We start from the raw sequence: 243,793 nt of genomic DNA on the forward strand, positions 1-243,793 counted from the left end.
TATTAGAGGCCCAGTGCAATTTGAGTTGCCTGACCACTGTCCTACAGGCCTAGCATAGCTTCAGCTGCTTGCTTGGCTATTCTGACCCCGGTAATATGACATCTTCCGGCTGGCAGAGATGAATAGGACTATGAGTAACCTTGCAGATGTCTGTTTCTGCATACCACAGCACATAACAAGATGAAATACACAACATGTATGCTTACAGCAGTACATAGATAATGGTGATGGGAACAAGTTATCCTTGAACGTCTGGGGGTACACTTTCTCACTGCTAAGGGACATATTTTCACACCGCCCCTCCTATCACCAGCTGTTGTTTTGATGACCCCAATTATCATGGTGAGAATGGAATGTAGTCAAGGGTGAGAACCCAATGTAGATAATTAGCATATATGTTAATGAGTAGAGGTAATTAGGTAAAAGCTGTGCATAGAAGGGTATAAGAAATCACCACTTAGACAAAGGGGCACGGTCCATCAACACCTGATTCCGCGGGAAGTGCTGTCAGTCGGACCAGAAGCCACTGACTCCCTGGCAGGGCCCCTGAAGAAAGCCGTTCCTGTATACAGCCTTCTGAGTAACTGCTTAGCTCTCCAGGCTTAGTGAGTAGGTATTGTATATATTATAGTTAATTTTAGGCTTTGTATTTAATTAGTATATTTATAGAAAACCTTGCACATTAAACCTTATTGATCTGCAAATCAGGCATACTGTGTCTCACTGGTATTCACACTGATCACTAAGCATCCAGTATCAACACATAGGAGTGCACAGTATCATTGAAAATCAAGATATAAGTATTCAAGTCAGGCTGGAGAGTGAGGTGCTTATAATGTTCTTGCATGAACAGCTTCTATCCAAAATCATGATGATGCTTTCCTTTTAAAAACACCTTTGTGACCAGATTTTCAGAAAAATTTAGTACCCAAAAGTTCCCATGTGAGGACCTAAATGAAGTGGCCATGTTTTCAGAAGAGCCAAGCACAAACAGCGCCATTGTTCTCACTTAATATAGGTGCCTAAAACGCAACAGCAGCCCAACAATTAAGAACAATGAGAGCTGCTAAAACGTTAAGTCACCTTCTTTTGTGTAGCTTTCATTCATGTACATTCCCTAGATGCATTCATTAAGATACATTTTCAACTTGAAGACCTACAGGAGCATGTTTTCAAAATGCTGACTCTCAAAATAAATACCCACATCTTTTTGGAAATATCTAAAGTGAACTGGTAACATGACCAAGGCCAGGATCAAAACTTCTGTATGCCCAAGAGTCCCCATGGAAGATGTTAATTATTTTGAAGTCACTGGAAGCTACTGGGTGCTTGACACTTTTGAAAATCCAGCCAGGAGCCTAAATATGGACCTAGGAGTCTAGGTCCTTTTAATAGCCTTCCTATTTTTGAAGGTTTTGGGCTAGGGTGATTGCTATCTATTACATGGCAATTAAAATTAATTCAGGTACCCAATGACTGACTTTTTACATTTTTCTCTCTTTAGTGTATGTGTTACATCTGTTCAGGTACAACAGACTTGAGAGTTCAGTGTGCTTCTTGTCCAATTTCATGTAGATGGCAACTTGTCTCCTTCCTTGATTTATCCTAATTGCTTGGAGTGTTACTTTAACTTGTAAGATTCCTTTGGTACAAGCTCTAGGTCTCCTCTAGAATCCAGACACTACCGCTTCTGCTTCTTCCCCGTGAGCTCTCAATATTTGCGTCTATGCTACTGACCCAGCATGATGTGTCACAAACTGCTGCAGATATGCTCCTTATGACCTGAATCATTGAGACAAGCTATCAGATTGACTGACACCTCTCTCCTCCCTTTCTTATCACTACTTTATTACTGTGACGCTCTCATCAGATTCATCTAGGTAAGTATTAAACAGTGCAAAGCCCAATGTTGCAGATGGAGATGTGCTCCCTTGTTCCCATTTGTAGGTTTCACATAACGCTGTGGTTGGGGAATGCGTGTGGGGAGGGATGAGAAGAGAGAACAGAAACACACATTATCTATATCTATATAAAAACCTTCTCAGTTCTAAAGACTGCTGAAAATCAATTGGGCAGAAAATGCTGTGAAAGTAATTACTGAAATACTGGAGAAGTGAGGCAGAAAGAGTAAAAAGAATCATCCTGCCATCATGTCTCAGGAAGAATAAAGCCTTTGGGATGTAAAGAGAAGCAGAGCAGAATGGCCTGAGGGAGCAGCCCATGGATCCAGGACCATTAATTAATCTATATGGGACCAAATGCAGTATTAATGAGTAGGATCAGTCATCACACAGTGTGCATGAGAACAGGCATCAAAGAGGAGGGGAGTCAAGTGCTTGGGAACCAAAGTGGCCAGGAAGAATGAAGAGGCCATACTAGTGGCACCGGGGAGACATTATACATCAAAAGCAGCGGAATTGGATTTAGATAGACTTTGACAGTAGAAATACACCAATTTGCATGACCACATTCATTCTATAGAACTTTGAATGAAAACAGTTTACCAAACTAGAAATGCTGCTACCTGTTCCCTACAAATCAACTCTTTCTCTGAGAATTCACCCAGCAACACATGAGTAAGGCACCATTCAGTCACTCCTCTCTGCTTAGCCACTAGGGAGCACCCATGACTTTTGTCATGTTGGGACAGTATGCAGAACCCTTGGGATACAACCTAGGAGCTGTGGAACCGCTGGATACCCTTACCAACTATTTAGCTTGGGGTGAGCCCTCCACCTTACTTTGGCTGGTGACCCACAGACAGCCTCTCCAGACCCTGTTATCATCCACCCCGACAGCAGGTGGACCAGAAACCCAGCTTAAGTTCAATGAATGCTTTCCAGCCACTCATGAACCAACAATAGAAATGCTCCATCTGGCTCTTTGTCCAGGGACCCAGGATGATACCATCTAATCCTGGTCAAAAAGTCTGACCAGTGGAGATTATTATCTAGTCCACCCTTCCCTCAAAATGGAAGGAACAGCTTTTGTTACTGAGCAGTTTGTCTAAACACTTCACTCAAAAACACACTGGTTAAGATAAAACATTAAACAAGTTTATTAACTATAGAAAAATAGATTTTAAGTGATTATATACATGGTAAGTGTAAAGAGATTAAAAGTAGTTACCAAATGAAATAAACATAAGATCACAGACTAAGGGCTAGTCTACACTTAAAACTTATGGCGGCACAGCTGTATCAATACAGCTGTGCCACTGTCAGAGTGCTTGTGTAGTCACATTATGTCAACGGGAGAGAGCTCTCCTGCCAACATAATAAAACCACCTACACAAGCGGCAGTAGCTATGTCAGTGAGAGACACTCTCCCATCAACATAGTACTGTACACACAAGCGCTTATACCACCAAAACTTATGTCACTCAGAGAGGTGGTTTTTTCACACCTCTGAGCAACAAAAGTTTTGCTGGCATAAGTACTAGCATAGAAAAGGCCTAAATTCTACACACTAGCAGGATTTAAATTAACAATTCTCATCCTGAGAAATGGTACAAGCAGACTACAGATTTTCAGTTCACACAGGCAGAAACTGCTTTCCCTGCCTAGGACTCCCCTCCCCCAGTCCAAAGTTCTTTGTCTTCCAGATGCTCCTTCAGGTGTTGAGGTGCAGGGAGAGAGAAGCCCAGTATGATGTCATGCTCCCACTTTTATAGTATGTTTCAGCTTGCTAGAACAATCGGGGATTGCTAGAACTGTGGGACTGTCCTCATTGGTCAGTCAAGTCTCATGGCAAACATGCTTCCTACAGTGAAGCCTTCACTGCAAACTATTTCTGTTAGTGGAATCATTTCTTGAATGGGTGAGAGAGAGCCATTAATGCTAGCTGGCCACTCCATTGTTGTGCCTGAAAGGCTCCTTTGTAGGAGTTTCCCACCTTGCTACATGTTCTAATAACATATTCAACAATGTTTCATAACTTCACATACAATGGTAGCACATACAATCCAACAAGATATTAATGTTCAGCAGACCAAGATTTTTAAAATAATACCATACTAGGCATACTTGGTACAGAACATATCATAATTATATGACCTTGGTGAATATGGAGTTTTTGGGGTGTTGTTCTCAGACACAGGGTGTTACACATGTTAACAATCATTCCCAGAACCATTTCAAATAGTGAAGAGCAAGGACTGAATTGTTTACCATGGCATGGTTCATGGCTAGCCATCTCAATAATCCAGGTACCATTAGTTAGCCGTGCGGAAGGAGCAGTTCATCCATCACTTCTACAAAAAATACCACCTCTGGAAAGGTATTCAGAATCTCCTTCAGTGACATGCTGATGCTTAGCAGTTTACAAAAACACATCAGAGGCAAAATATCCCATCATTTTTCAGACCTCCAGCACCCCTATTTCACAAGCTTTGGGTGATTAAAAATGCACATTAGGCCCAGCTCTATTTTACACCTGTCAGGTAAAAGGAGGTTTCAGTGTGTCATGAATTATGTATGAGGACATCTAATTTTTAATTGAAAAGGTAGCCTGCCATTTGTAGGTAGGAGAGAAATAAAGAATTGAATTATCATGTCTGAACTGGATCAAATGGAATATATCATTATAAAAATTATATTTGTGAAGAAGAATCTTAGAAGCAATTGCATGTTTCATCAAAAAGAAACATAATTGCTCTTACGAAAAAGCTTATTTAATCAAATGAAATCGAGAAAGCTATGGGGAAAAGGACATTTTGCTCACTGTGTAAGGACAGATTTAAGCCAGCCAGAGAGATGCTGGAGACTATAAAATACACACATTCAGAACTACTGGGGAGTTTTGGAAAAAGATAAGACACAAAGCCATTTAAAACAGTTTTGCTCTGTCAAAAGTGAAATGAACTGGAAAGTATCTCCAGGTGTGACATTTTTACTTGGCTCTTTGTGGAAGTTAATTTGCCTCTGGCAGCAGTGACAGCAGATCCTCTGCAGCATTTCATGAAGTGTTTAGTCATCCTAGCCTCGTTAAGCTCTCTTGCTCCTAATTGTTAGGCTGATATTGCATTTGTGAGAAGACATTCCCATCACTACACAGCAACAGTACATACAGGTCTCTAAGGATACATCTACCCTGCTCCCTGCCCCCCACCAAAAAAAAAACAAACCCACAGCAGCAAGTCTCAGTGCCTGGATCAACCAATGCAAACTCACAGGGTTCATGATATAGGGCTAAAAACAGCAGTGTAGACATTCCCATTCAGGCTGGAACCCAGGTTTTGAGACCCATTTCCCTGGCCAGGTTTCAGAACCTGGGCTCCAGTCAGCCCAAGCTGGGAATGCCTACACTGCTATTGTTAGACCTGTAGCTCAAGCCTGACTCAGTTGACATGGGCTCTGAGACTCACTGCCACAGGGGTTTTTCACAGTATAGATGTAACCTAAGTATTTTCATTTGTTTTTAGGTGTCCGCCTGGCCACATCTGAATGAAACAAGCTTTATTGCTATTAGGGCCCTTTTAACCAATTCTACCACAAATTGCTGTGGGACAATGGAGATTAAAACACTTGACTTGTTTTGGACATTTTTATTGTGCTTCGCTGATTTCAAGATGTTTTTCCTTTCATCAAATTTAGTTTTGAAATGATGAGCTCACAACAATCAAATTACAATGGCCTAAATCCTTCCTTGTGGCCACAGAGAGCTTTTGTCCTGCCACTTGCACAGAAGCACCAGGCAGCATACATAGCAAGTACATGGTGCAGCACTGTAGTCCAAAGTCCATTGAAGTGAACTGAAAGACTCCTACTGGCGTCAGTGGGTTCTGGACTAGGCACTGTGACCCAACAACCCTATAGGTCAGCTGGCAAGGGCATTATGGGAATGTCCTGCTTCTGGTATGTGCATTCTTGTTCACCAAAGAATGTCATGTGACATCTTAAATGAAAGCTGGCGTCGCAATGGTCATTAATATTGTTATGAATGCAGTGTAAGGAGCCATGTGTGTATATTATATATATATGTATATACACACATACAGAAAATACGTTTTAAAGTCTGTATCAAGGCAGAGTTGAGAAACAAGTTTTCTGTCAAACAAGGTATAAGCCCAAAGCTTGATTCTGTTATACTGATTCTATAAAAAATACCCTTATTCTTTTAGTACGTGACAAACCACCACAGCAGGCTGTGGGAGGCTTTACATTTTGGCCATGTAGGGTGATCTCTTCACTATTAATAAGTTTGTATAAACCACCATCTGTTTATTTGAAACTAACATCTGGTCACTAATTATTCTGTTTGTAAAGTTACCAACAATCATCCTAAAAAATTGTTGCTATTGTTAAAGTACATGTGTTTTTAAATCGCTGCTTAAAGTAACATCAGCAAATGTTCTAAAACGAAACAATTCAATGTTAAATAAAAATGTTTTGTAATAGTAGTAAATGTTTTAAATAAAAAAAATGTTATTGTTTCTAAAAAACACTTGTGTCTTCCAGTTACAAGTTTTAAATAAATATTAAAAAAATGAAAATATAAATAAATAAGTAAAGTGTGTATGTAAAACCAGAAGGTAACAAAAAAAGGTGCCAACATCAAATGTTTAAAAAAGTAAAAAACAACAACTTTTACTGAAATAGCCAAAGACTGCCCACCCTAACGACCCTAAAATCCACCCTAAAAAAACAAACTATAAAAAACAACAACAATGGTCATGCTTGCCAAACATGGGTGATTAATAATCACACCAGGATGCAGATGCAGCATGACAAAGCAAAACCGATAGAATGGCATAAATACTTACCCCTATAAAAAGGGGATGAAAAGTTCAGGACTTTGGGTTTAGTTCTACAGGCATCCTCCAGGAGCATTGGTGCGCACCGGCAGACCTGCTCCCTCCCTCGTGACTTAGCCACCTGGCCAGTGGACTAACACGAGCAACTGAGGCTGGTAACTATACTTCATCTTTGTAAAATCATGTGTGTATGTATGTAAAAGTGTACAGGCAATTGCTTTTTAAAATGTTTGTATTCACAATAAACATGGCATATTGCCTTGTCCCCCTGAATAAAATCCTGCTGTTTATTTTATAAGTATAGCAAAGGGATGGTTCATTCACCTGTCTCTGTTAAAATGCAGATTAAGTATTTTCTCATTGACAGTGCATCTCCGATCACCCCTCTAAGCTGAATGCAGCTGAAGGATTGTAAGAATTTCAGAACAGGTAGAGACACAGAGCAGGGGAAAATAATCTTATCTTGAGATACATTTCAAAGGTTTGCTGGACTATATTTGGGGAATAAAGTAGACACCCTGTCACCCTGCACCTAGGAAGTAAATGGGCAGTGCATTTACATTCATGAAAACGAGATCACAATCAGCCTTGAAAGTCCTACAGAAGACTTTGGGTGAGAGAAGACGTCTTTAGACAGAAGGTTAGCCTGTTAAAGTTAGTTCCTAGAAAGTGTGCTATGATTTTGTTTTATATGTAACATTAGTATCCATTATCCTTACTCACGGTTTCTTGAATCTTTGGTAATAAACTTATCCTTCTTTTCACTATAAATATATCTAAGTGCTGTCATGGCAAAATGATGCTGGATTGAATCATCTAAACTGGTGTGTACACTGTTCCCTTGGGGACAGCAGACCTGGTATTTCTGTGAGTGTTCAGTGGATAAAGGGCTGAATTCTATATGGGAACCCATCCTGCTAACCTATGAAGCAAGTAAGGGCTGGCATAGCCCAGAGGACAGCTCTTGGGTGACGAACCAGCTGGTGGTGTCAGGGAGCTGACACCTAGTTAAGCACAAGCAAGTCTCTCTCATGCTGGAGGCAGGGGGTAACGTGGTGACTCACAGTCCTGGTACCCTGAGAATCTTCACAGGCTCCTTCGAGGACAGAATGAAGGAGGCCTCAGGATCAAAGCTAATTGACATGATGCTGAAAATGTCTGCATACTGCCACACCACTGCAGCTTAACATGCTAGTAGTAACACTTACAGCTGCATCAATGCTATACACCAAATATAGATGGGATTTGGGAGATTAGAAGGGTTCTAGATGAGAGATTAGATGCTAGGTCATTGGTGCAGTACAGATCTAAAGACAAGAAGATTTGACCAGATAGGGAATGGGAAAGGTGACCAGAGACTATATTTTACAAAATAAGAATAAAAAGTACAGGTCGGTCTTATCCAAAAAGCAAACAAATAGGGGCATTTTAATTGCCAACTATGTATTCTCTCCTTCAGACCTGAAAAGGTGTGGAAGGAGTGGGACTAGCCTCTGAAGATGTGACTCTCCTACTAGTAGGTTGTACCTGTTCTGTGGCATCATCCCCTCTGGGAGATGGGGTCCCCAGCAGTGCAGAAGAGGATTGGAGAGGTGGAGGCTGGGGTTCCACAGGAGCAGCACACACATGTCTGGCCCCTGCTTTGCACATTACAAAACTGTCCATACAGTTTGAACCAACTTTGCGTTATTTTTAGTCTCATCTTCGAGGAATCTCTGTACTGAAATGAATGTGGTTTGCTTTGGAGAAAAAAGAGAGGGCATTGTGTAGGGAAGTACTTTCTTGCATTGCACATACCTCTCAATAGCACAATCTACCTCTTAGTTTCCTGAATGCTACAAATACACCCTTTTTTTCAGAAGACAAGAAAACAGTCCAGGGAAAACAGCCCAAACCAAATCATACCTCTAGATCTGAACAGCCCTGAACTTTGGAGAAATTCAGATCCAGATGACAACTTCATAGCTTGGCTCCAACTCTGCTTAAAAAAAAAAAAGACAAACAGACAAAAAGACAAGACAAGACACATAGCTGACTATGTTGAGTTCACCACAGAGTGTGGTTTACCTTCTCCAACAATTTATTCTCGAAAAATTGCATGGGCTTAGCTCTAGAAGGTGCCAGCATGCCTGTGAACACTGGAGAAATTAAAAAGAATGACGTTTTCTAAGAGAAAGTCAGATTACAAGTTCAGATGCAGAACAAAGTAATTTAAGCAATTTTTGGTATTAAATGGAAAACAGATACAGAAGTTCTCACAGACAGGACTTGGGAAAAGGTTGTTAAGAAAATTGTCAAGATAACAAAGCTCACCTTTGCCTATGCCTGCATAATGACTAATTTTGATTAGTTTTGATAGTCTTTACATGGGAGCTAGATCAGTGATACTCAACAAAGTGACTTTGTACAAACAGTATCTTCTTCTCCAATGTAACTGCCCCATCTGTTTGAATCACAGCTACTTACTAGCAAAGATAAGTATTGTTACTGAGCCCCACTAGACTGAGCCAGATTCTGCCTCATCAACATTCATCAACAGGTGCCATCAACAGTTAAGTTCTGTTTGCCTTTACTAGCAGTGATGACATAAGAGGCAGAAAGAACACTGCCTGCTTTTTCAAGTTGGGTTTACAGTTAGTTTGATTGTAAATTTGGCTAATTTAACATGAGACAGAGAATAAATATTGCACTGAGTGTGTTATTTTTAGGGTTTCTTTACTGACAACCATCATGCTTTGAGATATTTCTATAACAAACAAGTTTGGGCTCAGTCCTGCCTTTGCACCATAGCAGCAGCACAAAGGAGACCTATAGCTGCCTTTAAGAAGGCAACTGAGGATTACTGCAGCACAGTGGAATCTGAAATCAGCTATGCCACCTGCCCTCCCACAGCAGATGTGCCAAGAAAGAGGGACCCTTCATTCCAAAAGGCAAGTAGAGTTGCTAAGTGATAGTAATGTAAATACCTATCGCAGAGACACAATGGGTGAGGTACATCTTTTATTGGACCAACTTCTGGTGGTGAGAGAGACAAACTTTCAAGAGCTCTTCTTCAGATTTTCTTCTTCTTTGGTGGATCTTGAAAGCTTGTCTCTCTCAGCCTTGAGGCTGTCCTAAGTTTCACCAGGAGATGAGCAGGATGGACTGGTGTGCTTGTGTTTAAAGATCACTTAAAAGCCACCTTTGAATCCCTCCTGCCTGAGTTGTGCTGAGCGCTGCTCTGGCCCGGCCCATTTACCCCATCCCACCATATATTTCTGTTGGTTCAAACTCATCTCTACAAAATACATTTTAGCAATACAGTTCTAGTCTGGCTTTGAAATATATCCAGCTGGGAGAAGCTGTACAAAAGCAGAGAACCAAGCAATTCATTTTAAGAAATTAAAACCTATCCATCACTGAAGAAAACAGGACTCGAATGAGAACTTTGAAATAAAAACATTCCTGGCTTTAACCAGAATATTTCTTTGCCTACTTCTGTGTATGTAATTAAAATCACTTTCTTCATATTCATCTCAAAACAGTTTCATATTGTTACATCTCCTCATAGAGTAAGCTTTGTTTGTTCATTTACATGTCTCTGCAGTGAGCACTCTAGATCACAGAAGAAAAGAACCTTATTTTGGTGTATGTCAAAGTGGTGCCTTACTTGATAAATGCTGACTCCTACAGACTTTCAACTGCTTGCTGAGGCTAATGTGGTGATGTATTTAAAGTTCCACATTAGGGTTCCATTGTCATTTTCTCTCCCTTCCTACGGAAAAGATCCCACAACAATGCTTTAATTGTATATGATCTTTCATTGACCTTCCTTAAGTCATAACCCCTCCAAAATCAAGCAATAGCATCCAACATGCTATTTGAAAATGAATTCTTCAATCTAGAAGACAAAAATATAACAAGATCTATGGTTGGAAGCTGAAGATAGACAAATTCAGACTGGAAATAAGGTATACATTTTTAATAGTGAGGGTATTTATCCATTGGAACACCTTACCCAGGGTCATGGTAGATTCTCCATCACTGGTAATATTTAAATCAAGATTGGCTTTTTTTTTTTCTAAATGATACACTCTAGTTCAAACAGGTATTATTTTGGGGAAGTTCTGTGGCCTGTGATATACAGGAGGTCAGACTAGATGATCACAGTGGGTTCCATCTGGCCTAATATTCAGAGATTCTATGTTTGCTTTTAAGGGTATGTCTATGCTGCAGGTGAAGGTGTGGTTGTAGCAATGGTAGACATTCCCATGCTAGCCTTTATCTAGCACAGGTAACAATAGTAGCAAAGATGTGGCAAGACATTGTGCTAACAACCCGAGAATGTACCCAGATTTTCAGTGGGCTTCTGTTCAGGTGGCTAGCCCAAACACAAGCCCCTGGCATCCTTCTTCACTACTAATTGTTACCCATGCTAGCTACATTAAAACTCCATTAAATTTAGCATGGGTATTCCTACCAATGTTACAATTACACCTTCATATGCTGTGTAGACACATTCAAAGAGAACTTTCAGCCATACCCAACAGAAAAAACAAGTCTGTTTTAGATATCTGTTTTAGAGTTGGTAAGCAGAAAAAAATGACAAATGACAAAGAAAAGATTAAGTTTAAAATAGGAGTGTAATTTCGTATCTCTCTCCTTTTTACTACTTTTCAGATGGAGGCAAAAATATGTGTTTTCATTCAGTCTGGCTTTCATAATCATCCTGCCATTTGCAGCTCATCAGGGGGGCAATCTGCTTCAAAGAGGGAAAAGAGGAAGATGGAAATAAGTAGCCAAAGGCCTGATTGGAGAGACAGAAGTGTTTAGTAATATATACTCAGTAAAAAAAAAAAAAAGCTCTGCAGAAAAATAGCAAGATAAAATCTCTGTTCAAATGATACTGTGACCAAATTACAAAAGAAACCCTAAAATATAATTGTCCAAATTTTAATATTGTTGTACTATGGATAATATAGCACTTAAAGCAAAACTACCTAGGTGTTATTGAATAACTGTAGTTTTCATAGTTGTTAGAAAATGTTTACATACTACTGACTTCATCTTCAATGATAATCTTAACTGTGAAATTCTGTAACATAGCAAAAATCTATTCTTTTTCTTGTTAAAGATACAGTCACACCACATATGATTCAGACAACTTTTAGTTAAGCTATTAAAGAATACTCCCATATGATAATCTACACTACTAACTGGCTAGTGCATAAAGCAGTGTCTGCACTAGAGAGTTTTAACAAAAACAAAACAAAAAACACAAACCACACACACACTAAATATATACACACTGGTAACATACACACACGCACAGATAATATCACCAGTTCAAGTCCACTGGTGGGTGCCCTAATGTAGACAAGATTCCAGTGGCTTCCAGTGTTTAAAGTACAGGGGTCATTATCGACATGTACCAAATCACAACTACAAATATTTATGTATTTTCCAGTATATGACACAAAACTGGCATATGCTTTCCTGAATGTGTTAATGATAAAGTCCATAATGCCTTCCATATGGACAGTTCTGATGTTCAGATTATCTTTCAGTAACATGAATATTATGTACTGCAGTAATTAGACAGATCATACTAAATACACACTAAGGAATTCTGTTATGAAACAATTTCACAGGAAACACCATTAGAAAAAGGATCCTGTTCAACAAGTACATAAACCAAGAAATCTGATCAATTTGATTATCAGTCAGAACCCACCTGATAAATTAGGTGTTTGTATTGTTGATTGTTAATGAGCCTACCACTAGGTATTCCAAGGGGGGGTGTTAAGGAAGGAAATCAAGGCTTACTGGCTAAAACTGCATAAGAAAATCCTTCTCCTTTCCAGTTGAGGGAAAGCTGAAAATACAAGGGTTAATTCAGTTGGTACATTTTCCCCTGCAGCTTCTCAGTGACCAATTATTAAAATGACCAAAAGAGGCAAAAACAAAAAAATCAGCTTCACCAGAAGGATTCAAGTGTGCACAGTATCAGCTGCCAGGAAATTAAGTTTTAGTGCTTTATTTCCATTTGCTGCCTCACTTACAGAGAACTTCTACTTAAGGAATGATGCAAAAGAGAAAAAAAAAGAGCAGGAAGAGAAGAAGGAGAAAGCTGAGCAAACAGTTCAGTCACAAGAGCAGGAACTGGAAAGTCCAGATCCTGGTCCCTTTGCAAAACACAAGCGTGTAGAAGGTTCTAAATGTTTAGGCCTTTTACTCAGTCAAATCCACAGGAGGTTTCTAATAACATAGTGCAATTATCAAATAAACTCAGCAAGTTCGTTTTGGTGATCAGTCAAGGAATCTAATGAGTAACCAACCATGGATCTATCCCACATTGTCCCAGCAACGAAGCCTGTTTTAAGCATTGAGGAGGTTGGGAGGTACCAGATGAAAAGTTCAGAAAGTGTACACAATTTAGAAGACCCTTCAGGAAAAGAAAGTGTGTGTCTTGTTTAATTATGCAAGGAAGCTTCTCATCTGTCCATATAATTCTCCATTTTCAGACCATGACATCAGGTTTAACAACATCTACAGTGCTAATAGTTCGCATCAGAACCTCTTGGTTAGCGTATCATCACGTTTGCCAAGTTATCTTAGAACATGAAATAAGAACAGAAGAATGGCCTTTCTGGGTCAGACCAATGGTCCATTTAGCCCAGTATCCTGTCTTCTGACAGTGGCCAATGACAAACGCTTCAAAGGGAATGAACAGAACCGGACAATTGTCAAGTGATCCATCCCCTGTCATCCAGCTTCTGGCAGTCAGAGGCTTAGAGTCAGCCAGAGCATAAGGTTGTGTCCCTGAACATCTTGGCTAATAGCCTTTGATGGACCTATCCTCCATGAATTTATCTAATTCTTTTTTTAATCCAGTTATACTTTTGGCCTTCACAACATCTCCTGGCAATAAGTTCCACATGCTGACTACGTGTTGTGTGAAGAACTACTTCTTTATGTTTGTTTTAAACCTGCTGCCTATTGATTTCATTGGGAACCTAGGGTTCTTGTGCTATGTGAAAGGGTAAATAACACTTCCTTATTTATTTTCTCCACACTATTTATGATTTTATAGACTTCTATTATATCCCCCCTTAGTCATTTCTTTTCCAAGATGAACAGCCTCACTCTTTTTAATCTCTCCACATATAGAAGCTGTTCCATATCCTTAATAATTTTTATTAGCCTTCCCTGTAGCTTTTCCATTTCTAATATATCTTTTTTGGAATGGGGAGACCAGAACTGCATGCAGTATTCAAGGTGTGGGCATATCATGGATTTATATAGTGGCATTATTATATTTTCTGTCTTATTATGTATCCCTTTCCTAAAGGTTCCTAACACTGTTAGCTTTTTGACTGCCACTGCACATTGAGATGTTTTCAAAGAACTATCTAAAATGACTCCAAGATCTCTTCCTTGAGTGGTGTCATGGGGTAAGCATACTCTGTCCCCCTTTTGGAGCAGTGTACAGTCACTAGTGCCTCATGGCTGTCTCTCTCAACCCCTTTAACCTCAGGGGTTGCAGCATAGTAGCCAAAATCAATGTGGCTGTCCACTCTCTGGGGCTGTGAGGCCCAATGCTCAGGTCCAATATAGCTATCCTTCCTCTCAGGGCTATATGGCCTAGAGGCCAGAGGCAATATACCTGTTCTTGTCCTCAGGGTTGTGTTACCCAATGGCTAGAGTCCATACAATTGCCCTTTCCCCCAGGGCTATAAGGCCTAGAGGCCAGAATCAGAATGGCTGCCCTTTCCCTCAAGGCTATATGGTCTAGGGGCCAGCGTCAATATGTCTGCTCTTTCCCTCAGGGCTATATGGTCACCTGAGGGGGAGTGAGCCACCACTGAGGTGTGGGTGGTGGCCGGAGTAGGGGGACCCATGCCCTCCCTACTTCACCAGGTCCCACCCAGGGCCCTGACAATGGTGAAGGGTTTCACCTCTGGGTCAGCAGGAATCTGACCGCAACACGCTGATATCGCCTCGCTCTACAGCTCATGCCCTGGGTTATTTCCTACCCTGTCTCCTCAGTGGTGGTCCGTGAATCTCAAGGGGCTTTGGCTTTCTTGGCTGGGGTGGCTCCTGACAAATCCTGCCAGTCTAAGGTATCTCCCACAGTACTGATGTCTGCCAGGGTCTCAAAGCGCTTGACTTCCATGGCCTGGAAGTTCAGCACCTCCCTGGCTGGAGTTGACAGTCAGCGTCCTTCTTCAGCAGTCAGCTCCAACTGAGCTGAGTGGCTTCCTTTTATACCTGAGATCCAGCCAGAGCATGCCCAGCAGGGCAAGGGGGCATAGTTTCCTCGGCCCAAAGGATAGAGTTAATCCTTGGTGAACCAGTGTGGGGCAAGCGAGTCCCATTACAAATGGTGACAGCTAATTTAGACCCCATCATTTTGTATGTATAATTGGGATTATGTTTTCCAGTGTTCATTACTTCGCATTTATCAACATTGAATTTCATCTGCCATTTTGTTGCCATGTCACCCAGTTTTGTGAAATCCCTTTGTAAATCTTCACACTCAGCTTTGGAATTAACTATTTTGAGTAATTTTGTATCATCTGCAAATTTTACCACCTCTCTGTTTACCTCTTTCTATTCTGAAAATTGACCATTTATTCCTACCCTTTGTTTCCTGTTTTTTAACCAGTTACTGATCCAGGAGAGGACCTTCCCTCTTATCCCATGACCACTTACTTCACTTAAGAGCCTTTGGTGAGGGACCTTGTCAAGGCTTTCTGAAAGTCCAAGTACACTATATCCACAGGATAATCCTTGTTCAAGTTTGTTGACACCCTCCGAGAATTCTAATAGATTGGTGAGGCATGATATTCTTTAACAAAAGATGTGTTGACTACTCCCCAACATATTATGCTAATCTGTGTGCCTGATAATTCTAAAGTTTCAACCAATTTGCCTGGTACATAAGTTAGGCTTACCTGCCTGTAACTGCCATGGTCACCTCTGGAGTTTTTTTAAACGTTGGCGTCACATTAGCTATCCTCCAGTCATCTGGTACAGAAACTGATTTAAGTCATAGGTTACATACCACAATTAGTACCATGGTTGGATCTTCCAGTGTCTACTGCACCTTCTGGCATCACTCAGGGGTTATTTGAGAAGTACCTGCCACTGACAGAGTAACCCTGAGGTAGTATCTAGGTAGGGGTATGATCTAATATTAAGATTTTGTATTGGGAGTCACAATAAACTGATTCCTGTTGATTCCTGGATGTGCTATCTAGCCTTGGGCAAGCCACTCATTCACTCTGTGCCTCAGTATCCTCTTTAATAAAATATGGATAATCATTTTTATCTACATTTGAGAGGTTACATGAAGGTAAACTATATGTTTGTAAAGCACTCTGAGAAAATTACAGTGCAGATATTTATAATGAGATACTATCTATTTAGTCAGTACAGAGATGTACAGACATGATCAACAAACTCCCAAGGCCCTCACCCAGAATGCACTAGGCCCAGTGTTAAAACTTGGATAGTTTCTCCGTAGCCACTTGCTTCTTTGGTTTCTCTCAATGCTTGGTTAGGAATATTGTCAGGACCTTACATATGACTTTCTTAAAGGATGGAGGATCCTGACGCAATATCAACATCACCCTTTGAAAAGTACATTGCCAGTTAAGCTCCTATATGTGGCTCATGGCTGAGTCAATGTCCAGTCTCCACATAGTGTACAAGAAAGCAAGTTCCCATCCGTAGGAATTAAATTCACATTATGTCCTCTTGGCCCCCTGATTCCTCTAAAATGAACATCTTATTCTTTTATAAATGACTTTTAAACACTCTTCAGTTATATAGCTGTCAAAACCAGTATTGCATAAAAAAGAAATCAGTAGTTTCAGACAAATATTTGACTCACTAACTAAAAATGGCTCTGTATTTCTTTCTGATCCACCCCAGTAGTCCCTGCAGAATCTATTTTTACTCAAAGATATTCGCTATGACATTCTCTATTCCTTGCAGCAGCAAAGCAACCATTTAGAGGGAGAAAAATAATAGAAATAGACATTAAAAAAGGGAACTGGTGTTAGATTTTTGAAATTCTCAGGATAATCTTTTAAGCAGCTCACTAATGCAGTAAAATAATTCTCCTTGGACATCATCTGCCCCCTTGAGAATTACATTTCTCCCATGAGGGGAGAATACCACCCCTTTTGGCATCTGTTATTCTCTCTCTGTCTCTAATAACTTAGGGTTGTTGGAAGAAGATTTTAAGTGTGGTTTGTTATTTTGTATTGATAAGAGATTTATATAGGATTTTAGGTTGGATAGTTTTTAAAAGAGTTTATTTTGTAGAAGGTTAATTTCTAAGTTTATAAGTGGAGAGTGGAAAAAGACTTTGAACAAAGGATTATAGATAATTTTATATTTTTTTATTATTTAAATATTTATAAGATTATATATATATTTTTATAAGGGCATAAATTTATTTTTTTTTATAATTATTGGTTTATATTATTATTTATAAGATATTTTTACAGATGTTTTGCAGCTAACTACAACTTATTTATTAAGGTTGCAGAGCTTGCTGAATTTAGCCGAGGCTTATCTCCTTCGGCATTTTTAAGAACTTTTCATGATCTGTGCACAGAGTGAAATGGCCTTGCCTTATAAACAAAGAAGCTGCAAAAATGGAGTAACTATAATCAAGCAGACAATTATTTTCCTTCAGGGTCTGACAGAATAAGCTTCTTTACCACTTCCCTTTGTTTGTACACCTTCTCTACCTGGGAGAAGTGAGTGATGTATTTTCTTACAGGACAGTTATTATGTACAATATCTTCAACATGACTTCTTTCTGTGCAGGAGACACTAATTATAAGCCACTTTTAATTTCAAAGAAAATGTGTTGAAAGCCTACATAATTCTTAAGTGGTGTTTTAGACTAGCAAACACGAGTGATAAATTGAAACATCTACATTATGTCATGTTTTATGGCTTGTCTAGTGCATACATACACTAGTAGAATAGCAGGCACTAGTAAAATGATAATAAGCCTCATGGTTAATCAGGCAAAGCAAAAACGTAAGTCTTTGTGCAGCAATCTGCCAGGTCATTATGTATTCCTTACCAAGCTGGCTACCTAATAGCAAGTGACTGCCCCTTGATTCGCTGTTTTCTTTGAAAGCATGTGCAAAGCCTTTATTTTGCAATTATCAGACTGATCTGTAGTAATCTGGGAAGCAAGTCCTTTTATTCTATCATCCCTTTGTGTAGCATTTACAAGAGATGTACATGTCATAAGCGTCTAAGCCAAGATCTTTTCAGAGGGGGTACTGTGTATTTAAGAAGCACAAAGAGCACATGTAGATATCTTTATGATTAACAGTTACTAGAAAAGAGATTCCAAAGAGTGAGAATGATTAAAAACAGCAGCCGAACCAGTTAGGAAGCCAGTTTACTTCTCTGCAGCCTCCCAACTGTTGTCTATTTATAGACAAACACTATTATACAGAAGCATACATTTCAGCTGTCAGCAGAGAGCATGAGGCAAGGTTTTGGTTGTGTGAGAGTGAGCTGAGTCCCACTGTACTCAAATCAAAGTTTGGGAGAGTAATTAGGACAAAACCAGAACATTTAAATTTCACCTGTAAAATAGGAAAATTGGAGTAATTTTCATTTTGCAAAGCTCAGTCTAATTTCTGTTGAATAAAAGACATACTAAAACCAGTAGTGGTTTAGATCCAGGCTCCACTTCACTCAAAGTAACAAAGTTTGGGGACATACCACACCAAATTCTACCCCTTCTGCACCTCAAAAAGCAAAAGAAACCTCTACATGATACATGTAAAGTGTTTTTTCCTTAGAAAAAAGGTGCTCATCTCAAATACCAAAGTTCAGAGTACACACACAACATTAACTGCTAGCAATAAAATAGAGCTCAGAATAGTACTTTTCTTTTTCATGACTCATGACATCGGTTCCTGGTCACTACAAGCTATGCAACTAGTGCCTGCAGAGATCACTTGCCATGTTCCTCTAGAAAGCCACATACTATTCATATCATGTTTATTTTTAAGTAAGCTGTATATAAAGTTACTGTGAGGGATAAGGTACCTCATTGCCTAAAATCATCATCTCGTGAGTGGTGTAGGCAAGCGAACTATAAAGTTGAATAGTCCAAACACAACCCCCTGACCAAGAAAAGACCCCATGTTGAACTAACAGCAGTACTTCAACAAAGTTCAGGCAGCTTTCACACAGAAACATGAACAGGGAAATCCTAAGGCAGTAAAATATTAGGGACAGTGAATGCTTTTTTGCATGAGATACTAAAATTTGAGATTGTAAGTTATTCAATGTGACTACAGCAGCAAAAGTTACTGATGCTACCTTCGTGTACTGCGTATCAATTTATCATCACTGGTGGTGGGTCAGTCCTGAAAGGTCAGGAGATTGAGTTCCATTTGGATAAGCACCTAAAAGTCTAGATGATTAGGTGAACTATGAGCAGCCCTTAGGTCTGCACTGTTGGGGTGAATATCTCACTACAATCAGTTCCTAAGATTTGGAGTTTTTGGTCAGGATGGAAACAGCGTAAAAAAAGCCTGTGAAGATATCTTGCCACTTACTTTTCTGGACCTACTGCAGCTGGAACTGGAAAGTACAGAAATTCATGACAAAAAGTTAACCACTTTCAAACCACAAAATGGCTGGTTCAGGTTTGAACAATGGGTTCCTATCTGAAATGGGTTGGCCATCCCTCTAGCTGTTTGGGTGTCTTTTATTCTCTGCATTTTTTTGCAGTTTATGTACCGTTTTTGTCAGGCCAGAATAGGCTTGTTGGAACAGTTACAGTGGACCTTTTCCCCAGCTAGAAATCAAATATCCTCACCAGGCAAGGAGAATTCACTATCACAAGAGCTGTAGAGAGGACATTAGTAGCAACAAAATAATGCAACAGGGGCTTAATTTGTATATCTGAAGGCTTCATTTGGTTGTTATTATTATTTGGATTGCTCCTAAAACTTGATAGTTGTTTTATGGACTTAGAAAAGAGAAACTCCCTGTCCCACTCAGTTTACAGCCTCAAGCTCTGGTTCATCTCAGTGAAATCAGTCAATGAAGAGTGTTTGCAGAGCCCTTTACAATTCCTGGCTCTCATTCTGTAAAGGGATCTGCAAACATTCTTCATTGACTTCACTGAGACTCTGCATGGGAGGAAGCATCTGTTCCTTCAGCTCTCTTTGCAGGATCAAGGCCTTAACAGAGTCGTGATATTATAAGGGAAGACAAACATCACAGAATAAGTAATGGAACTAAGCACAGAGGTTATACACATATGGAGTTAGGCGTTTACTTAGTTATTCAGCACATGTACACAAAATGGCTTTGTTCTAAAAGGTTAATCTAAAGGAGAAATATAATTCAGATTTTGTGGGGAGGCAATGAAGTAGAGGCAGAAGTGAGGAGAAAGGGAGAGCGGCATGGTCGGACAGCTGGAGTGAGTTTGACAGCAGATAGACTGTAACAGTTAGAGAGAAATGGGAGGTCAGAGTGACCAATGACTCAGCAGCAGGTAACAAATGTTCAAGTTGTGGAACAGAGGCAATGGCATTGAAGAGGCTCAGGGGCTGTGAAGAGCCCACTACTGCAGCTCCTATGGCCCAAGCCTCTGACTTTCCTCTTCCCAATGTTACAGATTTTAATGAGTCCTCTAGATTAGACTTGGTCTTGGTTGATGATAAAAATTGTAATCCCCCTAGGCAAAGGTTAAAAGTGAATGGTACAGTGCAACACCAGAGTACTGAGTGCACCGAGTTGGGACTGTGTGCAAAGATTTAGTGTGCTGTGTGCACCACGCGAAGGTGTCGAGTGCAAAACCTAAAATGCCAGGTGCAGAAGTTTGCCTTCACTTTCGGGAATACTCAGTGCACCTTTACGAGAGTCCTGCAGGGTTATCATAATGATCCATCCATTTGCCATTGTCATGTCACCAAACTGTGGAATGGACTGACAAGGGATAGCCATGTCATCAGCTATGTAGATGACATTTTAATTGCCACAGCAATGCGAGAGAGAACTTAGAAATCTTGGCAAAGGTGCTGCAGAAGATCCAGCAAACAGGATTTCTGGTCAGCCCCACCAAGGCGCAACTGGTAAAAGACAAGATTACATACCTTGGCATTGAACTAGGTGTAGAGGGTAGACGACTAGATACGCAAAGAATAGAGATGAATTGTAATTTACCTGCATCCAAGGACATCTCCACCCCCCCAATCATTCTTGGGGCTAATGGGGTTTTCCCGAGAATTTATAGAGGCTTATTCAAAGCTGGTCAAGCCTCTATACAGACTTTTGAGAAAAGATATCGATTGGACCTTGGGTCAGGAACAAGAGCAAGTCTTTGTTGTTCTTAAACAAGCTCTTGCATAAGCATTGGCTCTGGCATACCCTCAAGCCAACAAAGCATTTATCCTCCACAAATACTACCTCGTAATACAAGTACTACCTCATAATAGTTGATGCATTTACTAAATGGATCGAAACTTATCCATGCAGGAACAACACTGCAACTACAACATCTAAGATCTTGCTAGAGCAAACCTTTTCATGATTCGGCCTACCAAGATATCTAGACTCTGATCAAGGTCCCCACTTTGTGGGTGAGGTTTTGAACAACATATGCAAAGCTTTTGAAATCAAACAACGATTTCATGTGGCAGGCCACCTTCAAAGTAGTGGATTGGTGGAATGCACGAACAGAATGTTAAAGACTGTGCTCCATAAAGTAATTCCAAGTACTGGCAAGGATTAGGATCTTAAATTGCCATATGTGCTAATGGCAATTCGATCAACCCCAGCTTCTCATGGGTATACTTCCCATGAAGCACTTATGGGTCGAGCAATGAGAATGCCAGAAGAATGGTGGCTTGGCAATGCACCACCAGAACTTCAGCCCAAAGTACTGACAGATAAATTTATGATGAAATTATTGGAAAACATATGCACTATCCAAAAAGAAGTTATGAAAAATCTAAAAGCAAATGAACAAAAGATGGACAGACAGTTAGGCAATGTCTTGCATCCAACTGAGTGGAGTATAGGAGATAAGGTGCTTTATCGCTATTATTCAGATAATGGGCAATCCCTAAGACCAAGGTGGGTACTTATCAGCTGAAGATCAGGAGAAAAAATAAGAAAATATACAAATGGTTCCACATGTCACAGATGAAAATGTGGAAAGGAGCCATAACTTGAAAATCTAATCTCTGTTCTCTTTTGTCTTTGTCTCCTAGCGCTAAAATATTTTTTGTAAAACTTTGTATGTTCTCTTTGTTTTCTGTATATACAGCTATGTACTAAAGTCCAGTCTTTTAGATGTCTGACTAATAAAAGTTACAGTAAGGAATGGCAAAATGTAGGTGGAAAAGTGCATGTTGTGCTACCTGCTCTGCAGGAGAGGTAGGTAGCTAGTTATGCTTATGTGGAACAGTAATTATCATCTTATCTGGGAAGAAAAATTGGGTAACAGAAAGATAATTACATATTCTAAATACTAGAAGAGAGCTGATGTTTATGTTCCAAATAAAAACGGAAAACTGTTTGTGCAGATAAAAAAGTTAAAGAATAAATGTGTTTGGGATCTAAATCAGAATGTAAAGTTTGGGGCTAGATACAATTGTAAAATGATGATAAATGCATCATACTTTTCTGAATGCTGACTTCCCTTCCCAAATCCAAGAAAACACTACAATGTATGTAAATATTTCAGTAGGACTTCAGTCTTTTGTTGAATCTGTTAATGAAATTCTATTGTCCCTGACCAGATCTATAACTCTAAAGGTTGGTTGTTTACTAGGTAATGTTAACATCATAAGCTAAAGTGTAAATATTAGTAGATACTGCTTGGATAAAGATGTTACTGTTGGAGGATAATGTACTCAAAGGGTTAGTACTGAAACAAACGCCAAGGATTCAGGAGCTTGGTGAGTCATCGGATATTATGATCTAGAAACCCACACAAAGGTGATAGTAATTCCATCTCCTAACGTTTGTTCCATTGGTATGGTAGTAATAAAATGGAATTCTCAAAAGAAGGTGCTCATCAATCCCAGGTATGAAATGAAAAAGATAAACTTATTGCAGTTAAACCTGCATAATGTCTTTTCAGAGTGAGCTCAATACCGGCACAGCTCAAGAGGGCTCGAAGCAGTGGATTAAAAGTATTATCTCCCAGCAACAACCAGGAAAAAGGAGAAAAAGGGAGAAAAATCTTTGCTAAAATTCTAGGAGGATTAGGTTCCAGCCTAGGAATGATAAACACTGTGGATCAAGAGGTCCTTGCGAGAAAGCTCCAAACCTTGGGTAAAGACCTGTCTTCACTATCACTCCCACTATCCATTCCCTTGAGTAATTTGTCTTCTCTTCAATCAGAAATAGCTAGCACTCTCTCTAAAATATGGAACCTACATGAAGGGGACAATGTTTGTATGATAGACGCAATTGCAACATTACAATCAAATGTGTCAGTGGCTCTGTCATGTTTACAAGCCCAAAACTGGCTGGTAACAGTGGCAAATGATTTAATAAGAGATGGGTTTAATGGGATTATGCCCTTAGAGATATGCAGATTAATAGAGGAAAATTTGACTAATGGGTTTGAAGGGTCACATCAAAAATGGTAACAAATGATTAATTTTATGTATTTGGAATCAGTCAATGTCATAGTGACATGTGCTAGCAATTAAAGAGGCACAATTGGAGTGGGTATATCCTCTTATATTTTTGGGTATTAATGTAAAAAAATTCATTTTAACCCCAGTTGATTTAGCCAAATGGGTTCACCAAAATGACTGCGTCTGGAGTACAGAAGCATTGAATGCCTGCATGGAGGAAAACAAACTTGGTTTCATTTGCGAATCAAGTATATTGGAGCAAACACATATATGCCTTCACCCAAAAGAGGGTAGATGCCATTATAAATTGGCAAGCTTAGAATCTAATAGTTCAGCGATAGTAATGGTTAACAAGTCTTGTCTATGTATAAGGAATTGGTGTCCCAACTTCATTGTTAATCAATTTTATGCAATTCCTCACAATGCAATTCCTCACTGGAATAATTAGCATCTCGGGATGTGATGTTCATTTTACAATGCCACCTATGGAATTGGAAATGATAAGAACAAATTACAAAATATATAACTATCTGTCCAGTCCATTTAGGAATTAATTTGACTGTTTTAGAATGATTAGATCACCATCCCGATATAGTGAAACATCTAATGGAACTACAAAGAAATAGTAGAGAATGATGCCTACTGTTCAGCATTCTGCTGATCAAATCAAAGGAGTTTTCAAAAGAATTGAGGGAAAAACTAATCATTTAGGGTGGGATATATTATTTAGTCAAAATGATGAAGGAAGCTATGTATGGAACATCCTTTTGCATCCTATTGTTATTATTTTGGTTACTCAAGTAATCCTGATTATCTACCTCGTTCTTTTAACTTATTGAATAAGGAGAAGTTTCAGAAGCATGGGCGCTTCTAGTTCTAAAATGTTATAATCCTGAATTTTAGTGTAAGCATCAACCAGAGTGCATGTAAAATAATTGTGATGGGATAAGTGATCTTTCCCATCAAGTAGGGGAATATGTTACAGATTTTAATGAATCCTTTAGATTAGGCTTGGTCTTCGTTGATGATAAAAATTGTAACCCTCCCACCCCTCAGATAAAAGTTAAAAATTAATGGTATCATGCCATGTGCAATACCACAGTATAGAGTGCACCAATTTGGGACCGTATGCAAAGATTTAGTGTGATGTGTGCACCACACAAAGGTGTTGGGTGCAAAACCTAGAGTGTCAAGTGCAGACAACCAGGAAAATGGGGCAGTCTGATTGGATAGCCTAACAGTACAAAAGACTTTGGGAAGCGCCCACTGGGTACCGTCTTCCCAGGTGGCAGCCAGTGCTTTTCCCCGATACACCGGATCAAGACAGAAGATAGAGAAGATCGAGAGGCCTAACCTGTGATCCTGTGTTCCTGTCATCCACCCCTGCAGTTTGTGCTGTCTTGCTGTGATCCTGACCGTTCTTGTCATCCTTCCCAATGTCCAGTTCCATGCCAGCCTGTCATCCATCCCTATTGAGAGCGCCCATGGGGTGTGAGTTGTAAACCTTTATATCGTTATTATTCCCTTTCCAAGACACTGAGTGGTTTGGGTCCCTGGACTTTAGGCTCTTTGGGGTATCTGGTCTGTGTGTGTGTTATCTTTTGTTAAATAAACTGTTATTCTTTATTCAATATTTGTTTGTGATTTCCCAGTGTCAGAGTCCTGGCTGATAGATGCTGTAAGGGGACGAATCTTCAAGGGTCCTTAATATAAATGTTGGACCTGTTGCTGGTTGAGCTGGGAGGGATAGGCCCACTGGCTATGGGAGGGTAATGGGGCCTGGGTTATTATTTGTTTCTCCTTACTTTTCCGGTAACACCAAAGCTTTAGGCCAGCTCACTATGTGTGCTGCACTTCCTCCTCCAGCCCAGCTGGCCATGGATGGTCTGGTGTGCCTGTTCCATGCTATAATACCATTTAGAACATGGAGGACTCTCTCAGCACCTGACTGGCTGCTAAGAAGACAGTGGCTAGTGATCTCCAACATCTAGCTGGGGTTTTTAAATGGCACCCATTGCCTTAGTATCTGAACACCTCCTAACGCACGGACTCTTTTGGATTCATTTAATTCATTTAATGTACTCCAGAAGAGTAAATATGGTATAGAGTCATACAAAAGAATAATATTCATTTTAAGGTTGTCCCTAATCTGCTCTAATTGTTTCTTGGAAATTTGGAAAATTGTGTTTCTCCCTTAAATAGGTGAATTGTTTTCTACTGCATAATGGGTGCTTCTGTTTTTCAAGAGATTTTGTCTTCCTTTTTGATTCTTCACTGTTAATTGGCATAATGAGAAACAGTCATGTATAAACAAGGAATTATAGGACTGTGATCATTTATGAGTGTGAGACTCCTTCAATTTGGCATAATCTACACACCTACATGAACAAGTTGTGTCGAAAGTCAGACTACTGGAAATGGAGCATGGGTTTTTGAAAAATTGCCCTAGGTGTTGCAATAATTAGTAATTATCAAGGCAAAACTTACAAAGCAAAATGCAGTGCTAAGCAGTGATGTGCAAATTATACTGTCAGCTGCATTAACAATTTAAAATTCTTTGCAAATGCTGTGTATATGTAACAGATATATATTAAAGCAAGAGGGAGTTGTTTTACAAATCACAGAATTTCTACTAAGCTGCCAAAGATCAACTAAATGTGATGTTTAGACAATAAAACAGAAAATGATAAATAGAATATTATCAAGATCTCAGTTGCCAAGACTTATTTTAAACATACAAAGAATTTAGCCTACAAAAAAAATCAGACCACATAACATGAAAATAATATAAAAAATGGAAATACAAAATTAACCAGACTTTTGCAGCCCTATTTTATAATAAATCATGTTTTTCTGCTAACTATTGATATGGGCAGGTGGGCATTTTTGTCACCCAGTTCCAATACAAAACTTCTAACTTTACATATTTATGCAGGAGCAGGCTGAGGATTTTAGAGAAGTAAGCAGAGCAAATGTGGGGCATAAAGGTAAAGGTTAGGAATCACAATTACATCCACTTGACAACCAAGTACTTTAGCTCCCACATAACAATACTAAATTTACCAGACAATTGCAGGAAAGTAAAATAAAAAATAAAGATCTGAAAAATTAAAGTTAATGAAGGCTTAAACCTCCTCTCACTTACATCAGCAGAAATCAGGAGATCAGTAAGGACTAGACTGTGCACCTTTAGGCACAGCCGTGAACAGGGGAGTGTGTGACCTGAAGGAGTAGCCCCAGGAAGCATTGCTGAAACATCCCTGTAAGGCACAATTCCTCTTCAGCTTCCTCCTTCCTGGGCAGGGGAGGGGTAATAATTTGATGCTGGCAGCAGTAAATTACTATCCTCTCTCCCCTTCTCCCTCCTTCGCTCTCAAACTAACTCAGCTATTCTGGCAAAGGCTCTGCCCACTCCCTGCCCCAACTCTCTGGGAGAAGAGTAAGCAGGCAAGTAGCTTACTCCAACACACGAAGTATCAGTAGCCCACATAGCAGTACAAGGGGAGGCTAATATTCCTCCTTGCTCCTTTGCACAGGTATGTAGTACAAGTCAGATTCAAGCTCTAAATCTGCAAGAGGAGAACAAGACTAAGCATGTGGTCCATGGATAAACCTAACTATTGCCACTTATGCACTAGCTGGAAAATTAATAGACAACCTGAAAACCCTGTTAGTTATTTGATCCTCAGATGACGTGTAGGCAGCCAGGCCAAGCCATCACACACATCATAACTGCAAAAGTGTCACAGGTAGAGAGAGAGAACTTAGAATTTAAATAGGATTACAATAAACCCAGCTGTAGCTCGGTGCTGGTGCCATTACTTCAAATTCCCTACTCTACAGGTGTTCCATACACTAATCTTTTACACCACTGCTTCTGTCCTCCTGCATGTCATCTTTTAATGCAGAGAAGGCAGGGCAGGGGAGAGAAATTAAAGTAGAAAACTGACAGAAGTCTTTGCAAAAGGGAGAAAATAAAAGATAAGTATCTTCTGCTCTGTCAAGGTTGTGTGCATGTTAGATGTGTGGTCAGGTGGCATCTTGGAAACAGTTGGAAGCATGCCTAGATAGATGCACCAGCTCTGCTCAGATTAGTGTGCTAAAAAAGCAGACTGGAAGTTGCAGCACAGGCTAACCATCCAAGTATAACCCCTCCCCTTAACCTTCTGGTTCCATACTTGGGTGACTAGCCCAAGCTGCCATCCATCCTGCAACAGCCATACAGCTATTTTTAGCACACTGGTTCAAGCAGAGCTAGCGTGTGACTGGCTATATCAGCTGGGAGGCATGCTCCAAGCTGCTGTTTTGACATACACTTGACGGCCTCATCCTGTGCCACAGAAATCAAAAGGAATTTTGAGTCCTAGGGGAGCAGAAATGGGCTTTACCTTATGGACCAAACAGTAGGTTTTGCTAACTCTGGACTTTCTCTTTTTGATAAAAGGATCTAGCCAAGAATTCATGTCCTATTATAGAAACAAGTTAGCTTTCTGAAGGGAATGTTAATCTATATTAATCAGACAAAGATTTCCTCACACAAAATACTTTCAAGATTGATATTGTTGTCTGATTTCTTCGTCCACAAACAGCAAAGCACTGAGGTATTTTCCGAAACACTCTTTCCCATTCCTCAAATATTTTGAGCTATGAAATTCAAACTCGTAGGGGGAAACATGAAAGTTCATAGATATTTTCTTGACTTTTTTATTGATTTCTTCAAGAAAGGGTATGTCCGGGATCCATCATCAAAAGGGACAACTCCCACTTTAATTTGCAAGGCATCACTTATCATCTTCCACTGGAAGAATTAAAAGGTACTACATAAAACTGAATACGAGTACTACTGAGCAACAGTCCTCAGAATTCTGAACAAGTTTGAAAGGCTAGTTTATTACTAGTTCCTGCAGAGGGTGGGGAGGACATAAGGAGCCTGTCCTGGGCCAGGGCCTGTTGCAGTCACAGCCCCTGTGCTCAGAGGATTGCAAGGACAGCTTCCTGTGTGCATGTCCCCACTTCCCCAAGGTACCCATCACCATAAGAACGCAGGTTCTGCCCTCTCCCTGTCCCAAAGGGTGATGAAGCTTGCAAACACACTCTCCTGGCACAGTGGGGAGAGATTTTCCTCTCTTGAGGCCCACTCCTTCCATGAGCTCCCTGGTGGGGATAAAATCTGCGCCTTTCCTAATGCAGGTCAGTGCCTCTATGACAAAAGTTGGCCTGAAGCTCAGAGCTCATCTGGTTGCATAGATATAGTCACAGTGACAAAGCAGGAGGACAGTTTGAACTTCATTTAGAAGGTGGATAAACCCCACTATCAGACCGCATGGTCCTGTTCTCTCACACACTCTCCACACATTCTGAAGTCTATTTCAAGCAACACTCTTTGCCACCTGTCAGAGTAAATGCAGAGAGTCAAATTGATTCACAGGGAGGGATAAATGTAGTACAAGTCTGGGACACTATCCAGCTTAAATGACATCGGTTTGATGAGAGAGGCGAGGTAATCTCTTTTACTGGACCAACTTCTGTTGGTGACAGAGACATGGTCACATGGCTAAAGGTAACAAGCTGATTCTGATGAGCAGAGGTCCATATAAATCTATACACCAGTAATCCAAACTTCACAAAGAGGCAGATATACCAGGGAAATAGCGGAGACCAGCAAACTATGAAGCCTACAGCTTCCTGCTCCCTTGCCTAGCTGTGTGCCCCTTGCTCACCTCAGCTCTGCTCTTAGCAGTCCTTTGGTCACTCTGTGTCTCTCCTCCCCCTTAACAATCTACCGGGGGAGGACAAGGAAATTGTATCTCTGCACGGGGCTGGAGAAGGCGAAACACTACTAGTGGAGCAACTGATCTCAGCGTCACATCACAGGCCCACCAGCAGCAGACCTCAGAACGGCAGGCAGGGAAGCAGGTTGTCACTGCTCAGAGCTCTGCAGTCCCTTCATTGCATGCCTCCTGCCTGGTCTTTCCCATCTATTTTGGAAGGTGGAGCTACTTCTTCCCTTCAGCTTTTGGGCCAAGGTGTTGGAGCCAGCACAGAAGAGCCTTGTCTTCTATCTTCCCACCACTTCCCTGTGCTCCTCCCTCCAAGTACCATGCAGGCAGCTACACTCCCACCAATCCAGACTTTAGGGTTGCTGCTCCTGCTACTGGAAACAGCTACGGGAACCAGATGTTCTATTCAGGCAGCCTGAGCTGCCCCCTTCCACTGCTACTGGCTTACTCTCTTGATCACTTAGTACCTGATCCAAAACCCACTTAAGTCAACAGAGGAAACTTTCCATTGGCATCTGTGAGTCAGGTCCATAGCGACCAATTCGCAGCAGAGGCAAGCCTTTGCTGCAGAAAAGCGATGAGCCTGAGGGACATAAACAGGTTTGCATTTTATTTTTAATTAATGTTTTCTTTTTAAAGAGCTGTAGACTGCACCATGATCTTCATTTTCATACAAAAGTGAGAGACACCAACAAAAAGATTCCAATTAAAAATATAAATTCATTTGTGAAAGCCAAAACTGTTCAGTTTCTGAGTGCTCTTCATCAAACATATTAAAGGACTAAGTTTCAGCAGAATCATAATTTCACTATTAGGAATTCACTCCTAGGAAAGATCTACTGTTTTACTGATCTAGCTGTGTAAGTAGATGTAGCCCTAGCAGACATTTGTTTTTCCATTTCCCAGGACGGATGCTAAGGTTCTCTGTTTAAAAAAAAAAAAAAAAAAAAAAAAAGCCTGCCTCCAAATGCTTTGCTGTGCCCTGAAGGTATTGTTCATTAACTTAAAATGTACACCTAGTAACAAGAGGCTCTTGTCAGCCTCGTAATATAACTTGCTCCTCAGAGATCTCCAAGAGAAATGATACACTAAAGCGGCCTCTGTGTTAGAAGTAAAAAAAAAAATTTGGCAGCTGGTATATGAATATTCCTTAAAAATTCATGTCATTTATCCACCTGTGCTTCCGTGTCAAGCTAAGGTAAAAATAACTCTTCTTTGTCCCATCTGGATCAATATATGAGTCGCTTTATTTAACACTGTCACAAGGTGGGTATAAACCTGTGCTGAAAGGGCACAAATCTGTGAGACTACTGAAGGAGATTCAAGTCTTCACAAGCTATGTCTACAACAGGGAACTGAAGCACTGGTAGTTGAACCAGTGGGATAGCTCCAATCTCAGTACCAGCAGTGTAGTGTTTCCACATTAAACTAAAACAACATTTCTAAGTTTTGACCTGTCCTCCATACTTGTGCAGTATTACACCATTGCAGTTACATTGCTAAATGTGAACTAGTCTTTCTTCCCAAACCTGCCGCCTTTTCCTCTCATTCACTGTTGGCCACTCTGCCGACCGCTCAGGCTAGTAACACCTCTCCCTCCTTTTCCCCTTCCCCGTTCACATAGTCATTAAATCCTACTAGTTCCTCCTCTAAATAGAACTTGCCCTTTACACTCCACTGCCACCACCAAAAACCTTGTCCACTCTGGTTATGTCTCACCTGGACTACTACAACCTCCTCCCGGACTCATACATTGCCCTCTCAACCCCCCTTCAGTTCCCAATTCTGTCCAAAAAATTAAATCCCTTTATCTTGCCTAGCACTTGGACCTGGTGGTCCATTCTTCATATCTCTTCCCTGTCATTCTAGGGACAGCGCAGCAAAAACCTGGGCAGAGGTGGCTTTAAAAAAAAAGGGGGGGGGAGGACAATCAATAAAACAGAAAGGCAACAGATTTAAACATTGATAAAAGGAAATCCCTCTTTACACAATGTATAATCGATCTATGGAACTCACCGTCACAAGATATTATTGAGACCAAGAGCTTAGCAGGATTTTCATGACAAGCTATTTTTATGGAGTATGAACATCCACAGTTACATTAGATGGCATTTAACAATTTTTAGATGGACTATAAACCTTCATTGCTTTAGGGCATAACCCAGTCTCTAAATTATGTGCCTTAGGAAGAGATTTCCTCTAAGGACAGGCAATGCCAGGCACATGCACTTTAAGAAAAAGAATATGGATTAGAGGCACCACTGGCCTGTGACAATAGATCTACAGTGTCTGAGAATGCCCCCTTGTGGCTTAACATGCCACTGCATCCTCCTGCCTCAGTTTCCTGGAATTAATTCAGTCATAGGAAAAGTTTTTGAAACAATATTCCCGGTCTTTTGGGGTTCAAATTTACTCAATATCATTCAGTTCCCAAAAATTCCCCTTTCCGCTCACTCCTTAGGTTTAGGATTCACAGTCCCCTATCTTGGGACTGTCACTATAAGTCCTAGGCCCCTAGGCCCATAACTCACCCCCTCAACTTTAGGGTCTCACAGTATTTCTTCCTGGAACTCTGTTTCCAGTTCTGGCCTGTAGACTCTCCCCTCAGGGTCAGGGGTTTCACAGCTCTCCTGCTTGGGGCTGTGTCCCAATGGAGTTCTCCCTCTCAAAAGGTCCTTCTGCAGTTCTCTCCCTGACTGGACTTGAAGCCTCTTTGGAGTCACCAACCCAGTAAACTGTTGAAGTAAACTGTGCAGGCCTTAAACTTTGTTCAAGAAAAGTATGTCTTATGGGTAAGGGAGGGAGTAGAATAAAGAGTGAGAATGTGCTGCAAAATGTAGCTGTTTGAATCAGAAATGCTTGTACTGCATTTCGTTTGTGTCTGTAACCTTGACTGATGAGAAAAAGAGTGAATGCTGTAATTCTAACACTGCTATAAATATATGTTAAAACCTGCCTGAGGGCGGAGACCCTTTACTGATCAGAGGCAACTCTGTCAGTGGCTCCCCCCCTGCATCTGCTTGTACTTCATAATAATAAAAGAGTCTTAGATCTCTGATGAGCCTCAACTAAAAACGCAGAGTAAAGCCTCATTTCTTCCACAAAACTAATCAGTCTCTTGATCCCCCCTAAGTGGGCATAATTACCCCCCAAACATCTGTCTGCACTGGCTGGGAGAGAAGGGAGCCTTGCCCCTCACTCTACAAAGGTTCCTGGTCTCAGGTCTCTAAAGGAACAGGTTCTGGGATGGTCCTATACCTTCCCTCTCCCAGACACCAACTGTTCCCGAGGACCAACTTCTTCTCTCCCAGGGACTACTTCATTTCCTTCCCTGCACGGGTGGAATGGGGTAACCTCAAATCACTGTCTCAGGCCAATAGCCTGGTATACTCTAATTAGATATATTTCACATCAAAATTAAAGCTCCTTGTCCCAGCCTTGCAGTCTTTGCAAAGCCTGCTCCTGCCTACCTCTCTGTTATATCACCCCCTTCATGGCACAAAGTTAGTTCTTCAAGTCTTTCTCCCATTATTGGGTACAATCCTGGACTCACTGAAGAAGTTAATGGCAAAAATCCCATTGACTTCAATGGGGCGAAGATTTCACCTCTTGCCTCCAGGCCTTCCCCCCCACTATCCCATCTGCCAGGAACTCGGCCCCAGCTCACTTCACAGTGCTTCCGCCCTCTTCTCTTTCAAGCCCCTCTTTAAAACATATCTTCCAACAGACCTATAAACCTGGCCCTCTCCAGGGAGAAACAGAACTCAAGAGAAAAAAAATCCAAACAAAATCAACAGAGCTAGCCAGACTCACTGTTCTGTCCCTGTTTTTTCATTGCATCCAATCCAGTGCTGCCAACTATCTTGATTTTATTGCAGGTTTCACAATATTAGCTCATGAATAGGTGAGAATCCTCTTCTGTAATTAAAAAGAGATTTCTAATTTTTTGTGGAGAACAGTTTGAGAGTATAAACCATAAAGTCTCAAAGTCAGAAGGTAAATAAAAAGAATCTCTCTCTCTCTCTCTCTCTCTCTCGATGGATGGATGGATGGATAGCTAGATCCCATCTCATGATTTTGGGGGGACATGACTCAGGAATTTTTGATCAGTTGTGGTTGACAATGTTGCAATTTTCCTCCCTTAATTTGCACATAGTTTACATAAGGCCTGATCTGCAAACATTTACTCTTGACTATAACAAGATTATAGCAAGTTTTTACACCCAGTAGCAAACAGCTGAAGGACTGAGCCCTAAAGATATATCTATGCTGCAGCTGGAATCATGCTTCCCAACTTTGGTAGATAGACACACATTAGCTCTGCTCAAGCTTGCATGCTAAAAATAGCAGTGTAGCCAGTGGTAGCATGGATGGCAGTTCAGGCTAGCCACCTGAGTACAATGCCCCGGGTACACGTTCAGGAGGTTAACCCAAGCCACCACCCATGCTTCTCCTGGCCTCATGGCTATTTATAGCATGCTAGCTCACGCGAAGCTACTGAAGTGTCTGTCTACCCAAGCTCAGAAGCACTCTCCCCCCTGCAGTGTGGACTTACCCTTAAACTGAATTATTCTGAGGTCAAGGCTCCATAGCTTTCTATAGAGCACCTAGACTACTCTTGCGTCATACGAACAACCCTAATCTACAAAGGTGGATCAAAGTTTTCCCCTTTGGATTGTTTTTTTTAATTTCATGTTTAGATCTCTCCGGTTACTAGGAAACTTTCCCATTTCTATACCCACAAGCCCGGGGAGGGCGGTTGTTGTTGAAATTGATCGGATGACTTGGAAACCTCATGTGGATTATACTTTAATGATTTTGTGTATTTAAGGGCCCATTAAAATGTCAAAATTGTCATAAAACTTGTGAACACATTGTTACCACTATTAGTTTCAAATAAATACATTATTTATGAAACTTTGATTCACAATTGCTTTACTTAGCTTCTGACAAATGGCATAAAGCATATATTCGAGGTGTACAAAGAACAATATGTTCACATTACAACAAAGGATTTATACACCAGAGAAACACTTTGTAATCCAGTTGTTCTAAATGCAAATAAAATTGATTTATGGGATGGCTTCTTTCAAGACGAAAAGAAAGGATAATTGACATTATTATATAGATGACAAGTTGAGTTACTAATCAGAGTTCACATAGGGAAAAAATAGTACTTCAGTTAGCAGCCAAGGCTATGGTTTCAGAAAACTTACAATTAAGGAGAATTATGAATTTCATACCTGAAAGTGAAACATTTAGCCGTATTCCAGAGTTGATATTGTCAGTTCTGGACATAGATAAAAATATACTTTAAAATTGTTTTGTTTTTTTTAAATACATAGCAGTCTTAATTTCTCTCCTATTAAAAGAGAGGGTTTTAAACAGTGAAGTGTGAATCAGAATGATCCCAAAATTCAGGGCTGTTTTGATCTGGATATTTGGTTGCACCCATTAGAAATAATAGCTGGCCATGAAGTTGACTGTGAAGTGCAGGCTACTAAATGGTTTACAACCATTTTACAGCATGGCGATGCCATGTTTATATTAGGATTTGAAACAATAGGATTGTACACTAGCAAAATTGATGTTTGGGGGGGGAATTGCTTATAACAAGAATTGGTTTGGGGGAAAAACAGTAAAAAGTTAACAGGAATTTTTTGAAATTTTTAGTTTTTGAAATTAAAAAAAAATCAGAAGTTTTGATTGTTGTAAAATCTCAATCAGTTCTACTGGTGGCTGAAATCTCTGAAGTAGACAACGTCTTTCGAGGGGGTTGACTGGGTTTGTTCATTTGTGTTGGGGGTGTTTTTTGTCAAAAACTGAAAATTTTGCCCAGCACTATTTATAAACACAAGAATTTTCTTGCTTGGGTAGAAAGGCATATTATAATCATGCTGCAGCCCGGGTTGAAGGTCACAGTGTTAGTCTCACTCCACAAGAATCATTTTTAAATCTGGTTCTGAATTTGAGTGGAGACAGGGCCTTACAATGTCATATTTCAGTATTACAAGTGAAAGGAAACTATTCCATGCTCCAAGTGCTGCATAGTCTGAGCTTGCTACCAGTTTGTTTCCAGATGCAGTTAAAGCTGTTCATTTTAATGCTTTGTACGGTTTGAGTCCTGATGATCTTCAGGCCTATATAAACTACAAGAAGAACTGCATCCGGGGGACCCAGTTACAAACAAGTTGTCTCTTGGCCCACTGACAATGTGGTTTAACTTGTCACATAAATGTGATTCCAATCCTGTTCCCGACCCATGCTAAATCCCAGAACTTTCAAACCTTTCCTTTTTTTCAAAAAACAATAGATATAAGACATTTTCACGAATCATTTAATCATTCTCCTGGTCAGCCAGGTCAAGATCCTGCACCATCTGCAGCAGGGATCGTTTCAAGCCATCTCACCCGACCTCATTCTAGTATAAGAGCGCTCATTTATTTAAACAAATTCAATTTATGTTATGCTACCCATTAATTCTCATTTTTCCACTTTCCCAGATTTTGGTACTGAAGATACAACACTGTCTTATAGAAGTTGCCAGGGGGAAGCTGGAGATGTTGACAGCTGGGCTATTTGCACCCAGGAAGACATGATAATTTGGTGTCTTTTGGAACCCAGGTGGCATTCCAGGCTTTATGTATTGGGGAATAAGGGAAACCTCACCTCTTTGTCTCCCCATTTCAGGCACAGGCAGGGAAGACTTAAAAGATCTGAAAGGGGTGGGATTGAATTCTTTGTTTCCCACCACAGCACAACTTGAGAGCAACTAGCAACTCCATCTCACCCTATCCTAATGTCTGCCCCTACGGCCAATAAAGATGGTACTATAGCTTGATGTTTCTACTAAAATGATCACAGTTAATGATCATCACAGATAATGTTTGCATTTCAAGGAACATCATTAGGCTTCAGAATTAATATACACAGGACCTCTTAGAGTTGTTGTTTCAGGTTACCAGCAGGACCAGAAATAGGATACACCATTGCTATATGTTTGTTTCACATTTTGAAGGGGTAGAGAGAATTATTCTTAAAGGAAAGCTTAGCTCCTGGGGCACAATATATGTAGCCATGAACTCATATTGCGCACAGGGACCTGGCCAGGCTACTGTCAGCCTAGAAAAGAGCAATCTGTCTTTCAGGCCTTAGACGTCTATATAGAACTGAATCTGGCACATCTGTAACTGCACCCATGTCCTGAAAACTTGATTATAACATCCTACCAAGAGTACCCAGCATGTATCCATGAATACCGCCATCTCTGTAGCTGGCTGTGTACTCTTCATTTCACCAGGCTGGATGCCACAGTAGATTTTTTTTTAAAAAACATCCACTGACGTCATGGTTCAGTATTTCATAATTACTTCTGCACACACTATGACATCATCTCCTCTGCTGAAGCATACAATACTGTAAAACTATTCTGATATCTATTTAGTGGGTTACTTGACAGATACACAGTTAAGCAACCGTTTTGTTTTCTTATGAGCAAAAAGAGCTGTCAGGGTGAGTATCTGTTCCAATGTTTAAGAGACAGTGGATTGAATTTGGTCTTTTGTGTATGTGCATTTGGTACCTCTTGATCAACTCTTCTTTACCAGATTGCAAATCCCAGGTAGATGTTAACAGCAGTGAGCATGATGCCATATTGATGATCAAGAAATGTGTTGCAAAATATGGTAGGGGGTGAATTCTCTAAGGATTTCCCAGTTCTTGAAAATATGCCAACACAGCTACTGCAAGGACAACTTCTTGCAATGCTCTACTAAGAGAAACATGCTTTCCAACTGTTGCATCCACAGCTATTGTGCTCATTAAGAAATACTTGTGAAGGCTGATTTCTAATACAAGTGTACAATGAAAGAAACAATACCTTCAGCAGCTCACCATGTGCTGTGGACAAGCCCTTAAATGAGTACAGGAAAATCTAACTGGATTTGTCTGATCATGTTGATAGAGGGGAGTAAACATATGACTACACAGAAGTGACATGAATTAGTAAATCCTAATATTCCATATATGATTTTTGCTTCCTTAGACTTTATCATCCGATAATTTCTTACAATAACTAGTTTTTATCCATATGTGGTTTGTACCAATTTCATTTGGATAGGTGCAAAACTTTACCATTTTCTTTTTATACTTAATTCCTCTCACCTGTTTCTCTTTAGAATCTTTGTGCAACAAAATGGCCTGCAGACTGCTTGCCTTATATTCTCCCACACCCAGCATGTCCTCAGTCCTTCTACAACAGTTTAGGAATTACAGTTAAACAAAGCTGACCTGCTTCCAAAAATACAATACTATTTCATGCTGATATTGCCTATAGGCCCAACGAGTTTAGCATATGAGGAGAGAACACAGGGGGAGAAAAAAAATGGGGACAGGTAAGGAAGACAGTTGTTTGGTCCAAATAATAGCAGTCTCAACTAGGGATGGCCATAGAATCTCACACACCCACTTCTACAATAGGCCCACAACCTCTGGCTGAGCAACTGAAGTCCTCCAATCTTCATTTAAAGACTTCAAGTCACAGAGAATCTAAGAATTCTATTTCGTATACATTTTCGAGGTGTCAATATTTGGCTTTGTTCCACATTGGTAAAAAGCTCAGCCCTTTTGAAATTTTTCATGAAGAAATCAGAGCGAGGCTTGCCAATAGCCCCGGTGTTAGGGCACATGCCTGGACTGTAGAAGACCTGTGTTCATGTCCCTGGGGCAACTATCTAGTTTTGATCACAAATTCCATCAACATTAAATGTTTAGTCAAAACTGAAACGTTTCCTGAAAAGTTTTGATTTTGACAAATTGGCATTTTCTGAGAAAAAACGTTTTGTTGCACCCCCTGCCTAGCCACTGCCATGTGTTTTGTAGGTATCAGGGCAGAGGGATTTAGGAGGACAGTATTGTAGCTTTCTAGATTTTTGATAGGATGCTTCCCCCATGCATAAGGTGCAGTGCTGGAGAAAGCATGAAGATGCTTGAGGGAAAGATGAATTAATAGATGATGAAGACTGGCATCATAATTGGTTTGGCATAATATGATTTCCTTTAGATTGAAAATGGCTCAGCATGGGCAGCTCAGTTGTTTGTGCATGAAGAAATCCCTTGAAAATGAGTGTCCATTGTATTTTTTACTCCCTTGGTTTTGATCTGCAATGAAGCAGTCTGCTAAACTGTCTGCACAGATGGGCTGTCAAGACAGTCTCACAAGATAATTTCTAGACAACTCTCTCCATGAAGTTTGGTGTTTTACCCAGTGTATTGGAGAAACTTAGTACTCCGTTCCTGACAGTTAGGAAATCTGAGGGGCAGTGCTCGCATAAGGTACGTTCAGGGAAACATTTAGATCCATTGTACAAAAGTGATACTATCCAATATTAATTAATGAATATTATTGTTATTATTATTATTATTAACTAATATGAATATTATGTGTCTGTACTGCAGTGGCAACCAAAAGCATCAATCAGGATCAGGGACCCATTGTGCGAGGCACTACACAAACTCATAGGAAGACACAGACACTGCTGCAATGAGCTTATAGTCTAAATAGAAAACTACAACCACTCCTCTTTTTCCTCTCCCTCTTCCACCACTAGTTCCACCTTCACCATAGTCTGACTCCGAGATCTCCCTTTCACGTGTCTCTAATTACCCAGTTTGTTCTCTTCACACAGTCCTCTCCTGCCTTCCTCTCTAATTCCCTCCATCTCACTATCTCGAATTACTCTTCCTCCCTTGGTGCCTTCCCATCTAGTTACAAACACACTCTTGTTGTCTGAATGTTCTTTCTGAAAATAAAATATTTTCTTGGTACAATCTGCCACTAACTTCCACGCCATCTGTAAAGTGCTATAACTTGCTACACATTCACGCTGCCTAGAATTCTGGGTCTAAATTCAGAAGTGACCATCTCTCCCGGCCTGCTGTTTGGGAAAGGAGACATCAGCACTGAATTATAACACTGACAGTCCACTGAAGCAAATATTGCCATTACAACAAGCAACTGAACATCTAGTGATGCTGATCCTGGGACATAGTTTGGCCAGTTTTCTTCACTCCACCAGCTCTAAAGTGTCCTAAGATCAGTGGATCCAACCTCTGGAGGAGCTGCTCTGTATTCAGGGTGTCTCATGTGTCAGAGAAGCAGTAACAGCTCCTTCCTCCATCTTCCCAGCTGCTGGTGTAAGGGCCATTACCTGGGGGAAAGGAATACACCCAAGGAAGGGAGCGTAGCCGGCGCTCCCTTATGCTCAAGTAAACCAGGGATGCTATACGATCTCTTGGGGCTCAAACAGCTGTTCGGCGGCGCACGATTTTTGTTACTTTCGGCGGTGTGGTTCCGCTTCTTCGCGGAACCCTTCAACTCAGCCCACGGAACCCTGGGGTTCCGCGGAACACCATTTGAGAAACACTGCCTTAAACTAAATGTTTGATTGTCTGGAAATTTGGGTTCAAATTCAATAAACACTGTCCCCATATTCCAACCTTCCACACATATAATAGCAATTGTAACTATTTGCCTCATGAACTTTAGGTCTGTTCGCTGGAAGGCCAGTATTCAGCACAGCCAATACATTGTTCCTCCTCCCACCCCCCCCCCCCCCCCCCCCACCCTCCACCTCAAGTAGATATTTGAAGGCTCTAAAGTACACCAACAGACCCAGCTGAAGAAAGCAACCCTCTGTTTGTTCAATGTGTAGGGTGGACTGAGTGCAGGCAGATCTCTGACCAGCATATGGACAGTATTGTCTGCACTTCATAATGGGACAGTAATGTCACTATACTTTCCATACAAAGTACATTGACATCTGTAGCCTGTAGACGGACAGTGAATAGATAGAAGGCATAATCTTTAGCCTTGTATGTAGACAGTGAGTTGCAAGAAATCTCTAGACTTTAGAAGTAGGAGTGGTGTGGTGAGTTGGAAGGTTGGGTCTATTTTCATAAATGCTAGTTTATTCATATGTAGGTTTATATTGGTATCTAAAGTTTCAACAGGGAGAGATCTGATCAATATGGGCAGATGTAAAAGGGAGAGAGCGGGTGGTCTTACACTATACGTATCACCCCACAGAGTCTCCCTCATGGAAATAGGAGTATATCAATAATCTAAACATGAACCTTTACTCTAGTTCTAAGCCAATCCTCACTCCAATTCTATCCCTAACTCTAATGCCAACATCTTTAACCCCCCTGATTCAACTACACTAGCTTTAACTTCAGCAACTCCAGCTCTGCCCCTAACTCTAATCAAACCCTATCCCCAATCCCAACTATAATTATACCCATAAATCTAAGCCTGAACCTAACCTGAACCCTGACTTTGTGTAGATACTAATCCCTCTTTCTAACACTAAACTAACTCTAACCCTAGCCATAAACCCTAACCCTAAGCATTACAACTTTAGAAGCTTTTCACATCACTGATTACAAGTGAAAGTGCAATATGTGGCCTTTTCCTTCTCACCTTGATGAAGTAGCAGTGAGGCCTCAGCATTTTTCCCTCACTTTCCATTAAAGTGGTGTGTGATCCATATGCAGGAAGCAGTTGTGGGTATAGATGCATAGATGGATGGACTGTGTTTGGAGTCTGTATCATAACAGGATAGTGTGTGGAAAGATAAAGTGGGTTTTCTAGCCTGAATAGAGAGGGTCCATAGGGTAGATTGAGTTCTGAAGCTAATAGTGGACCAATAGATGGGGAAAGGTGCTATATCTGAATGCTCTGTGGAAAGCAAGATATGATATATGGATATCTAGAGTGGGATGTGAGAAGGCTGGGTCTCCAGCCTGAATATGGGAAGATAAGATAAGATACTGGTATTTCATACCCTTAGTGAATGGGTGGACATGTTGCGGATCAGTTCTGTGCTCATTACTTTGTGACTGAGTTCAGAGACCAGTATGTAGAGTGTGGTAAGAGATACTAGATGGTTGCTAAGCAAAGATTCAGGATCAGAGCTAAAATTGTTTATAGAACCCAATATACCCTGAATTTCAAATGTTTTGTTTTTTCTATACTATGAAGTTAGTTTTTGCCTTTGATATGTACATTTTAAGCCTTATCGCTCTCTTAAAGCCTTTTATTTGAAAATTTCTTGCAAATATTTTAATGATCAAATTAATGCATTTCTATTTCCTCATTTAATTTTAATTCCTCTTTCATTTTAATTTGTCTTTTAATTTATTAGTGATTTATTGTCCTAATCTGCTGTTGTGGCCATGGAGCTTGTAAACACCGCATGAATTATCAAAAACTTATAACTAGAACTGGGTGCAATTTTTCAGATGAATATTTTAATCACCAATAAAATCCACAAATCTGATATATATTTGTCAAATAGTTTGGGTCAAAAAAATTGGCAGGGATGGTGGTGGGATTTAGCTGCCATTCAAGCAGCAGCTGTACATCCTAGCCACAGATTATAGAGTCATTCTCACTGTTTCCCTGGCCAATCATTGTAATTCATACTGACAATCCATAGATATACATAATGACCCAAGTTCAAGTCTCTGCACCAATGACTATTTATAAAAGGTCAAATAGATTCAACAGGAAAGATTGAAAGACCCATGCCCTAGAATAACCAATAGCCCAATGGTTAAGGCACTCTCCTGCAATTTGCAAGACCCAAATTCAAATACCTTCTCCACATCAGGCAGAGGGGAAATTAAACTCATGTCTCCCACATCCTGGGTGAGTGCTCTGCCCAGTGGGATATAGGTCATAAGGGAAGCCACTGTCATTTAGGCCCCCCTCCCACCCCCTAAATGGTCTGGAAAAAAATCAATGTTTGATCAAACAAAAACAGATTTTTTTTCCAATTCAGTTCACAGGTTTTGGATTCATTTTGACATGAGCAGATTTTTTTCCCCCCGAACTGCCAGCAAACTGAAGAAATCAGTTATTCACCCAGCTCTGTTTATAATATTAATCAATGCCTTACAGCACTCTGAAGTTCACATTTTCATTGGGTCAAAGTCTTCAGTCAATAGGCAAAACTCTAAATGATTTCATATTTCAGATATATGCAATGAACTGTTCACAAATAATTGGCAGACCAGGAATTCTTGGCAGAAATTCATGAACAACTTCAAACACACACAACCCTGTTCCAATTTGTGAATTGAAAGAAAATAAGATTTGTTGAATAAACTTATTAAAGATAATTCATTCAGCCAGTCTAAATGATTTTTTTCCCTTGAAAAACCTGCCACGAAAACGATTCTCAAAAGTGACTAGTGAATTTGGGTGCCCAACAAGACATCTTAGCAAGGCCTAAATTTCCTCACCTTCCGAAAAAGGAATATTTAGATTTAGAGAGTATTTAGAATGGGTCAACCAAAAATGGAGGCACTCAATCGCTAGTCACTTCTGAAAATGTTGGCTCTGTCAAGAACCCAATTATTACACAACGCCCATAATTGCTCTGCAGTAAAACCTGCCACAGCAGCTTTTGCCAGCTCTGCTACCTTACTTTGGTGTTCCGAGAGTCTATTTTATATTTGTGACCTCAGTTCTGATACTAAAAACAATTGCACCAAAGACTGATGGTCTTAAATATCTCTGAAAATACCCTCAACAAAGTAACAGATGAAAGCATATCTACTACCATATGGTAGTATTACAATTAAAGCTGGTATATTCGAGGCTTATAAAATTCAGTGTCGTTAAAGGGAATCTTGACACATTATGTTACTATTGTACTGTCAGTTGCAATGACTCATTAGTGTTCCAATATATACATTGTAGTGTTACTACAGAGACTATCAGTTAGTGGCTGCTGTATTCAGTCTGTCTATAACTTCAGTAATCATTATTATTTTTATAGGCCAGTGGGAACTGTATAGACTCTTTTCTTCCAGGAATAAATTTTAGCATAACTGGTTATTTTATCACTCACAGTGGACATTTTACCAGCCTATACACAAACCTCTATTTTCTGGAGTAGGATGTCTTAATGTAAGGGATGTGGCGTCTTGATCCTCAGTGTGAGCCTACCTGAACTGTTTTAAACCTTGAATTTAAAGATGTGAAAAGCTTTTTAAAAGCAACTTACATTCAGCTCTCTAATAGGCTGAGTGTTTTAGGGCAGTGGCCTTAACCAGGAGTACACATACCCCTTTGGGTACACAGAGGTCTTCCAATGAGCACATCAACTTATCTAGATATTTCCCTAGTTTTACAAAAAGCTACATAAAAAGCACTAGCAAAGTCAGTGCAAACTAAAATTTCATACAGACAATGACTTGTTTATACTGCTCAATATACTATCCACTGAAAGATAAGTGCAGGGCTTACCCTTATAGGCCTCAACCAGGAGCTGGAGTGAACATCTCTAGTGGATCACAGAGTCCTTTAATCTCCACCCTTATTTAATCTGCCAACGAGGAGTGTCAACCAGGGACATCCATATGGGGAGGCAGGCGAGGACACTGTCTCCCCAGGTTCTTGAGATCAACAGGGATTTTAAAAAGGCACCCAGTTCCATTGCCCCCTCCATCCCTCATCCCACAAGAAGGGTGAATCTATGGAACTGCCATCACCTCTACTACAATGATTATTTCTCTACCTACTCAAAGTACCTCGCTGCTGGGCTAAAAAGCAGCCAGACAGTTCCACCTAGTGTCTGCCAGATCTAAACAGCTCTCTAAATTTTCTTTGGGGAACCTGGCATCCCCTTTTTTCAAGGAACTAATCAAACTAAATTCTCTGGAGATACCAACACAGGCAACATAGAAGTTCTATGTACAGGCGAAAGTGAGATATTCAGAGTCTGATTCTCTGTCGCCTTGTACCTTGTGCAATGGCGGCACATAACTCCTGTGCAAAATAAGCCACCAAATGGGGCATTTGCATCCACCCTGCCAGGGGTAAGTGACTATACAACAAGCAAGGCAATGGAACTCGGGCCTCAAGAAATTTAGAAACAGGTTTCCATATATTTAATGAAATGACAGGTATAAAGGCTGTCCCCTTGAAGCAAAGTAAAGCTCTCCAGTGCTGTTGAATACTACAGATCTAATGATATAATGAAATTGAAACATAGCACTGTTAAGTGAAGAAGATTTGAGAATACAAAATCCTGTTTTATTATAACTCTTACTCTGTACATCCATTACTTCTGTACTTTATTTGCAAAGTAGGAACAAAAAAAAATACCATTGCTTCATTGTAAAGACTGTACCTGTTATATATTTCTGAACCTAAATGGTTATGCTTTTTAGAAAGGTTAGTCAAAAAGGATTATAATTATTATGCATCTCTAGTAATAAATTAGAAGCATTCTGAAAGTTCAGGAAAAGTAGGAATATTCATTATATGAACTATACTTCAACCTGAATATGGAATAAAGAGGATTTAATCAGCTGGAGTGAATTGCATACTTAATAAACAGATACCAGCCTGCTGAACTATTGTATGTGAGAATCACAGTTACTGTAAAATCTACATCCTTTTCTAGCTCTGATGTTTAATGAAATTCACATTTTGAGATGTAGTGGAGAATACTGGTGACCTACTTCAAACTCCTGTTTTTTGTTTTTCTGCTGTTTTGCCAAAATTGAACCTGTCAGGATGTTCCATAGTGACAATGAATAGGCTGAATAGATAAATTCATTCACTGCTAGAAAAAAACATATCAATAACAGCCAAAAAAAAAAAGTGTTTACTTACAGTACACTAATGAATTCTCAGTGCAAGCCAAAACAGACACATTATCATGATTCTGAGAATCTGAAAGCTCTGACTTTGATTGCTGATTTCCAAAGTGTCAATGAGAGCTCTCAAGTGGGGTTATTTCTTTGTGAAAAACACTGCAGAAAGCTGTTTAATAACAACAATAAAATCTGCCTCTTATATGAACATTACTATCAAATTTTCCAGTTATACTTGAAGGACAGATAGAAGTTGCACTTGCCATGAAATTCAGCTACATATTGACAAACTAGATTAAGCTACAGGATCCAAAGTAGTTCTATAGCAAGAAACTGACCAGATTTTGAAAACCTATTCAACCCCATCAGGAGTTTAGCATCATAATCTACAGCCTTTTGACAGTTCAATTCAGTATGACATATAATAATGGTGAATGGGGCAATATTCTAAGTATGAGAATGATTTTTCCCCCAGACAGCAAAAACTACTAAGGGTCTTGAAGGAGAATACCAGTCTTTGGTCTATTACTTAAGTTATTACCGTGGGCAAGGTTGTGCAAGGCAGTTTTACACCCATAAGTTGTTTCTGGTCTAGCACAGGAGATAACTCTTGATAAAGTTGATTGCCATGGCAAACAGTGTGTGTTAAAGTGAAATGGGTATAATGGATTTTGTAATGGGAACAAGAGTACAATACTCTAGAATCAGAGGTAACCTTCTCACACAGGTCCTCCCTGCTACAATAGGAAGCTAAGAAACACTGTACTTCAGAAGCCTTCATTTCAAACAGGGAATGTGTCTAAATGATAATATACCATGTTAGTAAAAGTAGCATGCCCTGCTGGTAAGGAATAGTGTGCTCTCACCTGATGAAAGCACAAAGAAGCATTTTCTTTTTTCACACTGGACGAGACCATGGGTCTGATTCTGATCTCACCCCAGTATAAATCAGGAGCTCCTACAATGATATCAGTGGAGCCAGAGCAGTCTAAATGCTGCTGAAAGGGAAGTAAGAATCAGGCCTCTGGTATGCAAGAAGTATTTTATTTGTTTTAAAATAATTGTGTGCTATTTAAGCCAGGTCTAGTGCACAGAAAAGTGCAAGATTTACTTCACTAGTAAGAATGGTTCAGTAAGTGGTGAGTCTGGGATCATTCCCACCCACTGTTAAACCCTCTGGGGGAGGAAACCTCTGAATATCCTCTTCAGAGTTCCATCCCTATCATTCCATTGATGGGGTGGGGAGTGTGGACTTAGAAAAGACCAAAGGGCCTTCCCCCATATCTTGATGCTCCCTTATCTGTGCAAGACATTAACTTGCTCCTCACCACTGTGCAATTCCACTGGAGTTACTTTCTATGTACACAGTTGCCCCTCCAAGATTCCCAAGGGACAGGGAAGAGAAAGTAGAAAAAACTATGCAACATGAGGCTGTTTTATCTTTTTTCTGGGTAAGCTTCACTCTGCCATGGGGGGAGCAGAGTGGAGGCAGAGACTGGGAGCAGCAAAGAAAAATAATTTTAAGAAAGATGTTTTCATTTTTTGCTTTTTTCCCTTTATTAGTCCCCTGTTCTTCCACACACTGAAAAAAGGATTAGTGAAAGACTTATGTTTTAAACCGTTTTTTATTTAAGGTTTTGCTTTATGGGGCTGTTACGTTTAAGAGCACTTCCGTTTTACTGTTAATACATGGTTAATTTTATGTTAATGCTGTATTGTAGCAAACATTTCTCAGTTATGCAATATGTAGACTCTAAAAAAATGTACTACCCCCCAAAGGGTTTTAGTGGATTTTGTGGCCTTTTACAACCTTAAAGTTGCCATCCCTCAGATAGAGTGTGATAAGGGATCCTTGGGATCTGTAATCAGGATATGGGAAGGTCTGCATCCACAGCCTCTAGAGAAGGGAAGGATCACCATATGCAGCAAGCAGATTTGTTCATGGAAGATCTCCTCTGTGTGTGGATCTTGGGGCTCTGTGTTCCTTCTAGAGATGAGGCTGAACCAAAACCCCAGATCTGAACTCTGGATTCCCCCAGCATGTCACAGTGCTTTGACCCACATGTGTTTGGGATCCAACACTGGAGCTGATCCAGACTTACCCCAGTGCAAGATCAGAATCAGGTTTATTCTCAGAGTTTCACATTAAAATTGTGCGTAATTATCACAGCTGCTAGTGCCGTGGCACACCAAACCTCTAAGGTTTACCAAGACTCAACAATCAAGCACTGAAGGAGTATAAATACTGGCCCTGATGGGTCCCAATAACAATGCAGACACGTGGCTAAGCAAAGGGGCATTTTACCAGGACTGTCAGGAAAGGGGAAGGTTGCAAATTCCCAAGGTGCATTGCAGTTTAAGGTGAATTTTTTTTAGGTGCAATGTACAGCTGAATTTTAAGGTAAAACAATGTCCTATTTTTCCTATTTGGGCTCTTGCAGAAGGCAGCCCACTGGGATTTGGGTGGGTGCTATATATGGCAAGCTGAAACAGCTGTAAATTTTCCATCTGCATCCCCCCCATTTTTCCTTTCCCCACCATAATGGAGAAATTGTGGGTACCTGATTGGTTTCCTTTCGCAAACATGTAACTTGCAATAGAAAGAAAGGATGGTCCAGTAGTTAGGGCATTCCCCTTAAACTCTGGAGACCTGGATTCAAGTCCCTGTTCTGCCACAGACTTCCTGTGTGACCTTGAACAAGTAACTTTACCTCAGTTCCCCTTCTGTAAATTGAGGCAATGGCACTTCCCTACCTCACAGGGGTGTTGGTGAGGATAACTACACTGAAGATTGTGAGGTGCTCAGACACTTTGGTAATGGGGGCCACAGGAGTACCCTACAGAACTACTTTCCTGGAAAAGTTATATTATTTAACTTACCAAAAACATGCAAGATTCAGTGATGCATAATTCTATTATCAAGGTTCCAAGCTAAGCAGACATCTTCCCATAAAGCTTTATTCCCTGAACATTTTCTGACAAGTGGTTTAAAAAGCAGGACCGATTATTACAATGCTCTTTACTGAACAAGGAAAAGATTCTGAATTATGTGCTAGCTCAGAGCTGATGAGAATGTGGTCCTGTTGAATTGAAGTGTCAATGCTGAGAATTATCCTGTTATTGGGGTCAAGGGGATAGCAGAAGGATGGGAGCAAATTTTCAAGCTATGAAACATGCTGTTTCTAGTTGTAGCAGAGAAAGTTTCTGGATTATATTAATGACAAATTATGTGGATTGAAACCCAGTGTCAGGGTTCCCCCCCGGCATAATTCAAGACCATAAATGTATTCCCTCCTACATTCAAAAAAGTCTATTTTAATAAAGTTAGTGGGAACCCTTAAGAGATATAAGGGCCTGATTGTTCCCTATCTGCTGGTAAACAGGGATGACATATGCTGGGTGAATCAGGAGACAGAGTGGTTCCCACTCTGCTGCGTAATCCACCCTTTTCCCAAAGCTTGTGGAAGCTCCACTGCAGAAGCACCTTAGGAATGGGCTGGGAGGGGATGGACTGAGGTCTTCTAGGATTGTAGCTCTCAACCTCCCCAGACTACTAGGCCCCTTTCAGAAGTCTAATTTGTCTTTTGTACTCCCAAGTTTCACCTCACTTAAAAACAACTTGCTTACAAAATCAGACATAAAAATACAATAGTGTCACAGCACGCTGTTACTGAACAATTGCCTCCTTTCTCATTTTTACCATATAGTTATAAAATAAATCAACTGGAATATAAATATTGTACTTACATTTCAGTGTATAGTATATAGAGCAATATAAACACGTCCCTGTCTGTATGCAATTTTACTTTGTACTGACTTTGCTAGTGCTTTTTATGTCGCCTGTTGTAAAACTAGACAAATATCTAGATGAGTTGATATACCCCCTGGAAGCCCCCTGCATAGCCCCAGGGTACACATACCCCTGATTGAGAACCACTGTTTTAGGGGATGGTGTACTTGGTAGTGGCTATTCCTCAGCCTGCTTGCTGCTCTGGTACCTAACACTGGTGGCTCAAACCCTGCGGGCGCTGCGACATTGGCACAGTGGGGACAGGCAATGTGGTTGTCGAAGCTGGGTCCAAATGACAACCTGGAGGCCTTCTTTGTCATGTTCAAGCAGGTCACCTTAGCTACTAGGCAGTGTCCTGACAGAGTCAGCCCAAGCGGAATATCACGGACTCCCTGGCAACGAAGCCCAAGACTATGAGTGGGTGAAAACGGCCATTCTAGAAGTGCTTGACATCACACTTGAAGCCTTCCGACAGCAGCTCTGGGGAAAGACCTACCCACCTGATGCCTGACCAAGGATCGTAGCCCAGAAACTGAAAGACACTTGCTGGCAGTGGCTGAAGCCTGAGCAGTGCTCCGCCACTGAAAATTGCCAAATAAGTCGCACTTGAACCATTCACTCACATTCTCCTGGCCTGAAGGAGGGTCTGCGTCCTACACCACCTGCCGGCAACATTAAGTGCAGCAGTCTCCCTCACAGAGGACATTTTGGCTGCAGAGACTCCAGTCAGGCTGTAGACCCAAAGCTTGATTCTGTTATATTGATGCTATATGAACTACCCTTATACTTTTGGTATGTGACAAATCACCACGGCAGTTTCTGTGTGGCTTTGCATTTTGGGTATGTAGGGTGATCTGTTCACTATTGATAAGTTTGTTTGAAACCACCATCTGTTTGTCCAAAACTAATATCCGGTCATTGATTATCCTGTTTGTAAAGTTACCAAAGATCATTCTGTGAAACTGTTGCTATTATTGAAGTACACGTTTTAAGATCACAGCTTAAAGTAACATCAGCAAATGTTCTGAAACAGAAAGAGTCAGTGTTAAATGAGGATGTTTTGTAATAATAGTGAATGTTTTAGATAAAAAGAAATGTTATCATTTCTGGAGGACACTTGGGTCTTCCAGTTACAAGTTTTATGTAAATGTTAAGAGATTAGAATGTGAATAGATAAATGAGTGATGTGTGTATATGAGACCAGAGAGTGACGGGAAAAGGTGCCAGCCTCGGATCTTCAAGGGAGTGAAGATGATAACTTTTACGACCCACATGGCCGAAGACTGCCCACCCTGATGACCCTGGGATCCACCTCGAAGGATGAAAACAAGATGAACTATGAAAAACAACAATTGTCATGCTTGCAAAACATGGGTGATTAATAATCACACCAGGATGCAGATGCAGCATGACAAAGCAGAGCCTATAGAATGGCATAAGAGCTTACCCCTATAAAAGGAGACAGAAAGATGAGGATTTTGGGTTTGGTGCTACAATCATCCTCCAGGAGCATCGGTGTGCACCGGAAGACCTGGCCAGTGGATTAACGTGAGCAACAGAGGCTGGTAACTATACTTTATCTTTGTAGAACCCTGTGTGTGTGTGTGTGTGTAGGCAATTGCTTTTTGAAATCTTTGTATTCACAATAAACATGGCATATTGCCTTGTCCCCCTGAATAAGATCCTGCTGTTTATTTTTATAAGTATAACAGGGCCCAGAGCTTGGCCCGTGGCACCAGGAATAATCTTGCTGTGCCAAGAGAGGTCCCACGGTCCCAAGAATGACCTTCAGCCCAGCCGGAGACTCCCCGATGGGTGAGATATTGTCAACCCTCTGCACACAACCCTGGCCTTTCAAGGAGCATCCGGAGGCTCCAACACAGTGGGGAGGTCCCCAAACCTGGGCCAACCGTAGCACTTGTCGAACTCAGAAAATCGCCCCAGACACTCAGAATTTTTCCCCATTTCTCCTGCAACACAAGTGCCCCATGATGGACTACTGCTTTGGCCCGTTCTGCATGAGGAATCTCATGTCTGCCAATCACCCGCCTCCATGGTGACAATCCCCATGGACATAGGAGGGCTATTCATTGCCACCCTCGTTGACTCTGGCTGAGGGCAGACTCTCATTCATCAAAGGATCGCCCAGTGCTTGGGGTGATTTGGCTCCAGTATATCCATAGGGATGTGAAGCCCTACTCCAGTGCCCACGTCACTTTGATGATGAATGGAGTGACCCGAATCATGACGGTGGGGTTAGCACTGCAGCTAGCCTATCCTGTCATCTTAGGGCATGACTGGCATGATAGCCTTTCAGGAAGACCCTGCACAATGAAGCGGGCAAGCCACATGAAGGCCATGACGTGAGACGACCTTTCAACCCATGCGGCTAACCGCCCCAAAGAAGGGGTTACCCCCACACCACCAGCCTGTGAAGGGCCCCCAACAGTGAAAACGGACTTCAGTTGGGATCAGCGGGAAGACCCCACACTCAGTCACGTGTATGAGCAGTTGGCCTGAGTCATTGGCAAAGTGACGGAGCCCCAGCAAGCAACCCAGTGGCCCCCTTTTGAGTTGACAGGCAACTACCAGGGGTGGCCAAACTTACTGATCCCCTGAATCCCCCCCTTCCCCGCTGAGCAGAATCCTCTAGCCCCGCCCCCCTGCCACAGGCCAGAAGCTCCAAGCTCGCCACCCATCTGGTAGGTGAAGAATGCGGGGCATAGGAGGCTCTGTGAGCCATACTTTAAGTGTAAAACAACCGCATGCAGCTCACGCGCCATAGTTTGGCCACGCCCGGTATAGACAGACCCCAGATCCAAGATACCGGGACTCAGCTGATCATATCCCAATGCCATTGACAGGCTGTCCTGAAGTTTGCCCATGATGTTCTTATGGAGGGACACCTTGGGCATGAAAAGCCATTGGCTCAAGTCCCGGCCTGCTTCTTCTGGCTGGGAGTATACTGGGACGTAAAGGATTTTGCAACTCGTGCCCCAACTGCCAATTCGCAGCACCACAGGGAGTGCCAAAAGCTCCTTTTATCCCATTGCTAATGATCAGAGTCCCAGTCAAGAGGGTCGCATGGATCTTGTGGGACCCCTCACAAAAAACATTGCAGGGTTCAAATACATCCTTGTCATTCTCAGTTATGCCACCCGATTCCCGGAAGCCATCCCTCTGTGAAACATCACAGCCCGAACCATTTCTTGGGAACTCCCAAAGGTCTTTGCTTCAGTGACCCTCCCCCAGAAAATACTAACAGCCTGAATTTTACTTCAAGGCTGATTCGACTGGTCTGTGACATTCTGCAGAACCTGGCTTATGGAAGCCATAGCATCTTTGGATGTGTTTGTAAATTACCTTGCACAAAGGAATCCTAAATATGATTATAATATAAATATTAAATAATAATAATAGCTTCAGCCACATGAAATTTTAATCTGAAGAAAACAAATCAAGACCAATTTTTAAATATAAAACAAACTATATTCATTAAACAGTTTTTGATGACAATAACTCCAGATGCTGACTGAGGAAAGATATAACATTCAAAAATTATTTTAAAGACAGAATAATTTGATTGTACCAAATATGAGTTATGCTCATAAATATGTTTATTTGAATTTACTGCACTCTGCCCTAACAAAGCCAAATGCACATGGACAGCAGGAAAATAAAATTGTGAATTTCTAAATAAACCACAAGTGTGAGCAGAGCATCATCTGCTGACTAGTAGAAATTACGCCAATTAAAATTCTGCTGATTTTCACAGGAATAACGTCTCATGTGAGAGAACCCATAGAACATTTTTAAATGGAAATAGTCACAATACATATATTAGAATACACAATGAAACCCTCAGCGATACTGCTAAAATGGATATTACAGTTTAAAACAGCTGCAAATAATGCAGATGCAAGTAACAGGTTACCCAACTCATGATTCCAACTTGCTTTCCAAAGCAGAGGCCAATATCATAATACAGGATATTATGTGTACTATGAGTCAAATTGGATTGGCTTCCGTCAAGCGGTGTTATTTGATATGAATACAGGGGTGAAAATTCCACAATCTCCTGTAACCACTGTGTACCTGCTCTGCAGGCATATAGGAGCCACAAAGCTGGCAAATTTCATCAGGGAACATCCCTGTGTAAGGAACAGACCCTGGTGGCATAATACTGACCAAATGGCCCTTCACCATCCCACCCTTTACAAGTCCCAGCACAAGGAAACTAAATTCTGGATCTGAACTCAAAACCTCTGCAAGGTCCAAAGATGCATGGTTGAAAGCTTGATGCAGCAAGGTGCTGATCACTGTGTACACAACCCAGCAAAGCACAGGCTTAACTTTATTCATCTGTGTTGTTTGATTGATGTCAAGAGTACTATTTGCATGCTTGAAGTTAAGCACATGCTAAGTGCTTCGCTGGACCAGGTGTACAGTGTCCAGCACCTTGCAGGAGCAAGCCTGAAAAGAGCCCACATGCTGCCAAGACATCTTAATATACAGCTAAAGGCTTATTCTGTATATAGGAAAACAAAATCAGCACACAACATGGTAATTTAATAATCTTCTAAGTTCTCTAGATGTAAAACTTAGCCAGTAGCAAAAGAACTCTAAATGGAAAATATCGAAACACTACGAAAATTTGCATTTCTTCTACCCACATCTTTGAGCCACTGTATGTCATGTCAAGTTGTGTCAGCTGCACATCATCAGATAAACGATTCATTTCCTGAATAAAGATGTGACAGAGTTGCAAAACAAAGGCATCTCACAGGCATTAGCTACTGACTCAAATCAGAGCAAGAATGTTAGTGTCCCCAGAAAAGATCACTCACACCAAAAAAGTTCTAAAACTTTTTTTAAAAATTAGCAACAAATTATTATTTTAGGGTTATTTAAAAGTGCAAAAAAGGGCATAATCTTTTCAAAATGTATTTCTCTAATTACAGTTCTGCAAAAGAGGTATCATTATTTTAAAATGCTATGTCATACGGTGACAACTCTTGTCAGGTGGTATCTGTCATGCAAATACAAAGAGCTTTTATAGAGCACTAAAATTCACTGAGCTTGCTTTTCATGTTCTCGTTCATAACAATTTTAGTTACTTGTTTTTATTAAAGGTAAAAATTTATTAAAGGTAAAAATTCCCAGTTAGCTCTTTCTTTCTCACAAACATACACATGGCACCATGGAAGGTGTAACAAATCAAGGGTTGTTTGGGATTTCAGTTCATTGCTATCATGCACACCTTGGACTCTCAGAAATTCTATAAAAATCAAATCTGTCATTTTAAAATATATTTGTCATTAGATACTTTGCTCCAAATACACAGATGTCTCAGGCAGAGAGGGAGAGGAAAATCTCTCTTAGCTGCAGTTCTATTAGGGCTTATGATACTCACACTTGAACAGGTCCAACATTCCATTCAGTAAGAGGGCAGTAGAACTGTAGCCATTTTTTAAATCGTGTTGATTTTCCCTCACTGAAGAGGTAGTGTTACCTCAGTATTTTGCAATATTCTCTGTACTTTTCTGATGAACTATAGAAAAGACCTTGATTACTATAAAACAAAATGGTCACATAATAACATTAACTAAGACAATCAGGAAGCTTTTAAGGATGACCCGTGTACATGTAAGCCAGGACATTACAAAGATGTATCATCATCATCATGGCAAATCCTAAAGGGACGTAGCCTCCTTGCAGATTAAATGCCACTTAGATCACTCTCTGGTTAGGTCCTTAAGGTGGTCTGGCTGGATATTCAGTTTATGTCCATTCCTAATGATCTTATCATACCACCCAAGTTTTTGGTGACCACAAGATCACTGGCTGTGTAGTGGCATTCCCTTGGTAAACAAATTTCACACTTCACTGGTCTTCCATCCTAATAATATATCTATACCAAGAAAGCTGCCAAAACCAAACCAGTGCTGATGGAGGTGACTGCTAAATTTGGCTATGAATAATCATCATTGCTAATCTTGTCCTGGTACATAATGTGAAGCAGCTGACAAAGATGATGAGAATCAACACATCAGTCTGCCATTCTTCGGCCTTCATCAGTGCCCACCTTTCACTGCCATACCACAGGGATAGTAGAACAGTAGTTCTATAGCTCCACAGCTTTGCAGGAAGCTTGATGTCGCCATGTCCCCCAGAGTCACCAAAATATGGCAGCGGCTGCTGCTTTGTGAATGTCCACTTCTTTCAAATATCCTCCAGCACAGTCAATCACACTTCCAAGTATTTGACAGTTGCCATCTGCTCAGTGTCTCATCCAGACAGGTTAATACTGAGCTGATTGTAATCTGGAGCTGTTACAGGTCTTGATGGTAGTGCCAAAGGATTTAGTTTTATTCAGATTAATAACCAGCCCAATACAGACTGCTTCTTGCATGACCAGATCAGCCATCAGCGGCAGTGATTAACCAGACTGAGCCGACAAGACAATATCATTGATGTATTTGAGATCTCAAAGCAGAAGCTGTTCAGCACAATGCCATCAACAGCTGCTTCCTCAATCTTAGCCGTCAACCAATCAATGCAGATATTGAACAATGATGGTGACAGAACACACCTTGCAATGCTCCCGTGGAAATAGGAAATCATGTTGCATATCTGACACTGACTCCAACGCAGCTTTCTATTCTATTATAGAGCTATTCTGTCAATGACATTCTCTTCCCAGAGACACCAAGTCATCGCAACAGAACCCTACAAACTTGCTCAATGCACTAAATCAAAGGTCTGTTGGGAGACTAGGAGTACTGTATACAGAAGTAGAGGAAACAGGATATCAGGTATGTCAAAGTTCTGTTGGCAAATAAGTCAATAACGGCCAGCGGTGTGAAAAATCTTACTCTGAAATACCTTGTGTATGTGTGTATCACAACTGGGACTGTCATTACATGATACTATAACTCTACCCAATGTAATATACTGTTCAGATAATAAAGTATGAGGTACAGTAGAATTATTTCACAGTCATGAGGGGAGATTTTCAAATGCATATAGGACAAGTTTAGTACCCTATTCTCACTGGATACCTACCTCTCATTTTTGGCTTTGAAAATCCTCCCTAAGAACGCATCATCAGATTATAGAGGTAACCTGGAATACGTGACAAGAGTGTTATATATCTTGGGATCCAGTCTTTTAAGAGACTGCTTCTTTCCCTAGATCCTGCTGCAACAGGGATGTGCCATGTTGTGCGTGTTCAAAGTGCCAAACATTAATAAAATGATAATAATGAATTAACAGCAGGTGCCAAAACACCACAATGATTACTTTATCAGTGAGTTCTCCCCATCTGCCTCTCTGGGAAAGTTTTAATCAAACTGATCGTCTTCCCCCAGTACTGTCCCTGGTAAGAGGCTACATCATAATAAAGAGCTAACAGATGTGATGTGGCAGTTCCTCACTCAGAAAGTGGAGGTGTTAAAACTTTTTTATTTTTAATTATAGATTTCAGGACACCATAAAGACTGAAGAAAAAAAAATCAGTGTTTCACTTGCTTCTGATACAACACATGGGATGTTGAAGCGAGACTTGAAAAAAAGAAAAATTACAAATATTGAATGTAAGCATCCTTTCTCTAAAGCCCCTTGTCATTCAGCTCTTTTCCAACCCCTGAAATTACAGGCAGTTCCCATCAGGTCTTGAGACAGATGGTCACATGAAAATGCAGGTAACAGAGGATAAATGGCCACAATAGCAAGAACCCTGCCTTGCAGCTTTTCAGACTTTTGCTATCCCAGCTCTTCTCATCAGTCGCCTTGAGAAAATCAACCGCTAAAATATTTCTCTAGTTAATGAGAAAACTCTGCAGTGTTTCAGGAGGTCCCTTCTGAATGATCCAGTCTCTGCATTTTAAATTACATTTAGAAGTTTCAGTTTTTAACAGAATGAACTATGCATAACAACACACTTCATAATATGAAACCGCAAGCCCTTGATACACTTGGTCTACTGAAGGCTTTAATTCTAAATCCGGAACAAATAAAACCAAGTAAACATTGCAGGGCTTTCACCTCCCTCTTCTAATGTGCAATAATCTTATTTGGGAATGGGTTTAAGCAAAGATATGGGGGAAGTTATCATCGCAAAAAACACATGAACTCTGAAAGGAAAAATATATGATATTTAAATTTCATTTTTCCGTTTCTGTAGTGAAACAATCCTTTTACAATTAACTGTGATTATCATCTAATCTACAGGAGACTCTTACCATAACTGCATATAAAGAGGCTTTTCACATTCCTTTGAAAACACTATTGGAGTGCTAATTTGAAAATAATGGGCCATATTTTAAGCGATAGAATGTAGCTCCTGTATAGCCATTAGGAACTCATCAATGGACAAATTTTTGATGCAGGAAAATCTACTGTCCCATTTTGTCATATGGATACTGTACTCAGTGTGTGAAGAAAACAAGAAAGAGAAGCAGAGTATGAACATTAAGACAGGCACGTAGACGCTAGTTTGGACTTGGATAGCAATCCTCACTGTCTGAAGACAGTCCTAATGGTCAAACAATCTTTGGTAGCAGGATGGGATTTTTTGTAGTTAATAACGTGGCATCTGAACAACTCTAGGTTCTAGGACCTGATGTGTAGTTGTCTATTTCTTAGGTGTAAGTGGAAAGTAAGCTACTTCAGCAGTCTGCACTGTCACACCAAGTGAGCTAGATCGGAATGGCCACTGTTACAACATGCTGTCTCTCAAAGATTTTGTATTTGTTCTTTTCTTTCTCAGTTTCCTTTAATCTAAAGTAAGCTATTTACTCTGAGAGATCTTTGTGTATGGAAAATAACAGATTCCCTACAAAGACTTTGACTGGCTCCTATTAGTTATTGTTTCCATGGGTCATCTGGCAGTTCCAGCTACTTCTTTGGAACCGAGATGCTCTCACCAAATAACCTTGCTTAGCAAAATCTCTTTTTGTGCAGCTATCCTTCAAACATACTGGGCCTGATTCTCCATGGTTTTGCACTTTGTATAGTCACTCATACCTGAGCCCAAAGAGTGTTCTTTATACCCACTTTACACAGGTGGAAATTACTAAAGAAGAGTCAAGGGAATGGAGAATCAAGACCACTGTTCTGCAGCTTCCACTCAGCAAGTCCTAATCAAAGTAAGCTATAGTAGTTGTGTGAGTGATTTCATTCATACTTTGAACTATTTCAAGACCGAGTACAGGAAGAGATTTCCTATTTGTGTTTTCTATCTTCCAGAGTTCACAAGTATAGGGGAGTTCAGCTCTCTACTCCTAATCCTGAAGCTCTTCTTTCTCTCTCTTAAATCATACCAAGATATCATCTGGCTCCAAATTATCCTGTTCACGAATGATGTCATCCTCATTGGGTTCTTTATATTCCAGTGCAAGCTCTCTTCCTCTTCCTCTCTCTCTAACTTAAAAGAATAACTACATATCTGGTTTGTAGGCTTATTTACACCTAGGCACCTGCACAGCTCCGATTTAACCCACTAAAATCTAAATGATCCTACCTTCATTCTCAACTTCGCAGTAACGTTGTACCATTTGAGCAGATGCATCATTAGCTAACAAGAACTGCAAGACTTTAGCGTAGATACTGAAATAAACGGGGAGGGGAAAAAAATCGAGGATTTCAAAATATACATCTAGCAAACTGGCGAGATACTGTATCAATGGACTAAAAGCTGCAAATATGTGATGGCTGAAAAAAAACCTGCAGTGTGATGTGATCGGAGAAGAAAAAAAAATGCAGCTCAAAAATAATGCCAAACTGGCACCAAGGGAACGGTGGTGTAAAATTCATAAGTGTTTGAACACCATCTGCCAAGATATTAAAAATGCAATTCCAGGCATAGAGGGAAGCATAACAAATTAACAAACCTTCTGAGGATAACTGTCCTGATATTCTAGTTTAAAAGTCCAAGAAGAAAAAAATATCACAAGATGAGGAAATGCATTTCTGATTGCTATAGATTGCGGCATTCCATTGCAAATGTATATTTCTAAAAATCAGTGTCTGATTAAGAAAGCAAATTCTTTTTTTTTTTTTGAGCATCATTATAATATTTGTTTTTTGAACTCTTGGTATTTGCCAGTAGGAGTAACTTTTTGTCATCTGATCAAAAAGAGTGGGGAACTCTTATCATCAACATACCGTAAATATCATGGTTTAGAAATGTGTTCAAGCAGCCTTGACGATCTCTACTTGCCCCATCCACAGGGTGAATGTTTCTGTTCTGTACTTCATACAAATGGCCAATGTACAGCACCATAAACACAACTGATTTGTATGTGTTTGAAATTAAGTTCTAGATAAAGCACATATGGCCCCTGTAAGTCAATGTGGACTCCACACATCTTGCAATTCCTTTTATTTAGAATCTAGAAAAATTCTAATTAGAGCTGTTGTCATGTGTGTGCTCAAAATAAAGGATACCATGTAACTTGTACATATAAGACCCATAAGCAAAAAACACCAATTTGAGATTCTTCCCTGCATGGAGGAGTCTCCTTGCATCACACCACCAACTCAAAGAAGCTCTTAAGGCTAGCATAGGCAGCCATGAGGGAAATAAAACCAGCAGAGGGAGATCTGCTGGTGGCATAAATCCCACATAATGGCTCCTACACTGACTCCAGCAACTGAGCATAGGGGCGTGACTGAGACAAATGGGGTGTAGTCTGGACTGCCCTGTGCCTAGCCCATTGACAGCAGCTAGAGACTATGTCCCAGGATGGGCCTAGCACACAGCCAGCCCAGGACCAGAGCAGGGGAGCACAAAGGTAGCTTAGAGCCACCTTTGCACAGCCCACTGCCTCTGCTGAGTTATGTTGTGCACTCCACAACCAACAACCAGCCAATATTATTATGCAATGGAATCCAAACCAGAGAACTGAAAAAGAGAGTGAAGCCTTGAGCCGTCAACACATTGCACCCATACTTTGCCCCATCTGCCTCTGGGTTCCACCCAGGCACAGAGTTTCTGCCATGCATAATGTCTTGTAAGATCTGGGCCTACAATGCCAAGAAGGAATAGTTACAATGTTTCATCAGAAATGAGACTGATGGTCTTTTTAAAAAAAAAAAAAAAAAAAAAAACTAAGCCATGATGGTAACAAAACTACATATACAATAATGTAAAACAAAACAGGTTGGAGCTTCAGTATAAAAACTCTGAATAACTCATTCTGTTACAAGGGTGCTTTGTGATAGTAATTAAGTATTTGTATCTCACCTGAGCCCTTCAATCCAAATGTTATTCAGTATTGTGAAAGCACTGTGTGCCCCCAATATTATAACCCACCACCTCTGCAAGGGCTGTGAAAATGTTATAGTCGTGTTGAGAAGTAGGCAAGTTGTAATAAAAGGAACACCTTTAGATGGCCTAAGTATGCCACTTTTTAAAATGGTATGTAAAGATTGTGATAACTTAAATTTAACCGATGCTTTATCTTCTTAAACACATGCCCACTTACCAACACTGGCAACAAAACCAAAATCTCTTTTTGTGCGGGCCTGATTCTCCATGGTTTTGCAATCTACAGACCATAGCTTGTTTGCCAACAGGCCAGAAGATAAGTACAGAGCAATGATTGTTCTTTATTCTGTTTCCATCCCACTTCTCTGGTTTGTAAAAAGTACATCTATTTTAATAAAAACAGTTAGGAAAATAAATCCCATTTCAGTTATTGCTTTGTAATAAATATTTCAGCCAAGAGAGATTGTGCTGTTTAGTGAACTCCTGCAATGTTAATATGGCTTTTAATTAATTAGTTACTAATTTATGAAACCTGCATAACTGTGTCCACAGCTATCATTGCAGTGCATGGCAGCAACATTGCTTCTCCTAGGTAGAATGCTTATTTAACCCATTCTCCACCATCCCACATTTAATACTCGAGTAACTTGTCTCGAGCATTACGATTCTGTTGATAACTCAGTGCCATTCCTCTTATGGTGATCTCAGCTTTAAATTAGGGCAGAGAAATTTGGGTTCAAACTACCTTTCTTGAATTGCCTAACTGGCCAAAGTGCCAGCTGTCAGTGGTTAATGGATTTAGATACTCAATGAATTGGTGCTACGATCTCTTAGGTGCTCATCAGATGGTCCAATTATGGCACTTGTCTTTTCACCTGCCTCATCAAGAACTATCATACCCTTATAGGCCTAGTATTACAGTACCTGCAAAGGAACTCTTTGCGCAGATGGCCATCTTAGCAGACCACCTCAATGAATGTTCGTTTCCCTATTGCTCCCAACAGCCCTGCATTCAGTGGAGTAATTTTGACCCAAAAGTTGTGAGCAGGGAGGGCAGAAGAAGCTGAGGCCACAGATGAGCTCTCCTCCCAAAAGCCACCCATCAGCATCATGTCTTACGTATATACCATAAAGGTCCAGCATGGGTGTTGAGAATAGTGACATAACTACGGGTAGGCATGGCCCATCCACTTTGAAAGCAGGCCCACCCAGTTGGTTGCAGAAGTTCTGCTGCTGATGCTCCGCTTAAGCTACCTTAGCAACTAGAGTATTAGGCAGCTTAGTTTCTCAGCCAGTCACTTCCTGAACTTCCAGCTTCCAGATATGTGACCAGAACCGGTTGCCACGGTAGCTTATTATAAGCAGAGCGTCAGCAGCAGCTTAGCCGGGGGCGGTACTTTGGCTTCTTTTTCAGCTGGTCAAACTTATGCCCACCCATGTCAACCCCAGACCCTGCCAAAAAATCACTTCTGGCTACACCCCTAGTTGAGAGACAGTATCTGTGTGCATGCCAGCCCATGAGTGTACATATATAGTGGTCTGTGTCCCTGTGCCAGGGTCCACCTGTCACACCCCTCCACCAGTGTTCTGTTTCCCCCAGGCCTTTACTCCTAACTCAGTGTTCTCTGTAATCATGGATACATTTAGCTTGTCCCTACAGTATAAGGATCAGGATGTTTTTGCTGCACAGTACTATTTTGTAATTAAATTAACGAAAAATATATGCAGCCAGGCCTTAGCTGACACAAATCAGTGAAACTCCATTGACTTCTAGAGGTCATCAATCGACAACATGTGGAGATGGGGCCTCTCTAACTTGCAGCAGTTAATTTTAAGAATGAACAGCATCAACTCACTTTAGTTTATACTGAAAAGTTCATTGATTATCATCTTGCCCTATACGTTGCTCAATTATTTCTTGAATACTATTAACAATATATAATAATCTCAGACAAAAAACTACATGAAGCTGGAGTGAAGGTCAAGAGCATGGATGAGTAACTTAAGGATAAAAAGGCCATTGCAGGGATGGAGTTATTATCCAAAAGTAAGCATTATTAACTCAGGAAACTCAGAGTTATGGTCACACTTAAATGAAATCCAAACACATTGTGGTATGGAAATGCACAATTAAGGCACCCAGATAACCTTAATTCTGCCCTGCAATGACTCCATGCAATAGTTATACAATTATAATTAAGTACTTATGAGTTTGTCATCCCACAGCATATATGGATGCCATTACAGAGAATCCTAGAATCAGAGTTGGAAGGGACCTCAGGAGGTCATCTAGTCCCACCCCTTGCTCAAAGCAGGACCAACCCCAACTAAACCATCCCAGCCAGGGCTTTGTCAAGCCAAATCTCAAAAAACCTCTAAGGATGGAGATTCCACCACTTCCCTAGCTAACCCATTCCAGTGCTTCACCACCCTCCTAGTGAAAAACCTTTTCCTAATATCCAACCTAGACCTCCCCCACTGCAACTTGAGACCATTGCTCCTTGTTCTGTCATCTACCACCATTGAGAACTACCTAGTTCCATCCTCCCTGGAATCCTCTTTCAAGTAATTAAAAGCTGCTATCAGAATCCCCCTCATTCTTCTCTTCTGCAGCCTAAACGAGCCTAGTTCCCTCAGCCTTTCCTCATAAGGGCTCCAGCCCCCTAATCAGTTTCATTGCCCTCTGCTGGATTCTTTCCAATGTGTCCATATTTACATTTAATATTCTTTTTTATTTTATTTATCTTTACTTTCACCATTGCAAGTTTGTGGCACTTATTACAAACATAGTTATGGTTTAATGATAGGAAGTGTACAAATGTGAGAATCTGATAATTTGAGCTCAGATGTACACCATTACAATCTTTACATAACTGTTATTATAATCACGTTTGTCAGTGCTACACTCTGCCCACACCCCCAAGTTACAATTTTGTTCATTTCATTTTTTGGAATTCTAATATTTGGGGGGTTTGAAAACGCTTGTTAAAACTGAACATTCCTGTCCTTTCATTTAAGGGCATAGGGAGTTCCATGGGGAAATGTGATGATTTAGATAGCAGCATGTTGTAATTGTTGACAAACTTTGACTCTTTAATAGCAACCACTGCAGTGCGCTGTGACACGCTTAACTGGCAAATTGTCTCTCATAGGTTTTATTCAACACTTTTGACATATAGTACCACCTATATAGCTCCTCTTCCCCATTTCTCCTACCTGCTCCAGACAATACACACCAATGTTAACATCCCATTCATTTCAGATATCCCCAACCACACTTGTCATCATTTAGTACCACTTAGAGCAGGGTTGTCAAATATCCGGCCCGTGGACCGGATACGTCCTGCCAACCTTTTCGGTCCGGCCCCTGGCAGCAGCGCACACTGCCGCAACATCTCACGGTGTTGTACTTTCTGGTGGCAGCGTGCACCACCACCAGAGGGTTCAACGGTGCGAGATCTCGCAGCGGTGCATGCCGCCGCCAAAGGATACGATGGCGCGAGACGTCGCGGCAGCGCGCGCCACCACCAGAGGGTACAACGGTGCGAGATCTCGCGGTGGCACGCTCTGCCACGAGATCTGTGTACTCTGGCGGCAGCGTATGGAGCGTTGTGTGCACGAGACACAGCACTCCAAAAGGCGGGAGAGGGACAGTGTGGTCTTGGGGCATCACGCAGTACTATAATTCTTAATCATTGATCGATTCTTTTAATCGTAAACTAGTAGTAGTTGTAGAAGTGAATTTACTGCAGTTTTTATATCGCTGATATCTAGCAAATAAAATATACTACTACATAAAAATGGCTGTGCCCAGTATTTCGATTTACGGTATGTATGGCCCACTTGAAGTACATTTAATTCAAATCTGGCCCGCCATAGCAAATGAGTTTGACACCCCTGACTTAGAGCTCATCCTGTTTATTGCCCCATCGTTCTTGCAAGTTTGTTTACACACCACTTTATTTTTAATGTTCACCTTTCACTGAAGAACGGTTCCAACTTCTCTTTAATTCACACTGGAACTATTTGCCAGGCTTTCAAGCATTAAGAAAAACCTTCCCTTGATCAGGTTTATTTCCTAATTAAAAGCCTGTTGATTAGAAACAGCTGTTTTTGAATTTGGAGGCTGATAACCCCACTGTTTAAATGGAGATTATTGGGCCAAATCCACAGATGATGTACATTTGTGTACCTCCACTGAAGTTAATGAAAATTACCAAATTTCATGAGTTAAGGATCAAGCCCATTGAATGCAAATAGCTCTTATCAGAGAAAACTAACCCATGCTCTGTCAATTCTATACATTCATTGGGTTCTATACATAATTCCACATTCATTGGGTGGTCTCCAGTGTCAGCCTTCCCTGTTCTTCACCTGCACTTGGAACTTCCAAGAAGTTAGCTTGTGTCGAATTCTGTCTTTAGTTCTTGGGCCATGGCATTATATTTATCTTTGATTCTATTGATTCTCCCTCTCTCATGTCACTGGGATCCACTGGGACTCAGTGGAACATCCCAGGCATACTACAAAATTCTTTTGTTCTTGTCCTATATTACTCTGGGACCTATTAGGTACAATACAATCCAGTGTTCTTTACCTGGATCACCTAAGAAATTCAGTCATCTCTAAATGCATATCATTGCTTATATATTTCACAGCTCTGGCCAAAAATCTATCAGCTGCTGAAAAACAGAAGTTTTCCTTCCTAGCTATGATGTTACTAAATTGAAAAATGTTATATTAACCAAAAGGATTGCAATCTGAAAATGGACTAAAGCAATTTGTATTCCAATTGACTGAGTCATCTGTTATCAGTCCTAAAGTTTCACCACACAACTGTCTGGAAATCAAATTTGTAAGTGTAAAAGCCCTTTCTGCTACAATTCCTAATAAACTGTAAGAATAAACTTGCAGGAAGATATTTTGCATTGAATATTTGTTGGAAAAAATATTTTCTAACAGATAAAATACAATGCAGGGAAACTATGAAAAGTGTTATATTCACATCAAAAGGTTCAAAAACATTATACATGTTTACACTTAGTTTGCATGTTTACTCGGATGCTACCAAAATCTCTTGCTGTTTCTATGGTCTTACTCATTCTCCCTGTGAACCATCCTCTCTTTCCTCAGTGGATGAGATACATTCCCACATATAAATGTTTTATTACATATATAATGCACCCAACCTCGGATATTTTTTGATGTTCAGAATCATAGTAGGGTTATCTTTGAAACCTTCTGAAGGAAGCTCAAAACAAGCTACAGGCAGTCTGAGGTCAAAGGTCATATAAACTGAGTGAGACGAGACGTCTGGACCCAGTTAGGTCCTTTAATCAGGACCTAATGCAATGTTGTTGAACTGGGGAATCAGAAACTTAGGCTGGGAAAGAGAACCCAAAACTCCTGCACATCCCCACATATTACTACCCCCAAAACACTTGTAAAACTTTACCTTTCAGAGAACCACTCAAAGGACAAGCAAGTAGTATTTGAAGTACAGGTAGGCTGAGGTGTTTGGATGCAGTGAGGGTGCAGACAAGGGTTCAGAATGCACTGAAATTTGGCAAATTGTATTCCTGAGATTTCAGATGAAGCTTCCAAAAGAACCTAAGTCACTTTGGCATTGCAAGATTCAGCCTAATTCTAGGCACCCTGCCATCCACTGGAATTCACAGCTCTAAATTAGGCATCAAGCTCCTTGTGCATTGTAGAGGGAGAGTTAACAGTGGGATTCTCACAAGCCGGCAAACTGAGGAGGGAGCCACCTAATCCAGCCAACAGTGACATGCCAAGGAAAGGGGTAGGACTTAGGATCCAGGTCTACAGAGAGACTTAGGTGCCTAATACCCATTGATCTGGACCTTAGGCACCTTCAGTCAGGCATCGATCTCTGCTTGGGATTCTCAGCCATGAACTGTTTTCTTGAGTAGGCACCTGGTCAAGATCAGCCCTTTCTTGCAAAAAAGGCAGAGAGCAAGACCCCACCCCCACCCTGGTATAGCCAATAGCCACAGAGTTATTGTGCTCATATGGAACACCTGTTTTAAAATTCTTGTTCTGTCTGATTCAGAGCAGGAACTTAAACCTCATTCTTCCACATCCTAGGGAAGTGCCCCAACCATCAAGGCTATTGGGTACAATGGTAATGGGGATTTTTAATCTCTTCTGCTGGAACTGGTCCACTTTGTGTTAATTATTTATTGGGCTAGAGAAAGAAAAAGTAAGAGGCTGACACTATAGCTGAGGGATTAGGGCACTCACTTATGTACGAGAGTCAGGTTCAGGCCCCAACTCCAATTAATGTTTATTTATATAAAATGAGACTATAGTCACAGCATCATAGAGGCACTGAGAAGTTAATCTGTTTTCATGTGATATGGAGAATGGCGTATAATAAATAAGGCTTGGGACCACAGACTCAATGAGGAGGATAAGAAATACTGAATAACTACTCTGTAGATGAGTAGACTCACCGCTAGCACACCCCCTCATGGCCAGGCTCACCACAGCGTGCTCTCCTTCTCTAGCACCCCTACCAACAGTCACTGCAGCCTGGCAATAATCTGTCTCGTCTTGTAACTAAGCCTCTGGCCAGGTCACATTTAGTCCCACCGCTTGCAGGGAAACAGAGCCCAATAAACTAAATTCAGATAAACATAACTCTTTGTCCCTACCCAGGCTCACTCCTCCACAGACGCTTCTCATCTTCCTGGATTTTGCAGAGCTCCCGCTCTCGTGCGGAACAACGTCTGGCATCCTTAACTGGCATTTTTGAACTGTTGAGTGCTCCACTTTGCAACCTTAACATTCTTTTAGCATAGTTTTTTGAGATATAAGCTATACACTAAAAAGGAACAGTGGTAATTGTGACATTCCTTTCAGAATCCCTCACTGAAAAGTTAAAATAGACTGCCATTTAGTTTCCCCTTCAAAGTGAAGAGTTTAAGTTCATATAATTTTCTGGTTTTTTCCCCCCCTTGCCTCTATAATACTAAAGCGCCATATGTTTTTACAAAGATCTCTATCCCTCCTCCTCCCAGACAGAGAAAATTTTGATATAAAAAGAGAAAAATGTAACAATGCTCTCCAGGAAGAAGATAAAAAGCCATCCCCTGCCTATGTGCTCATTTGTAATGCATGTACACTAATTTGAAAGCCTATGATAATGCAGAGCAGCAATACTTGGAGGCTTTGAATTCTTTCAGTTATTACAAACTCAGCCTAAGATTGCATTAACTGATTACATGGTATTTTTATTTGCTATAATTTCTACCCTTTGTTCAAAGTATTATGCTAATGTTTGTCAATGTGCAAGTAATGGGAAATAAAGTTTTGCTCTCCAGCCCTTCCTACTGTTTCACCTCAGCTGCAGAAAGCAATAATAGAACACACGCAAAGCAGTAAATGATTTCTCACAATGCTCTGGGATACCTGACAACCCAAAGTATTCTGTACATTATTTATTGCAACCACAGTGCTGTGGTAGAAGAAAAATGCAGTTATCCATGGAAAAGTGGTAAGTGACAATAAAGCATCAGGCCCTTAAACTGTAATAGTTCAGCTCAGATATGAAAATAATGATTAATAATGAGAATAAACACTCTAAAAGGAGCACATTCAGCTTTGCAGGGGAATTATGGGAAGAAGAGACATGGGAGGTCAAGACACAAGCATGGAAAAAATTGTTCATACACTTCTCAAAAAATTCCAAATATTTCAAAATGATCCAGGCATCACTGAACGGAAGGGAAGTCTGATTGGTTAGCGTGAAGGACTGGAATTAGGACGGGTTCTAGTCTTGACACTCCCACTGATTCGGTTTGTGGCCTTAGGCAATTCATTTACCTACTGTGTGCCTCATTCACCCATCTGTGAAATTACTTTAATTTTAATCTTTATGGTGCCTCAAAATGTTATGAGACTTTTTAAATAAAAAATATATTTTGAATCTCTTCGTTGCCCCATCATCCTCTCTCTCTTTCTTCCTCTCTCCATGACCCTCATGTGTTCGTTTAAATCACTTGCCATTTCTTGCCTTTTTAGACTGCAAGCTCTTTGGGCAGGTACTGTCATTTGTTGAACAGTCGTACAGCACCTAGCCCAATGGAACCCAGACCTGATTGAGGCCTACAGGCAATACTGCAGTACAAACGATAAACAACATACAACGAAATGCAATTATCTATTTCCTGGACTATACAGCAGAAGGCATAATGCATTAATTGCATATCATATGATTCTCAGAGGCTGTGAGTGAAATCATCATCTCACCAAGGTCAGCATTTATACAAGCAAAAATACAGGAATGGCAATTGTGCACTTCAGTGAGATTGACAGATGCTTAGTACCTCTCAGGATCAGGCCCATAATGTGGTGTTATAATCGTTTAACAGCGTTGGGGAGCTGCATTTCACCAGTGGCAATTTAGACATTTCAAGGCCAACCTCATGTTTTCTACATCAAAAATCCTGGACACTTTTGTGACAACCTTTTTAGGTCATAAAATACTCATACAAGAAACAAAAGTAAGTACAGTATCTTTGAGATATGTGCTAGTATCACAACTGCCTGCTTCTGACTCTACATCAGCTGAGCATATTTCCCAAAGTGGAGGATTTTCATATTGGAAAAAAAACCCACAAACCTTGAAGAAAAGGATCACAGGTTACGGTCTTCACTACTGGTGTAACTCTATAGACTATACTCGCTTTATGCCATGAGTGAATTTGGCCACAAGTGCTTTCTGCCTTGGTCAACACAGGCATCTGATCTGAAACGAATACAAGGAAAGTAGAGTGAATTGAAGAAAGCAGTAACTAAAAAAACCTACAGGCACAAAAATGAATTGAAGCAATGTGTCATGGACACCTGGAAGGAACTGCCTTCGATTTGCAAGAAATATATAACCAAAAATGCAGAGAGAGTATTCTAACGAGGTTTCAAGGTATGTAATAAAAGTAAATGGTAGACACACACCCACAGAGTAGTGAACAGGATGGCTAAAAAGAAACATAATGTATCCACTTCTAATGTTTTTGTAATTTGTCAGTAAATCATAGAATCACAGAAATGTAGGGCTGGAAAGGACCTCGAGAAAACATCAAGTCCAGCCCCCTGTGCTGTGGCAGGACCAAGTAAACCTAGACCATCCCTGACAGGTGTTTGTTCAACTTGTTTTTAAAAACTTCCAATAATGGGGACTCCATGACCCCTCTTGGAAACCTATTCCAGAGCTTAATTATCCTTATAGTTAGAAAGTTTTTCCTCATATGTAACCTAAATTTCTCTTGCTGCAGATTAAGCCCAGTCCGACCTTGAGTGGACATAGAGAACAACTGATCACTGTCCTCTTTATAACAGCCTTTAGCATATTGGAAGACTTATTAGGTCACCCTTCAGTCTTCTTTTCTGAAGACTAAACATGTCCAGTTTCTTCAGAGGACAGATTTTCTAAAGCTTTTATCATTTTTGTTGCTCTCCTCTGGACTCTTTCTAATTTGTCCATATCCTTCATAAATTGTGGTGCCCAGAATTGGACAAACCACTCCAGATGAGGCCTCACCAGTGCAGAGTAGAATGGGACAATTAACCTCATGTCTGACATATAATACCCCTGTTAACATACCCCAGAGTCATATTAGCCTTTTTTGCAGCTGCATCACATTGCCATCTCTTATTCAGCCTGTGATCCACTACGACCCTCAGATCCTGTTTAGCACTACTACCACCTAGACAGTTATTCCCTGTTTTGTGCATTTGATTTTTCCTTCCTAAGTAAGGTACTTTGACTTGTCTCTATTGAATTTCATCTTGTTGAATTCAGACCAATTCTCCAATTTGTCAAGGACATTTTGAATTTTAAACCTCTCCTTCAAAGTACTAACAACGCATCCCAGCTCGGTGTCATCTGCAAATTTTATCAGCATATTCTCTACTCCATTATCCAAGTTATTAATGGAAATATTGAATAGTACTGGACCCAGGACTGACCCTTGCAGGACCCCATCAGGTAGGGCCACCCAATTTGATATTAAATCCTTGATAACAACCCTTTGAGTATGGTCTTTCAATCAGTAATAAACCCACATTGTAGTAAATTCATCTAGAGCACATTTCCTCCATTTGCTTATGAGAATGTCATGCAGAACTGTGTCAAAAGTCTTACTACTATCAAGGTATATCACTTCTACTGCTTTCCCCCATCCACTAGGTCAGTAATCGTATCAAAGAAGGAAATTAAGTTGGTTTGGCACGATTTGTTCCTGACAAATCCATGCTAACTATTCTTTATAACCTTATTATCCTCCACGTGCTTACAAATTGATCATTTAATAATTTGCTTCAGTATCATGCCAGGTACTGAAGTTAGGCTGACTGATCTATAAAACTGTGGGTCCCCCTTGTTTCTTTTTTAAATGATGTTTGCCTTTCTCCAATCTTCTGGGCCCTCTCCTGTCCTCCAGGAGTTCTCAAAGATAATTGCTAACAGCTCAGATTGCTTCAGCCAGTTCCTTAGTGTCTTAGGATGAATTTCATCAGGCCTTGCTAACTTGAATACATCTAACTTATCTGAATATTTTTAACCCGTTCTTTTCCTATTTTGGCTTGCATTCCTTCTCCTTGGCTGTCATTAATTGTGCTGAGTATCTGGTCATCATTAACCTTTTTAAGTGACAAATGAAACAAAATAGACATTAATCACCTCAGTCTTCTTGTTGCCATCCGTTAATAGTTTTCCTTCCCCACTAAGTAGAGGACTTACATTTTCCTCTTGCTCCTAATGATGTATTTATAGAACCTCTACTAATTGCCTTTTATGTTCCTTGCCGATATAACTCATTTTGTGCCTTGGCCTTTCTGATTTTGTCCCTACATACTTGTACTGTTCTTTTGTACTCCTCCTTATCAATTTAACAATCTACACTTTTTGAAGGATTCCTTTTTGATTTTCAGGTCATTAAAGAGCTGCCTCTTCCTTTGCATCAGAATACAGGTAGTTTGCAGTTGTGCCTTTTTGCATAATTGTGCATATTGTCTCCTTGAGGAACTGCCAACTCTCCTGAATTCCTTTTTTCCTTAGATTTTCTTCCAATGGGACCTTACCTAGCAGTTCTCTGAGTTTGAAGTCTGCTTTTTTTTTAAGTCCATTATCCTTATTCTGCTGCTCTCACTCCTTCCTTTCCTGAGAATCATGAAATCTATCATTTTATGATCACAGTCACCCATGTTGCCTTTCACCTTCAGATTCTCTACCAATCCCTTTCTGTGGGTCAGGTTGTGCATGCTAAAACCATGTGCTCAATCACAACCTCTCTTTACAATTCCAGTTCAGCAGTTACTTAAATGATATTTGCACCCTATAACAACTGATAGAAATAAATAAGAAGAGGAAAACAATATAGGGCTGGATTCCTGCTACATGCTGAGCATCCTCAGTTCCCATTAATGTCAATGGACATTTAGAGATGCTCAGCACCTCACAGAAGTACTCAGCACCTTGCAGGGTTGACCCCATAGCATAAAGCAGGAGTTTCTCTTATTTTCAGACCAGTGTCTAAATGTTTGGAGGCAACTGTACTTTCAAGAACTCAGCAAATCCAGTGACTGCAGTTTTACTTTTGAAACTTGTTACTGCAGGACCTGATTTTGCTACCCTTACCCATGTTAGATAGTGCTTACTCTAAGAGTTATCCCATAGGTACTACTTATTCCAAATAAGGGTGCAGAATCACACAATTAATTAGGGCATCTTCATTCTGCAATTACTAGTAGGAAAAGGAAAATCATTTTGCAAAGTCCCTCAAAGCAAAAAGGATTTTAATTCAGTTTAAAAATAATGTACATCTTTTCTTCTTCCTAGCTTGAGCCCAGTTAGCTCCATCCATGGCTTATCCATGTGTCCATGCAGAGCACCAATGGAGTCAATGGGTGCCCCTTCATAGAGCCAGTTGCAGGCTGGGGGTTTTTTCTATCTTCAGTCCAAATATTTGCAATGAAGTTTCTGGACTATAAAACAATAAATATTCACAGCCTGCAACAGCTGCCATTGAATTTAGAGGCACACTTCCCATTCACTTTAATGGGAGGTGAATCAGTATTCAGGTGGTTAACCAATCATTTTTCACTGGGACTCATGCTCTTTAATCACTAGCAGTATTAGCATAGAGGGTTACTAGATAGTTTTCCAGAAGAGAATCTTCTTACCAGGAGGGTGAGTCTAATCAACCGTTATGCATCAACCCTCTACAATACATTTATTTTGCATAGGTAGCATCCTTCATACAAATTCTAGCTCCCAATGTTTTCTAGAATAAATAAGAGCTACAGAGCTACAGTTTTTAAACAGAGCAAATGCAGAGTGATATAAGTACAGGCAAGGAACAAAAGATGGCCCAGATTCTCTGCTGTGCCAAGACCCATTCAGATCTAGAAGGAGACAGGGAGATAACAGGACTCCCTGATTCTTAAACTACCATGGCCGTGACATAAATTAGAGCATGCTATAATTTATGCCATCTGGATACAGCCCCTAAGAAACCATATACCACTCGAGAACTGGCAGAATGCAGGCATGCTTCACCCTGCCCCCTCAAACCCTCCACAGCAGGATGAGGGATCAATTGGTGTAGATGCTATGCCCACGCTAGAGGAGTTTTCTGCTGGTCGGTTAGGGCCTGAGCAGCACAAAGTGATTGGAGCAGCAGAAGAGAATTTCTCCCTATATTATTTATTCCAGCTGAGAATCTGGACCTAGATCTCTAGGGCTGTATGATTTGGAAGAGAGGCAGGAATTAAGGACTTCTCTGATAGCCAACTAAATGATTTTGCAGTGACAGACGGCTGCTGCAGCTCCACGTGGAGAGAGCTGATGGATTGAACTGTGTGATCTGGCAGCTTAGGCAGAGAATAGCCTACAACAAATGGCAGAATAAACTCCAACATTTTGAAAGCATCTGAATGGCATTTCTGGCTATACACAGTAAAAGGAAATTGACATCAGACCTTGTAATCCTTATGTGTAACATGCATGTGTACTGACAGATCAGTGTAATTCACCTTTATCTACAACAGGTTTCTTTATACCTCCTGGGCATCTATTTCTTTTTCCTTGTTTCACCTTTTTCTCTTTTCTTCACCCTCTGTCTTCTTGGGTGGCTACATTTCTTCACCTTCGTTCCACACTAATCTTCCCATTCCTCTCCATTTTCGTATTGTTGTTTTTCTAAAAAAATTTTAAAAAATTAAAAATTGTCAAATATATTCCAGTACTTATTTAATCAATATGCTTATATAATACACACACACACACACACACACACACACAAGCATATTGAACAAATAAGTTCTGGAATGTATTTGACTTCATGTAAAGGGATGTATATACATCCTGAACCTTTCTGCTCCTTTAATATGGTATCCTAGGCAACCTGCATTTTTGTGTTGGAGACAGAACCATCTGAGCTTTCTTTTAATAAAAAAATTAACCTTTGTACATCATCTGAGAATTTCACAAAGCACATAACCTGGTTATGCCTAAACTCCATGAATTATTAATTTAGCTACAAGTGAGAGAGATCACATTTAATTATGTTCGAGGGGCATCTACTATAGAATTAAATGGCAGAATCCTCATTTGTCTACCTAGCAGTTTTAAGTACAACCTACAATGGGCTTTAAATATACATATGCATGTTGGAAAAAGGGGTTGGTTCAGACAATTTATGAAGGGAAATAAATAACTTATAAATACCCTTAACACTATACCTGATTACTTATAACCTACTTAAATACTAAATCCAATGAAAGGTTGCCTCTATTGCCACAAAATAAAAACCTGTAATAAATTAGTAATACCAAGATATTTAGAAGATGGTCATGTGGTGGGTATTGAGTCTATATAAAATTACTTTTATAAATGAAATGCATAATTATTCATAAAAAGGTACACGCTAATATCAGCTAATGAAGGATTTATATCAATAGCAGAGTAACTATCTCATGTTATATTTGGAATGCTAGAAATTAGCTTCAAATGCAGGACTTCCATTTAAATAAATATTAGTTGTCTGTGTAAGCACTTTGCCATAATTTTTTTCTGTAAAGCACTTGGAGATCTACTAATGAGAAATATTGTACAAGAGCTAGGTATAATATTATGCAATGTTAATTACCCTTTATAGTTTCAGAGGAACTCATTGCCAAATAGCCAAATTTAAAGTAAAATTTTCCTCCTCTCCCCCAAACACACTATTTATATTTTATGGACCTGATTCACCACTGCATTACTCTAGTTTTATACAGGTGTAACTCACTTAATGTCAATGGAATTGTGCCAATGAATAACTGGAGTAACAGCCCCTGTATTATATGTACTTTGCATTTAGTTTTAGAGAATAGTTTCCATTTTAGTCCAATAGGGCAGTGAATACATAACAGCCAGGATATATATACAAATGACAACTTCTTTGTTTTTAATGTTTGAAATGAAGAGTTATTTTTCTAACAGAACAAAGACTAGTTAACATGGGCCTAAAAGTCACCTGAAGAGAAAGATAAAGGAAGGGGTTTTCAAAGTGCTCGGATTTGCCCTAACTTTCCTCCCACTGAAGTTGGTGGTAGAACTCTCATTGACTTTAGCAGGAGCAGAGTTAGGCCAGCACTGAGCACTTGCAAAAATACCACCGCATTCCTGCAACTGGGGCCACACAAATGGACCCCATGGGCTCCACACAGCCTCAGGGGTCCACCTGCATGGATCTAACTGCAGAATCAGGGCCTGAGAGAAGGGCAGAACAAGTATGAAATCCTGGCTATTAAAAAGAAAGAAGAAAATACTTTTATTTGAAATAAAAGTAAAACAGAACCACCACCATTAACCCAACACATTTTTACTAAAATTTCTTTCACATCACTATGCAGATTTTCCTTGCAGTTATTTTTCACTTAAAATGTCCAATATGTGAACAGCTTTTAATCCAAACAAGAATGAAAACAAAACACTTAAGGACAGATTCTTAAGAAGCCAAGTGAATAACTGCATACAAGAACATGAGTTTCATAGATTGTAACACCAGAAGGGACCATTATGATCATATAATCTGACCTCCTGTATAACACCGGCCATAAAATTTCCCAAAATAATTCAGATCACCACTCTGTGCCTCTTTCTCCAACTGTAAAATAGAAATAATGATGCTGATCTCTTTTGAAAAGCACTTTGAGATCGACTGATGACAGGTATTAATTATTATCTAGATAATATTATTAATTGTTTGTGGAGTGGATCTCCAAAGGCCTTTAGGTACCTTTTTTATTTTTAATATATATAAGGTGCCATTTATGCATCTAAAAAACCTCCACGTATGCCTTTTTGTACACATTTCAGTTTTGAAAATCAGGCTGGGATTTTCAAAGCAGCATCAGAGAGTTTGGAGACCAAATCTCCCTGAAATTCAGTAGGAGCTAGGCACTTAGTTCTTAGACTCTTTTGAATATCTCAGCTCTAATGACTGCAGTTATATTATTCCAAAATACAACTTCACTCAGTAAAATTCATCTGAGCCTGAGAAACAAATGTATTCTGTATTTGTTGCTGAACATAACTCTTGCCAGAGCCCTACGTACACTGAATTTCTATGTTTTCAGAAGGAAACAAAAAATGTTAGGTTTCATTTGCCGGTTTCTTCTTGCCCTTTAAATGGCATCGTATGTGAGAAAGCAGTTAAGCAGAGCAGCTGTTTGTGAGTAAAGCTCACAAACGCATTTCTATAAATAGGTCTTAGCTGGTAACCCCTGATGATTTTGAACCAGATCAATGCATGAAGAAAACTAGGATACCTGAAATATAATGAAATGTTTAATATTCCCTCCACCACAACTGGAAAAAAATGGATTAGTAAGTGACATGAATGGCTATTAGACATGGGCCAAAGCTGCAAAATTCAATCTGGATATTGAATTCCCTACAAAGTTTGGGGATGCGGCCCCATATTTAATAAATGCACAAGGCAAAGATTTTTCTTATGGATATAGATGAGACCACAGGTTTGAGCATGGTGGTCTAAAGTTTGGCAACTAAATCTTAAATTAAAGTGGCCTGATTTCCAGACATGGTGAGCACCCACAGATCCCAATGAAGTCAATGACAATTTCAGCTGTTCAGCAACTTTGAAAAGAAATCAGGCCACTTTGATTTAGTGCCTCAGAATTTAAGAGACTAACATTAGGCACCCAGATTTGAACATTTTGGCATACATCAACAGATAAAATAGTCCCACCACAAGGGAATATAAAAATATAAAACTTAGTGGAAATACATGGCTCGATTTTCCTCTGACTTACCCCAGTGACTCTATGTAACAGAGTGCTGGCTCAGCAGTTGATTTCCAGCACTCTGATCTCCTAAACACCAATTAACTCCACCAGGATGGACCCTGACAGTGTCTAATTAGCAGATTAGAATGGGTGGGGGAGTCCCAGAGCACTAATTAGCCCTTTAACACAGAGGGTAAAAAATCACTGCTGATAGTAAGAGAGCCTTAAAGGCCATTTATTGGCTATGGCTGCCAAGCTTTTGGGCCAGTATCAAAGTCAGAACTTAAAATATTAGATTTAATATAAGCCCAGGCACTACAAATTGTATGCAGTGCATTTATTACAGCACCTATACGTGCGCTACAGTTGCTTCTAGTGAAATGTCATTTACATTACCAATGAAACTACTGGACCTAACTTTCTAGGCCAAAGTTAATGGGAACTGCAATGATGAAAGTACCAAACAAATATAAGAGGATTGTTGGTAATTTGAGAGGTGAACTACAGCACATGATGTTAGAACTCCACATGCCATTCGAGTTAAAGTGTGGATGCAGGAGTTGAAAGACAAGAAAAAGCTGAATGAAGTCAAAACTTTTAGTCATGGGAAAATTCATTATGGGTGGCAAGTTGCATGTCCAAATGTGGATTTAGATTTATTTTATAAACTTAAGGGTAAAAAGACTAAGTATTAAAAAGAAGTGTACTAGTACATAGATGAAGAGTGGAGTCGATTTTGTCACATATATAGAGCTGAGTCCATAAAAGAAAAAACAGGTATACTATATATTAAACTGAGAATGAATTCATCTAAAAGAATATCCGATTATGTCGCTGTCATGACAGCCGAACCAGTAGCAGTAATGCTAGCATTAAATTGGATCTGGGATATGCGCCCAGCAGTGAAGGTCATTTTTTTCAGTCAGTCTCAAGCCTTGTGAAGATAAAAAAAAGGGGTGTCTCAGAATGTAGAAGTGATGTAATCAATGAAATTATATTTCTAACAACAGAGTTAGTACAGATGATGATACATGTAGCATTAGCTTGGATCCCAGAGCATTTTGGGATAACAGGGAATGAAATGGTGAACAAAGCAGCTAAATATGCTGTAAGAAATGGAAGGGTTGACACAGAAATACCTGTTATTAACAAAAATTCAAAAGCCTTATACAGAAAGATTTAAAAGAGGAATGGCAAAAATGTGGATTGATGAAAGAAGAGGAAGAAGATTTTTTTAATTGTGCCCTAGAGTTGAGGACAACGACATACTTCAGGGCCTGAGTAGGACTAATGAAGTGCTTTTGTTTAGTGTACTAACTGGCTTAAACAAAAATCTTTTTCAAATAAATAGACCCAAAAAAGGACTGTGTGCTCTGTAAGGTGGAAGAAACAATGGATCACCTTCTGTGGGCATGTAAGGGCTGTGATTAAAAAAGTGAAAAGCTTTCTGAGGAATTCAAATGTTTTAAGGTAACAAAAATTACATTGTGTTATTTAGTGAAAACATTGGGGCAAAGGGCGTTCTTACATTACCTGAGAGACCCAGGACAGAGTGAGTGAATATAAATCAGTAAGTATTGAAGAATTGCAACTGGTGGCAGCTATAGACTATGATGTCAAGTCTTCTTTGCCATAAAAAAGAGGGGAAAAGGGAAATAAACAAAGCACAGGAAGGAAGTTATGGGGAGAGAGAGGCTAGTGGAGCCAAACCCAAGGCAGATCTCTGATACAGAGATCTCTCTCTTCTCTCCTCAGCAGAGGGCTGAGCAGAAACTAGTGCTGTAAATGGGTCAGTAAAGGTCGTGGGAAGAGCAATGTAAATAAACAACCCAGAGGTGTTTGACAACAAAAGGTCTCCAAATCATCTGTGTTGGCAGAAGAGGAGACAGGAAGGGGACTTTGCCCTATCATGCTCCAGTGAAGTCAGTAAATTTACACCAATGAAAAGCAGATGCTAGAGAAAGAGGAGAATCAGGCCCAAGGTGTGTAAGTCTGTCTTCAAATCTGAAACAGATTTCAGTGTAAATAGAGGAATAAATTCACAGAGGAGGCATGTTTGAGATGAGCAGAAATAACTTTCATGCAGTTTTGGTTTTTGATCCATGGCCGCCTTGTTCTTAGAGTTCGAGGGGAGGAGAAGGAGATGGTGGCTATATATTTGGTTTTAAGAGTGGTGGTGGGTTTTTTCCAATCTATCCTCTTGCTGCAGAGATCAACACCAAAAAAGGAAGGAAGGAAGAGCTTACCAGGAAAATTTAGGTATATGTATGTGAGCATGGGTGGAAAAATAAACCTGGCTGTATATGCATCTATCAGCATATACTACAGATATACAGATTGTTATTCTGAGAGAAAGAAAAAGAAGGAGGGAGCAATAGGTCTGTATTCCCATCAAACACAATTTCCTGTCAGATGTTTTCTGTAAGTTTATAAACCAGAGATAACGGAAACTGAATACCTGTGCTAGGAGCTGGAAGCAGTGAAGGAGTCTTGACTTACGTCTGAGCATGGAGGAACTGAAGGGTTTCTTTGCTGGCAGAAACGGAAGCTTCGATTTCTTGTTGGCTGCTTTTGTATTCATCAGCGTCCCTTTCTGACTTCCTAAGTATCTGACTGCTCAGGGTCAGGATTTGATTTTGTTGGGGAAAGTCAGCTGACTTTAGCAGCTTTATCAACCCCAGCCAGTTATACCATGTTATCCACCCTGTAACACTGCAGTGAGTCTGCTCAGCCGTAAGGATGGACACATTCTATTATAGAATAGACCCTGACCCTCAGCTTCCCTTTCAGTCAGGGAATCCCATTTCCCAGGGCTTTGTTCAGTTTTTAAAGAAGCCAGCATCCTCAAGATAGAGCCCACAATGCACTGCTCTAAGCTTTGTTCTGTTCAGTGAGCTTACAGCTCTGTAGGAAGACGCTGTGGCCTCCCCTGGGACCAGAGCCTGAGGGAGGACCCCAGCAGCCTGAATGGACCAAACCAGGCCCAGCAGCTAAGTCTGCCCGGCAACAAAGGAACCGGGCCGCGATAGGACCGCCTGGCCAGCCCAATCAGCGGCAGCGAGGCAGAGCCCCCACAGGAAGGGGTGGTATAAAAGGCCGGTCCCAGGGCTTGGTCTGGGAGAGATCCCTCCTGGAGACAGATGTGCTGCTCTGCTGGCAGAGGCCTAGGCCAGAACAGAGCCACCGACCAACCCTGGCTCTGGCGACTGGGTAGGGCCCTCATGGAGCTGGACCAGGCAACCCAGCCAGAGTGACTGGCTTGAGGTACCTGGACCCCAGGACTGGACTGAGCCACCGGAGCCCTGGGATGGGGCGGAGACCCTGGAGCAACCCAGGTGGAGGATACCCCCTGAGGCCGGACAGGACCTGGAGGAGCTGCTGGAAACCGAGTCCGTCCCCATGCCAAATGACCTAGAGGAGCTGCCCCTCGAGGAGGAGCTCCCCGCACTGCCGCCTGTGGATGAGGAGGGACTGATGGGCCTACCCTGGACTGAGTACCCCCGCGATACCTAGGAGACAGGTACTGGGGCCAGCGGGGAAGAAGTAGCCCAGGGGCAGCCAAAGCCTGTGGCTGAATCTGAGGCCTGGTTGGCGTGTTGCGGCGGGAGCCATGCCGGCACAGTGGCAACCACTTTTGCCACTGCTAGGGCCCTGGGCTGGGAAGCAGTGGAGATGGGTGGGCCTGCGTCCCCTTTCCCTCCCCTTCCCTAGCCACCCTGGGAAGAACCTCCTTCTCCCTACCGCTCCAGACAGCGAACCCAGTGCTGGCTTACTCGCCCACCCTGCCTGAGGGCCGGGGCGTTAAACTGCTTGCTCACCCTGCCTAAGGATTAGGGCAACTGACTCATTGCTTGCCCTGCCTGAGGGCCAGAGCGATAGACTGCTTGCACGCCAAAAGCGAACAGTTTCCCCTTAGTTTGGAAGGTGCTGTGGCCTCCCCCGGGGCCAGAGCCCGAGGGAGGACCCCAGCAACCGGGCCAGTGAGGACAGCCTGGTGACAAGCCTGTTTCTTTCCTCTAGGGAATATTTTCCCTGGACATCAGGAAGTACTTCCTCTAAATTTGGTCTCAAGGCAAGTCAACATTTGGAGCCCCCACTGAACATAATGAATGAAATCCTGGCCCAACTGAAGTCAGTGAGGCTAGGATTTCCTCTCTTAACGTCATCTCTTGATGCTTAAGGACTGGGTTGCACAAGATGGTGGGGAACAGAGTTGGTGCCCAGCACTTTATGCTACCAGGTGAGGTGTGAATGACAAGCACCATCAATCTACTTTAAACACTGGGGAGTTTTGCCCTGCTATCCAAGCCTTTGAGTGAGGATAGCTTCCCAATCCATTCCTCTGGGGGCTGCAAAAGATTCACAAAAACCTCTTCCTGAGCCTGTGGCTGTGACTACGTCAGGTGTAGAAATGGTGGGCTTAGGTTAGCTGCAAACTATTGGAAGGGACTTCTTCATGGAAAGGCAGGCCCATGAAAGAAGAGTGGGGAAATGGCATAGGCTGAGCAACAATTGGAATACTCCATAAGGAAATTCTCCTGAAAAAGAAGGATACAGTCCATGGCACCCGTGCTAGCGCTTAATGCTTTGCCCCTATTTCCCATGTGGTGGAAGATAGAGCAAGGGAGCCTTTGCTTATGTGAACAGGGACTGGGCAAGGTTAAGGCAACTGTGAGCACATAGGTGAACTAATCCATCACCAAATCCAGGTTAAAAAATTAAGCTGTTGCTGGGTTCAAGTTTGTCAGACATCAGCTAGATAGGCCTCAGGAAGTCAGCTGCTGAGACCACATAAGGAAAGACTAAGGGTCTGTCTACACAGCAAAGAAAAACCCACAGTTGGGTCCCACCCTGCAAGGTCCTAGAGCCCAGGCTCCAGCCTGAGCCCAGACATCTACATAGCAATGAAACAGCCCCACAGCCTGAGTCAGCTGACCTGGGCCAGCCACGGGTTTTTCTTTGCCATGCAGACATACCCTAAGTGCTCCATGAGGTGGTTGGTGAGGGCATCAGGTGACAAAAATTGACAGCCTGACTCCTACTTGTAGAGCTGCAGTTACATTTGGACACATGGGGGAGCAGAATGGTTGTGCCAACACCCTGTGCCCCATGTCCACCACTTTTTTATATGGTTATGTTCTATTTTGTACAAAGTATGCCTTGTGAGGTTTCATTTGAAAACTCATAATCTGCTGGATATTATTAGCCTGATGAAATGTGCATAACAACACTGCATGTAAAATTGAGATTTTTGCTATATGATTGTTACTGAAACATTGCAGTTCTGGGTAACGCCCATAAACCAGTTTCTCAGAGCTCTAGACAACCTAGCATGCCAGCAAAGTGCTAAAGAGCCATTACCGGCTTAATCAGACATTCTCCAGCAGCAGGGGAGTTGTAAACAAGAAATTTACAATTCATCTGAAGGATAGTGTGGAGCTCACGTACACAATGAAACTGCCTACACCATGACCCAGCAGGGAGTCATGGATGGCTGGTCATAGTATTCAGGTACTCATTTGAGTGACCTTACATGCTGGTGACTGTGAGGGAATAGTGCCTAGAGGGGTGTACTGTTCACCAACAAAGCTGGAGAGCTAAGGGGACACAGCAGACCAGATTGCACCCTGGGGAATGTCACAGTAGTCTAGTGAGTAGGGCACTAGACTGGACTTCAGAAGACCTGGGTTCTGTTATGGCTGTACTGCTGACCTCGTGTAAAAATAATTTTACCTCTGCTTCCACTCCCAGTCCTGTCTGTTTGGTTTATAACTTCTTCTGGGATTATAACTTTCTCAATATAATAAAATACTACCACCACCTCGCTCTTCTATAGCACTTTTAATCAACAGATGTTGAAGCATTTTACAAAGGGGTAGGTATCATTATCCCTATTTTACAGATGAGGACACTGAGGCACAGAGAAGTGAAGTGACTTATCCACGGTCACCCAACAGGCCATTGACAGAGCCAGGAATAGAAGCCAATTCTCCTGAATCCCACTCCAGTACTTTATCCACTAGATCACATTGTCTCTGTTTTTACAGTGCTTAGTACAATGGAGCCCTGATATCAGTTGAGGCTTACCTGTAAAGCAAACAACAATACAATCTCTCCATGCAAACAGCTGATCTGCTACCATACCTGTTGTCCTATAAAGGACTAGAGTCAAAATGTTCAGTCTTCAGTGCCTAAACCTATTGTAGGCACCTACCTAAATCCACACTCAGGGTCCTACTGAGACTTTATCCTCACATTGGTGAGCAGTTACTCATCTAAATGGTTCCATTGACTTCAGTAACTGTTCACCAATGAGGGCAAGGGGGTCAAAATCTGGCCCCATTGGTTTCTCAATGAAGTGGCCTCATTTTCAGAGTTGCTGAGCTCCCTCAGTTCCCAATTAAACCAGTGGCTCTGAAAACCAAACCTCTTTTATTATGGTGCCTAATCATGGAGCCTAACTACAGGCACCTAAATGTGACAGTTTTGGCTTGAGTGAATACACACAATTAAATAATTGGTTGGCTTTATTCCGCGGTACATGAAATAAATTTTAACAAAAGCACAGCTGTTAAAACCAAGAAGTGAATCTGAAACTTGCTTTCCTTTTCTTTTTTCTAATCCTTTTTTATTACTAAAGCCTTACGTTTTATTTAAAATTAGAGTCTACACTAATGCTTTCCTAGAGATTGTCTCATTGTAGTTTGTTTTCCATTGCTAAACACATAAAAAAGCTGCTGTTTCATTGTGAAATATTAATGAGCCCTTGATCCATTCTTATGTAACTACAGTATGTGGTAGAACTTCTGCTTATAGTCATAGCTACTTCAAGCCAATCAGTTGCACAGGGTTGGGAGGTTTTTAAATGCCTTATTTTCTGACATTAATTTCCTCACTAACATTGTGGGTCCTGAAATGAGACCAAAGACCAGTGTCGGACATGCAGCCCTGTCTGTAAGTGCCACAGGTGAAGACAATTGCAGATGAACATGAACTGCTTTTAGCTATATGTCTCACGTGTCCCTCATTGATTGCAGCAATCCCTCAGCTCTCAGATATTGGAATAAGAGCTTCCAAGTGCTAAGGTCAACACTCAGACTGGGGTTCATGACCCCTCAAGGGGGCGTGAGGTTATTATATAGGAGGTCGCAAATACAGGCATGAAACAGAAAGCAACTGCTATAAATATATCGTTTAAATCTCGCATTTTAGAAAATTGCACACACTGCATTGCGACGGAAAGGTGTATTTACTTCCAAAAGTATTTTAAACACATAATACAGCAATCATTCTTCCTAAACAAAATATGTATTTGTATTATCACCGCTTTAAGTAAATTGGACTCTGGGGATTGCAGTATCATGCGCGCAAGTTAGTTTTGAGACTAAAAAGGTGGGTCTGAGACAACATTAGAGGGCTTGATTGTTCAGCAGCTGAAGAGTTGCATTAAATCGCAGACCAGCCAGAACACTGAGATAGGCCCAAAAAAAAGTAATTTATAATTTAGCAGTCAGACACACAGGCAGGGACGGCGCTGGGTTGGAGGTTTGCAGGGGGGCTATAGCCACTGCAAAATTTGCTTTAGCCACTGCCCCCCATAGTCACGCCTCCCAGAACAAAGGTCAACCGTTATGCAGCCACCCTTACTTCTGCAGTTCTGCGCTGCTGCTGGCCGCAGTGCTGCTTTCCAAGCTGGGTGCAGGCAGCACCACCGCCAGTAGCAGCACAGAAAAGGGTGGCTATGGGGCACTAAATCTTATGTGAAAAGTGATATTGACAAAGTTTCTTGGCCCCCTCCTCCCCAGTATTAAACAGTATCTATTTTTAAAAATAACTTTTCTGCTTATAACAATAAAACCAATAAATGTGTCTTTTTTTTCATTTAAAAGCAGTGAGAAAAGGTAAATTCATTTTAAACATTAGGCTTATAAATTTAGCATTTAAAATAGTGTTCAATAGAAAAAAAATGTGTTTTTAATTTATAAGGAGGGTAGCACTGAGAAGCTTCCTGGGTGAAAGGGGTCGCCAATACAAACAGTTTGAGAACCACTGACCTAGTCTGTAATGAGCCCTTGAGCAGCTAGTCAGTGTTTTCTCTTTTCAAATGTTGCCTGATATTGTGGAACTTCAATTTCCGGTTTCCACATTCTAGGAAAGGTTGGCAATCATGATTTGAAATAATAACCTATAACAGGAAACCACTGGATCTTCATCTATAGTGCATCCAACCATCTTTCATCGCCACAACATTTCCACCCCTTTGTCATTTCCATGGGTAAGTGATGCCATGTTTCTCTTGAAGGTAATTCACATGCTTCTCAGTTCATGTAGGTTTAATGAAATTTGAAACACAAACAGCTGAAGTTCCACCTTATATAGAGGACCAGCATGAGCCCTGTGCACCACTTAAGACCAATACACGTGTGATGGTCAGCATGTGGGCTAATTCAAGCCATTGAACCAGGGATCTCCAGAGCTGAAAGCATGCCAGACTTTGTAGCTCTAACAAACCCACAACCTGTGCAGATTGTCAGACATAGCACATGTTACCCCTGACCAATCGGTTATACATGCACCTCAAACAAGCCATTTTCTAGGGGTGAATTTCAACCATGGAGAGTAGAGGAAAAAGAGAGGTTTAGCTTATTTCTTCTCAGTGTTCCCACTCTTTATCCCCAATTGCCCAGCAGAAGCAAAATACATCATTCTATCTGGCTGCATGGGTTTTACATCATTAGTCCAATAGTCCATATTGCAGGCACCAGGTTTCTGGCGAGAGTTCGTTCAGGTTTGTAACATGAAAGTGTAAATTGAAAAGCAACTCCTCATTCCCATCATAGTAAAAGAGTTGCTGGCTTAACAAAAGAATTTGATGATGGGACCTGTATAACTGGCAAATGCTTCTAAACAAGGCAAAAATAAATAAGCAAAACATGCAATGGAATTCTCCCTGACATCATCTTGGGGGGCGTCAAAATACACTTACACGCATGTTCTGAAACTGGGGTTTTTGTTGTTGTTTTGTTTTTACATACAAGAAAAAATAAATATATAAAGCTTGTACAGGGAACTGTCCAAAAGTTTCTGTCTAAAGATTAAAAAGGCACCAGATAAATATAAAATATTTGCACGTGGCTTTCATTATGTGATCGAGACACATGCTGTGCATAAACAACACATGTATATCATTAAGGCCCTGATCCTGCAAAGCGTTTAAGTACATAATTAATATAAGCATGTGAATAGTCCTGTTGAAGTCAGCGGGACTACGCAGCTAAATAAAGTTAAGCAGACGTGTAAGGTTTTGCTGGATGGAGACCTAAGCTCAAAGCTGTCAGGAAGCTACTCTTATTGGAGCAAATTCTGCCTCATCCTCCATGACTGCAGAGGGTCCTGCAATGCAGGGGTTCTCAGTCTTTCCAGACTACTGTTCCTCTTTCAGAAGTTTGATTTGTCTTGTATACCTCCAAGTTTCACCTCACTTAAAAACGACTTGCTTACAAAATCAGACACAAAAATACAGACATGTCACAGCACACTATTACTAAAAAATTGCTCACTTTATCATTTGACCATATTATTATAAAATAAATCAACTGGAATATGGATATTGTACTTACATTTCAATGTATAGTATATATGGCAATATACAAGTCATTGTCTGTATGAAGTTTTAGTTTGTACTGACTTCGCTAGTGCTTTTTATGCAGTCTGTTGCAAAACTAGGCAAATATCTAGATGAGATGATGTACTCCCTGGAAGACCTCTGCATACCCCACAGGGGTATGTGTACTCCTGGTTGAGAACCACTACTGCAATGCAGTCGAAACAGTAGGTGAGGCAAGATTTCAAGAGTTAGTGGAATAAACCCACACCCCATGCAAACCTGGTCCCTGATCCTCACTAAATGAAGTCAACTGAAGCTTTACCATTTACTTCAAAGGAGAAAGATCAGGCCTCTAGAGGCTCTATGCACCCCATTGCCCTCCACAGAGAGGGGTTGTTCTACCTGCAGACACTACTGCAACCCTGGCACTAGGGGCCATGGAGTGACTCTGCTGCCCCCTCCACAGCTTGTGTGGAACAAGTGTTCTGACTCCACCACTGATATGAGCTGCATGGCTACCTGGCTTGACATGTGCCAGTGGAGAGAAGTATTTGGCCCACTGTGATGACTGTTTAATGCACTTTTTACAGAAAACCAGTAAGGCCATGCAAGTATCTAATCACAGCCTCTAACACTTGGCAGCACATTTGATTAAACACTATGGCAAGGCCACCCCCCATGTATGTGGCAGAGCTGTGGCAAAGCCAGAATGACACAGCATGGAAAATGGCTGTGTGGCTGAGCCTAGTGCCAGAGTCTGTTCCACAGACAGGAAACCCTTTGGGGTACAGAACCTGGGGGGGTTATATAACCTGGGGGGGTTACATAACCTGGGGGCTATGCTTGGGCAACACACCTGCTTATTTATTTCAGCGAAACAACATGAAGGCAAGCCCCTCAGACTGCTTTTTCAACAAGGTTCACAATGCAAAACAAGTCAAAGTGAATGCATTTGTATGTAGCAATCCCTCAGGGAATGGAGAATAGCTTTCTCCTGAAAGCAGCAACCACCACCACCTTCCCAAGAGACTGCCTTCATTATATCTACTTTTAAAATCAGGTGCAGCTGTCCTGCCTCCTCCCTAGGCGCTCTGAAGGGAAATTGTTGAGATCTCAGCCCCCAGACAGATGTTGCCTCTATTTATTAGGGAAGCTGGGACACAGTGATCATACAACTATGAAGCCCCTTTTGGCTTTTCACAGGTTCAGTACTGTACTGGCTCAAAACATCATTGTTTATTATTTGTTTAGACTCTGCTCTATAACTAACACCCACCATTATTTGTGTAGCACTAGTGGAATTCTATACCTATTATTGCCACAGTCAGAAAACCTTCAAAACAAGTCAAGAGCCAACACAAAACAATCTCTCTTCATACCCCTATGCAGAAATAGTCTAGAGATTTGGGAGGAGAGATAGAATTGTAGATGAAAATGCTCCTAGGCTTCAGAAGTTAATACTTCTTTGGGAGTCAGTTAACATCTCAGTGAGAGGAATCAGGCTTAAATTCAGATGTTCACAGTGCACTCAGGTAAATTTGGGGAGGGGGGGGGTTCACATTTGCTGCTGCTCTTCTTGGAAGCACTTTTCTGTCATGCAAGGCTTAGTGGGATGGGGTATTTTCTCCACACACCTCATGAAAGGGTTGCATCTGGAGGTTGGGCCAAACCTAATAAGCAATAAAACCCAGCTGGGGGAGAGCTGAGGGTTTTTTTTGTGTCCTCCATCCCCCAAATTAGGAGCTGGGTGAGCTCAGTTGGAGAGGGGAGACCCAGAGTTTTGAACACAACCCTGAATGAATCAAGTCTTCGTTATCTGATCAGAGAAATAGGCCTGGACCTTGGTAAGCAATGCATAACCCACAGCCTACTCCTTCCTCAGTAAGAGCAGCAGCAAAAATGACCCAGGGACCAGAAGGATTGATTGATGAAGAAAGATTAAAAGAGTTAGAGTCTGGATCTCCCCCCTCCAACTGGTGGGTCATCCAGCTCTTTATGGAAGGCGGGGCTCTCCCCCATCTGGATTTATTTCTAATTAGGCCTGGCCCACCCTTCAGGTGCAAGCAGGCAGGTTAATAGGCCTCTCAAGCCCTCATTAATCCCTTCAGGAGGCATAGGGTGGAATCATCACCATCATACTTAAGAAGATGTAGAACAGGGGATGGAGACAGTTCCAGCAAAGAGGAGGTCTTTTGTATGGTACCTACCTCCCACTGACTGCACAAATCCTTGATAGCCCTTTCTCTTTGTGGTTGGCCCCACTCCTGCAGTTAGCCAAAAAAGCCACCCCTTCTACACAGGTCCTACCAACAGCAGAAGAGGAGCTCCACTCGTGCACAGCTCCAGCTGTACACAACTGAGCAAGGTGACTGTTTTGCAAAGCCCAAAGCTCCTGAAAGCTTTGAATTGTCCCTGTAAATACTGGGGCTCCTTCTTGCACCAGTCTCCGTGTTTCCCCACCCCTCCTGTTAGCATCTCAGTAGCATGGAACCTTCAGCATTCCTCACTTCTGCCTAGACCATAAAGCTACGCAGAAGATCCCCTGCTCCTCTAAAAGGAGGCCTCTGTGGGCTGGCTGGCTCTTGTCTTTTTTTCTGTCAGCGGGATCTCCTTCTCACATCCTCCCTCTCTGTTCCTTAAAGAACAGTTGTGAGGTAGGAGGGAGTGGAGTGGATGAAGGAGCCACAAAGGGAACAAGGCAGAGAGAGAATCTCAGGAGTTGCAGAAGGCAGCATTTTGTTGATTCATGCACCACAAACAGAGATTTGCACAGCAACCTGACAAAATAGAAATTATGGGAGGCCCTTTGCATAGCCCCAGAACCACACTGTACATGGGTCCATGCATAAGGATACTCCAAATGTCAGGGCGAGCAGACTGTTGAAGACAGAAAGAGAATCCCTGCTGTGAATACTGTGTGGAGAAGAGTTCCTCCAATTGAGGGGGCAAGAGCCCAGTGATGCTACACATGGTACACCCAGCATCACTGAGTCAGGCAGACAAAGTTACAGGTAGAACACAAATCGAGCCAAGCTCTGCAAATACAAAGGGAACAAAGTATTAAATACTGTTCACGTCAAACAGTCTAATCCTAATTCTTACCATTTCTGCTCTGACTGCTGTTCCTCATAATAGAATTATTGTTTATATTTAACTTTGGTGGAAATTTAGGGCCTGAGCACCCTTACCTCCAGCAGGCCGTGATTCCAGAAAGCATCACTATTCAGGATAATATTTAAGCATGCACTTAATTTTAAATCAATGAGACTTAAGCCTATGCTTAAAATTATGCCCATTCTTAAATGCCACCCTGACTGGGGATACATTTAAGCATACACTTGAACGCTTTCCTGAATGGGGACAATAGACAACAAGGGGACAAGAGGAATGAAGCACCTCTCCAGAGATCCCCAGCATCTAGCAGGATTGAGCCCACATGTTTCCTTCTATTTACTTGTACTGTGCAATATACTGTCAAACAATGCTTAAATATATATTTTAATCTCCATGGCTTGCCTAATCAACCTTCCCTGTGGTGTGTGCTTTTTACCAATACAAGGTTATCTGGCTCCCTCTGCTGTTAAAATATTTTGGGTTTTTTTCCCCTTTTCATTCATATTTTTACAAGGAATATTTCCCAGTTTAGAACAGACATTTTATTAGTATTCTGCTGGTTCACGTGGTGCCAAATATGGCCTTGAGCAGCCTACATGCTATTGTATATTTATTGATGGTAAATTTTCTGTCTGTTGGCAATTCCTGCTCTATTAAGTTAAAAAGCAAAGGCTTCCAGAAATACAGTGCCAGCAAATTTATGCGTTAATTTGACAATCACTCCCACCCTCAAATTCAGATCTGAAAGGCAGTCAAAACAAGTCAAGGTCTCAAGCCTTTTAAATGTCTCTATACTTTATTACTTAACTACTGTTGTATGGCAGAAAATACAAGAATAGAGCTTTCTCAAATTGACAATTCTGTTCTTAAGGACCTTGAAATCCTTTGTTTGCTATTGTCAGCAGGTGTTCATAAAAACCTTGTTCTAACATCAACAAAGACCTTCAAAATTCATTTTCTATCAGTTTAGAAGATTGATTAATTGCAGAGTAGCTCTAGAATCAGGCAACATGTGAGCATGGCATTCAGACTAAAATATGTAACACATCAGCCTACGGAATGTATGTAATAGTCATTGATTCAGAGGTGATGAAAGCTGGCGCTGCACTATGGCTGTCATGGATCCTGTGATTTCCTTGATTTAGAAGACAGCAGAACCAAATGCAGTCTCACTTACTAAATCCACAAATTCGATAGTTCTCATAAACAGCAGTCAGTCTGTAATCCTGTAAACAGATGAACTAGCATGCACACCTGTATCTGTGTGAAGCCCAGCAGAAGTCAAAGATACCCTCAGGGCATCTGTTTGCAGAATCAGAGCCTGAAACACCATGGCAAGAAACAGTATAGAAAAACCCATAGATACAAGTAGATTGGATAGAAAAACCTAGGAGCATCATCCCCCTTCTCAGCTAAGATTGAAATGCAGGTAGTCATAGCAAGATCTCGCACAATAAAGATTTCACAGAATATACTATAGTACATTATAGTAAATTACTAACTCATATAATTCAGATATAGCCCCTTCCCAAAGAGTTTACAATCTCAGCATAAAACAAATGACAACGAGTGGATGCACCAAACAGACGGGGGAGCACAATGTAAGAGTGAGGCACTATGCTCAGTGTGATCAGCAGAAATGACAGAACATCAGCTGCCTAGCAATTATCTAGTCAGTGCTTTGAAGGCCCCAAAGCAGAAGTGTATTTTAAGGAAGGATTTGAAGGATTACACCATAGGAGCTTTGTAGATTTTTATGGAGACCTACTCTAATGTGCAGGGGACAGTGTGGGAGAAAGAGCAAAGGCACTAGTGGGAAAATTTGATTAATGCATAACTAAGGCAGAGCAGAAGCAGAGGTCAACAGCTCAGTAGTGCGTAACAGTTGATAGGACTAAGCCATGAAGGGTCGTAAAAGTGAACCCAGGTAGTTTGTGTTTGATGTGGTGCAGGGAGATCAGTAGATGCAAATGGAGGAGTAATGTGGTTAGACCATGAAGACAAAGTTGCAAGCATTTGGTAACTGTACTGAGAATAAGCAGTGGCAATCTATGTCTACAGAAGCACATTTTGGCTGATCCAATGCCCATGGACGTTAACGGGAGTTTATCCCTGGTTAGATAAGCTCCTTGAAGAGAGATGGCTTCCACAGCCATCTAGGGGCAAAATCCTCATCCTTTGCACCACGCCTGAATAAACAGATATATGCACAGCAATCAAACCTAGGGGTTGCAGAGAAGGAATATATCCCCACCAGCTCTCCACCTAGACACAGAAATGCATGGAAAAGCCTTTAGAATTTAAAAGTTCTGAAATCAGGAGAGTTCCATAGAAATGTGATGAGGTTCTTTAGAAACTGCTTTGTTAACTTTATAAATTCCTTATCTTTTCTATTCATTATTTTAACCATCCCACAGAATTTTATATAGCAGGGATATTGCTGCTATGTAGAAGTCTCTATTGAATTCCATAGGATGGGCCAAAGAACCTATCAAAAAAATGTAACTGTCAATTACATTTTATAGGGTATTTCCATAAGGGGAGAAACCCGTCCATGGCCACTATGACAGTCAGTTATAGTAATATTTATGATCCACTCTGCACCTCTCCCTTGAGGATTTGTAGCCGCCAGTGAGTGATGGGATTTTTTTCCCTCTATCTTAGCCTATTTGTTGTGTTTAGTCATCAAATGTCCTCCTTTACATTAGTTTCTCTGTTGTCAAATCAGCCCTCCAAAGAGCAAGGAAACACCGAATTAGTAAAAAGGATTACAGTACCACTTCTTTTTTAAGCAACAATGGTTTTTTAAGCTAATTATGTCATTAATTTTCAGTAATTTTCCAGCAAGCCCCCAATTTTATTACCAGTCGATAGCTGCTGTCAGCAAACTGCAGCCTTTCTTTGCCCCAATTAAATTATGTTGAGGTTTTTTTTTCAAGTAGAGAACAGTAGTACTATGGTGTTGTAAACACCAGCTGAGACATTTATTGACTTAAAATAAAGAGTGCATAGAGTTTATTCCCAGGCCAAACACTGGGAGCATCTCTCTACTTCAGAAACATTATTTGGCCACCCTATAGTTTCCAAATGGAGAGCTCTGTGATGGTGCATTTTAAGTATACTTCCTGTCATTTATAACTCACAAACTCCCATTTCCACCCCAAGATATAAAATGTGTATTTTCCCACCAGCAAATAATTATTCAAAATGTAAAATATGTGGGTAGCAGGGAGATAACTCCAGCAACCTAAATGAATGTGGTCCAGTTAAAGATCTTAGCACCCTGATGTTGCTCTCACATCCCAGGTGATGCAGACTGAACTGAGTAGGCAGATGCAGGGAGGGGAGGAGAGTTTTTGCAGTGTGCTCCTCGCACTCCCAAGAACTGCACAGATGTTTCTGTGCTGCATTCAACTTCATTTGATTAGAGCTCTGCAAGAATTAGGGGCAGAATCAGGGGTGAGAGAGATACAGCTAGAGAGCAGTCATTCTCCATGGCATGTTCCCTTGTGACCAAGTGAGAGTTAATTATACTGGAAAGCAACATTACTCTATCTTGCTAGGTAACACGTCTATGCTGAGCTCATCTCTGTTGCTTCAGGATTGATTTGGGTTAACCATGTCGCCTAATTGATGTTAATCTTTGGTTCCCTTCTCTCTATTTCATTTTTATTGTTAGTGTGAAAGCGCTGGCAGAGAGAGGAGTCTTGCATTTATGTCCTAAAGACTGTAAGATTCCCATTCATTTAATCTCCTGTGGAACAGCCACTGCAAAACCAAAGCCACTCTCCACATTGGAAATCAATGGCAAAGCTCCATGTGACTTCAGTGGGACTTCATGATTTCACCCCCGTCTGTAGAAGGCGCTTGTCTCTGCAGAATGTGGAAGCCTGCACTCTGTTTAAGTCGCAGCTAAAGGCATTGTCTACAGTCTCCTGTCACCGTCAGGAAGTTTGCCTGACTTTCTGCCTATATTTTTCGCTTCTTTCTTTGATCATATTGCTTTGCAAGGCAAACCCTTTTGCTGCCTGCAAAAATCCCTCACCCTTCATACTGTTTACAACCATCAAATACTCCTGCACTTGAAGGACAACAAATAAGACAAAATGAAGACACTAAACTTGCCAGGGCCTGATCAAGGCATTCAGGAATCTCTATATACCATGGCACAGGGCCTCTAAAGACTCTGCCACCATCACCATGCAACTTGGTCCCACCCCCACATGGAGTGGTGACAGCAGGATCCCTCTCCCCTCCCACACACACACTGCCCTCCCCTGCCAAACAAGCAGGATTGCAGCCCCCCCATCTCCCTCCCAGAAGCAACAGCGGGGACCTCCCCCTCTCAGGACCTGCAGGGGTGGCCACGAGGCTCCTCGTTTTAGGCCCACTCAGGTAGAGGTAGTAACAGGGAAGCTCCCCATTATTTATTCTTGTAGCCAGGGTATATCTGGTTGGGTGGGCATTCCAGCCCTGCAGCACTCTTTTCCTCCTGCCACACAGTGATCGCAGGTATGTGGGGGGGAGGTGTTGATGGGAGCACCACAGCACAGTGGGACCTGGAGTTAACACCCTAGTGCAGAGGTTCCCAAATTGTGGGGTGCACAGAGGAATTTTGGGGGAGGGCATGGCCAGACCAGCCCTCACGGGGGGCAGGCAGAGAGCACCACCCAGCTCCACTCTGCCCCAAGCCCGGCTGTAGTCTCCACCCCTGGATCCCGGCTTAGCCATGGCCTCGGCACCTGCACCCGCCTCGGGCCCCAGTTGCAGCACCCAGCTGCGGTCTTGGTGGCCAGCCCCCGCTCGTGGCGCCCAGCTCCCCCACCTCAGCCCCTAGCTGCAACCTCGGCCCATGGCCCTGAACACAGCCCCCAGACTCGACTGTGGCCCTGCTCCCAGCCCCAGCTGGGGGAGAGTAGACAGAGGTAAGGAGGGATATGGGGTAAAAAGTTTAGGGACCACTGCCCTAGAGGGATGCATGGGGCAGTTTCCCCTCCCAGAGTTATTACTCTATTCTTTCTGTAGCCTCAGGCAACTGTCACTGCATTGGTTACACTCTGGTCACATTATCAAGCTTTTCTGTGATGGGCTAGAAACTTATTTAAAAAAAATAAAAGCTGTGATTCTGATGGAATCAATGACTCCAGAAGTTGGGGCCTTAGACAGGGACCACAAGGGCCTATGCCTTAACCCAGCCCTGGACCCCTGAACAAGCCTATTTCTTTGTCCCTAAATATTCTGCTAACATGTTTCATTTGTTCAGCTTGGTGCATGGGATAATGTAATTTGAAATTTTATATATATATATATATATATATATATATATATTTTTTTTTTTTTTTTTTTTTTTTTGCAGGCACAGAAATCAATCAAACTTGACATCCATGCTTCCAGAACATAATAGAATTGTTATCCAACACACTTTGAAAAGGTACAATTCTTTCTATATAGGTTCCCCCTCCTCCCACTTCCCCTCCCCCTCACAAGGCTGAATTGCATATAAAATATTTATAGTTACTCCTGTTGTTGTTGTAAAACTGCTCTCATTGCAGTTTTCCCCTGGAGTAAAATCTCATTGTAAAAGGATGCCTCTGTAATTCTGAAGTTTCTCGTAGTTTGTGATGCAAATCATCTTTTGCAGCTAGTGAAGACTATAAGAATGAAAGCTCAGGCTGGTTTTGAAGATCATTATTAATTTCAAGCAGAGTTGTTCTAAAGGAAATCAGCGGAAACAGACGTGGCTCTTTATTGGCTCCATAGAGTTGACATTGTTTCATTGTTTCTTGTGAGTGTTGGTGGTGTGGTTGTGCTTTATTTGCAGCTGCTGTCCATGGCTGCTTTTTTAAGTAGCATCTAGATTATGGTACATTTCTGTGCTTTTAGTTTGTGCATTGGTACTGGCTGGTTGCTTTCATTGCTCTTTTAATCACTGAAAAAAAATCACATAGGGATAAATCCTCAGACAGTAGGAAGAAGTTGGCTACATCAAGGACAGTGTGAAGTGAAAGAGGAATCCTGCCTTATATAGAGAGATTGCCACATGGTTACGCAGATAATTTTTACATGTACCCTCAATTCTGGTATTTCCTGATTTTTGAGAGCTTGAGACTTTACAACCTTAATGTTTTTTTAATTTAGGTTTCTTATTCAGAGGCCATTTCTTTTAATATAATTTTTGCATCTATTTTTAAAAAAGCAAACTGAAAACACCGAAATTCCATCTTTTGGCCTCATACTGACACCCATATGGGTCATAAGCAGGGTTAGCACCTTTAGGATCCACTGCCCAAACTTCTGCCACTTGAGCTAAGGCAGTAACTGATAGCAGAAGTAAGTTGTCATCTTCTGTGTTGACCAGCAGTAGAGGAGTATGAGACACACGTGTTGGCAGACACCTAAAGTGGAGCATCCACAGGGACATCACTCGGAAAAGAAACATTAAATATTTTATTATTACTTTTCCATATAAACAATTGCTGCAGTTGCCACAGGCCCTTATGTGATCACAAACAGTGTAGAAAATGTGCTGCATGATTGTGAAAGGGAATAGACGTGATCCAGGAAACTGTTTTTATTAAGATGTGGTGCACATTATGAAAGGTTGAGAACCACCTGGAAGAAAATTAGAATTGCAGGGAGAGTAAATGAGAGACTATCCCAAAGGCAAGCATGTTGAAATTTGATAAGAACTCCAACATGGGAATTTTCTTCTTAAACTGTTTATTGAATGAGACAAAAGGATTGATAACACATGGAAAATATAGGGGATACCAATGATAACAACATATGCATTTTGGTACAGCACAGTACACAGAAACATCTCTATACAGTGTCATCAAATTCCTCTCAGTACAATCCTCATGTGGAAATAAAGGTACTTAAGATAATAAAATCTTATGAAGGCAAGAAAGAACTTGAGTAGACATTTCTCACTCATGTTTATAGCTAGCATTTCTATTTATGAAGGCGGGGTATTCCAACCCACTAGTGACTTTTTTGGAACAGAATAAACAGACCTTGTGACATCCCCACAGCATGGCCACTTACTTATGGTGGTTCAACCTCCAAGCTATCTTTAAGGAGCCATTTCCCAATACTGTCAGGCACCCTGGTGTCCAGTGTACCAGATCAGTTTGTGTAAGAGACAGATGCAGTTCTAGGTTCTGATCCTGCAAGTCTCTCTGTCACGGTAGACCACTTTGCCTGCATTGGGTAGCTTGCAAGACTGGGGCCCTATGGGGTTTTATATAATGCTCACCAGAGTTCTGTGATGTTCACGAAAACCTATTTCAACTTCCTTTAGTCCAGTTTTTTTTTATATTACTTTGGTCTCTAATTCCCACAAAATACCCAGATTAAAAGATATTTGAGAAATCATATGGGTATAAACTATGGATACTAGTCTGTTAATTTAGGGACAGATTTAATACAGTCAAATAATAGTGTACTAAGAATAGTATTTTTGTAGAAGCCCATAGAAACTACTCTTCAGATCTACAGAAATTGCCAGAACCATCTTGCTCTTTGGTATTTTCACAATACTGTAAATCATGTAAAGAGAAACATTTCATTATGCAGCTACTGCTCAAGATGAAATATACTTTTTTAATCCCAATTCCAATACCAATTCAAATGTTAAGGCCAAATTCTGCCCCTCTGATAAATGGATGCAACTCCTATAGGCTTCAATTAGAGTTGCATCCATGTAGCTGAGAGGCAAAATATACTCCTTGAAAGGTTAATCACTCCAGTTTAAAGTTGCAAATGTTTTGAAGGGATTAAACTTTAAATAATATAGTCATTATGATCAAGACCTCTTGATCATGGTCAGCTATGGATATATGAGATAGTTGGGATTTAGGTAACAGGAATCACCCAGGTACAGAAAAGCAGAAATGAGGAGAGGCTGCAAGGACAGACACTCCCTCTCCAGAGATATCCAAACAGGACCAGAACTGAAGTCATTACCAACCAGAACAGAGATTGTCAATGCTATGTAATTAAAAAAAAAATACATTCAGAAGATTAAAATCCTCTTTGCAACCAACAGATATGGGATCACTGAATAAGGTACTTAATCAACTGATAAAAGTATTTTGGAGTTTCTTACTAATTCTTTTCAGAATAATTAGTAGGACAAATCACCATTCATATTGAATCTGAATTCCTTTTGTACTCTAATTTCTAAGAAAATAGAATAAATATTCCATTAATGTGAACGTGAAATTTGGGATTATTACAGCATTTCAATTCTATTATAACATCATTCAAATACCATTATAGTATGTGCCCATTCAAACACTAATCTGAATATTGTTTTTTCTTCTACCAAATATGTGCATAAACCCTGATCTACATCTCTTTTAAGTATCAAAAATTTCATTTTCATGTCTTTAAAGTTGGGAGAGAGGATGTATTGTTGGTTTGCAAATAACCTACTATGTCTATTTGTATAATAAAATTAATATCCTAAGACATCTTCATGGAAGGCAGAATAGAAACAACTAACAATATATGACAAAGTATGTACCAGATCAGGTTCTTAATACAAATTAAAGCAGATTATTGTCCATTATCACAAAGATCAGACATACTTCGACAAGCACTTTCCTTTTGGACATTCAGTGATCTCAGATGTCTGGCTCACCTAGACCATTCCTCAACATGTAAATACAGAATACTCACACAATTTGTATTTCTTGACTTTAAAACATATTTTATTTGATATGTATAGTATTTGTAATAGGATTTTTCACATTAACTTAGTTACTGACAAGAATAGCAATCTAGAAACTATGTTCACTGAACAGGTTGATTTTACTGCAGAAGAGGAAAGAATTTCCTTTTGAAATAAAGAATATAAGTGAAGGGACTAGAACAGATTTTTTTAAAAGCTTTCCATGTAAATGAGTACATCGTAACTTGCAGCATACCTCTAATTACAATTAAAAGCTGCAATGTGGACAAATACTCTACTAGAGTAGCAAAAATGCATATATAGTAGCTCTCTTGTGGAGTCTGCTAGCTGACATTCAAAAAGTCTGCAACCTTTGAGTCCAATCTCAGGCAAATGGACTATCAAGTATCAGCACCACATGCTTCCCTTCTTGGTGTCTTCTGAACTGGAATGAGTTGTGTAAAATGTTCATTCATCCTTCATCCCTTTCACCCTGGGAATCCACCAGATATGGAATGCCATTTATTCTCAATATATCTAAATACAGCAGGTAGTCCTGTAGACAAGTGGGCAGTGGCAACTTACGGATAAACTGGTCGGATCGTAGGTTTTCACTTTTTAAAATAGACCGGATCTTAAGACGACAAAGATGGGACAAGGAAGGAATAAAGCCTGTAAAATGAAAGAAACAAAAATCAAACTAAGGAAAAGAACTATGTGATTAAGCTATGTGCTTATACAGTAGAACCTCAGAGTTATGAACACAAGAGTTGCAAACTGACCAGTCAACCACACACCTCATTTGGAACCAGAAGTATACAATCAGGCAGCCGCAGAGAGAGAGAAATAAAAAGTAAATACAATACACTACTATGCTAAACATAAACTACTAAAAAAATAAAGGGAAAACAGCATTTTTCTTCTGCATAGTAGTGTTTCAAAGCTGTATTAAGTTAATGTTCAGTTGTAAACTTTTGAAAAAACCATAACGTTTTGTTCAGAGTTACGAACATTTCAGAGTTACGAACTACCTCCATTCCAGAGGTGTTGGTAACTCTGAGGTTCTACTGTATTTTTGCTTCTCTTAGACAGCTCTTCTCTGCTAAAAGAACATTATATAAACCCCCACACTTGCCAGATGATTAATCAGAATTCTAATTTATGAAGAAGCCTAGCAGCTTTAAAACCAGAATGTTACAATGTCTGTGTATCAGCTGGATAAAGACACCTTAACCTTGTTGATATATGAGTGTCTGTGGAAAAAAACCAGTTACTTACCTTCAGAACTGTTGTTCTTCAAGATGTGTTGCTCATATCCATTCCAATTAGGTGTGTGAACAGCACATGCACAGATGTTGGAAGGTTTTTCCCCTATTGGTACCTGTCAGATCAGTGCAGGTGCCCCCTGGAGTCATGCCTCCATGGCTCTGTATATAGGGCCCTGCTGACCCATTGCCTCCTCAGTTCCTTCTTGCCAGAATGCTCGACAGAGGAGGGGAAAGAAGGTGAGTCTTGGAATGGAAGTGAGCAACACATCTCAAAGAACAACAGTTATGAAAGTAAGTAATTGTTTTTTCTTCTTCGATGCTTGCTCATGTTGATTCCAATTGGTGACTCCCAAGCTGACCCAACGTGGGGGGGGTCAAAGCTCACAGAATCGTTGACTGAAGCACTGCTCCGCTGAACGCTGCAACATCTCTAGCCTGTTGGGTGATGGCATAATGCGCAGTGAACATGTGGATTGATGACCAAGTTGCGGCCCTGCAGATCTCCTGCGTAGGGACATGCGCCAGGAATGCTGCCGAGGAGGCCTGCGCCCTCGTGAAATGAGCTCATAGCTCCAGAGCTGGCACCTTAGCCAGATCATAGGAAGTTCTGATACAGGAGGTGATCCAAGAAGAGGAGATCCTTTGGGACGAGACAGGTAGGCCTTTCATCCTATCTCCCTCAACAATGAGCAGTTGGTTTGACCTATAGAAGGGCTTAATCCTCTCTATGTAAAGAGCCAGTGCTCTTCTAACATCTAGGGAGTGGAGGCTCTGCTCCCTACTATCGGTGTGCAGTTTAAGGAACAAGACTGACAGGAAGAAATCCTGACTCATATGAAACTGGGATACCACCTTAGGTAGGAAGGCCAGGTGTGGTCACAACTGCACCTTATCCTTGTGAGAGACCAGGTACGGGGGGGTCGGATGTCATAGCCTTCAGTTTAGAAACTCTTCTGGCTGAGTTGATTGCAACCACAAATGCTACCTTCCATGGAAGACACAGGAGCAAACAGGAAGCTAAGCGTTCGAAGGGGGGTCCCATAAGTTTAGTAAGGACCAAGTTAAGGTCCCAAGCAGATATTGGACAGCAAGCCTGTGGGTAGAGTCTATCCAGCCCCTTGAGGAAGAGGGTCACCAGTGGATCTGTGAACACTGACTGCCCCAAAGTGCCTGGGTGGAACGCAGATATTGCCGCCAGATGTACCTTAATAGACAATACCGCCAGCCCTAGTTGCTTTAAATGCAGCATATAGTCCAATATGAAGGGCAGCGATGTTTGCATTGGAGAAGTATCTTTCTGTGCCGCCCAGATGGGTGACGTATTTGGCCAAGTGGAAGAGATTCTCCAAGTAGAAGGCTTCCTGCTACCTGGAAGGGTTTCACTGACCGGGCCAAGCAAGCAGACTCCCTGGGGTTTAGCCCTGGAGCCTCCATGCCGTAAGGTAAAGGGACTCAATGTTGGGGTGCTGCAGGTGACCGTAATCCTGCGTGATGAGATCCAGCGCCAATGGCAGAGCTATGGGCATTACCATTGATAGCTCCTGCAGCGCTGTATACCAATGCTGCCGAGGCCAGGCTGGAACTATCAAGATGACCGATGCCTTTTCCCTTCTGATCTTGAATAGGACCTTGTGGACTAGTGGAAATGAGGGAAATGCGTACATTAGTTGGTGCTTGTAGGACGTGGAAGAATACTGTGACGTGAGGGTAGCATAAGTGGAATGGCTAGGCCTGAGTTAGCATAAGTAACAGTAGCTAGGCCCAAAGTGGCCTAACTATGAATCCGAGATAAAAGCAGAAGTGAGCTAACCGCAGAACCAGTTTGAATCAGCTAAAGAGCAGCTAAAGCAGTAAACAAGTAACCGCACTTTATAGTGGATTGGTCCCTAGCTAATTGCCAATAGGAAAGAAAATAACAAGTGTTAAGAACCAATCCCCAAGTGGATTGAGATGTAACCAATGAGCTTATTGCTAGAATTGGGGAAAGGAGTATATTGGGATCCCCAGGTGCCGACCTGCCACGAAGCTCTCCGTAGACGGATGGTGCTACGTGATGTAGGTTCGCTCCTGGGCAACTCGCTTAGTGGGAGGAAATGGGCTTCCCCTCCCTGATTGTGGTAAGCACCTGACTTGTACCTCTGATAGGTTGAGTGTTGTAACTTGTATCTCTGCTAGCTTGAGTGTTGTAACAATAAAACTAACTGCGTGGGCATTTCCTCATCTGACTGCTCTTTCTCGCCACCGAGATCTCAAACCACAAACCCTCCGTCTCAGCGGAGTACAGTGCTCCCAAGGACAGAGGAATGTGTCTGCAATCAAGCTTGGACTGTGGTTTTGGAAGGAGCAGAACTGCTGACACTTCCTATTGAGCCAGGTTGTGAACAGATCTGTTTGGAGAACTCCCAGTCTTTGGAAGATATTGTGTAGGACATCTGGATGGATGGACCATTCATGGCTGTGGAAGGATCTGCTGAGACGATCTGCTAGCATGGTTTGGACTCCCAGAAGGTAAGATGCCTCCAGAAGTTTAGAGTGGGCAATGCAGAAGTGCCATAGCTTGGAAGGCTTCTTGACACAGGAGAGAGGAGCATGCTCCCCCCATCTGTTTATATAAAACTTTGCTGTTACATTGTCTTTCATGTCCCTGCCCTCTCTGTGAGATCTAAAGGGTTGGCACGCTAGGCAAACTGCTCTTAGCTCCCTGATGATGTGGAGCGACAGTTCTGACTGAGACCAGAGACCTTGAGCCCAGAGGGACCCCAAGTGTGCTCCCCAACCTAACTCGAATGTGTCCATGACCAGAGACAGGGGTGGTTGGGGCCTGGAGAAGAGGACTCCTTCACAAACTAGCCATGCATCGAGCCACAACTGAAGGGAGTTGATGACCCAAGGTGGAAGTGAAACCATCCTGTCAAACTTGTCCCTGCTCGGACAGTAAACTGAAGCTAGCCAGACCTAGAGAGATCTGAGACGCAGCCTTGTGTGCTGCACCATGTATGTTCCTGGCACACACAGGGAGTAACAAAATTAATCAAGAGGATGAAAGGCCAACAATAGAAACACTAATTTGCTGTGTGGAGAAAAGAGTCAATATTGATGACAAAAGTAATCGGTTAATGATAATATGATTTGGTCATCTTTTATTATTGTTCAGGTTATTACTTGTCAGCTTTTCTTTTAATGAACCAAGACTCACAATTGCATTTTTGTACAGCACACTATGAGTTGTGTTAACCTGCTATGTTAGTTAATATGTTTTATTGTGAAATTAGAAATTATAAGCCATCTCTGTGGGAAATTCTCTCTCATATATATTCATATGCATCATATTGTATCTATATATATATATCTATAGTATCTCTGTCTTTTGTCTCATCAAATTCCAACCCAAGGGTCAAGTGGTGTAATAACACATAGAAAATATTGTAATATGTTGTTACTATTCAATACAGATGCTGGAATGCAGGTTTAAGGCTTCATATAATACATTAAGTTTTTGTTGTACCTAAAACGTTGCTATAAGATCTTATTAATTAAGAATGACCTATCTGCTAAAAGGTGAATAAGCAGCAGTGTCTCCATACAGGCATACTCCCTCATATTAAGAAGTGTCATAGCCCGGTACACGCTTAATTTTTATTTCAAACAGACACAAGAAGAGAACAAAAATATGTCTGATTAAATAAGAGGAAGACGGAAAAGGCAGTGAGACTTAACTGTGCTGAGTCTTCCATAAACTAATTCTCTCCTTTCACCTCCTTCTCTCTCCATCCCCTTTTTCTTTTATAGAAAAATCTCTGTTTTAAACTCACATTTCTCACTAACAATCTCTTGGTCACAGTCTTATTAAAAATGCTTTACTTTTATGAACACTTAAGGGGCTGGTTCTCATTTTCACCAAGGCGTCTTTACCGCCACTCTGGCAGTACAAAGTGGTGTAGTCATCCGCAGTAATTCTGCCACTACAGTAATTTTGCCAAAATCAAGGTTTAAACCAGATCTGCAGTATTTAGGCCAAGCCATTTTTGAGTTATGAGCAAATATTAAATACATAAATTAGAAACACACTCATAAAGTGAGATTGTATCCTTTTTTTGGACTCTCAAATATCTCAGGTTTGCCTCAGATGCTCTAGAAAATGTTTGCCCTGGCACAACAAACCTCAAAAATTGTAGGTAAATTGATAAGGTTGGGTACAATGAGAAGAAGGGCCAAACTTGGTTTAAAATAAGTGGCTTGGTTAAACCTTAAATACCAAGACACTTCTGCTTTTCCTGAATGGCATTAGAACTTGCTTAAAGAACAAAGAACACAGTCTGAATAGAAGTTAAGGGAGATTTAAGAGCATGAAAAGAATCAGCATGCCAGATATTTTGCCAAGAGTGCTCAGTGCCGGAAAAGAAGAGGAGAAGCAATGGAGTTAGTGAAAGGCATCAGAATTCAATGTTAGGAAAAGGGAGTCCGGATCAAGGGAATATGATAGGAGTTTAAATGAGAAGAGGGGAAAAAATAAGAAAAAAGGAATCAAGATTAAAATAGGACATCTTCCATCTATTAAGTAGCTGATAGAGAGGGGATAAGAGAGGGGGAGAGAAGAGTAAAAGTTAATTAAATTAACAAATATCCAAGTGCAGACATTATGTTATACTAGGCGATCCATACAAAATACAGGAGAAAAACAATTTCTGATCAAAGTTTATCTTAACCTTTTCATTATTAAAAGATGATATTTTGTTCTTCTGTTTGCCTATTTAGCTACTAATGATCACATAGTGTATCTTCACTCTCCTTCCCTAGCAATGGGTGGTGTGTGGCTATGTGGTTTCCATAAGTAATTGGCTGACCTTTATCTCAAGAGCAGGAGCGTGACAGAGCAACAACAACTTTCATAAAATACAAGAGTTCAGGTTTATCTGTGCTCTAACTGGAAAAAACAAAATTGTATCTATCTACCCTACTCCTGGGCTACTATCACCTCAGAGTCCCTTCCCTCTCAGGCTAAAACAAATCTGTTGCCTCCTCCAGGGTTTAAAGTGGAATCGTCTGCCTTCAAGTCGCCTGCCTTCCTTTTTGCCAAGAAAATATAATAAAGTGCAGTAACACAAACAGTTAGAATAATGTCTTAACTTTAATGTTGTTTTCTCTCTGTCCCCTGCCATTTCTATTCTCTCGGGCTAAGAGGAGTTGGGTACATTTTTCAAGCCTTGTTGATGGTGACAATCCTCTTTGGCCTTTTCCACAAAATGAGTGGAGGAAGTTCTCTTCCTCTCCTCATCCCCTGCTTATTTGGACACGGGAAGCTATGTGTTCTCTTCCTCCTCCAGGGAAGATGGATGACAAGTTCATACATATCCTCCAGACCCCCAGGCTACGTACTCAGGTGGCTAACACAAGCCACCCACCTGTACCACCATGGCCACACAGCTATTTTAGCACATTACTTCAAGTAGAGCTAGCATGTGTCTGTCTACCCACACTGGGAAGCATGCTCCCAGTTGCTGTGTAGACATACCCTCAAAAGAGAGTGGACATCAGTTCTGCTCTCCAGGAGAAGAGAGGGTCAGTCAGGAAACAAGAGACCACAGATGAACAGCTGCTGCAGGTCACCCAACAGCACTACCATTGTTCAGTGTCATATTTCACCTGATCTCCAAGGGAGTAGGCCAGCCCCATAGCGCAGTTTACAGCATTGGTGAGAAATGTTGGTATGGCAACAACTGTCAAAATGCAAGTCCTGGATTATGTATTATTTATCAATGCACACAAAAACTGTACCAAAGGTCTGACATAAAAATAAACAAAAGCAAAGAAATTCAGAGTTAGGCTCTTGTTTCTTAGATAGTGAAGCAGATATCACAAAGAAACCAGAAGATCTTAGCAAAACAGAAGAGTATGCTGTGAGTTAAAAATGAAGTGACAACCTTAACAATTTATTCCCCCTTCAAGAATGCCCTTTACAGATCTATACTTTTCTGATGTGTAAACCCACCCATCAGGCGAGGAACAGTTTAGCAGACCAGTGACCACTGGAATCATACTAGTTCCTCCAAACAATTTGAGCAAGACTATTTAGCAATTGAGACCATTTAAAGGGGTGCCACCACACCAACTGCTCTCATTTCACCCATATTTACAAGGAATCTTGGGTTTGTTCAATTACTTTTTAAATGGATTAGTCTGTATATACAGACTTGTTATGATCTAGCTGGTTTTCCTTAGGGTCAGATACGAGACCTAGTTACAGCTTCAATGGCATGCTTAAATAGTGTGTCTCGGACCAAGATTTGTAAAACTATCACCTGAATTACCAGCCAGGCATTATTCTCTTAAAATGCTCCCTTCAGAGGGTAGTTCTGCAATCATTATTTAAATTAGGCCTCCTCTGCCCTCCTTCTTGGGTGATTAATATTGAGTTTTGGTTTGGGTTTTTTGGGGGGAGGGTTGGGATTTTTTTAATCCCATGATTGAGGATCTGCATAAACAATTAGCAAAGGAGAAGGAAAGGTTATTTTAGGGGTAAACTGCTCTTCAGGTTCATTGCTTCTGCAGATCCATCTACTTCACCCACTTATTTTTTTTTAATATAGTAGAACCAGCTGTGGATGGATGCACGGCAAGGGTCCTTTTATAGCCTCTCTGTTTGAATCTGAAAAGGGGCATTTGCAGTGCTGCGAGCTCTACAACTTTATCGCAAGTTTCAGAATATTTGGTGTTTATCTTAAAGCCCCAGCTCCTGAACCAATATGATTACATGAGAACCTCAACTAACTTTTTAAAAAAATAAAGTTTCTAACCCTCACAGTTGTGGAGAAAACCTTGAAAACGTGAACCCTAAAGATTCAAAACAAATAAAATGACCACCAAATTTATTATTTTAATCTCATGAGTTTTCAGCCAAACTCATGATTCGGGGAGGGGAGGGAGGTGTCAAACTTATGATTTTGAATGCCTAGTGACGGCAATACTACACTTGTGTTGCCCCAATGAGCACTGCTCTTTTAGATGTTTCTAAGCTCACAACACAAGGTGTCTGTAAGCCAAGAATGTTGATTTGCAAGTAGTTATATACTGTATTTTATTTATTTATATACATACACACAGTATAAATAAATACAGTTACTGGTAATTAATATCTATTTTCTTTGCATAGTATATTAAAGTCCTTAATTTTATTTGGTATTTGAGTTCACTTTCTTTCTTTTTTCGGAAAAGATATGCCATTTTGATGTAAAAATGCCTCAAAGATGGTGTTACAATTGCAAGGATCCAATTTCAATATGATCATTTTGGTTCTACTGTTGAGACTAATGCATTTGCCGTACCTTTTGGTTCTATGATTCTTAACCTGACACACTAACAGCTGAGGAGCAATCTCACAGTAACTAAGGGACTGTTTATTCTATAGAAGAATATACTTTGTAATGTGTCACTGAATACGTTGACCATTAAATAATATGCATGTACTGTAACGCAAAATTCTTAAAACTTTTTAATACTAAAACATGGTCTACACTGACAATGTAGGTCGATGGAACGTGGCTTCCGTCGACCACATAAAGTATGTGTCTCCACTGACATGTCAGTTCCGCCGACCTAAATCACGGTAAAATTCGACTTAATAAAACCACCTCTGCAAGTGGTGTAGCACTGAAGTCAAATTTTATAGATTGAATGCGCATCAGTGTAGGCAGAGCACAACGTAAATCAACATGGTGGGGAAACTGTATCAGTGGGGGATGGGTAGGGAATGCAAAGTGAAAGCACATCACAGGTAAGTGACACACATTACTGTTGTGTCTCATTGCAAAAGCGGTTTTTCAATGCTTCCCTGTGGCGCAGCACTCTGCCATTAGCTCTCAGCATTGCAGTGGCATCTGGCTGCTCAAAATTGGCAGCCAGCCTATCTGCCTCCACAACCCAACCCAATGGGAACTTCTCCCTCTTTGTCTGACAGACATTATGGAGCACACAGCAGACAGAGATAACTGTTGGGATGTTTCTTTCACTGAGGTCTAACTTAGTGAGCAAACTGTGCAAGCGCACCTTTAAACGTCCAAATGCACATTCCACAACCATTCTGCACTTGCTGAGCCTATTACTGAAATGCTCCTGGCTGTCCAGGTGCCAGGTGTAAGGCTTCATTAGCCTAGGGAGCAAGGGGTAGACAGGATCCCCCAAGACCACTATTGGCATTTCAACATTGCTAATACTTATTATCTTGGTCAGGGAAGAAAATGCCTGCTTGCGTCTTTTTTTAACAGATCTGAGTTCCTAAAGAAGCGTGCGGCATGCACCTTTCCAGACCACCCCACGCTGATGTCGCTGAAGCATCCCCTGTGATCCACAAGGGCCTGCAACATCATTGAGAAGTATCCCTTTTGATTTATGTGGCAAGGTGGTCCAGGGCAAAGATAGGGATGTGCGTGCCATCTATGACCCCCACAGTTAGGGAACCCCATTGCAGAAAAGTCTTCCACTATGTCCTCCACATTTCCCAAAGTCACTATCCTTCTTAGCAGAACTCCATTAATGGCCCAGCACGCTTGTATCGGAGCTGCTCCCACGGTGGATTTACCGACTCCAAATTGATTCCCAACTGACCGGTAGCAGTCTGGCATTGCTAGCTTCCACAGAGAGATGGCCATTCCCGTCTCCACTGTCAGAGCAGCTCTCAAGCGAGTACTCATTCATTTCAGGGCTGGGGAGAACCCTCCACAAAGTTCCAAGAAAGTGGCCTTTTGCATATGAAAAAGTTCTGCAGCTACTGCTCATCATCCCACACCTTCATAACGATGCGATCCCACTAGTCACTGCTTGTTTCCTGGGACCAGTAGCAGTGCTCTACTGATTGCAGATGGTGCATGACAGCCTGCAGCAACAGGAATTGTTTCGTTCTATGGCTTGTAGCAAGGCAGCCTCTGTAACATTGCAATTTTCAGCACTGTGGATCCTGGCTCGCCCCTGAAAATACTGCAGAATAAGTTGTGAGGTGTTTGTGATGCTCACAATAATAGGTAGAGCTGAGCAGGCTCCATTCCTTTCAGGTAATGGTGTACGCGCAGCAGAGAATGAAGGGTTTGAAAAAATTGGTGCTAAAAGGTGATCATCTGTTTGTTTGGACAGGGACAAGAAGGGAGGGCAAGAGGAAGGATGTTGCATCATGGGAGGATGAAAGCTTTCCTCAAACACCCCTGCGGGTAGTTGCACAGTGGGATAGCTATCTATGGTGTACTGCTTTGATTGATGACGTAAGCACGGATGCTGGGGGACACAATCACCCTAATACAATGAGCCTGGTGTGATCATGCTCATTCGAATTCTGCAGCTCGGCGGGTGAAGGTCGAATTAAATTAAATCCACTTCACTCCACAGTGTAGACATATCCTAAATAATTACTAGAGACATGCAATTGTCTCCTTTCTTTGTGAACAACAGTATTAATTCTGCAACTGGCAAACACAAGGTCCTATGATCTCTGAGTGAAATGCAGAATTCTTAGCAGAAATATAGGACAATAGTACATCTTTCAATGGGACACAATTAAATGATAGACTGAGGATTTTAGCACATAAGAAAAATCTTTGGGATGCATCTCCATTGAGCAAGATCATCCATAGCACTTTAATACTTAGGATCATGGTTTTTAACCCAAGAGACAAGAGTTTTCCCAATATAAACTCCAAATCCAGTCTATCAATAGTAATGTACTATGGAGTAGTTATCTCTATTCCTTTCATTCCCAAACACTTCATTTACTCATATATTCAACTAAGTATATAATACTGAATAGCTGTGCAATGTGATTTTTGCCTTGAGTGCTTTCAATCTCATTTATTTCAGTCATGATGTTTATATGTTCCACAATATATATATAGGTTGTAAAATGCCATTTTTACTTTGGTATGAATCACACTTGTATTTCTTGGAAAATGCTACTGGTGCCATTTTATACTTAATACCATACATACACATTGAAGACTGCCTCACAAATATATACAAAAATAGGCCTTTTAACTACAAAAGGGAAAAAAACTTGATAGTTACATTGAAATTTTTCATGATCTTCCACCAACTTAAAGAACAGCAGAGTTCAAAAGCCACATTGAATATAAAGAGACATGTTCCATTTCATTTGACTTTAAAACATCACCCCTTTTCCTAAAAAAGCCTCAAATAAAAAATAAGATGATGAACTTCTTGTTGCAGGGTAGTTTAATAGCTGCAAGAAATCAATATTCTTTTAAGGTAAAACTTTCTTAAAATGTAGCACCTTTCAAGTTAAATGTTCCACTTTTTACATGAGTTATGTCATCTTTTACCCTCATACCACACTGAACCAACTTTGCTGCTATTTATTTATTATGCCACCCTCTTCTACCCTCATACCAGTATGAGCCAATTTTGCAGCTGTTTACAAAGTGTTCTGTACCAACAAACAGTCCCATCCGAAACACAGCACAGAATATAAAATGTAGCAACACAGTGTTTTTTAAAAGGGATTATAGTCCCGTTTTAGCCCTCACGTTGAAGGGACCAAAACACAGGAAGTAGTGCAGATTCTATACGAAATGGATTATGTTGTGAAAAACAGGGTTACTTACCAGTAACTGTTGTTCTTCAAGATGTGTTGCTCATATCCATTCCAATATAGGTGAGTGCACACCACCATGCACGGTTACCCGGAACTTTTTTCCCCTTAGCAGACCCTGTAGGGTCGGCTCTGGTGCCCCCTGGAGTGCCATGCGCATGCCGCGGTATATGAGGCACCGCCAAACCTATGGCCCCTCAGTCCCTTCTTTCTGCCAACTCCGACAGTGGGGACGGAGGATGGGTGTGGAATGGATATGAGCAACACATCTCGAAGAACAACAGTTACTGGTAAGTAACCCTGTTTTCTACTTCAAGTGATTGCTCATATCCACTCCAATATAGGTGACTAAAAAGCAAAACCTTGGAGGTGGGTAGGAGTTACTGGTGAGCTGCCCTCAGCATGGCTCTGCCGAATCCCGCGTCCTCCCTCGCCTGCTACACAATGGCGTAGTGGGATGTGAAGGTGTGCACCGATGACCAGGTGGCAGCTTTGCAGATGTCCTGCAGGGGCACCCTCTCCAGGAAGGCCGCAGATAAGGCCTGAGCTCTGGTTGAGTGCGCTGTGACGACTCCTGGGAGTGGCACATTCGCCTGCTCGTAGCAGCATTTGATGCAGGAGATGATCCATGCGGAGATGCGCTGGGTGGAGACAGGTGATCCTTTCATCTGGTCCGCCACTGCGATGAAGAGCTGCATTGACTTCCAGAACGACTTTGTCCTGTTGATGTAGTAGGCCAGTGCTCGTCTCACGTCCAGCGAGTGCCATCTCTGCTCCTCCTCCGAACCATGTGGTTTGGGAAAAAACACGGGGAGCAAGATACCTTGGTTATAATGAAACTGGAAGACCACCTTGGGCAGGAAGGCTGGGTGGGGACTCAGCCGCACCTTATCCTTATAAAATACGGTGTAGGGGCTCCAAGGTCAAAGCTCTAATCTCAGAGACCCTTCTAACCGAGGTAATGGCCACCAGAAAGGCTATCTTCCATGAGAGGACGAGCAGAGGGCATGTAGCCATGGGCTCAAACGGGGGCCCCGGAAGCCTGGAGGGGACCAGGTTTAGATCCCAGGGGGGCACCGGGTCACAGATCTGCGGATAGAGTCTCTCCACCCCCTTGAGGAACCTGACCGACATGGGGTGGGAGAAAAGGGATCTCCCCTATAGCGGCTGGTGGAAAGCCGAAATGGCCGCCAGGTGAACCTTCAACGAGGCCAGCGCCAGACCCTGGAGTTTTAGCTGGAGCAGGTACTCCAGGATCGCCTGGATCAGAGAGAGGCTTGGCGAGATACTCTGGGATGCTGCCCAGCAGGTAAACCGCCTCCACTTTGCCCGGTACATGACCTGTATTGAAGGTATTCTGCTGCCCAGCAGAATTTGTTGGACCTGCGCCGAGCAGGCTCTCTGCCCTTCCATCAGCCACAGAGCCTCCAGGCTGTGAGGTGTAGGGAGTCCAGGTCCGGGTGGAGCAAGCGACCATGGTCCTGGGAAAGCAGGTCGTGTCATCTTGGGAGCTCCACTGATGGGGCGACTGACAGGTCCATCAGCATGGAGAACCAATGCTGTCTCGGCCACGCCAGGACGATGAGTATCATGTCCACCCTGTCCCTCTTGATTTTCAAGAGGATCTTGGGCAGGAGCAGAATGGGGGGGAATGCGTACATGAGGGTCCCCTTCCACTCGATGAGGAACGCATCGGATACAGAGCCCAGCTCGCGACCCCAGAGCGAGCAAAAACTCGGGCACTTCTTGTTCCAGGAAGACGCAAACAGGTCCAGTTGGGGAACACCCCACTTGTGGAAGATGGAAGTCACTACCTCCGGGTGAAACGACCAGTCGTGGCAGGGTAAGAACGACCTGCTAAGGCGGTCCGCCTCATTGTTCCTCACCCTGGGGAGGTGAGAGGCAGACAAGTGAAAGTCGTGCCTCACTGCAAAGTCTCACAGGCAAATGGCTTCCTGGCAGAGGGCTGAGGAGCACCCTCTTCTCCCCCCCTCCCCCCCACCGGCCTATTGATATAGAATATGGCTGCGGTATTGTCCGTCAGGACCTGCACCACCCTGCCCATCAGGAACCTGAGGAAGACCTTGCACGCCAGTCTGACTGCCCCACGTTCTTTTACATTGATGTGGAGGAGCCTCTCCTCCTCCGACTAGAGCCCCTGGGTGCCCAGGTTGGCTCTGATGTGGGCTCCCCACCCCACATCCGAGGCATCTGAGATCAGGGTGACTGATGGGGTCAGATCCCTGAAGAGGACGCCCCCCCCCCAACACTGCCCCAGGGGTCCTCCACCAATTTAGAGAGGCTAGGAATGATGGGGGGGACCGTGATCACCCTGTTCAAGGGGTGTCTGCTCAGCATGTACGCCAAGGCCAGCGATGCCTGGAGCGGCCTGAGCTTGAGGCGAGCTAGCCGCACTATGTATGTGCAGGCCGCCATGTGCCCTAACAGCTGCAGGCAGTGCCTAGCTGTCATCATGGGGCAGCTGTGCAGTAGGGTGATAATCGCAGCCATAGCCTCGAACCAAAGTTCCGGGAGGAAGGCTCTAGCCTGGGAAGCGTCCAGAGTGGCCCCTATGAAGTCTATGTGCTGCACCGGGGTTAGAGTAGATTTCTGCTCGTTGATGAGCAGGCCCAACCTGCTGCATGTGGCACAGGTAAGGGACACACTTTCCTGTACCTGGGACCTGGACCTGCCCCTGATTAACCAGTCATCCAGGTAAGGGACATCTGTACCCCCCTGCGTCGCAGGTGGGCAGCCACTACCGCCATGCACTTGGTGAATACCCTGGGGGCGGACGAAAGGCCAAAGGGCAGGGCCGTAAACTGATAATGGGAATCAGCCACCATAAACCGAAGGAAACATCTGTGGCTGGGAAGGATAGATACATGGAAGTATGCATCCTTCAGGTCGAGGGCGGCGTACCAATCTCTTGGATCCAAAGCAGGGATAATGGAGGTTAGGGAGACCATGTGGAACCTGATCTGCTTGATGAATTTGTTTAGGTGGTGCAGGTCTAATATGGGCCTCAGGCCCCCCTTTGCCTTGGAGATGAGGAAGCATCTGGATTAGAATCCTCTCCGTATTTCATTCCGGGGAACCGCTTCCACCACCCCCAGGTTGAGGAGGGTGATTACCTCCTGAAAGAGGAGTTGCTCGTGAGAGGGGTCTCTGAAGAGGGACGGGGAGGAGGTTGTTTGCGGGGCAGGATGTTAGCTGCAAGGCGTATCCTCGGAGGACTATTCCAAGGACCCAGCGATCTGAAGTAATGCTTGCCCATTGATCGTAAAAGGGCTTTAGTCTGTCCAGAAAAGGACGGGATGGATCCAGGGAGATGGTAGGGGTGCCACCCTCGGTTGCACCATTAAAATTGCCCTTTTTTGTTGCCTGATCCTTTGGGGGGCTCTTGTTGGGAGGCTGAGGACAAGCCCAGGGGCTGGTTACGCCGTCCAAACCCCCTGTTCCTGTCTCTGCCCTTCCTAGGCTGAAAAGCCCTAGGCGGCGGCCTAGGTTGTTGCTGAGGCTGTGGCCGCGACTGACGCCTCGAGGCTTGAGGAGTATAAAGGCCCAAGGAACGCAGCGTGGCCCGCGAATCCTTAAGGCCATGCAGCTTCTCGTCAGTCTTGTCTGAAAACAGGCCCAACCCATCAAAGGGGAGGTCCTGTATCGACTGCTGCACTTCCTGTGAGAGCCCCGATGACTGCAGCCACGAACATCGTCTCATGGCGATGGCAGAGGCCATGGCACTGTTCGCCGTATCTGCAGCATCACTGGCAGTTTGAATTGCCGCCCCTGTCACCGTGATCCCCTCCTCCAGGACCGTGGCGAAGTCCACTGCCTGCTCCTGGGGCAATGGCTCAGCAAACCATCTGAGGGAGTCCCAGAGGTTGAAGTTATATCTGCCCAATAGGCCCTGGTGGTTTGCAATCCGAAATTGTAAGGCCCCAGGAGAGTAAACGTTTCTCCCAAACAAGTCCATTTTCTTGTTCTCCTTGTTCTTGGGAGTGGAACTTGGGTACCCCTGCCTGTCCCTCTGATTGGCCGCCTCCACCACTAGGGTTCCCGGGGCCGGCTGAGTAAATAGGATCTCGAACCCTTCAGCTGGGACATAATATTTCTTTTCGGCGCCCTTGGATGTAGGGGCGACCGAGGCAGGGATTTGCCACAGGGCCGTAGCCAGCTTAAGGACCCTCTCGTGGATCGGCAGGGCCATCCTTGATGGGTCCTCTGTTCCCAGAACACCAAAAAGTGGATCCTCCTCCTCTGAGAGCTCCCAGACCACCAAATTCAAATTAGAGGCCAGCCTTTTCAGCAGCTCCTGGTGCACCGTAAAGTCTCTCAGCGGCGCCCTGTGGTCCCTAGAAACTGCTTCATCAGGGGAGGAGGAGGAGGACTGTGGGTGCTCGCCCCCCTGTTGTCTGGGCCCCGTAGAGGGTCCCTCCCTTGGGTCCGATTCCTCGTCCGTGGAATGGCCCTTGTGTTCCTTGTCTGGTGCGGGGGGCACCGACTGCACCCCTGAGGATGGGACGGACACTGTCCCCTGTCCCATATGCGCCCCCCATGGACCCCAATAGGGCCATTACCAGGGACCCTGGGGCCAACCCAGGGGTGGCATCGGCACCGGCTGAGGAGCCTCCTGGTGACGACTGGATCCCTGAGCGACCTTGCCTTTCTGGGACCCAGAGCCACTGGAGCGGTGGTGCCGAGATTGTCTCCGGCCCTTGGTGCCGCTTTGCCCCAGGGACCGACCCCTTGATGACTCCGAGGAGGTAGATGAAGAACGCGGGTGCCGGCGTGAAGAGGTGCGCTCCGAGGAGCTTGAAGATGACGCCCGCTGTCTTGGCACCGACGACTTGTGGTGCCACTTGTCCCTAGGGGACTGGGAACGGTGCCGTCGGGAGCCTCGCGGTGCCGAACCCGATTCCAAAGACTGGGATCTGCGATGTGCTGAGGTGGGTGAAGCCCTTCGGTGTCGGACTCCATGGCAGTGACTGGGTCTGGTGCTGCCTGGATGAACGGCTCGGTGCCGGGGACTGGAAGTGAGGGCTGTCTCTGTGCCACGAGGCGGCCCTCGAGTGGCACCGTCTTGTACGCATTGCTTCCAATGCCAGGGACCAACTTCGGTACCATGGGGAGGATCTGCTCAACGAGCAGGACTCAGAGCTAAGAGGGGAGCTTCCATGCTCTACCCTCAGTGACCATTCGGCGGGAGATTCTTCCCCTCTCGGGGGTCTCAACCAGCCTCCGGGGGGATCCAGTGCAGGTTTGCCCCGGAACACTGGCCCTCTCTCCCTCGGCGGAAGGGGGGGGCGGAGGCGTGGGCAAGGGCTCTTGCCACCTGACAAGCCTCCGGCGTCAATGGCACTTGCAGGGGCACTCCCCCACCCCCAGGAGTTGGGGGAGGCTCCCTACGAGGAGACACCGGTGCCGGAGGGACCTCCACGGCACGTGGCTGGGGTGTCTCCTGACCTTCTCCCTGCTTCGCTGGTTGCAGGGAGGAGTCCATGGAGGCGGTGCCGGACCGCTTTGACTTCTTCGGCACCGAAGGCTTCGGTGCCGATGTCGGTGCCGGCGGTGCGCTCTGCACCAAGCATCCACTCGGTGCCGGGGATCTTGACGGCTCGGAGACCAGGCAGAGCGCAGACTCCATGAGCGAAACCTTCAGTCTTGCGTCCCTTTCTTTTTGGGTACGGGGCTTGAAGGATTTGCAGATCCTACATTTTTCTTTGCGGTGCTGCTCTCCGAGACAACGGAGGCAGTGGTCATGAGGATCACTTGCCACAAATTGCTTGGAGCACATGGAACAGCTCTTGAAACCAGCAGAGCCTGGCATGGCTCCTGCAGAAGCCCCTAAGGGCACCTGACAGTGTCAACTTCTACAATTAACTGTTTTTGAATAACAAAACTAACTAACTAACAAATCTAGAGCTCTAACAAGAGCAAAGAGGCTAAGGACTGCTGCTTACAATGGCAAGGGGCAGAAGTTCCAGCAACCGTCAGAGGCGGAAAGAAGGAACTGGGGACCCGCAGGGCCGGAGCGCCCTATATACCGCCGCCCAGCCCTGCAGGTGTGCTAAGGGAATCTGTACACGGGGCGTGCACACACCTAAATTGGAATGCATATGAGCAATCACTCAAAGAGAGAACCCATATATCTACACTGCAATTAAACAGCCCCGCGAGCCTGAGTCAGCTGGCACGGGTCACTCACGGGTTTTTAATTGCAGTGTAGACACACCCATAGAGTTCCACTAAAGAATCAAAATTGGGCTATAGTGGAATTTAAGTTGTACATAGGCCTGTACTATCCCTCTACACTGGGGTGAATTTCACCTTCAATGATTACTGTTCTCAGTCTGGAGTGCTCAAAACAAACGCATCAGAATTGAGGTGTGATGACAGCTTCTTTATACTTAGTACACGTACTTCATTTTTAATTTCTGATGTTAAATCTTCTAGAATTCTTAGCACCTTCAAGACCTAGTATCATTCAAGTGTCCAGTATAGCATGCCACACACATGCAAGATATATCTTGACATGCCTGCCTTTCCTCTCTCTCTGACTAGAACAATTACAAAAAAATTGTGAATTTCTTTGGATGATCTCTCGCTGTGGCTTTTCTCATTGGGATTAATTATGCAAGCATTTTGGCCCTGGGAAATCAACCCACTGTCTGAGGACAGTCTGCTTCTACCTTCTACAATTTGACTAAGACTACCAAAGAAGATGTCCAAACATTTAGGAGTTACTAACTGCCCCCACATTCTGACTCCTAAATGGAACACATTTCAGTCTATTAGACGTATGTTCAGTGTCCTAGTTTTTCATATTAGGAAAACTTAAAAATGATAAGAAACAATTTCATGTTTTTCATATTTTTCTTATCATGTTTGCTCATTCTGAGCAATAACTGGTCTCTCTCCCAGCAGATCCTGAAGTGAAGTCCTAATGCTAAATTTAAGCCATCACATTAATTTCTATAACAGACTGATGTCCTAAACAAAACACATAATTAAAACTCCACTGATGGATCAAGCAGGAGGAATAAATGGACTGCGAGGAAATCAGCCTTTATTACAATATGAATATATTCACTAATAAATAAGGAAACACAGAAAAACTTTGATCAAGTACATTTCTTTAGGTAAAGCCTTCTCCCACTCCAATAAGATATGTTGATTAGTACTGAATACACTACTCCAGGGAAAAATCTTATAAAATAAACATAAAAACAATCACTTTGCAGACTTTATAGCACCATTTTAAAAAGTAATTAGTTTTACAATGAATCAATAAGAAAGAGGATTGCATAATTTTTCAGACAGTTCAATACTGCACAGTCTATTTGTTCTGACAGGTTTTTTGGAAAGAGTGTGTGATGAGAGAGAGTATTTGTGGGAATATATATATATTTTTGGTTGACTATATTTTAATTATAGGAGTGCAGACAGGCTGCTGGATTTGTAGGTATTCATTGTAATATTTATATCGTTTGTATTTTTAATTACTGTCAAAAGTGCTTAGATCAGTGGATAGGCACATTTTTATTTAGTGTATAAATCAAATTAAATAAAGTTAGTGGAACATTGTCAAGAAAAAGTAATCAAGTAATATCCATCATATCCTCTTCAATCTTCAAAGATGCTGAAAAAAATCATTTTAGCACACCCATCCTCCAAAGGGTACACCCACCTAAACTCTTGAACTAACTCCTCAAACTTTTCCATCAGAATTGTCAAGCCAACTGATCTATATTCTTAATAATAACAAGGTTAGCTAGTTTACAATCCTCAAAATCTTTCCAAAAAATAGGCTGTCTGAATTTCATTTCGTATATATGTATTATTATGATGGAATCCTGCTGCCTTTTCATGTTTAAGGGCACTTAAAACGATATCTTAGACAAATTTTTATTTAATCTGTATCGCCACAATTATGTGGAGAGGATAATCCTGACTAAAAGTATCAGCTTGAAAAGCATTATGCATTTCTCTTATTATATTGTTTATTTTATGAATTCAAATATGATCTTAGTTTAAGGCAACTACTGATCTTCCCAGGAATGAAAACACTATTTCTATCCAATTTAATTTTACATCCTGCGGTATTCACATATTGGTCCAAGGAGCTATTTCCAGCTTAAATCCTGGAAATTGATATGTGCAGAAAATTAGATGATTGGTTGTTTTACTTACCAAAATGGTTGTGTGGAACCCAGGTGGAGGTTTCTTTGTGATCAGAGAGATTTTCTTCTACAGCTGGAGGAAGCCTTTTCCAGTTAGTGAACTCCAAAGTGAAATTAAGGATGTCATCATTCACAGAATAAATCCTACACAATAAAAAGTTACCATGTAACATTGTCAACTATTGCACACACTACTACAAAGATAATTTGGGGGTGTAGGTGGGGGGGGGGGAGGGGTGTTAAAAAAATGTGTGAAAAATGGTAAACAATAACCTTCACAGGGTAAGTGGGTTCCACAGGAAGTCTAAAGGAGTTATTTTAAAAAATTGGTATTTGAAATGTTTTGAAATACAGTATTTGTACATGTACTTTCACATAATAATTTCTATGTTTTTTTCCCCCTGCATTTTCATCTAACTCAATAGCATAAAACATAAAATGCTGTAAAATACACAAATATACTGGTTAATTAACATTAATAATAAAAAACCCTCCTTGCCTAGTCTATTTTTCCCATTATTACATTTTTCAGCATTGAATTCAGAGTCATTTTTATGCATTTATCTCAACAATAAACAGAAATGGTAAATCTAATTGGATTGCTTTCTTTAATGCCATGGTGAGTTTGCTTACCACTTTTGATACTCCCACTAAAATTTACTGTTCCTGTAGTACACTGACAATTATATTGTACAGCTGTACAATCATAAACCAATGACAGTTAATCAATCATATGCACAGATTGCATTTACTTTCTATTATTCTGCCATTATTTTCCAGGAAGAAAAGAAAACTAGTATTGCATTTAGAGTTGCAAAAGTATATCAAATTTGTATACTATACTGTGATAAGCAATTATTTTAATAAGCATGTTTTAAAACAATTTAATCCAAGCAACATGTATAAAAGCACTTATAGTTTAGCTGACAATATAAAAAAATGTTACATACGATACAAATGGACAAGAGACACAAAAAATTAGGACTTTTATAGTGTCTACTCTTGTAATAATATGCTGCCCTTTATATGTAAGTACAGTGTAAAGAATCACAAATAAAATTTATCACGTCAGGCTTAAAATATGTTGCTTTAGCTACTGGGTAGAAAATTAGTGAATATAAAACTTCACTAAATCAAGAAAATAAGTCTAATGATGAAGTTAACATTGTAAATAGTATGCCAAATTCAACTATAATATCATTACAAAATGTAAAACCTAAATCAATGTTTAAAACTGAGTGGACACTAAAATTCAAATCCTTCTATACAATTAAAGATTAAATGTAAGTGGAATTACTAACAGGATGTGCAAAGTTTTGTGAAACTATCAAGTTAGGGGACTCTGTCTAATCCACCATTTCTGTATGTCATGTGTTTCTATAGTTTCAAATTATTTTGTTAAAAGTTCATAAATGTGGAAGTATAGAGTCAAAGTATCTACTCTGCATGACAACGTGAAAAAAAGGGAAAAAATATCAGAATAAAATTTAAATGTATTGATACCTTTAAGTACAAGAGTAATTTCTATAATGACTAATTAAATGTAAAAGCAGGCACTCCAGTTATTTTTATCCAAAATGAATTAAACCATGCTTTTATAAAACAACATAAAATGTGTGGTACTCCAGCAAAAAAAAATCAAGTGACTGATAATCTGTACTTTTAACCACCTTCCTTTTCCCCCGCTACTTAATTTAATGCTAGAGGGACTCCTCTTCCCACACTGTTTAAATTCCCATTTAACCCAAAATTATCTGTGCATTAAAATTTTTTTTATACCATTGCTTTATTGCACTTACTACACACAGTTTTCCACCAGAGTTAGTAAAATATGCCACCTTTAGCAACCTGACTTGCTGGTTAGAAATTTTATTTCCTGGGTCTAAAACCCATTGCCACCTGACACACTGTAAGCATTGATTCTGATGTGGTGCTCAGTGAAAGCATTTGTTAAACTAGATTAGTCATGAGTTTGGAAATCAGTATTTAGTACACAACATCTAAAATACAAGATGGCATTATCTTTCTTACCACAATCTGCACAATAGATTCAGTGGATTAAATCCAGCCAACAGTAGATATGGTAGCCATTCTTTGTACTGTTCCTGTGCTTTAATAGCATATTTGGTAAATTCTGCTGAGTGTTCACCAGAAGGCATTAGGCAGCCCCGCTTCAAGAAGTGACGAAACCAAGAAAAATTTTTGTGGTGCAGGCAGTATCCTAAATTAATCCCGAGTAGGTGGATCCCATATTTCAGAAGAATAGGAATTAAACCACAAAACCTACAATTCCACACAGAAAATAAGACATCTGGTTAGGGTAACACTGAAAATATTCACCATTGGAGCTCTGCTAAAGTTACTATGGAATCAGACTAGAGAATCTTTTGTAACAAACCATATTAGACTATTGTGACAGTGATTGTTTCTAGAAAGCATCACCTTAAAACATTACTCAAATAATCTGTGTTCCCCAAAAGAGACCAGTATTAAAATATGAAACTTTTGCCTTTTTGTTCCTTTTAAAAATGTTTTAAAAGAAATTGAGTTAAAACAACGAGAATCCTGTAGCACCTTAAAGACTAAGGTGCATCCGTCGAAGTGGGTTGCAGCCCACAAAAGCTTATGCTCGCAGAAATTTGTTAGTCTTTAAGGTGCTACAGGACTCTCGTTGTTTTTGCTGTATACAGACTAACACGACTACCCCTCTGAATTAAAATTGTGTCAGCAATAAATTTTAGTTTAAGTAATATTTGTGTAAGATGTTGGATCAGTATAGCATTGGAAAATTAAGCCTTCTAACTATCCACAGGACAGGTTCAGCCCTTGCCTTCTTATACTGTCCTGCCGGTGTGCTTCAAACCAACTTTGTATGGATCACCTAGCTGCGGCAAGGTGGTTCTCCTCTCAATCACTGGTTTTTCTCTACTGATACTAACAATTAGTACCAGTTTATTGGTGTCCATCTCTCCAATACCAAACAGGTACTGAACTGAGACTACAATTAATTTCATACGGGCCAAACAACATTACAGATAGCAACAATATTCAGTCACCACTTGTTAACTCACATTTAAATTGGTAACCTAGAAGTGAAAGCCTCAGTTAAAATACCAGTCCCATTACCCAGTCTCCCATATGTCTGTTATAAGTAGAAGACATTTCATTACACTTCTCTTTAATATACTAAATTTATTCACTTTTAGAGACAATGTACGTAACATTTTGATCCAAATGCTGCCCATTCTCAGAATCCTGGAAATGTCAAGAAATTCATAGAATCATAGCAGTATAATGCTGGAAGGGACCTTGAGAGGTCATCTAGTCCATCTCACTGTGCCGAGGCAGGATTAAGTAGAACTAAACCATACTTGGCAGGTATTTGTCTAGCCTGTTTTTAAAATCCTCCTTTGACAGGGATTCCACAATCTCTTTCGGTAACCTGTTCCAATGCTTAACTATCCTTATAGATAAAAAGTTTTTCTTAATATCTAACCTGAATCTTCTTTGCTACATACTAGGATGATTACTTTCCTTACACTCAGTGGACAAGGAAAACAACTGATCACTGTCCTCTTTACAACAAAACTTTTTCATATCTGAAGACTTCTCAGGTCTCCTCTCACCCTCTTCTTCTCTAGACTAAACATGCCCAATTCTTTCAATCTTTCCTCATAAAAAAAAGTTTAGAATACATGACTTATCACTTTTGTCGCTCTCTCCTGGAATCTCTCCAATTTATGTATATCTTTCTTTAAAAGTGTGATGCCCAAAACTGGACACAATACTCCAGCTGAGGCCTCACCAATGCTGATTAAAGTGGAACGATTATCTCCCACATTTTACATATGATGCGCCTGTTAATTCATCCCAGAATTACATTTGTTTTTTTCACACAGCAACACACTGTTGACTCAATTTGTGATCCGCTATAATAACCCCACAGATCCTTTTCTGCAGTACTGCTACCTAGCCAGTTATTTCCTATTTTGGATTTGTGCATTTGATTTTTTTCTTCCTAAGTGCAGTACTTGCTTTTGTCTGTTGAATTTCATCTGGTTGATTTCAGACCAATTCTCCAATTTATCAAGATTGTCCTGAATTCTAATACTCTCCGAAGTTCTAGCAACCAGCTTGGTGCCATCCACAAATTTTATAAGCATACTCTCCACTCCATCATCCAAGTCATTAATTAAATTGTTGAATAGTAACAGACCCAAGACAGAACCTAGGGGGATCCCACTTGATAGGACTTCCCAGTTTGACAATGAACCATTAATAATTATTCTAAGTATAAAGTTCCAGAGGGGTATCCGTGTTAGTCTGTATACAGCAAAAACAACAAGAGTCCTGTAGCACTTTAAAAACTAACAAATTTCTGCAGGCATAAGCTTTCGTGGGCTGCAATCCACTTCGTCAGATGCAATGACCAAGTGGGTTGCAGTCCACGAAAGCTTATGCCTGCAGAAATTTGTTAGTCTTTAAAGTGCTACAGGATTCTTGTTGTTTTTACTCTAAGTATAGTTTTTAAACCAGTTGTGCATCCCCACTTACAGTAATTTAATTGAGACCATATTTCCTAGTTTGCTTATGAAATGTCATGTGGGATAGTATCAAAAGCCTTACTAAAGTCCAGATAACTCATATCTGCTGCTTCCCAGCATCCACTAGGTCAGTTACCCTGTCAACGAGGGTTAGATTGGTTTGGCATGGTCAAATTAGATTGGCTTGGCATGATTACTTCTTGACATATCCTTGCTGGCTATTAGTTACCATCTTATTACCCTCTAGGTTTGAACAAATTGATTGTTCAATAACTTTTTTCCAGTGTCTTTCTGAGTATTGAAGATAGAGTAATGTCATCAACCAGTCAGCCTATCAACAATTTTTCCTTAAGTTTTACATTTAGCATGATTTGTGTGAGGCACTAAGTTAGCCCCCTCTCTATTACAAACATTTTAAAAGATCTTGCTTTTAATTTGAAAATCTGCTGTCCAGATAAGTTTTGTGGAATGCAATAAAGGAGACACTTGGTGTCAGAATGCTGAAATGCTGTCACCTAAGATTTCATAACGGTAAGAGCCATTTCTTTCTATACCGGATTTTAATCAAGAATTTACAGGCTAAAAGACCTGAGCATATATTCACAAGGTCACCTAATCCACATAGTCTATTCCTCTTACATAGCAATTTAGATTCCTTTGATTCATTTAAAAGATAAAAAAGTAATGTCAAAATCATTAGCTTTTCTTTGTCCTCATTGCAATTAGCAGCAAGACATATTTTAAAGTCTGTGATGATTAATATGTATTAATGATATTGTGATAATGAATGATATTATGACCAATAATTTGTGTGCTGGCTGCACATATGGCTTTTAGTTAATAATATGATTATAGAATGTTGTCTCTATGAGGCAGTTAGGAATTTACAGCTCTTCTGCCTGCTTCATTTGTAACAACATTTTTGAGTACCATCAGCAGGCCTGATTCATTTTCTAAAAACTGTATTTATTATACACTAAGGATAGGACAGAACAGTGAAATGATTTTCATTGATTTTTAAAGACACATTCTAAGAGGTATGTAGTGAAATTCAACACAATAAACCCTAGGCATCGCTTCACTGCAAACCTTATACATAATTTATAGGAGACATAGCAGAGCACATTCTGGCTGTTATCCAAATGTGTGATTTCACATGCGCAGTTCAGGATCTGCATGAGTTTCTGCCTCAAGCAATTCAAAATCATTTGCAGCCTGACCAGAGAAACATTAGGTATAATAGGCACAGTCATGGGGACATGCTTTCACTATTTAAAAAAAAAAAAGTGTCCTTGCTGATTTCCTCTCTTGAAATATGCCCTGTTAGCTGAAGCAGAATAAATTCAAGCCAAATGTTGCTGCAGCATTTTCACTTCAGGAAAATTACCTAACTGGCAGGTTATTTATTAAAATTCTGGTACTGCTTCTAGATACATGGTGCACATTGAGAGATTCTAGTGAAGAAATTTTACAATATATTTAGAGAGGGTTTTTTTAAGAGCTTACTATCCTGTTGAAAAGCATATGTAACACTCAAGAATATTAATGTTAAGAGAAATGCACATGGATTAGAACTTCCATATTACACACACACTATTGTACAGATGCTTGACATGTCATGACATTTTAACATTTGACAATAATTTAACTAAAAACAATCTGTACAGCATGCAAACTCCAAATACCAATATCAAACTGTAAGGGATAACAACTTCTCACATTACTGAAAGCTTCCTCTTGCCAGTTCCATACCTGTCAAAGGTTACAACCACTCCAGGACCAACATCCTAAACAATAAAAGAACTTCCTGGGTAATCACCAAATTAACTCTTTCATAATATGAGACAATAAATGTGTCTTCCATAGTGTAGTTAAGGCTCAACTCATACTAGGAATCAGGAAATGATCATAGATAGTCATGTACTTTACATGCTAGTAATTTAGCAACTGAATAAACTCCTATTACTGAAGCACTATAAAAATAATTTGATTTTGTCTTGCCTTAAATACCTGGTATATGGTACCTCATGAATAATCAAAATCACATTCAGTTTTCATCATGATCTTTGCCTTAAAAAATAATCAAAGGCCAAACAGCTCCATGGTAACTTTGGATCAGCACTCAAGGAAGAAACACCTTCCCTTACCAAATGACAGCAGCAGTAAATTACTGAGAAGAGCCAATTCCAAAATAGCTGAGAGACTGGCAGAACAGGCCAATAAGAAATATTTAGAAGCTGCTTAGTAAACAGAGGCGACTTTTCCTTAGGGTCTGTATTTGGATTTGATTTGGGCAGATTGCTACACTATGTGCTGCTTTATGTGGGGAAAAAAGGGGTTTTTAATGTCATATTATAAAGGGACCCTACAGTATATAATATATACATAAATTATGAAAAACTAACATTTAAAAATAAGGGGAAAGTTGTAGGGGAAAAGAGGACTGGTTGTAAAAAAGCAATGATAAGACAAAAACAGAGGAAAGAAGGAAGCAAAGTAAGAGGGAAGAAAGGAAAGGTAGAGAAGAAAAAAAATCTCAAAGGGCACAATCACTCTAGTTACATGCCCATACTGGGGTCAACGAGGTGTAAGGTGGCCCTTACTCTACTGTATGGTCTATCTGTATCACCATAGCAGCAAGACTGGGCAGGGAGTGGATAGAATTTTGGACTCCATCCACCCAATGCTCTAGCTTGCACAACTAAGCCAACCTGAAAGGGGAAATGTGTCATTTATAGGGTTGGCATAGATTACTTCCCACTCAGAACAAGTGGGGAACGGGAGATCAGATTTTGACTTAGAGCCACAATTTGGTCCCTGGCCTGTTCCTGGAGCAGCATAACTACAGTAGAACCTCAAAGATACAAACACCTCAGGAATGGAGGTTGTTTGTAACTCTGAACAAAACATTATGGTACAGTACCCTCCAGTCAGTGTCTTCCAGCTGAGGCTGGGAGAGATCTCTGCAAAGGTGGCACCTGGCAGCACTGCCTGGTTTGCAAGCAGCTCCCTGCCCTATTCCTGTTTCTTGACTTTGGGCTGAACTGGGGGAGGAGTGCTGCCCTGCATCCTCAATGCTACAAGCCCTCAGGCACCTCTCCCCAGGGCTCACCCTGCTCAGTGCACTGCTTGCCACACTCCGGAGGCAGCACCTGGCAGGCGATTGGCACCAGCCCGCTGCCAGCACCCCTCACTCCCCTGCCCCTTGCACTCCCAGAGGTACTGGCAGGACCCAGCACTGTCACAGGCAAAGCTTGGGCCACATCAGTGCATAGGCTATGGCTCCTTAAAACTCCTCCAGAGCGCAGCATGCAAGCAGCAGCTCGGACTCCAGCTCCCGCTCCAGGTCAGGCTTTCACTGCAACAGCAGCAGCTCCCATCTTAGTACTGGCAGCCCAGCTTCCCCCTGAGCAGCTGAGCTGTTGCACAGCTTCTTTCCCAGGCTCCAACTGAGCTTACAAACTTGCCTGCCTCCTCACAGAGGGGATGGGGGAAATGGTGGTGGTGTAAACAGCGTCCCCCTTCCAACGCAGTGAGGTGTGGGGTGTGAAACAGCGTCTGCAGCTTACAGGAAACAGCACAGACCCCAGACTGCTGCATGCTTGGGCTGGCGGGGGGTGGCGGGGGGGTCACAGCAGTGCCTGTGAACCTCAGTGTCTTCACCTCCTACCTGTATGTGCCTGCTCCTCACATGGAAAGTAGAGCTGGGGGACACGAAACCCAAATGTACTGATCTTTAAGATGCAATACAGGCACAGTATAGTATTTGCTTTCTTTTATCTCTCCCCAAATGTCTTTATCATTGCACAGGAGACATTCTTCCAACACACTATATGGAATTAGGAGGGTTTTTATCATTCAAACGTGGCTCCTTAGCTTAGAAAATATTCTGTGCGCTCACAGAATTCGAAGTAATTAACGTGATCAAGTCAGGAGTAATTTAAATCAAGCCAATTTAAATCCATGGGTTTTTTTTAATGAAGTGATTTAAATCATGATTGAAACCAAGGTGAGGCTTTGTAAAACTACTTTGAAAATTTGTGCTATTGCAACTTCAGATTAAAATTTGTAAGAAATCAAACACCTGTACTCCTCACCCCCAAAACATGCCAATACTGGTATGGTATCTTATTTAAATTTTACAAAACTGCCACAGATGAAATTTTTTTTTGAAATCACGCCCTGATCCTTCAAACTCATCAACAGGTACATAACTTTACTCACATGATCAGTTCCATTGATTTCAGTGGGACTACTCATCTGCTTAGACTTATGCATGTACATAACTGTCTGCAGCACCAGAGGCTAACATAGCTTCAGAAAACCACGAAAGTTATATAAACTTGTAATACATTCATAAAGTTAGTGTGAACTTTTTTATACACATTAATATTTTCTAACATAGAAGCCTAAAAATAAGCTCCTCTGCCAGTACGTAAGTGACTTAGCAGCACAAACATATTAACTTCAAAGTACAAATCATGACAGAGGACTGTAGCCAGGGCAAAGTTTTTCAGCTTTCTTCTTTTGTATAAGTTTAATATATTGGAATGTGGTGTTGGCTGAAAATATTGCATGGCCTATTGGCTTATCAGTTTTGTGTTTGAGTTTGTTTGTGTTATTCAAACAGTGAGGATGTTAATTAGGTCCTAAGCTTGTCTTTTTTTCATCACAGATTAACATGTAAGTGGAAAATTTCTCAGTAGAGAAAAAAAAACTATTTAAAATCAGTAATTCTGCCAACAATTAGGTAAGTAAACAAACAAGTACAATGCAGCCACCTGAGGAATTTAAGAGTATAAAAGAGAAAGAAAGAACAGAGCTAGCAACATATAAATAAAAAATGTGATTCAGATTTTTTAAAATCATGATTTACATAAAAACATTATTTGATTTTATTTAAATCATGACTTTTATTCACTCTGTATCAATTGAAGAATCTAAGTGAATTGACACATATACATGTATGTCTGCTCCACCTTTTTCCATATATTGACTTTCAATTTCACTGGCCTCTTAGGAGTCTGAAGTCAAGGAAAGCAGAGCAGGTCATCAGGACAGGGCAAGAAATCAGAATGAGAAGATGGAAGCACTGAATGCACAAAATGAAGACAGCACCAGAAAGTGGTGCATTTTGGATCAACTGAGTGATGCATTTTTTTAAAATTAGAGATAAGACACATTCTCTGCTGCCATTACTTCGCTAACATCAATGACACTGTGCCAGCAAATAATCTTACCCTGGGTCCAAGAGTCATTCCTCTGTTAGATTGTGATTTTAAGTAGATCTAATTTAAAAGCCTAAATAGACAATTTCCCTTAAAAAAAGCACATTAGCCATACAACATTACTATGCATAATATACCTGTGGTATACGGTACATAAAAAGCAAGTCAAAATTGCATTCTGTCAAATTATTAAATTAATAATAAATGCAGTTATTGAAAAAAATATTGTTCCCCAACTTGTGCAAGTACTGAATATCCCTATCATTCTACCTAGTCCAATACCAGAGCCATTAAGATACCTGTACTTAGTATCCCAATTTAAATCTATAATATATATACACCTTTTGTAAAATATAGCTCAGAATAACATGCAAAGCTCAGAGCCCCCCAGAAGTGTCTTGAGGGCTAATCCTGCATCATTCTCTTCATTGGTATTTAGATTTGGACCTTAGAAAGAATGCATTACACATTGAACAAGTTTTGGGAGGAGGGAATAGTAGACACAGAACAATGAGATAATTATCACCTTGATTTTATTATTCAAAGACCCCACAAACTTAACTATATACATAATTAGGTGAGGGAAAAGATTTACCAATTTTATTAATAAAATTAATAACTACAAATAGTGAACTGAAAGGCAGCAGGGAGTCCTGTCTCATGAAACTGAAAATACATGAATATACTTTCAATATCAAGTAAATTAAGTTAAAACGTGAGTAACAGTAGGGTTACATTTTACAATTTTTCCTCTGTTATGTGCCATACATACTGTACAGAACAAATAGGACACATGGATCATGAGCTCAAGGAATTTATAATTCAAGCGTAAATTCCTTCGTAGTTCAAAATTACTGTAACATACTGAAAGCTCTTCGTTCAGGGTATGGGACGGTCTTGTCCCAGGAACACAGAGATTTCAGGGCAGAGGGCAGGGGAGGGAGGGGAAAGGGGGAGCTTGTCTAAAACTATTTTATGTTGCTTTGTTTTACACACAAGACTGGCATAAAGAGAAAGTAAAATAGTATTTTCCAAGAACTCAATCTTACTGAAAAGAATCTAGCTAATTAAGAATCTGTTTGATTCAATTACAGCATCATGTCAAGTTCCCAGAAGACAGAGATGGTTGATAAGGCCTTTTGAAAGCCAGGAAACTAGACTGCAATTATGTTCTACAAGACTCCTCTTCAAAGAGCAGAGTATCCCAAAGGATATTTTAGTGAGGTTCTTCAACTCATGTATGTGACCCAGAACTAATACACTATACAGGTACTTAAGGTCTACTCTTAAATAGCAGTATAGTTAACCTATGAGAAATTAAAAAACACTAGAGATGTACATACTTTTTCTGGAAAACCATACACATAGGTGATATGCAGCCAAAGATCAGGCACTTTTGAGCATCTGGACTGTAGCCTTCTTTAAGCAAGATTTCCAAGCACTCTTCATTACCACCATAAACTGCTGAATAGACAGGGCTCACTTTGTCTTTTCCTGTGTCACAGGTCCGATCAGTAACTGGAATTAGCAATCCCAATATGCTGTAACATTTAAAACTATGTTTATTGTGGAGTTTTTTCATATATATGGAAAAGTTATATGTTAATTTTTCTGGCTATTTTTCCCATGGATATTATTGTTTAAAACAAAATCTCACCTGAAATGTAATCACATTCTTTTAACTTAAATAAGTATGTAAAAGAAGAACGTTCATAATTTCATACATTTCGACACAAAAACTCCTAATGTACTTAAACATATGGAATTGTTAGTATCAATGTAAAACTGTCTGCAAATTTAAACAGAAATAATTTTCTAAACATCTTTTAAGATTCGCAGTTCAAAATTAGTTGGGATTAATGTATTTGTAATAATATCTCAGCTTCTAATAATTTTAGCCAGGGATTGGTTTACACTGATATAGAGATTTGCCTGTTCTGCAATGTTTGGATTTAGACTTTTACAAAGTATGTGGAGACGGATGTTCAGATCCAGGGGTTTGGTTTAACAAATTGTAGACAAATGGGGATGTCCTCTCTATTAGAATTCAGTCCAGGGGTGCTCACTGAGGTATTTGAGGTGGTGGGAGAATTTGGTGTCACAACTTGTTCTTTGGACCCATATCCTTCCTGACTAATGAAAATCAGTAGGGAAGTACTGGGTTTTTTGCTGTTGGAGACTGTCAAAGCTTCTCTTAGAGACAGCAGACGGCCCATTGCTTTGAAGGAAGTATTAATACAGCCTTTGTTCAAGGAGACATGCCTTGACATTGAAAATCTTATCAATCCATCTTCCATTTTTGAGTAAGTTAGTGGTTGTGGTGAGACATTTGTCACGCTATCTAGATTCCTCTGACCTCCTTGTTTCCTTATCAGTTTGAGCACAGACCTGAATTCAGCAGAGAAACATCACTGGTCACATAAAGCAATGATCTCCTCCTGGCAATGGATGAAGATCAGGCACCCTTGCAAGTATTATTACATTCCATTGATCATGAAATGCTGTTGACTCACCTGCAAACCTTGGTGGGAGAGGAGAGGACTGCCCTTCTGTAACTTCGTTTTCTCTTGACTAGATTGTAACATGTAACATGTAATTGTGGGCACTTGCTCCTCTTCCCAAAGAGTTCTCAAATGAGGGGTACTGCAGGATGTCATTCTGACACACATACCCCAAGCAGATGTATATGGGCCCTTTAGGAGACATGGGGTGCAGTGTTTTCAGTATACACCCAAATATATGTGTCTATCTTGTCTAACCCAGAAAACGAGGGTCAGTGCCTCAGCCAATGTCTATTTGAGGTCAGAGAATGGATGAGAGCGAGCTGGCTGAAGCCCAGTCTAAATTAGGCTCAGCTGATGGTGGCTTGGGTGAAGCAGATGGCGGACATGGCAGAGGCAACATCAGCCCTTTTAACAGAGGGTGCCTGCCACTAGTCACCAGCGCATGGCACTTGATGATGTTAGACAGCTGTAGCGCTGACTTTTTACCATATGTGCCTGGCTAGGAAGTTGCATCCTTTTCTTTCACAAATGGACCTTGCCACTGTTTTCCATTCTTCTTTCTCCACAAGATGCACTCTACATAGGTCTACACCTTAATATCATTCACAGACTGAAACTTGTGCAGAATGCAGCAGCTCACTTAATGAGTGGGGCATCTCTCTGGAAGCATGTGGCACTAGTGTTCCAAGAACTGCACTGGTTCTTCAGGTGGAGTTTAAGGTTTTGATCATGAACTACAGAGCTCTAAATGTAAGAATGTGCCTCTTTCCCTGTGATATACTGCCAAAACTGTGGTCAGTGGAGTCACTCAAATTGGATCCTCCAATTATAAAAGAGATGGGGCTATTGGTAGAGGGATCTCTGTGAAAATCCTGGGGCTCTAGAACTTGCTTATCCCACTTGCTGAAAAATAGCTCAAATCTGATGCAAAAGTCAATGGTTTCTTTGGTTCCCCCCCTCCTTTTTTTTTTTTTTTTGGGGGGGGGGGGGGGGGAGGGAAGGACGGCGCTATGTTCCTAGGAGGATTAAAGGGACTGTTCTGATGCTTTGATTTACTGGCTCGTTCAGTTAATTTATTATTTGTATGTTTATTTCTGCTGCTGTATGGTCATCATTTACAACTGTAATTCTAATGAAGGGCTCCTGAAGAGTTTTGTACAAGCATATTTTATTATTATTTACACCTAAAACATAAAATAAAAAAATAGCAATATTCTGATCAAGTGAGCAGAGGTCTGATCCTGCAGCCCCTCTCGGTGTGGGACACCCACTCGCTTCAGTGGGCGTTGGATCAGCCTTGATACGAAATGTCTGTTTACTTCAATGAGAGTTCAAAATGGACAAGAGCTGCAGGATCAAGCTTTGAAACTGAAATGTTTAGAATTTCTAATTCTCTTCACTAAAAAGTCCATAACCCATTATTTCCCTTCTATTTATAGCTGAAAAATCTCATTCTTGATTACCGTTTAGTGAGCAGAATCGTTTATTAGGTTTTTATATCACCTACTTGCTATGGCCCATTTGGGCTGCTGCATGAATAGGCAACTGCCATTCCTCCTCATTACAGTAGAGATTTGGATTGGCCCCTTTCAATAACAATAGTTCCACACACTCAGCATGGCCTTCCTGTGCAGCAATGAATAATGGAGTGGCTTTGTCTTTGGCTTGACAATTGACATTTGCACCTGACACAGAATAAAACACTTAATAGGATGACTGATTATCATAACAGAGAGCAAAAAATTAATAAACAAATTACAGCATTAATTAGCCACTGGCTTTCACAAAATTGCTTCATCATTCAGCAGTTTTTCCACAGGTATTAAAGAATCATATTTACTTTACTCACTTGCTATTAATGTTTTCAAATTGCCCATACCTTTTCAGTATTAATATAACACTAAAGTGATAAGAACTAAAATTCTCAAAATATCATTTTTGGTTTTCATTTAAATCTAACAGGAAAAAAACATTGATGACAAATGTTAGTCTCCTAAAATTCCTCTTTAGGGTTACTTGAAACCCTAATGAGGTTACAGAGTGAATGAATGATGTAAAATATTATTTTAAGTTAATCACAAATACAGCAAAAATACACTATCTTCAGCACAATGCAAGTAATTAGTATCTAATAAATCAAACAAACTCTAAAATAACATTACACACTTTTGAACCACTTTCTTCCATTCAAAGAGAGATCATCATTCAACATGCCAATAATCGTGCTATGCTGACAGATTGTTAGGCTTGCACTTCGGTAAATTACTAGCAGTGCATTATACATTGATAGCAGAAGATATTTAATAAACACAACTATAAACCACAGAATCATTACTTTTTACACCTTTACAAATCAACTTTAGAGTTAGCTTCTTACTTCACTGTAAAATGAGCGAAAGACTTTGTAGGAGACTGGGAAGCACTTGTCTCACTGTGCTATAGAATAGGGCAATACCAGATAAATTATAGATATCGTGGAGAAATGGAAAAGATTTTATTTTGTTTGAAATTAGTTTCTGTAGATAGTGCCCCACAAGTATTGAGATGCTAGAGTTGTTGATCTGTATGTGATGTTTTGGCCAAGTTTAGGGTGCGCATAGGTTTAATAGTTATGATTGTTTAATTTTCATTTGATTGGGTGGGAAGGCCAATGAGGGCATACTATTCAGAAACGCACACCAAAGTCTGTTGGTTAAATTCTGAAGGAATTACAATCGTAAATTTAGGGCCAGACTGTCATACCCTTAATCACACTCAGTAGTATCTTGCTCCAGCAGTAATACACAGAAATGAATGGGACTTCTCACGTAGTAAAGGACTACTCATTGTGATTAAAGGAACCACAATCAGGCCCTTAATCTTTATCTAGGTTAGGTCTTTACTTAGGTCTGGTTTCAACACAGCTAAATCACCCAGAGGTGTGAAAAATCTTTACCCCTGGTGCAGACAGAGCAAGGTCAACAGAAGAATTCTTCCGTTGACCTTGCTACTGCTTCTTGGGAAGGTGGATTACCTACCCTGACAGGAGAACCCCTCTCATCAGCATAGGTAGTATCTACACTGAAATTCTACAGTGGCACAGAAGAACTATACCGCTGTAGCATTTCAAGTGCAGACAAGCCCATAGGTTTTATTTCCTGTTTCTTGCTCTGAATCAAGGGAAAGTATGACAAGATACTAGAATAGTAAGATTTAATGTGATAATTTCACATACCAGTTCATAGCTGATGTTTCACTAACATGATACAAATATTACTAATGCCAAATGAAAGGTGAACATTACCATGTGATATAAGTATCCGTAAACTCTCCAGCTTCCCATACTGAGCAGCAATGAACAAAGGTGTGATTCCAAAGTCATCCACACATTCCTTGTCTGCTCCTTGTTCAAGAAGCAATTTTATTATCTCAGTATGTCCCTGAAATAAATATATTTTTGTTTTGTTAGAAAAAGAGCAGTAGAATTGATAAAACTCTACTTTTTCATTCTTATTCTGTGTAGAAATCTAAAAGATAGAGTACATTCAATATTGTATGGTATTCTGAAAGCCTGTGGCAGAACCATCAAAAAGGTTTAATTTCATCTTGCACATTCACCCAGTCCAATAAATATAAATAGAAATTAAATTAGCATATTAGAACCATAAGTCTGATAAATTTCTAAACTGGATAAAAAATTCAGAAGAGACCAGGTTGGCCTCATCTGTGATACAATGAAAGTCTTTCCCAAAAACATTAAGTGTATTTTTCAACAGATTTATTTCCCAAATATTATTCTGATCACTTTTTAAGTACATACAGTACTTTTAATATTTAAATAATCATTGCTGCCCAACACCTTCTGTAGCTGCTGTAGCATACTTTGGCATATTCAGAATGATCATTAGCATTTAGACTGCCTTTTCTGCCCCAGCCTAACAATAATAAATCACCAGAGTGGGAAGCAAAAACTACAAACTGTCATTTTAAAAGGGTAAAACACACTATTTACATGGAAATGAAATAATAAATGTATAGGTTACCTGAAAAGAAGCTTGGTGCAAAGAATTCCATCCAGACCAAGAATGGGATCCATTAATATTTGCTCTGTGTTGGAGCAGAAGCTTTATAATTTCTGCATGTCCATTTTCTACAGCTTCAAACAGAGTAGTAAAAAATTACTTTTACCAAAGAGGCACGACTGAAGGAACTGGACAGCTCAGTGGTTTTATCAATCAATTTTTCACCTCAGTAGTCAGAATTGTTTTACTGCCCCACAACAGAAATCAAAACTAATTCCCTTTGAGTGACTGTGCAGCTTTGATTACAAGATTGTCGTGATCTGATCTAAACCCAAACACACAAAACGTACCCGCCTCCAAAGTTCTGCATATGAAACAGAAATTATATCCAGTGTTGCCTCTTTTTGAGGCAAAAATTTATAAGCTCCAAGATGGAGACATTGATAACTATATTTTAAGAATATGCTAGTCAGTACATGGATAATGGAGATAAAGTACTATAAATCTGATAATGTGGTTTCACAGGGAATAAAAGTTTGAATGTACAGCAAAACTAACATCTCTTTCTCTAGAAGGTGAAGGTCTATGGAAACCATAATTAAGAAAACATCTGCTAGTAATTTTAATTTCCCCCCCCAAATAATTTTTAACACACACAAAAAAAAATTGTAAACATGGAAATTAAGCCCTTAGTCCTTTTTGGTGTTGGTTGTCTACTTGGTGGGGTAATGTGCCCTGTGGGATATGGTTTCTACGGTGCACTAACATGCCTTACATTAATCAGTCCAGGTAGACCCTCCTTTAACATAGTGTAGTGTAATAGAGTGTACTTCATGATAAAGCATACTAGGGACCTTTAGTGCATGCCAGCAGGGCCTACACAGACACATTAATGCGCAATACATTAGTGCACATTGCTGCTCTGTATAGACAGCCATGAGAATGTAATCTACCCCTTACAAAACTGTCAGAGTTTTTTTTCCCCTCTCTGGACTGGTATATTTTACTTAACTACGATGATGGAGCTTGATAAATTTTTATTTTTTATTATTTTTTATTCATTAAAAAAATCCTACTCATCTGGGCAAGTAGAACTGTGCAATGCCACTGTAAACAATTATTATTTTGAAATTATATGAGCCTATGTAGATGTTTTCTTTCATACCAGCTGAAAAGCTATGGCCAGGAAAGTGGAGTGTTAACCCCTATTTACAAGACTTTGCAAATTAAGGCAAATTCACAGTGCTGCATGACGTGGCTTATATCAGCCAGTTCTCTGTGCAGTGTCTACACTAGGCCTGATTCTGATCTCACACCAATGTAAATCAGGAGTAATTCTAGTGCTGTCAATGATGGAGTAATGTTGGTGTAAAACTACATCAACACCAGTGGATGTACTCCTGATCACACTTAGTGATGAGAGACCACAATCAGCCCACACTGCTCCCCCACTTACCCTCATATTCAGTATGAAGACAGGGAAGTGGAACTGGAATATGTGACTACACTTACTAATGTATCTGTGATGCTGACAAACCAGCTCAGATTAAAATTAACAGGCCAGTTCACCTGTGTAATCTTTAAAGGAATGTCAAGAGGCATTGCAATGTAATCGTGCCAATTCAATTGTGTGTGAGTATTAAAGGGATGTTAAATGGGCTAGCAGATACACCCCATTCATTTGTGTTTATAAGAGATCAAGGCAAACGTTGATGGTATTGTTTTCATCTGTCTGTATCCTGTACTCAATCAACCTTAAGATGTGTACATACTGCATGAAACTAATGATATTACCTGTATTGTCATCAATTACCTATCCCTATTATAATGGATGACCAGCAATTACCTTATGTAAAACAGTATAACTGGATTATGTGTGCATGCATGGGAAGTATAAGGTTAACTTCAAAGAAGAGTCCTGGCGGTCCTGGCGTAACAATGGAGATTCACAAAATGTCTGCATTACCTATTCCTCTTCAGGAGGAAACCCATGCTGGGCCAGTGACACCCACTGAGCTCTTTGCAGCTAGAAGATGCAGAATTGGGAACAATCCTACCACTCTGATCTGCTGAACTCTAAACAGGGAGAATTTGAGCCATTGGACTGAGCTCCTCAAAATATCACTTTAGGACTCTATCAGATTCATGGAAGGACTCTAAGAGACTTACGGCGAATTAGTCGACATGATATCTGCTAACAACAGGACTCATTTTATATCCTGATTCAACAGTAATGTACTTTTATCTGCTTTAATCTTTTTAATAACTCATTTATTTTCTTGATTAATCAATCTTTAATTAGTTTACTAAGGATTGGCTAACAGCCTTGTTTTTGATGAAATCCTGCACTATGCTGTGACCTGGAGAGAGTGACCAGTCTTTTGGGACTGGAAGAACCTAATGAGTGGTGGTTTTGGTTTTAATAACCTTACACCATAAAGTCCAGTTTGCCTGAGTGGTAACAGGGGCTAGCATGCCAAAGGGATTGTCTGTACTCTCTGGTAAACTAGTACAGTGAGCTGGGAATACCCTTTCATTACTGGCTTGGTAAAATCTAATGATAGAATACACCACCAATTTGGCATGTCTTCCCTATTTTCTGGCAGTCTGTCCTGAGTTTGGGCATTTTCTAGGCACCACAACGGTACCAATATAAGCTTAGGTACTGCAGACACCACTGAAAATGAAATACCCTTAAAAAGAAAGTGATTGTTGATTACATGAAGTAACAGAATCAGGAGTTCTGGGTTCTGCTTGTACCTTTATCCCCAATACACTCTGTAACCCTAGGTAAATTGAAGAACAAAGAGATTAAATGATCTGCCCATATATTCAGTACATAATTCCATGGAGAGTTGCTAAGCTTAGTAACTCTTCGTAAAACATTTTAAAAGACTTATAAATCCTATAAAAAGTGTAAAATAATATAATTTGTAAAATTCCATACAGCAGTGGTTCTCAACCTTTCCAGACTACTATACGCTTTTCAGGAGTCTGATTTGTCTTGCATACCTCAAGCTTCACCTCACTTAAAAACTACTTGTTTACAAAATAAGATCTAAAAATACAGAAGTATCCTAAGCAATTTTTCAAAATAGTGTGCTACTTTCTCATTTTTACCATATAATTATAAAATAAATTGATTGGAATATAAATATTGTACTTACATTTCAGTGGATAGTACATAGAGCAGTATAAACAAGTAATTGTCTATATGAAATTTTAGCTTGAACTGACTTCACTAGTGCTTTTATATAGCCTGTTGTAAAACAAATATCTAGATGAGTTGATGTGCTCACTGGAAGAGCTGTGTACCTCCAGGGTACACATACCCTTGGTTGAGAACCACTGCCATAGAGGACCTCCTAGAACCACACTGAAAAATAAATAAGTTTCACAAAAGGCATGTCAGTGTTACGTTCTTCTAAGGTCATGTTTACTGAATTTTCAATCCAAACAATTTTATTTTTCCAATCTCTGTCTAGTCTATTAAACTGCTCTGTATCTGCTTTATACATTTATTGCCAACACTTAGAAGCAAAAATTATTCCACAATCAGAACTTGTTTTCTAGTTAACAGGCTGTCAGTGGTGATAAATGAAGCCACTGGTATGACTTTATGAAAGAAGTGGGGAAAAATTGCTTTAGCTATTAAAAATGACATAGGAGTCAAGAGACAAAGGAAAATATATTTATATATGTATGGCATGACTTCTTCTAAACTAAATTGTGAGATCTCGCAGGAGCCATTGCCATGATAGTGGGAGCAGGATAAAAATTCAAGGAAAACTGTGGGATCAGGGGGGAGTGGGTATTGCGGGGCTGGATGGGAATGGATTAAAAAAACAGCCCTCAGGCGCCACAAACACACACCCCAGCCAGCAGCTGTCACTCTCCAGCCGTCCCATTCTGAAGTTCGGCACTGCTGCTGGAGGCAGTGCTGCCTTCAGAGCTGGGTGGCTGGAGAGTGGTGGCTGCTGGCCGGGGGCCCTGCCCCCTCAAATATAGAAGCCAAACTATGCCTCTGTTAGATATTATAATAAATAAATAAATAATTGTATCCAAGGCAACTCACACCGGGGCTTGGGCATTGTGATACCTCTTACAGACTGTTTTTCCCCATATTTTCATAGATATATTATGACCTTATCTCAGATGGGGAGATACAGGATAGACTACATTATTTGGAAAGGGGGTACGCAGCCTAAAAAGTTTGAAAACCACTGCCTTAAGTTAAATGGGAGTTAAAGGTATTCAGCATGTTAGAGATTGGGCCCTATGTTATTATTTGTAACAATTTCTTTTGTTTTCTTCTACAAATCTGTAAAGCTTGGTCTAGACATAGCAAGGCCAAGTGCAGTATTGAATATTCATATTTTTTTCAATGTTCTGGTGTAGGTTTTGTAAAGTAATGTTTTATTTAGAAATATTTACTTTTCTTCTGTTGTTACATGTTAACAAAAGTTACATTTTTGCTTATATTGCATATGAATATCTTCCTTGCTATCAAAAAGTAGTACAAGCCACCATTTGAAGAACCCATAAAGTCTTCACATTTGGAAAATGTAAATTGGGATGGGTGCCAAAAGCATGTGACTGGGGACTTAAGAAATAGTCTGTGGTGACAATAAATTGAAAAGAAATGTTTGTTTGCAATGAGGCTCTGGGACCACCCAGGAGAATTTCTGCAACAGTCATAAAATGAGGACTATGATTTCACTGAAGGATTTAGCAAAGAAGAGAATTACTAGACAGTTTTTATTATTTAGGTATTTGAGTTTTCCATAGCAGCTCAGAAATGATTCTCAAGTAAATTTCTTCTTGTATAAAATTTTCACCTTTTCCCAAGTCTCCTCTTTACAATAAAAAGCTACTGAAAGTTCCAAATATCAAGTCTCATAGTTAAGGCTCTCATCAACTGCAATATTTTCACACAAGGCATCCAAAAACAGCATCAATTAATAAAGATGAGTTGCAGAGGGGTAGCCATGTTAGTCTGTTTTTAGCAAATTTCGTTGAATGTGCCTGATGAAGTGGGTTTCTGCCCAGGAAAGCTTATGCCCAAATAAATGTGTTAGTCTTTAAGGTGCCACAGAACTCTTGCTGTTTAATTAATAAAGAGACGTTGAAGAAGAAAGGAGGAAAAAGAAAAGTAGTCGCTTTCGTTATAATGAAAGCTTTGTCAAAGAGATGAGTCTTGCACTTCACAATGAAGCAAGTTTGGGCTGTGGCAGTGGTAGCAAAGTTCCAAAAAATTCACAACACATGCCCTACCTCTAGTCCAAAATCACATAAGGACTGTGAGCAGAAGTTCCTCAGCGGACCTCAGTTGACATGATGGAGCACAAGAAGAGCTGCAAACTCTAAGACAGCTTAATGCCAAACCACAGAGGATTTTGTAGACTAAAACTAATTATTTCAATGGTAACCAGAAGCAGATGGAAAGCCAGTGAAGTGCATGGCTCACAGGTCTAATGCGCTCATGGCTGATCCACTCCACTCCATATTGCTACTGTATTCAGCATTGGCTAAAGTTTCCAAGTGGTCTTTGAGGGTAGCCCTAATTAGGAGACAACAAAACAGCCCAAGCCTGAAAGTGACAGAGGCATGGATGGCTGGTCAGATCTCCTTCAGTGAGGAAAGGCTGCAATTCTTCAACCAACCACAGAGTCAAAAAGTTGCATGAACCCCTTTTGCTATTGGGGAATCCAAGAGAAATCTTGCGTTCAAATTATACCCAAACTGTTCTGGCAAGGGTGGGATTCATTTCATGAATAAGTGGAGCAGTTACAACCCTCACTAATTTCTCTAGATTACCAACCAACCAATTACATCTCTGTTTTACCCAGATTAATTATCAGCCAACTCATTCCCATTTGCCCCTTATTTTGGGCAGATGCTAGGGAGGCAAGGAAACTGAACTAACTGAACCTAATGAATAGGAAACCAGAACTAAGTACCCTCATCATACAAACATTACCACAAACCAAAATGCCTCACACAATCTTCTTCAACAGCTCATATGCTCTCTGAGAAAGATAAACAACAAAAATGCACCGTGTGGTTCCTCACATGTGAGACTTCGTGATTTACAAAAAACACGTGAAAAATCTGGAACCCCAGCACTTTCTCCAGAAGATCCTCAACATAAAGTGGGGAGACAGAGGCCAACATCCTCAGTATTGAGGCTCTGATTATCCAGCATGAGCTGCGGTGGAGAGGGTGCTGTGTGTGCATTCCTGATGCTTGCCTACCAAAACAATTGCTGTATGCCCAACTCACCAAAGGAGAAAGGAAAGAGGGAGACCAAAAGAAATGCTTCAAAGACACCCTTGAGACAAACATCAAGAGATGTGGCATCAACACCACATGCTGGGAGACAACAGCCCAAGCCAGGGCTAACTGGCAAAGACTTGTCAGAGAAGGAACAACCGATTTTGAGGAAAATCGCCTCACCGTGGCTGCAGAAAAATGCCAGGAAAAAAAAGGACAGACAACTGTCATGTAGCAATTCTGGCCAAACCTTGCCTTCCAACACCACCTGCAATGTCTGCCAACGAGTCTGCAGCTCAAGGATCAGACTCCTCATTCACCAAAGGATCCATATAAAATAAACAGCTGTGAAAGAAATCATCCTCGTCTCTCAAGGCATTGCCCACGACATGTGAAGGACTAAGTGACTGTTAATTTCCCTTACTCCAATAACACCCTTTGCACCTGTCAAAAAAGGAAGAACTGGATCACTGAAGTCACTCCAAGTAGAATCTTTAGCATACATATGAAGTGTGCACATCCAATATAAAGTCTGTCTAAACCCTTCAGGATGTTTAAAACTGGATTGTGGTATGAAGTGTCACTAACTAAAAAGGAGCATATTAACACTTGTATGCCTCTCTATAAATGCAAACATATCTTTTCAGAGACCTCTACTATCCAGTGACCTTGGAACTACCTGACAACTTGTTGACCTAGAACCCCAATACCCCTCCCATCAAACTAGGGGCAGGGATTCTGTTTAAACTTTAGTGTCTTTGCCAGATTAATGTTTTCCTTCTTGCCTCTCATGTGAAGAAACTCAACAAGGATCTATTTTAAAAGCTTTCAGTTTTTACAGTCCCAGAACATAATTATTTTAGCTGCTCAGACACTACAGAATGTTTAATCCACTTAAAAATGTGGAAGAATTTCAATGTTTTTTCTTGATTAAAGGAGTGTGGTTTTTGTTTTCAACTCTCAAGTTATGGAGCACTTCCCTCCCTTGCAGATTCTGAAGACTGAATGAGGGGGGATTTGATAGCAGCCTTTAACTACCTGAAAGGAGGTTCCAGGGAGGATGGGGCTAGGCTGTTCTCGGTGGTGGCAAATGACAGAACAAGAAGCAACGGTCTCAAGTTGCAGTTGGGGAGGTCTAGGTTGGACATTAGGAAAAAGTTTTTCACTAGGAGGGTGGTGAGCACTGGAATGGGTTACCTAGGGAGGAATCTCCATCTTTAGAGGTTTTTAAGCTGAGGCTTGACAAAGCCGTGGCTGGGATGATATAGCTGAGGTTAGTCCTGCTTTGAGCAGGGGGTTGGACTATATGACCTCTGAGGTCCCTTCCAATTCTAATATTCTATGATTCTATGACCCAATGTAACAAGCTTTTGACTGTCCAACTCCTCTCATTGTACCAAGAAAAAAACACTGCAGACTGAAAATAACCACTTATTTACTCACCCAGCCAACAACTTGTGCCACTATAAGGAACAGCCACATGTGCCTCACAGTTCAGCAGCTGCTGAAAACAAGTTGGTAAACTACCCTTGACTTACAGACAAAACTTCACTGCCTAAGACCCAATGCTCTATTCAGTTGTGAGGATACATTATCCTTCTCCTCAGGTTGGTTACAGAAGCTGGAAACAAGACTGTCATTGGCCAAGTAAGGCAGCAAGAACACTACAGAGAGGTCAGTTTACCAAATTTTGATATTACATATAAACTGTACTAACACTGTAAACCAGTACTTCACAGCACTTTCTTACATTATATTGAAATAAAAACTGTTTGGTTTTAAGAGCAAAATTGTTGGGCTAAAAGGCAAAAACAGCAAAGTGAGGGGTTCTCTATTTTTGTTTTGTTTATATCCGCATACCTCAGCTGTTCATTAAAATTGATGTCATATAGTTCTCTGAGGCAAAATCAGGAGAAGCTGTGATTCTGCCTCCTTGAATGTGTTGCACATTTTAACATTTTGGTAGAGATAGGAGGTTATGCATTTCCAGTTGTGGAAAGCAGGAAAGAGCTTGTCCTATGGAGCAAGCTATTGATAATGTCTTGTTTAAAATGTTTTTAAGTCTTTGAAAAATTGAATAGGTGCAAAAGCTAAAGCAGCCCCTTGCACAGCTACTGCTTGCCCTGGCTATCACCATAAGTCTTGCTGTCTTTGGCGGCATTACAAGGGTCACATTCAGGAGAGATGAATGGTTCTTGAACATTTTCTCCTATACTCATTATTTCTCTTTTATCTTTTTCCTTTTTACCCTCTCCAACCCGACTTAGTTGGACAATTCTGGAAGCTGAAAACTTCCACTTATTCACATAGGAATTCTATTTAAAATAGAATAGCTATTTATGCATCTACAGGGATCTGGCCAGCCCTGCCTTCCTTACAAGCCCAAACAGTTGCTCTGCTTTCAGTGATTGGCCCCTACTTCAGAGTTCTTTACACCACAGACAGACACTTGTTACACTTCACTTATGGTAACTTACATAACTACAGAAACATCTTAGATTGTGGAGTTCAATTGAAATTCTCTCTAATGGCATTTACATGTTAAGGGTACGGAGGTGAAATTTAAAAGGTGAGCTGTGAATATTTTCTTAAACACGCAGTTACATACATTGTTATGTTCTGCAAACCCTAAATAGATGGTATAAAGAAGTGCACTCTTCACCTCATTTCAGCTTCTCCAAAGTCCCACTAGCTGGCCCATCTTCCAGCCCGTGCAATGCATGCCCTAATTTCAGAGGCCTGAAGAACCATGCTGGCACATGGAACTGACTCATGCTAACTCAGGTAAGTGGCTTTTTTCCTTTCATTATATAGCACAGTTTTATGATGTCTTTCATATTATTTTTATACCTTTTGAAATATAAACAATACAAATAACACTTTGCAAACCATGCTATATAATAAACAATTACACTTACGTGAGCCCCTGGGACAACTCCATTTTTCCAACAAGGCACCATAGCAGATGCAATGTTAAAGTGGAGCAGGAGCTGGCCAGCTTGGGGGTGCTGAAATGAAAGACAAAGTCAGTTTAGAGTTAATTACATGCCAATGGCCTCCCTTATCTATCTGAGGCATTCTGAACATAAATATACATTTAGCTCATTTTTTGTTACATATTTGCAAATTATATTTAAAGTAACTATCATAGAGAATACAGAGAAGAACAAGTTGGCTGTCTGTCCACCTGACAAACAATATCTTCCTTCTTTATTCAACATAGGTTCAAAGGACAATCAGCACTTTACGCAATATAAGAACAGTAGTGCTGCTTCTTGCCTGAGATCCTGCCTACACTAGCAAATTTCCAGTTGCTGACAAGAGGTGTCTCCAACAAGTGAAAGTAAACTGGTGCTGAACACAGTTTAAATGCAAATACGCCATTTCAGAATGTGAATTAGATAAGTTTTAGTCACAGTTTCTGGGCTGGTTCATTAGTTACACTTGCAGTTAAATTATGTTCAGCACCATTTTTGTTGCACTCATTGCTAACAGGCTAATTTGGCTATGATAACAAAAGTAATAACTAATAACAACATTAATAAATTAAATTAATAAATAAATGCTCTAACTATGGAGCATGCAGAGAGTGAGACAAACTATAATAATGCGATCCTAGACCCTCTCACCCAACAGGAATGCAGAATCTTTCCTCCCGCTCACTAAGAAACACTTATAAAGTCTTTCCTACTGGAAAAACAGCACTATTTTCCTCTGCAGTTTCCAGCCTAACTTGAACAGAAAAAAGTATTAAGTGATAGAAAGGTGAGTTAAAGAAGGAGGTGACAAAGACAGAAGGGGGGGAAAAATCAAAAGGTAGTATAATAATGATGATTGTAAGCTATCTGCCTCAAAATTTTGCTGTCATAACTTTTAGTCACACAAAAACTTGCCTTTTGATCACTTAATAGGCTACTATCCTACAATTCAATCTGCTCATCAATATATCACCATATTATTGGAAACAATGGATTTAGTGGGTTGTTTTTATTAAACATCCTAGTGTTAATTTTTCTTAGATAGAATGATGTTACTTTGGAGATAAAGCACCATAACAGCTATATTATTTATGGATTTTTATAATCAATGACATATTAGTACATCTTTGTACCATTGAGTCTTTGGGGCAACATCCTAGCTTACTTAGTGCACTTTTGAGAAAATAACCATGACCTGAAAATATATCATTTCTCTTCAATGTTCATATTTCTAACCATTGCTTGTGATACAGCAACTGAACTTAGAGATGGAAAGAAAAAATTCTTACATGCTGTTTTCAAACCCCATCTATCTTGAGTAGAAGCAGACACACAACAAAAAAAGGCAAAGCACAGGCATGCTTTTAGTGAGCATGGTGAGGAATTTCTGCAGCAGCAAGTGGACATGCCACAGGCCATCTATCCACAAATTCACCTCTGCCTGCCAAGTGGCAGCTGTAATGGATTCCTGAATTTATAAATCCCATGCCGTCTGTTCCAACCTTTTATGCCCTGTTTCACATTTGTTAACAAATAATGGCTTTATCTTCCCCCCATGATTAGCTACTGCTGATGTCCCACCGCTTTCCCTATGGGAGGACTCACCCCTTTATCTGGAAAGGCAGGAAAACAAAGGGAAAACTCAGTTTCCTATACACTGTTCCCCTCAAGGGGAAGAACTTGGGGGCTCACAGGATGGAGAAGGTCAAGGCCACCCAACTCTGTGGTGCTAGTGGGGTCACAGGGTCTCCCCGCCTTGTTTCTGCATATACCTATATTCAGGTGCCCTCTGCATACAGTTGGCCCCACTGAATTGGGAGTTTAGTTACTGTCTTCTTGGAAACATGGATTTTAATGTCTCTAACTACTAGATCAACTATTCCCTTTCATTAGTTAATCTAAGCCTTGTTTTACCATATAAAAACAAGACTGGAATATTAATTCTGTAACACAGACTTGCACAGATGAGAAGAAAATATAACAGAATATACTGTATTTTCCAGTATCTAGAAAACAAACTGCAATAATTATACTGCAAGAGTGATTTTCACACTACATCATTGGAAACAAAATCATTTACTTAACAGGCAGTCATTTTCTGTATTCCTTTTAAAATATTACATGTAAAGAGAGACTTCCCTCATTAAGCCATTGACAAAGGTATGCTGACGGACAGATAATCACTACAGTCTCTGTGACACAGCTTACTTACCTATAAAATGGGTTTTATGCCTCAGGGTTGTGCTGGAGAAAAGAGTCTATAAAGTACTTTCAAATCATCTAAACTGCAGAAGTAGCAAGTTGTTATAGCTGTTCAGTCATGATAGTTTTTAGAAAGAGCCATTGACCGGTCATTGTGAAGAGCACATTATCATCAAGATATAGTTAAAAGATGTCAAGTTACACCAGCAAAAGGGTTCCATACCCTGTAACACTTTAATGGCTCGTATTAGTAAACAAAAAATTATGTTTGTGCTGTGGTAAAACAGTGAATAGATTTGAACAATAGTTTATCACACTACAACTGAATGTTTGTTGGTTTTGAATTTAGATGAGGTAGAATCTTCATCATCTTAGTGGGAATTTAAATTTTCAGTGCAAGTTCATTGGTCTGATTGTTTGTGCTTCACAATATTGTTGAGGAGCTCCTGTTCCCCAGGCAATCCAAAGGTTGACTCTACCAAATCAAGGTTTTTCAGTGAATTTAACTGAATTTAACTGTTTACCCATTGCATCTACTTCTCACATGCAGAAATGCTGAAGTGTCAAGGGCTCAGAGTCAGAAATTCTTTGAAAATCATGGAAGGCATAGACTCCATAATTTTGTGATAGCCATGACAAAAATGAAGACCGTACAATGTAATTATATAATACACATCATGCTGAGAGTCATATGAGTCAAAAATGTAACTGGCCATTCGTCACTTGATATGGACAAAGGGAAAGGAAGATACATACTAAATTCTTCAGGGATTTGCCTGACCTGCCTGAAACTTTATCAATAGAGCTTTGCCAATCCATGGATATCTGCATCTGTGGATGCAGATGTATTGTTTATCATCTTTGTGGATCGACTACAGATCCAAAATTTTGTATCCAGGCAAGGCTCTATTTATCAATACTAAATTAATAACAGATGCCCAAAGGTTAAAAGCCTTGGAAAAGTAACTCACTCTAGGGATGGAAACAGCCTTAACCTCTTTCCCTTTGACTTGAACTTGAATTTGGAAACCCATAGTCCTGCCCTGGTGCACTATCACAAGGCATCATATTGGTCACAAGGCCCAGTCGCTTACGCATACTAACGCGTAGGCCTCCCTCCCACATATAGAAACATCAGATCCTTGCATGCCTACCCAACCTTCCATTAGCCCATAATGATGGGCTCTTTTGGAATCCACAATTCCTCCATGCTCACAAAACACACCAACTACATACCCAATCCCCCTATGCTAATCAGTCCTTTAACTGAGTCAATTGCAGGGACTATAAACCTACGGATGCAATACATCTAAAAGTTGTGGTGGGGCAACTAGGGGAAGGAAAAACCTGACTGGAACTCATGAAACTAATACAAACACAGAAACCAAGAACCTGATGGACATATACAACAGTAAACACCATATACAGAACCTAGAGTATAATACACCTTTCATCTAGCTTGCCTTCCATCACACAATTGGATAGGAATGAGAATCTGACGATTTTATCTGAAAAGCTATAGGTTCTGCTGCCCCTTCTGAAGCTTTGTAAATAAAAAACAAAAGCTGAAGAATTTTGTGCCCACTCATAAGCACTTAAAAGTTTTATTTGTGGGCTGATATTCACTGTGGGGTTTTCAAAAGCAACTAAAGAAGAGTCAGTGGAAGTTGTCTCCCTAATTTTCCCTATGTGCTTTTGAAAATTCCACCCTCAGTGGAGAAATGAACAATTTAAAAAAATGTCTTTGACAATTAATATCCAAATGTATTTGCTTTTTGTATTTATATTATTTATCCTCCAAACCCAGCACTGAAACAAAAGTAGTATTTAAAAATAACTGCAGACATGATAGCTTTTTAAATATGACTGTAAAGTACAAATAAATTAAAAAGTCCATTGTACATTGAATAGTGGCTGACTTTTGATTAGTTCAGACATCTCCAATGTCACAATTTGTCATACAAAAATGAAACATATTCCTAAATGGTTTTAAAGGCCCGTATAGCTAGAAATGCAGAATAGTATACTGTGGCAGCAATCTCCTGTCCCAAGACAACCCCAAAGTATCCCTAAATATACTGAGTACAATTCTCTTCCCCTTTATTCAACAGCCACATCTCTTAGGCAACAGATATTTGTGAGTCTCTCAAGTTTAATGTTCTTAATTAATCTTTGTTAATCTTATATGCACTGTCAAATATAACGAACACAAAATTAACTAGTAAACAAAGAGATTCTGATCACCTCACAAACACTAAAGCTTCTGCCTCTCCAATTACCTTGATGCTGTAACTCCTTAATGTGTAAAGTCTCCCCTCTCCAAACCTCCCAGAATCCTGTAGTGTCCATCACTATATCCCACACATACCAATGTTAACGATAAAACCTGTCAAAATATTTACGATTTTTTCAGTATCAAATATAAAGAAAACAACTGAAAAAAATAAAAACAATTTCTCTGTTCAGATCATATAAGCAAACAAAGCATGTCATGTGGAACAAAGTTCTAGGAAAATTCTCAGTAAGAATACCCCAAAGAGTGCACAGTGCTAAATAGATGTATTATATTCCAACTTTAAACCACAGGGAATAGAGCTTTAAGTCAACACTGTCTCATCTAGAACTCCAGGTTTTGATAAACATTGCTGAGAAAATACTATAGTCAGCAAGGCTGTAGTGTAAAGTCCTGTACTGTTTAGCAATAGTTTAGCCTCCTTACGATTTCTAGAAATCTATGATTTCTGTGGTGCAGGTACCAATCATTGCTAATTTCACATGTGTTATTTACTGTGCTCAGGTTTTATGCATATATGTAATACCCACACAAAAATATTCATTCACTACAGAAATCTAGGCACACTGAAGTTTTTGCATACAGCAAACATCCAATGTGCAGAATAGGTTACACATACTGAAAAATGTATTTTTCTAACGAAAACATCTACCTTCTTCATCATTGTCAAAAGTCATTGATTATTTTTTTCCTTAAAAGAACACACCTTAATGAAAGCTATTTTAATTCACTGCAGTATTTTTCTGGTTGTTTGGTTATACTGACATCTGGTGGCAATTAAGAAAAAATCTCAAAACTACACATTACTATAGGTTTTGTTGTTATTTTGTTCAGCTATTTATTTATTTATTTATTACGTTCAGGCATCTTAATATTAATAGTCAGCATTTCTACTATAAAGCCCCTCTACACAAGGTTTCATAACCTGCCAGTAAAATCTGCTCTGAGTTGAACCTTGACATACTAATGCTTTGTTTAGGAATCATTTTTCTCCTAATTTTTTTTGTTTAATCTTTTGGCCACATTTGCATTACATGAGTGCCACAAAGGGTGATAATAGGATACAGGCTCTGGCCTTCCTTCTCTAGGTCACTTATTACCAGTTGTTCAGTAGTATATATGAAATATGTAGTCCAGTTTTTGATGGAAAAATATTCAAAGAATCATAAAATGTATGGTTGAAAGGGACCTGAAGAAGTCATCAAATCCAGCTCCTTGCGCTGTGGCAGGACCAAGTAAACCCAGATCAGACCTGACAGGTGTCTGTCCAACCTGTTTTTAAAAACCTCCAATGACTGGATTCCACAACCTCCTCTGAAAGCCTATTCCAGCTCCTAACTACCTTTATAGTCAGAAAAATTTTCTTAATCTAATTATCTTAATCTTAATCTAATTTAAATCTCCCTTGCTCCAGATTAAGCCCATTACTTCTTTTCCCACCTTCAGTGTGGGACTATCCTCTTTATGATAGCCCCTGATGTATTTGAAAAGACTTATTAGGTCCCTCCCCACCCCCCCAGTCTTCTTTTCTCAAGCTAAATATGCCCAGTTTTGTAAACCCTTCCCTCATGGGTCAGGTTTTCTAAACCTTTTATCATTTTTGTTGCTCTCCTCTAGACTCTCTCCAATTTGTCCACATATTTCCTAAAGTGTGACCCCAGATGTGGACACAATACTCCAGCTGAGGCCTCACCAGTGCCGAGCAAAGCAGGACAATTACTTCCCATCTTACATATAACACTCCTGTTAATACACCCCAGAATGATAGCCTTTTCGCAGCTGCATCATATTGCCATTCCATTACAACCGAAACTGGTTAGAACTGTTCTGGTTGCCTCAGTAATGAAGGAGAGAAAACGAATGGGAATGAAGACTGAAGTACTCTTTCAGACATAAATTAGTTTTCCCTTCTGGTAGTCAAGGTTGAAGCATGCTCCCATTGCCTGTGCTTTACTATTCATTAGCAATCATCAAGCAGCAGAGTTTCTGTGGGAGTTTGGGGTTCTTTTTTTCCTCTCCTTTCTTCTTTACTAGGAATAGGATCTATGAAGAGAATACAATGATGGCTACTGAGGCAGCCTAAGTGATCCAAAGAGGAGAGGAGAGACAGATGGTCAGATGCAGAAGCAGTGGGATGTACATCATTCTTGAAGCGGTATCTGATGGAAGCTACTTAACACATGAAATGTTATCTGATACAGCTCATGGCAGAAAAGATTCAAGTATTTGAGATGCACTGGAGACAATGATAGTATTCAGTTATGATGCAGTTATGATGCAGAAGAGAAGAGAGGAGGTGGTACAGACAACTTAAGATTTGCAGAAACCTGCCAAACAAAAGGACCTGGGGGGCATTCTGCAAGAAGAGGAGGATCCATGGAAGAATGTGACCATGAGCACAAGGCAGAGGAAGAGACCAGCTAGTGGTGAGGAAATCAAGTTGAGGAACAGGTTTGCTGAACTAAAGAATGAGGCGCAGAAACAGGCAGAGGATGGAGTGGCGAGGAGGAAAAAGGAAGCCAATGCCTACAGAAAAGAGGAAGAGATGATGAAAATAGAGAGGGACCAGAGCTGAAGGAAAAATGATGATAATGTTCAGGGGACTGTGAGAGAGAACATAAAACAGATTCATACCAACACCAGGAAGAGACAGGTCTATGTGGCTGGGGACACAGAAGAATCGACAGGCCTATCACCAGAACAGATCCAGAAAACAGAAGAATGTGCTGTGGGCCAGGAGCAAAGATATGAGATGTGCATGTGAGGCTAAAGAGGATCCCGAAGGAAGTGGGGAAAAAAATCCACTGATTGTGCTGTATGTCAGGAAGAATGACACTGCTAGATACCCATTGGAATGGATCAAGGATGACTACGCTCAGCTGGGTAAGACTCTTAAAGAAATGGAAGCGCAGGTGATTTTTAGTGGAATACTTTTGGCCCCTAGAGAATGCGGGCAAGGCATGACATGATAATGAAGATCAACACATAGCTCAAGGATGGTGCTATGAGGAAGGTTTTGGGATGATCGACCACTGAGAGGCATTTTTGGAAAGAAGACTTTTCTCAACTGATGGGCTCCACTTGCGTATCTAAGATATTAATCTTCTGGGATCAAGGCTGGCATGACTGATATGAAAGGCTTTAAACTAGTAGATATGAGGAGAAGGCTGGGAAAGACTTGTATATTGAAGCTAGGCGTGGAAATTTCACAAGAGCGAAAAAATTGGCTAAATGAAGATTAATAAGGAATAATGGACCACCACAAGCCAGAAAACTGTGAGGGAAACAACCAAAATGCTTGTACACAAATGCAAGAAATCTGGGCAACAAAATGGAGGAACTGGAATTCCTGGTGCAGGAGGTCTAACCAGAAATTATAGGGATTACAGAAATATGGTGGGATAACACTCATGACTGGAATACAAGTATTGAAGGGTATGCACTGTTCAGGAGAGATGGGAATAAAGGTAAAGGCGGTGGGCTAGAGATGTACATCACCAAAGCATTAAACTGTAAAAAAATAAGAAGTGATATTACGGACAAAACAGAATCTGTTGGGGGTCAAAATCACTTTGGGGAAGGATTGTAAAAGAGATTCTGCCGGGATAGTGTTAGGGGTCTGCTACAGAGCCCTAGAACAGATTCAGATCTGGATAGTGATCTCTTTAAAATTCATATTATTCATATTATTAGAGGGAGAAATACTTTTGAGAATTGTGTCATAATGGGAGACTTTAAATTCCTGCATATAGATTGGAAAATAAATGCTACTAATACAAACAGTCAACCTGTGAAACTTGTTGCCAGGGGATGTTCTAAAGGCCAAAACTATAAGGGGATTCAACAAGAATTAGATAAATTTCATGGAGGATAGGTCCATCAATGGCTATTAGCCAAGATAGTTGGGGATGCAGTCCCATGCTCTGGGTGTCCCAGAAGCTGGGAGTGGATGACAGGGCATGGATCATTCTGTGATTGCCTGTTCTGTTCATTGCCTCTGAAGCAACTGGCATTAGCCACCGTCAGAAGACAAGATACTGGCCTAGATGGGCCATTGATCTGACCCAGTATGGCTGTTTTTATGTTCTTGTGTTGATGGGAAGGAAAAGATCGCAGATAATCTAGGCTTGGGGCAAAAAAACCAAGGTTACTTACCAGTAATTGATTTTCTTTGAGATGTGTTGCTTATGTCCATTCCACTATAGGTGTGTGCACGCCTCCGTGCACGGTTACCCGGAACTTTTTTCCCTTCAGCAGATCCCATAGGACCGGCTCTGGCGCCCCCTGGAGTCCCGCGCACATGCCGCGGTATATGAGGTGCTGCAGGCCCTACACCCCCTCAGTCCCTTCTTTCTGCCAACTCTCGCAGCAGGGATGGGGGGTGGGTTGTGGAATGGATATGAGCAACACATCTTGAAGAACATCAGTTACTGGTAAGTAACCTTGTTTTCTTCTTCGAGTGCTTGCTCACGTCCATTCCACTATAGGTGACTAACTAGCAATTCCTTTGGAAGTGGGTTGGAGTTACCGGTGAGCTGCCCTCAGCGCTGCTCTGCCGAATCCTGCGTCCTCTCTCGCCTGCTGAAGGTATGCACCGACGACCAGGTGGCAGCTCTGCAGATGTCCTGCAGGGGCACTCTCTCCAGGAAGGCTGTAGATGAGGCTTGAGCTCTGGTTGAGTGCGCTGTGATGGTTCCCAGAAGCAGCACCTTCACCTGCTTGTAGCAGAACTTGATGCATGATGTAATCCATGAGAAGATGCGCTGGGTGGAGACAGGTGAGCCTTTCACCACTGTGAAGAAGAGCTGTGTCGATTTGCAGAACGGCTTTGTACACTCGATGTAGAAGGCCAGGGTTCGTCTCACGTCCGGCAAGTGCCATCTCCTCTCCTCCTCCGAACCATGAGGTTTGGGAAAAAACACAGGGAGAAAAATATCTTGATTACAATGAAATTGGGAAACCACCTTGGGCAGGAAAGCTGGATGCAGCCTCAGCTGAACCTTGCCATTATAGAATACTGTATAAGGGGGCTCCGAGGTCAATGCCCTAATCTCGGAGACGCTCCTGGCTGAGGTAATGGCCACCAGAAAGGCTACCTTCCATGAAAGGATGAGCAGAGGGCATGAAGCCATGGGTTCAAAGGGGGGCCCCTTGAGAGGACCAGGTTGAAATCCCAGGGAGGCACCAGGTCACGGACCTGCAGATAAAGCCTCTCCACCCCCTTGAGGAACCTGACCGACATTGGATGGGAGAACAGCGATCTCCCCTATAGCGGCTGATGGAAGGCCAAAATGGCTGCCAGGTGAACCTTCAACAAGGCCAGTGACAGACCCTGGATCTTTAGCTGGAGCAGGTACTCCAAGCTCGCCTGTATAGGTGAGAGGTTGGGCGGAATACCCCGGGACTCCGCCCAACAGGTAAACTGCCTCCACTTAGCCCGACACATGACCTGTGTAGAAGGCTTCCTGCTGCCAAGCAGGACTTGCTGGCCCTGCACTGAACAGGCTCTCTCTCCCTCCATCAGCCACAGAGCCTCCAGGCTGTGAGGTGCAGGGAGTCCAGGTCCAGGTGCAACAGGCGGCCATGGTCCTAGGATAGAAGGTCGTGCCGCCTCGGAAGCTCCAGGGGTGGTGCGATCGAAAGGTCCAGCAGAATGCTGAACCAGTGCTGTCTCGGCCAGGCCAGAACGATGAGTATAACATTCGCCCTCTCCCTCTTTATTTTCAGCAGGACCTTGGTTAGTGGGCGGAAACACATAAATGAGAGTCCCCGTCCAGTCCATGAGGAATGCGTCGGAAATTGACCTAGTCTTGCGACTCCGGAGCGAGCAGAATCTCGGACATTTCATGTTCCAGGACGACGTAAACAGGTCCAGTTGGGGAACGCCCCACTTCTGGAAGATCATTGCCATCACCTCTGGGTGAAACAACCAGTCGTGGCAGGGTAGAAACGACCTGCCGAGGCGATCCGCCTCATCGTTCCTCACTCCCGGGAGGTGAGAGGCAGTCAAGTGGAAATCGTGCTTAATGGCAAAGTCCCACAGACGGATAGCTTCCTCGCAGAGGGCCAAGGAGCGCGTTCCCCCGGCCTGTTTATGTAAAACATGGCTGCAGTGTTGTCCGTCAGCACCTGCACCACTCTGCCTGTCTGGAATCGGAGGAACACCCTGCACACTAGGCAAATAGCCCTCAGCTCCTTCACGTTGATGTGTAGGCGCCTCTCCTCCTCCGACCAGAGGCCCTGAGTGCCTAGGTTGGCGCTGATGTGGGCTCCCCATTCTGCACCCGACACATCGGAAATTAGGGTGACCAACGGGACCAGTTCCCTGAACGGAACGCCCTTCATCACTGCCCTGGGGGTCTGCCACCAGTTTAGTGAGGCTAAGACGGGTGGGGGAACAGTGACCACCCGGTCCAATGGGTGTCTGCTCAGCACATATACTGAGGTCAACCATGCCTGAAGCAGTCTGAGCCTCATGTGAGCTAGTCACTACGTACATGCAGGCCGCCATGTGGCCTAACAGCTGTAGGCAGTGCCTGGTGGTGGTTGTGGGGCATCAGTGCAGCTGGGAGATGAGACCATTGTCTCGAAACATGGCTGAGGCAGGAACACTCTGGCCTGGGAAGCATCCAGGGTGGCTCCAATGAATTCTATGCATTGCACTGGGGTTAGTGTGGTCTTCTGCTCGTTTATGAGCCGTCCCAGCCTGCTGCACATGGAGCAAGTGAGGGTCACGCTCTCCTGCACTTGGGACCTGGACCTGCCCCTGATCAGCCAACTGTCTAGGTAAGGAAAAATTTGCACACCCTTTAGTCTCAGGTGGGCAGCCACTACCACCATGCATTTGGAGAACACTCTTGGAGCTGAAGATAGGCCAAAGGGCAGGGCTGTAAATTGGTAGTGGGAGCCAGCCACCATGAAGTGGAGGAAGCTCCTGTAGCTGGGGAGGATAGACACATGAAAGTATGCATCCTTGAGGTCGAGGGTGAAATACCAGTCTCCTAGATCCAGGGAAGGGATTATAGAGGTTAGAGAGACCATGCGAAATCTGAGTCGTTTGACATATTTGTTTAGACAACGCAGGTCTAATATGGGTCTCAGACCCCCCTTTGCCTTAGGGATGAGGAAGTACCTCGAATAGAACCCCTTCCCCCTTCTGCCTTGAGGGACCATTTCCACCGCTCCCAGGTTGAGGAGGGTGTCTGCCTCCTGCAAGAGGAGCTGCTCATGAGAGGGGTTCCTGAAGAGGGACAGAGGGGGAGGGTTGTTGGAGGGAGTGGATGTAAACTGTAGGGCATAGCCCCCTGAGACTATCCCAAGGACCCAATGGTCCGAAGTGATTTTTGCCCATTCAGGATAGCAGAATCTTAACCTGTTTAGGAAGGGGCGGGGCGGATCCAGGAGAGCAGTCAGGGTGCCACCCTCAGGTGCACCATTAAAATTGCCTCCTCTGGTTGCCCGACCTCCTGGGGGGGCCCTGGGGATCTGAGGACAAGCTAGAGGGCTGATTTCTTCTTCTAAACCACCTATTCCTATCCCTATTCCTATAGGGTTGAAAAGGCCTGGGCTGAGGCCTTGGCTTCTGCTGTGCCTAGGGCCATGACTGACGCCTGGAAAACTGGGGCGTGTAAAGGCCCAGGGAGCAAAGCCCTGGAGTCCTTCAGACCGTGCAACTTTGCATCGGTCTGGTCGGAGAATAGGGCCGACCCATCAAAGGGGATGTCCTGAATAGACTGCTGCACCTCCTGGGACAGGCCCGAGGATTGCAGCCATGAGCACCTTCTCATGCAGATGGCAGAGGCCATGGCCCTGCCTGCCGAGTCAGCAGCGTCACAGGATGTCTGGAGCGCTGCCCTAGCTACCGTGGTTCCTTCCTCCATGATAGTGCTAAAGTCTGCAGCCTGGTCCTGGGGCAGGGCCTCAGCGAACCGCCTGAGGGAGTCCCACAGGTTGAAATTATATCTGCCCAGGAGGGCCTCATGGTTGGCAATCCTCAACTGCAGGCTTGCCTGGAATAAATCTTTCTCCCAAACAAGTCCAGCTTTTTGTTGTCTTTGTTCTTGGGAGTGGACCCTGGCTGACCTTGCCTGTCTCGCTGGTTAGCCGCATCTACTACCAGGGTTCCCGGGACGGGGTGAGTGAACAAATATTCAAACCTCTCAGCCAGGATATAATATTTTTTTCTTGGCCACCTTTGACATAGGGGCGACCAAGGAAGGGGTTTGCCACAGGAGCTTTATGATCTTAAGGATCCTTTCGTGGACTGGGAGGGCCACTCTCGCTGGGGCAGCACATTAAAGAGGCTATCTTCAGCCTCTTTTAACTTCTTCACCTCCAGCCCCAAGTTGGAAGCCACCCCCCTGAGCAGCTCCTGGTGCGCACTGAAATCCTCCAGTGGGGCCAAGTGATCCCAGGAGACTGCCTCGTCAGATGAGGAGGAAGAAGACTGCCGAGGTGCGTCCTGTGGGTGTGCCCCCTCCTGGCGAAGGGTTGCACCTGCTGAGGGTCCCTCCATGGGGTCCGATTCTTCGTCTGATGAGTGGTATCTATGGGCCTTCTCCTGTGCCGGAAGCACGGACTGCACCCCCGATGACATAATGGATTGACACCTGGATACCCCATGGGGCCCAATAAGGCCATTGTTGCGGCCACTGTCCCTGGGGCCAACCCGGGGCTGACTGCGCCACAGACTGTGGTGCTTTTTGGAGACGTCAGCTCACCCGACGACTGTCCCCCTGGGAGACCCCAAGTCATCCCTCATAGTCAGAGGCCCTGGACCGGCGGTGCCGTGTACGTCCTCAGTCCCAGGCACCCTTCTGTGCTGAAACCGCCCACTCGACGCCTCCACCCTGGAGGACGATGAGGACTGCCTCCATCGCTGCGAGCAGTGCCAACGAACGGAGGCGCGCTCCAAAGAGCTAGAGATACCAGAGCGTCATCTCGATACCGATGATTTCCGCTGCCGCTTGCTTTGTGGCCCTGCAGACATCTTCAGTGACCAAGATCGGCACCGCTCCGAACTCCTCGGTGCCAAGCCAGACTCTGGCAACCTGGTTCCATGTTGCGGACTGCACGGTGCCGGGTCTTCCTCTGGCGACTGGGTTCCACATCATCTCGGTGCAGGCGAACTCCTCAGTACCTCCTGGCATGCGCTGCCTCCGGTGCCGGGGATCAACGTTGGTGCTGAGACACACACTCAACATCCTGTGCCGGAGCAGGTCGGCTCGATGATGCCCACCTGGAGCAACTATTAGGGGAGCAACTCTGCTCTACCCTCGGATACCGTCAGGCGGGAGATTTTCCTCCCTGTACCAAGGATCTCCACCGCCATTCAGGGGGACCCAACACAGGTTTCCCCCATGACACCGGCCCCTTCTCCCTCGGCAGAGAGGGGGGTGGAGGTGGCGTAGGCAAGGCCAACAAAGCTCTTGCCACCTGAAAAGCCTCTGGTGTCAACGGTGTCGGCAGGGGCACTCTCCCACTCCCAGGAGTCGGAAGAGGCTTCCTGGCCAGAGATGCAGGCATTGCAGAAGTCTCGACAGGCCGGGTCCAGTGCATCTCCGTATTCGACCCTGCCTGTACCGACAACGCAGAGGAGTGTCTGCGCTCCACACGCTTTTTCCTCTTTCATGCCAGCAACGTTGTGCGGTGCTGAGTCGAGGCTGGTGCCGATGGTGCGCTCTGTACCAAGGTCATGCTCCGTACCAAGGTAGAGCGGGTCAGCTCAGACGCCGGGCAGAGCGCTGCCTCCATCAAAAGGGTTTTCAACCGGATTTCTTGGTCTTTTTGAGTCCTCGGTTTGAAAGCCCTGCAGATCTTGCACATCTCTTTTCTGTGGGATTCCCCCAAACACTTAAGGCAGCGGTCGTGGGGGTCGCTGAGCGGGAAAGCCTTCCCACAGGAGGCATGCGGCTTGAATCCCGGTGACCGGGCATGGCCTGGCCACGCGAAGTCCCCACAGGGACTTATCTCTAACTACTACTTAACTACTCTTAACAACACTTAACAATACTTAACTAGCTAAAAACTACCTTAGAATACCAAACAAGTCCAAACAAGGGGAATAGTACTTGCTGAGATCAAGGCTAGTTCCAGCAACCATTATGGGCGGAAAGAAGGAACTGAGGGGGCGTAGGGCCAGCAGCGCCTCATATACCGCGGCATGTGCACGGGGCTCCAGGGGGCACTGGAGCCAGCCCTATGGGATCTGCTAAGGAGAAAAAAGTTCCGGGTAACCGTGCACGGAGGCATGCACACACCTATAGTGGAATGGACATGAGCATGCACTCGAAGAAGAACTAAATGAACACTTTACCTCAGCTTTCAAAATCAATATGGAACATGTGCACGAAAGCAATATGGTTGATGGTAATTAACGTCTAGAAATAATCACCTCTGAGATTAAAGAAAAGCTTACAGAGTTTATTGTGCTCAAAATCAGGAGAACTGGATAACTTCCATCTCAGAATACTGAAGGAACTGGTATATGAGATTGCTAGTTCAGTAGCCAGCATTTTTAATAAATCTATCTATTCAGGGGTTGTACATATGTCTGGAGAATAGTTGATGTCATACCTATATTTTAAAAATGGGGATGAAAGTGATCCAGGAAATTACAGATCTGTTAAGTTGACTGCGGTAGTATGCAACATTTTAGAGCAAATTGTAAAGGAAAGAATAATTAAATTCATAAAGGTAAAGGTAAATGGTAAAAGAGGATGTAATGAAACATGGCTTTACCAAAGTCATGCCAAACTAACTTGATTTCCTTTTTTGAGAAAATAACTGATTTTTTAGCGAAGGGAAGTGCAATAGATTGAATATAATTGGACTTCAGTAAAGCATTTGAAATGGTACTATATGGGAAATTATTAATTAAACTAGGGAAAATGGGGATCAGTACAAGAATTGTAAGGTGGATAAGGAATTGGCTAAAGGAGAGAATGCAACAGGTTGTGCTGAAAGGTGAGTTATCAGACTGGAGAGAGGTTACTAAGGGAGTTCATCAAGGATCAGTCTTGAGACCAATCTTACTCAATATTTTTATTAATGACCTTGGCTCAAAAAGCCATCACAGGAGGAAAGGAATATTATACAGAAAGATCTGGATGACCTTGAAGACTGGAGCGACAAAAATGGGATGAAATTCAATAGTACAAAGTCCAAGATCATGCACACTTAGGGTCTAATTATAAAGACTTTCTGCTACAAGATGGGGACTCATCAGTAGGAAGCAACAGAGGAGGACAAAGACCTGGGTAGGTGGGCCAATCACAGGGGCTTCCTGTCATCAACATGATGTGGTTGTTAAAAAGACAAATGTGATCCTCGGATGTATTATTAGGCAAAGCATTCCCAGTAGAGATAGAGGAGTATTAGTGCCATTGTATACGGCCTCATTTGGAATACTGTGTACAATTCTGATCACCCACATCCAAGAAAGATTAATTTAAACTGGAAAAGGTGCAGAGAAAAATTATGAGGATTATCAGGGAATGGAGGGACCATCTTATGAGATGAGACTAAGAGAGCTTGGCATGTTTAGTCTCACAAAAAGAAGGCTAAGAGAGGATATGATTGCACTCTAAAAGTACATTAAAAGGCAAATACCAGGAAGGGTGAAGAGCTATTTTAGCTAAAGGACAATGTTGGCACAAGAATAAATTTGAGCTGGAAATCAGAAGAAGGGCTGTTGATTAATCGTAGTTAACGTCCACAATTAACTGAAAACAAAATTACTGCATTCATTATTTTATGGTGTTAATCACATACCTCTGGCCATGAGGGAAGGTATCGGCAGCAGAGGGACATGATAGTGTCAAGTCAGGTGCAGTAACCCAATCCGCCTCTGGAGGGTGGGAAGTGGCTCCTATCCTGGCTCAGCAGAGAAGTAGGGATCCTGACCATGCAGTGCCCCATTGCCCCCTGGCCGGCCCCTCGCTCAAGGGACCGCCCCGCTCCCCACTTTCCCCCTGCACACACCATGCCCCATTGTTCCTGGCTGGCCCCTCACTCCGGCAGCAGACACTCTCCACCCCACACTCACTGTGTCCCATTGACCCTGTCCAGCTCTCCCTCCAGGAACTGACCACTCCCTGCTTGTGCGTCCCTGACCCCGGATGGTCCCTGGCTCCAACACCCCTCCCCCATGCCGTACCCCATTGCCCCCAGATGGCCCTTTGCTCTGGGGACTGGCCAGCCCCCAGTGTGCAATACTCAGTAGCAAAAACCACCCTTCCAAAAGCAGCAGCAAGACACTTCCCTCAGTCTCCTCCTGCACAAGTCATTGCTTGCTCTCCCTCTCCCCCTCCCCCCCAAACCCTCAAACACTAAATGCACATTTCTAAGATGAAACTCTCTTCCTCTTCAGACAGGAGGCGAGCCTGAAGAGCTCAGAAACCCAATCCAACAGCAGCAGCAGCAGCAGCAGCATCAAGAATTCACCCTTCTCTTGCACGACTCACAACCCTCCCATCTCCAGAATACTGACTTTCTGAGATTAAAAAAATCTTCCCCCTTCAAGAAGCCAAGACTCCATTAACGGAGATACTATGTATCCTATTTTGTATGTATCGGCTAACCCAGCAGCAGCAGGAGGGAAAAAAAAAAAAAGAAAAGCCTCCTGCACAATTCACTCACCTGCTGAATGCTAAAAATCCTGAGGTAAAATCTTTCCAGCTTTCCACAGCAAGGACTCTTTTGAACAGGACATAAATATTGATTATTTAGAATGTATTGAGTTATTTCAGACATTGGCACATTTCTATCAGTAAAAGTCAATGGAGCAAAGCAGCAAAAGTTCAAGTCTTTTGAATGGGAAGTGTATTTTTAAAATATTTCTGGATAATTCTCTGGCTAAAAAGATGGCTCACTAGTTATTGCAAGGCTGAGTTCCAATGCCATAGAAGTACTTGAAGTCTGCAGTACCACCTACATGCTAAGCATGCTTTTGCCTCCCAATTTTGTGCTAGAGATAGCTCACCAACAGCAAATGAATCCAGCCAGCTGCAACGGAGAACAATTACAGAGTTTCAAGATCACTACAAGCACATGGATCAAAGTACAACAACTTAACCAACGCTATTGCCAAGTGGATGGCTGTGAACTGCAGACCTCTCGACATTGTAAATGACAGAGGGCTAAGAGATAATATTCAGATTGCATCTTCCAATCAGTCATACACCCGGCCCTCCCGAGGAACCACTGCATCAAGAATACATGACCGAAATGACAAAGAGAAAACTACAAAATTGGAGCATCTGAAAAATACACAAGCTATAGCTTTGACTGGTGATCTCTGGACATCCTTGAGCAATCACAGCTATCTTGGAGTCATGACACACCTGACTGATGCGGCAAGGACACTGCAGTCGTTTGCTGTAACTGGAATGCATATTGAAAAGAGACATTATGCTGAAGCATACGCAGAGCATTTCTTGGCTGTTGCAAAAGAATGGTATATTCAAGAGAAGATAACACTTAGTACGGCCAGTGCACATAATATGATAGCAGCAGCCAATCGTTTGCCTTTTGAACATGACATACATCACTCACAGTCTGCAGCAATCCATTACAGTAGTGCTCAGTGATGGTGGCTTTGAAAATGTGCTGGCAAAATGTAGAAAACTTGTGGGTCATTTAAAACACAGTCCAACTAACAGTACAGAGCTTGAAATACAATAAGCTGCAAATGGACAGAAACAAGAACTTCTTGTACAAGATATTTCAACCAGATGGAATTCCACATTGGGTATGATTCAGCACCTGCTTTGCAATAAAGCCGCTATCATAGCCACATTAGCTCTTCAAAAGCACAATCTATCAGTGCCAACAGATAAGGATTTTGAAAAATTGCAAAAGCTAGAAACACTGCTTGAGCCCTGCCGGTTTGTGACTGAACTCCTTGTATGTCTCCTGCTCCATTTTACCCACATTCTGCCATATATTCCATGTTATGGCAGTCTTAGATGACAACCCAGCATATGTTCTTAAATCGAACACTTTCATTATAGATTTGAAAAAATGCAAAGAAGGTACTAATGTGAGATTTCTAAAGATAGCTACAGCACTCAACTCAAAGTTTAAGAATCTGAAATGCCTTCCAAAATCTGAGAGGGACGAGATGAGGAACATGCTGTCAGAAGTCTTAAAAGAGCAACACTCCAATATGGAAACTACGCAACCCGAACAACCAAAAAAGAAAATCAACCTTCTGTTGGTGGCATCTGACTCATGATGATGAAAATGAACATGCGTCGGTCCTCACTGCTTTGGATCGTTACCCAACAGAACTCGTCATCAGCATGGATGCATGTCCTCTGGAATGATGGTTGAAGCATGAAGGGGCGTAAAATGTTTAGCATATCTGGCACATAAATATCTTGCAACGGTGCCATGTGAAAAGACGATTACTTACCTTGTAACTGTTGTTCTTTGAGATGTGTTGCTCATGTCCATTCCATTGTAGGTGTGTGCACACCTCAATGCATGGTTACTGGAACTTTTTTCCCTTTATCAGTACCCATAGGGCTTGCTTTGGCGCCCCCTGAAGCCCCACACACATGCTGTGGTATATGAGGCGCTGCTGGCCCTACGCCCCCTCAGTTCCTTCTTGCCACCAACTTCAGCAGCGGGGTGGGTCATGGAATGGACATGAGCAACACATCTCGAAGAACAACAGTTACAAGGTAAGTAACCGTCTTTTCTTCTTTGAGTGCTTGTTAATGTCCATTCCATTGTAGGTGACTCTCAAGCAATACCTTGTAGGTGGCCCAAAGTTACGGAAGAGCTGCCTGCAGCACCGCTCTGTTGAACCCTGCGTTGTCCCACACCTGCTGGACGATGGCGTAGTGGGACGTGAAGGTGTGTACAGATGACCAGATAGCAGCCCTGCAGATGTCTTGCACAGGCACTCTCGCTAGGAAGGCTGTGGACGAAGCTTGAGCTCTGGTTGAGTGGTTATCCCCAGAAGTGGCACCTTTGCCTGCTCATAGCAGAACTTGATGCAGGAAGTTTTCCACGATGAGATGCATTGGGCAGAAACAGGTAAGCCCTTCATCCAATCAGCCACCATGACAAAGAGTTCCGTAGATCTCCGGAACGGTCTCATGCACTCAATGTAGAATGCTAACACCCATCTAACATCTAGCGTGTGCCACCTCCTCTCTTCCTCTGAACCAGGCGGTTTGGGGGAAAAAAAAAAAAACAGGGAGAAAAATATCTTGGTTATAATGAAATTGGGAAACCACCTTAGGCAGGAAGGCCAGGTGTGGCCACAACTGAACTTTGTCTTTACAGAACACAATATAAGGAGGCTCCGAGGTCAGCACCCTAATCTCGGAGGCCCTCCTTGCCAAGTTAATGGCCACCAGGAAGTTCACCTTCCATGATAGCAGCAGTAAAGGGCATGTAGCTATGGGCTTGAAGGGGGGCCCTGTGAGCCACAAGAGGACCAGGTTGAGATCCCAGGGAGGCACTGGGTGACGGACCTGAAGATAGAGCCTCTCCACTCCTTACAGGAACCTAATGGTCATAGGATGGGAGAAAATTGATCTCCCTTCCAAAGGCTGGTGGAACGCCGATGTAGCCATAGATGGACCTTCAGGGAGGCCATGGCTAGTCCCTGGAGTTTTAATTGCAACAACTAGCCCAGGATCACCTGTATTGGCGACAACCCAGGCGAAATTCTCTGGGACTCTGTCCAACAGGTAAATCGCTTCCATTTTGCCCAATACGCGACTTGTGTGGAAGGTTTCCTGCTACCCAGCAGGATTTGCTGGACTTGAGCCGAACAGGCTTGCTCATCTGAGCTCAGCCATGGAGCCTCCATGCCATGATGTGTAGGGAGTCCAGGTCCGGGTGTAGCAATCAACCGTGGTCCTGGGACAGGAGATCATGCCGTCTCAGTAGCTTCAGGGGGGGTGGGGCGCGGCGGCAGCGGCGGCAATCTATAGGTCCAGCAGCATGTTAAACCAGTGCTGGCGTGGCCAGGCCGGTGCAATTAAGATAACGTCCGCCTTGTCCCTCTTGATTTTCAGCAGGACTTTGTGAAGAAGAGGAATGGGCAGAAACACATACATGAAGCTCCCCGAACACTGCAGCAGGAAGGCATCAGAGAGCATCCCAGCCTCCAGACCGCAGAGGGAGCAGAACTTCGGGCATTTCTTATTCCATGCTGACGCAAACAGGTCCACCTGGGGAGAGTCCCACCATTGGAAAATCATAGAGATCACATCTGGGTGAAGTTTCCAGTCGTGGTGGGGTAAGAACGACCTGCTGAGGCAGTCTGCCTCATTGTTCCTCGCTCCAGGGAAGTGAGAGGCTACTATGTGAAAATTGTGTCTCACCGCCAGATCCCACAGACAAATTGCTTCCTTGAAGAGGGCTAAGGAACAGGCTCCCCCGTCAGTTGATGTAATACATAGCCACTGTATTGTCTGTCAGTACGTGCATCACATTCCCTGCAATAAAGCAGATGAACAGTCCACAGGCTAGCAAACAGCCCGTAACTCTCTCATGTTGATGTGCATGCGCCTCTCCCCCCTCAACCATACCCCTTGTGTGCTGAGATTGGCGCTGATATGGGCCACCCCACCTAAGTCCAAGGCGTCCAATACCAGAGTGACCGAGGAGACTAGCTCCTCTAACACCACACCCCTCAACACTGCCTGGGGGCTCCGCTACCAGTCTAGTGCGGCCAGGATCTGGTGGGGGACTGTGACCACCTGGGTCCAGAGAATGTCTGCTCTGGGCATAAACCGAGGTGAGCCATGACTAAAGTGGTCTGAGTCTTAGCCAAGCCAACCTCACCACATAAGTGCAGGCCGCAATGTGGCTTAACAGCTGCAGACAGTGCCTGGCTGTTGTAGTCGGGCAGAGATGCAGACGAGCGATAATGGCAAACATCTCCTCGAAGCATGGCTGGGGCAGGAAAGCTCTGGTTTGGGAAGCGTCCAGGACCACCCCGATGAACTCCATCCGCTGCACCGGAGTTAATGTGGACTTCTGCTCATTTATTAGCAGGCCCAGCTGACAGCAGGTGGCACATATCAGATTTACACTGAGCCCGAGCCCTGGACCTGCCTCTGATTAGCCAATTGTCCAGGTAGGGGAATATTTGGACCCCCTTGCATCTCAGGTGCACCGCCACTACCACCATACATTTTGTAAACACCGTTGGGGCCAAGGAAAGGCAGTGCTGCAAACTGGTAGTGGAGACCAGCCACCACGAAATGGAGGAAACATCTGTGGCTGGGGAGAATAGAAAAGTGGACGTATGCGTCCTTTAGGTCGAGGGCAGCATATCGGTCTCCTGGATCCAGGAAGGCAATGATGGAGGCAATGGTGACCATGCAAAATTTCAGTCTCTTGAGATATTTGTTGAGATGACACAGGTCTAGTATAGGCCTTAGACCCCCTTTCGCTTTGGGGATGAGGAAGTACCTCGAGTAAAACCCTTTTCCCCTCATGTCCGGTGGAACCCCCTCTACAGCCCTCAGGCTGAGAAAGATCTCTACCTCTTGCATGAGGAGTTGCTCGTAAGAGGGGTCCCTGAAGACGGACGGGGAGGGAGGGTTGTTGGGAGGGATAGAAGCAAACTGGAGGGCATAGCTTGCCAAAACTATGCCAAGGACCCAGCAGTCCGAAGTAACCTTGGCCCATTCGGACAGGAAGTGAGCTAGGTGGTTCAAGAAGGGATGGGGGGGATCCAGGAAATAGGCTGTAACGCTGTCCTTGGGCGCATCTTCAAAATGACCGCCTTTGATTACCGGATTGCCTCGACGACCCTGGCTGGGGGGCTGAGGAGGACCCTGGTGTTGGTCGACGTATCCGAGATCCCCTATTTCTGTCCCTTTGTCTGTAGGGCATGAACCACTGTGGCTGGTCCTGAGGATGGAACTGGCACCAAGAGGCCTGTGGTGTATAAAGACCCAAGGAGCAGAGCATGGCCCTGGAGTCTTTCGGACCATGCAACTTCACATCCGTCTGGTCCAAAAATAAGGCCGACCTGTTGAAGGGGAGGTCCTGGATGGACTGTTGGACCTCCTGGGACAGACCCGAGGACTGCAGCCACAAGCACCTGCGCATGCAGATAGCGGAGGCCATGGCTCTGCCCGCCGAGTCTGCTGCATTCGAAGACGTCTGCAGCGGTGCTCTGGCCACCATAATACTGTCCTCCAGGATGGTGCCAAAGTCCAGTGCTTGGTCCTGGGGCAAAGCGTCCACAAAGCATTTTAGGGAGTCCCAGAGATTGAAACTGTACCTGCCCAGGAGAGCCTGCTGATTGGCAATTTGAAACTGTAGGCTTCCCATCAAATAAACCTTTCTCCCAAACAGGTCCAATTTCCTGTTGTCTTTATTTTTGGGCGTGGAACCGGGCTGTCCCTGCCTATCTCACTGGTTGGCAGCATCTACCAGCAGGGTACCAGGAGAGTGAAGGGTGAAAAGGTACACAAATCCTTTGGCCGGGGCATAATATTTCTCAGACTCCTTAGAGGTAGGGGCCACTGATGAAGGGGTCTGCCACAGGGCCTTCACTATCTTTAATACCCCCTCATACATGGGGAGGGCAACCCGGGCTGGAGCGGCCGTTGCCAGGACATTAAAGAGATTGTCTGACGCCTCCTTCAGCTCCTCCGCCTCCAACCCCAAATTGGGAAGCCACCCTCTTGAGAAGCTCTTGATGTGCCCTGAAACCATCCAGGGACATAGATGGTCCCTGGATGACCAGCTCATCTGGGGAAGAGGAGGAGGACTGGAGGGGCGCAGTGGGTGGTGGCATCCCTTCCCGCTGATGAGGAGCCCCAACAGAGGTCCCTTCCTGGGGGTCCTAATCGTCATCGGAGGCCAAATGATGGCCCTTCTCTGGCACCGGTGGTGCAGACTGCACCCCAGACGACTTGAACGACTGTGGACCTGGCCCCACCGGAAGCCCCCAAAGTCCTCAATAAGGCCATTGGGGTGGCCACTGGCCCTGAGGCCATCCCAGGGCTGCCTGAGCAGAGGGGTGCTGTGGTATCTTTTGCTGTGCAGTGGTCCAATATAATCTGTGGGAGATTTTGAAATACATCCAAATCTAACTTCTTTTCCCCTTTTTAAAAAACAAAAATAAAAAAAAAAAAATCTAGTCACTATGTAACCTCTAACCCCATGGTTCTCAACCCGAGATACATATGTACCAGGAGTACACAGACATCTTCCAGGGGGTACATCAATTCATTTAGACATTTGCCTAGTTTTACAACAGGTTACCTAAAAACACTAGCAAAGTCAGTACAAACTAAAATTTCTTACAGACAGTGATTTGTTTCTCCTGCTCTATATATTTATACATTGAAATGTAAATACAATATTTATATTCCAATCAATTTGTTTTATAATTATATGGTAAAAATGAGAAAGTAAGCAATTTTTCAGTAATAGCGTGCTTTGACACTATTGTATTTTTATGTCTGATTTTGTAAGCAAGTAGTTTTTAAGTGAGGTGAAACTTGGGAGAAACAAGACAAATCAGACTCCTGAAAGGGATATAATAGTCTGGGAAGATTGAGAGCCACTGCTCTAGCCTATCTTTTGGTCCAATCTAACATATCTAGGCATTTATACTATTTTCATCATTGTAGCATCAAAACGCCTCAAAGATTTTTTTCCCCACATTTTCTTTAAGTGAGTAAGTGACTCAGTTGTTATAAAAAGGAGAGAGAGAAAAAGAGAGAGAGATAAAGGCTTATAAACAGGCAATGCCTGATGTACCCTGCATTTTGTCTTTTTAAAAAGGCAGCATCAAGAGGCGCCTGCATTCATTAAGAAATTTACTCAGGACTTTTACAATATGTGCTCTAACGGTAGGTACTTCCTGGACCTAGTTTTCTTTAAGACCCCTTCATATCACAGTATTTTCCAAAACAGACCACCTCCCCCCAATCTTTTGATCCCATTATGCTTCATTAGATAATGTTCCACACATGGGCACAGTGAGACTAACTCAATTAACAACTATGACTCCTACTGGGTTAAATTCCTATTTTAAAAGCAGACTAATTATGTAATGTATACTCTGATGGGTAAATTGTCTTCTATCAAATAGAGCTTAATAGGTCCTTTGGGCTATTATGTTTGGTTGGGTAAAGAGTATGACAATAATATAGATATTTAATCAGGTCAAAAATGTTCCTTTAAAAAGTCTAGCTATAGATATAAAATAAATCTTTAACATGTTAATCCCAAGTATGCAGACAATTTCACAATAAACTTATGTTTAAACAACAGCTTGGTGATCTTAGTTTGGGCAAGGCAAGGTTAAGGCAGATGCTTTTGCATGTCAGTATGAGACCAAGTATGAAGTTGTTTCAACACACTATGTAACTTGATATTTTCCTTAGTTCAGTACAAGTACCCACTTGCCAAACAATATTGTATTTATTAAGCATTAATGATGTTATTGTAACCACTCCTTCATTTGTGTGTATTCCTAAGAAATGCCTCATATAACTAAATTATTTTTCTAATTAGTATGCTAATATTATAATCAAACATATGCAATTTGTAATTGGGATGAAAAGCCTCAACTTTCTGACAAATTAAAAAACCTGGTTCCCGAATCAATTAATAGGCAATAAGGTTTTTGAATTTATCCAACTCTTAATAACCACTATAAAACAACAAATTAGACTTTAGAGGTCTTATTATGGAAAATCTCCTGTAGTCTGAGTTACTGCCATTTTATCACAGGAGTGTATTTGAGCATAGTAATAATTCATGCTAGCCCACAAGTGATGAACAAACTTAACTCTTGATAAATTAATGTATGTACAACAAACCTGAAAAATATTTATCCTCCAAATCCAATAATAATCTACAATTCTGTGCATCTGCAATACATTACCCCGGGAGACCACCAAAACACCTACAAGTTTACAAAGTCAAAAATAATCTTTAATACTTCAAAACACTGATGCAAACCAATCATTTAACAAGAGGAAAGAAATGTTTATTTTCTCTGTAGGGTTGCCACGGCACAGACATTGGTTGTAAGACTTTTTTAGAGCATTCATCTACTAGTAAGTGCCAAATGAAAGAGAGACAGAAATTACTCCCTTCAGTATGTGAACAGTCAGATTCTCTTACAACTGCAGAAAGAACTTATATGCATAATTACTTTCAAGAGATAATGAGATTTCCCTACAAATGTGCATTTTTTGAAGAATGGACTCACATAACACAAGTGAAAGAAAGAAACCAATGATATACAAGAAAGCAAAATAATAAAAGATGACAGGAAAAATGAAGTATTAATAGATTATCACTACTTGCAAAATGTCAGATCTCAATATTGAGGAAAATAGCCAAAAAAGAATTTCTGTTTCAGTGGAAAACATATTCCAGATTGATTGAGAAATATAAATAATACAAATACCTTCAGGAAAAATAATCAGTAACAGTTGCTCAGGTTCATATTCCACCAATACAAACATGAAAAGCCAGGAAATCCCTTGTTAAAGGTGTGATCCAGTTCCTGACTTCAATGGTCCAGGATCAAGCCCTGATCCTTCAGCTATCCCTTGCAATGTACAGCCATGATTTCACTTTCTCCATGTTACCATACCTACATCATAGCATAAGTGCCTCCACTTCCACAAAAAACATGCAACTTTTAACTGTAACCATGTAGAATGGCTTGAAATGCATGATTTACAATTGCTCAGAATGTTAAATTGTTGTTTGTGGAAATAGCTGGTCAATGTGCAGGACATGGGTTGTGGTTGTTGTTTTTTTAACTGATAGCTATATTTAAGTGTTGTGTTACAGGATTATAAATGGAAAGAACTGTTTTAAGTGCAAATAGTCTGTAACAGTGTGTATCATTTTGAGAAGTTTTCATTTGTAATATTTCTAATAGTTTTATTTAGCTGATGTAGTGAAGAAGTATGGGATGTTATGTTTTTTCAATAGCTGATGTTTGTGAACAGAGTTAAGGTTGCATGTTCGATGTGGAGACTGAAGAGGCATGTGAGTTGATGATGTGAATGATCAGGTAATCTAGAGAAGGCAAAATCATGGCTGTCAATTACAGGGAATGATTGAAGAACTCCTTACGGATGGCCTTTTTACTAAACTTAGAAATATCAGGGACATTAAGCTCTCTTTTCCCTATTTTTCTACAGGACTCTGTGGCAGACTAGAATAGGAACAGATCTCAACTGAAAAAATGAATGTGCAGAACCTTACACAAAGAGAAATACTTTCTCCCAATAGCTTATCAGGCATTTGAGTTATGTAGTGTAAACACAAAATAATAATAAATAATAAGCTAATATATATATTTTAGTCTGCCTTTTAAGTTCTTAAAAGGCTGACTAAAATTCCACTCCTGTCAGTTGCTCAATTTTTCTCTCCTATACTCCTATGATTTCATAAGTTTACTAGTCCTCCAGTCATCTGGCTGTGGTTATGATATGGACTTTTTTAGCAAAAATGTCCTGCCATTGCTAACTCCAGCAGAGCTCCATGACTAATATTGACGGTAGGAGCACTATCATAGACAAGGATCCTGCAGCCACTGACTCTTTAATACCAGGTTGTCCAACTCAGCTTAGGAAAGGTCTAATTGATAGGTTGTTAAAAAATGCTGGCAGCTGAAAGGCTCTTGTCTAGGAGCCACACTGAAGTTAGCAATTTAATGACAGAAATTTTTTGCCAAAAACCCCTACCATAGACCAAAAAGATCAGTATGCTAATAGTATAAACAAACACACACAAGTTGTAATAGTCTTCTAGGAGTAAGTGTGGACCGACTTGAATTTCCAACGTAAGAGTAGGCAGGAATAAAATGAAATGAAGACTACTTAAATTTAAGAGAGTCATACAATTTCCAGTCCTTGTTCACATTTCAAAGAAACCAAAAAGAATCAAATACATTTTTTTTTCTTTTGTGGGTCCCCTTTAAAAACACTATTTGAAGCAGATGCATTGACAGAGAAAAGGAAAAAGATTAAAGAAGTTTTCAGCCATGTCTCCATTTCAGAATCAAAGGCATGTCACTACACAGGCTACAAAATAATAGGAAACATGCTCGACAATGATGGAATTGTGGGGTAATACCATGACTTTTTTCTACATATCCACCCCTGTCAGTTTAAAATATATATAAATAAATATATCACATCACCTAGGAATAACGGAGTAGGTGCTTCACAAGTAACATCATTTGGATCAGCTCCTGCCTCCAAGAGAACATTGACACTTTCCAAACATCCACGATTTGCAGAAAGATGTAATGCACATGTACCCTCATATGTCTTCGATTTTATGTAGTTATCAGATGGAGCTAAGAATAAGGAGAATTAAAAAAGATTTTTCCAACATGAAATTCTAAAAAGGATAGTCACTTACCTTACAGGAACTGATTCTTCAAGAAGTGTTATCCATGTGGATTCTACTTCTAGTGCACATGCAGCCCCTGCATGCAAGGCAGGATTTTTTTGGCCATCACTGTCTATTAGGGCCATGTCTGTGCTTTGGATGCCCTTGTAACCCCCCACTCCCAGGCACAAAAGATTCAACTTCTGATGACTAGCAAGAGGTGACCTCATAGTCAGAAGGTTGGTTCTAGAAGTCCTATTTAAATAATGATTGCAGGTTTGCCAAGGCAGGCATCAGATTTTTGAGGTCTCAGCTGAGGAACAGTGTTGGCTGAAAGTGTAAACTGCTTCCCGCGCAGCTGCCCTGAAAATACCAGAAATAAGAATCCTTCTCAAAAAAGCTGCAGAAGCTACCTGAGCCCTTGTGGAATGGATTCTAACATGCATGGGTGGATCTAAACCAGTTATCCCTCAGCATGATTTAATACAGTCTAGGCCAGGGGATCTCAACCTTTTGGAATCTTTCCTCCCCCAGCTTTATTTTTTTTAAAATTTGGAGTCTCCCATCACCCTGCTTATAAAGTGGGACATTCCAATGTAATCTAGATGAAACTGGGGCCATTAATAAAAGGACTCAGTCCTTTGATCCTGCTGTCTAACTGTGCACAGGCTAGGAAACCTTTTAAAAGCCCCTACACATTACTATCTGCAATGTTTTCAGAGCAGCATTTCTCAGTTTCAGCATCAAGGAGTGCTAGTGGGCATTGTGACCATGTGTGCAAAGTCACAATGCCATTTACTCAAATTTGGCCTGTTTCCCTCTCCATCAGATGAAGGGACAGCCATGCTGAATTTGGATGAGTGGTATCGTAACCCATTAAAATAGAGGGGAAGCTCACAATATCTCCCTAGAAAGTTTGACACACACATTGCCCAGCTGATCTAGACAAACTTTGGATGGATACTGTCTGACTATTAACCCGATCTGCAAATGCTACAAACAGGCTGAGGAGCTCCTGAAGGGTCTTTTCCGATGAGTTGATATAAGAGAGTCCTAACTACATCAAGGAGGTCCGGTTTGGCTACCCCTTGGTTTGAGTGGGAGACTGGGAAAGACACCCAGTAGGTGACTCACAAAATTTAAATGAAAATCTGAGATAACTTTTGGTAAGAATTTAGGGTAAGTCATTTTGTCTTTATGTAACAGTGTAATGAGATAGACTAGCCATGAGGGCATGCATTTCCCCTATCCTTTGAGCTGATGTATAGCAACTAAAAAGGTAGTTTTAGTAGAGAAATGGTTTGAAGAACAAGCTGCTCAGAGCTCAAAAGGAGTTCACCATTAAACTAGCTAACACTATACTGAGATTTCAGGAAGGAGGGAGCTCCCAGACTGGGGGAAAACACAAATGAGGCCCTTGAAAAATTTAGCAACAGTAGAGTGGGAAACAGTAGAGTGTGACTCTGAATGAGAGGATGATTAGTTGATTTTGCTGTTAACTGTACCCTGATGAAGCTGATTGGTAGCTGTGAATTCTTTAGGGATAGCAGACAGTCCTGAACCATAGGAATTAAGGCTCCTAATGGAGACGTTTTGTTGTGTTGCCCAAATTGGGAACCTCTTCCATTTAGCGCATAGGACAGCTTAGTAGGGTTTTTGTGGGTTTTTTTGCTATGCACAAGGCACTCATTTTTGGTATTTACCAATTTTAACAAAAAATTCCCAGGTTTTACAAAAGCTATTAGGTTTTTACTGATTTTCACACTAATTTTGGACCACTCAAATACATCAGAATACTAATTATGTTAAGAAAATCCAATACACTATATTAGGTAGATGTGTTTAAGTTACTTATAAATTAGTCTAAGTGTAAATGTCAGGCTGCCCTTTAAAGCAAGGCAACGTAGTGGAAGATATGTACACACACACCTCCCAGTTCTGAAGTTACTGAGCTGCCACCTCTCTTTCCAGAATGGGGAGTTGGGTTAGAAATATTCTTACTATTCTTTTATTTTTTTCCAGTCCTTCCATCCCACAATATTAACCCTGATCTTTACACCCAGAAAACTGTGAAGTTAATTTTTACACAGAAAGCCTACGTTCAAACCCCCACTTAAACAGAATGTTTGACATTTCTTGCTCCATCTGAAGCAAATAGGTCTATTCTTGCACAGACAACTTTAAATCTGGCATTTCCTAACTTATGAGTGCTTGGCTTTGCAACCTAAATAACATTCTTTTAATATGGTTTTGTATGTAATATAATAAGATAGTTACTACTTCAGCAGTGCAAACCCTCCTTGGGATCTCAGAACTTGCTCAGCAGGGTTAACAGTAGAGAAAAACTTCTTTTCTAGAAAAGTAAGAATATATATTTCAAAGACACCCGTGAAGTATGCCTACCCTTGAGTAGGAAGGTGCCATTTTTATCATGCATTGTCATTTTTCTCACCATAACCATATTTAAATTCATAAAAGAAATCAGAAAATGAATGAGGTTGGTTTACCTTATGTTAAAGTATATTTATCAAGAGGAGAAGTGAGCAGGGAAAATACAAATAAACTGCCTTATTTTAATCAAGTTTTCCTTACCTGCATTAATTAACAGCCTCAAACATTCACTGGAGTTGTTAAATGCTGCTTCGTGGATTGGCATCCACCCTCTGTTATCAGGAACATCAACACTGTATCCCTGTTTAATTAGTTTCCTCAATCTTTTGACATTTCCTTCTCTAGCTGCAAGTCCAACAGTGGAGCATCTGTCTGAGTAGGCCTCTGTGAAATCCATCCTTCCACAGCTCACTCTGAGAATAGAGCAAAAAAGTTACTATTAGTCCAGCAAGTCTATATTTACAGCAGACAACATATTCTTAAAATTTGAGCCAAGATCGTCAGGCCTGCCCAGTTCCATTCATCTAATGTGGACTCCCTCTAATTAATTAACTAGTTAATCTAATTAATTACACAAATTAATCTAATTAATTAATGGAGTTAAGGCAGTATTTACACAATTTCAATCCTGTAAAATAAGATTTTGCTTTGTGTTTCAGTGACATTTAAAGTCTCTCTTCAAATTGTTTTGAAACGTGTATCTTGACACCATCCCTGGATGATAATATGTACTTGGCACTTTTCCTTGAATGAAAGCTACCGTTTCTCATACGCTTCACTAATTAGTTTTTGAATGCTCAAGACATACTTCATTTTAACAAGTCAAGACAGGGTCCCTTGCCCAAAAGAATCTACAATCTACAATCCATTGGCTCAATTCTGCAGTTAGAAGTGCAGACAGATAGACCATTCCATTCATGAGCCACCCTACAGATTTCAGTTAGGCTCTGCATGAATCTCGTTCAAGACTCAAGGCAGATATACAGACATGACACAGGTGATATAATAAAAATGGGTAAGGGTAAGGAAGGACGGTCCAGTGGTTAGCATGCTAGCCTGAGACTTCAAAGACCCAGATTCCCAGGTCCTGGCTCTGCAACAGATGTCCTGTGCGACCTTAGGCAAATCATTTAGTCTCTTTACACCTCAGTTCACTATGTGAAAAATTAGGATAATCGTACTTCCTTGCCTCATAGGTAAGGATAAGATTATGTCACAGATTCCATGACTTTCAGGGACCTCTGACATTTTCCACTTCGGAATAATGGGGCCAGAGCTGTCAGCCAGCAGGGAGCCTGGCACTCCAAGCTGCGAGTAGTGGGCAGCCCTGCAACCAGGGAATTAATCCCTCCAGAGCCAGAATTCCCTGGCACAGCCACTACATTGAGTAAAACGGGTGTGGGGGCTAGAAGCCAAGCTCTCCAACCGCCCATATTGCTGACTTCCATCAGGCACCTGGAACAACATATGTTAAAACAAACTATAAATTTTTATTGTAACATAGCACATAATACTTACATGCAAAAGTCCCCTCCCCAGGACTGCACATATCTGTTCCTCCAGGTTGGACTGGGGCTTTTAAATGGGAAAGAAATTCTGGCCTTAAAGGAATCCTCCGCTTTAAAGTATGGGTCAATGTTCTCCTTAGTGCCTTTGGTGTTCTCCACAACAGACTGAGCTTTGATGGTGGCCTCCCTGTCACTAGTTCCTCAAAGTAGGGGCAGGTAATTGGAGCACTGCCACAGGTTCTGGTTCTGTCTTTTTTGTAATTCTCACAGAGCTCTTTCCTTTTGTCATGGCACTGAGCCAAGTCCCAAGAGTGACCCTGGTTTGTTGATTAGCTATATACGTCAATATTTTCTTTTTACAATGGCTGCTATTAAGGCAGGATTGCACCAATTCCTTTCCCTAGATCACAAGAAAATTCATGACCTCTGCATGGCTGCCCACAGACACACAAGGCTATACCACTGCTGTAATATTCCAGGAGCATGTAATCACAAACGGAGTGTTCCTGGCTGCACAATAGCATTTAAATAGGGAAATAACATCCAGTCATCATGACCTCTGAACAGTAGAGGGCACATAGGTGAGCCAACAGGTCGGTAAAGCAATGCAGTGTGGAATACCTATCAGGGAGGACTGAAAATTTAACCTGAAATAAAGATGCATCCACATAAACTCCACATTAACTACACACAATTTTCCACATTAACGCCTTCCAAAATGAATAAAGTGTATTATCCATTTTGCACTAACTGGCCAGAAGAATTGAGTTGTGTGGATGCAGCCCATTTTAATTTGAAAAAATGCCAGTTAGTCTGAAATAAATCCACCATGTGGACAAACCCTAAAACACCAGCTGAACCCAGTAGCTTGTCTACACTATGCTTTCCAATGTTGCTAACAGTAATGGAACTGAACTGGCGCAAGAGTGGGACATTTTTGCAAAGTTTCCCTAATGTAGACAACACCATGATGAGTCATCAGAATTGAGTCATTATTCCCAAATGCTCAGATAATCTAACCACTAAATTACATTGCTTATTTAAATAAGCGCATTAGCACTAAATGTTATTTAAATTTGTATATAATGTCTCATTCCAAAAGGACTCCAGCACATCTGACAAGTGAGTATTTCAGATGCTCTGGAGTCATCCTTTTTCAGAATGAAACATACACATAGTGCACAGACAATTCTGGTGCTGGAGTGAAAAACAAAGGGACAACACACTGCAAGGGGTAGAGGAGAGAAAATGTTAATGAAGATACCAAGGCAAAACTCTACTCTTATAAGATCCCATGCCACTTTTTCAAAGTCCATCCTCAGCATCCCAGGCAAGTAAGGAACTAAGAAAGTGTCTTGTCCAAAAACCTAGATGCAATAAACGTGATGGAACTCAGTTTATCTACCTGTGAAGAATGAATGGGCTAAATGTGAGCTCTGCTCAGGATTTGAATCAGTTGCTGCATGAAATCTAGGACCTGCAAACTTCAGATCAGTGGTGAAAGCTGTCCCACCAATTAAAGAAATCCCAGCTACAGCACCCCTGGATGTGTCCTATAGTCCTCTCCACCAAAGAGAGGAAAGACAGGATCTAAGTTGGCATCGAGATCCAGGGCCCCCCAGGAGGGGCAGAAGGAAACCCTGACAGGCGACCATGGAAACCACTGCCACGCGTCTACTCGCGTAGCCGGCACCAGACCTGCACGCCAGGAGGGCCAGACAGAGGCTGGCGGCAGCCGGGCGGCGCTCTCACTCACACGGCACAGCGCGGCCGGTTGTCTAAGCCGGCCGGGCCGGCACCGAGCGCCCCGGGGCACCAGCCTCCCTTCGCCGCCTCCCCGCCCCTTTGGAGGCATCCCGAGGGGCGCTGGGAGCTGGAGTCCTTCTCCGCACCGCTCTGCGGGCGGCGTGGCCGATGGCCCCGGCTTCAGCCCCAGGAGCGAGCGGAGGCTGGGGCCGGGACACAGGCCGGGGAGAGGCGCCGGGGCCCTGCAGCACTACAAGGCCCATGGTGCTTTGCCACGCGGCGCCCTGCGACACGCGGCGCTCCGGGGCCGCTCTAGCCCGGCCCTTATTCCGAGGAAAGGCAAGCGCAGCAGAGACCGGCAGGGGCGGCTGCCGGCCGGCGGGGCGCGGGCAGGGCGAGAACCATGTGGGTGTTCGGCTACGGCTCCCTCATCTGGAAGGTGGATTTCCCCTACGAGGAAAAGATGGTCGGGTACATCACCGGCTACAGCAGGAGGTTCTGGCAGGGCAGCACCGACCACCGCGGGGTGCCGGGCAAGGTGAGCGCTAGGAGCAGGGGGCGCGTGTCCAGCCGGTGCCCCGCGCGGAGCGGAGCGGGGCGGGGAGGGAAGGAAGCAGCCAGCATCTGCCCCCAGGGGGCAGGAGACGGGAAGTGCCGGTGGCAGCAGCTGTTCTTCCTGCCCCTTCCAAATGTTTCATCTGCTGCTGCCCAGCGTCCCAGTCAAAACAGGGGCGCTGGGCTGACTCGCGCTGAGTTTAGACAGCAGTTAACCCCGATCCCAGCGCTCAGCCCCCTCCACAGCCCACCAATACAGGTACGTGCTGCTCCGCAGCACCCCTCCAGCCACACACCCCCAAGCTTGGGGCCTCCCCTCCTCCTAGCGACCCTACATTCAGTGCAGACTTTCTCCGCCACTAGACATCCCGCACGGACAGTTCCTGCCCCATCCCCAATACGCGCACACATCCCCCCAACAGGTCCTGTCCCTCTCCCCCATGGACACAGGTCCTCCTCACCCCACCCCCATCCTCTATTCACCAAAGGACACTTCCACAATCTGACTATTCTCTCACATACATACAGGTCCCACTCCGACCCCTCTCCACTCCCCTCACACAAACGCACATCGAATACCTCGCTCATAGACAGATCCCATCTCCATCCCACTACACACTAACAATTTCAAAACTTCATCGTTTTAAAATATTCTCTATAGGTAAATATAAAGTAACACCCTCTACCTTTCCCCTGCCTTCCAAATGCATCATATTTAATATCAGTTTGTAGCTTTGCAGTCCTCCACCTCTACCCCTGTACAAAAGACCACTTCTTTTACTTTGCTACATACATCATCATCTTGATCAAAGTTACTGGGTAATCTTTTCCACTAGCAAATGGAGAATCACACTGGTCTGAACACTTTGTTACTATTAATTACAAGTAAAAACTAATAGCTTTCTGTTAGACACTTACAGAAGAAAGAATGTCTCTATTCCTCCCACCCCCCAGTTTATTTTGTGCATTTGTCAGCATTCTGTGCAGTTAGTTTCACCTTTTTCCCTGTACAGTCATTATGGCCCCTATCTAACGAAAGCTGATCTGCCCGGGTGTACCCCATGCCTATACAGAGCAACACCACTGAACACAATGGGGGTCTGCGTTGGCATAGAGGATCTGAAACAGCTTGCAAGATAGAGGCCTTAATGTTGCAAACATTTACAAATAAATCAAGTTACTGCTGTGCTTAAGTTATATTGATTTACATGAGACTTCTCATGGAGTAACTTAGGTATTTGCATATTTGGGGCCTAGATCAGTTTCAGCCTTGCTAAAAAGATATTTATATAATCCAAAACAGGAGAAGTTTTTAAAAGGAATGTTACAAAAAAATTTAAGAAGATATTATTTAAAGTAATGCTCTGTCAAAACTGGATTTTTTTTAATTGCTTAATTTAAAAAAACTGAGTTGGCAGTATCCCTTTGAAGAAGGAAGGTGGGCAAGGAGCAGTGTAATAAGTGTACAAGCTCTCTGTATTTCAAAAGACTAACAAAATAAACTTTTGACAAGTAAAATGGGTTCACTTGTATGGTATTGTTCAAAGCAGCAAAGTATTCCTTTATTTGTGTAATTGGTGAATAACTGCAAAAAACAGCTTAAGTATTTATATGATTAAAAGTTCTGTGTTATGGTCTTCTGCGTTGCTAGAAAATTTAATTATTGGTTCTGATTTTTTAAAACATATTAGAAAAACCTTATGCTACAGTAATAGTTATACCTCAGAAATTCCAAAACCATACCAGCTATGTCAGGGCTTCGGAGACATACACATGACTTCCAAAGAACTCAGCATATGCAAACTTCCAAAACTAGAAAATTCCCTTATATTTCCAATACAATACTTCAGGCTTGTCTACACTTAAAGCGCTGCACCGGCACAGCTGCACTGCTATAGCGCTTATTCAAGATGCTATCTATGCTGACAGGAGAGCTTCTCCCTCTGGCATAGGTACTTCACCACCCTGAGAGGTGGTAGCTATATTGAGGGAGAAGCCCTCCCATCGACATAGCGCAGTCTACACTGGGGATTAGGTTAGTATAGCTGTATCGCTCAGGGGTGTAGTATAACTGCATTACTCAGGGGCGACATAGTTGAGCAACCAATTGGTAGTGTAGATCAAGTCTCAGATCTTGTAATGTTAGTTTTGTAACTTTCCAAACTAAATCCATTCCGCTGCTTTCAACTGAAGTCCATTTCCTCAAGCGTTGATGCAATTACCAATGGAATTACTGCTCCAAAATACTATATACTAAGGCCATGTCTACACTAGCAAGCTTACAGTGACATAGCTGTATCAATGCAGCTGCATCACTTTAAGATCACTTGTGTAGCCGCTCTATGCCGATGGCCAAGAGCTCTCTTGTCAACATAATAAACTTCAATGAGCGGTGGTAGCTATGTCGATGGGAGACGCTCTCCTGCTGACATAGTACTGTGCACACTGCCACGTATGCCGGCAAAATTTATGTTGTTCAGGGGGGTGTTTTTCACACCCCTAAGCGACATAAATTTTGCCAACACAAGTGGTAATGTAGAGATGGCCTAATACTAATTTCCCATTTGGCATGAAATAAATAAACTGATCCTTCCTTGATCCCTTCTAAATCTGAGTAGTATCAGAGTAGCTGATGGGCTTCCAAATGCGAAAAGAGCTTCTTAAGAAAATGGCAAAGCTCCAAAATTAATATTACTCTGGTTCACCACTTGTGTAAACTATCCCATTGCCATCACCACTGTCATCAGTGTGGGCAGCACACACTCACTATTCCCTAGAGGAACCTACATTCTGTATAATTTTTAACACCACACTTGCATACTCCAAATAAATAAATAACACCATACTGAAATTTACTGTATTTCTTAAACTTTACTATAATTTTTTATATTAAAGGATTAGTGCCTTGAGGCCTCAATTAGGATCAGGGCCTCACCATCCTTGAAATTGTACAAACATACTCTTAAGAAAGTCCCTGTCCCTTGCAGTTTATAGTCTATGATCCCAATCTGCAACTGCCTCAGTAAAGATAGACTCCCCTATGCCTATGTGGAGCTTCACTGGCTTCGGTGGCATCCATCCGCGTGGCTGCAATTGCAGGAATGGGGTATAAATAGGGACAAGATGCAACAAGAACAAAACAGGGAAGAAAAGAGTGATGGTACCAAGTTTGAGACAAATACATTTGAATGTATATAATTCAGTATATACAATTAAGTTTATCTTAAGACAACATAGGGACCAACACAAGTTGATTATCATCAACATTATATTTATATGATGGTAATATCTGAAGATCCCAGAGAAGAATGAGGTCCCATTGTGCTGAGCACTGTACAAACATGTAGGGAGAAACTTATTTTAATTTAAAATAGAAGTGCAAGGAAATACTTTTAAGTGGGAATCTAATGTTATTAATTTTTACTGTGTTTACACTGATCCTTTCAGCACTTTTTCAAAACTTAAAAAAACATGCCTTCCTTGGCAACACAACCAAATACATCCTAAGAATAAGCCTTGCCTTCTGCTTCAGATTATTCTGGTTTCCCTTCATGAGTATTAGGGACTCATTTCAAGTGTGACTTCCAACTTATTTACTGGTATGATGCCAACAATGTACTAGGTGCTAACTGCTCCTTATAGTTCAAAGACTCTTATTATCTTAAAGTCAATTTTTGTAGCTAAATCTTAAACTTTCATATATTTTGGAGATCTTATAAGCAATACAAGACTTCTAAGAAGACGTAATAGCAGCAAGAATAATAAAAAAGAGTTAATTTCAGTAGTTGAAACATATTCCAAACTATAATATGCAACTAGCAAAAAGCCAGGAGAAAATAAATCTCAGTTTTGTTGAACCTTAAGGGGGAAAAGTATGAATCAATAAATAGGCAGCTATAGCAAAGCAGAGATCTGAGCAAACCTTCATTCTGTGTGGGCTTTTAGTTTTATCAACAGGCTAAAAATCATAAAGAGGAGAGATTTTATCCTATTTTTTATCGGATGTTTAGAAACACAACAAACCACAGTATCATGAAGTTAAAAACAATTTCTAGTTGTAAGCATCTTTTCCAATTTCCTGTGGACAGGTGTATTTTTCAAGCTACAGGAATGAGCATAATATAGTTTTACTGTATTTTGAAATCCTGCAACGCTCTCACTGCACAAGGGCTATCACCCTTATATAATTCTAAATAGCTCAACAAATGCTAAGGAAACAATAGGTTACAGAAACATCCAGCAAATTAGGGGAATGACATTGATGGGGCAGGGCTATGTTATTTACAACTGTATATGTGGCTAATGATTTAGTCATCAGAAATAATTAATTGATCATTAACATACTAAACCTGATATATGAAAATGAGCCAAATATTCACGTAAGTGTCCCTACTTTGTGAAAGAAAAATGCTAAATGCTAATTTTATTTAATTAAAATATGCTTTTCTGATGTCCACTGAGGTTTTTCCCCCCAAACCAGTCACCTCATTTACACATCATAGGCAACTCCAGCCTAAAACTGGAGACTGATTTTTAAAGAGAGCAGCTCTAGTGAAGACCTAAAAATTATACTCTTTGAAAAAGGAAATGCTGCATTTTCAAAAGGAGGATCCACAGGTTCATGCAACCATGAATCAGAAGTAATTAATTTATACAACTTCTCTGTGTCTCAAACTTTTTTTTAAACATCAGGACAACCCCATCATTAAGTAGCAAAATAAGGGTCCATATTTTACTTCTGAAGAGCCTTACCAGATTACTAGAACCCTTATCAATCCAGGATGAATTTCTGGAATTCCAATAAAGGCCTGCGAATGGATTTGCAGGAAACTTCAAGTAGCATCTTTCCAGAATTTACTGGAAGATCTCTCAGGCCTGGTCTACAAAGAGTTTTTGTACTCATATAACTATTTCAGTTATGGATGTAATCTTTACTGGAATAATTATACTGGTACATCCCCAGTGGATACACTTATAGTGATATAAATGTGCCTTATACTGATATGGCTTTATTCCCCTTCCTGTACTGGAATAAGTCATACCAGTATAAACATTGCTATATTAGTATAACTGTGTCCATGCTACTGGGTTTATATTCCTTTAATTATACCAACAAAATTAAACTGCTGAAACTTTTGTGTTTAGCACTCATAATTTTGTTAATGCTCGTGCAGCTGAACTGATGTTAACAGGTGGACTTTTCTATAAAAATTCCCTTGTATAGACAAGAGTAGAGCATTTTCCAGGACAGATAAGATAGAAATTTTTAATGTAAAACTATGCAAATAAAACCGCCTTCAGAACTCCTTTAACCACCATAAAGCAGCAAAAATGGCACATGCCCAATTTTTTTGTTTTTCAGGGCAACTTTAAAGAAGTCATAAGTGTAACTTACTACCGACTAGACTGTGCCCTGATCTAACATGGTTGTGCAGAGGAGTACACAATGTGGGTTCTAGTGGGTATACATACAGATACCTGTAAAAATACCGTGGCAGATTCCTCTCTCCCTTGTGTTTTCCTGCACAAGGAGGAAGCACCAAGGCAATTGTTCCTTAGAGGCATGTCTCTGAAGCACCACGTCTCCTACAATTACTCCTGGGGCAAAGCCGATTACAGACTGGCCCTGCTCAAGGCTTGACCTAAAAGCATAATCTAGCTTTAAATGAACTGATACTTAAAAGGGGAAAAAAAAAAGTTAAGAATGCAAAGTTAAAACAAAATCCAGACTGACTTTAAATGTCTTTGATTGTTAGTTTGTCAGATTGATGACACTGAAGTCTGGTTTATTATAAAACTGGACTAACACACAAACATTATCTAGGCTTTATAATTAGTTCTGAAGTTTTATCACTTACAACCAGCAACCTAATACACAGATGTATCATAGCGCCCTCTGTGTGACATTCTTATTGCTCTGAAAGCCACTCTGTTATTAGTACAAGTTGTTATAACTTTATTTTTAACATGCAAATGCAGTGTTAGGAGTGTCAATTATATGGGTTCAGTTTATCTCTGGTGCGAACCCATTAAAATCCAAGGAATTACACCAGGGACAAATTTACTCATTGTGCATAAAATGCAAGTGAAACCAATCCTTCAACTCTATTATCCCATTTCAAAGTATAGCAGTGAAATACTAGCCTACAAGTTGAAAAACCTACTGAAAATACTTGCTGCTACAACATTCCATAGTCAGTACAACAAAGAAGACATAATGAGCATTTTTATGTACAACAATGCCTGCAAGCTTTTTTGTACAAAACTCAGCTTAACATAACGATGACCTTTTATTCATACTTTAACTGCTCAATTTACATTATTGTAATAATGTAGTAAAACAATAGTTACAAATGCAATGCTTGCTATTAGTGTCATATTGTACAGTAGGTAGGATGCTACATTAGAAAGATATTCCTTGTTAACACTGGGCATGAAAGCAAATTTTAAAATGTAAATGATTATTAATACCTTCTTGCAAAACACACTGCATTAAGTGCGCTAGCTCCATTATATTTTAAGATGTTGATCTGATTAGTTGGAGAGTCTTGCATGAGAGTGGCCAGTACATTAGCAGGCAATAATGTGATGATGTTCACTGACATTTGATTAAGTACTTCTGCACCAGAAAACAAGACAATGGTTTGTTACATTATATCCTTCCCCAGAAAGAGAGATAAATGTATAATTATTTTTTCTGTGAAAACAAATTCAGTTATTTGTATAAAATTCAGAAAACACTTAGAAAGTTATGAAAAATAGTATCTTGCAGCAATTTACCTGGGACTCTTCAAATTAATTAAAACATGTTCCCTGTCACTGAAAAATGGCTTGGTAGTTCACAGGTAGGGATTACTGATGAAGAAAAGAGTGATTGTTGGAAGAGGTGGATTTGGAGAGGCAAACTAGGCAGGAAGACTTTTAAGTATTGGATGCAGCATAGCTGAATGTATACAGTCAAGCTGGACAATGAAATGGGGGAAGGAGTGAAAGTGGGAGGAGTGAAAGTACTGAATAAAAGAACTTGCAGGTTCAGGGCCATGATTACTTAGGGCCTTGCAGAGGAGTTTACTTTGTTTTTTTCTGGGGAATTATTGAATCCTCAAACACAGTGACAGTTATGCTTTTGAAGTTCATCAGCAATTTGTAAACTATTTCCCCCTGCACGCGTGCACACACACTAAAAGTTATTTTCTATGAGCCTTATTCACATAAAAGTGTACAATATTTTAAGGTCATAGTGTTATAAATATTTAAGTATGATCACTGTGGCTTATCATTGGAATCCTTGGAGTGACTTTGTAACCTGGTAACGCATCGGACATTTAATTATCATGCATGTTGAAAACTGGGACAGACAGAAAGGCAGCTGTTTTCCGAGGTGCGTCCTCAAACTTCTATGCCTTGGCTGCTTCAGGGCCTCTCTTTCACGAGAGGAAAGAGACAAATCTACTAATGGAGTTCAAATTCTATGCTTTGGATATACTTCCTATCTTAGTGTGGAACATGAAATAACTTCTTTCTCCATGCCTTTGTTGAAAACCCACAGAAATTACACTAAGCATGTTGAACAATAAATACTGTCTAGGGGCTGAAGTGCAAGTTTGGGAGTCAAAGGATCTGGGTTCTACTTCTAGCTCTGCCACAGACTTGCTCTTGTCTTTGTGCTTCAGTTTCCTTATCTGTAAAATTCTCCTGTTCCAGAGGTGAGATTATCTGGCATCATACTGTCATTATCGACTGCATCATGTTCTCATATTTGCAAAGCATATATGATATGAGAATTCAATGTGACACTTGCTGTGTGAGAGATTAAACACCATCAAAGTTCTATAGACAAATGTCTTTGTCTTTTCCACTGATCAAATACTCCATTTGACTTTTGCTCCATAAACATTAAAAGGTTATAGAGAAGCATATTGTGCAGCACTATTGTAGCACTACAGGGAATTCCTGCAGTGGTGAGAGCACTTACTGTGTTGTGCATGATTGGGACTGTCGGGCAGTTAACCAAACATAAAGGTGGAAGGTAGAATCTCAGTGATTTGTGGGCAGGATTCCCATCTAGGAATGTCCAAGTGTCCATCTTTCGGGAGTTCGCATGCATGTAATTTAAGGTTGTGTCAAAATGCAGATCTAGGTTAAATGCTCCAGCTCACTCTGCTCTATAGAATGCAAAAAGACCAGGATTTGGCCTAACAGTTGGCAAGGGGGAGGGGGGGGGAAGAGAATCAGAGGTTTTTTGGTTTGTTTGGTTTTTTTTAATTAAAAAAATTATTAGAGGTGGTGATTTATTCTCACTCTGTCTAATCCCTCTCCATACCCATTCTTTTGTTGGGGCTCCTCCCTTTGGTATCTGCGCCCGCACTTTTTATCATCTTTTACCATTCATCTTCCCTACAGTCCTCGTGGTATGTTTCAGCTCCATCCTCACTCTTGTTTTGGCTCTCCTAACCCATTTTGCCAGCCAAATAATATTTACTAGTATTCTGATTAATGTTTGCAGTTACTTTAAAATTATACTGAATTCTACAAGTAGCACAATATGGGAGATCAACACAATTAAGTGGAAAAAGCTGTTGACCAGATTGCCAAGTACTCTGAACATCCTGTGCTAAAAGTGCTGTATCAGAGTCTGGATTTTTCAAACTCAGAGATCGGTTGCTAATATGTCAAGTCTGCTGTATTTTGAGTTTACAACCAAGGCCTGTATGGAGCTCACTGTAGAATCAGTGCCTAAGTTGATAAAATGAATTTGGACATTAATTTGACATATAAATTATAAAACAAGAATACTGTTCATCATTACTTTTAGCAAATTTGATTTTTTTTAAATGGACCAACCAGTTAAAGAGCGGGTTTGAGACCATTACATTACAAAGTTAATTGCTTCATATAAAGTGACTCATGCCCCAAGTCTGCAAGAGAACCATGTGGTTGGGTCCCTACTTGGGCAGAACCTCATTTGTCAATGGGATACCACACAATTCTTTTTGCAAAAATGGGGCCAGAATTCTTATTTGTTTAAAAAATAGCTGTTACATGCATTCTATAAAACACATAGTACATATAATATTGAATATTTAAAGGGACACCAACATCATCACACTTTGCAAATAGTTTACTATAATAAGCAACACCTAATATCACTACAACTAAAAAATCAGAGCTTATTTTTCCTCAGTTTGGTAGTTTTACTGTGTACATTTGATAACACATTGACTATACAGAATAAGCACAAGCTGACACTTAGTTTTGTCCATTTCCCCTCTTGTATGGCTCTTTCAGTGATAAAGAGAGAGAGAAACAAAAGTGATGGTTGAGCAACAATAAAAAATAGCAAGGTGAGTCAGGTACAGGTGTGGTATCTGGAATTACCTTTTTTTTTTTTTTTCTTTCTTTTAATAAACTATACATGCCATTTTTAAGTTAGTAATTGGTGAGAGCATTAACATCATGCTTTTAACATTGATGAGAGATTTAGGAAATGTGGAGTTGGAGGAACTCCTAAATTATCACACCCTTCCTTAAATGCAGTTTTGTTGAGCCATGTTGGTCCCAGGATATTAGAGAGACATGGTGGGTGAGGTAATATCTTTTATTGGATCAGCTTCTGTTGGAGAGAGACAAGCTTTCAAGTTTACCCAGAGCTTTTCTTCAGGTCTGGGAAATATACTCAGATTGTCACAGCTAAATACAAGGTGGAACAGACTTGTTAACTCATGCTAAGCAATTCCAAGGTGAAAGAGACACTGAACATAGACACTGGATTTATGGCTTATTACAACAATCTATAAACACACTAAGTCTGGCACCTAGTTTTTTTCCAGGGGGAGCAGCCACTGCACTCCAGTCAGGGCGCCCCGGCGCTGGGCCCACGTTGTGGGGGAAAGGGTAGGGCCGGGAGGGGAGAGCATCTGCTGCGCTCCGACAGGGCGCTGCTGGGCCCATGTTGTGGGAGAGGGGTGGGGGGGAAAGGGCAGGGCCGGGAGGGGAGAGCGGCTGCTGTGCTCCAGCCAGGGCGCCCCGCCTCTGGACCCACATCGTCTGGCTCCTTAATTTTTGGGCTGGCTCCTAGCTCCGAAGGAAATTTGTCGAGCCCAGCCTTAGGCGCATACGGATTGTTACTAAACATTTCAAAGAAAGTGGCAGGCCCCCTCATACATGTTTAATGTGGCATTGAAAGAGTAGTTAAAAACCATCCTTTGTATGGAAGTATGCAATAGCTGTCATTCCCCAGCTCAGAAAGGAACCATTAACATAGCCATCACATATGCCATTTTTTTAATTCAATTAGCAAGTAAAGATCTTAGTCTGTTTACCTATACATTGGCTAAAACAGATATTGCTAGACAATGGGACCGATTCTTTCACTCTTACTCATGTTGAATACTAGTACTTTATACCTTGCGAAGCCCCTGGTTCTTGTGATTCCTACAAGAGGACTCAAGGCACTCCAGAGCAAACGAGTGGCAGAATCTGGCTCTATACACTACTGGACACATCAACATAAAACAGTTATTGACTGATCAGAAAGAAGTACAAATAAATGCTGGATTGAAAACGGTTGAATCTGTGGAGTCTAACAGACATCTGGCCACAGGCTAGTATCCCAAAGTCTATCTATCCATCTGGGGTCAGTAAAACTTTAAAAATTTAGAATAAAATATCCAGTGAACTTAGCTCTTTACTGTCTCTTATAATTCCTACACAGAGAAATTTATAACCTGCTCAAGTATAGGGAGTTTAAAGATACAGGAGGAGTAGGAAGTGTTAAAGAACTTTCAGTTTTTGAAGATATACAAAACATACAGGTTTTGAATTATACAAAAATTAAAAATAAGTGTAAAAGTCCTATCATTTTCTCAATATTTTCAGATTAAACACAGCACTACACAGTTCAGCATTCTCAGATTGAATAGGCATTTAGAAAATGCACAAAACCTCAACTCAGCTTTGGGACAAGTATGAAATAGAAAGATAAGGTCTAATACAGACAAAATGTTAACGTTAACAGACCTGGTACACAAGTATAATTTTATGAAAAGAAAGACACACAGAACTCAGGAGAAACAGAAAATATTGTTACAAGACTATTTGTACGACATAACTTATTTGTTGTTTAATACAAATAAAAAACTTAGGACAGGTTTTGTATCAATTGTGTCTTAAAAAGTGAAAATAAAAATATCTGTAATACCTCCACTGATATGTGGAGAGAGAGCACGGTAGGTTTCCTCACCTCCAATATCAGGAGTGCCCATTCATTCAAAAATATTGACAGAGAAGAAACTTAAATAAAATATATGCTTTTATATACATGCATACATTTTATATGCAAATATCCTTTTGTTACTTTACTGGGATTACCATTACATATCACTGAAATCAGCTATCACTCCATATTGATTAATTATTGTTTGGTTGCACCCTTAACTAAAGTTCTCTATCCTGGCGATTTCAGAATTAAATAGAAAACTTGACCCACTAGACAAATAAGAGAAAAGGATGATAAATTAATCTTTTATGAGAAGTCTAGCTTCTGTTGTTTGTTTGGATACAGAGCATTCACTGCTACCAAACTGAAGCATCAACACAACTTTGAGTGTTAAACAATTTGAAATGAGGACTTGAAGGGGAAGAGATTCTGGGTTCTCAATCATCATGGAAGAAGTGAACTATTAAAAGATATGCTTAAAGAGAAAGGAAAGACCAAGATTTGGATTAAGGTTACCCAAAAAATTCAAATATATGAAAGCAATGGTCTGAAGCAGAACTGAATGCAATTAATGAATATTGGAGGGGGGAAAGGGAGGAGTCACGTGATACATCGCCAAAAAAGAAAGTCAAAATTAGGAGGAAGGAAGGGATGGGCCTGTTGGACTTCGTTTATCTACTATATTTTTTTAAATAGTACTAAAAAGCTGCTCCCATTTAACACCATCACTCTCAGGAGTTGACAAAAACAAGAAATAAACAATCTTCCCCAGAACAGAATGCAAAGTAATTAGAATTGAGATATTACAGTACACATACAAAATAACATCAACGTTTTCTGAGTCAGAATCAAGGATTGTCAGCCAGAAGTCTGAATATGTTGCGTTGGCCTACACAAGCTAGGCTCTTTACCTGTTCAAAGTCTGCAAACTATATTATATGTAAATGTACTTGTACAGGAACAAAGTTATATACTTCTCAATTCTACTAATTTTCTCTACATTAGCTAATTGACATAAAATCAGAAGAATTAATGTTTTTCCCCCTTTCACAATATTCACCCAGGAGAACACGTCAGAGATCATCTCTGTTGAGTTAAATTGTACTTTAGGGCCAAATTACAACATGGAAACTCTAGCCCTAGATGCATATGTGTGACTCCGCAGGGACTTCAGTTTAATAAAAGTGTGCCTGTCTAAAAACCTGCACTCTCCCCAGAGACACACTGTCAGATAAAGGCTGGAGTTTAAGTATAATGTCTTTAAAAGATTGATGTTACTGCAAAAACTCCAGTAGAGACTGGTTATCCTTATCCTCTCCCTGGAAAAGAACTCTGTACTATAAACCACTAAGGCCAAAATCTGCTTTCAGATGTATGTCACAGCTCCCACAAGCATCAGGGGGAAGCACAAGTATTTAAGTGAATGCAGAATTTGGCCCAGTCATTCACATTTACTGGGAATAACAGACAAACTCTTTATCTTTATGACCAACCATTGAATTTATAGTTTTGACTCATTGTGTGACTTTTCCTTCTGGACCATTTGGTAACTGAAAGGGCAAATGCAAGCCATTCATTTGTTGTAAAATGACAAATCTGAAAATATTACAAGACAGGATGTGATTTACAACAAAAATACATTAAAACCATTATGAGGCAGAAGTGAGTGCTTTCGGCACCCAAGGGGTATGTATTTCAATCTCATGTACTCAGAATGTGTTCTTATTGGGACATGCTTAGCTTTTGTTTGTTTGTTTTTTTTGTTTGGAAAATGGTAAGATGTCAAAAACAAGCATAAGTCAACAATAGAAAAAAAAACATAAATCAATTAATTTCATTCTTTATACCAGTTAAGTAATTTATTAGTATAAACCCTTACTGAAAATCGATGTGACAGAAAGGAATTACATATTAGTTTCAGAACAGACTTGAGCTAGCAACATATATAAATTCAGACTAAAATCTAAGAGGCTGAGAATGTCTTACATACACAATTTTTTGCAAAAATAGTTGAGAGCACAATCCTACCTCAGTGACAATTGCCACTGTCTTAATGGCAGCAGGCTTGGCGCTAAACAGTACACTCAAAAGTAAGGAACTCAAAATTGTTTGTCTACTCCAACTTTATTCCTGTGTCCCTACCACTTCCACTTAAAAGCTAAAGTTTTATTTACCTCCAACTCTCCTATTGTTTTCTAATACAAATCACTTCACCACAAAATTTTATGTATATATACACATGCCCCAATCATCTAAAGGGGTAGACTTCAATAAGATTCTTCTATTTGGTTCTCTGTCCATTTAAAAAAGTTTCTTTACTGTTTACTTTTGCTAATGATTTGACAAAAAAAGCTTTTTACTGAACTAGCCATATTTCTTTTCATTTTAGCCTGGAAGAGTTGTGACTCTTGTTGAAGATCCTGAGGTATAGTACTTCTTTTTTGTACATAATATTTATTTTAAGCATACAGAATGTCCTACTGCATTCAAAACTTAAGGGCACTATTAATCTGCATTTTCTTATCTTTAGTGTGTAGATAAATAACTGATTATTTTTCTTGCTTTCAAAACATGTTCTTAATCTGAATTTGCTATACAAAATTGTACATATAGTGGCTTTTGAATGACCTAGTTTAAATACCTAATCTATAAGCAACTAAGACGACAGAGTTTTAAGCATCTTCCTGAATAGCCAAATTAACTGCCTTGTTTAAACAAAGAGTTTTGCTACCGTCAGATTTATACAGCCTGGAAGCTATTACCCGTTTGAGACAGTGTTCTGATGTAACATTGAGTAATCTTGGTTCTTTAAAATAAAATCTGACGTGTCAAGACTGAGTCACAGTAACAAAAAGGGACATACTCTTGCTTAAACTCTTTGATTCAAAGATGAACTGCTGAATATTCTCAGATTAAACAAAAGCTCTTTTTTGGGAAATAGTTACAGGCCTGATTCTGCTAGTCATGCTCCAGATGGGTAAATCTTTACTCCTTGAAAAGTCCCACTGAAATATCTGCAAAGTGCTACCCAATGTATAGAAGAATGGCAGAATTAGACCTTAAATCTGACCCTGTAAAACATAGAAAATGTACATTTTTCTGATTTATTTTTATTATAAAATAGCAAAAAGTTTTATTTTTTATTTTGAGGGAGAGAAGTGGGGGAGAGGGGGCAGCTATCTGGGCTTGTCAGATTGTGACAAGGAAACATGATTTTACATGCAACTGCTTTATTGTGGCCTAGTCCTGTAGCTCTTGCTCACCATTAGTTGTCCTACATGAGCTAGGACAAGAGGACTGTTATTTTAGCCTCTTTTAAACAGTTATTGCATGTCATCATCATAAGGTGTATAGTTCAGTTGCTTTGTATGTAGTTAACACAAATGGTTTGAATGCAATGTAAAACCATATTAATCATTTTAGTGTTATATGCTTGTCCTTTCACACTCATTTTCACATATGGCCTTAATGCAAATAGTCTCGCATGGATCATCCTCAGACTTACACAGTGCATTAATTATGGCTCTGGGTGTACTAACGGAGGGTGTGTTTCCTTCTCTCCCAGATTTAAATTTATAGCATAAGTCCTTTTCTACAGCCCATTCCTGCAGGATATTGAGTGTCCTCATCTCCCATTGACATCAACCAAATTAGATCATCACAGGATCAGGATGTTAGTTTGGAACTAATAGGTATAACATGGACGTAGAGGCAACTCTAAATGGATATACTGTACTGTCATTGTGGCCCTCAGTGGAAATAATTTGCCATAGTACATGCTATTGTGTAATTAAGAGGTTCTAAAGCCACAGAGTTTTGTGGGGCCATCTCCTCTCCCATGCTTTTCTTGAAGCATACATCATCTTGTAATTAAGCAACGTAATAGGACAAAATTATGAGGCAGCAAAAAATAAAGTTTATTGCAGGGGTGCAGAGCACTTTGTCCTCCTCTAGTAGGGTTCCCTTATAAGATAACATGTCTAGAGGGCAGGCCATGGCTCAACAGCCCTCAAAGTCCTGGTGTGGCCTTGCTGGGCAATCTCAGGGCCAGGCAACCAAGTTACATCCCATCCTTCTCCTGGTTCCCCCAGTCAGACAAGGTGAAGAGATAAGAGTAGGAGGACCTCTACCTCCCTTATTCTCTCCTCAGTTTGGGGTGAGGTCACAGCACTTTGCTTCCCTCCCTGTGCAGGGTTGCTCAAGCAGTCTCAATCATTCATATAGTCAGTAGGAGGTTCCCAGCTCTCTTTCCAGTGTCCACTGTTTCCTCTTTACCAGGGAGGGGGGAAAAAAAGTGGGAAAACCCCATCCAGACTCTCAGGCCTTATCAACAGTCTAGGCCCTCCCCTGTGAGGATTCCCCTGTCCCAGAAGATAGTGACTGGCTTCCTTCCTGGAGGCAGCCTCTCCTTCACTCGGCCCCTGCTTGATTGCCAGAGTCCTCCATTTGGAACATACTCTGTAGCTCTTGAGGGGCAGAGCCTTCTTTGGCCAGTAGTGCTCCATCACTCCCTCACATTTAGTGCAGGATCTGTAAATCCCACCTCACCCCCGATTTTGTAATGATTTGTTTCCTCTTCCTGGGTGTAGAATTTTACCTTGATTAGTACCAAATCTCCCCTTATTCTGCAGCCACTCCTGCTTAGTTTGTCCAGGTCATATTACACTATCATTCTGTGCATTAGCTCCTCCACTTTTGGTGCAATCTAAGAACGGTCAGTTAAATTTACAAAGAAGCTTCCACACAAAAAAACATGAATCTGTGCAAGATGCAGCGGTGCATAGGAGTTTAAGTTCAGCTGTTCAAAACACCTCCATAAACACCAAGAGCCCTGCATTAAGCTATAACTAGCATGAATCATTACAGCTTGAACACTGACAGAGGCTTCCCCATTGAGACCAAAGCAGCTCTCTGAACCACCTCAAAGTGACCATTAGAGGTCTACAGACCATAATTTTGGAGCCATTTCAGTCTGTCAAAAGACCTGTGAATAGCAGATGATCTTACATACACTTTTTTGCAACAGTTCTATGACAACTTTTTGGTTTTATTTCAAGACAACCAAATCAGAGAAACTATCTTAGTTTTGAATGGGAACAAAATCTCAAAAGATTTAATAGGTAGAGTTTGCCAAACATTTCTCCCATCTAACAGCTCTATTCAGCCTAAAATTGCTTGTGGTTGCTGATCCATCAAAGCTTCATGAGCTTCCCAAGCTACGTAAATGCAAAGGCTACTCCTTTTTCAATAGGATTTCCCTCTGATATGATAATGCAGGTGTTGGCTTTAGCACTGCTGCCAGGAAACATCTGGCTCAAGGGATGAACTGGATGCTTCAGATATGCTGGATAGATGGGGATGGAGACGGCAGGCAGATTCTTACCTTCTTGCCTGATGTGCATCAGTCAGTCATGGAGGAAACTTTAGAGGAGCCAGAGCAATGCTAAATTAGGGAGGGGGAAAAAGGATCCAAACTCACGATTTTCCACAAACCCAAATAGGAATCAGTGTGGTGAGGGAGAAACAGTGGGAGTTACCAATCCACTTTATTAGGCAAGCAATCTGAGCTAAGGGTCTACAACAGTCCACTGGTAAATTCCCTCAAACATCCTGGGTTTTCATTTATTTTAGAGTGGGGAATATGGGGATCCTGCACTGGAGCAACATGTGCGGACTCTCAAGTCCAACTGAATTTGGGAGAGGAAGGATAATAAGCTAGAGAGTAGTGGTGTGTGAAGAGGCAGGGAACTCATTTAAATAAGTTCCTTGCAAAGAGCTAAGGTAGTTTTTGTTTTTTAGGTCGTACATGCTAACCAAGTTCTCAAAGTTGGGCTAGGGTGAGCCTGATGTGTAGCCAGTGTACATAATGTGCAAGGGCTTGGGCACCTTGGAGGGTGTTTGTTTAAATAGGGCACATGCCTGACATAACACTGAAGATTAACTCTACTTGTAATTACTATTCAGTGAGGCAAAACACTTGTAACACTGACATTTCCCTGAAACAGTAGCAATGAATAGAGGTAAATGTAACAGTAATCATAAACTTCAACTGTTTTTGTAGCTGACAAAACAAGCACAATGCAGTGCAGTGTTGGTCAATGTGACTTTCTGTACCTTTCTGGTAAGTTTTTTTTTTTTTCACACTACAGTACTGTTGGACACCATTATGTTATACACTCCTATATAAGCAAAGAATGGTTATGTTTGTTTTTGCTTTATTTGTGTGGTTAAACAAACTTATTTGTGATTGCAAGAGTCCAGAGCAAATCACCAGACTTTTTTTTTTTTTTTTTTTAAATAAATATCTTGTTAGGTACAACCTTAAGTTATTTTGAGAATATCACAGGTTCTAGACAGACCATCCACTAATTCAACAGTTGACTTGTTGATAATAAAATTCAGTGTAAATGGGTGTGAAACAAAAGTGAATGAAAGGTACAGAGGTAACTTGAATTTGAAAATGTTGTTTTGGAGAACTGCTTTAACTCTCTACCTTTGTAGTTCATTAAAAATTATTTTAAAAAGGAAAAACAAGTGGTGATGGGCGGTAGAACACTTCTCATGAATCTGTGTCAAATTGTTGCCCCCTCCTTTTGACATCTGAACCAATGCTCCTTTAGATCCAATACCAAACCCCTGAACTGTTTAGTCCATAACAGCTGTGTTATATAGTAGTATAACATATCCTTGTTTCTGCAGCAAAAGATTTATATTCTCACTGTTTCAGCTACCCCACAGCTCAAGAGGAGACTTGCATGTAGAACCGAGCAAAAGTTTCTTCTGCAACCACATTCTTAGAGCTTATCCATATACTAAAACCCATGCTGGGGCAAGGTGGGGGGTGACTGGTACTAACATACCCATTTGTAGTGATACTGGCCAAAGAAAACTACAACTACAAACATCTGAAAGGGATAAAACAGAAAACAGTGGAGTTTTCTCTGGTTCCTAATAGACTGCATGGTTATGGCCAGATGCGGAGAAGGAAATAAAATACAGCTCATTATGACAAGTAACTATTACACACATGTAGTAGTAGTTGCTTTTTCTAACTGAAGTATTCTTCATATTTTATTGTACATAATATGGTCTAATCAGTGCAAAATTAGTAACTTTTAGGAACTGAACTCCCCAAAAATGGCCTAATGCAGTAGCTAATTTAGAATGATGCAAAAATTGATCACTTTGCTTTGTAGTCAATTCAATGCCAAGGATTCTTATGCCAACTTCCGGTCAACAATGGATTCCTTATTCAGTTTCCTATAAAGGACAGGTTATTTTTTAGGCTATTTCTGAATTAATTAAAAAATAAGTAATTTCCTTTTAGTAAGAAACAATTTCGTTGCCTTAATGGGTGTCAGAGAAATCACCATCTCCTTTCTCTGCCTACTGGAAAGTTGCAGAAGAGAGACAGACAGGGAATGTAACAAAAAATGAAAAGGCCTTATCTAAAAATCACTGCTACGCATTGGTGGCATGATCACTGTACATATATATATTTCACTGAGCTAAGTCGCTAGAGTTTCTCTTCTTATCTGAAAAGATATAAAGTAGGGAGAGAGTACCTCCTCTACGCCAAAATAAAATGAAGGCGCTAGGAATTGTAGCTTTGAAGACAAACCATTAGGCTCGTCAGAAAACAAGAATTCTGTTTTGTGAAGAATGAGGTTTCAACGTTGTTTTTATTTCCTATTGGAACAAATTTTAGATCTTTCAAAAAAAATTGCAAAGAAAGAGAAAGACCACCTCAAAATAGCCAATAACCCAGTTGTTTGGGCACTCACTTGGGATGAGAGAGACCCAAATTCAAGTCCCTACCTTGCCTGATTCAAACAAGGGGCTTTAACTTGAGTCTCCATAATCCTAGGTGAGTGCCCTAAAAGCCTGAAATTGTTGGCTGTTCTGGACTGGAGTTTCTGTCTTTGACCAGAAATTCCATCCTGGACCTGTGCAGCCTTCACAACAAAAGATCCTTTGGAAGAAATACATTGCCTCTAGAAGTTTTGGTTTTAATGAATCAGCATTTTCTGACAAAAAACGTTTCCTCTGAAAATTCCCACTGAGTTCTGACACATGGCTCAATATCCAGTTTCTTAAAATATGTTTTAATGACATTTCTGCTAATAGTGTTGTGGGGTGTTTTGATCTATACTCTATAAGGTTTAGTTCTGAGAAAATAAAGCTTAAACTTTAAGCTAGCTTTTTCTCTTTGAATTCTACACCCTGGTGGTATATAAATTAAAACACAAATCCTTTAAAACATTTGTATCAGAATAAAGCAATAGTCAAGGTTTTAGAAATGAAGCTTAACCTACCTAAAAAGAATAATCAAATGAAAATTACTTTTAAATCTACCACTTCATCTAAGGAATTTATTTTTAATCTATTTTTGTGAGATTGTGAAAACTCATTTTGTATTCCCACTGCTGATACATTAGCAAACATTATCTAACAGAAATGAATCTCTGGGTTTAGTGCTCTAAATTTAGATGCAACAACTAGACAACAATGTTAACAGGCATAAAGTGCACTAAGTTCCTTAATTCCTAAAACTTGGCCCAACATCAGTAATAAGGTGCACAAAGAATTTGGCATAATTAACTTCAGCTGAGAGTTTTTAAACAAGAACCGCCATTTTGATTTTAGTTCTATTCCTAAATACAGAAGGGGGGAGGGCGGGACTATTTGTAGAAATAGCTCTACTAATAAAATATGTTTTAAATTAAGTTTATTGCTAGCGTCCTTTCAGTGTTTGGATTTACCTTTCTGGTTATGTTCTTCAACAGGGTTGTGTATGGGGTGTTGCTTACAGATTGCCCGCAGGACAAGAAGTGGAAGTAAAGGCATACCTCGACTTCAGAGAGAAAGGAGGCTACAGGACTACAGCTGTCATTTTCTATCCAAAAGATCCCTCAATAAAACCATTTAATGTATTATTATATATTGGAACTTGTGATAATCCTAACTACCTTGGTCCAGCACCTCTAGAAGACATTGCTGAACAGATTTTTAATGCAGTTGGTCCTAGTGGAAGAAACACAGAATACTTGTTTGAACTTGCCAATTCCATCAGGAATCTTGTACCAGAAGATGTAGATGAGCATCTCTTCTCTTTAGAGAAACTAGTAAAGGAACTCTTGGAAAGAAACCAAAACCTCAATTGCATATAAAAATAATTTCCTAGTTTCAAATAAGCTTCTCCTTTCATCTTCAGAATAATGGTTTCATTGCACAACGGGTATATGATTTGGAGACATGTTTATCTGTACTACACTATCTTATTTATTTTAATGTTGCATTCAGGACACTGTAGTTAAGGGTCACTAGAAGATTCCATTGTAAAACCATGTTTTCAGGAGTTTAACAATGGGGGGAGTGGGGAAGAAAGTGTTTCAGGTTTGAATTTGGTATACAAGATTATCGCCAAAGAACATATTTTTCTTTTTAAAAATTTGAAGAAAATCAACTTTGGCCCTTTATTTTTTTGTTTGAGGATTTTTTTTTAATTGTGATTTCAGGTTTAAGTTGTTCTAAAAAAATAATTATCTTTAAATTACCTTTAGGACCAAATCCTACTCTCAGACAAAATTCCCATTGATTGAAGTGGTAGTTCTCTCTGAGTCAAGACTACAGGATTGGGTCCTTAATGCAGCTAAAAGATAAATGTTTTAAGTAGCTACTGTACATGTACAGTAAGTATATGGCAAAACATTTATTGCATAAAGGTTCAACTCCATTACAACTAAGCTATTCCATTGAATCAATAGTTTTACCCTTGGTATATCACAGTTTGCCCTTAGACACAATGGGCAAACAGTTGTGTTATCAAAGAAATTACTCTTTCCCTTGATGCATTAGGTTATTCATGGTGTCAAACCCTTAGAAACAAAAATATGGTACATTAACACAAATAAGCCATGCCGTAGCAGTGCCTCATTTCTTTTATTTTAAAACTACTGTAAACAAAAATAAACCTAAACTGTTAAAGTAACTGAGAATATGACTTGAATCCACAATATAGCAAGAATGTTCTGAAACGCCCATCTTTAGTCACCGTTTGCCTTCATCTGTCAGCACAAGTCTCACTGAAAATCAAGGGGAGTTGTGCAAACTTTTGAGGGCAGAATTTGTCCTAATAGGCCTAACTATTGCAATACACAGGGATAAGGAGTTTCCATCCCAACTATTAATTTTCTTGCTTCTCAGAGGTTAAGTTTTCTTTAAGCCTTTAACAAAGCATATTTTTGTATTTTGATATATAAAAAGTCCTCTTTGAAATGTAATGTAGTACTACATCATACAGCAACAGTATGTATATATGTATGTTCAATAATCACATAGAAACCTGTCTTATTTTCCATCAGTAATATAGCACAAACATGGCATGATTTATGTTTGTACACACAGGTAGTCTTTTCTTCTTTTCCTTTCAGTTTTATATTTGTAGCTGGCCAAAAAAAAAAAAAAAAATCAAGTCATCAAAATGACTGACTGCTATAATTTGTACCTTACCACCTATAGAAAAAACACATTTTAAATTGAATGTTAGAAAATGACATTCAAGTCAGATGCCTACATACATAGGCTGCAGTATATAAAACACAATCAAAACAGCTGATTTAAAATATGAAACAAAGAGCTTTTGGATTTAAGACCAGGATTGTAATTTTAGTCATCATATTTCTGGCATCTATTAAAGGTATGTAGATCTACGAAGCATAAGTCTACCTGTCAAAAGTTACTAACAACATGAGAACAAAAGTAAAGGTTAATGCTTTAATTCCACTATATTGGGAGTATATATCAGGGTATCAAACTTGATAGACGAGTCTGATCTGATGAACAGGGGACTTGCCCCATATCATATATATTGATCTATTCTCCTATTAATAGATAAGTTCTTTGCTAACTTATGAGAAATAGATCCTATTAGTTTCAAAGATCTTTCTTCTCCAGTGTGTTACACTGATGCAAGACTGAAGTAACAGCAGAGAATCAGGCCCAGTATATTCAGCTGGACAGTAAGGCAAAATATAGAGTTAGAATATTCATTTATTCAGATTTCAGTACCTAAGGTTAGCTACCTAAATAAATGATCAAATTTTAAGAGCTGCTGGGAACATGTTTGTCCACTGACTCCAATGGGAGCCTCTGAAAAAAAACATTTATGGTGCTTGAAGATGGATTTAGGTCTTAAGGCACCAAAGTTTGAAAATGTGTGCCTACATCAATATATTAAGATCCTTTAAAAAAGTTATTCCCTTTGACATGGAGAATAAATACTCTCAAAATGTTAACTGGATATTTTAATGTTCCCAAAGATGTTATGTATAACACCCTCTAAGGGTACAGTATGTAAACACTGCAAAGGGATACTGATTTTTGTTTTCAAAAAGGCCAGCACTTTCTTTCCTGTGCATACCTATGCTTTGAATACATGGTTGTAAATGTAATGCATACATCAGATGGAGTTGTACAATCTATGCATTTTCTTTAATTTTTCTCTCTTCAGTCAAAGGCTTATTTTTGTTTGTCATGAGATGGTGGGGGAAGTGTATAAATCCCTTTATCAATTCAAGAACTCCCTAATCACATCAATGATGGTACTCTTAAATATTATGCTTATTTAAGCACTAGTGCCGGGGCATTGGGATTCTGTATGGCTCTAAGTTTGGTAATTTAATTTTATTCATATCCAAAATACTGTTGGTTCAATCTCTTTTCCAGATTCATAATAGTTGCAGTAATACCTGTAATTATACATTCCATTTTGTGCATATAACATCAGTACAATAAAATGCATCGTGTATTTATTTAATGGTGTTGGGGAGAGCGATTTTCAGAAATTTTACCTTGATATTAAAGAAAAGAATCCACCAGAGGCGCGTTTTCAAAATACCCAGGATAATAACTGTCTTGGTCATGATACTTCCTTCCTTTTGTAAAGCACTGAGATCTACAGATGGAAAGTGCTACATAAGACCTGAAGAAAAGCACTGTATAAGAGCTAGATATTATTATGTTAATAGAAAACAGCATCAGATTAGCGATGTCAACATACTAGTTAATGCACTGGAGTTAAAGCTCTCTTTTCCTTTTGCTGCATGGGAGTTAGAAACCATAAATTTAGGGAACAAGAGACTTAAATACCATCCCTTATGACTGCTCTCAAAACAAGGTCCATTACATGGAGCTGAATATCCCATCAGATCAGTTCTTTACCACAAGCTTTTCATGTATATCTTCTGTATGTTACCTGCTTGATATTTTTTCCTTCGGTTAGTGTTTTGTCAAATTTGTGTGACCAAGTTAGAGATTCTAATCCTATCCTAAATATGTTTGCATTTAAAAAACAAAACAAAAAAACCACCACTAATCTATTTCTGAACTTCCTTTCCAAAACAATGACTGAGGAGACAGCATAAAGGTCTAAGTATTAGACTTGACTCCCTGGCTCCACAGGATTCAAATCCAAAATGGTCAGTCATGTCAGCTCCTCATCCCTGGGAAATTCATGAAGCAAATACTGTGCAGTTTGTGTAGGACAATGGTCTTATCTGATGTGCATGCACATTCATGATCCTAGGTCCTTTTGTAAGAGGAGCTTGCCCTGCTTTTGGTCAAGACATACTTTCCCTCAATGTTATATGCCAGCTGTTTGCAGCCATCTGCCCCAAAACGGGCTGTATTTCAACAATATGTATTTAGTTAGTAAAGTCCTTGGGGACCCCTAAAATAGAAGGTGCTATATAAATGTAAGTTATTTTGTAAAAATTCAAATGAGCACAGGAATTGCAATGACAACAGAACTCTCCTTTATTTGTGCTGTAAAGTGAAGTAAAGTTAGAAGGCAGCATGTTATATAAAGATAAGCCTTTTCTACACCTGAAATTCCTTAACATGGTCACTAAAATGTTCCACTGGATATAAAGACAGTTATTAAAATGTATAAGTACAGAACAAGATGACTCTAATCTAAATCTTTAACCTGAAAGTAACGTTATATTTTTCATCTTCTCAGACTCTTATGTCTAACTTTTAATAGAGAAGTGCCTCACATCTAGTTTTACTGGCATCTACTATAAACCAGAAAATTAGAAAATGAAGCAATTTACCCCGCTTCTTGTGGGAAAATATGAACAGGCAGAAAACATCTGCAGTTATGAGATTCTTTATACTTCCCTAACAAGTTCAGTTTCTTGCTTTCCTCCTTCAACTTCTTTCCTGCCTCACCTTTCCTGCAAATGAACAAGAAACAAAGCACATAAAAGCTAGGTGAGCAGATAAGGGGAAAGAGCAATACTGCAGACAGTGAAGTCACTAGGATTTTCCATTTACTCAAGATCATATTGCCTTACACACACAAGTACAACTCCCCCTTTGAAGACAGTGGGAATTATTTATATGAATAATGATTATTAATAATTATTTGTATTATCATAGCACCTAGGAGCCCTAGTCATGGACCATGACCCCATTGTGCTAGGCGCTGTGTGAGAGCAGAATAAAAAACAGACAGTCACTGCCCCAAAGAGACAACAGATGAATACTACAAGGAAACAGAGACAATATTGGTCAGTATGATAGGTAATGGTCTCAAAACACTAGTGGCCTAAGCGTTGTCAAGTTTTTTGTAGGCATCATGGCAAAGAAGAGTTTAATGAGGGGTTTGAAGGAGAAAAATTAATAGACTTAGCAGATGTTTGTAGGGCATTCCTCCCACACAAGGGACAGCAGAGAAAAACATGAAGATGCTTGTTTGAAAATTTAACAAATGGGCAATGGGGGCTGGCATCGTGGACAGTAGGAGGCAGGAGTCAACTTCTTAATACTGGATGAAAGAGGATAGGTAGGCTGTGAAGGGCCTAGAAAGTGCAGTCAAGTAGTTTATGTTTGGTGCAATAGATAAGAGGGAATCAGTGGAGGGATGCAAAAAGAGAGATGATGTGATCAGAGTGACAGGATGGAAAATGATCTTTGCAGAAGCATTCTGAATGGATGTGAGTGAGACAGGATTGCATTTGTCAAGGCCAGGGAAAAAAGTAGGTAGAGGTAATTGAGACACACAATGATGAGAGCCCAGACAAGAGTTTTAGTTGCATGGATGGACAAGAAAAGGCCCTATCTTCGAGATGTTATAAAGAAAGAATCTGCAAGACTTGGACATTGACTGGGACTTCTCTCTAGGTCCTCACACCCAGGCTACGGTGACACCCAGGTAACAGGCAGAATGGTGATGTTGTCCAGGAAGTGCTGGGGGGGAGGCGGGGGAGGAGAAGGAGCTATTAAGAGCTCTGCTTTAGCCACATTGAGCTTGAGCTAACAGCTACACATCCACAAGGAGATGTAGAGAGAGAGACTGAGACTTTAGCTTGGATAGAAGCTGACAAGTCTGGAGCAAGCAGGTAGACCTGTGAGTACCCTGCATGGAAATGCTAATTTAGTTTGTTTGTGGATGAGGGTAACAAAAAAACAAGGTGTAGAGCAGTGTTTCTTAACCTGGGGGTTTAGAGGGGTCGCAAGTGCAGAGCTGGTATTGGGGGTGGCAAGAAAGGCAATTGCCTGGAGCCACAGGGGCGCCATGAAACTAAGTTACATGCCTCAGCCCCGTAGGGGTGGGACTCAGGCTTCAAGGATACAGTAGTTTGGAAAGGTTAAGAACCACTGGTGTAGAGGAAGAAGAGATGGGAATCAAGGACAGAGCTATGTGGAAACCCCAGAGAAAGCTGGAGTGGAGGATGAGGAGGAATCCCCCAAAGGACATCATGAAGGAGCAATCAGAGTGGCCCTTCGAATTCTTTACACACAGAAAACTAGATCTTCAGTCATTTAGGTTTAACTGCATTATGCAAGAGGCAATTACTGAGGTTGGGAGGATCAAACTTTCTAAGGACAACAATGAAGAAAATCTGGAAAGCAGCAGTGGTTTATTTATGAAGGGGGGAGAAAGTTTTTATAAAGACTTCAGTGCTTATGTACCCTTTCCTCAACTCTTCCTATATTCTCATTTTTATTCCCTGTTTTCTCTTATTGTAAATCTATATAAAGACTCTTGCTAGCTAGAAGCTGACAATCTGATGAAGGTCTGTTTTAGGCAGGTTTGACTAATGGTCTAGTTTGACCATGCAGAAGAATGTAGCGCTCAATATTCTTTAAGCCCCCACAAAAATGCAGAAACTGCGAAGCAATAACTTTAGTATACTGAAACATTTTTCTCATTAGAAGCATAAAGCTGGAGCATCACAGCCCCAAAACAGTCGTATCATACCTATAGTTGATAGCACAACATCATGTCATCAGTTTAATGAAATCAGATCTGCATCCCCTCCAATTCCCTCCACCCTTTCTTAACGTCTGGCAAAGAACTAACATAGCCAGGCATGTGTCTGAATGTAGGCTCCACTCATAAGGCAAGAGGCAGAGAAGGGAGGCTGGGAAATTAAATGCAGCAGCTCCCCCACCAGGATCATTGGCCTAGTGCTTTCTGTTTTGTCTGATGTATGTGAAAGCTTGCATGACTAGGCATTCCACTCAGTGCTGCAGGGTCCCAGATATGTGAACAGAACGGTGAGCCACTTGTAGGGTCCTGCAGCTGCAGAATCACAAGATAGGATTGTTGGAGCTTTAACAGTAACAGGTTATGAAGAACCTGGAACATTCAAATATCTCCGCTCCTGAAATTGTGACACAGTAATTATGATTTCCTGACTTACTTTTTAACTGTTTGTAAATCCTGATAATCCAAAACAGAACAAAATATGTATTTCTGTAATGTAAGTGAATGTAGATCAGTGACAGGGCCAACATTTCAAAGCAGCTGGAAGTCCTCATGCAAAAACGTACACACAATTATGCCTACAAATGTAGGTATACAATTACTTTATTTGCATGTGCAAATTGCTCTAAGTACCAAACAAGGAGTCTGCATACATTGTTGTAGGAAAGGAAGTGTGTACATGCATTTTTGTCTGCAGACTTCAGATCTTTTTAGAAGTGTAACACTTAAACAGTCATTGTAAATGTTTTTTTAAATAAGTTTTTCAAAGTCCACTTAGAATGACTAGGAAATTATTCTAAATTCCCATTTATGAAAGATACAGCTCAACTGCATCTTTCTTTCCCTCAAGAGAAGTGAGTGCTACAAACATTGCTTGTAGCCCAGTCAGCACACAGTTGCGGCCCATGTGACATCCTCAGGGAAATACAGACAGTATATAGTGTGGATGCAACCCACATAACACAGAGAGTTGCACATGTGACCCACAATGGTAAATAGGTTAAGACTCGCTGGTTTATACCATTACAGCTTATTTTCATATGGGAAGGAGAATAAGCTATACTGGTACATAATGTAACTAGCATATCTCATGTCAACATACTTACATCTACGCAGTGCGGCGTCTTCATGACACGTCAATGGGAGAGCGTCTCCATCGACACTGCCTTCCGCCTTTCAGGGAGGCAGACTAATTGAGTCAGCCGAAGAGCACTCTCCCATCGACTGAGTGGGTCTATACAGATCTGCTCAATCAATGCCGCTGCACTGACTCCTGCCACCGCATGCCCTAAGTTTAACTGAGTCCACACTAGGGCTTATACCAATGTAATGATTTTGGTAAAAATGTACACCTGTATCTGAAATGTTTATACCAGTATAACTTTAAAGTTTAGACTAGACCTGACTGCTAATGAGGTGCAAAATGCTACAATTCAAATGGGGAAACAACTTGCACTCACTTTGCACTGGTATAAATGATGACTCACAGCAAAGAGCAATGATGAACAAGACACTAGTCCGATCATAAGAGGCAATATACCCTGTCTTTTTATTTTGTTTCTAAAGTTACAATGCACAAATACAACATTCATTTTTTAAAAGAAAGAACTTTTGCTAGACTATACTGAGAGAAATTGAACATAAGCAATATCTCCTGTGACAAGTTATCAGAGCTGCAAATCACTCTCTATGCAAGAAATAAAAATCCTGAATCCTGACTGAACTGGGAGAGGTTCTACTTTTACAGTATGTCAGGTAAGAAACTCTAAAAACTTTAGGCTGGGAATGTGCAAGAGTCCAGTCTGTGGACCTGTGATTTCCAGGACAGCAGAGCTGGGAGAATCAGATAGGAACCTTACCGCATCTCCCTCACATATTTCCAGTGACTTGCACAAAACAATGTTATATTCTCAGAGAAAATTGGAGCCTTGGCTGCATTTACAGCTGCTGCTGTTGGACAAGAGACACGGAACGTAAAGTGGGAGGGCTATGGGTGGAAATCTTAGCTTTCAGACCAGCTTGTCATTGCCCCAGGGTGGGAAGAATCCTCTTCATATACCCTTATTCAAGAAAAACCCATGTCTGGATAGATCAGTGAATTGTCAACATTGACAGAGCCTTTCAATGCTAAGTAAAAAATTTGGCCAAGATTTGTACTTAAGGAGAAGTTGCCATGTGACAGCAGTTCTGTGAATTACGTTTATCATGTTTCCAGTGGACAGCTATCTGCATCACTGAAAATTAACCTCATAATGACCATCATTGCTGGCAAGTTCTGCACACAGTCTAAAAATCAAACAGGAATGGGAACTGAACTTGCCTCTCTCTCTCTCTCTCTCTACAGTGGTCTTAAACAGAACACAGTTGAGGAACATTATCAAGCTGCATGAAGAAAAACGTTCTCATTGCTTATGATCTATCTGTTTTGTGGTTAGGGGACTTTGGTTTCCAGTGTTGCCAGCTGGCACCTCGTAGAAGAGAGGTATGCACTTTTTTAAAGTTTAATCTTTAGCAAACAAGAAAGGGTTCATAATGTTAGAGCTACTGATGCATCCTTTCTGTATGATTTTTCTGTTTTTCTACCCTCATTCTTAACTACTACTAGAAACTTTTCCATGAAAATATCTTTAAGAGTTTATCTCCTCTTGCTTATTCCTCACCTAAGGTCACAATTCTCTGCATATGACATTCATCACCTTCACAGCAACTGGCTGTGAAGTGTTTCATTTAATGGGCTGTTGTACTCCCCTCTCCTCCTCTCTGTCCTTGGCCACCTCCTCTTCTACAAGCATAGCTTTGAGTATCTCCTTATGCAAGTGACACTCAAATCTACCCCTCTATCCCATCTTCCTCTTCGGTAGCACTTCCACCTATCTTTTTGATATCTCTTCATCCATATACAGCACATCAGTGAAAACTCAATAGAGTCACCTCCTACTGTTCCTTCTCTTCCAACTCTTTATCATTATGGAAATCACCATCATCCTTGTAGTTACTCAGGACCATAAACTGCACAATATATGTTTGCCTCAACTCTCTTTCCAGACCCACACATTCAGGCCATATCTGAGGCCTGGTCTACACCTACCTGGCGATTAGACGGCAGTCAACGGGAGTTACACAAGCTACACAGAGTAGCTTTCATAACTCCCATTGACTGCTGTGCTTCCCTTCTGCACGGCATCTTCATTGCACTACGCCACTTCAGGAGGTGGTTTTACAGCGTCGACTTCTGGCTCTATTGAGCGGGTCTTTACTGACCGCTCAATCGATCCAGGAAGGTTGATCTGACAGCGGCGACTTTGCCGCCATCAGCGTAGACATAACTTCAATCTTGCTACTTCTTTCTACACAGCATCTCTAAGATTTGGTCTTTCCCCTCTCCCCGCATAGCTAGAATTCTATTCAAACTCTTATCATTTTGCAACTGAACTGCTATAAGCTGTTCCCTTGTGGTCCTGACTACTCCAACCTTGTTCCCCTCAGGTCCATTCAAAATTCTGCTGCTAAGTTCATCTTCCTGGCTCCTCAACCTGACATTAACCTCTCTTTTGCTCCCTCCCCTTGCTTCCCCACCACCTCCAAATTAAACACAAGCTTCTTTTCTGTACTTTTAAGGCCTTTCAGAACTTAGGGCTTGTCTACATTAAAAAGTACACCACTATAGTTAAAGCAATACAATCCCCTTAGTGTGGATGCAATTATACCAGTAAAAGGTTGCAAGAGGAACAGGGCGTACTCACGCTATTCCTGTATAGGAAGGGGCATGGGGGGAAAAAAGGGTACACTTTACCAGGGCCTGGAGGCCCTGAGGGGCCCAGCCCAGGCTGCAACCCCTATTACCATGAGGAAAAAAAATGAGGCTAAATTGTAGATCATGCCTGACGATATTTATAGAAACTTATTTCCCTGTATCTATGTATCTATTGTCCAGATCTTGTGAGATTTGCAAATCTCGGACATTTGTATCACAGGACGGGGCCCATGTTACAAGTTTGTACCGGGCCCAAAAAGGTTATGCTTGGGCCCTGAGAAGGGGATAAACTATACCAGTATAAATCACATTTATAACAGCATAACTACATCCACACTACAGCTTTTCAAATATAGATATTATGGTAAAGATGTCACACCCCTAATCAAAAGAGTTATACTGATAAAACTTTTACAGGTAGACCAGGCCTTAGTCCCACCGTACCTAGCTGATCTAACCACTTATTGCAAAATCTACCTCTGATTTTGCTCCAACATTCCCAGTCTTTAATGGGAAAAGCTGACTGGTTGGTGGAGAACACCTTTGTACTTTCTCCCATGCCACTCCTTAGGCATGAGAAGACTATGTTATAAGCCATAAAGCTACTACACTTCATCCTTAAGGCTCATCACTGCCATGATTCCTTCTAGGCAAAAGATGAGATATGACTCTCTTCCCCTTCTTTCCTTTTCTTACTCCCCTATTCTTCCAACTTTTTCCACACTCCTGCCATTCCTCGCCCTGCCTCTATCTCCAATTAAAGCTATTTTTAGGAAGTGTATCTAACAAAACTCTGCCAATTCTTCATCATATTCATTTACTTGCATGTTATATCCTTGTCCATATGCTTCAAGCCCTGCAAATTCGAGAATATTGGCTTTATATCCATAGATATCCACATCCATGGACCATTTTTGCGGTTGGATGCAGATCCAAATTTTATATGTAAAGCCCTGCAAATCTGTGGATATCCACTTTATATCTGCGGATCATTTTTGTGGATCATGGATCAGATGTAGATACAAATTTTATATCTGCACTGGGCTCTATTTATGCTTCATTTGCTCTGCGTCTTTTAGACTGTAAGCCCTCTAAGGCAAGGATTATTTCTTACCTAGATTTGTACAGTGTCTAGGACAACAGGGCCCCTATCTTGACTGGGGTCTCTGGGTGATACACTATTGTTCTTAGCACTAAATATTATGGTAACACAAAATGAAAACATAGATTAACTCTTAAAGATCCTGTATCCATGTAAATATCCCATGTAATAAAAGAAGAAACAAATCTTGCATACTATAGCAAAAGTTAAAGTTGTATAAGTGTATCCATTCTAGACCGGATTTCAATCACTTCAAAACTTTCTGAAAGTTTCAGTTTGGAAGCTGATATTGTCCAGGTTTGGTCTGTATGTGAACATATGCTTTTTTTAGTATATATAAATGTTTAAACAAACACCATTTAGTCTTGTGGTGTATGAAGTGAAAGAATAAAACACTTTCCCCAACATAAAAATTCTCTAATTTTTGAACAATTCCAGTGCCAAACCAGTACAGACAGGATAGAATGCTAAAGCAAGACGTAGACTAGCTCTCAGTTGGAAGTGCCTGTAATGCTGAAATTCTGCTTGTAATATCAGATCCACTACTGAATAGTATTGGAGACCACAGTCCACCTAAAGAGATAACACAAGACACCTTCCTTCTCCCTCATTCCCTTCTTCCCCACCACATTATCTTCATTAAAAGCAACTTGCAATGGCTGGATGGGGGAAAGGAGTAATCGACAATGCAGACAAGCTTCAGTCTTCATCACTGTTCCATGGCAGGTATGAAATGACCAGTACAATTAATGCTATAGTGTTGCATCAAATAGGAAGTATTGATAAAGTTTGCATATCATATTTCAGAGAGGGGGCAGGGGAAGAGCAAGTGTGCAGTTCATTAAAATTGTGCCAGATACTCCTTACCATGTTTATCTGGGGATGTTGAGCGCCCACCAATAAATATTTATTTACAAAAATTTTTTTTTAAAGAAATGTGTTCCTACTACACAAATTTTTAAAATCATAACCTGATACAATCGATCTCATTAAAACAGCACAGGTCTCAGAAAATATCTTTTATATTTCTAGATGTAAACAACAGCTTAACAGATATTTACCATACCATATCCATATACTCCAAAATAACCTAACCTTTTTTTAAAGTTCTGCAAGTGTTACAATTCTAAAAGATATCCATTTTCATAGAACACTTCTCCTCCTGCAGAAAGATACATTTTAATTGTTTACTATGTACTTATATAGCCCCCAACATAATAGCATCTGAACACCTGATTTTGATCTCATGCTGATGTAAATCAAAAGTAATACAATTGATATTCTGATCACACACCAGTTTTTACATTCACGTAATACTCTGGATAAGTGACTAGTTTGGTCATTAATCAGGGTTATTAACATTATTATTAAACATTCATATTGAGGTAGCAGTTAGGGGACAATAAGGGCAGAACCCATTGTGCTTCAGGGTATTCTAACAAAAGAAGGGTTCCACCCATTTTTCAGCCCGGGGCTTGAAAAACAGCCTATATTTTCCCTTTGGCTGCTTGAGTATAACAGAGTACCTACCTGTTTTGATGCTTAGATAGTCTTCATTAGTTAACACATGCCACTTTCACAGCCAGAGAGCCTCTAAGATTTATCTGTAACATGGGACAGCAAAAAAAAACAAAACACAACTTAAGTATAAGTAAATATTACACATTATTTTATTTTAGTACATCTATTTAACATAAGGCTTCATGAACAGCTGAAAATCACCAGCAAGCACAAAGAAGGTCACTCCCGGCCATGTACACTGGAACAAACTCTGAAACCAATCCCATGAGGTGCTGAGTGCCCTCGACTCCCACTAGCTTCAGTGGGGGGGAGGAGGACATGCTGCACCTTTCAAGCTAAGGACCAACGCTTGCTCCCCTTTTGCACCAGAGACATTAAACTTGCAATGCACCCAATGGGAGGGACGCTGACAGCCCGACGGATGCCAGCACTGCCCCCCTCGCCAGCCTCCTGCAGCCAGCTGATGGGAACTCGGGCACCCGAGAACCCCAGAGATAAAAAAGCATTTCCGAAAGCAACCAGGGAAACGTGATGCTGCACCACGCAGAGGGCCCGAGGTCCGGCCTCGCCCCTGGGGCAATCCCCGCCCTCCCCGCCAAGGGAGCCGGCTAGCAGCGTTGCCCTAAGGGCCCGCGAGGTGCCGGGCAGCAGCGAGGCAGCCCCCGCGAATCCGATCCGCCGCCGCCGCCGCCGCGCGCACCCGGCCGCCGCCACCCGCGCAGAGCGAGCTGCGCACTACCACCGCGCGACCGGTACCTCTCTGTACAGCGCCGATCACCGCGGGCCCTAGCCCCGAAAGGGGCGGAGCGGCTCCCTCCAGCTGGAGGCTCCCAATGAAGCGCTATGGGGGGGGAGGGAGGGAGAGGAGGAGGATGGAGCCCAGGTACCGCCGGGCCCACTAACGCCCCACGCTGCAGGCTCAGGCAGAGCACACTCCCCCCGCCGCCGCCCCCCTCGCCTCGCACTTACCGCTCCGCGCTTAACGGGCGGCCTCGCGCTCTGGCTAGCTGCTCCGGACCGGAAGTGGGGGAGGGGCGGACAATCTGCTCCGCTGCCTGCACGACCTGGATGTTGATGTGCGCTCGGGGCCCGCCCCGGAAGTGACGCGTGGCTCCCCGCCCCGGACGCAGAGCCGACGTGGCCGGTGCGGTGGGAGCCGGAGCTGGTGAGGCGCGGCGGCCGGCTCGCTCCGCGCGATCGGTCCCTGCAGCCCCCGCCGGGCGGGATGAGGCGGTGCCGGCTGGGAGCGGCGGCGCTCCTGGCGCTGCTGGGCGGGATCCTGGCGGGGGCCGGCGGCGGCCGAGCCCTCCCGCAGCTCAGCGACGACGTCCCCTTCAGGGTGAACTGGCCCGGCACCGACTTCAGCCTGGTCAGTGCGGGAGCGGAGCGGCCCGGCCCGGCCCGGCCCGGCCGGCGGGTGGGGGAGGGTAAATTAACGTGCGGTGATAGTCAGAGACGGGACCAGATGAACATTTCACAGCAACAGCTCCGCCCGTGTGTGTCCGTATTTAAAGCGCTGGTGTCCTGACAAGGACCCACGTTGATGTGGCTGGCGCCGCTGGCCTGGTCCGTGCGGTGGGAGAGGGCGCTGGGCGATGCGCTGCCCAGCCTCGAAATAATCGTTAGCTACCTTCGAAGTAAGGAGCCTGCCTGCGTGGAGTGCACGAGCGAGAGCGAGAACACAGCTTCGTTTTTCGGTCCCAGGCTGAGTCTGCATGATCGTAGTTAGGAAAATCATCTGTATGTGTAAACAGTACCGTGGAGCTGACAGTCATTGAGGCACAAAGATGGGATCCCAAAATGCCCGAGTTTATAGAAAGACTTTTTTTTCAGCATTAGAAGCATGCGGGGATGTGCATTTAAAAGAAAGGAAGTCATTAATCTCATCTACACTTCTCTTCTTTTATTACAGGCTTTGTTTGGAAAGTGGGTGTGGGTATTGTAAAAGCTCTCTTCAAACAAAGAGGATATTCTGTCTGTCTTGAAGATTTTACAGTCTAGGTAGAAGGAAGGGTACAACATAATTTCCAAATGAACAGGGTGGTGATGGACGTTGTCTTGCAAATTCTCTTTTTTATGAGACAGAGGAGAGGGAATGAGTAAATAGGATGAACAAAAAAGGGGGGTAGAGGAGCATCAGGATTGGGAGAGTTTAGACAAGGGAGAGGAGTAAAAGAAGGCTAGAACAAACTGATCAGAAGACAAACTGTCACTACAAATGGTAAAAAGCAATCTGCTGATGTCCCTGATATCTAGGACCTGAGGCAATATGGGACTTAGCTACCACATTATTTTGATTAACTGGCTTTGTACTTGGGGTTTAGGAATGTATTTGATTTGACAGCATTCTAAAAAAATATATTCATGGAGTTTGTTTTTGCTCTACTTTTAGCCTACAACTGGCGTTTTGTACAAAGAAGATAATTACATCATTATGACAACTGTAGATCAAGAAAAATATAAATGTATTCTTCCACTGATAGCAAACGGAGATGAGGTAAGCTTTAGTCAAGTTGTTGCAATTAACTGAAATTGGAAATGCGACTTATGGCATTGTTAGTGACACATCTGTAAAATTAAATAGAGTTTTCTTCCTTTTAAAATAAAATTTCTCCACAAAATGTTTCACAATGTGGCAATTCTATATTAAACATGTTCGTTAGACAGTATGGTAGTTCTGTTCTGGGTGGGTTCAATGTGAACCAGTCCTGATGTCCTTAATTAGACAAAATGATTGGTGGGTTAGCTAGTCTCAGTTATGTGCCGTATATCCAGGGTTATAGATTCTTATACCATATCCATCACTAATATCTGAGCACCTTCCAGTAGTGCATTAAGAAGTGTGGCTAACATTCTGTATCTCTCTCAGCCTCTCCACAGAGGAACAATTGTCTGTGCAATGTAATGTTTTGTTTTGATAGGGTATTTGTTTTTTTTAGTGTACTTGCAGCTCTGTGTTTGTATTGGAGAAGGTAGGTCAAAATGCACCTTGCATTTGCAATGGAAGCTGGTAATGGTCCTTAGTTCCAGGCATTCATTTCACAGTCTTGGGCCAAGAAAGTTGGGAATAGCTCTTGTCCTCTGCACAGATTAGTTTATCCTTATGGTAGAAAGCTCTGTTGTGCCTGAAGAGTGGAGCTGTCGGCCAAGGTCTTCATCCTGGAGAATTAGGCGATCTTTTAAAAATTGTAGGCTCAGATCATTGAGTGGCTTGAACTTGATGTGATATAGTATGGGAAGCCAGGGTAGAGACTAGAAAAAGACAGGTTTTATGTGCTTGCAGTAGCCAATGTTGCTAGAAAGATGCGCTGCAGCATTCTGTAATAGTTGACTTTCCTAAAGGATGTTCAGGGTCCAGTGCACACAGGAGGGGATGGAGTGTATCACTGAGGCCTGGTCCTAGTCTCCCAGAGGGCTGGAGTCTCTAAGCTAACCAAAGACGATAGCAGCATCAGTGAGCAACTGTGAGAGTTTAGAGTCAGTGAGGAATCCAGGAACATTCCTAAACTGCTCATGGCAGTGACTGATTATGGGTGTGTGCCTTCAATCAAAGGAGAGTGCACCATGGCTGCCAAGTCTTCAAAGAGCTCTCCTCTGTCCACCAACATCGCCTCTTTCTTGTTTAGGTAACTAATAACATTGGATATAAGTGGAATTTAAAGCAGATTGCAGTAGAAAAGGGAGCTCTTGACGTAAGAATCGTGGAGAAGTGGGAAGTTGTGGGGGAAAGCTATTAATGTCAGCTAAGGACAGGAGGGGGAAGCTGTTCTTCCCTTTTACTTTAACTCCTGGTTACAGCCACAGAGGTTATAGCCAATTCTACAGCTACTCCATTACAAGGCAGTTCCCTGGGCAATTCTGGCTGACTAGGTAGGAGCAAAGCACTGTACTGTGAGTTTTCAGAATCTCTTCTTTTCCCATAAAAGTAACTATGGGAAGATTTTTTAATCCAAATAGAGGATATGGTTTCTTCACAGAAGAGGCAGTAGCATAAGAGTGGGCCAGGAGGGAGAAGGTGGAGTAGAAGGAATAGTGGGGATAGGCACGCTATATATCTTCATATCCATGTCAGATAGCCTTCTGCAGCTGCTTCATGTAAAATAGTAGGTGGCTGCTTGTGCCTCTAGTGCAGCCAGCTTGTGGGTTCAGGTCACATGTACCAGAAAACAGGTTCCATCATCAACCTATTGGTCCAAGTTTAGCTTTTCTTCTGTGCCTATTGGCTCCTTCACAGGATCATGCTGCCAAGCCCCATGGCTCTATCAAGTACGTAAGTCAGAGCAGCATGTGGCATTCAGGTGGGCGGAGAGGGGAAGCAAAAATTGAGAGGGCAACAATAAAATAGAAAAGGAAAATCTGACAATAAGAGACAGAAAAGGCCATGAGAGAGAGAAGATGGGGAAAAGGCCACAACTATGCTATAATGTGGTATGCAGGGAGAAGCTGTTGGGATCTGTCCATTTACCAATCCATTGCAAGGGAAGAGGTGGCTTGAAAATGGGTCAGGTTGGAGTCTCACAGACCTTGAACTTTTCATTAGAGAATACTGCCTTAATAGTCCACAACCTTTGAATTAGCAATACGATGTCCATTATAAGTGCTGCAGACACTTCTGCTCTCCTGTCCGTACCTTGTACTTCTACAACAGTAGTATCCAAATAAAAAAAGTTTGTCAAGGACGAAGCATTTGCTAGTTCTAACAGACAGTACAATGGAAATCTGTTTAACATACATGCATGTGTCTTAGTGGCACATATCACAAATCATTTTTCACTGAATTTTCTGCTTTTTTAATATTAGATTCAGATTTCTTTGTTCTGTGAAAAGCTGGTGACAGCTACCTTTATTGTATATTTGCAACACAAATATTGAATTATGAATCAGATGTTAAATGTTTTCAGTGCAATAGAAATTATTCACACCTCGGTTTGAATGCTTGTCTTATTTTGTCATCAGCAGATTGGCGCTAATATATCTAACTATACAAAAAAAAGCCATGTTTCTACAGTTGTTCCAATTCTGTAATTCCTGGATTTGTTTGGTTTCACTGATTTATTTATGACTCTTACACTTTTCCTCAATGTCCCTTTCCAATAATTAAAATTTAAAGATTCTTTTAGTTACCACACTGCATGTTATTAGAGAGAGTGGGGTTTTTTTGTCCGTATTCAAATGAATGATCTGACCATGGTACTTTTAATTTTAATATTGCATATATAACTAAAAATGTAAAAAAATTTTGTTCTAGGAAGAAGAAAAGGATTACAAAGGGCCTAGTCCAGGAGAACTGTTGGAACCTCTTTTCAAACAAAGTAGTTGTTCATATAGAGTATGTTCTTTCTGTTTTCACTCAAATTTGCAAATTACCAGAATAAACTGTCTACATTTCAACCTATTTTAATGTTTACTGTAGTCACCTGTAAATATGTATGAGATTCCATTTGGCAATTAAAGCAAGAATGTTTTCTAAACTTCATTAGCGTAAATATTTAATAGCATTGCTGAAAAATTTGCATTCTAAATTATTGAATAATTGCAGATCTCAGACATTTGAGTTAATGTGATTACAGTAACAATTTGTCAACATACTTCTGCTATACAAGCCATAATATAGGACAACTTGTAGTTACAAGGCCTGCCTTGGATGTATGACAAGGCTAAAAGATAAATGACTCCAGAGACCCCACAAGTTTGCCTTTCAAATATAACATCTTGATATTACTACTTTTTTTAAGTCGCTACATTTTTTAAAATGGCCAGTGAACCCTACAAGTATGATTAGACCAGATTCACTCACCATCAGAATTCTTTCACAGGATGAAATTCACCCAAGTACCAAGGTCCCTCCATACTACTAATCTCTGCATTTGTCCTGGGCAATGTGACCATGGAGCAAGGGAGGGACAACCGCTTACACCATGTGGAAGTGAACTAGCTACCTGCCCCAAGCAAGCAAGCTAGAGGATGGACCAGGGATAGGGCATTTCATATCCATTATTGTACAACTCCAGTGGCCCCACTGAAGTGGCATAAGGAGGGGAGTGGGCTGCAACTAATAATTCAGCATGTAGTCTATAGTAGTGGCCACAGCATATCTGTGCCACAGCCTCACAATCTGGCTCTGGCATGGTGGAGATGCATTTGGCTCTCACCTACATAAAAGATGATTCACCACATTTGTAAATAACACAGTAATTTCACCCATTATGCATATTTGGAACATAGTTAATATCCCTGGAATGCTGGGAAATTCACTGCAGTTTTTTTTTGCTATTTGCATGTTCCATCATCCCTGGCAGGCTTGATTTTGCTACTCATCTGTCAAAATTAAGTCCTAAAGTTTTGGAAAACTTTGATTGATTGTCAGATTTTTGTGTTGCTGATTAAAACATAAATATTCTTTTAGATTGAATCTTACTGGACTTATGAAGTCTGCCATGGAAAACATATTCGTCAGTACCATGAAGAGAAAGAAACTGGCCAGGTATGTGTCTTCAAGCTTATGAGTCCCAAACACAAAATAGAAGAATTTAAAACTGCCGCTTTGTTGCTGAAGTTACCTCAAACGAATTCTGATAGGAATGAACATAAAATGCACTTGAAAGTATATGGGGAAAGTTAGCTGTAACAAACAAAACTATAATTGTATTTGTTTTTGGTTGTAGAAAACAAACATCCAAGAGTACTACCTTGGGAACATGCTGATAAAGAGTCCATTATCAGACCCAGGTTTGTGTCTGTTTTTTGTTTGTGTGGTTTTTGTTAATGCTGATGTATACATTCTGACATTTGTTGTTTTCTCAAAAATATGTTAAACTTGTGTATAGAAAAATGTTCAATGGAAGAGAATAGTAGAACACTGTGGAATGCTACTTTTCCTACTTCGTTGTCTTGTGGTAATTCCCTTTTGGCATCTCAACCTGCCCCATCCTATCAGTTCAAACATACCACCTACAAGAAATCTGCCAACTAATTATGGCTGGGTAGAAGGACAGTTAGGTATAGAACGTACATACAAAATATTAAAAACGAATGACTGTGGTAGTCCTTGGGTACGTCTTCACTGACAGCAGCAAATTCGCCACAGTCAGATCGATCTTTCTGGCTTGATTGAGCAATCAGTAAAGACCTGCTCAATCGGTCAGAAAGTCGACACAAGAAAACCATCCCCTCAAATGGCGTAGTGCTGCATCTCCCATCGGTGCAGTGCAGTGAAGACACCGCGCACAACGGAAGTTAAGTAGTCGACGGGAGTTATGCCAGGTACTTTGTGTAGCTTGCGTATCTCCCGTCAACTGCCACCGAATTCTGAGGTACATGTAGACCAGGCCTTTGTCCTGATCCCTCTGCTTGTATGCTATAGCCTGTTTATTCAGCCTTTGTCTGTTTTTTGTCTTTGAAATTGTAAGTAATTCAGGGCAGAGACTGTCTTGTATATCTACAGTACTTAACAGATTTTGCGTAAAATATAGTGCGCAATGGTAAAACTTGCATCACCTCTGGAGGTGGAGTGGGACCTTAGAAATGTTACATTCTTTTCTGAGTTATTCTGTGCTTTTCCACTAGGTAACAAGTTTATTTTTTTCTGTGGTTCATATGGAGCTGAAATTCCTGTGGCTCTCTCTATACTTGTGCATTAACATAATTGATGCCAGTATAGCCATGCATAGATACAAACAAATCCCAAGACATTGTGGCCTCAATCCCCAGGAGTGCTAAAGCAAGCTTGGTGTAGTTCAAGGGAAGAGGTCAAGTCTCCTTTTTTATCTCCCTAGCAATGATGCTGACTGGAAGCTGACCCTATCCCTGGCACAAGTTAGAGAACCCTAAGTCTGATGTGACCAGTATCAACTTGTAGCACCCAACTGGGGTGCGAATAAACAAGTGGTGATCATCAGCATGCAGTACACTCTAGGTCTGCTTCTCCCTCCCACCAGCATGCTTCCTAAGCCCAGAGAGCGGGGAGAGGCAGGAGGTATAGGCATAGCCTGCTCTGCTATGCCAGGAAAAAAATTCCCTCATTATGAAGAAAGTGCTCAGTTGCCCCTTAGGGCAGCAGTAAGGTCACTTGGCGCTGCTCCAGCACAAAGTGACCTTACCACAAGGCAGGATCTGGCTTGTGTTTTGAGTTCCCAAACAACAGGCATTTTTTGTTTAAAGGCACGCTAACTAACTAGTCATTTTAAAAGAGTTGACTCTGCTTGCTCTGGTCCCCTTTTTAGTGTCTTCAGTTTACAACTACATTTTCCTATTTCCTCAGCTTCTCCCACAGACAGAGGAGATTGAGTAGAGCAAGTGACTGCACACAAAGTGCTGTCAAATACAAAGTAAACAAAAACAATCTTTGAACAAATCTGATTTACGTTAATGATCCATTTAAAAAGAAAAAGATCCTAAGTGACAGACATACCAAAATAAGTAAAAATGGAAGATTAATGGAAGATTTGGCACGTTAAATTAAAAAAGTTTTATAGTACTTTAGGACAAGCTTTTGCCATGTAATATATGACACCATTTTTTTAACATACGAATATATTTCAGGGAAAACCAGTATTAAGCAAATGATAACTGTAATCAAATTTCTCTTGTACCATATTGACATTTTCAATGCAAGACTAACAGCTGGTGTGTTGAGAGGAAATGACTTTATTTCTAAAGTTAAATCTCTTATCTAGCATAACTTTGTATACAATTTCATATCTTTATTATTTTTATATATTTTTAAAAATCTTTACACTTCTCTCATTCTAATATTATTCTGTAGATCAAGACGAAAAGGAAAAGGAAAATCCAAAAGAGGCAAGTGAAAAACATAGCTTTCACTTTTGCCATCAACAATAGAGGCAACTTAAATGTAGATATGATTAAATGTTCACTAACCCAAGTGTGAGTAGAAAACTAAGCTCTTTTCCCTTTTTGATCACTGGTCCAGTTTTGGAGAAACTTACTTGTTCTCTTCCACCAGCGAGTTTCTTGCCCTGTCCAGTCCCAGTCTAGTACACTAGACATTAAGGCTAGGGTGACAGTTAATTTATTTTTTTTAAAGAATCACTTTCTGTGTTGTTGATGAAATGCTAAGTTTTATAAAACCCCTTAGCAAGTCCACAAATCTTTAAATTTAAGACAGATCCATGGTATGTGAGATCATATGAACTCTTCCACTACACATACATGCAATCATGTTCTGGCCTGATAGCACTTATTTCTCTGCTCATCTTACCCCAATTCTATCCATCTATTGCTGAAGGCTCCCTGGGCTTTTACATTATCTTATTAACCCTTGTTTCTCCTAATCTTTACCCATTCACCCATTGCTTTAGCCTGATTATACATTGATTCTTAACTCTCTACTTTCTTCTACCTGTGAAGCTCCTCCCCATTAACTACCATACCCTACCTCTTAGCAACAGGACAAAAAAATCCCTAAATGAAAATGTGATTAAAACATTATTGAACTGTAGAGTCTAACATGCTGTAATGTTTTCATTACAGAGAAGATAAACAGCTCTATTGCCATTTCTAATTCACTTTTTTCCCTTTCCCCTAGATTCCTACAAAGAACATAGAAGGGCAGATGACCCCATACTATCCTGTAGGAATGGGAAATGGTACACCTTGTAGTTTGAAACAAAATGTGCCCAGATCAAGTACAGTGATGTATATCTGTCATCCTGAAGCTAAACATGAGATCCTTTCTGTAGCAGAAGTTACTACATGTGAATATGAAGTGGTCATATTGACACCCCTGCTATGCAACCATCCTAAATATAGGTACAGTTTCCAAATTTCAGCTAACATTTTGGCTCTAATGATCCTTTTGCACATTTAGGGCCAAATTTTCAGTCAGCTTTCTCTTGTGTATAAAAATTATGTCCAGTTGTGGTTCCTTGTGCAAAACTGGACACTTTCACCCTTGCATATGCCTAACATGCTTGCAAATACAGTATTGCCAACTCTTGCAATTTTAACTTGAGTGTCACAATATTTGGAGGATTTCTTAAAGCTCCAAATATTGGAGTTAAGACATTACATGAGAGCCTCAGCTTTTTAAAGGTAAGTTTCCAGCAATGTGATTTCAGAGAAAAATTTAGAAATGTGAAGCAACTGCAGCCTGAAGGCTTCGAAACCAGAAGACAAAGAAGAACCCAACATTTGTTCTCTTTAAAAAAACAAAAAACACAACAAAACGAAGACTTATTAAGCTAACCATGACTTTTCGATGCCTAACTTATGATATTTGAATGCTGTGGGTTGACTGTTCTGCAAATGCCATATGTATATGTGCAAGGCGCACCTATGTATGTATACACAAGGGGACTTAGGTACCTAATTCCTGCTCCCATGTGTACTGAACTTTAGAAATCATGTCCAGTCTTTTGCACGTGCATATTTTATGTACACCTGGCACAGAGGGGGCAGCTTCAGAACTGGCTTCACATTCTATTGCATTGACATTAGGTATTTGCAGACTATAATCCTATTCAAATGGTTTAAAAGCTTTACTAAAAATGTTTAAGATCTCTTGTCAGTATGCATAGATTTAGTTATAGGTTACATTTAAAAAATATGAAAATCAATTAATCCTTTATTTAATAGTATTTGCCGAGACCTGAGTTCAGGTTTCTGTTCCCTACACAAAGAGTTCACATAACACATCCCTAACCAACATCTTACCTGTGATTACAGTCTATGAACTGTCAGCTCTTAGAAGCTAAACAGAGAATCCTAAAATTCAGGTCTTGTCCGGGAGGTGGACTTCGACGCAATGAATATTTGTTTTTAAATGATCTATTTCCATTTAAGTAGCTACATGTTCTGAGATGTGTAAAGACAGATGGTCATTGATATCAATCTAGATATTCTAAAATAGGCTATAAAAGTATTCCCTGGGGTAAGAACTTCAGTCGTGCATTATGCAAACAAAAATACAGTGAATAAGTAGTAACATTGTCAAATGATTGATTTTCACCAACCAATTTTCTAATTTAAATGGCTCATTTGACTTCGTATGCAAGAGAAGCTCTGCTGTAGTTTAGTTTGTATTCCAGCTCTTATTTTAAACCCGCCCAGGCCTCTTCACTTGTTCTTAACTTCCTCCAGTTCCTTGAATGTTGACATTTTCCAGACTTGATCTCCATCTAAATTTGATTTTTGGGATTTTTTTCTTGAGGCTGAATAAAATCAGTTCACCCACTTTTGTATCACTCAAATACTGAAAATGCTCTAATTTAAAGGAACTTTACCCTCAGCTAACTCAAAAAGGGATGAAGATAGAAATTTCAGATTGAGCCTGGTTCAAAGAAAATGTTCAGTAGGTTAGTGTTTAAAGTCTGAAGTTTGGCTCACATGAAGTACCCTTTTTGACTGTTACGGCAGGCAAATTTAATATTCACTACACTCTGAGTTTAGCTCAGCAACATCCTTTAGCTAAAGCAATAAAGCGTTAATAGGCTATTCCAATCTGTAGACAAACTTGGCAGTGTGCACAAGTGTATTATAGCATACGTTAATAAAGTGACTCCAATTAAAGTACCAGACCTCCATTAATAATGGCTGCATTCATGAGCGATTGAGCCAGATAGCCCCAGATCAAGGAAGTTACAAGCACTGGAAGATGGATAACTCAGATTTTCTTCTCAGTGTTTTCAAAAATAATTAAGGAAAAAATTGTGCATGCATCATTAAGGCAGAGAAATTAATCACTCCAAAGTCAGGAAATAGCAGAAGTAAGATTGAACACTTAACATTTATTCAGTTCTTGAGGAGAATGCTTTACAATGTGGCTTCTTCATATGGGCAAAATTGTGGTTTGCCCCCTGCACCTGTTCAGAGGAGAAAGGGAACAACGTACTTTGCTTTTGTGCATCAGCGACACTCACTGCTGCATGTTACTGTACAGTGGAGAAGAACAGCCTCCACTGGCTGCTTCTCCCCCTGTCCCGTGAAGATGAGCAGGCAGAGATGAGGAGTGTGTTGAGGCTTGACTCCACGTCCTAGTACACCAGCTAACACAGCTGAGTTATGGAAGTAAATTGTTCCAGTAATCTAGTGCAGACCACTTCCCTCCCTACCTTCCTCCAACCCTACCTAGAGTAGGTTAGAACCAGGAACTGTTATAAGTTGGCTCTTGGTCTGCTCCTGATGCAGCAGAGCTATCTTAACAAAGCTTACTCGGGGCTAGTGGTAAATACACAGCCTAGTCCTACATTTGTCAAATAGTTTAATGTCAGTGTATTGTGCTACCCAATCAGACAACAGCAATGCTGTTCAGTTATTGATGTGTATAGTTTTCTGTCTGATGCAACTGCATGCATTCTGGCTGGGGGAAGGAGACATAATTGCATAATTTCTGCAGTTACTGCCTAGCAGTACAATATGCAAATCCCTTATCTCTAGCTAATAATAGCTGACGTTCTGAGGAGGAAGGATTTGCATAATGATTGTAGAGTACAATTATCTCCGTGGCTGACCAGTGAATATATACATTGCTCAACTTTGACTGCTATAATTCTGCTCTTGACTCACTCTTAAATTTTCAAACTCTATTTAAGGATTAGATCTGTCCACCTCACCCGCCTCCATTCAGGTGACAAATTAGAAATATTTTAAATATTACATAGAATATTGAAACTGCCAAGAAAGAGAGAAAACTGGGCTGGAAAATTGCTTGTTTGGTTGTACTGTTGGGGTTTTTTTAAAACCACTTTAACTGCTGTTTTTATTTCCTCCCCCATCATCTATGTTCACCACCAAAACCTTTGACGTATAGGTGAGGAGGGCTTCTTGGCCATGAGTGAGAATATTGGATGTCTTGAAAATACATTTAAAACGAACACACAAGAGTTCATTCTCCCAATCAGTCACACTAGTAACTAGCAAGACGAGTGGCACACCTGCTGAGAGCAGCCTACAAGTGGGAGTGTTAAAAATACATATTTCTTTCCTGTAGTGACCTTCATGTTGCTCCCCAAAGTGGCTCGGAGCAGTACGTCAGGCATGAATCCTTTCCCTCCCCACCCATTCTCACATGCTTAGTACTGCAACTGAAGTTGGGGAGTAAGAGCACTCTTTTTAGTGCTAAATCCAATGTAGTAATATATACACTATTTCTTATTTTTGGCATGATCTGTCCTTATCCCTAAGCATGTGAAAATGTTTTATGGGGGGGGGAGAGGGGGAACATGCCTGACAGATGGGAGGAAAGGTGAAAAGAAATATGTAATTGCATTTAATTGCTTGATAATCCTATTTGATTTAGTATCACCATACTCAAACTCTTCAGCCTTCAAGAGTGGAATTTATTCAACCTAGAACATAGTTGCTTCCTGATTAATAAGTAACTTCAGTTATCTCAAAAACAAATTGGAATTTCTTACACATCCTTCTGTATAGTGCACATATTATTGCATAACAAACTCTTATGAGAATAGTCCAGAAAGCCAGTTCCCTTTTTCAAAAGCACCTGAAAATCTATGAAATTGCCAGACATATGTTTACAAAACAGATGAGTATAAAGTAATGTGAAATTGTAGGAAACAGTAATGATATTTTTTGCAAATGTATCTGTCACTTACATACCTATAATAGTATTATTAAAAATATTTCTACTTATATTTAGTGCTTCTAACTTCTTAATCAGGCTTTCCAGCTGCTTTTAAGAGGCCTTCATTTGTATGAAATAAGGAAAGAGCGGTGATATTGTGTCTTCTGAAACCATGTCTTGTAGTTGTCGTCATTCCAAGATGAATTGCCTTTTAGACTAGCATTGCTAAGGGGTTTTTTATAGTTTCATTTTTAAACAGTAGCCCCTCCCCCATGGTTTTGGACCGAGGAATTTACCCTGATGCTTTATAAAGATTGTGTTGTTGAAGATAAGTGCCCTAGAGCATTATGAACAAGTTTAGAGACCAATGTAATTCTCTTGGGTTTGACTAGAGTAAGGTGTGAATTCTTTATTAGAATGAGTTTGTGAAATGTTTGTATGTGTTGGCCATGTGAAGGTTCAATTTTAAAGATTCTTTGGGATTAAATTATAAATTAATTAATGAAATATTAAGTGACAACTTTAAATGAGTAATAGATATAATCTATGTACTGTATGAAAGGTTGTGTAAGAGTCTAGTTTGCATTCAGTTGTTTTTGATTAAAATGAAGACACCATTTTTTAAAGATATATGTATAAGAAGGCTGAATTAAGGCTGAGCATTTAATCTTAACTTTTGGAATTTGCTGACTTTTGAGTGCTTATTTTTTCAGCCTTACAGTTGATTAATAGTGTATGCAAAAATTTCCTTTTTGCAAGGAAGATGTTATATAATTTGAGGAAAACTAAAACAAGCTAGATTGCATTGATTAATTCCTTGGTGGATTTCTTAATAAAGGAATTTTTCAGGTACATGAATTAAACATTCTGACCCAGTAAACTTTTATTTGCTTTACACTACAGCTGAAATTTCTGTTTATAGCAACAACAACAAAAAATAAAACAGATCCTGATCTGACATTTTGCATTCAAAGTTTTAACCTGGAGTGTTAATATGAGTATCATATGAATTTTTTTAAAGCTGAGAACAGGTGTGTGTTGTGACATACCTTAATGTATAGTGGGAATAAGTTACATCACCTGTTTTCATGTATTTGTAACTTGTTTGGACAGGTTCAGAGCTTCCCCTGTGAATGACATATTTTGCCAGTCACTGCCAGGATCCCCACTTAAACCCCATAATCTGGAACAGCTGGAGCAACAGCAAGAGATGCTGAAGATGCCTTTTAGAAGGTTTAAGGAGGTAGGAGTTTTGTAATTTTAAACTGGAAATTATAGCTTTTTAACTTTCCATATTACAATACTTATAACTTTAGATTTAGTGCAATTAGTTCTCTCCCTGATTGTCACTCTGCAAGATTTTAGTGATCTTTCAAGTAGTCTGTGGCAAACCAGCAGGATTTATCAATAACTGCAATCATATTCAAAAAACATATATAGGTCAAAGTTAGGGCTACTAGTCTATAGCCATTGCTTTTTTGATCTTCTCTATTCTTTCAGCTATTCTTAGAGGCAAGTATTTAACACAAAACGGTGAAATAAATGGCTGACCAATTAAGTTCTTGCTCATTTGTCAACTACTTGCCTCATTTGGTATTTATTCTAATGCTAATTAACAGCATACTGAGAAGTATGTGTTTAGTAGAGGGTATTTAGACTCTAAATATGTCTGAATTTTAATTTCAGGAAGAAATGCATTCAGCAAAAGAAGAGAAATTTTCCTCCATCCATAAACCAGTTGCTGTTGGAACCCAACAGTTGCTAACTGTTGGAACAACACATATCTCCAAATTGACTGATGACCAGCTCATAAAGGAGTTTCTTAGTGGTTCTTACTGCTTCCATGGGGTGAGAAATAAACTGTGTACAATAACCTTTATTAAATGCACTTTGTTTCATGTTTCTGTTCTTCATGAACTGATGGTTGAAAAACTTAACTCAGACCTGCTGTGTTTTTCAAATCAGTGTTTTTCTCTTAGTAATTTGCCAGTGACTGCAGCTGGACTTGAAGGTTTTATCTTGACTAAATTGAAAAGCGAACTTAGTTTTTTGCTTTTTGTATTTCCAGTCTTATTTCCAGTCTGGAACTATATTAGAGTAAATCTGCCCAATGTGATACTTCTGTAGTTGAAAGACTATGTTGTGTCTGTGAAGATTTATTCTCGAAAGATCTGAAATGACTTTCATTGTGGTCTTCAAAGTGGATAGCCAGACAGCCTTTCCAGAACTGACATTTCCTATCTCTGAGCCTCAGAAAGGTTTCTGAACAGACTTTAGTCTTTGTCTTGCTTGTCCATTTTGATCAAAATATATTAAGTTAATACTGTACTTAAGAATTTGTCCACCTTCTGAAAGCCACAGCTTTGTACCAATTTGTTAAATGTCTTAAGGGTGTTCTCAGTTGCTAAGTTATTGCTTTAACAGTATTGAAATAAAAAATGTTTATAGAAAGTGGAATAAGAGTCTTCACAGTGATATTACTAAAGGATATCTTTAGGGTTTCAGATTAAGTCCAAATGAAGTTCAGTCTTCTGTAGCAAAGCATGGATGGTGAAATAAATGGGAACGGAAGGTATTAAGGAGGGAAGTCTTAAACACTTCTGTTGGAGACTGAAATGTTAGGGATTGGAAGGGAAGGAAGGATTGTTAAAGTTGAGAGAAAACTTTCTCTTTTGATTCCCACCGGTAAAACAGGAAGTATTGGGAAAGATGGCAGGAAGACATTTGGGAGAGTAGGTAGCAGAGAGAGGAAGTCTGTGGCTACTGCTGCCTCTGAAAGCGGAGGAAATACAAAAAAGATTCAGGAAGAAGACAGAAGGAACACACTACTTTGGGTACTTATAGCTTTCCAGGAGTTCATATGTTGATGGTGCTATTGGTGGCAAATACATTCTTTTTTTCTTGGTAGTCATCTATCCTATTGTAGCTTAAAAACTGTGTGTAATATGGAGAATCATTGCTTTATATAATGTTTCATAATATTTTAACTTTATTCCCATTTCTTTTTCCAGGGTGTTGGTTGGTGGAAGTATGAATTCTGCTATGGCAAATATGTACATCAGTATCATGAGGTATGTTAAATAGCAGTTGCAGTGTTCTGCCACTAGATGGCTAACAGTTGCGTTTATGAATGTGTTCATGAGTTGAGGCAATAGAAATCCACTGTGAATTCTGAAGGTTGCATCTTCCTGCAGATTTTGCTCCATTCCTTAATATTTAACTGTCACTAAAAGTGATGTTGTGACAGGTGCCTTAGAAAAAGCGAAAGGTTTCAGATTCAAAGGTTTGCAGTATCAACTGATGTATTTTTATCTTGTATGTGCAGATACAAATTGAAAGAGGAGCTTTCCTAATTCATCTTAGAGCTCAGACTTGGAAGTACAAAGACAGTTTTAATGCTAACATTAACCATTTACTTGTTGGTCATAATACCAGAAATGTCAAGCTAATATGCTTCTCCATTATACCTGTCACATGATCCATATACATGAAAGAACAGACTTTAGGAATAAAGCTATAGGCTTTTTTTAACTGAGTGGTTGTTACTATTTCCGCACCTCCTTATTAGTTTAAAAGTTTTTGACCCGGTATGTCTTACAGGATTTTCAATATTTTCCTATAAAACGTGATCCATCCCACACCTATGCTTTTAAAAAAAACCCACATCTGAAGGCAAGGCTGTGGATGCAGAGATTTCACGCTGCTTGAGGGAGCATTAACTTTGGTGCAGGTGTCTACCACCTATGGAGCGTGCAGTATGTCTCTGACACCACTGCCTCCCTCTTCTGCTCCCTTCTGCTGGGGCAGGGAAGACCACTATTCCATTATCTCCCTTTCCTCCCCTCAGCTGAGTCACCATCAGTCATGGAAACAGAGGGTATAATTTTGCCCTAAATGTTTATACAATTCTCACTCTCGCTGTTGAAAATGACAATTTTTGGATGACGTTGCAAATACAAGCAGAATTTCTTCCACTTTTGTCCCCAGTTTACTTGTGAAAGCAGATGTTTCACTTTTCGGTTCCTTTTGATCTCACATTGCTCAGTCTTGTACAATCAGCTACTGTGTCTGGGTTTTAGGAAAAGAACTAATTTTACAAGCTGCGCAGCATTGTTTCCTTGCATTTCTTAGCTCTGGTTAGAGCCCTTAAGTGTTCATTCTCATCTTCTCTAATAGTAATTGAGCCTAGATGGCTACTTTTTAAGAAACTTAAGCATATATTTTGGGCCAGTGTACAAGAACTATAATCTCTACCTGAGCTTATTTGCTGTGTGGTGTTTTTGGGAGAGAAAGTCTGGAAGTGGCAAGGAGTACAGTAAATCTGACCAAAAGAGAGGGATTTGGCCTCAAAGTTACAAAAAGCCAGAGGAAATGTTCTTTTCACCAAATCCTCATTCTATCCATCCATAGACATAAAACTTTTAGGGTTTGCCTACACAAACACTTAGTTCCTGGCAAGCTATGGTGTGAATCGACTCCACACTAGCTTTCTGCATACTAACTGTCTGTGTGGAGCCTGCTGATATGCAGTAAGAGTTCATTAGTGTATTTTGATCTAGTCCCGTTTCAAAGTACACTAAACTATGTCTAAACTTGGAATGCTACAGCTGTGTTACTGCACCCTGAGCAAAGTAGCTGGGTTGATCTAATTTTCTAGTGTAGATCAGCCCCTAGATCAAAGCTCACTAACTAATTGTTAATGCATTTCAATAGGGTCAACATGGACAGTTAGCACGCAGCCGGTTAATGTGCAGTAGTTTCTCATCCTAGCTTGCTATGAACTAAATGTTCGTATAGAACAAGCCCATAAGCCATGTATTTTAACCAGTCAAAACTCCTGACTTGACTGGGAGAAATTTTATGACAAATTGGCACAATTTCAGTTTATGCAATAAATTACAGGCACCCCCATTATATCAAATATCAGAAATGGTCCAAACTGCCAATGGTCCAATTCTTGCTCTAGGACAACTCTTCTGCCTGTTGAGGGATACCTGTAAGCTACTGTAGGTAAGTAAATGGGTGCTCTCACAGCTGCTCCTGGTTGCAGTAACAATGTGGTGTAGCCGACAAGATTTTCTGGTTTTTAAAAATTTGACTCCCTAATACCTTTCATCTTTAAAATGTTTTCTCTGCAGCAAGCTCATTAAACTTCATGATACAAGATTTTTATCTTCAGTTGTCCTTATTTTAGGATAAGGAAAGTGGCAAAACTTCTGTAGTTGTGGGTACCTGGAACAAAGAGGAACACATTCAATGGGCCAAGAAGAACGTTGCTAGAGCCTATCATCTCAGAGAAGATGGTATGCAGACAGTTAGGTAAGGGTACAGTCAGTTAGATTTTTGACTGGCTAAACCTTAGATAACATGTTGAAAAGATGGACTTGTCATTTCAGTGCAGTATGTCAGAATTGCTGTTCAAAAACAATTTACTGGGGGGGAGGGGAAGAATATAGTATGTACACCAGCTGACTTTTGTCAACAAAACTCTAGTGTAGACCAGGCCTAAGACACTCATTTTACTTAAAATACAAAAGAAGCTATTTATAATTCAACATCTGTCTCTGGAGTGTGATGCATGGAGAATAGCATCTTTAATCACAGTCATATTTACTTCCATAAAAGTGGGCAAATTAAATGTAACTTGTTAGTGATTTCTTCCCTTTTTCTGTTTGCTCGTATATATTTAAGTTTCTGGTATTTGAGGGGGGGCAGGAATGTGTGAAAGTCTTATTACGCAAATACTGAAAGTAAGCTATGAATAGGGTGACCATATTTCCCTAAACTGAAAATGGGACGCATGGAGCTGGCCTGAGCTGCCTGGCATTGCTGCTCATCCCTCGTGTATATTCCTCTGTACCCCCAGTAGAGCCAAATATCGGAGATGGGGGCAGGGTGGAAGAGGAATGGGTACGGGCTGGGATCTGGCCAGCAAAGCAGGGTGTGAGTACTTTTGGGCTCAGAGCCAGGAAGTGAAATTATTGGACTATGATCCAGTTAGCAGTGTGATGCCCCTTGGGGGGCTGGGAGAACAGAGAGACCGGAAGGAGGCTCCAGGGAGCAGGAGGGACCAAGGAGACTCCAGAGAGCAGCCCTGGAGAGGTAGGAGAAGGCCTGGATGCAGAGCTGCCATTTCAGATTTTGGCATTCGGGGGGGAGGGGGAGACATCTCCTAGTCATTGAGGGGAGGGGGGAGAGTAAGAGGGAAGGAGTGGGGGTTGCTCCCCAGTCATGAGGAGGGGAAGAGCAGCGAGTGATGGGGGATGGGGTAATTCCTGGCTGGTGATACAAAACTTGGGGGATGAACGGGAATGAAACCCTCCCTAAATGGTGCCCCTGCCACAATGTGGCAGAAGTGGGTGACTGGAGGCAGACAGGAGAGGGAAAGAAGCCGGTTGGAACAGGAAGAGGGGGCTGGACAGGGATCAGGGAACTGGCCCCGAAAAACTATGGGTGAGGAGGACGTGAGGGCTCCGGGGACCACTTGAGGTTGCTAGGAGGCCATGCCATGCTCGGTGCCCTGGCACAAGCAGATGCTGTGGGACCCCGTCAGGCACTTCCTACTGGGCAACCCAGCTGGTGCTTGGGCCACACAAATATGGCTCCATGGCTCAGCTGGAGAAAAATTGGAATTAGGGTGGGCCCTGACTGGACTGCTGAGTGAGCACATGACACCTCACTGCTCCCTGATTGGAGCAGGGCATAGTGGAGACCCCTCAGCCTCTGTCTCTCTCTTCTCTCTCCCCCTCCCACTAACATCCCCACTTACCCCTGAACATTTCTCCTGGGGGCTCACCCCACTTTTTTGGCAAAACTAGGCATTTGTCCAAAAAAAAAAAAAACTCAGAATGTCAGGGACAGGGCTTAAAAAGGGACTGTCGTGGCCAAAATGGGATGTTTGGTCACCCTGGCTATGAGTTATGATGATAATGTCGTCCAGAGTGTTCAAATTCTTCTCTAATTCCAAACTTTTCTGGCAGAGTGGTATCTCATTTCTATGGAAATGGTGATGTTTGTGACTTAACTGACAAGCCAAGGCAGGTGACTGTGAAATTGAAGTAAGTTACACTCTTAAGTACACCATCTAGTCATACATTCTGTCTCTTGACACACTGCTAGAGTTCTGTGCTTTTAGAACACTTACTAAAATCATTCCTGTTTTTAGGTGTAAAGAATCTGATTCCCCTCATGCTGTAACAGTATACATGCTGGAACCTCACTCCTGTCAATACATTCTTGGGGTATGTAAATATATAAGCTTAAATTCACTCAGCCCACAGTTCTTTCTAGCTAATAGGATTTCTCAAGGTACATTACTTCAGTTATAGAATTTTTGCATATTTAGTTTTGACTTGGGCCTTTTTAACTTGCATTTTTTGCCAGAGATTTAAAGCTACATTAGACAAATTTTTACTTGACAAAACCAGAATTTCTGCTGCATAAGTTGATGACTCCTCTGCACCACTGGAAGCACTGTAGAAATCTTTGCTTTTTGTTCCTTATTGCTTTTGTAGGATTAGTGATTCAGTCAACCATTGCAGATGGAACACAGAACCCAAACTTAGGTCATAGTTGGTAAGCAAAGGACCACATTTTCAGATACTTTGAAAACAAAATATGTGTATTTGTAAAGGTGGTGTCTGCACATAACAGCTTGAGCTCTTAAACTGATCTTATAATTAATACATTGCAGATAATCTTCAATCAAGCATTCAGAAGCAAATTTAAAATAGCTCTAAATCATTAACATATTAAGCCTGGAAAGAACTAGATCTCAGTTACTTTTTCATCTGCTGTATGGGGCATTCAGCATATTATTAAGCTAGTGGGGTTTTCATACTTCTAACCTCTAAATAAAAACTGATTTGATTTGATCAGGCCTCTGACAAATATAGCTCAATATTGTTTTTCTGAAAATACCAATTAGGCTCATTCTGGTTGAATGAACACACTCTTTGGTAAGATAGCCTAAAGTTAGAGATGGAGATCTAATTCCCTTTGGACATTTAAAATATCTCTCTATGTAGTTGAATTCCATCTCATGAAAAAATTCTAACATCAGAGTATAAAGAGTTGGTGCTCAAATTATTACTTAAAAATTAAATTACAGTAACTCAGTCATCTAGAATTTTCTCTAAAGTAATCTATTTCTAAGTAATTGTAACAAATCTCAATTTCCTAATGAACTGGAAATAATCTGATGTAGTTTCTGGACCAAATACAGTGGTCCATTGTAACCATGCCTAGACTTGCCCAAATTCTAGATCTTGATCCTCCTGATGCACATCAATAAAGATGTTTTTAAATCTTAAACTATTTGTGTATGCTGTGGTTCCTGAAACCTCTCTAATGGTACAAAGTGAATTTACTCAGAATCTTAGAGTTCTTAAATCCATTAACTCATTACTTAAATTTGACTGGCTTTTAATTGCAAAACAGCCAAACATCTTTAAAAGGGAATCTATGAAGTAACAAAACCTTCAGATTTGATTTATATTCAGGTGTTCTCATGTGATGTAGATCAAAAAGAGCCAGTGGCTACTAGTTTTGTGAACCCCACTAAACAAGCAGAATACTTCTAATAGCACTGTAGCTGTTAAGTAATATCAGTCTCAACTCTTCTGACACTATCAGTTATTTGTTTTAAGTTTAAACTGATAAAATTATGTTGGAGCCATTTATTCAGTTTAGTTTTTGAGAACAGTTACAGGTACACTAAGTCCCACTTGCCCTGTTTTTTCTCAAGGGTGGGGAGGGTGAGTTTTATGATAGTTGCCTTAATTTCAGCCTACAGAGATCACCACTTGGCCGGTATCTCCTTGAACTAAAAGTACTAAAGCTTTTTAGAACCTTCTGATCCCAGAGTGGACTGCTCTGACTTCTAGGTGTGACAGATGTGCGGTGAGAGATGCTATTTGCTCAGGAGAAACATAGAATTAGTGTTTTGCTGTTACCAGATCTTCTCCCACCAAGCCATCACCCTCTCTTTAGCCAACTCTTTAACCCACTCTTTTTTTGAGGACTAAAAGTTAATAAGTAACTTTCAAAACATCATGCCTACTGGTGGATTTCAGTGTGTTCTGTCTTTTTGTGGGCCTCAGCCTGTATGCTCTTGAAGATATATTCAGTGCTAGAGTACACAAAAGAAACTATAATTGGCACTAAGCAAATAGAGCAAATCAGTCTGCATTTGTTTTGGGAGGGGAAGACTATTTTGATTTCATTATTGTAAATACATAGTGTGCTTATGGTTTTCACAAATACAAATAACTATTCCAAAGAGTTACAAAAATAGTGATGCTAAAATCAGGTAGTATGCCCAAGTTACTTTCTTACTCATTTTCTGTTCTAAACACTTGACAATATTGTGTTTCACAGTATCTAATATTTGGTGTTGGGGGGGGTCTGTTTGGTTTTTCTCCAGGTGGAATCTCCAGTCATCTGTAAGATCTTGGATACAGCAGATGAAAATGGGCTTCTTTCAGTGCCCAGTTAAAAGGACAATTCAGTCTTTGAATCAGATTCATAAAAAGCCAAGAGACACTTGCCAGTCGAGCTCATGAACCACTTTGTGTATATCTATGTGTATATAAGAGTGATAAACTTTTAAAGATTAAAATCTTGTCTTGCACCTTTCATTTGAACTGAGTATTGAAAGTTCTGCAAAGATGTTGTAGGACATCTTGATCTGTAAGGTGTAAAGCATCAACTTTAATTAAAAACCAAAAAACCCTCAACTGACCAAGGTCCGACTCCAAGTAAAGAGTTCAACGGCTGACCTTTTAAAGAGAAGAGACTAAAAATTGACATCTTGCCTCAGGTCTTCAACAGCCTCTAATAACTAAGCACTGATGGTTTTGTCCTGTTGTAATGTGAAAAGGCAAAATATAACTTCAGCACCTACTTTGCATCAGATTTTAACAGTTGAATTACATTTATATCATAGTCCTCTTCCATGTTACCTTTTCCTTCAACTTTTATTTTAATATCTTAATTTTTCCAGCCTGAGCTGCTTTCTGGGAGTTGTTTCTGCTTTTACAGTGATTTATTGCACAGCATTCCTGCTGAGGTGGGTATTAGTCCCCATTTTGCATATGGGAAAACTGAGCCACCACAGTTGTGAGAAGCCCATAGACATAGCAAGTCTGTGGCAAAGCAACAAACAGAATGTAGCCTTCTGACCTCTGCTGCTTACATGAGTTTAAACTGTGGGTAATATTCCTCTGATGGTCATCATTTCTGTTAAGTACGTGCACTTTTTAAGGATTATCATTGCACTCATCTATCAGCTCTTACTGAAGGATACAAAATGGACGCCACATTTGTTCCTGTCATTCCTAAAGCATCATTTACCCCTTTGGTGGGGCCACTTGAACTGTTAAAGTGAGCATGTGGTAACTTTGTATTAATGTTTAATTATTAATTTCTAGAAGTAAATTAAATTAGCAGCTTTTGAGTATTCAGCCTAACTTAGAACTACGTTTTAGATACCTAACATTAACATTTGTAACCTTCATAGAAATGAAGGAGTGGAAGGGACTTCAGTAGGTCATATAGTCTAGTCTCCTGTACTGAGGCAGGATTAAGTAGGTCATCCCTGACTGGTGTTCATCTAACTTGTTCTTAAACCTCCCATGATTGAGATTCCACAGCTTTCCTAGGTAATTTGTTCCAATACTTAACTACCCTGACATAAAGTTTTTGCTACTATCTAACCTAAATCTCCCTTGCTGCAGTTTAAGCCCATTACTTCTTGTCCTGGCTTCAGTGGTTAAAGAGAACAATTTATTACCTTGCTTTTTACAATCTTTTACATACTTAAAGACTTAGTTCCCCCTCAGGCTTTTCTTCTCCAGACTAAACAAACCCAGTTTTTTCAATCTTTCCTTGTAGGTCATGTTATCTAGACCTTGAATCATTTTTTGTTGGAATCCTCTGGACTTTTTCCAATTTGTCCACATTTTTCCCCAAAGTGTGGTGCCCAGAACTGGACAGAGTATTCCAGTTGAGGCCTTCTCAGGGTTGAGTAGAGTGGAAGAATTAAGTCTTGTGTCTTTCTTACAACACTTCTGCTAACACATCCCAGAATTATGTTCACTTTTTTTTTTTGTTTTTTGCAACAGTATTACATTGTTGATTCATACTTAGTTTATGATCTACTATAACCCCCCAGTTCCTTCCTAGGCCGTCATTTGTATTTGTGCAATTGGTTATTCATTCAAAAGTATAGTACTTTGCATTTGTCCTTACTGAACTTCATCCTTTTTATTTCAGACCATGTCTTGAGTTTGTCAAGATCATTCTGAATTCTAATCCAGTCCTCCAAAGCACTTGCAATCCCTCCCTTCTTGACGAAGTGGGTTGCAGCCCATGAAAGCTTATGCTCACATAAATTTCTTAGTCTTTAAGGTGCTACAGGACTCTCGTTGTTTTTGCTGTATACAGACTAACACGGCTACGCCTCTGGAACTTTTCACCATGGAAGGCACTGAATTTAGCCATATGAAATGGAAATCTACTAACTTCATGGAAAAACTCGCATAGATACAGACAGACATCATCTTCCTCTCCAAGTGCAAACAAATGGACATCATACCAAATGGACTGAAAGTGAAAAATCCATTACGATCGACATATTATACAGACTATGCTGAGAGATTGTGTCACACATTCTCAAAAAAGCTACGGAACCACCTGATCAGCATTCTGTACAGCAAACAGGAGAAGATCAAGAAAGAACTCTGTGCTGGAAAATCTCATGAAAAGCCAAACTTCCACAGAAACTTCCACGTGGCTGATCTTTACAAAAACAAGACAGGCCATTTACAACACTCACTTTGCTTCTCTACAGAGAGAAAAAGGACTCTAAACGATCTAAGCTCCTACATGCCACAAGGGACCACAACTGTGATACCCTTGACTCATCCAACAATATTGTAAATCTATCCATCTATACACTTAACCCAGCAGAAGAGTGTCTTGTCTCGGGGACTCTCTTTCTGCCCCACAACCCCCACGTGTGATACAGTTCTGCAGTGACCTGGAATTCTACTTTCGCTATCTCTGACTCAAGGAATATTTCCACCACACCACTGAACAACACACTAATCCACAGATACCTTCCTACCAATGCTACAAGAAGAAGAATTCTGCATGGACTCCTCCTGATGGTCAAAACAACAGACTAGACTTTTACATTGAGTGTTTCCACTGATGTGCACAAGCTGAGATTGTAGACAAGCAACATCACTTTCCCCATAACCTCAGCCGTGCAGAACACAGCACCATCCACAGCCTCAATAACAACTCTGACATTATAATCAAAGAGGCTGACAAAGAAAGTGCTGTAGTCATCATGAATAGGTCGGATTACGAACAGGAGGCTACCAGACAACTCTCCAACACCACATTCTACAAGCCACTACAAGTCTGATCCCACTGAGGAATACCAAAAGAAACTACAATATCTACTTAAGAAACTCCCTAAAAAAAACACAGGAACAAATCTACATGGACACACCCCCTGAGCCCCGACCAGGGTTATTCTATCTGCTATCCAAGATCCACAAACCTGGGAATCCTGGACGACCCATCATCTCAGGCATTGGCACTCTCACAGCAGGATTGTCAGACTGTGTGGACTCTCTCCCCAGGCCCTATGCCACCATCTTTGAGAAACCACTGACTTCCTGACAAAACTACAATCCATCGGTGATCTCCCAGAAAACACCATCTTAGCCACTATGGATGTAGAAGTTCTTTATACCAACATTCCACACAAAGATAGACTACAAGCCATCAGGAACATTTTCCCTGATGATATGTCACACCTGGTAGCTGAACTTTGTGACTTTGGCTCCAAATCTGAAGTAGTTGTGGGTCAGGACAATCTATACCTTCAAGTCAGTGGCACAGCTATGGGCACCCGCATGGCCCCACAGTATGCCAACATTTTTATGGCTGACCTAGAACATTGCTTCCTCGAAACTCGTCCCCAAGCACCTCTTCTTTGCCTACGCTACATTGATGACATTTTCATCATCTGGACCCACAGGAAAGAGTCCCTCAAAGAATTCCACTGGGATTTCAATAATTTCCACCCCACCATCAACCTCAGCCTAGAACAGTCCACACAAGAAATCCACTTCCTGGAGACTACAATACAAATAAGGGATGGTCACATTAATACACTCTATCCCAAAAACCAACTGACAGCAATACCTACCTTCATGCCTCCAGCTTCCACCCTGGACACATTACACAATCCATTGTCTACAGCCAAGCCCTAAGATACAACCGGATTTGCTCCGATCCCTCAGACAGAGACAAACACCTACAGGATCTCCATATTCTTAAAACTTACAATACCCACCTGGGGAGGTGAAGAAACAAATTGACAGAGCCAGATGGGTACCCAGAAGTAACCTACTACAGGACAGACCCAACAAAGAAAACAACAGAACACCACTGGCCATCACCGACAGCCCTCAGCTAAAATCTCTCCAACATCTCATTAAGGATCTACAACCTATCCTAGAAGATGATCCGTTTCCGTAATTTGGGGTGGGCCGTTTATCCCTGGTAACCTTATCAAAACACGGCCCTTAGGCACCTCAACTCGCTCAAGCCGTGGGAGGTAGGCCTATCCTGCTTACAGACAGCCCCCAACCTGAAGCAAATACTCATCATCAACAAGGACACTAACCCAGGAACCTATCCCTGCAACAAACCCCGTTGCCAACTCTGCCCGCATATCGACTAGTGACACCATCACAGGTCCTAATCACATCAGCCACACCATCAGGAGCCCATTCACCTGCACATCTACTAATGTAATATATGCCATTATGTGCCAGCAATGCCCCTCTGCCATGTACATTGGCCAAACCGGACTGTCACTATGCAAAAGAATAAACGGACACAAATCAGACATAAAAATGGTAACATCCATAAGCCTGTAGGAGAGCACTTCAATCTCCCAGAACACTCTGTAGCTGACTTGAAAGTTGCCATACTTCAACAAAAAAACTTCAAAAACAGACTTCAGCGAGAAACTGCAGAACTGGAACTCACATGCAAACTTGATACAATCAGACTGGGTCTGAATAGGGACTTGGAATGGTTATCTCATTACAAGAAGTTATTGTCACTGTTCACACATTCTCACCTTCTAATTAACGGTTGTGAATAGGCCTCATCTACCCTACCTGAATTGACTTTGTTAGCACTTCCCCTCCCCATTGTTATGATTCTTACCCTTGGAGGGAGGGGGGAGAGAGAGAGAGAGAGACACACACACCCCTCCCCCAACTGTGATTTCTACTTCATGCATCTGACGAAGTGGGTTGCAGTCCATGAAAGCTTATGCCTGCAGAAATTTGTTAGTCTTTAAGGTGCTACAGGACTTTTGTTGTTTTTTCCCTCCCCTCTTGGTATCATCCACAAATTTTATAAGTGCATTCTCTCTGCCATTATCCAAATCATTTATGAATATATTGATTACAACAGGACCCAGGACAGACGCTGCAGGACCCCACTCGATATGCCCTTCCAGCTTGACTGTGAACCATTTTGATAACTAGTCTTGAATATGATTTTTTTCCAAACAGTTGTTCAGCCACCTTACAGTAGGTTTGTCTATGCTAGATTTCCCTAGTTCACTTATGAGAAGGTCATGTGAGACAGTATCAAAGCCTTACTAAAGTCAAGGTACCACATCTGCTGTTTTTCCCCCCATCCACATGGCTTGCTTGCCTGTCAAAGAAGGATATTAGATTGGTTTGACATGATTTATTCTTGATAAATTCATGTTGAATATTACTTATCACCTTATTATATTCTAGGTGCATACAAATTGATTGATTGTTTGCACCATTATTTTTCGGGGTACTGAAATTAAGAGGATGGGTCTATAATTCCCTGGATTGTCTTATTCCCCTTTTTATAGATAGATACTATATTTGCCCCATTTCCGGTCCTCTGGGATCCCTCCCATCGTCCATGAGTTCTCAGAGATAATTGCTAACAGCAGAGAGAGATCTTCAGCCGGTTCCTTAACTAATCCAAGAAAGTCCTAGAATACTTATTTTATAAGCAGTTAGACTAAAAAGCTGCATCTGTTTTGGGGAGTTTTACTTGAAAGAGATAATCTGTTTACTGCAGGAATTAAATTAGGTACAGGATTTAAATGAATCTGTAAAATAGATGGCACAATTTGTAAGTAGCCACCGAAGTGCTAGTCTGCCAAACTCAGCCCAAGGTTAGGGGAAAGCTAAAAATATTTATATGTTGCTAACAGATGACAAAAAATGGATGAAAGGATATATCAGATTTCCAGATGCAATTGCTAGAGCGGTAATTTGATGCAGTTGTAGGCTTCTGAAACCTTTGAATTTATTGTATTGGTAGAGGAGGGGACTAAAGCATCTTTGCTGCAATGTTCATGGAAATTTTTGTACCCTACCCCAAAATCTACTGTTCTACCTTTTAACAGGATAACAAGGGAAAAACTAAGCTGTTTTACTTGTGCAATTACTTATTTTTTGGAGGGTGGGAGGAGGAGCACTCCCCAGTGGGCTAGTAGAATTTTGCTAGGCTGCATTAAAGTGAATTTAGTGCCTATGGAACATGCTGTGTTGGCATAACTAGAAACTGAGTAATCCCATCAGTAATAATGCATGCTTTCTAACAGTCCCTTGCCCATGTGCCTAAACATTGACAGAGACTCTATGCCTAAATGGACAATTCTGGCTCTGTGCCCATTTAGTCATTGCATCTGTAGGGAAACTGCCAACAAGTGTGCCCACACTAATTGTAGTATTCGTGGTGGACAGGTCAAAATTGATATAACACTGCAATATAAACAAAGCATTTTCCAAATCCTTTCAAATCCACAACTGACTTTAAAATATTGATATAATTAGGGCTTCTGGTTGTTTATCTTGACTGATAAAATATCCCAATATGAGAAAGTGGTGTTTATCCAGTAAACACTGGAAAACATCAGCAAGGTTTACTTGTATCTGCCAGCTTGTCTACATTGAGCAGTAAGGTAATGGTGTTGCGACTTCTAAAGCACCCTGAGTTGCATGTTAATTAGTCCATGTAGAGCACACAGGGGTCTAAAGATTCCTAGTGTGTTATAACATAGTGCTGTTTGAATCCTGCTAGGTTAAAGTGTAAAGGGAGCCTGTTTGACATCTACATGAAACCGAAATTGCGAAAAATAAACAAAACTAAATTAATAAAACCAAAAAGCAGATGCTCTAGACATAGCATATGGGTTAATCTGAAACTAACATGCTCCAGTGTGCAAACTTGAGCAATTTGTCTGCATTGATTCTGACAGACTGAGCAGAATTGGAACTGCTCTCACACTGCTTCCTACAGATACTATGCAAAGTGTGTACTGAGTTTATCATGAGTGTTGCCCACCTGAAATTTGCCCTTTTTTAATGCCTGACTCGTATTACAGTGCCCTGTAATAACTGAAGCAGAACTAATGGCCTCGTTTCCTTGTGGAATATCATGAGAGCAACTAATTTTGCTACATCCCAGCTGGCTGTAGTTTTCTAAAGCTGGAAACAGTAGTACATGGAGCTGAATCAAGCTTAGACATCACTTCACTTTGGAGTCCTGTCTCTTTGTGACCCAGCTGGGAATGGGTGCTGCAGGCTCCATTCTCCATCAACGGCAACATTACAAGAGCAAGGCTGGAAAAGTGGTTCCTGTTTGAAATTGTTTAAATCAGCTTAATAAAAAGTAGCTGGAGAAAGAAACTTCACATAGCAAAAGCCAGTAGGTTTTTAAAGAAGGGAAACACTAGCTTACAAGTCATTAATAAATAGTAATTTATTTTTTACACAAACTGCTGCTGTTAAAACAAGATGAAACCTGTAAAGAAAGGGTATGCCTTTTAGATGAGAGATTAACCTAATCTCACAAATGATCACAGTACTCTTGAGTTTTAGCAGTGACTCCTCTACCCATTAGCTGGGCACTATTTTACCTATAAAGTGTTGCTATCCAATTCCATTCACACCCACCTTGCTACAAACTACAGTAAGACTTATTGAGCCTAGGAGCATTTGCGTATAACATCCAGAAGGAGACACTACCCAGATCCGTGAGAGGCTGCTTTATGCCATACCAGTTTGTCAGTAGACCCAGCCTAAGAGGACCAATGAGGTTCACCCCCCTGTAAGGGTGGCATAAAGCTTGTACAGAGGTTTAATACAACTCGCTCCCTCTCTTACCAGTGCTGCAGAAAAAGAGGATGGGATAAGGATGCCAGACCAATCCTGGATTACATTTTTGGTCCCTTGGGGCCAGTATAAATTAGAGCAGTCAGATATACATTTAGACACTGATAAGGGGGCTGATTTTTCAGAAGGGCTAAGCATCACAAATGCCACTGAAGGTGTAGGGCAGGCCCCTGTTCTTTAGGCATCTGAGCATGGAGCATCTGAGCAGGTTTGAAAGTCTTAGTCCATAATAAATGCAGCACAAAACAATGACTGACTGACTGACTGCTCTCTCTCTCACACACACTCTCTCTCACACACACACACACACAGAGAGTCTCAAATGTAAGTCGCAGATACAGTAGTGCCTCAGCATTACAAACACCCAAGTTATGAACTGACCAATCAACCACACATGTCATTTAGAACCAGAAGTATGGAATCAGGCAGCAGCAGAGACCTGCCCCCCCCCCCCCCAAAAAAACAAAAAACAAATACAGGACAGTTCTGTGTTAAATGTAAACTACTAAAAAAAGGGAAAGTTTAAAGAGTTTTGACAAAGTAAGAAAATTGTTTCTGTGCTTACTTTATTTAAATTAATATGGTTAAAAGCAACATTTTTTTCTTCTGCATAGTAAAGTCAATGTTCAGTTGTAAACTTCTGAAAGAACAACCATAACGTTTTGTTCCGAGTTACGAACGTTTCAGCGTTAAGAATGACCTCCATTCCTGCGGGGTTTGTAACTCTGAGGTTCTGCTGTACGTGTAATTAATAAGGGATACTGTTATGTGCTTGGTATTAGACTGCATATATATTCTTAAGGAACTGTAATTTAAGTACTTGACCAAAACAAATTCTGCCAACAGATGACTACACTAATTTCCCATTTGCCTGTACCTCTTACATGAAGAGATTTAGATGCCAAAAAATCAAATGATTAAAAAAACCCAAGCTGATGGGTCAGCATTCATAATGCTGTGTTGTGATGTAATATGTCTTGCATTACATTTGACAAGAACTTGTATATTTGTTGGGCGAGCTGCATAAGATTTCTTATGTCCTTATCTTTTTTTTGCTTTTGTGATTGAGTTTTGGAACCAATGCTAGGCAAGTGCCATATCACTTAGCAACCACTATTTTTTTTAAATGTAATGATGTATATAAAATGTGATGGTAAATATTACTCCCCACAGCATGAAGTCCCTGTGGCAGTGACAGGGGCCCTTTATACACACATTATTTCTAAAGTGATTTAGTTAAAGTGATGCACAGTCCATGCAGCCCCCTTGTATTTGACCCTCTTATTTTGCCGATTGCCCTGTATCATGTTAGTGATTTTTACCCCATTAAGCTAGCTGTAGACAAGGCCTTAACTTCAAGAGCTGTATGAAGATTTTTTATTCAAAACTGACAAGAGCAGGTTTTCTCAGTGGATGACCTGGGTTATTTCCCTGAGCAGCAGCTACCTAACTACAAGGAGACTCCCACTAAAGCCCATGCCATGGGCTGTTCAAACAGCCTGTGAGCAAGTCTACTCTGTCACACCATGGATGTGTCGTTTCCAAATTCTTCGGAGTTCCTAGCCCACAACTCTGAGCTTTCTTCTACCATGGTAAACCTCTTGATCACATAAATACCCCAGGTAAGGTTATCCTCCTGCCCCCTATTAAATGTAACAACATGAAATAATGAACCTCTTACCTTATTAGTAGTCACCCACTCAGAGCATGCAACTAGCTGTGCTGAAACATCTGAGCTTCGCTCACATGAGTGGAAGGGAACTAAAACATTTTCTCAAAGCCACAAAAGCCTTTACCAGCCCTCAGTGTAAGAAAGGTGCAACACAATGGCTAAAAGATGGCCTGCTCTTTTGGAATTAAACCCAGGGGACGGACAGAGGGTGCCAGAACATTTACAGGTGAACTTTGCAGAGTATCCTCTACAAGGCTTTCTTTCGAGGATCCATGGTAAAGGCTGTGGATCCCATGGATCTGTAGGGAACGAAAGCTGCAGCCCCATATAGTGCCACCCCTTCTGCAGCGGTGAGTGTTTCACGTGCACACACAGTGTAGCTGCTGTTGGCTCTTCCCCCCCCTAGGGAACGGGGGAGGGGAGATCGCTCACATGCAGGGATGGAACAAAAGTGAGTGTTCCTTGGAGCAACTAACTCCCATGTGGCTTTCTGTGCAGATAGATGCTGGGCTCTGAAAAGAGCATGAAAAGGTTGCTTCTGTGGCCCTGTGCCAGGAACTCCCTCTCTCAAGCTTCAGGCCCACATTGCCACTGAAGTGGGGCAAAGGGGCTTTCTGTGGAGTGGAAGAAGTAAGCATCAGAGGTGTAGCTCCACTAGCTTCTGCTCCTCTCTACTTCTATTAGCAGGGAGAAATATATAGACCGTAGGTATTACGGGTATTGAAATTAGCGTAATTGAGATTGGTTTGGTTTTAAGTATATTTAAAAATAAATGAGGAAGAGAAAATATTTTGTGGTACTGAATGTCAGACTGGAAAGTTGCAGCAAGTCTACAGTTGCCATGGTCAAAGACTATCAGCGCTGTCACTCAAAGAAAATGATATCAAAGTAAATCAGCGGATTTGAGGAGGGGAAATCAGTTTACCTTAGATATGCCTAAAATAACCTAGTAATAAAGATATGAACTATTGTAGCCCCCAAGTCATAAAATTCACACAGGTGGTTACATTTGCCATCAGCCCATGAAGCTATTAACCAAAGTGTTAAAATTCTTAGCTTTGAGTCAATAAGTGATGGAGCCCTCTCATGCAATGTTAATTAGGTCAGCTGAACTACACTCATCTCTTGCCATATCCCTTGTTCATTGACTGTCTGACTAAATACTTCTATAGGAAATTCCATTTTCAAAGGAATCCTATTAT

General features: G+C 41.1%; 3 protein-coding genes, 1 long non-coding RNA gene and 1 pseudogene across 8 annotated transcripts; 3 read left to right on the forward strand and 2 right to left on the reverse strand.

Annotated features, from left to right (window-relative positions):
- Positions 1-71,749: 71,749 nt before the first annotated feature.
- LOC137164554 (uncharacterized) lies at positions 71,750-76,393 on the reverse strand. Its single transcript, XR_010923103.1, has 3 exons — positions 76,247-76,393; positions 72,962-73,127; positions 71,750-71,911 (listed from the first exon to the last, which is right to left on the reverse strand). It is a non-coding gene; the product is annotated as an uncharacterized lncRNA (long non-coding RNA).
- Positions 76,394-95,636: 19,243 nt separating this feature from the next.
- On the reverse strand, positions 95,637-211,155 carry ASB3 (ankyrin repeat and SOCS box containing 3). 2 transcript variants are annotated; one of them, XM_067565136.1, is made up of 11 exons: positions 211,082-211,155; positions 210,122-210,195; positions 173,633-173,844; positions 170,847-171,005; positions 133,955-134,067; positions 133,216-133,351; positions 131,440-131,617; positions 128,772-128,969; positions 119,688-119,939; positions 117,667-117,800; positions 95,637-98,289 (listed from the first exon to the last, which is right to left on the reverse strand). In XM_067565136.1, the coding sequence occupies exons 3-11, from the start codon at positions 173,826-173,828 to the stop codon at positions 98,090-98,092; spliced, it is 1,566 nt and encodes a 521-aa protein (XP_067421237.1). In that variant the 5' UTR covers positions 173,829-173,844; positions 210,122-210,195; positions 211,082-211,155; the 3' UTR covers positions 95,637-98,089. The 2 variants fall into 2 exon arrangements, with proteins under 2 accessions (XP_067421237.1, XP_067421238.1); XM_067565137.1 differs by lacking the exons at positions 210,122-210,195; positions 211,082-211,155 and adding an exon at positions 174,950-175,688.
- LOC137164464 (E3 SUMO-protein ligase ZBED1-like) lies at positions 160,459-162,116 on the forward strand (annotated as a pseudogene).
- On the forward strand, positions 176,621-200,255 carry CHAC2 (ChaC glutathione specific gamma-glutamylcyclotransferase 2). The gene is made up of 3 exons (XM_067565142.1): positions 176,621-177,223; positions 190,848-190,883; positions 197,245-200,255. Exons 1-3 carry the CDS (start codon positions 177,089-177,091, stop codon positions 197,626-197,628), a joined length of 555 nt encoding a protein of 184 aa, XP_067421243.1. The 5' UTR covers positions 176,621-177,088; the 3' UTR covers positions 197,629-200,255.
- An 86-nt stretch (positions 211,156-211,241) lies between the features above and the next one.
- ERLEC1 (endoplasmic reticulum lectin 1) lies at positions 211,242-233,291 on the forward strand. Of its 4 annotated transcripts, XR_010923002.1 has the most exons (15): positions 211,243-211,481; positions 212,505-212,609; positions 215,361-215,441; positions 216,519-216,596; positions 216,778-216,841; positions 218,877-218,911; positions 219,660-219,883; positions 224,769-224,898; positions 225,342-225,503; positions 226,667-226,726; positions 228,850-228,974; positions 230,636-230,713; positions 230,821-230,896; positions 231,170-231,230; positions 233,080-233,291. XR_010923002.1 is itself a non-coding variant. In XM_067565138.1 (14 exons), exons 1-14 carry the CDS (start codon positions 211,338-211,340, stop codon positions 233,149-233,151), a joined length of 1,434 nt encoding a protein of 477 aa, XP_067421239.1. In that variant the 5' UTR covers positions 211,243-211,337; the 3' UTR covers positions 233,152-233,291. The 4 variants fall into 4 exon arrangements, 3 of the variants coding, with proteins under 3 accessions (XP_067421240.1, XP_067421239.1, XP_067421241.1); XM_067565138.1 differs by lacking the exon at positions 231,170-231,230; XM_067565140.1 differs by lacking the exons at positions 211,243-211,481; positions 231,170-231,230 and adding an exon at positions 211,597-211,749.
- The last annotated feature ends 10,502 nt before the right edge of the window (positions 233,292-243,793 follow it).

The sequence above is a fragment of the Emydura macquarii genome, unplaced genomic scaffold (assembly GCF_026122565.2).
Source record: "Emydura macquarii macquarii isolate MOO-44397 ecotype Brisbane River unplaced genomic scaffold, CSIRO-AGI_Emac_v2 contig_2676, whole genome shotgun sequence".
Taxonomy (NCBI): Eukaryota; Metazoa; Chordata; order Testudines; family Chelidae; genus Emydura; species Emydura macquarii.

Coding starts and splice junctions, on each gene's coding strand:
- ASB3 (XM_067565136.1), bottom strand. CDS start 173,828: ATGGATTTCACAGAGGCCTACTCAGACAGATGCTCCACTGTTGGACTT. Junction 134,068..170,846: donor ACCTACTCCGTTATTCCTAG/GTGATGTGATAT, acceptor CTCTGTTTGAAG/CTGTAGAAAATGGACATGCA. Junction 133,352..133,954: donor TGCACCAAGCTTCTTTTCAG/GTAACCTATACA, acceptor TATTTATTTCAG/GGACATACTGAGATAATAAA.
- CHAC2 (XM_067565142.1), top strand. CDS start 177,089: ATGTGGGTGTTCGGCTACGGCTCCCTCATCTGGAAGGTGGATTTCCCC. Junction 177,224..190,847: donor ACCGCGGGGTGCCGGGCAAG/GTGAGCGCTAGG, acceptor TTTTCATTTTAG/CCTGGAAGAGTTGTGACTCT. Junction 190,884..197,244: donor CTCTTGTTGAAGATCCTGAG/GTATAGTACTTC, acceptor GTTCTTCAACAG/GGTTGTGTATGGGGTGTTGC.
- ERLEC1 (XM_067565138.1), top strand. CDS start 211,338: ATGAGGCGGTGCCGGCTGGGAGCGGCGGCGCTCCTGGCGCTGCTGGGC. Junction 211,482..212,504: donor CCGGCACCGACTTCAGCCTG/GTCAGTGCGGGA, acceptor CTCTACTTTTAG/CCTACAACTGGCGTTTTGTA. Junction 230,897..233,079: donor CCTGTCAATACATTCTTGGG/GTATGTAAATAT, acceptor GTTTTTCTCCAG/GTGGAATCTCCAGTCATCTG.